Source organism: Natator depressus, chromosome 1 (assembly GCF_965152275.1).
Source record: "Natator depressus isolate rNatDep1 chromosome 1, rNatDep2.hap1, whole genome shotgun sequence".
Lineage (NCBI taxonomy): Eukaryota > Metazoa > Chordata > Testudines > Cheloniidae > Natator > Natator depressus.
The window spans coordinates 223,996,114-224,217,906 of NC_134234.1; the positions used below are offsets into that span (position 1 = coordinate 223,996,114).

The 221,793-nt window shown below is 42.6% G+C and overlaps 4 protein-coding genes across 8 annotated transcripts in view; 1 reads left to right on the plus strand and 3 right to left on the minus strand.

Moving 5' to 3' along the window:
* Positions 1-69,567: 69,567 nt before the first annotated feature.
* Positions 69,568-98,427, minus strand: RIBC2 (RIB43A domain with coiled-coils 2). Of its 4 annotated transcripts, none has more exons than XM_074949064.1 (8): positions 98,137-98,427; positions 93,183-93,264; positions 89,401-89,745; positions 88,551-88,669; positions 74,404-74,631; positions 72,009-72,175; positions 70,283-70,400; positions 69,577-69,835 (listed from the first exon to the last, which is right to left on the minus strand). In XM_074949064.1, the coding sequence occupies exons 1-7, from the start codon at positions 98,251-98,253 to the stop codon at positions 70,319-70,321; spliced, it is 1,140 nt and encodes a 379-aa protein (XP_074805165.1). In that variant the 5' UTR covers positions 98,254-98,427; the 3' UTR covers positions 69,577-69,835; positions 70,283-70,318. The 4 variants fall into 4 exon arrangements, with proteins under 4 accessions (XP_074805147.1, XP_074805174.1, XP_074805165.1 ...); XM_074949055.1 differs by having other exon boundaries at positions 70,278-70,400; XM_074949046.1 differs by having other exon boundaries at positions 69,568-70,400.
* Positions 98,428-98,524: 97 nt separating this feature from the next.
* On the plus strand, positions 98,525-155,977 carry SMC1B (structural maintenance of chromosomes 1B). Its single transcript, XM_074936455.1, has 25 exons — positions 98,525-98,860; positions 100,974-101,162; positions 104,507-104,619; positions 108,941-109,144; positions 110,142-110,380; positions 110,852-111,110; positions 111,960-112,100; positions 114,894-114,976; positions 116,297-116,504; positions 117,336-117,521; positions 120,449-120,628; positions 121,590-121,736; positions 122,621-122,758; positions 123,607-123,723; positions 124,995-125,101; positions 126,568-126,709; positions 129,490-129,635; positions 130,914-131,067; positions 132,849-132,947; positions 134,884-135,040; positions 135,931-136,085; positions 146,628-146,779; positions 147,024-147,093; positions 155,166-155,276; positions 155,623-155,977. The coding sequence occupies exons 1-25, from the start codon at positions 98,752-98,754 to the stop codon at positions 155,731-155,733; spliced, it is 3,717 nt and encodes a 1,238-aa protein (XP_074792556.1). The 5' UTR covers positions 98,525-98,751; the 3' UTR covers positions 155,734-155,977.
* FAM118A (family with sequence similarity 118 member A) lies at positions 155,098-189,435 on the minus strand. Of its 2 annotated transcripts, XM_074936468.1 has the most exons (9): positions 189,030-189,435; positions 180,803-180,858; positions 178,146-178,398; positions 176,640-176,861; positions 175,833-175,961; positions 175,386-175,671; positions 171,864-171,896; positions 159,259-159,342; positions 155,099-159,010 (listed from the first exon to the last, which is right to left on the minus strand). In XM_074936468.1, the coding sequence occupies exons 2-9, from the start codon at positions 180,847-180,849 to the stop codon at positions 158,886-158,888; spliced, it is 1,179 nt and encodes a 392-aa protein (XP_074792569.1). In that variant the 5' UTR covers positions 180,850-180,858; positions 189,030-189,435; the 3' UTR covers positions 155,099-158,885. The 2 variants fall into 2 exon arrangements, with proteins under 2 accessions (XP_074792575.1, XP_074792569.1); XM_074936474.1 differs by lacking the exon at positions 171,864-171,896 and having other exon boundaries at positions 155,098-159,010.
* Positions 189,436-217,192: 27,757 nt separating this feature from the next.
* Positions 217,193-221,793, minus strand: part of LOC141985187 (uncharacterized) — a 12,232-nt gene continuing 7,631 nt past the window's right edge. Inside the window, exons 3-5 of the mRNA XM_074949087.1 lie at positions 221,637-221,793; positions 219,109-219,188; positions 217,193-217,335 (exon numbers count right to left, since the gene is read on the minus strand). The exon at positions 221,637-221,793 is cut by the window's right edge and continues 81 nt beyond it. Of these exons, the coding sequence (XP_074805188.1) occupies positions 217,193-217,335; positions 219,109-219,188; positions 221,637-221,793 (380 nt within the window). The remainder of the gene's footprint in view (positions 217,336-219,108; positions 219,189-221,636) is intronic.

A 221,793-nucleotide genomic window follows, 5' to 3' on the forward strand; every position in this document is an offset into this window, starting at 1 on the left:
AGGACACAAAAACACTGATCTTTGGTCAAAGGAAGATCTAGGGTTGACTGAATGCATGAGGGTTCCTGCCAGGATTTTACGATATCCTGGGGGTGTGTGTGTGTGTGTGTGTGTAAATGTTACAAGAGAGCTAATGGTACACGGAAACATATAGGGAAGGGGTTGCCCTCCCAGGCACTTTGGCCCCACGTCTGCAAACACTTAAGCCTGACCAAACTTTCCTTACATAAATAGCTGAAAGTCAGTGGTCCTGAGATTGGGCCCTGGGAATGGATCTAGATTCACTCTCCTTGTATCACAAAGGAGCTGGGGGTACACATTATTTTATTCTGTGTGATTAAAATACAAGTTTAGGGACAGGTTGTGAACCCCGTATGTACACTTATGAGCACTTAGACAAATACCCTCATTAAGTGGGACTATCTGCATTAGTAACTGCTCGCCAGTGTAAGGCATTCACAATGTAGCCCTTTACTCTCTTTCCTCAAAATGTAGTGACCCTCATGTCCCTGGGCAGAAAGCATTTGAGATACCAACATTTACAATTATCCAGGTTGTTTCTGCCCTTTTGTTTCTTCCTTCCCTCCTCCTGTCATTGTCTCTTCATCCTTCTTTCTGAGTTTGTATCTTGCAAAAGCTTTGCATTTCTCTTATTTCCCTCATACCCATATCTACCTTTTTTTCCTCCTCCATTTCCTCTCCCCGCCCCCAGTCTTCCTTCTCCCTTCGTCTCTTCTTTTGGGTCCCAATCTAACTCCTACTGATTTTAATAGCAGTTGGATTGGAAACTTGCAGAGTAGACAAGTAGAAGCCCTTTACATGTTGGAAGGGCTTCAGGGGGCAACTGACTAGGATCATACAAAGCCTTGTCTACACCTCACACCAGTTGAATTCAAGCACTGCTAGCCCCTACGTGGGAACTTGTTTCGGTTCAACAGTGGCTTATTTTATTTTACCTAAAACCTGCTCCTAATTGACTTGAACTAAACTGAAATAAACTTGGTATAAATCAAAATAAGTGTGTCCACACAGCCATTTGCACTGGTTTGACTAAGGGCTTATCTACATGGGAGTTATTCCTGATTAACTCGGTGTGTGGATGCCTTTATTCTGGAATAAGAGTGCTGTATTCCACATTAATTTAGTCCATGCATAGAGTTAAACAAGAAAATTAATCTGCTTTACATTTACACCCTACTTTATTCTAAAATTAACTTTCATGTGTAGACAAGCCCTAAATCAGTTTTAAAATCACACATTAACGGCTTGTCTACACAGAGTTCTCTCTGATTAACTCCATGTGTGGATACTTATTTCAATTCCTGGCTAAGTGGCAGTTCTGCAGAAAAGGACCCAAGGATTACAGTGGATGAGAAACTGGATACAAGTCAACAGTGTGCCCTTGTTGCCAAGAAGGCTAACAGAATATTGGGCTGCATTAATAGGAGCATTACCAGCAGATTGAGGAAAGTGATTATTCCCCTCTATTTGGCACTGGTGAGGCCACATCTGGAGTACTGTGTCCAGTTTTGGGCCCCCCACTATAGAAAGTATGTGGACAAATTGGAGAGAGTCCAGTGGAGGGCAACAGAACGATTAGGGGGCTGGAGTACGTGACTTATGAGGAAAGGCTGAGGGTACTGGGCTTATTTAGTCTGAAGAGGAGAAGAGTGGGGGGGGGGGGGAATTTGATAGAAGTCTTCAACTACCTGAAGGGGGGTTCCAAAGAGGATGGAGCTAGGCTATCAAAGTGGTGGCAGATGACAGAACAAGGAGCAATGGTCTCAAGTTGCAGTGGGGGAGGTCTAGGATGGATATTAGAAAAAACTATTTTACTAGAAGGGTGGTGAAATCTCTATCCTTAGAGGTTAAGGCCCAGTTCAACAAAGCCCTGGCTGGGATAATTTAGTTGGAGTTGGTCCAGCTTTGAGCTGGGGGTTGGACTAGATGACCTCCTGAGGTTTCTTTCAATCCCAATCTTTTATGATTCTATAACCTAAGCTAGATAGATACAGGGCACTCTTATTCCAGAATAAAAACAAAAAAAAAACAAAAAAAGAAAAAAAGTGTCCACAGATAGCCTTGGTTAACCCTAACTCCATGTGCAGAGAAGCCCACAATTAAACTGGTGCAACTCTGCACATAGACAAGCTCCAAAATCTCAGTAATTTCCCATTGTGACTACATGTAAAACATTTCTGCACTGGTGAGCTTTGGCCACTGCAACTGGCCAGTTGTCCACTGCCCAAAACAAGCTCAGGTGGCAAATATTGTGTTGCAACCCCATCATGGATAAGAACTGGAAGTAATTTTTTGTATTGGTAGGTGTGTTCACTTACCTAGTTACAAAATTATTTTACAGATCATTTGGGAAGAGTTCAGTGCAATAAAAATTGGCAAGCATGCTTTTTATATCTGGAATCTATTATCCTTTCCTCACTTTGTGATGGAGAAAAAACTGTTTCATTAAATTGCAAAGTAATATATTAAATAGTTGCCTTCCCTTCTAAACGTATGTGGAAAATATTTTGCTCCCTTCCACTACAATCTGTTTACCAGCAGTGAAGAGAATTAATGTAATGGTTTAAGTAATATTTCTTGAAAACATCACATCAGGTATGGTCATTTGGAGATCAACTAATAACTTTCTCCTTTTCCTTTTATAATGCTCCTAATAATTTTCATAGACATTCCCAGCATACATTGGCACAGTCACCTGCAATCAGTTTCAGTGGCCCCAAGCACATATGCTTCTAATTATTGACCCCAAGTTTCTTAGTGACCCTGAACTGTGCACTTAGGGACTGATCCATAGCCCATGGCAATCAATGGAAAGACTTCCATTGACTACAGTGAGCTTTGGATCAGGCTCGTACTTACTGTAGGACATAAAGGCCTATGAGAGAGAAATGTTTTGAATAACTGTAAAGATTCTTAGGCTCAAAATTTGATCTTTTTTTTTCCCAGTCTGTTTGCAAGGTCCCTGTAATCCTTTGTGTATTTTTAAACTGTTTACAAACAAATGGTTTAATGAGGATATTTTTACTATAGAAGAACAAAACTAACTTACAGCTGCTCAGCATTACTGAGCAACACCACTACAACAAGCCATTATACAATCTGATGGAAAAAATCGTGCCCGTTTTACATTCCCAAGAGACTTATTATGAAAAGATACATAATGATGTGTACTTGAATTACAAAAATAATTCAATACATGAAAAAAATACCTTAAATTCATAGCCATCTAGCTGCATCACACTTGTCATTTTTCAGAGTAACAGCTGTGTTAGTCTGTATTCACAAAAAGAAAAGGAGTACTTGTGGCACCTTAGAGACTAACCAATTTATTTGAGCATAAGCTTTCGTGAGCTACAGCTCACTTCATCGGATGCATACTGTAGAAAGTGTAGAAGATCTTTTTATATACACACAAAGCATGAAAAAATACCTCCTCCCACCCCACTCTCCTGCTGGTAATAGCTTATCTAAAGTGACCACTCTCCTTACAATGTGTACGATAATCAAGGTGGGCCATTTCCAGCACAAATCCGGGGTTTAACAAGAACGTTTGGGGCGGGGGGGGGGAGGGGGGGTAAGAAAAAGCAAGGGGAAATAGGTTTGAATAGAGACTGGGAGTGGCTAAGTCATTATGCAAGGTAACCTAAGTTAATTGTATCCAATTTGCAAATGAATTCCAATTCAACAGTTTCTCGCTGGAGTCTGGATTTGAAGTTCTTTTGTTGTAATATAGCAACTTTCATGTCTGTAATTGCGTGACCAGAGAGATTGAAGTGTTCTCCGACTGGTTTATGAATGTTATAATTCTTGACATCTGATTTGTGTCCATTTATTCTTTTACGTAGAGACTGTCCAGTTTGACCAATGTACATGGCAGAGGGGCATTGCTGGCACATGATGGCATATATCACATTGGTGGATGTGCAGGTGAACGAGCCTCTGATAGTGTGGCTGATGTTATTAGGCCCTGTGATGGTGTCCCCTGAATAGATATGTGGGCACAGCTGGCAACGGGCTTGGTTGCAAGGATAGGTTCCTGGGTTAGTGGTTCTGTTGTGTGGTATGTGGTTGCTGGTGAGTATTTGCTTCAGGTTGGGGGACTGTCTGTAGGAAAGGACTGGCCTGTCTTCCAAGATTTGTGAGTGTTGGGTCATCCTTCAGGATAGGTTGTAGATCCTTAATAATGCGTTGGAGGGGTTTTAGTTGGGGGCTGAAGGTGACGGCTAGTGGCGTTCTGTTATTTTCTTTGTTAGGCCTGTCCTGTAGTAGGTGACTTCTGGGAACTCTTCTGGCTCTATCAATCTGTTTCTTCACTTCCGCAGGTGGGTATTGTAGTTGTAAGAATGCTTGATAGAGATCTTGTAGGTGTTTGTCTCTGTTTGAGGGGTTGGAGCAAATGCGGTTGTATCACAGAGCTTGGCTGTAGACGATGGATCGTGTGGTATGGTCAGGGTGAAAGCTGGAGGCATATAGGTAGGAATAGCGGTCAGTAGGTTTCCGGTATAGGGTGGTGTTTATGTGACCATCGTTTATTAGCACTGTAGTGTCCAGGAAGTGGATCTCTTGTGTGGACTGGACCAGGCTGAGGTTGATGGTGGGATGGAAATTGTTGAAATCATGGTGGAATTCCTCAAGGGCTTCTTTTCCATGGGTCCAGATGATGAAGATGCCATCAATATAGCGCAAGTAGAGTAGGGGCGTTAGGGGACGAGAGCTGAGGAAGCGTTGTTCTAAGTCAGCCATAAAATGTTGGCATATTGTGGGGCCATACGGGTACCCATAGCAGTGCCGCTGATCTGAAGGTATACATTGTCCCCAAATGTAAAATAATTATGGGTAAGGACAAAGTCACAAAGTTCAGCCACCAGGTTAGCCGTGACATTATCAGGGATAATGTTCTTGACGGCTTGTAGTCCATCTTTGTGTGGAATGTTGGTGTAGAGGGCTTTTACATCCATAGTGGCCAGGATGGTGTTATCAGGAAGATCACCGATGGATTGTAGTTTCCTCAGGAAGTCAGTGGTGTCTCGAAGGTAGCTGGGAGTGCTGGTAGCGTAGGGCCTGAGGAGGGAGTCTACATAGCCAGACAATCCTGCTGTCAGGGTGCCAATGCCTGAGATGATGGGGCGCCCAGGGTTTCCAGGTTTATGGATCTTGGGTAGTCTCAGAGGCATTATCTCCTGCACATTGTGTCCATGCAGAATGTCCTGGTGACAGTAGGAATAGAACTCAGAACCTGCCTGTTGCAAGAGCATAGGTCCTGACCACCTGAGGTAACACAGAATCTCAGTTTGCGGTTAGTAGTATTAGACCTACAATACAAAGTTGAATAGTTCTGAATCTGTCCAACAGCAACTACTGCATGTGTGTACACACACAGTCAGTTCATATGCACACTAGCCCAAATAACTGGTCTTTATGTGGATAAAGTGAGAAAAGGTTACAGTCACAGAGGTTACCCACAACTGCTAAAGGGCAGACCCCTGTGCCTGCTATTCCACTTTATGAGGCTAGAATATTGGCCACACTCCCACCAAATCATTTGCCACAGTGCACTGTGTGCTAGAAGCACATAGAAGGCCCCTCACCAGGCCTGTCTGTCGTCCATGGAGCCAATACTAAGACCTCATCTTACCAAGGGAAGAAGGCTCCAGTGCAGATGCTTCCCAATCCCTACTGTCCCTCCTCCCCGTTCACACATTGCCTCAAAGCGGGGCTTAAGTGGTTCAGTGGGCATTGCCCTCACCTTTTGCACCAGAGTGAATTTCACAGTGCCCAAATCAACAATTATCAAACTGTAGTTGATCCACTCAATTCAGCTCTAAACCACAAAATGTACAAACAAAATTCAAGGTGTACCTTCTTTTCCATTCAGAGGGTGCAATACAAACTTGAAATGTTAAAAATAATAATAATAAAAAATAAAAAAGTACCAGAACCAGCAGTCTAATTATACCATCAAAGCATTTATAGTGCTAGACAAGCCCACAGACCCTGCTCCTCAAAAGGTATTTGGACTCCGAACTTCCATTGAAATCATCTGAACTTTAGTCTTTTTCAACAGCAGCAACTGTCTCTCATAAGCATCTAAATACTTACTCTTGTACACTCATCCCCAAGTGTCTGCTGGGGACATGGAGGGGACTCTCAACTGGGGGAAGAATATATTTGATTGTTTCCCCCCATACCCCTTAATACACTACTTATTTCCTTAGATTGTAAAATGTTTGGAACAAGGACCATGCCTTCCTGTATTGCCCCAATTCTATAAATACATGTGAATAATTATACACAAAAGGATTGGGACTTGTGTTTATACAACTCCTGGCAGAATCCTGACTGGGGCTTCCAGGCACCTCTATAATGCAAACAAACAACAATAGGTTAGAGATTTTTAAAATGAAAAATCAAAAAAACTACATACATTCTAGCATGGTTTTACTCAAAATGTCTGTCCTCTGAGATGTGCCAGATGCCAAAGTCTGGTGGCTCTTTGGAAGGCCAGGATGTTCAGATATATGTTTGGGCTGATGCAGAAGTAAGCAAAAGGAAAAAGATATCAGCCCTGTTTGGTGAACTTATGGAAATTGTTTCCTGCCAGCTGCTCCCAGTTCCTGGGCATTACAACAGCTCTGTGTGTATAGCAAGTTGGGCAGCCATAAGTAAGGAAACTGGCTGACAGTTTTACAAAAGAAAATTCATGGGAGTTCTGTGCGTGACGGGAAGAACGAGCTTAGACACCTTCTCCTCCCACGATCACTGGAAACTGCTAGAGAGCAGGACTCCTGAGTCTTATTGATGTTTGACTGTAGGATCAGCATCATCTTCCCTCCCCTTTCCCAATGGTTAGGATGTTTCTTTTAGAGAGAAAAGAGTGAGTTTTCAACCCAGCGGGGCTCCTGTCTCCTTTTTCCTGGTTAATCACCAGAATCAGAGCCAGCCTTTGGGGTGGGCTTTAAAAAAAACAAACCCTTTTCTCTCTCAGCTGACTTCTTTCCATCATGATCACCCAACTATCATTCTTAGGATACTAGAGGGTCAACAAGATGATTCCACACAGAAGGCCAAACCGTTCCCTATGACAAAATTTAATTGATTCATTTTTATATTAAAGATGGGAGAATATACAGGCAACCAACAGCCTCTTCTACTGCAGGAAAAGTGGAACCTAACTGCTTGTGCCCAGGTCGGGCATAGGTCCCAATATGTGTAAAAAAGGAATGTTCAGATAACAATTCTGCAGAATCAGTTGCTTAGGGGATAGAGAACTGGACTGAGCCTCAAGAAAGAGGAGTTCTATTCCCAATTTTGCTATAGGCATGCTGCATGACCATGGGTAAGTCATATGACTTCTCTATGCCTCAGTTTCCCCATCTGTTTAATGATATCTCCTTTGCAAAGAGCTTTGAGAACTATGAAATAAAAGTGCCATATCAGAGCTAGTTCTAATAAAACAGGGGTTTGGTGCCATTAAGCTCCTCTTTGCCAGGTTGAGAGAGAGGTTGACATGTATCCATTTAGGTCAGTTTTTGGCTTAATTTCTGTCTTTTTTCTCCAATTTAAAAATAGAATCCTAGTAGTCACCCAAACCAGCAAAATGTAAGTGCTCAAAATAGACCTCTCATCCCTTTCCCCCAAACTTACAGATATACAGAATATTTGCCAGTGAAGCCACGTTAAAGCTTCAGCTAAATAGCTATGAAGCTTCAGCTAAACATATTTGTCTTGATAGCTATTCCATGGTTCATATTTTACTTTTGAAATGATGTTCCACTTATGCATGCATGGGCCAGTTATAATTAAAATCTAGCTGTTGTGGCTCCAAGCAATAGCTTGAGTGAAAGGCAGAAAATAGGATTCATGCAAGATCTCTGCTTTTAGACTTCTTGTGAAACAGACGTCACTCTACATCTATTCAGAAACAAAAACTGTGCCTAAATTTTATAAAGCAGACTACACCCTACCAAGTAATAAACTGCATGGAGTTCATTGACTAATGCGTTCTGCATATGCTTTCAACAGGGTGGTTAAAATGACACCAGAAAAAAGTTTCTCTATGCATAGCTTTTGCTCTTCTTCCCTATTTTTTAGTTTGTGCAATATACTGAATTTAATAGTTCTGCTAAGGACACGTGATATCCTGGCCCCACTGAAGTCATTGGCAAAACTCCCATTGTCTTCAACAGGGCCAGGATTTCATCCAATAGTACCATTCATTCTTCTGTTCACTAATGTATCCACGCTAGTGCTGCTATTCTTGAGATTTGTCAGCTCTTTAAAACGGAAGTGGAAATAATAAACTGGCCCTAAAATTTTGCTTTGAAATAAAACATGATTTCTCCACCTGACAGCATTTTATTTACAGTTGTAGCATCCTCAATTGTGCAGACTTAGTATATCTCCCACTGACTTCAGAGTCGTGGCTGCATACAGACCACAGGATCAAACCCTGGCTTATTTTTTTTTTAAAAAATGATTTGTTAATGCTTCAGGGTAGAAAAATTACTAACTTATATGCTTAAGAATCTAGAATGCACTTTAAAAAGAGTCCACAGCTGGGCTGAAGGTAGATTGTAGGGGTATTTTTATATTTTGCTTTGATTATCATTAACAAAATGCTTCCTTTGGTATTGAGATATGGTTTTGTTATATTTGCACGGAGAAGGTGGGTTAGGTAATATCTTTTACTGGATCAACTTCTGCTGATGAGAAAGACAAGCTTTCAAGCTACACAGACCTCTTCTTCAGGTATGGGAAAGGTACTCAGGATATGTCTAAATGGCAATTAGACACTCACGGCTGGCCCATGCCAGCCGACTTGGGTTCACAGGGCTGTTTCATTGTACTGTAGACTTCTGGGCTCAGGCTGGAGACCGGTCTTTAGGACCCTGTGAGTTGGGAGAGTTCCAGAACTTTGACTGCAGCCCAAGCCTGGAAGTCTACACTGAAATTAAATCGCCCTGCCACCCAAGCCCAGGTTAACTGGCACAGGCCAGATGTAGATGTCCAGTTGCAGTGAGGATACACCCAGAGTGTCACAGCGAAATACAACAGATAGAATATGTGCTAACTACTTATGCTGAACTAAGGAACTCTTCAAGGTGAAGTGGCCTGTTAACGCCCCTGTAGTCACAGGACAAAAAAAAGAGGGGGTTGGAGGGGGTTAGTGGATTACAGATTGTTCTAATAAGCCATAAATCCAGTGTCTTTATTAAGATCATGATTTTTAGCGTCTAGCAAAGTTATGAATTTAAGTTCCCAGGCTCGTCTTTTGAAGGTGTTGTGCCGGTCTCCTTTGAGGATGAGGACTGATCGGTTAGATATAGAGTGATCTCTTTGTGAAAAATGTTCACCCACAGGTGATATGGTGTTTATCATCACTTGTCTGTCTTGAACACATGCTAGTGACATCACACAGGGAGAATTCATAACTTTACATATAATATTGCTACATACATTTCACCACGAGTTACTAGTTTTCACATGATACCTCACAAGGCACATTTTGTATTAAGATTATTATACTAGCGTGTAGGATATGAATATAGTTGTGCTTAGGGTCACAAAGGCTATAAACTGTCATTTTATTTCATGACCTTGTTGCAATAGAACATAGATCTCCCATTTAGAACCTGACCTTTGTATTGTGCCTGCCACTATTCAACTGTACATTGCAATCATGACTGATTTTGTGTGGTTATGTTTTATGGGGTTGCACCATCTATTTTCCTGTTTTTAATCTATCCCCAATAGAATCAATAATTATAGTGTGTTCGCAAACAAAACAAAAAACAAACACTCACACTGAAGATACAGCAAGTATCAGGAAATCTAATAACATTTTCATATTGCTACATAGGCCCTAAAAATTCCATTTTATATATAAGAAACATAAGCCCAAGATCTTTGGTAAGGAAAACTCCGACTCCAAATCATTACTATGAGACTATGGAGGAGAAAAAAAAAAAAAAGAATATGACCACTCACAAAAATGTCCCAATTTTACATCCCCCACTTCAGTCAACAGTAGAGCACCATCTTGCAGCATCCTTCTGTACTCCTTATTTATATATTAAAATGTGTAATCCATGACAGACTTTAGCAATTCTGCACTAAAAAGCAAAGGAGGGAGCCAACCACATTTATCACATAATCCAGAATAGAAGGAAGATTATATAGAAAAAAGTTAACAGGAATAGATAGATAGATTTATGGGGAAATGGCCATTGCTAAGTTATGATAATGATATCTGTATTTAACCTTCCCTGCCCCCTTTCTTTCTCCCCTCTCTCTTAAGCAAATTGTAAAGAATCAAAAGGAAATGTATTCTGCAGAAAAAGCAATACTAAGTGCAAGCCTGATCCCCAACGCCCATTCAGTGAGAGTCTTTCCTTTGAATTACATGGAAGTTGGATTGTCCCCTAATAAAAACTGTAAGTACTAACACTGAGTTTTACTTTGGTTTTTAGATGCAGCAATCTTCAGCCTGATTTACTACTGGAGAAAAATACTCAGAGCTGACCAATGAGCATATAGTATGCATACCATATAATGCCTCTGTAGAAAATGCTTATGCTACTTCTCAAAAGCAAATCTTCAAAACAGTCTCTCAGTCCATCCCGCATGGCTGCTAAAGGACTTACATACCCTGCTTAGATAAGAAATGTGCAGAACTTCTGAAGCTGTGTGAAGAACCTGATGATACAGAGGTAGCAAACCACCTTCTTTGCAATCTCAGTGCCCATTGCAGAGAATGTTGGAAAGAAGTTACATCAAAATACGGACACAACAAGGTCTAGCAAGAAAGCGTGGCAGCAACAAGGGCCGGGTTCAATATCTAGGGGATACATTCCAATAACACAATGCAAACCGGCTCGAGCCCCCACCCAGTGACCTGGGACAAATATATACCACCCCCGCTGGGCGCCTCCAAGAGGCAATACTTCCCCTCTCGCAAGCACATAGTCTGAGTGTAGCAAAAAGCCTTTTAATAACAGAGAGAAACAATGTGGCATCATGTTGGGGAAACACCACCACCAGGATTCATAACACAACCCATGAGCAAAAAAACCACCCCAAGCAAATTGGGGCATGCCCCTTTCCCTCGGGTTCTTGAGTCCCAGCACCCAAACGTCTCTTGAGTCCAGCAATCCACAAATCACCCAAAGTCCAAAAAGTCCAGCCCCAGAGTTCAAAAGTTCATCTGCATAGTGTTACTCCCCAGTCTGGCTAAAATGTGCCTGTGTGGGGGGGAAAGGGGTAAGGGGCACCTTACGTGTCCTGAAGCTGACTGCCCCACAGGGCTCTGCTCTGCTACGCTGTCTCACGAACGGCTCCGCTCCACCACGACCGGCTCCGCTCTGCACCGCTCGCCGTCTCACGAACAGCTCTGCTCAGCTCGCCGTCTCACGAACACACCGCTGTCTCACGAACGGCTCCACTCCACCACGACCGGCTCTGCTCTGCACAGCTCGCTGTCTCAAGAACAGCTCTGCTCAGCTCGCTGTCTCATGAATGGCCCCGCTCTGCACAGCTCGCCGTCTCACGAACAGCTCTGCTCAGCTCACCGTCACCACTGTCTCACAGATGGCTCCGCTCCACCACGACCGGCTCCACTCCGCACAGCTCGCCGTCTCGCGAACAGCTCTGCTCAGCTCGCTGTCTCACGAACACACCGCTGCACTCTAGATCTTCCGGCTCCCCACTACTTGATACAGTGCTCAGTGATTTCAGCTCATAGTAGTGGGGGCCTTAGTGCTGGTGCACCTTAAGGCCAAAGTGAATGCAGCACAGTACCTGTAGCAAAGCTCTTAATAGACCCAAAATTAGCTCTGACATTCCACAGTGGAGAGAGACAGAGGTGCAATTGGTGCTTCAGGCCCTCACAAAGGGGCCCACACCACCAGGTACTAATACCTGTCTCAAGTCTCTCTCAATTCACACAGTTTTGGAACCCATGACCCTTGCCTAGCGAGTGCTACTTAGTTGATGGTGAGTCCCTCCATCATAGCAAAAGGCCAAGTACAGTTCCAAGCACAGTTCCCATAATCAGGGTAATAACAATTTATTCTTCCTGCCCCAATAACAGAGACACTGGGGATCCCACAGCAGCCGAAGTGACCATTTGGGCAGCTATGGCCTCAGTCTAGGCGGGGTGGGTGTGCCTATGCAAATGAGATCAGCCCCTGAAGTTTTTTTTTTTTTCCCACAACTTGCCACACCTCACCACCAGATGTCAGGGTGGAGCTCATCCTGACACTGCTTACATAAGGAATCTTGGAGCACCATGGAAACCACCCCTCAAATGTCAGTGTAAAATGTTCCTGAACAACAATTACCATACACGTGCGTGTGTGTGTGTGAGTGAGAGAGACTAAATATGAATCCCAAACATGGCAAATCTCTAGCAGGCTGCTCTAGATTTGATGCGTTTGGCATTCACATGCCTCAGGGTGTTCTTTTCAATCAGGCCTGTGGCACATGCACAAGACTGTCTGACAGGAGGCAAGCTGTGGCGATTTTGAGTGGGGATTGGGGTGCTGCATTCACCACCCAAGCCAGAGACTGTAGTGACCATACAGCACTCTAGCTGCCCTGTGTAAACCTTGCTGCCCCAAGTGGGCCAGCAGGTTCTACGGGGGCAGATAGAGTGCTGTTCATTCACCCAGCCTGTGGCGTGGGCAGTGACTTCAGACCTGTACCAGCAACAGCAGCAGCAAGAGCAGTAGCAAAGGCATCCTGAAGAAGGAGGAGTCTGAGCAGCTGTTCTTCACTGGCTGCACCTCCTTCTTCAGGAGGCAAAGTCAGGGCTGACCTAAAATAAGCACAGTATCCCTGGGACTGGGCAGCTCTGTCCTGCCCAGGAACCCTTGTGCCTTTCCTTCCCAGCCACACCTGCAGCATGCAGTGCTAGACTGGCCCTGCTGCTTGCTGAATCTGGACCAGTCCAATATACTCAGGCTGGGCCTGACTTGACCTGTTTCCAGGGGTGCAATGAGGCAGAGCCCCACCCCCCCTTAGTCATAGACAGGAAGGGGGAGAGCTAATCAGCATCTCTCCAGTGGGAGGAGAGGAGAGGCAGATGTCCTGGTTTCTCAGGTGGACAGGGAGGAGGAGGGGTCATGGCAACATGAAGGGAGGAACCCTATAGTTATGCCCCAAAGTTCACCAGCTGCCACTGAATTTAGGACTCATTCCTGGGAGGTGCCAAACATTGTTACCCCCACCCCCAAATACAGCAACAACAAAAAATGTAAGCATGTGCTTAATTTTAATAGTTCTATTAACTGCAGTAGGATTATTCATAGGCCTAATGTTATGCATGTGCCTGGATGCTTGCTGGATTGTGGTTTTATAGAGTACCTCAACAGGATACTTCACTGGTGCTTTAGGTTTTCTGAGGGATTCTTTGTATGAGACTCTTAGTCCTGCCACTGTTATTCCTGGATGCCTGTTTGGATCTTGTTTTGGAGCTATTATCTCCATTTCAAAACTGCTGTCATCTGCCAGACTCCATAACAGCACAAAAGAATGTTTTCACAAACAGGATACCTTTCCCTCCTTCTGTGCAATCATGCAGCCCAAACTCTTGGAGGTCTTTTTGTCTTCATCGGTTTTCATAGTCGTCTGTTTTGTCTTTCAGAAAAAGACATTCTTTTAAGCACGTTATTAATCTTACTTCCTGTTTTACTAAGTGTCCTGCAGTAACAAAATTCTTGCTTCACCTTGTGTTGTTTTTACTGATACCATCTCAGATTCTCTTCAACTCAATACTGGAGATGACTAATAATTTCAGTATTTTGTTATTTTGCTTAAAAACCCATGATAAATTTTGAAAAGTTGCCAGCTAAAGTGTCTGCTCCTCCAATCCACTGAGCTATTGAGCCTTTTCTTTGAACTATTTCACAGAAGAGTTTTGGGGCAGAGTCTATATATATATATATATATATATATATATATATATATATAGGTACATCTTCCAACACAGTGGGGCCCTGATCCTGATAGGATATTGCTGTGATATAAATATTAAATAAAAAAATCATGCTCTCTTTACTTGCAGCAGGTGTCAAGAAATTTTTTTTTGGATCATGTCACAGAGCTCTCTCTCCATGCACCTGCTCCCTCTGCAAGCATCATGTGGCTCCTCACTATACATTACATTTAATGTTCAGCTGGCTGCTGGTTAAACTACTGAATCTTTATTTATTTCAACAGCTGTTAACAGCCTCAGATGATACTGAGCTGTCTTTATAGAGATAGCTTATTAGTGGTGAGATCTTGCTTGCTGGAAGTTGGGTCAGTTCTAATGAGCTGCATGCATAGCCCTTAGAAAATGGGGCTTATTTACTGTGTGATCCTCCACCATTTATGCTAGCAGGCAGCTGGGCCAGAATTGTGTTGATCACAGGGGGATTTTAGTGCCCTGTATGCTGTTCTCAGTGCTGCCCACTCTTTCATGCTTGCAATTTTATCTCAAGTCTTGCAACATCTAGTGTTATTCTTACAGCCCCAGCACCTGGATTCATGTGATTAGCTGAGAACCTCAGCTATGGGTTTGTGGTTTTGTTTGTTTGAAGAGTAAGTTTCTAGCCCTCATAATTATGGAGGAAAGCTTGAAAATATGTCTCCTAAAGATTCAGAAAAGAACCCAGCATTTTAAAAAAATCATGACTTTAGGGAGTGACTCATGATTTTTGAACATCTGGGGTTGGCAGTACTGTGTTCTGTACACCTGGGTAGTCACAGCTATAGACAGCCATCTACAGACCTTTGTTTTAAGTGCAGCATTGAAGAATGACAACTTGCACAATGTGTTGCATTTGTATTTTTTCCTGGTACTCAAGCATGCTTTCGTGACAGGTGTGTGTCCTATTAACCCTATGTTTGCCTTCCTCTTTTGTCCTTGATCCCTTTGTTGTCACAGTGTACAATGTTCCCATGATCACTATCTGCTTCTGTGACACAGTGACTGATTGTGAACACCTGGTGCCTGATTCATTCACTTTATGGTTCCACTACACAGTCACAGGTATATAAAGGGGCCTTGATTTAAATGAGAATCAGGTCACTAGCCTCTGCTTTACTATCACCTTGGCTGAGAAACATACTACAGTGGCCAACAGGCAGTTTTAAGTTACACACCTCTGTGGCCCAACCCTTGCTCAGATTGGGAGCTACAGGATATCTGCAGCATGCCATCTGCTTGTGCACCCCATGTAATGCTACTCAAAATTTATCCTGCATTGCCCCTATACCATTTGCCTGGCCTATCACATCTGCAATTTCTACTGCCTCTGGTTTTGGCAGTCCCATTTACCACCAAAGCTGCCTTGTATTCATAGGCATTGTTATTGTGCTCATCAGCATTGTGGCAGAGGGCCTAAATGTGCTTAAAATGAGTTACTGCTTTTTGTTTTTCACAGCACAAGGGAATGAAATCTCCTTAGCACACTGTTGGCTCTGCTGAAGTCATTAAAGCATAGACAATTCCATTTATACAGCTTATTATTTAAGTACCCTTAGTTATTTTTTAATAATTGTGTTCTTCACAGTTATGTCTAAGGGCCAATCAAAAATGGGGCCCTTTTGTGCATGCACTGTGGAAAAACAAAGCATTGGACAGTCCTTGTCTAAACAGACAAGATAGATGCATAAGGTAGGGGTACAACACTCAAGCAGAGTGAACAATGAGATGGTAGGAAGTATATTAGTTCTTTTTTTGTAGGGGAGATGGGTTTATTTACAAAGAGATCAGTTAAATGGAAATAAAAGAAGGGGGTAAGGGGCACAGATCAAAGAAGGAGAGAGTAAAAGGGGAAGATGTGCAGTGAAACCAAGATGAAGACACTATGAGGGAAGGGAGAATAGAGTTGAAGCAAACAGCCAATCAGCACAGGGCAGAGAAAGCCCAGAGAACGGTCTAATGTTTGTCCAAAGGTCCCCTGCTTTGACTGCTTCTGTTCCTACCAGCTGGCAATCATCTTTGGCTGACTCCTTGCTGCAGCTTTTCCCAAAGGGCCACATGGTGGGGTGGGGTTGGGGAGGGGAGAGAGACAGTCAGACACAAGCTATGTTTTAATGGCTCCCAGAATAGGGAGGGGTCTTAGGTCTCACCAGCTGGACCCCATTTTATCTTCTCCCACAAGTGCAGCAGTTCCCTGCTTTAGCTGTTTCTGCTCCTACCACTTGAGTCTCCAACTGACTCCTCTCCACCATTAGCAGTTACTCTTTCAAGGATGTGTCACATGTGCCTTCTGAAAAGCATTAACAAATTTACCGTGTAAATTGCACTGCTTTTGTGTCCCACATGTATATGCAAAGTGAGCAGGTGATAAGCCTCATGTTTTCGTTGGGTAGAGGAATCATTTTGCCAGTTACAGAATGCGTTTCTTTTCTGGTGAATTAATGCTAGGATTTCCTCATGGTTTTCATCAAACCAGTCTTGGTGCTGATGCGTGGAATATCCTATAGTTTCAGCACATGCACTGTGAATGGTATTTTTAAGTTGATCCCAGTGCTCTTGAATGTCAATGATGTTATCAGGCAAGTTAGAGTGTTTCTCAGGCAGGCGTTGCTGGAATGTCTTGCAGCTGGTTTGGTCTTGAAGTGCTTTGACTTTGTACCACTTTTGCTTAGTCTTTGGGTGTTTGTGGTGTGCTGGAGCGAGCTGCAAGTACACAATTTATCTCACTAATTGATGGTCTGTCCAACAGTTATCGGTACCTCTCCTAGCTCATGTTATACAGGTGTTGGTATAGTCTCAAGCTCTGACTATAACAGACAAGGAGGTGCCAGTGTTTGGACCGAGGATGTTTCCAAGTGGTCTTAAATTTTTTACTAACTTTAGGCAGAGTATTTGTGATGAGCAGGTCATGCTCCACACATTTGCTGAGGAGCAGAATACCATTGGGGTTTACATTTCCCCACCCCCTCTTTGCCTATTGTGCCACTTCAGAGTTGACAGTCCCCTCTGACTGAGGCATTGAAATCTGCCAGGAGGAGGAGTGTGTCTGCCTTAGGTGTGGCTGTGATGAGTTGTACAAAACTGCTCCTTATTGTCTTCCTCATCTTTGAGTGTTGGGGCGTATGCGTGGATGACCATGGCATATTGGTTGTTGCTAAGCTTGAGCCAAAGAGTCATGAAACGCTTGTTGAGCCTCACAGGAAGCTCTGACCGGTGATCTTATTTTTTGATGGCAAAGCCAATCCTGTGAATGCGTCTCTCTTCAGGTGCCTTTCCTTTCCCAACAGGGTGTAGCCACCTCCATCCTCTCTTAATTGGCCCTCATCGGCCTGGCGGGTCTCACTAAGAGCTGCAATGTCAATGCTGAGAGTCTTGCCAGTTCTCTGGCAATTATTCTTTCTGGGCATTCACTGTGCTGACAGTGCATAAGTGTGCGGACGTTCCAGGTGGTGAAATTCATTGTCCTATCTCTCTTCTATGGGTGTGAAATCTGGGTAACCTACAGACGACATCTCAAGCGGCTGGAGTGGTTCCAGCAGTGCTGCCTCAAGAGGATTCTCAGGGTCAGCTGGGAAGACTGATGCACTAACATCGGTAGTATAGAAGTGCAGGTCATGAAACACCAACTCCGCTGGGCTGGCCACTGTATGTATGCCTGACACTCACCTCCCAAAGCAAGTACTCTTCTCTCAGTTAAGTCAGGGAAGAATGGCTCACAGAGGGTAGTGGAAGCGCTTCAAAGACATACTGAAAGTACATCTTAAAAAGAGAGGCATCAACCCAACAAACTGGGAGGACTTGGCATGGAACAGAACACAGTGGAGCCACACCAAACACCAAGACACGGCTCACTTTGAGGAGAGCAGACATGCTCATGAGACAGAAGAGACGAGAGGAAAGGGCACAACAGTCCAACCAACAACTATGTCTCCTCCAAGATTACACCTGTCACTTCTGTGGGAAAATCTGCAGGACACGAATTGGGTTCCTCAGCCACTTAAAAAACCACGAATGAACCCCCTTGACAGACATCATCCTCGCATCAAGGGATAGCCAAAGAAGATATGAAAAGTACTTCCCGGTATATATGTAACACACAAAAAGCCTATATTTGGCCAAAATATACTGTTTTGAAAACCAGCTCACAATTTTTTAAAGCTCTGAGCATCCACAATTCCAGTTAAAGTTAATGGGAGCTGGGCGTGCCCAGTGCTTCTCAAAATGAAGCCATTCGTGTATGAAATATCATTCCTAAATCTCAATATCTTGGCTGTTTTCCCCTGGCTCTGGCATGTCAGTAGTTATTTTAAAAGCAGAGTACAGATAAATAATCTGAAAAGACATCCAGGAGAAAGAAAAAAATAGAGGTGATTCAAGATTCTCAGCTGGTGTAAATTAGAATTACGCCATTGATGTCAACTAAGCTACTCTGATTTGCAAGAGCTAAGAATTTGGCCATTTTCCCCCTTTGGAAATAAGGCGTAATATTCAGGAGAGTAAACAAAATAAATGTTTCTTCAAAGATCTTCCAGTTCATCCCTTTAAAAAATAAAATTTAGTTAGTAATCTTAGCCAAAGTTTTGAAACTTGAATTGGAAAGATACCAACCTCTGTAAAACTGGACTTTTAACATGTCATGGTACAAAGCAACTACACTTAGCTGGCACACTTTAAAATATTCTGACATTGCTTGTAAAATCAATTACAGTAGAGCCGTTGGATTTAAAGTTCTATTACATTTCCAGTCTCTCTTTTTAAATATCTCTGACAGTTAAAGCTTTTTAAAGCCTCTGCTTTAAGTGAAAGAAAAGTTGGTCCCAGATGCCACTAATTGGGAACAGGTTAGAGGAGATTTTTTAAAACATAGATGCCTGAAGTTACAATTTATCATGTGGGATCTGACAGCCTATTTCATTAGAATCTTTCATTTAGTTTTCTCCATAACAAGCTTTAACCAGTACCATGCAGAATATGTTAGAGGATACTTTTAAAAAAGAAAATTACAGAAATGTAGGTCTTTTAAAAAGCTGGTAGTGTTTGAAATGTACTATATACAAATTTAATATCTTCTTCTCTGTAAGATTGGCATGTACTTGTACTGAAACACATTAATCAAGGTCTTTTGTTTCCCCATTTCAATTACTCTGTGACTTAGCTTCTGATGTTTTACTAATCTTTTAAGACTTTGAAGGATCTAAAAATCTTTCAGTAGATCAGTAAAACATTTTAAATGCAAAATAATTTAAAAAACAAAACAAGATTTTTAGTCATTTAGCCTATAATTTAGGCTGGCTTTCGCCGCTGCTGAAGTCAGTGGGAATTTTGCCAATCACTTCAGTGGAAGGAGGATCATACCTATTACAGCTGCATTAATGGATCAGCACACTTACTGGCCTCTTGTTATAATGTGTTTACCCAGCAAGGTTAAAATATGGCACACTCAATTCTGATTTTAGACAGCTCTTATTTCTGTTAAAACAGCAACAATCTATATTCAGATAATAAGATTAGGGGCCAAATTCTTCCCGCTTTATTCATGCAGGAAGTAGCAGGGTGGCAACTCACCCCTGCAGTGCCTCCTGCTGGTCATCCAGGGAACTAGCATTCCAGCCTCTGGAGCACCCTCCGCACGCTAGTGTCCCTCCCAGACCCCAGTGCCCCTTTTACCCAGGATGCTGCCCCCTGGTAGTACCCCTGCAGTCTCTGGGTCTCCCCTCCCAGGGGAACCCCCACCCACTATCCCCACCTCACCTCAGTCTTTGGCTACTGCTAGTCACCATTCAGCCCCCGCACACTGGGGCGGACTGCAGTATATAAGCCAATCATCACACGCAAGGGGGGTTTGGACCTGCTGCCTCTGCCTACCCTTGGGCTGCCCCCTGCAACCCCAGTACCTATCTGACCTTATACTAGGCCTGCAGCCTGGGGGGTTTCCAGGCCAGAGCTCCCCAGCTCCCTTGGCCTTCCCCCAGTCCCGCTCCACGTCAGGTACTCTGGTATGCTCCCCAGCAGCCAGGCCCATCTCCCTCCACAGCTAGAGGAGACTGTCTGCTCCTGGCCCACTGCCCTCTTATAAGGGCCAGCTGAGCCCTGATTGGGGCACGGCCACAACTGAGCCTACTTCCCCAGTCAGCCTGGGAACTGCTTGCTCCCAGCCACAGCTCTCTCCTGGGCTGTTTTAAGCCCTTTAAGGCCAGAGTGGGTGACCACCCCGCTACAGGCCTGCTCCAAAGTCCACTGAAGTCAATGGAAAACTCCCACTGAGGTCAGTGGGTACATCAACACTGCCAAAAAAAAAAAACCCCAAACAAACAAACAAAAAACCTACCTGCAGCAGCAAATCTCAGAGCTTGGGTCAATTTACTCAGGTTCATACTATGGGATTAAAACTTGTATTGTTGACATTCCTGGAGCAGTGAATCTCAGCGCCCGGGATTCCAGCCCAAGCAGGAAGATCTACACTGCTATTTTTAGCCCTGTAGCACAAGCCCAGGCTCTGAGACTCACTGTTGTGGGTTTTGTTGTGTTTGTTTTTTTGCAGTGTAGACATACCTAGTGAAGTTTGGATCAAGCCCATGAACACTCTACTATTTGACTGAGTAAAGTGATCTGGATTTGTGTCCTGATAAAAATTAAGTGAACGTTTACATGGAACATGTTACTTTTCTACAATGTGATGTAATAATGTCAGTGACTACATAAGCTTTGACATACTTCAGATTGCAGTAGTTCAATGGCCTGCAGTAGTTCTCCATTGCCGTGCATCTCATGTAGTGATTGACACCAGAGCAAAGCAAAGCAAGTGTAAATCATTAACAGATCAGAACAGTAGTGTTTTATATTTACTTTGCACCAATGCAAAAATGACTACACAAGGTTCAGGGCAATGGACAATCAGGTCCAGTGACTCTTTTACGCTGCAGATCAGAATAGGAGGGCAAAGCTATGGTGTTGCTTCCAGTGAAATCCGTGGCAAATCTCTTCTGGACTCCACCAAGAGTAGGATCCAGCCCAAGCTGCATGAAACATTTTTCATTTCTTGGGATGGCCTTAGCCGTATTTTGTCCTCCAAAGGAAATGGAAGTTCTCACCAATTGGAATGCATTCATGAATTACTCATCAGCAGTGTGTTGTTATACTTGGCTGCCATTTAAATGTGTGAAAACGCCTCACTGTTATTAGTATGAACATTTCTAAGGTAACATATTGAATATTTCATTTAAGAGCTACAGATTTTAGGAGTATTTTAAATAGTAAAATCTAATTTTCTTCCTCAGGGATTAAGTCCTATAGGCTAGATTCTCTGCTGGTGTTGATTTAAGTGCAACTACGCTGATTTACACCAGTGGAGGATCTGACCCTATATTTATAAATATAGCAGATTGGTACAGCAATTAAAATATTTCCAAAAATACCCATGGAAGGATTCTTTGGGCAAAGGTTATAAACATCTGCATCATAAACCTAATATAAAAAGAGAAAGTTGCTGGTTAAAAACCCTTAAACTATTTCCTTACTTACATTTCTGATAACATCATAAGTTATATCAAAAGTAAAAGAATTTTCAAAATCCGGTCCACGTAAAAATTAAGTGAATTTATTGGGGGTGGGGAGAAAGTGGCCATATTGACATCCTTGGAGATTGGAGTCCACTACATATCCAACAACTTCTGTATGGTCATTTCCCAGAGAAAATTCCAACTTTTTGGCAGAAAACTGAAAATTGGAAACTGATTTGGAAATGCCATCATCATGCCTCAGGGGGACTTTAGTTAAGGTGCTATTCCAATTCTCCTCTAGAGGCTGGTCTCCTTGGCTGGACTACCTCTGCTATGACACACCATGGTCTCCCCTTTTACTGAGATGCCACAGTCCATCATAGGAGTCACATAGCCATGGTGCATCAAGGAAGATATAGTTCTGGGGGAGCCTGGCCTATAGAGGAGAAGTGGGGCATGAGGCACCCAAACTACAACTCAGGTGAGACACCATGGCAGCATTTCGAAATCAAACTTTGGGAGGGGAGGTTGCCAGAAGTTTTAGGTTTACTTTTCAGGTGTTTGGTTTTTTGATAACAATATCTAAGTTTTCGGTGGAAAGCACACACTTCATGGCAAATTTCATTTGGATGGAAACTCCGTTTTTGATCAAAGAACAATTTTGATAGAAAATTTTTAACCAGCCCTATTGGGAAGTGGTAATACAATCTTCCCAATCTGCCCTGCTAACATACCTAAATCCTGACATGGAGACACCCCTTTAGTAGCGAGAGGATAATTTTCTATGCCCATTTAATCCTTGGCTTCTTTGCGGAGTGTAAATAAGTATGTCAAAATGGTACCCAATCCAGTAGTGTTTTTTGTGATGTAGACAATAGTCCAACAAAGAACTGGACTAAGATTATCAAAGGTTATGAAACAGGCTTGAGGGAGTGGGGTGATTTTAAATTTGACTGATGTAATTGGCTGAGAAATGGAGTGCTAAATTTTCAAAAGTGCCTAAATCACTTAGATTTCTAAGTGCTATTTTGGATAGGGACTTAGAAATCTAAATCCCTGTGACTTTCATTGAGATAATTTTACAGTAAAAGTTGATTTGTTGGCTTCTAATGAGTTTTATTTTCTAGGTCTCAAGTTCTAGTACAAAGCAGGTGGGTTCACAACATTGATGGGGAATGTTTAAACCTAAGGGAGTATGGGAAGGAAACCCAACAGAACTCTTTATTTGGGTTGGGCGAAATTGACAAAAATGGCACAAGAAAGTTTTCGCCAATTCATTTCACGTCCTCACAATTTCACTTTGTGACATTTCAAGGCCTCAGAATAGTTCCGTGATTGGCTTGCAAAGTCTGCTTTAGCTCAGAATTGCACCTCTACATAAATTTGTGCGGAAAAACAATAGCATCCATCTTTGGCAATCGTGGCTTGTAGAGAGAAGATGGAGAAGGAGAAAGCAGCACACACACATCTAATATACTGTACTACTTATACACACAAACACCCAGGTCAGGCTGGGACAGAGGTACCCAGGGACATATGCATTCTGACTCCACCTCATTAAGTGGCATGGAGACCTGTGTTTAGTCTTGCTTGCACTCAGGATTCCCTGCCCCAGGAAGCCCCAAGACATCAGAACCATAAAGAGGGGGCAGAAGTAGTCAGATTTTTTCTGCTATATTGAAGCAGCCAGTGGCCCAGAATAGGCCAGTCTCCTGTCAGTTTGCAGCTATTTACACTCAATATAACCAGGCACTGGAGGAAAAGGAGTGGCTGCTGGATGATCAGGAGATTTGGCTATTTGAAAGGAGGCCCAGGACCATCCAGTGTGCAGTGTCCTGCAGCTGGTGATGCAGGTAGCTAGGGAATTCATGAGGACAAAGGTAGATGATCAAAGTACCTCCTCTACTCTACTACTAGTAGTAGACTTCTCTTCTGGATCTACCGCTGTTCCTGCCACTATGTGCTCCTCCTCCCCCAGTAGGGTCCTTAGGGATGCAGCATGTCCCCTACTGAGGAGCCAGATGAAGGAGCATGTGACTTTATACTGGAATTTTGGGTAGGCAGAGTGACAGAAGGAGTTTGACACTGAGGGCATAATGCTGATTTCTGTAAGAACAGAAAGAATATTGTTATTATGGTATGGCAGACAAGCTGACCTGTTTTCTACAGGTTCCCATACTATTCTGTCCATTACTGAGCCTTGTGAATGCACTTTATGCTTACTAGTGGAATAAAATCCAAACACTGGCATCACTATGATGATGAGAATCTTTCTTACTTGCTTCTGCAATTTTCTTCTGCAAAACCCAGAATGAGAAGACCTCTCTCTGGCCTCTCTACTGAGACTACTGTGATTTAAATGTCAATAGTGGCAGGAGATTTTGCCCCACTAGCAACAGGACTGAGCTTCTCAGTTCAGTTCTACAGGCCCCACCTCACTGCTTTCTGATCAGCCGGAAGAGTGCTTGCCAGGATCAGTCCAGTCCATGATGGAGCAGTGCACAGCAAGGGTTGTGGTGGATTATCCATCACTGGCCTTTTTTCTTTTTTTAAATCAAGCATGTGTATTTTTCTAAAACGACATGGTCTAGTTCAAACAGGAATTAATTCAGGAGAGTTCTGTGGCCTGTGCTATGCAGGAGGTTAGACTAAGTCATCACAGTGGCTCCTTCTGGGCTTTAATCAATGAAAGAGAAGGCAAGGAAACAGAAGTGGTGCAACATCCTGAAGTAATTTAAATGCATCTTCTACATTTGTTTCTCAGTTAGGCTTTCCAAGGAGAGGACACACCCTACCATACTGGTCATAAGTGCAATTTCCAGTCATTTCCACAGACCACATTTGGTTCTTATCAAAAGCTGTGCACACAGACACAGCATTCAAATCTGCCATAAAAGGATAAAAAAACTCAGTTAATCCAAAAGTGCTGCAACAACTTTTCAAACATGCACTGCTCCAAAAACACTCATTTGTTAGTGGTCTTAAAATATAAAATTTCAGAGAGATTTTCCTATCCTATGCCTGCCACTTTATTAATAGCAATTTTACTTAAATTTTACTAAGCTGACAGAAAGATAAATATAATTGAAAATTGTAGGGTCTCTCTTGCCTTTGATCTATGCACATATTATCCATCAACAAAGAGAATTGTGTGTGCACATTAAAGGCAGTGTATTCCTTTAAAAAAATAGATTCCCCCATTCCACCAGGTACTCAAGCACATGCGTAACTTTAAGCATGTGATGAGTTCCATTAACATCAGTGAGCCTGCACACGTTTAATGTTAATGTTTAAGTACCTTGCCGAATCAGCGCCCAAGTGTACAGAGATTGTTATTTCCTCTGTTCTTATCGGAGCAAGATGTTTACTTCATGCTGCATTTGTGCAGACTGGCCAGTTTTCATAGATTAGAGAACGGGGGCGGGGGGGAGAAATGGGAAGAGCTAAAAAGATATTCCTAACCCTTTGTGCTGGTTTGGTTGAAATCCTGGCCCCAACACAATAGCAAAATTCTCATTGACTTCAATAAGGCCGGGATTTCACCTGCTATGTTCTGTTTTGTCAAATTTTGACTTATTTCAAAACTGCAACTTGAGGTTTTCATGCTCCATTTTGTTATTAACTGGATGTGCTGACTAAGAAACAATGCTGCCTGTTATAAGGCTTACCCTTACACTGTGAAGGCAGGTATGTCTATACTGCAGATGGGAAGCTGCTTCCCAGAACAGGTAGACAAACACATGCTAACACTGCTTGTCCTAGCACACTAAAAATAATGTGGCCATGGTAGCATCTTGATCTAGCCCTTTGAATATAATCCCACCTGACTCACTGGGTATATTTTCAGGCCACCAGACCAAGTCACTGCCCCTTCCAGTGCTCCCCCACCACTATTTTTAAGCATCGTTGTTTGATCAGAGTTAGCATGTCTGTCTACCTGTGCTGGGAAGCACCCTCCCAACATACCCTGTTTGCTTATGTCAAGTGCTTTTTCTTATTAATATAATTTGTGATGTGGTACATTGTATGCGATTGCTTTGCAGTGTAGTGTTTGAAACGGGCCCCTGCGTAATAAGGAACAAAATGATGTCCCATAGTCATGTCAATAGGTTTAACACCTACTTCATTGTTAAAAGCAAAAACCAGACACTCCAGTACATATACAGCCCAGGTGTAGGGTAGGCAGTGTGTTCTATAGCTTGCAACATTTTTCTCATTCTTTTATGCTTTTGTGTTTTCAGTATCATGAAACAGGAGATCTTTATTGACAGACTTACTCATAAGATATTATTAAAAGTAATCTTCTCTGTAAGATAAGAGTTATCAGCAAACCTGTACTGTACCTACATTTTCTTATCAACTAGCAGCATGGTCTTTTTTAGGTGGAAGTCATATTCAGCTGTGATTTTACACAGCAGCCTACATATGCCAGCTCAGAAACCCTGGTGATGGCCATTATGTGAAAACCTAGAGGAGGCTCCCTGCCTTGTCCCCATCCCTGTCAGTTGATCCCCTCCTGTCAAGGTTCCTTCCCCACTCTGAACTCTAGGGTACAGATGTGGGGACCTGTATGAAAGACCCCCTGAGCTTATTCTTAGCAGCTTAGGTTAAAAGTTCCCCAAGTACAAACTATTTTACCTTTTGTCCCTGGACCTTATGCTGCCACCACCAACTGTGTTAAACAAAGAACAGGGAAAGAGCCCACTTGGCCGTCTCCCCCCCCCCCCCCCCCCCCAAGCCCTACACCCCCTTTCCTGGGGAAGGCTTGATAAAAATTCTCACCAATTTGCATAGGTGAGCACAGACCCAAACCCTTGGATCTTAAGAACAATGAAAAAGCAATCAGTTTCTTAACAGAAGAATTTTAATTAAAGAAAAAGGTAAAAGAATCACCTCTGTAATCAGGATGGTGAATACCTTACTCATAGACTATCAGAGTTGGAAGGGACCTCAGGAGATCATCTAGTCCAAACCCTGCTCAAAGCAGGCACAATCCCCAATTTTTTTTGCCCCAGATCCGTAAATGGCCCCCTCAAGGATTGAACTCACAACCCTGGGTTTAGCAGGCCAATGCTCAAACCACTGAGCTATCCCTCCCCCCCCCGGGTACCCTTACAGGGTAATTAGATTCAAAACCTTAAGTTACAAAAAGACACAAAAACAGGAATATACATCCCATTCAGCACAACTTATTTACCAGCCATTTAAACAAAACAGAAATGTAACTCATATCTAGCTAGCTTACTTACTAAGTTCTAAGACTCCATTCCTTTTCTGTTCCTGGCAAGAGCATCACACACACACAGACAGACCCTTTGTTTCTCCCCCCTTCCAGATTCTAAAGTATCTGGTCTCCTCATTGGTCATTTTGGTCAGGTGCCAGTGAGGTTATCTTAGCTTCTTTACCCTTTACAGGTAAAAGGAATTTGCCTCTGGCCAGGAGGGATTTTATAGCACCGTATGCAGAAAGGTGGTTACCCTTCCCTTTATATTTGTAACACCTCCTAAGTCAACTTCCAAAATGTAGAACATGATATTTGCTGCCATCACATTGTTCATTCTGCTCGTGTGTTCTACTCTTCCCTCACCCTGTCTATGTAGTCCAGACTCATTGTTTCCTTGTACTCCCGTCTGTCTGTCTCCGTCTATTGTCTCTTGGCTTATACTTAGACTGTAAGCTCGTTGGGGCAGGGACTGTCTTTTTCTTCTGTGTTTGTACAGCACCTAGCACAATGAGGTCTTAGTCCATGACTGGAGACCCTAGGCACTATGATAATACAAATAATAAAGACAGAACTGGGATAGTGAATTTTCACTAACCTTCTTTGTTGTACAGTATACTTAATGGCTTGATTTATTGCTCATCAATGTGGTTACTCCAGTCTTACACTAATGTAAGAACATTGTTTTCAAAGGTGCTACACTAGCATGAAGTTGAACTCATGAAGTTGAGCAAACAAATGATTAATTGCAAACATGGCCTACATCTGAAACAGAGTAAAAAACTTTAGAATTCACCAGCCTTCTTAAAGCAAGAATTAAAGAAAATGTTATGTGCTGTATCTATGGTGGATGAAATGTTAATCTAATGCATATGTTCTGGGAATGTCCATTTGATCAAAAATTCTGAGATAAAATACTTGTATATATTAATATGAGTCTGGACAGCATTACTCCTCTAGATTTTAAATTGTTTAGTTAGATGATTTTAAAAATGTATGCATTTGAAAACCATATGAACAAATTTCTGTTGAGTCTTAGTTGAACAAAAAACAAAAACAAACCCCAATTGATTCCTGCAAAAAAAAAACAAAACAAAAAAAACACACACACACACACACTCTAAAGGGTTACACAATACGAACTGGTACGTGGGCCTAAGTGAATTAGCAAATGTAGAGCGTATCATTCCACCTAAGTAAACAGGATACATCTGTGTAAAACAAATTTATGATTGTATCAACTTGTTTTTGAAGTTTTCATGTTTTACTGTTTTATTCTTACAGAATGAAAGCTTAAACAGAAAAATGATTTCATGCCATATTGAAAGCAGGTACTGTATTTGAATAGAATACTCTTCATATATAACAAAGAGGTTGAATCCCTGCTTTAAGTGCAAAGTCCAACTCAACCCTAACTATGGCACCATGATCAGTGCCTTCATAATATTGCTTAAAGAGCTCCCTCATTTCTCTAGGACACAGGTCATAATAAGGGGTGTGTAAAGGTTTGGACTCACCCCTGTGGTGCCTCCTGCTGGTAGTAGTCAGGAGTTAGCTTGTCCAGCCACCGGAGCGCCCTTTGCAGGCTGGTGGTCCGCCTTACTGCTGGCCCCCTATGTCCCTCCCAGGACCCGGTGCCCCTTTCTCTGGAGTGCTGCCCCCCTGGCACTACCCCCACACTCTCAGGTTCTGGGTCTCCCCACCCAGGGGAACCCCCACCCTCTAACCCCACCTCACCTCAGTCTGGGCTACTGCCAGTCCCCACTTAGCCCTTTGTATCGGGGGTAGACTGCAGTGTATATACCACTTGTCACTGGCAAGGGGGTTTTGGACCTGCTGCCTCCGCCTACCCACGGGCTGCCCCTCTGCAACCCTGCACCTATTTGGCCTGCAGCCCAAGGCTTTCCAGGCCAGAGATCCCAGCTCCTCTGGCCCTTCCCCAGCCCTGCTCCAATCTAGGTTTCCTGCTCAGCACCCTGCAGCCAGGCCCTTCTCCCTCTACAGGCAGAGGGAGACTGTTTGGGCTCCTGGCTCACAGCCTCTTATAGGGACCAGCTGGGCCTGATTGAGCTGGCCAGAGCTGTGGCTGCTCCCTTCATCAGCCTGGGCTTTTCCCCATAGCCCCAGCCCTCTCCTCCGGCTGGCCTCAGCCCTGTCAGGGTTGGAGCGGGTAACCACCCTGCTACAGGGTGGTATTGTAGCTGTATTCCACAATTCCTTCCCTGCAGTTCCTGGAGATAGTAATTTCCAGTATAATACAGAAGTTACTATACTAGAAATTACTATCCAGGGCATGCCACCTCAGCTCTGCTGGCCAGTACATTCAGAATGCAGAGCCTAGGCCCCATTCTCTGCCCATCCCTGTCCATTCTCTACCCAACTGCTACAACAGGGGAAGAAATAGGCATGCAGTGCCCTTTACTCCTGGCAGGTCAGGAGCCAATGTTTAGATAGCCTGCCAGGGGTATAAACGGGGGGGGGAGACGGGGGACGACTTACTCTCCCTTGTATAGGTGTGCAGCCCAGGTCAGAATCTAGTCCTAAATATTCACATAGTTTGAGTGAATGGGAAGAGACGTTGTACAGCCATAGCTAATATCCCAAACTGAAGAATTCAGTCTTACTGTTCAGTGAGTGGATTTCTCAAAACAGAAACTGCCATCTTGGGACTAGGAAAATGCATAAGGCAGCTTGAACTGAAGATGCTTAAACTCTTTGAGTGGGAGGAATGGGTAAATCAATATCAATACACTTGGCTTAGTCTAAGGTTTAACACTAGCATGCTCATTAGGTTAACACTTAAACAGGGAAGAACCAGAATTATTTGGAGCTAATGGAGCCATATTGTTTTACACCAGTGGAAGATCTGCCCAAATTATAACACCCATCTGTGAACAATTCCCCCCTGTCCCTGAGAACCCCCTTGTGGCTGGGTACCCTAACATAAGGGTTGCCATCCCACATACCCGCTCAGGTCCCGAAGGTCTTCATGAAAGGCTCTCTGGCCTCAGTTATATCCTTCCTTGGGGCCAGTTCATTACAGAAACATAACAGAAGTCCCAAACCATAGTCCACGTATCACCACCCAGTGCATATGGTCCTTAAAATCCCATTGACTTAGCACATACCACCGTCACAGAGTCACTGGCTGATGCTCTAGAACTACTCCATATGAAGCCAGTCAGGACTCTGCGGGAAGCATGCCTCCTCTCTCTGAGCATATTGTCACCAGGGCAAGAAGCTTACACAGCTTCAACCTTCCTGGATCTGACCTCAGAGCATTCAGCATCCCCTTCCACAAAGTGCACTTCCAGCAGTGAGTCTGCCTGGGTGGAGCTCCTGGGGAAGCCAGAGGGCCCTGCACCCCAACTCCACAGTCAGACGTGAGTCTCAGCCAGCCAGTAAAACAGAAGGTTTATTATTCGACAGGAACACAGTGTAGAACAGAACTTATTAGCACAGAAATCAGTGACTTTCAGTCAAGTCCATCTTGACTGAAGCCCTGGACTCCCCCTCTTCCAGTCCCCACAAGCTGAGTGCCCAGCTACCAGCAACCCAACCTCAGACACCCCCGTTCCTCCTCCTCCTCCTTTTTGTCTTGCTTCCTGGGCAAAGAGTCACCTGGTCATCACCTGGTTGCATCCCCGTCCTGGGTCTCAGGTTACGAAGGGCACCAGTCATAGCATATGTGCAGACAGCTGAAGGAGCCTCACTTGTCCCAGAGGTCTCAGCCAAAGTCACACACCCCTATTCCCACCACCGAGGTACTGGTACAGCACATGGGGAAACTGAGGCACACAGTATTAATGCAAAAACAGTAAAAAACTTACATACAACGTAACAAGGGAAAATCCCCACTTCGTCACAACCACACAATGGTATTTTCCACCACAGCCAGGCTCATCTTCAGTCCCCTCTTATGCTTCTGCCAGGACAGCCACCTCAGCCCTTCCAGCTGGAGTGCAACCTCATTCTTCCCAACGGGAACCCCCACAGCCTCTCTGCTGGGAAACTCATCCTTACCGAGGAGCATTCATCACAGACAGGCCAGCAGATAGGCACTTTCACTGTTGTCTTGGCTCTCAGCCCTCTCTGGCTCCAGCTCTCCAGTGTGGAGGTGTCAGTGGATAAGCCCATCCTCTGATCCCCTCCCTTTAGTCTTCTCTGGCCCTCGGCTCTGGCTGTCTGGCTTGGAAGTCAGCAGGCAACTCCCTGTGCTTCTATCCTAGCCCTCAGCCCTTTTCAGCCTCCTGGCACTAACTCTCCAGTTCAGGAAGATCAGCAGGCCCCTTTCCTGAGTGATTCTCAGGCAGCTCTCATCTTGCCCCTTTCCTCCTTCTTTTAGTCTGTGCTCTCAGGTAGCTGTTACCTGAACCTTCCTGTCTTCCCTTTATATGGCCCAGGTGCCTTCTTCTAACTCCAGCTGGGAGACAGCTAATCGGTCCCAGATGCACTGAACCTTTAACAGGGCCAGTCACCAGGTGACATTATCATTGTTGTAAAGATTCTGTGGCTTTTTATTTTCATTGGAGAGTGTTGTAGTGGCAACCCAAAAATCCAGAATTATTTTCCCAGGCTCTTATTTAGGCAGTTCTTCCTTTTCGGAGGGGGGAAGGGAGGAAACAATAGTGAGAACTTGAAAGATTGCCTGGAGCCTGGAGAGTGAGGTGTGTGTGTGTGTATTTTTAATCAAACCACTTAGCCAAAGAAATGTTGAATTAAAATCAATAGGACAATCAAGGGGGGGGGGGAAGTGTATTTAAAACGTACGTTAATTCCTTCTCTGATGGATTTTAGTCACAAAGAGGTTTTTTTTTTTTGTTTTTTTTTTTTAAAAATGCCCCTCTTCCCCCATCTACCCACTGTATTGTGTTGGCTCAATCCCCGGCACTCCTAACTAAAGGAAAGTACCACAGGTGACAGGGGAAGTCTAATTTTCCCAGATCTGTGAAAACTTTACAATCGCAAAGAAATGTTAAAAGCTGATTGAAAAAACTGATGTCCATGTTAGAATCACAGAATCACAGTAAGGTAGGGCTGGAAAGGACCTTGAGAGATCATCTAGTCCAGCCTCCTGAGCTGATGCAGGACCAAGGATGCCAAGACCATCCCTGACAAGTATTTGTCTAACCTCTTCTTAAAAACCTCCTGCGATGGGTACTGCACAACCTCCCTTGGTAATCTATTCCAGCACTTAATTATTCGTAGGCCTGGTCTACAGTACACGGTTATTTCAGAATTAGCAGAGTTACTTTGAAATAAAAGTGATTCCGTGCACACGACCAAACCAGTTTTTTCGATTTAAAGGGCTCTTTAATTTGATTTCTGTACTCCACCTCAGCAAGTGGAGTAGCGCTAAAATTGAGATCACAGTTCCAGGTTACAGGTACTGTGGACGCAATTTGACGTTATTGGCCTCTGGAAGCTATCCCAGAATGCTCCCTTGTGGCCGCTCTGGACAACACTCAACTTGGATGCACTAGCCAGGTAGGCAGTAAAAGCACCAGGAACTTTTGAATTTTCTGTTTGGTCACCATCAGCACAGGTGACCATCAGCACAGTCCACCATCACAGGCGACCATGCAGTCCCGGATTCGCAGACAAGCTCCAGCATGGTCCGAACAGAAGGTACTGGATCTCATTGCATGTTGGGGAGACAAATCGGTTATGGCAGAACTACATTCAAAAAAAAAAAAAAAAAAAAAAAAAAAAAAAAAAAAAAAGCAAATACTTATGCTAAAGTCTCCAGAGCCATGACGGAAATAGGCTACTCCAGGGACACAGGAGCTCAAGCAAGCGTACCAAAAAGCCAGGGAGGTGAACGGGCACTCTGGGACACAGCCCCATACATGCCTCTTCTACCGTGAGCTGCATGCAATTATGGGGGGGTGACGCCACCACTACCCCACCACTGTCCATGGACACCTGGAAGGGGGGGAGTAGCACAAAGCAAGGAGAATGAGTTTTTGGAGGATGAAGAGGAGGAGGACAGTGCACAGGCAGCAAGTGGGGAATCCGTTTTCCCCCCTAGCCAGGAACTATTCTTAACACTGGAGCCAGTAGCCTCCCCCAACTCCGAAGGCATGCTCCCGGACCATGACTTTGGAGAAGGCACTTCTGGTGAGTGAGAGCTTGATTGGAGCCACGCGATGGGGGCGGGGGAGGGTGTTGTGTGAAGCGATCATCCCAGAGAGCCTGCAGCCCTCCTTTTATATGGCAAACTCACTAGGTATTGCTTGCTATGGGAAAGGAGGCCAGCAGTTTGAAAGCATTGAAATGAATGTGGAAGAAGCAGAACCCCATGTGCCCTTAGGGCTTACCATGACTGCCTGCAAGCTGAATTCTGTTGCCCGGCCGCATGTGATGGCTTACTCACACCAAAATGGCAGGCACTTCAGTGTAAGAGGCAAAATGAGACCTTGTACAGAAAGAACATGTGCTGTGTACTATGAATTGCCTGTTTCACTGAGAAAGAGAATGTCCCCTTTGTTCTCTAAAATGTATCTTTTAAAATACTACCCTCCCTTTTTCTCCTCCTGCAGCAGGTGCAAATGTTTCAACATGGGCCCTATCTACTCCGTCCCAGAGGCTGGTCCAGATTAGAAGGCGGAAAAAATGAACTCGGGACAACATGTTTGCCGAGCTCATGCAGTCCTCCCGCACTGATAGGGCCCAGCTGAATGCGTGGAGGCAAACAATTGTGGAGTTGCATAAAGCGTTACATCAGGGGTCAGCAACTTTTCAGAAGTGGTGTGCCAAGTCTTCATTTATTCACTCTAATTTAAGGTTTTGCGTGCCAGTAATAAATTTTAATGTTTTTAGAAGGTCTCTTTCTATAAGTCTATAATATATAACTAAACTATTGTTGTATGTAAAGTAAATAAAGTTTTTAAAAATGTTTAAGAAGCTTCATTTAAAATTAAATTAAAATGCAGAGCCCCCTGGACCGGTGGCCAGGACCCAGGTAGTTTGAGTGCCACTGAAAATCAGCTCACATGCCGCCTTTGGCACGCGTGCCATAGGTTGCCTACCCCTGCGTTACATGAATATGAAGAGAGGAGGGACGTGCATAATGAGAGCAGGCAGGATGCTATGGTCAAGCTAATGGGGGAGCAAACTGACATGCTCCGCTGTATGGTGGATCTAATGCAGGAAAGGCAGCTAGACCACAGACTGCTGCTGCGGCCCCTGTATAACCACCCTCCCTCCTCCCCAAGTTCCATAGCCTCCTCACCCAGATGCCCAGGAACACGGGGGGGGGGGGGCAGCTACGGAGACCCACACAGTCAACCCCAGAGGATTGCACAAGCAGCAGAAAACTGGCATATCCTACATTTTGATTTGGTTTCTGGACTTGTCCTTCCCTCCTCCTCCACCCCCCAACCGAATACCCCCCACCCATCTAGCTTCTGATTTCTCTCAATGTTTTGTGCAACAAATAATAAAAAACAGTTTTTAAACCATTGTGACTTTACCAGCCCTCTATATAATATATAAAGGAAATAACTTTGAGAAACAAAAACACAACTCTCACACTGTACCCTGGCCAGTCATGAAACTGGCTTTCAAAGCTTCTCTGATGTGCAGCGCAGCCTGCTGTGCTCTTCTAATCGCCCTGTTGTCTGGCTGTGAGAAACTGGCCACCAGATGAGATGCCTCAACCTCCCACCCTGCCATAAATGTCTCCCCCTTACTCACAGATATTGTGGAGCACACAACAAGCAGCAATTAAATTGGAATATCGGTTGTGCTGAGATCTAACCAAGTCAGTAAACTGCGCCAGCGTGCTTTCAAACATCCAAAAGCACATTCTACAACCATTCTGCACTTGCTCAGCCTATAGTTGAACTGCTCCTTACTACTGTCCAGGGTGCCTGTGTACAGCTTCATAAGTCACGGCATTAAGGGGTAGGCTGGGTCCCCAAGGATAACTATAAGCATTTCAACATCCCCAACAGTAATTTTCTGGTCTGGGAAGTAAGTCCCTTCCTGCAGCTGTTCAAACAGACCAGAGTTCCTGAAGATGCAAGCTTCATGCACCTTTTCTGTCCATCCCACGTTGATGTCGGTGAAACGTCCCTTGTGATCCACCAGTGCTTAAAGCACCATGGAAAAGTACCCCTTGCAATTTATGTATTGGCCGCCCCGGTGTTCCAGGGCCAAGATAGAGATATGTCTTCCGTCTATTGCCCCGCCACAGTTAGGGAACCCCAGCGCATTAAAGCCATCCAATGGTCTGCACATTTCCCAAAGTCACTACCCTTGATAGCAGCTGGTCAGTGATTGCGTTGGCTACTTGCAGCACAGCAGCCCCCACAGTAGATTTTCCCACTCCAAACTGATTCCCAACTGACCGGTATCTGTCGGGCATTGCAAGCTTCCACAGGGCTATGGCCACTCACTTCTCAACTGTGAGGACTACTCTCATTTTGGTGTCTTTGCACTTCAGAGCAGGGGACAGCAAGTCACAAAGTTCCATGAAAGTGGCCCTATGCATATGAAAGTTTCTCAGCCATTGGGAATCATCCCATACCTGCAACACTATGCGGTCCCACCAGTCTGTGCTTGTTTCCCGAGCCCAGAATTGGCATTCCATGGTGTGAACCTGGCCCAACACCACCATGATCTCCTAATCACCACATGTCATGCTTCTAGGAACATCTGTATCCATGTCCTCATCACTATCGTAATCACGTTATCGTTGCTTCCTCGCCCGGTTTTGCAGGTACTGCACATACTGCTGGATAATGTGCGAGGTATTTACAATGGTCAAAACTGCAGCAGAGATCTGAGCGGGCTCCATGGCTATGGCACCTGCATGGGTAATCCTGGAAAAAGGGGGTGAAATGTAGGAGAGCAGAGTGGCAGCAGAAGAGGTGCTGTTTGGTTCATGATAGCCAAAAAAAGGCGGGAAATTGTTGTCTTCTGTAGCTTACATGGAGGCGGGAGCCCAGGACAGACAACATGGAGAAGCTCGGTAGCACGGCAAGAGCGGGAGAGCAGAGTTGACGGTGGAAGCTGTGCTGCTCAGTTCACAATGGCTGAGCAGAGTTGGCAGCGGAAGCATTCAATGGGGAAGAGAAGGAGTAGATACTAGAGATGACATAGGAAGATGAGAGGAAATGCGAGGTGGATTCATAGTAGCAGGAGAGCAGCGGAGCACCATCTGCTGAAAGCAGTATGGCATCTGCATGCCAAAAAGGTGCAAAACAATTGTCTGACTAGCTTTCACGAAGGGAGGAGCGACTGATGACATATCCAGAAACACCCGCAAGAATGTTTTTGCCCCATCATGCACTGGGAGCTTAACCCAGAATTCCAATGGGCGATGGGGACTGTGGGATAGCTACCCACAGTGCACTGCTCCGACATTTGATGTTAGCCTCAGTACTGTGGACGCACTCGGCCGAATGCACGTGCTTTAGTGGGGACACAGAAGACCGAATGTATAAAAATCGCTTCCAAAAATTCAAATAGAATAATTTCAAAATTATTTTGTACTGTAGACGTACCCTTAGAGAGTCTTTCCTAATACAGGTTTCAGAGTAGCAGCCGTGTTAGTCTGTATCCGCAAAAAGAAAAAAGGACTTGTGGCACCTTAGAGACATGTCTAAGGTGCCACAAGTCCTCCTTTTTTCCTAATACAGGGAGTCATCAGATGCCACTTATGACGCTTTTCAATTGACTGCCCGTTTCACCCCTACAATGCTTGTTTCGCCCTTAAGATGCTCAATTTGCATAAAGTTTCACTTGAAATCACCTCCTGGTTGCGTTATACTGGTCTGGAGCTGGAAGGGGTCTCTTCCGATTGGCTTTGAAGCAGCAGGGTAGCTTGTTGCAGGATAGGGTTGCCACTTGTTTTTGATTGGCTGAGCCTGGGGTTGGGAGCCAATCAGAAAGCCTGAACAGTGATTGGCTGAGGCTCAGCATGTGTGCCGTCCTCCCTGGCTTTCTGAGCCTGTGTTGCCGGCATTCTGAGCAGTGCGAGTTTTATGTTTATCTGAATGCTGTTTACAAAGTACAGTGGATGGTAAAGCCATTGATGTTGCAACATTAGTCATCTATAATTCATTTAGTACAAAAATCTGTGTTATTGTGGTGAAAATAGTGTATCAAGCCTAAGGTTCAGGAACAATTCCCCCCTTCATACTATTGATTCCTATGGGAAAAGCAGTTTTGACTTATGTTTCGACTTACAATGCAATTCTGAGGAACGAATGGTGTTGTAAGTCCAAGGACTCTCTGTATTAATGTAAAACTCCCTTATTGCAGATTAAGATGACTACTTCTTGTCTTACCTTCAGTGGTTGTGGAGAACAATGGATCACAATCCTCTGTAACAGTCTGTTATCAGATTTTCCTCTCGGTCTTCTTTTCTCAAGATGAAACTTGCCCAGTTTTTTTTTAACCTTTCCTCATAGGTCAGGTTTTCTAAGCCGTTTATCATTTTTGTTGCTCTCCTCGAGACTCTCTCCAGTTTGTTCATATCTTCCTTAAAATGTGGCACCCAAAATAGACACAGTAGTCCACCCGAGGCCTCATCAATGCTGAGTAGCCTGGAACAATTACCTCCTGTTGCGTGTTATACGATATTCCTCTTTATACACCCCAGAATAATATTAGTCTTTGTCACAACTGCATCACATTATGTTCAATTTATGATCTACTGTAGCCCCAGGCCCTTTTCTGCACTACTATTGCTAAGCCAGTTATTCCCCATTTTGCAGTTGTGCATTTGATTTTTCCTTCATAAGCGTAGTACTTTTCACCAGTCTTTATTGATTTTCATCTTGTTGATTTCAGACCAAATTCTCCAATTCACCAAGGTAATTTTGAATTCTAACCCCATCCTCCAAACTGTTTTCAACCCCTCCCAGCTTAGCGTCATCCACAAATTTTATGAGCACACTCTTCAGGCCATTATCCAAGTCATTAATGAAAATATTGACGAGTACCAAATCCATGATGGCCCTCTGTGGGACCCCACTAGGAAAGTTCTCCCAGTTTGACAGCAAGTCACTGATAACTACTCTTTCAGTATTGTTTTTCAACCAGTTGTGCACCCACTTTACAGTAATTTCATCTAGGCCACATTGCCCTAGTTTGCTTATGAGAAGGTCATGTGGTACCCAGTCAAAAAACAAAACAAAACAAAACCTTATACGTTGCATCTACTAGGCCAGTAACCCTGTCAAAGAAGGAAATGAGGTTGGCTTGGTGTGATTTGTTCTTGACAAATCCATGTGGGCTATTACTTATCACCTGGTGCTTACATATTGATTTGATAATTTGTTTCAGTATCTTCTAGTTATAGAAGTTAGCCTGACTAGTCTGTAATTTCCTAGGTCCTCTTTGTTCCCCTTTTAAAGACAGGTACTGTGTTTGCCCTTCTCCAGTCCTCTGGGACCTCACCCATCCTGCATGACATTATGGCATTCGCAATGCATTTTTAACTGTAGTTTGTTTTTACTAAGATAGCGCCTAGAAGCCCCAATCAGGATTCAGGGCCCCAATACACAAGGTACTGTAAACAAAAGTGTAACAAAGACAGTCAGTGTCCCCTAGAGCTCACAATCCTGAACTATGACAAGATGTCACGGGGGATAAACAGACAAATAGACAGAGACAGGGTAACAGTAAAGACAGCTGTATTTCCATAAATTAGTTGCCTCCTTGGTCATAGTTGGTCAACACCCTAACCAAATAAGATCCTGATGTTTTGACTATAATCGGTTATACGTCATTTAACAAATTCTGCCAAGTAACTACAAAGTGTATTTAACAGACTGCAAGTAAGTCATTGCTTTGGGGACCATATATTGCTGTCTTCAGTGTTAGATGCAGTTTTCCCACTATCACAAAGCAATCAGTTTCAATGTATTTGCCTGAATGTAGTCTAGTTTATTACATATTCTATTATAAAAAAAAAAAAAAAGAGCTGAGGCAATAGAAGAAAAGGAGTAAAGAATGTGAGCTTCTGATGCATGTTGCTCATGTCTGTGGGGTAACAGCCAGAGTTCAGGCGGCAGGGAAGTGTGGAAACCATATGGTACACTTCACAAACACTCTGAAAATGCTGCTGTGAAAACTTCTTGAGACAGCAGGGAGTGTGTTACAGTTACAGCATTCTCACCATATGCTTCATCTGTAGGGATGGGGGTGGGGGGAAGACATGGTAACAAGCTGGAAATCAGAATGCTAGGGACTCACATGGAGCCTTGTGAGATGCTGTGAATTTTCAAATTTCTGCCCTTTAATGGGCATAATAAGTAGATGTTAAAATTAAACAGAATTATATAAAAAAGAATGATTAGGAAAACATACAGCATAATGTTACGATTTTAAGACAAGCCAATTAGGGGCTAGATTGGGTACCAAGGCACAATGTCTATGCTGCCCCAGGAGCAGTCCAGGGAAGAAATTGTGGTTCAAAGGGCCACAATTTCATCATCGATCCTGCTCTCGTCTAAACCAGCAGCAAATTATAACCGTCATGCCAGTGCCAGTCCATTCAGAGAGTGTGGGGCCAACACTATTTCCCACCAGCCAGCTCTGGGGGAAGAGTAAGTGGGTGTACACCTTCCCTTACCACGGCACATCTGGACCTAAGCACTGGGCAGCCCATTCAGGGCATAAAGTGTGGAGAAGAAGGAAAGGAGGGGGAGGGGGGATTACTACCTCTTACACCACTACATGAGCACACACTCCAAGCTATACTCTAGCCCTCTGTTAGCAGTTTCAACCAGGCTTCTAACCCAGCCCTGTTTGTATTTAAATCAATTTCTATGGAACTATAACTCAGCTGCCCATGTCCTCCTAATTGCAGGATAGTGACCTGTAATTTGGGGAGGAGGGGTCATTTTAAGGCAATTAAAGTCTTTCCCTCAGGATGTAAGACTCTGTAGTAAGAGATGTTTAAAAATCTCCCTTCTGGGTGAAGTTTTTCCACCTATCTTTCCCCAGCCCTCCTTCACTAAAATTAGGGTGACCATATTTCCTGAATATGAGACACCTGGTAAAATTACTCATATTCAAACAAGTTCAATGGCAATCAGAACTATGCAGCACAAACTTTCAAATTAACATCCAGTTGACTGAGCCCCTCTTAAAAAGAAATACTGAATAGTTGGATTCTTTTTATTTACCTTCTTATCTTTAAGGCTTTAGGGTTTACACAGGGAGAGGTGACACACACATTTCCTTACACCTCTCTCACACTGGTGGTGGGTGTGGGGGTGGTGACCGACTGACTCAACCCTCCCTGCCAGGTGCTCTCCATCTTCCATGCCTGGCTATGCCCCTGGAACAGACCCACCTCTGACACCTGGCGCCTTGTCTTCCCACGGCAACATATCGGGGGGTGGGGTGGGAAATGATGCAGGATCACATGCCCCTTCTCCCCAGATTTCTGCCAGGGTTCCCACTAAAATGTGGCCAGCAGCAGCCTTTCGGCACTGGGGGCAGGGGGGGGCGGGGGAGGAAGAGCTGCTTCCAGCCATGGAGGGGTGCGGGGGGTGGAGGAGGGCTGACCTGGCCCGTGTCTTTGCAGAGCTCATCTTCCCCTCCACCTCCCTGCTCCCCTGTGGCTGGTAGCAGCTTGTCCCTTCCCCTGCCTGCACAGTGTAGAAAGGTAGCTAACACCTCCAAACTGGCATAACCCAGCTGCCTCCTGTCCCCTGGCTACAGCACAGGCAGGAAGGGGTTAAGCCCTAAGGATGCATTGTGCACCAGGGCCCAGGGAACCTGACTGCAGGGGCTTCAGCAAACCCAGCCAGAGAGGTGGCTCAGCAGGGAAGGGTACCTAGGGGACAGAGCAGACCTGTGCTCCATGGGGGCAGGACCCAGGGCTGGGGTGTATGTGAAGAGGATGCTAAGCCCCTGCCTAGGGGGCTGCTGAGGAGCCTGCAGGTTCGGTGTGTGAACAGGCCAGAAATTGCTTCCCCCCCACCACTCCAGAGCATAGCTGAGGGGTGGAGAAGCTGTCATGTGCCAAAGACCCACACAGCACTGGCACAGGTAGGGCTTGGCTCCTCCTGGTCAGCACACCAGGCCAGAGGGTCTTGGGCTTTCTCGGGGAGCCAGCCCAGCCAGAGGCAATGGGGGAAGGAAGGAAGGAGCCTGCCGGTCAGGCTGTTGGTGAGCTGAGTGCTCCGAGCAGGGGCTGGTTCTCTGCACAGCGCTGGGAGTGGGACGCACCTCACCAGTGGGGATATGGAGGAACAGCAGGGCTGGGTGGGGGAGGGCAGAGGGGCAAAGCAGCAAGAAGACAGTGAGAGGGGAAGCACGTAAAGGGTCAATGGGTGGGCAGCAGAGGTGACATGTAACCCAATTGCTGCCTGGCGCCACTTGACACCTGCCCGCAATCATCAACCACCGCAGCTTGCAGCCAGTACCAGCCAGAAACGGGATGGGGGTCGGGGTGGGGCCCTGCTGCCCAGACCTGGCACACAGCAAGGGCTATGCTGACAAACCAGCAGGGGGAGTGGCCGGCCCTGTGCGCTGCTTCTTCACCCCGCCACCACCTTGCGCACACACCCCCACTCACTGATGGTGGGCAGGCAGCTGGCGAACAGGGATCCGGCCAGCAGCAGAACCCACCAGTACTGATGTCCATATGTAAGCGATCATGAGCAGCTAACTAACTAACGCCAAATGCTTTCTACCTTGAACTGCTGGTCACCTCAACACCCTTGGGTCGTGCTGCAGCTTACAAAGCTGTAGCAAGGTAACAGCGGAAAATAGAATAGGTTTGATGTATTCTCTATTTTACCAAATTTGTGTGCACTGCACTCTCTTTTATTCATTTTATCTCCCCTTCACTCCATGTGTCTCTTCAGAGATGACTTACACCAATCACTTCACAGTGGTTGTCTTCTGCACTCAGCCTTCCTAATCATTTCCAGTTGGACTAAACAAACCTTATAATCCAAGCAAAAAAAACCTCTCCTTAAAGGGAAAACTCCAAAAGGCCACTTCCCACTCTCCTCCACAGAAAGAGGGAGAGATTGAGACAAAAAACAGAAAAGCGGGAAAGAGAGAGAAAAATGTTCACATGTTCCAGTGCTGGAGTCCAACCCAATAGACAGGGCCTGGGCTGCTAGAGGGGCATAGCCAAACCTACCTCTAAGATTCTCAGAAATATACCACCACACATGTGGGGCTGTTTTACACCAGACAGACCGCACTATTTCACTTGCTGTCCAATGAATTCTGGCAACTGTGTAGGTCATAAGAAGACTCTCTATTATCTGAAGAAATGTCTGATATCAGGTTAACACAAAGCAAAATGAAAAGGAGTACTTGTGGCACCTTAGAGACTAACCAATTTATTTGAGCATGAGCTTTCATGAGCTCATGCTCAAATAAATTGGTTAGTCTCTAAGGTGCCACAAGTACTCCTTTTCATTTTGCGAATACAGACTAACACGGCTGTTACTCTGAAACAAAGCAAAATGTTACTCTATCCAGGTTCTTCCTTCTCTGAAGAAATTACTTCATCGTTGTATGGGTTTTCACTTTACAGTATTCATTTTGTCTAATTTTCATTTTTCTTTCATTCATTCTGCTCTAGCTCTTCCCTTTCACCCCTTTTCTCTTTTGTTATTTTCTCTTGTCCCCTTCCCTCCTCTGAGCTCTGTGTAGCTCAAAAGCTTGTCTCTTTCACCAGCAGAAGTTGTTCCAATAAAAGATATTACCTTCCCCCCACAAATATCCTGGGACCAACATGGCTACAACAACTCTAAGGGTAGTCTTCACTACCTGCTGGATTGGCGGGCAGCGATCGATCCAGCGGGGATTGATTTATCACGTCTAGTTGAGACACAATAAATTGACCGAGCACTCTCCCGTCGTCTCCTTGCCTCTCACTGCGCTGGAGTACAGAGGTTATTCACATAGTTGAAGTTGCTTAACTTAGATCAATCCCCCCAGTGTAGACCAGGGCTAAACAAACTCTAACCAAAGGTTATTTAATCCTGTCACAGTTCCCAAGGTAACTGCATCTCTGACCCCTTTGTGGCCTCCCTGAGGGCACCCCCACTCAGATCTCAGGGGTCAATCAATTACCTTACTTGGTGCAGGTCCTCTCCTTCTAGGCTGAGAAATTAGGCTGCCATTCCTCCTGTCCTTTGTTATGCTCATGTTAGCAAGTTTGAAATTACTTCAGCACTTGTGGTCTTGTTATCTCCCAGAACCTATGACAAGGTTTATCAGTAACCAGCCAGCTTTCACAAAGAAAAGCAATTATGTAGAACAAAAGCACTACAGAGAGAACATCTTGAAAACAAACAACATAAATATATGCCTGTTTTACAAGGTGTCAGTCATCTTCCACAGAGACCTTGGTAGGTGTCAATGTCCTTCAAACCAAGGGTTTGTCCCATTTGGTTACAATTTCAGGACAGTTCTTGGATTCAGTGAGTAAGACCCCTCCTCCATATCACATGGATCCCTTTATACACCCACTGTTTCTTGTATTCTGGTTTTGACCAGGTTCTTGGGGGCCCTGCAGACAATTCCCCTCAAGGTGGTACTTCCTTCTGCAAATTTGTTCACCTGTCTAGAAATTTGCAGTAATTATCTCCTTGTGATATTAGTTCCTGGTAGTTCATCCTTGCTTAGTGACTTCCCCTTAGTCACTGCATTTCTTGTCTTATTCCAGGAAAGGACTTAACCCCTCTCACACCTGGTGAGTAACAATACAAAGTGAAAGGGGAAACTGAGTCAGAGATATTCTTTCATAAAAATAAATCAGATGTTTCCCAGTTCTCCACAAATTGTTTTCTCATTTAGCCTGGATAGAAAGTGGCTGTTATGCTCACCAGCTTCAACAAGGTGTCTCCCACCCCCAGCATAAAAATAATGTTCACAACGGCATTAAAACCAGTTACCTAGAGCTTCATCTGCTGAGGCACCTTATGTTTGTCATTCTCTAGCAGAGGGGGGCTGCCAAAACATGTGTGTGTCATGCAGTTACCCTTTCAAGCTTCTTATTCTCTTGATTTCAATTGTGAATTAGAAAATGTGGAGAAAAAGACTCAGCCCACTCCAAATGTGTGATAGATTATACCTCTTGCCTATTCCAGGTGGGTCCTGGCTATGTTATAGACCACCTCTTTCCTTGTGCATTATCTTCACAATTGAGATCATACTTGCACCTAGTTTAGTCATTTATACTTGTGCAATATAGGAGTAAAATACTTCCAGATCACGATGGTGGCATTTTACATTCACTTTGCCCAAGTATAAATGACTACACAGAAGAACAAGAACGTGGAGAACAAGGGGTGTTGGAGGTGGGAGGTGCTAACCTCTAGAATTCACTTCCCACATTGGTCGGATATATCCTGTATGTAGATGTTTGACATACGTCAGCTAGTTTTTAGAACATTTTTGCTTTGTATATTGTACAGCCCCTCAGAGGTCTGGCAATAGAAACTTTTTATATATCAAAAATACATAGTATGTCACTAATAGGTGAAATGGACTGAGGCATTTCATTCATTGTTAAAGTGTTGTTTAAAAAAAATAAACTTCAAACATTATGTTTAACTTTTCCTTATTGGAAAGTTACAGTGCTATTGATTCAGACATATTGAATATCTTTATGAAGATAATTTTGTATAGAATTGTTCAAAGGTCTTGAGGTTTACACACTGTACAAAAGGAGTGACCTTCTTAAGACAGGAAATCCTTGTAGGAATATATAATATAGAGGGAAATTTGTCTTAGTTATGTCCCACAAAGCCCCATGTAATCTATTGCACTATATAAATATTTTATAATCAAATTACATTAACATGTTTATGTAAAAAAATAAAGTTGTAACAGGGTGTCCGTTTGTGTAAGCAGCAGCAGGTCATGTAAGGCATCCTGATAACATGTTGCTCATTAATGAAGAAAAGCCTTGAAATTTCAGCTAAGGAATTTCCTCCACCCTTTGGAATCTGCTCTTTCCTTAGCTGTAGAATGAATGTGAGGGATCACTAAAATCTTATCCCCCCCCACCCCAAAACACACCTTCATATGCAGAGAGAATACTGACTACTCACTAAGAGAAATATAGGGCTTGATCCAATTCCAATGGAATCCATGAAGATATTCTCATTTAATCCAATAGGAGTTGGATTGGGCATTTAATCATTTAAATCCAAGACTATATTTTATCTGTTTTCAAATCACAACTATTTAAGGATTCCAGAAAAGAAAGACAGAGGTTCAATTCGATATCTATTCTGTGTAAAAAATGTGCAGTTAGTATTAATACACATTTCTTTCTCAGCAGATTATTGGAGAGTATAGCTTTAATTTAGAAACACAGCCATGCTTAGAGCTTGATTTTCCATGGAACATAGGGATAAAAAAAGCTTCCAATGGTATCTAATCTGAGCACAACATATTCAATGCCTTGGACTTCAGTGTCCAGGTTCCTCCCACCGCCCCCAATATTAATTCAAGGTACAGCTTGACATTCCCATCAAGCGAGACAATCAATTTGATTTGATTCAGTGCCGTAAAATCTGACATCCTAACATATTAACACTATTATCATGGTTCCATTTTAATGATAAATAACAGCTTCTAGACACAACACTAGCATTTTGTTTGCATCAACTCCCTTTCTCCTGAATCTGAGCAGCATTATGAGGCCATACATTCTCTGTTTAATGTGACTTGCCAAGAATGTGAACACCATTTGGGCTACAAGCTTAGTTACATCACCGCTAAGGCATGAAATGATTTTCCCATTTACTTTAAAAATTTGGAAGTTATACAGGGCTTTTTAGATTAAATTTTAACTGACTGTTTCTAGTTAGTAGGTTTGAGTCTCAAGAACTTATATTTCATATTGGTTAAATTGGGAAGTCTTTGGCCCCTGGAGATATCAAACTGATTCATGTGGAAGATAGTTGCTGACCATACAACAGTTCTCCTATGTGTCCTGGAGAAAGACACTGAAATATAATTAGGTCACTAGTGTTGCTGGCCATTAGAAATGATAGCAACATAGGATCTGCATACTGGATCAGACTAAAAGTCCATCCACGCTAGTATCCTGTCTCTGACAGTGACCTGTGCTGGATGTTTCAGACACTTACAGAACAACTTGCCCATAGTGGAAATTTATTTAATTCCTCACTCTGTTAGGCCCTGATCTAGCAATGCACTTAAGCACATGCTAAGCTTCATGCTGGAGTGGTTCCATTGGCTTGATATGAACTACACATTCTGACTTGCTTAAGTAGTTACTGGATTGGCGACTTGGTGATTGGCTTGTGCACTTAAACATGGCTGGTTATATACTTTCTAGTTTCTTAATCCTATCAAATATAATCCTCTATATTCTCATTAAACAGATAACAGGGTAAAAACAAGATTAAGCACCTGACCTCCATGCTACCTTGTAGCAATGAGTTGCACAGGCTAATTAAATATTGTGTAAAAGTATTTCTTTTTGTTTTAAATTTTTCCTTAGTCATAGCATTAAATCTTAACTCCAACAGATCACATTAGCCAGCCCATTACATGAAACCAGAAGAGATTTTCACTCCAGTCAGATCCTTATCCAGAAACTTGTTTCAGTTACAGTTGCTAAAATACTTTGTTGGGACAATTACTTCTAGTAATTAATTAATCTAATCAGCAATACAAACATCAAATCCTCCAGAGCAGCTGAAATCTAAACAATCAAACATATTAAAGCCTATGAATTAACAGTACTCTTGCTGCAATTGAATTAGTTAGAGAGGTTTGCCGCAGTTTTAGATGTTCACTTGAAATTCTGGAACAGACAGTGACCAGTACACAAATAACATAATATCAAATGTGATTAATGAACAACTGAATCAAATGGTAAAATAATTAAAAACAGAAGAACTGGAAATAAGTTGTTTGTTATTAGAGACAAAGTGGGTGAAGTAATAGCTTTTATTGGACTGACTGCTGTAGGTGAAAGAGACAAGCTTTTGAGCTACAACAGAGCTCTTCTTTGGGCATGTTAATCACCCCTGGTAAATTGTCATCAGACTCTAATTTAATTCTAATAAATAAAATAAAAGTTTTCACCAAAGTCCATCTTTTGTATGATATAGGGAAAAGAAACTGTCTCACTGTTCTTAAAGTATACATAAAAAGGCCACATACTTCTGTGACAAAGTTCCTCCTCTACCTTAGTGGGTCCTGCGCTTATTGGCAGATTTTGCTCACCACAGAGATTCACAGCAGCTCTCAGTTTGGCCACTTTCATGGGTCAAATCTGCAGTTCTCTCAGAGAACCTCACCACTGGCCAGCATGGGGAAAAGGAAAGAGAACAATCCCCACAGTCTCTGCCAGTCCACATTGTGGGTCATAGGCCAGGCCAGGGACCTTCCCCTCTGGCAGGACCCACAGTCCAAGTCAACTCCTCCTGTATCCAATAGAGAGTTGGGGGGGGGGGTGAGGGGAATCCAGGCCCACCCTCTACTCCAGGTTCCAGCCCAGGGCCTGTGGATCACAGCTGTCTATAGTGTTTTGTGTAACACCTGTGTGACAGCTACAACTTCCTGGGTTTCCCCATAGCCTCCTCCCAACACCTTCTGTATCCTCACCACAGGACCTTCCTGCTGATGCCAGATAGTATTTGTACTCCTCAATCCTCCAGCAGCACAACCTCTCTCTCAGCACCTTGCACACACCTCACTAACTGGAGTGACAGCCTTTTTAAACCAGGTGTCCTGATTAGCCTTAATTAATTCTAGCAGCTTCCCAATTGGCTACAGGTGTTCTAATTAGCCTGCCTGCCTTAATTAGTTCTAGAAAGTTCCTGAGTGTTCTGGACTAGTCCCTGTTATTTTACCCAGGGAAAAGGGACCTGCTTAACCTGGAATTAATGTATCTACTTTCGACCACTCTTTTGTAACCATCTGGCCTGACCCTGTCACACTACCTTTTTCTAAAGCCCTGATGTATTGAGCTTTAGATTAGCAACTACAGGGTATATCTCAACTGCTGGTTTTATTTGACAGAAATAGAAAGAATATTGCTCTTGCATAAGTCTTGTTCCGAGGAGGCATAAATCTGTACTATTTGTTTATGAACGTTTTGAATTCCTTCTTTATTTCCAATTGAGGCTTTTTCTCATTCACTCTGATTTATTTCCTCATATCCTGCATTTTATCATAGCACCAAAGCATAGACCTAGAGAAATCAAATTAAAAACCAACTTTCGCTTCCAGATTTAATGTAACACATTGCTTCTTTTTATCCTCTACGAGGATGCAAAACCCATTCTTTCTCACGATGCATAAAAATTGCATTTTTAAATCAAGAACTGATTTTATCAACAACTTTAGGTGGGGGGAAAGCAAAACTGTGCATAATGCAAAAAGCTGCTCTGTTCATATGCTTGAAAGGGCCTGATGAGAGTGAGATGAATTATTTGTAATGCATAATTTATTCAAGGCTGAAAGTAATTTGGAAACTGTGCCCATGCATGGGTGCATAAACCTCCCCTTACATCCCTACTCAGATTAGCTGGGCTGGATGTCGTGGGTGGTATCCCCACCTTCGATAGCGGCCACGGGGAAGACGAGTGCCCCAGCATGGGTCTTGACTTGTTTGCAGGGGGGAGCTCCCATGTTTGCAGGGGGGAGCTACTCTTGACTAGCCGGGATTGCTTGTGCCTCCTTTTGGGCCTGGGTGAGGGGGATCAGTGCTGGGAGGGGCCCAGTGCCAGCGGAGCACTGTGCACCGAGGCTGATGTGCTGGTGCCAAGTCAGAACATGGCTCTGACGCAGGGCGCAGGGCAGCCTCCATCAGCAGGGCTTTCAAGTGTACATCCTGGTCTTCGGGAGTGTGCGGTCTGAAACTCTTACAAATGTGGTACCTCTCTTTAACATGCACCCTCCCAGACACTTAAGACAGCTCATGTGTGGGTCACTAACCAGCATGGGTTTGTGGCAGGCAGCGTACAGCTTAAACCCTGGGGACTGGGACATGCCCCGTCCCTGGGACTAAGTTCCTGATGGGACCTCAACTAACAGTAGACTAACATGAGACTAACTAACTAACTATAACTATTTACAGGTAGAACTCTGCGAGTCCAGAACAGAGAACCAAAGGGAGATTGCAAGAACAAGCAGTGTTCAGCAACCATCACTGGTGATAAGAAGGAACTGAGAGGGCACAGGGCCAGCAGCCCCCCATATACCAACGCATGAGTGTGGGACTCCAGAGGGCCAGAGCCAGCCTTACAGATATCGCTAAGGGAAAAATCTCCAGCAGCCAGGCACATGGGCACACACCCCCCTAACACGGAATTGACATGAGCAAGCACTCAAAGAAGAAACTCCATTCTATAAAAACATGAATTATCACATTTTTGCTGACATGTTGCAGTTTGTTGGTTATTTGGATTGGTCTGTATATACTAGTCGTTTGTACAAAAGAAAATTTAGAAAGGGATAAAGATTTCATACTATTTCTATTATAAACACCTGTTTTATCTATCTATTATTATTTTAGGACCTAGAGTATGCTCTGGTTTTCATAGGAAACAAAGAAAGGCATTGTGTCCCAAATCCTGCAATGGTATTTGTGCTGAAGGAGACTGACATTCATAAATATTATCATTCCCCCACTGATACTGTAATTCAAAGTAAATCTTTTCTTATTCTAAAATTAATATAAAATATAAAATTCTAATTTTATGTCCTAGGTCATAGAATTTATAGTTCTCAGATCTGGAAAGATTAGGAGTTTAGATCCTGTCCTCTTTGTTTTTTTTTTTGCCTACAACGTTTTATCTCAACCACCTGATTTGGACAATTTTTTCTTCTCTCCCTTTACTTTATATAAAGTATACACACTGAAGCCCATATATAAAATATAGGGAGAGAATAACAAAAAACAAAACAATAGACTGCGTGAAATTCTGGATCCACTGAAGGCAATGGCAAAACTCCCATTATTATCAATGGGGTCAGGAAGAGTTCACCCATTATATCCCACTAGTAGCTAAAATCCTGTGCTGTTGCATGGATGTGGCAGTTGGTCCAAGTAATACACCACCTGTGCAGATTCCCTCATACAAGAAGTGAAACCGTTGCATGCAAATTCACTACAGAGTGAAGGTGGGGATTGGTTGCATTACCTCTGATATAACAATGGTCTTGGACTCTTGGCATGGCATAGATACATGCCTTACTGTAGCTGTACACTGCATGGGTATGATTCTTAAAGACAAAATGGTTGAGAACTTAAAACTTGAACAGTAACAGACCATGAAACCCAGTGATGGTTGAACCTGCTGATATTCTAAACAAAAGCTCTCAGCAACACTTGTAGCTGTTTCCATTGCATCACACTAACTCAGACATTCTAGGCAGGATCACAGAGCTTCTCCAGCCCCAGGGCCATGGTGGGATAACAGAGCTCCTCCCTCCCTGCCGCGGCCCCAGGACCAGAGCAACTGGCTCTCCCTCCCCACCGAGACCAAGTACTTGTGGATACATTTATTCAGATGGCTCCATGATGCACAGATTTTTGTTGAAATGATGAGTGCACTGCTGTTTATTTCTATGCATATAATGTATGTGCATATGACTTGTCCCTCCAAAAGCAGTCAAATTTAAATTCCTGCAGACACCCCTGATAATCAGGGGAGTCAGTACAGCAGACTTTCAAGTGAGATATATGAGAGAAGAAATGATGGTGTAGTATAAAGGTTTTTATCAACAGTTATTTTAGTTATCCTGAATCCAACTCTACAGATCTCTAAAGGGAATTTTTCTGTATGCAGATGTCATAGTTTTCAGGTCTGATGTCCCAGTATCTTTTACTGCTTAAAGTAAGTGCTTGGGGTACCATTGTGAAACTGGCAATCTACCCTCTCCTGTAACACAAGTCTGCCATTTCTATATCTGAGGCTCACAAGATTTCAGACCTCAAACCTGTCACTGCTTCAGGACTGAATACTAATCACCCTGCAGCAGTGTAGATTTGGGAGGTGGGGGTGGGTGTAGTTCCTTTCACATATGGGAGAAAGGACAGAACACTTCCCTGGAAGATTGATTGTAAAAAAAAAAATGGTGTCTGTCTGAAGATGACCAGAAGCTTGGAATGGTAGAACTAGTTCCACTGGCGATTACCTCCTTTTTGTCCATTGAGCAAAGTAAATGACAATTTTCATATGGCTCTGCAGTTGTTCAAATGCATAGCATCACCGTCACACACAGTAACTTGTGGTGTCAAATTGTCCACAAATTTGAGGATATTTTCACCCTTCTTTCTTGTTAGGATGCTTATAATCCTGATGCTACAGCAGTGTTGTTGGTTTTTCAGGCATTCTAACCATTTTGCAGCTGCTGCATAACTTTAAAGTTCTTGAATACCTCATTATTTTAGTTCAGACTTTGCCATTTAATCAAGTGCTATGAAGTAACCTCTAAATCATTTTGATGGAAAATGGTCATAAAAAATTTAATAAAGCACAAACTTTATTAGTTTATATCTTCATAAGGCTGGGATATTAATGGATCACACATAACTAGTAATAGTGTCTTCCTTTTCTAACACAGATTTCAGGCACTGCCATGGTTCTTAATACCTTGTCAGGAAAAAACAGAGCACATATTAGAATGAGTGCTGTTTTGTTTCAAGTATTAACAGAGCAGATGTATCTGCAACCTCGCTAATCTTTCATCTTTGTGTATCACTGCAAAATGGCATAATCACACTAGATCATATATGATTACAACAGAATTATTTCAAAGCAAACCTTATCCATCATTTGTAAGGACAGAAGGCAGACAGAATTTTATGTTGTTAGGTAAATTGTGTAATTTTTACTATGACGTCTACTGACTTTTGTTTATTTTTTGTGGTTTCTTCTGCAGACTGGATTTTTGTGGTTTTGTCTATGAAGAATTAGGATTGCGAATAAGAAGCCACAGGAATTAGATTTCTCAGAGTAAGAGTTCATTATAATTTCTATAAGCAGCATCTTGTTTTAGGATATAGAGCAGATATGGCAAAGACAATTATAATTGTGCCCCCCCCCCCCGGTTCCACATGTGAGTAAAGTAACATGCGTGCATAAATGATTGTAGGATCAGGGCCAATACTTGTTAGCATGTGTCACAGGGTGCTCTACTTACTGCAGGACAGCACCTCCCCCTGGTGGTTCTGGGGATTAGCTCTGCAAGGCAGGCACTCCTTCCTGCAGTTGCACTCCATCTCTCTGTAGCCCCTTTCTTGCTCCAGGAGCTGCTGTGGCCTCTTCATGTCTCAGCCCTGTTTCCAGGTCACTCAGCCATGTCCCCTTCCAGGGTAGTCTTTCAAAGTCTCTTGCCACAAAAAGCATCAGGCAGTCTTCACGCCCACTGCCTGGACAAAGTCCCTCCAATAGTGATTCAGGCAGTCTTCCTGTTCACTGCCTGTAACACCACCACTCTGCAATGGTTGGTAGGGGAACCAGGCCCACCTCTACTCTAAGTTCCAATTTAGGACCTATCGTGAACAATTAAGGTCCGCATCAACACCACCTCACTGCTCTCACACCGGACTCCTTCTGACCACGTTCCTTTCCCACTTCCGTATCTCAGGGAGCAGGGACTGCAGGCTTGCTTCCTGCTGCCTTACCACATTATTTCCAGTCTCCTAGCTTTACAGAAGCTCTGCCTGTTCCCTCACAGGTGAGTTTCCTTTTAATTAGCTTCCTCCAGTCTAGCTCTCCCCTCTTTACAGCCTAATTGGTTGATTGGGACCACTTGGCCTAATTCAGCTTTTGCAGTGTGGGGAGCATGCCAGTTAATTTTCAGGACTGAACTATTTCTTCCTGTGTATATGAAGAAGTATTCTAAAAGGATAAATATAAAAAGAGTGTCACTGCTGAGAACATGTGACAAGATCTTCATAGGAAAAATTATACATAAAATAGAAATAACTATACATAAAAAGTAGCATTTTTTCCTCCACCCTACAATTTATTTCCACCATATGAACTCACTTATTTCCCTTGTTGTTTATAATAGCAGATATCAGATATTCCTTCAATATTAGGGGATACAACAACAGATGGGTCTCTAGTGCTTGCTTATACTAAACAAAGCCAAATAATTATAGCAGTGGTCCCCAAACTGTGGAGTGCAGTCCCCGAGGGGGTGCAGAGGAGCATTCGGGGGGGGGGGGTGCAGTGTGGCATGGGCCAGGCCCACTGGGGGGAGGGGAAGGAATGCCACCCATCTCCATCCCAAGTCACAGCTCTGCTCCACCTTCTGCTCTGTCCTCAGGCCAGCTCCGTTCCCAGTCCCAGCTCCATTCTGCCCCCAGCCCAACTTTGCCCTGCCCTCATTCCCTCTCTCCCGCAGGCCAGCTCTGCCTCTACCCACAGCTGCTCCCCCATCCCCAGTTCAGCCCCCAACTCTGCCTTCAGTCCAAGCTTTTCTGTTGAGCCAACTGTGCAGTAATGGTGGGGAGGCGCAGACAAATTCCATTTCTGTTAAGGGAAGGCATAACAGGAAGAGTGTGGGCATCACTGAAATATAGTAATATTTAAACACTAATTTGCAGAGCTAATCATGAATAAACACAACTGAATGCATTCAGTGAAGTGAGCTGTAGCTCACGAAAGCTTATGCTCAAATAAATTTGTTAGTCTCTAAGGTGCCACAAGTACTCCTTTTCTTTTTACGGATACAGACTAACACAGCTGCTACTCTGAAAACTGAATTTTTGTTACTTATCTAGAAGTATATCCTGTACCACACATCAATTTATTCACTTAGTACATTGAAATCTGCTGAATTTACCAGAGAATGGGTTTTGGCATTATCATTCAGACTTTTGTGTTTTACCAGGCAGTTCTCTATTTGCACAGCATCTAACTACTGATGACATAATAGAATGATCTGGTGGTCCCTTCTGGCCTTAAACTCTATGACCCAATGGAATATTGGATTTATTGATGCATAGACATAATGGACCATATTCTGATCAGTTCAAATCAAGGGTCATTCCACTGAAGTCAGTGGAGTTGCACCACTGTAAAATTGGTGAGGGATCAAAATCGGGCCCCATAATTCTATGAAAATGTTATGTCAGGTCCATTTGTTCCCATTAGGCTCACATGGTATTTTCAGTGACGATTTGCCATGCTTCTCAGTACATATTTGCATTTGGTTGGAGCTATAATTTAAACCTCCTTCGGGTACTCACATGAGTACTACTAATGCTAATGGGACTACTTGCATGAGTAATGTGAGCAAAATCTGACTGTTTTATAATATATTTTCATGTTATATTTGGTTGCAGTTACATTTCAGGTGAATGAGACTATATGCTGAACACTGCCTACTACGGTTTGGATCAGGTTCTGGATGTTGAAAATTTAGCATTACACAATCAGAACTTAATGACTCAGTTAGATGTCCCTTTAAAGGAACAAACAAACAGCAGGCTTTGATTTCCTTGAAGTTACAATTAGTTCTGATGAAACTGAAACGCTAAACAACTCCTTCAACTTCTGTAACTTTCAGAGATAAAATGATATTATTACAGGTCTCTCTTCTTGCTTAACATTTTGACCCTTTCACCTAACTAGTGAAATGGCATTTGCAGAAATGTGCTTAATTTCATGATCTTTTTGGATTCCCACGCCTAATACTAATCTTGCCAAGCTAATCCCATGCCAAACATCTTCTAAAAAAGCATCTCAGGCAAAAATGCTTGTTATGAAAACAAGCAAATATGACCCCTACTGTTCTGAGAGTTGACAAGCAGGGAAGGAGCTCAAATATATGTGATTTTTAAGACATCATTTAGATGCTCAGAGGTCCATGGAATGGAACTACAGCGATTAGGCACATAAGTACTTAGACAGATAGCTCAACAGATCTCACCTCTATATATATTTCCATACACGTAGTTGGCCAACTCATATTCACATGAAAGGGAACGCAATTTATACCTTGCCAACTTGCAAAAGGTATTATAGGGGGCAAGCTGGTAATTGAAAAGGCTGGTCTACATACACTTTTTGTACCACTGTAACTTTACTGGTTTGAAACTGGCATAGTTAAAACAGTACAACCGCCTAATGTGGTGTGAAAGGGTCAGGCCAGATGGCTACAAGAGAGTGCTTTGTTTTTTTTTATTTGCATAACACACTTACAAAACAAAACAGCAGCATATGCAATGTGTAACACAGCAACCAATCACAGTTGTTTTCTCATTAACTTCAGGGACGGGAAGAGTTCAAGCTTGCCTGGGCCCACAGCGGGGGGCTTCCTCGACTCTTGTGGTCTTCCACCCTTCCAAGTTACCTGGTGGCCCAGAGTGAGGGGGCTTCATCGACTCTCAAAGTCTGCCACCCCCTTGAGTTACCTGGCGCCATGCCCGAGTGTCACCAAACAATTCCCTCCTCTGAAAGCACCCAACAAAAGGGGCAGGCTGTGGGGCGGACAACCCAGGGGGGCACGTGCACCCACGTGTGAAAGGACCCCTCTAAGGTGGTGGTGTCCGCAGCAGCAATGGCTGGGGCTGGGGTCCCTTACTCTCTCCCCCAATCAAAGGGTCAAAACAAAGGAAGCCGGATGGGGACACCGAGCAGAGAGCCTCGAACAGCGCCCACCACTCTTCAAAAGCATCAAGGGAGTCGGTGGACGCTGCCCAGAGGAACTCCGCCCGGATACGTGAACGGACCAAGGATCGGAAAACGGCCCCACAGTCACAGGAAACTCCATTGGCCAACCTCCTCTCTCTGGTTTTACAGATGGCCGTTTTAGCCAGGGCCAGGAGGAGGTTAACTAGGAGATCCCGCGACTTTGTGAGGCCACGCATGGGGAGTGCATAAATAAAAAGGTGACGGGAAAAATGCAACCAAAAACATAATAAAAGATTTGTGAGGAGCCGGAACAGGGGCTGCAGCCTGGCGCACTCCAAATATACGTGCGCCAGGGTTTCCCTCACACCGCAAAAGGGACCGGTATCTGGGATGGGGTTGAACCGCGCCAAGTACGTGCCCGTGCTCACAGCTCCGTGAAGGAGCCGCCAACTGATGTCCCCGACGGGCCTCGGAACCAAGGTGGAATATAGGCTGGCCCACCGGGGCTGCTCACCCTCCAAAGGTGGCAGAAGGTCTCGCCACTTTGCGTCGGGGCGGGACACTAGGGTGAGGGCATGAAGGGTGTGGAGCATGAGCATGTATAGATGTTTCCTTGGCGTGGTTTGGAAGCATACCGGTTGCAGTTCATGCAGCCAGCTCGCCGTAAAGGGGTGAGGGGGGGTCGATTGGGTCTATGGGGCAGGGGTCCAATTAAAAGGTCCGGCGGGCCTGGGGTAGAGGGTGGGCGGGGTGTGCCCTCGAGCAGGACCCGACCGAGGTAAACTCTAGCAGTGGGCGGCAAAGCGGCCTTCACCTCCTGAAGTACGCGCCGGGGGGTACGAGGTCTGGAGAGCCCAATGCGCTGAGCGAGCATCAGGGAATCCAGCCAGTCTCCCCGGTCGTAGTCCAGGAGGTCTCTGACTCTCATGACTTCTGCCAGGATCAAGCTCTGGCACACCGTGCGGGACTCCGCCGCCTGCACACGAAGTTGGGGGTTGTGTAGCAGGGGCTCCGTGAGGAGATCTGCCCCCACGATGGCCGCCACGGACCTGGTGGTTGAAAACAGTTTCCAGGTCCGGAGGAGGTCCTGGTAGAAATCCGGCAGCCCGGAGAGGTCTCGCGGAAAACCTCTCGGAGAAAGATAAAAGAGCTGCCGGTCATATCGGAGCCCATGGAAGCGGCGTAGGAAGGCGTGCGCCAATATGCTCCACGTCGAACTACCTGCACTATAAAGGAGCCTCTGCAGGGCCTGGAGGCGGAAAACGCGGACCTGAGTGTACAGACACTTCAGGCCCTGCCCTCCTTCCTTCAGGGGCAAATGAAGAACTCCAACAGGGGCCCAGTGCAATCCTGACCAAAAGAACTCCAGAATCAATCTCCGGAGGTGGGACAGGAAACCCGGGGCTGGGACCAGGGTGTTGAGCCGGTACCAGAGCGTGGACAGGACTAGTTGATTAAGCACCAGCGCTTTCCCACGAAGGGAGAGACATCGGAGTAGTCCCGTCCATTTCTGGAGCCGCTCTATCACTCCGCCCTCTAAATTTTCCCAGTTCTCCGGCGGAGAGGGATGTGTGGCAGAAAGGTAAACGCCGAGGTAGAGCAGCGGACCAGCGCTCCACCGAATCATCTGAAGCGCGGGTGGGAGGGAGCTTGCCTGCTGCCAGTCTCCTACCACCAAGCCAGAGCTCTTGACCCGGTTGACCCGGGCAGAGGAGGCTGCCAAATAGATGGCCTGGCAAGCCTCCACCCGCGCCAAGTAGCCAGAGTCCTGGACCACGAGGAGCACATCATCAGCGTACGCCGACAGGACCAGCCACAGCTCCGGCTCCCGCAGCACCAACCCTGTCAACCTCCCGCGGAGGAGGCAGAGGAAGGGCTCGATCGCCAGAGCGTACAGCTGGCCCGAGAGGGGGCACCCCTGCTGTACTCCTCGCCCGAAGCTGACCGGTTCGGTCAGGGTCCAGTTGAGCTTAACCAGACACTCTGCGGAAGCGTACAGCACCCGGAGAAAACCCACAAACTGGGGTCCGAAGCCAAATGCCCACAGAGTGCTCAGGAGGTACCCTGTGGTCCACCCTATTGAACGCCTTCTCCTGATCTAGGGACAGGAGGGCGAACGACAGACCGATTCTACACCCAAGTTCCAAAAGGTCCCGAACCAGAAATAGGTTATCAAAGATACTGCGGTCCTGGACGGTGTAGGTCTGGTCTGGGTGGATCACGTCCGCCAGCACAGACCCTAGCCGCAGCGAAATTGCTTTCGCTACGATTTTGTAGTCCATGCTGAGGAGCGACATGGGACGCCAATTTCGTAAATCGCAGAGGTCCCCCTTCTTTGGCAATAGGGCGAGCACAGCTCGCCTGCACGAAAGAGGGAGGACCCCCTCTGCAGAGACTTGGCCCAGACGGTGACTAGGTCTGGGCCGAGGACGTCCCAAAATATGTGGTAGAACTCCACGGTCAGCCCGTCCATGCCTGGAGACTTATTAGTGGGCATACAACGGAGGGCTTCCGAGAACTTGGCCAGAGTGAGAGGCAACTCTAGCCGGTCTCGGTCGCTCGCGCTGACTGTAGGGAGCTCCTCCCAAAGCACTCTGCAAGCACTAGGGTCAGTCAGATCCGGGGAGAAAAGACTTGCGTAGAAGGCTCGGGCCCTCCTGCACATCTCTGCCGGTTCTGTGAGGGGGGTGTCGTCTTCTGCCAGGAAGCAGGTGACATGTTTCTTGGCCACCCTCGTTTTCTCTAGGGCATAGAAGAAGCGGGAGCCGCGATCCATCTCCCGAAGGAGGCGAATGCGGGATCGAACAAAGGCGCCCCGGGCCCAATGGTCCTTGAGGGCCCGGAGCTCCTCCCGCTTCTCCCGGCACGCTCCGCAGAGGAGCGGGTCCTCGGGGCTGGCGGCCAGACGCCTCTCCAGCTCTAAGACCTCCTTTTCCAACTGCTCTATCGCCGCATTTCTCCGTCGGCTGGTGCCCCAGGTGTAGTCGCGGCAGAAAAGCCTGGCGCGCACCTTCCCCAGGTCCCACCATCACCACGCCGAGGGAAAGGCACGCCGCTGCCCTCACCAGGCCAGCCAGAATTCCCGGAAAGACGTCACGAAGCCCTCATACTCCAACAGGCTGTTGTTAAAATGCCAATAGGCCGGCCCCGGCCTCTCCGCACAGAGGGAGGCTGTCACGGTGGCTAGGTGATGGTCACAAAATGGGGCCAGCCAAATGCTGGAGGAGTGGGCTCGTGAGAGATGGAAGCGTGATAAATAAATGCGGTCCTACCGGGAGTGGCTCGACCGATGGGCTTCCACGCGGACAAAGGTGAATGTGGAAGTGTCATCCGGGTGGTGGTCACGCCAGATGTCCACTAGGTAGTGATGTTCAACTATCTCCCGGAGGGTGTCCGCAGCGGCCGGGCTCTGCTCGGTCCCCGAGCAGTCTCGCTCCTCGAGGGTGGTATTAAAATCCCCTCCCAGGACCAGGCACTCATGAGAATTTAAGGTGCCGAGGAAGGCAGACGCCTGCTGATAGAATTGCAGCTGCTCCGGGCCCCGATGTCGGGGCATAGACGTTGACGAGGTTAACGAGCCCCTCTATACAGACCCGGAGATGCAGCAGGCGACCCGGCAAGGCCTCGGCGACCCCTAGCACCTCGGGCCGTAGGTTGGGGGAGAACAGGGTCACCACTCCAGCCTGCCGAACCGTGGAATGGCTAAAGTAGACCCTGTCCCCTCACCCCAGTCGCCAGCTGTCTTCGGCGGTCGGATCCGTATGGGTCTCCTGCAGGAAAATCACAGAGTACCCTCCCTCCTGAAGGAAGCACCCTCCCTCCTGAAGCACCTGGGACCTGCAGAGAGCCATCCTACAACCTCGGGTGTTCAACGTTGCGATGGTGAGAGGTGTCATGGGGAGGGCCGGGGGGGATCCTCACTGGCAGGGACGCTTGCATCCCCCAGCAGGCCGCGCAACAGTCCTTGACCCGTCCCGTAGGTGAGTAATTGGTCGCGGAAGATGTGGACCCGCCAGTAGGCCAAGGCATCCTGCTTTCCCGTCCCTTTACCTTCCCCGTCCATTTACCTTCTCCCTTGTGACCCGGAGGATTTGAAAAAAGTCCCCCCATCGCTGGAGAGCAAGCTGTACCTTGTTGCAGGAGCCACGGACATCCTCTAAAAACTTCCACAGTTCTCCTCGCAGCTCATGGGGGGGTGGGGTTACGACTTCCCGGTTGTTCCCCAGCAGGGCCCTTGGTGCAGCCCCGTGGCCCACTAAAATGGGCAAGCAGGGTGCGGACCCCCGACGGGGTGCCTGATGGGCTGGAGCTTTTAGGCCCACCTCAAGCTCTGGGGCGATAGGGGGCGGTAGAGGGAAATAGCAGCCCCTAATGGGTTGGGGCAGGAGAATGCAAAGGCCGCTCCCTGGGGGTCATCAGTTGGAAAAGGGAAGGAGACAACTCCGGGGGCGGCGATAACATTGCAGGAGGTAGACTGGATGGGGTAGGGGCAGGGGCGAGGTTCTGGGTTTTGGGAGGCAAGCAGCTGGATGGTGGCACCTCCTGATCAGGCTCGAGGGTTAAGGGAGGGGAGGGAGCTCCCAGTGACACCGGACACGGGCTCTATGGTGGATTTAGTGGCCACAGCATCAGGAGGTGGATTATCTTCTGATGGGCCCCCGCCCGGGAAGGAAGTCGATTGCTCCACACCAGCGGGGGGGTGCCCCTGGCGACTCATGTCCCAGCCGCTTGGCACCGGCTATCACCTGAGCAGGCTCGGTGGTCACCAGCGGGGTGCCATCAGCGGCCGGGTCGATGAAGGAGTCCAGGGGCTCCTTGGAGGTGGGAGCAGGAGCAGAAGCAGCAGTTACGGGGAGGGAGCATGGGGAAAAGAGGGGTGGAGTGATGTTGCCCAAATCGAGCTTTGCTGGCAAAAAGTCGTCCTCCCCCTGGGCAACCGGGGTCAGATCTAGGGCCTCGATCTCCTCAAACATGGAGGAGAGGACACTTCCCGTCGCCCCGGGGTTCTCCCCGCCGGCACCTGCCACGACGGTTGCCTCGGGGTTCACGGGGGCTTCGGGTAGCGTCAGAACAAGAGGGGCTTCCTCAAGGGTCTCGGAGGGGAGGGTCTCCCGTGGAGGGGAGACACTACCCTCCGGTGCTACCACGTCTTTCCCGGCTGACACCGGTGGATGGGACGCACTCGTGGGCAAAGCGGAAGGTTCGGCATCGGTGCCCCCCTTCCTGGTCTTCTGGGGGGCCTCCGCCTTGGGTAGATGAGGCGGAGCTCGAGCCTTCCGCTTGCCTCACTTCCCCTGGACTAGGGCCCAGCCCTCCATGGCATCATCTGGGGGCTGGTTAGCAGGGGTCGTGTCAGGGGGTAGAGGCGATGGCTCAGGGACTTGGGGGGGAACGGTGGGGCGGCATAAGGGAAGGAGGATTCTCCCTGGGGCAGGCTCTCTCCTATGCCTGGTGGTATATCTGCCACACCCTCCTTCATAGGCCCCGCCAGATTTTCAGCAGCGAGGGTGGGGCTCTCCTGCTCGTCTGGGCGTTGTAGGGGAGGTGCCCCTTCGGTCTGAGCGGGAGAAGTGGTGGTCCGAAGAGGAGCGGGGGCAGGTTTGGGTATTGGGCGGCCAGGAGCGTCGACAATGACGGGGCCGATATCCTACCGGCTCTCGGGGATCCCAGGTGCCCCTCCTTGCTGGGCTAAGGGGCAGTCCTTCTGGACATGCCCTGACGCCTGGCAGAGGTAGCACCGGGCTTCCCCCGTGGAGAAATACACACGGTAATGGGCCCCCTGGTGGGGGACTAGGAAGGATCCCTCGAGCGCCTCTCCGTCACGCGCCGCCGACGGCAGTAGAAGCTGCACTTGCCGGAGGAAGGAAAAGATGTGACAGAGGGTAAGGTCCTTGCAGCCCAACGGGAGAAGGCTGATGACAGAAACAGGTTTCCCCAGGGTGGAAAGGGCGGGTAACAGGGCAGCATTGGGGAGAAAAGGAGGGACAGAGGTCAGGACCAGGCAGACGCCCAGGTCCTCTAACGGCTCTAGGGGGACAAACACCCCCCCACCGCCAGGCCCCTCTCCACCGCCTCCTGGGCGGCAGCCTCCGATGCTAAGAAGAAGACGACCTTCCCATACATTTTGGAGGCCGCCACAATGCCCAAGGGCCCCACCACCCTCGCCAATGCCCGTACATAGGTCTCCAAGTGGGTCGAGGTGGGCACCAGGAGGCATCGAACACCGTGCTTCCTTGTCATGGTGGGGAAGGGGCCCCGGCCGCTGTTGATGGTGGTGGAGGCAGTGGGCGGGAGAGATGACGAGGCGGCAGGCGGGGGGGCTGCCGCCGCCCGGGCATACATCCTGGGGGGTGAGGGAGGGACACCCGCAGAGCTAGTGGAGGGAGTAGTGGGGAAGGACACCGTGGTCGGTGGCGGGGCCGCAGCAGTGGGGGTGGCCCCTGCCACGGAGGGCCTGGTGGTGTTAGCGGGGCCCTTTTCCTTCTTCTTGCCCTGGCCTTTCCCGCCGGCTGGGGGGGCTCCCCTAGAGTCTGGGGAGGCGGTGGGCATGGCAGCGGCAGAGGTCACCCCAGTGCCCTCCATTGCTGATGCCCCAGCGGGGGCGGTGGCAGGTGGTTAACAGGGGTTGGGGTCAGGTAAAAAGGGACAGGCTGTGGGATGGGCAGTTCAGCCGGGGGGGGGGCACATGAACCACCGTACGCTTGTCCACAGAGTCCTGTTTGGTTGGCTGGTGCTTCTGGCCCACACGGTGGAATCAGGGCGAGCAGCTAAGTCCAGAGGCAGATGTTAAACAGCCAGCAATGACGATGGAGGGGGCAGTGAGGAAGATCGTAGTGTGGGGGTTGGGAGGACACAGATGGATCGGGGAGCAGCTCCGTGCCACACCCCCTGTGTCCCTACAAGACACAGTCAAGGCCTCCCCCCACACGAGAGCACAGTTTGAAAGTTACTCAGTCTTGGGCCCCCTCCACGGCGATTTGTAAGTTCCCCGGGCAGTGTTCCTCCGGTAGACGGCTGTTTCTCTTTCTCTCTGTTCCGGGCTTTCTCCACAGCCGCAAAATTCGAGGGATGCCGGAGCAGATGATAAAAGTTCCTCTCGGCTAAATACGGGTCCACAAACAAAGAGCAAGCGGCTGGGTCTAGGAGCTGGGTCCCTCCACTCCCCCCCTCCGGGGAGCGGGTCAGCAGGCCCCCCCCCTCAGGGGGGGGTTTCAGCTGGAGCGGTAGCAGCGTCCGAGGGCAGGCGGGGGGGGTCTAACAGCCGGCCGGCAGCCGGCCAGTACTCTAGCAACAGCAGAGAAAGAAAAAAAACAACAAAAAGAAAAGAAAGGGGGGAGAGTGTCTGGCCTGGTCGGGGGGGAAGCCAAAAGCAGGGGCAAAAAGCAAGGAAAGCCCAGGCCAGAGGGCGGCAGCAGCAGGAGAGCAGGCTAAGTAGGTCCCTTTTCCCTGGGTAAGGTAACAGGGAAAGTTTCAGAACAATCAGGAACTTTCGGGAAACAATTAAGGCAGACAGGCTGATTAGAACACCTGCAGCCAATCAAGAAGCTGCCAGAATCAATTAAGACAGGCAGGCTAATCAGGGCACCTGGGTTTTTAAAAAAGGAGCTCACTTCAGTTTGTGGTGTGTGTGCGCGAGGAGCTGGGAACAAGAGGTGCAAGAAGCTGAGAGTGAGAAGGTGTACTATTGGAAGACTGAGAAGTACAAGCATTACGAGACATCAGGAGGAAGGTCCTGTGGTGAGAATAAAGAAGGTGTTGGGAGGAGGCCATGGGGAAGTAGCCCAGGGAGTTGTAGCTGTCATGCAGCTGTTACAGGAGCCACTGTAGAGAGCAGCAATCCACAGGGCCCTGGGCTGGAACCCAGAGTAGAGGGTTGACCTGGGTTCCCCCCATCTCTCCATCCCACCAACTCCCTACTTGATACCGGAGAAGTTGACTTGGACTGTGGGTTCCACCAGAGGGGAAGGTCTCTTGCCTCTTCCCTGATCCACTAGGTGGCTCAGCGGAGACTGTGGGGATTGTTTTTCCTTTTCCCCAAGCTGGCCAGAGATGAGGCTAACTGAGTGAATGGCAGATTTGAGCCACAAAAATGGCCAAACTGCAGGCTGCTGCGAACCTCTGAGGTAAGCAAATCTGCCAATAAGCGCAGGACTCACCAAGGCAGAGGAGGAACTTAGTCAGAGTGGATACCAATATAGCTTAATCTTGTACATTAAAGGAAATAAACTATGCTGGTATCTGGCATCTTTATACTGGTATTACTACGTTCATAGTAAAGGTTGTACTGATTTAACTATTTCAGTAAAAAAAACCCCCACAAACAATTAGTCAGTATAAAAACTGTATGTAGAGATTAAAGGTCTAAGGTCTGATCCAAAACCCATTGAATTTAGTGAGAATTTTTGCACTGACTCATTGACATCTGCTTTTGTTTTTTTTCTTTTTTGTTAGAGTGAAGGTGTTGCTCCCTTTTCCTCATTACCTCCATAATAAGCACTAACACCATCATGAGATAGTATTGTCTTAATTTGCATGTATATTCTTTTGGGCACATTTATGCTCTTCTTCACCATCTTTACTTGCCTATCTGTATTTATCTATGGATCCACTCTCCTCTTTGGCTCCAAGAATCTTGGCTGACGGGACATTAAACACACTAATGAATGAAATTATAATAAAGTACAAATTTTTGAAGGTGATTTGTAGTGTTTATGAACATTAAAAATGTTTGCAAGGTGGAAAATAATAGAGAGCGCCTCTCCCTGTGGGCCTGTCACCTCAATGGCTGAGCAGTGTTGGCTGCTGGGACCTAGGTCCCTTCCTGTCTCGCTCCCCCCACTATACAGAGAAAGCAAATGGAACTGTGCTGAAGGACTGGAGTCAAGATGGCAGCAGAAGGCTTCACCCTGTGAGTATTAACATCCCCCACCTCCCCACCAGACAAAGCCCGCTACTGACCCCACCAGCCCTTCAGTGCGGCCCTGTCTGCTTCCCGTGAGAAAAATTCTTAGGTCCTGAAAGCCCAAATTTGGGTGAAAAAAATTGGCAAAACCCAAATACTGGCTTTTTTTCAATAAGCTGGGATTTTTGCTGGGAGGGAAATAAGTAAATACCGATAATGAAGAGTGTAAAGTTTGAGAAATAATCATAGCCCTCAGTTCCACAGAAATCTGAGCTGAATACACTACTTCATCAGAGTGAGTAACAGCACAATCATCATAAATATAGAGAAAGTTTAGGAACATGCAGAAAAAACAAATTGGTGCGGGGGGGGGGAGGGCGGGAAAATGTATAGTTCTTGAAAATTAAAAAAGTAAAATTGCTGGATGGATTTCACAAATCTGAAACAGACAGCAAAGGACATCAATGTACTAAGGAGATGAGGGAGCAAATGGACTCGGCAGAGAGAAATCATTATGAGTTGGGATTTCAGACAGTGGGCCAAATTCTGCTTCCATTAACTTTTCCATGGGTCTAGTTTAAATTGCCTTAGATCCTTGTTTTCTCTCCCTCCGTACAAAGCAAGATCCAGTGTTAATTTCTCTTCAGAAGAGGAAAAGAAAGATTATAATAAAATAATTATCTATCTAGTATTCAAAAATTACCCTAGACTGAACCCTCCACATAGGCCAGAGGTGGGCAAACTACTGCCCGCAGACCACATCTGGCCCATGGGACCATCCTGCCTGGCCCTTGAGCTCCTGGCCGGGGAGGCTAGTCCCCAACCCCTCCCCTGCAGCCACGCCAGCAGAGTGGCTGGCTCTGCCAGGCGAGGGGGCTGTGAGCTCCTGCTGCTCTGAGCTGCATGGTAAGGAGGCAGGGAGCGGGGGTGTTGGATAAGGGACAGGAGGTCCCAGGGTGCAGTCAGGGGACAGGGAACTTGGGGGCGGTTGGATATGGGGTGGAGTCTCAGGAGGCCTGTCAGGGGGCGGGGGTGTGGATAGGGGTCTGGGGGGGCAGTCAGGGGACAGGGACCCGGGGTGCAGGGGTAAGGATAGGGGGTAGGGGCCAGGCTGTTTGGGGAAGCACAGACTTCCCTACCCGGCCCTCCATAGAGTTTCCCACCCTGATGTGGCCCTTAGGCCAAAAAGTTTGCCCACCCCTGACGTAGGCAGACCCAGACCCTTTGTACTATACTTTTGCATATAGAAGCTTCCATGGGCTCTTGGAAAGAAAGGAAGAAACTATACTGCACAGAAGGCACTCCCTAACAGGGATCTGGTTCCCTAGCACGGACTGGCCTGTTGAGACAATCTGATCCGAAGTTTAGAGACAGTTAAAAATGGTGAAGAATAGTGAGTAATAAAATAGTTAATTATTAATAATAGTGTAAACCAGGGTTCTAATGATGAATTTATCTAATTATTAAAGAGACCTCAAATAATACACTATCAAGTCCGTGAGAACCAATCCTTGCAGCCTGGTGACTGTTAGCTTGCACTATATGATTCTAATTTTGCTGATAGCTTGACATATTTTATACAGGAAGTTGTTTACAGTTCTATTTTCATTATTTCCTCTTTTTCACAGACCTCTTATTTTTAGTATGTTTTCTGACATTCCAATAAATTTCCAACTGCATGATAAAACCATCATTTACTGATTATATTTTGCTAATGTAAACATCTGGTACATGTTGTGATTAGTCCAGTACATTGCTAAAAATATTTATCCTTCATTTTTGAGCTAATAATTTCTAGCAAACACTTTGTAAATTTATTTATGATGACCTTCAGTTAGATACATGCAAAATCTATATGTATGATGATTTTTTTTAAAATTAATCACTACATTATTTAACTCAAGCCATCTAAAAATTACCATATAAAGCTGTGATCTGAAGTTCTTGCTTTGTAACCACACATCTTAAGTGGCACAATAGAATCTATACAATAAAAATTACTTGTAACACAATCAAAGCTTTGAAGGCCACCTCTCCCCCTAGGCTTCAGAGCTCAAGCTCCTGTCTGAATTGCAAATTCAAAGTACTGTCTATACAGTTATTTTTAGAGCACTTAGCCCAAGCTTATTGACCCAGGTTGAAAGTCTTGCTCCAAAATGCTGTATAGGCTTACCCCTACTGACATGACCAGTCCCACTGAAGACAAAGCCATGCAGTCTCCCATGCTACTTCTCAGAATCAGAATGTTCATTTTTCTGTTATAGCTTAAAAGGAAACTAGGCCCTGAGATTCTGAACATTGAGATGTACACCCATTTATAGTATCTGAGATCAGGCTAAAGCCCTAGGTTTGAAAACACTTTTAGATCAATAAAAGTCCTTGTAGACACGCTGTTGCAAGAGTTTTTCCCCATGTGATTTTCCTTGGTGGCCATTTATATTTGTGAGAGAACCAGATGCAGCCCTGAGATGATCATTTTGTAGCTGTCTGCTACAAACTGATGAAGTGTCTAAGTATTCTGAGACTGTGTGAGTCAACTAAACTACATGCGTAAGTGCTCAGTGTGTGTAAGGTATAATCCAGACCTTAATTATTGAACTGGAGATATTTAAGGTTGATTATAATTTACATCCACTTTAAGATCCCTTATACAGGCAGAGCAGTGTAAAGAAGCCTTAGTGTACACTAGAATCAGGCTTTTTATCTCTGAGATGCTAATGGCCTGCTACAATTGCTGAAAAATGGCAAATACACCCAACTTCAAAATCTATTTAGTTCTGCTTTTTCCTTGTTTTTTCATTCCACGCAATTATCATGTGCTACTTTCTCAGATAAAAATGGAAAAAAAGAAAACATAACAGAAGCCAGAATACTGACTAGCTGAAAGGAAAAGAGATGTGTGTCATAGCTTTTTGTCAAAGAAGTTGCTAACATTATATTTTTATATTAACTATGTTCTTCTAGCTCTTTGTTTGATACGTTAAGTTTCCAGAGGAGTTCCTGGATGTGCTGTCTGTAATGATTGCTCTGCTGCCATATCTCCAATAAAACCAACCAATTCCTGTACTCTAATAGTGAAGGCTGTCTCACTGTGGCAGACTAGCATTAAAAGTAGGGCTGTTGATTAATTGCGGATAACTCACGTGATTAACTAAAAAAATTGCGATTAATTGCAGTTTTAATTGCACTATACAATAGAATACCGATTGGATACTTATATTTGGATATTTTTCTATTTTTTCAAATATATTAATTTCAATTACAATATAGAATACAAAGTTTACAGTGCTCACTTTATATTTTTATAACATTTGCACTGCAAAAATGATAAATAAATAGTATTTTTCAATTCACCTAATAAAGTACAGTAGTGCAATCTCTTGGTCATGAAAGTTGAATTTACAAATGTAGAATTATGTACAAAAAAATAACTTGCATTCAAAAATTGAACAATGTAAAATTGTAGAGCCTACAAGTCCACTCGGTCCTACTTCTTGTTTAGCCAATCGCTAAGACAAACAAGTTTGTTTAAATATGCAAGAGATAATGCTGCCCGCTTCTTGTTTACAATGTCACCTGAAACTGAGATCATGCATTCGCATGGCACGGTTGTAGTCAGCGTCACAAGACCTTTAGTGCATCTGGCATGTAAATATTCATATGTCCCTTCAATCACTATTCCAGAGGACATGCATCCATGCTGATGATGGGTTCAGCTCGATAATGATCCAAAGCAGTACGGACCACTGTGTGTTCATTTTCATCATCAGAGTCAGATACCACCAGCAGAAGGTTGATTTTCTTTTTTGGTGGTTCAGATTCTGTAGTTTCTGCATAGGAGTGATGCTCTTTTAAGACTTCTGAAAGCATGCTCCACATCTCATCCGTCTCAGATTTTGGAAGGCACTTCACATTCTTAAACTTTGGCCGAGTGCTGTAGCTATTTTTAGAAATCTCACATTCGTACCCTCTTTGTTTTGTCAAATCTGCAGTGAAAGTCTTCTTAAAATGAAGAACATGTGCTGGGTCATCATCTGAAACTGCTATAACATGAAATATATGGCAGAATTCAGGTAAAACAGAGCAGTAGACATACAGTTCTCCTCCAAGGAGTTTAGTCACAAATTTAATTAATGCATTTTTTTAATGAGTGTAATCAGCATGGAAGCATGTCCTTTAGACTGGTGGCTGAAGCATGAAGGGGCATACAAAAGTTTAGCATATCTGGCACATAAATATCTTACAATGCCTGCTACAAAACTGGCATACAAACATCTGTTCTCTTTCAGGTGATATTGTAAACAAGAAGTGGGCAGCATTATCTCTTGCATATTTAAACAAACTTGTTTGTCTTAGCGATTGGCTAAACAAGAAGTAGGACCGAGTGGACTTGTAGGCTCTAAAGTTTTACACTGTTATTTTTGAATGCAAGTTTTTTTTGTACATAATTCTACATTTGTAAATTCAACTTTCATGACCGAGATTGCACTACTGTACTTTTGTTAGGTGAATTGAAAAATACTATTTTTTACAGTGCAAATATTATCAAAAATATAAAGTAAGCACTGTACACTTTGTAATTTAAATCAATACATTTGAAAATGTAGACAACATCCAAAAATATTTAAATAAATGGCATTCTATTATTGTTTAACAGAGTGATTAATCGTGATTAATTTTTTTTGGCAGCCCTATAAAGTGTAAATTAAAATCATCATATGACATACTCTCATTGACGCATGTGAAATATATGCGTGAAAAGCATGTTAGTGAGGAGAACCACACCACTTTATCTCCACATAGGGACTGTGTGCTGAGCAGCTGCACAAGAGTTTCTGCACTCCCCCTGCACTTTGGGAGGAAAGCTTTCTGTGCTAGCCCTGCATATGCCCAGTATGGAAGATTAGGCTGGAAGAGGAGCTGCAGATCTGCATTTACAGAAACCAGTGGTCCCAATATCCTGGCAATGGGGACACAGAGGTTGCAGCAACTCACACCCTGGCCCTGTGTTGGGAGGAAATCATATTAGTCATAAGTATTTTTAAATATGATTTTTTTCCAGTAAATTGGCTTCCAAAATAGTTTATAACATGGTTAACTAGTTTATGCTAGCCAAAGAAGCCAGTGTGGAACCTATTAGTGCTTTCTGGGAAGAGTAACGTTCGAAAATAATTTCAGCTAACATATTTCCCTTCTATTCTAGATAAGGGTGGCCATCTATACCCAGTACATTTTTTGGTGGGGTATGGAGAACAAGCTTGCAGTGCTGCTCCCCTTGCAACATCTGTTTGGCAGCTGATCAGGTGATTTCAATTTCCATTTCTATCAAATCTTTCAACAAGCACAGAAAACACTTAAAAAAACCCCCAACACAGTGACCTTAGTATTTTATTGTTGGAAAAAAACAATGGATATAGTGACTGCACATAACTTTAATTGGGAGTACTAATAAAATTAATTCAATTCTATTTTATATATATAAAAATTATGGATAAATGTGCAGAAACATTTCATTTTTCTTTGCTCTCAACAATAGCAATTACTCCTCCCATACTCCCTCTTGCATTGTAAAATAGAGTATGGTCTCTGAAAAGCATATATGAAGATATCTGACAGTCATGCTGTAATCTCAATATTTCTGTAGCCTGTAAAAGGAAGGTTTCAGTCAAAATATGAACTTCAATGCATAAAAATGAGTAGTGAAAATCTGAAATACAAATTAAAAAAAAAATATATATCACAATGGGCTAAATTCCATTAGGATGGAATCACCCCAGGAATTGATTTGGTCCAACAACGTCTCTAAATTAGCACTCAAATCATTTCAGTGTTATTTGCGGTTATTTTCCTTTTCCTCCTGAGAACAGTTAATTATAAAAAATATCCCCCAAACCAAAAACATGAATTAGCAGCGATCTCTATTTCTCATTAATTACAAGGAATAACAATCATCAGGCTTATGACTTACAAGTATGTGCCATCAGGAAGATATGGGTTTGTTTTAATGCAGAAATATCTTAACTGGAAACTTGGGGAAAAACATAGTAAAGCAGTGAAAGTTAATCAAACTTTAATATTTCTACAAACCTTACATAAATTTATATTTCAGAGAGTGGATGTGTCTCATGTCACCGGCTAGTTGTATTAAACTGTGTGAAATATTGGCCTGTTGGAAAATTTGAATACACCTCCTCCTGAAGATAAATTTTTCTAGAAATAAATCAAATAGAATCAATTAGTAAATGTTTTAAATTTCTGAATATTTTTAAAATAAAACTGAAACACAATCCTGTACAAATATTACACTATAACTACATAGGAGTTATATAATAAATAAAAAAATATAGCTCAATTTTCTCATGACAAATTCTTTTCCCCCCTAAAATCATGTTCCCAAAATGTCACTATGCCAGTGTTGGGAAAACAGTATTAATGTAGCCTGAGAATTCTTTCATATTGTTTTAAGACCAGGAAATTGTCAGGTACAGGAATTTCTTGCATAAAATCTAGGCATGCACTGAAAAATCAAAAAAGAGTTAGACTGGGATTTTGATACTGGCTTGCAGTGATGGGTTTTTTGTTTTTAAAAACATGCTCTTTTTAGTTTCTTTATCCTCGCAGCAAGCATACATATCTGTCCACTGTTAAGCTAGTTTATGACAATACTTGATGGTTCTTTATGGCTGAACTCTGCCATTGGGCCTTATCCTGAGCTGTTGTTGGCATAGCTCTACTGAACTCAATGGAGTCCCATCCTTTTTGACTCCAAGAGAGTGAGCTGAATCAACTAGACACATATATAGTATTTAAGAAAACTTTCATTGTACTTATTACTCTTTTCTGACTATTACAAAAGAGAAGGTAAAGGGGTGACTTGATTACAGTCTAAGTATCTACATGGGGAACAAATATTTAAAAATGGGCTTTCCAATCTAGCAGAGAAAGGTTTAACATTATCCAGTGCATAGGCACCAACTTCTAGTTTTCCCTGGGAATGCTCCACCCCGAGGCCTCGCCTCCACTCAGCCTCCTCTTCCAATGCCTTACCTTCACTTCGTCTCTTCCTGCCCCCGCTCGACCCCCCCCCACGCCCCCCCACCCTTGCCGATCAGGTGTTTGGGAGTGCCCTGATTAGCTCAGCGGGGGCGCTGTCAAACAGCTGTGGCTGGTGGATGCTGAACACCCACTATTTTTTTTTACCCACAGGATTGGCACCTATGATCTAGTGGCTGGAATCGAAGCTACACAAATTCAGACTGGAAATAAGGTGTAAATTTTTTAAGTGACAGTAATTAACCATTGGAACAATTTACCAAGGATTATGGAGGATTCTCCATCACTGGCCATTTTAAAATCAAGATTGGATGTTTTTCTAAAACATACGCTCTAGGAATTATTTTGGGGAAGTTCTATGGCTTGTGTTTTACAGGAGGTCAGACCAGATGATCATAATGGTCCGTTTTGGCCTTGGAATCTATGAATATTTTCCCCACTTTTCTATCTTTTATTCTGCTATGTACAATGAACATAATGTGACACTTACTGACAAGTTCTGCTGAGGTCATAGTGTATTTGAGCCATTATTCCAAATGTGTAACTTAGGAACAGTAACAGGATAGTCTCTTGAAGAGTTTTCTTTTTTTCCTCATACTACAAAATTTAGACACTTGCTCTAAACTTGCGATTTTTTTAAAATGCAATCAATGTCAAAACATCTTATGACAAGTACAGCAGGCTCGCTAAGCAATTTTATAATGCCAAGCTGTTGTCAATGGGAAAGACTTTATCTGATATAGATTAATCCCTCTGGGCACTTACTTTGATTTCTGCTCCTGGGAGAGTTGTGCATTAGTATTATCCAGAGTTCTGCGAAGTTCTCGATTTAGTCGCTGTTGATGCCGCTCAAAAAGAAGTTGTGCTCTGGTGGCCTGTATACGTTGCCTGTCCCACTCTGCATTTCTTTGCCGTTCTTCCTCCTGCAGCCTCTGGAGGAAGAAAAGAAATGTTTGCTTTCTCTTCACAATCACAGATAAAACAATATTTAAATAGTCTTATTAGCAAGTTCACTCATGTGATGAGCTCATTTGTCTTTAATGGGCTTGATTCACCCCTGCTATGACAGAAGGATTCACATTGCACCCTCCTCCACCAGCAGTAGCTGTTGTGCCCTGGGGGAAATTCAGCCCACATGGGGAAGGCAGGCAGTGGTTTCATTATGCTCTCCCCCAGGGCGTTATGCTCAGGGGAAGACAGCTTTTAATGCAGTCAAAGCTCTCTGTAGGAGACCCACTAAAGGATGGTATCTGAGAAGATTCACTAAACTGGTGCAAATCTGGTCAGACTGGCCATGTTCTCTTCATGGCCAGTGCTGTCTACATTTGAGGTTGTGCTGGCAGCTCAGTGTCTCCTTGTAGAAAGGGGGTTGTAGTACTGTGCACTTCCTTCTCCAGGTGGATTTCAGAGTAAATCAAGCCCATTATCTGTTGTCTTGGCATAATTTTTGACTCAAACTTCCTTCTCCAATACACCCTATATTTACAAATGGTCTATCACTACCTCCGATCATATTCCCCTTGCGCATCACAGCTTTGATACCACCTTTTAGACATATTCAGACGAGGCAGCTCTACACTGTGTACATCTGTCAATCAAAATTAAACTGCTTTTGGTGTCTCTGTGAAAAGACATAAGTTGTTCAGGACTGGTGAAACTGTTAAAAAAATAAGTTAAAGATGGACAACTTCTTGTCATATTAACTAGCTCCTTTATGATGAACATTACCACGCTGGTATGAAACACAGCCCCTAGAATTTGAGAGAATTTATCTATTGACAGATTTGTCTCTAAAAAAATTGCACACAGAACACTATATTAAAAGCACATTATTAAGGTTGCAATGTCAAAACTTAGGATATGCCAGAATTAAGATTGCTTTTGAACCTTAACTTGCCCCCTTATTTGAATTAGGATAGTATGCGATTATGTAATTAAAGACCTTTCTTTTCCCCCTGCAGGACCCCTCTTTCATTCAGTACACAAAATGGATAGCGATCACTTAGTGAGCAGCGATTTCAGTATTTTCTCCTCTTTGTTCACTGTATGGCCACATGTCCCACTTACGGCACGCTATTTAAACCCTTCTCTGAAAAGAGAATTATTCATTTTCTCATGGGCTTTCCTCCCTACCCTGCCCATATTCCCCCATCAGTTTACAGTCCCAGACTCCTTGTCCAAAATTCGTAGTTTCTCTCCATCCCCCCAGCTTCTCATCAGATCCAGTGTTCCCCTCCCCTCTCCTGGCTATCAGTCCCAGTCTCAACTGTCTTGCCCAGTCTGTCCCAGTCCCGCCTCCAGTCACAAGTTTACTTTCTCCCACACTCCAGTCCCAATCTCATCAGGTTCCTTGTTCCAATCTACTAATTTCTCTCCCCTTCAGTCTGGTTCTTGTCCTTCCGCATTCTAATTAGACAGCTTCCTACTCCATGCTCCCTTGGTGCCAGCAGGACAGTTATTGAAAGTACAGGAGACACAGACTCCTTGAATTCAATCTAGTGCATGGCCCTACCCTAGCACAGAACATCTGGGAACAGCAATTCCAAGGAGAGGCCAGCCCCTATAGCCCTGGGCTGAAACCTAATCAGGCACAATGTGGGACTGGTGCACAGGGAGTCTGATCAGCACTAGGAGTTGAGGGATGAAGCATGTTCAGTGAGAATGGAATCTTCACAGATTTTAGCTGTGAAACTCTAACAATTCTACTGAGCATGTGCAAACTGAGATTTTTCAAAGGCTTATAACTTGGCCAAATTTGGGTGTATTTTCACAGGAAGAGCAAAAGGAACATCCCTGACACAGAGAATACCCCTGCCAAATTTCAAGTCCCCGATACAAAGCATGGGGGCATGAGAGCTTCTCAAAGAAAATGTTGCCAGAATTTAACATGGCAAAACATTGTATTTTTCACTAGCCTCGTTCTTGGAAATGTCCGGACCATTTTGGATTAACTTTTTCAAACAAATTCATCCTGAAGAAGAGGTGTTGCATGGAAAAATTCAGCCCTATCAGTTGAAGTTTGGTTGTTATAAAGCTATAAGCTACTGAAAACGGGATCTTATAATGGGAAGTGTCAAGCCACCTTAATAATTGGCGGTGCTACCAGCCCTGCCTATGCTACTACTCCAACTAATACAGATAAGCAAATGGGTTTGAATACCAGTTTCTCCAGAACTTGTTGTTGTTGAGTGTAACGTATTGCCTTCAACTGATCCTGGTTCATTCCTTTCCATCGATCAGTAATCACACGATGTCGCCCAAACGAACTGGCTGCTTGTTCTGGGTTTTCAGAAAGCAAGTCTCCTCGAAGGAGGTTGGAAATTTCAGCGACATTATCTTCTTCTTCCTGATGCTTTTCTAGCATTTTTCTTTCTGCAAATTCTAGAGCCTTTAAAAAAAAAAAAAAAAGTGGGTATGGAAGGAGAAAGTGGAGACCATTTTCTTTAAAAAGAAAATACCGATTTCATACTGCAAGAAAGTTAGTGAATCAATCATCCTGTCACTGAATTTTCTTTCCAAACTGCATGTGATTGTCAATAGCATTGTATAAATGCACTATGTTCATGTGGATTAAGAATGCTGAAAATCTGAAGGGATGTCCCCTGATTGCTTTCATAGGTTGGACCAAAAGCAGTTTGGAGAACTAGCTGTATGTTGTAAAACAAAGCCAGAATTATGTCCAAATTAATTCTATGTTTATTCACAAACAGAACAAGCAGTCAAGAATACTCACATGGACTTGTTAGTCAGATGTCAGACATCACATGGAGGAAAACAGACTAAAATTCACAATTCTCAGTTACTAGTTCAAACATCCTAAATACATATTCCAAACAAAAATTATGTGGGTTTCATGATTAAGTACTCAAAAATGAGGAAGTGCCAACATGAAGTTTGCTATGCTCCCCTGTGTGAATGCATTACAATACAGTCTTCAAATACATGATCACATGCTAATACTACAACTATATTCAGATTATATATATGTCCTATGCAAATCACTCAACTCTGGCTACTATCACTCTTTGCTTCTCAAACTCCTTAGCCACATGGTGACTACAAACATGCTACTCTCAAAATTTGTTTCCTCACTCCCATATCAGCCCACATAAACTTCAGACATTAAATAAGACAATTTTAAAGGAGTTGCTCTTAATTGGGGAAGAAAGTAGGATTTTTTTTATGGAAGGGAGATAGCAGGAAGGCTAAAGTTAAATTGAGTGACACAGTGGACAGTGTCAGAAGCTGAGTCAGACTTCTTTGTTCTAGACAGTTCTCTCAGAGAACTAAGGCAAAAGGAAGAAGGGCAATATAGTAACTTGAGAGAGCTTCCTGTTAACTCAATAATTACCACATCCTGGGCTAATAAACTCTCAGACTAAACGGAAACAGTTTAGCGATAGGCCTTGAAGTATATATAGTAACATTATCTCAAACAGCAAACAACCTCAAATGATCACTTACATTAAAGCCTGTATAGCTCAGTGCAGAAGAAATATTTGAAAAGGAAAGCACCAAATGTGAAATAACAGGCAAATGTGCTCAATCTGTTTTTTAAAATATATAGCTTTTACTTACTTGATTAATTTTTCTTTCCCAGAATATTAACAACAAATAGCTTAAGTGCACTGTGCAAAGTATACAATACAAAATATCACACAGAATTTGTAAATGAAGTAATAAAAAAAAGTATCTGAATCACTCTTATTTTAGAATTATAAAACTATTTAACAAGTTATAGTTTTAACTTAGATCCTGTAAAAACATATTTTTAATCTAAAAATGTAAACTCCTTTGTGATGGGGTGTTTATCCTACACAGGTTGTAAAAGGATTAATATAGACCTCATAGACCAATTAACCAGCCTGGGTGCACCTGGAGGGTGAGCCAGGACTAATTGGAAATAAAGCCCAGCTGGGATAGAGAAGAGTTTTGGCTCTATATAAAGCTGGGTGAGCGCTGCTGAGGGAAAACCAGAAGAGAAAAGATAGGAAGTGCTCTCTCTCTGGGAAGCAGCCTGCAAAGAAGACTGAGATAGAGAAAGACCAGATATGCTTCTCCAGGGATGAGCTGAAAGCCTGAGTAAGATGGAGACCCTGATGAGTTGGAGCCTGTGGGAAACCCTGAGTAAAGGGAGGAGTGTGCCTTGGATCAGGAGACTGTCTGAACCAGGGAGAAGCAGCAGCAGAGGCACTCCTTCACCAAGGTGATTGCCTGGTGAGTTGGTTATATATATCTTTTGTTGGATTTTGATAAAGCCCACTGTGGCTCTGAAAGGTGAGGGAAACTGAGGCAAAAGTTGCTGTAGTGCCAGCCAGCCAGCCAGGAGGGGACATCATGGTGCAGCAATTTTGCCACATCTGGATAAGACCGTATACTCTATTTTAGCTCAAGAAAGGAATTTCCGCTTTTAGAGATTAAAATAAATCAAGCAAATCAAATTCAAAACAGCAGCAGAGCTGAACTTTAGACACATCAGCCACCAGCTCTGCCATCTCTATGTGTGGTACTCTTTCAGGAATTAAGGGTCAACTCCTAGTCCCACTGAAGTCAACGGCAATGGAAGTTTTGCACAGGCTTCATTGTGACCAGGATTTGGCTGCTTCACTGTGATCAGGATTTGGCCCAAAAATCTACTCCCCTGAAGAATTTTCCCAGAAGTCAGTAGCTTTTTATTCCAGGAATAAAGGATTATAAATTTCCAAGAATAGAAAAACAATTTTCAACCTAATGACCTTTATGAACAATTATCTAAAATATGATTTGTGTACCTGATGGCCATCTGTTCTTTTTAGCTAAATGAATAATAGCCTTATTTTAGTGAGCATTTAGTTCTGGAGTTATCCCAAAATAAATAATTTATAGAAGGGATACTTTGGATGGAGCCTACATATCATCATATCCCTTTAAATATTTGAGCACTCTCCCCTCCCCACTGCAAACCATGTTATTGTTCTAGTTTCAGTTTTGCTGGCGAGAACAATAAAGGGAGCACAGCTGACAGCTGTGTGTCCATCAGCTCCCTCTATGTCTGTATCTAACTCCTTCTCTGCTGGCTCCAGAAACACAACATTGGCAGCAAGGACCTTCTAGCCCAACAAGTGTCCAGGGCTTCCATTGCCTGAATAGAACAAAGAATAAAATTTTGAAAAAGGGGACAAAATTCACCTAGAGGCACAGGGTGACAGCTTGCTGTTTTTTGCTTCTGGGACAGTGTGAACCAGCCAGCTTCAGAGGAGGAATTAGGCAAATAAAGATACAACCCAGGATAAGAGTACTGCAATTACTGCTGGAACTGTTTAGAAAACTTCAGAGCAGTGAAGGGGAAGCAGCTAACTTTGTTGATCAGGTGCAAGCAGGCAGAGAAAAGGTTGAGCCTGCATTGAGAGTCTAGAGCCAGCAGAGGGAGCCCAGTGCAGCCAAAGGAAGAATTCTGCATTTTGCAGTATAAGCACCCAGCCAAGAGAGGGTGATCCAGTGAGGACAGTGCACAATTTAAAAAAAACGCCAATTTCCCTGAGGAAGAGACTTCCAGGAGGTGTAAAATTCAAAACAAGAGCAGTGAAATAGCACCTTTTGTGGGCAATGTTATGAATCTGACAACAGCCGTGACTCCTGGGTGGTGTACCTCGATGTTTTGAGTAATTTGTAACCTGCAGCACCATTCCCAATGGACAAAGCGTTTCAACCTTGCTGACAATAATGGGTCCAAAGGCATATGGACTGCTGCATAACCTGTTGTCTCCAACTGTTCCCAGAACCGCCATGTACACTGCAATTACAGCAGCAATGCAAAAATATTTTTCTCCTTGCCATCAATGATAGCAGAACAATATCTGTTTCATCAGCGAGATCAGAGAAGCGGAGAGGTGGTAGCACAGTTTATTGTTGCTCTAAGGAAACTGTCAGAGCATTGTCAGTTTGGACAAACATTAAGTGATGCCCTACGTGACCAATTAGTCTTTGGATTATGCAGTGACCAGGTCCAGGAGAAGTACCGACTGTATTAGCACTTACATTCAAGAAGGCTGTTGAAGTAGCAGTTGCCATGGAGACCTTAGGGAAGAATTCTTTGGCATTTAGTGTGAACTGGAAAGTTACCGCCTACATTGGCAAGATAGAGGATCATGGGAACGCAAGGAATTTCCACGTGCCCATGGTGCACAAACTGCTCATGCTGAAAAGGACTGCTGGACACGTCAGGTTATTGGCAGAAAATGCCAGAAGAAAGGACACATTACTGTGAACTGTCACACGGCTCAGCAACAAAGGGTAACTTTACAACCAAGAAGACACCTATGAAGGATGAACCTAAAAGGATGGAAGCTGGGAATTCATAATGTGGAAAAAGGTACGAGCTCTAATGACACTGATCAAGAACCAGAACACCACATGTTATCGCCAGCTGGAGTCAGACATTACATCTGGATCACACCCTCAATTGTAGAAGTTCTGACAAGAATGTAGCTTAATACTGGAGCTGCCATCTCACTGACTTCTGCATCTGCCTTTCACTAGACATTGTCACAAGTTCCTCTAGAAAAAACCTCTAAGGTTTTGAAGACCTATGTCGGCAAAAAGTTAGTCCCCAAAGGGGTACTTCAGGTGAAAGTTCAGCTAGATGGACAGTCAGTCATTTTACCCTTGTATGTGATTGAAAGAAAGTATCCACTGTTATTTGGCAGACCTTGGCTTGAGAAGTTCAAGGTGAACTGGACAGAAATGAAAGCAATCACGAAAGCACCCCAAAATTGTCAAGAAATACAAGTTATTATTCAAACAAAATAAGAAGTGCTTAGTACCAGACCTTTTTGTGCTGAAGGTGCTGCCTTGGTGTAAAAAGCATTATGAATTTGTTGAGAACTCTAACTGCTCCCAACAAAGGGCTAAAAGGAATGCATTGGAGATGTTACTGAAGACCTTGTGACAGTCTCGCAAAGGACCTAGAGTGACTTGGATAGATTGATAGACCAGCATCCAGAATTACTGTCTCCATCTCTGTCACAAATGCAGGTGGGGGAAATCACAAGCCTTGCTTGGAGTCAGTGGCTTTGATAACAGTTCTCTAGAGAGCTATTGGTTCCCTCTCACCACCACCTGGCTCGGCTTCTGCCGAGGATATGCATCATCCAATAAGTCAAAGCTCAGTACTCCTGACTTCAAGCATCAAGGGTCTTGTTAAGCCTTCTGGGCCAGCCTTAGGCAAATGTTACAGGAGTCTCCCTGGAGTGCCTTGAGCAGGACTTAGGCCTTGTCTACATACCAACTTGCACCAGTTTAGTTAAACCAACGCAAACCCTGTGTGGACATTTTATTTTGGTCTGAGTGATTCATTTTGGTTTAGCTAAAACGTGTTTGTACTAAACACACTGAACCAAAATAAATATGGCTCAACCAAAATTAGTGTGTCCACATAGCATTTTGCACCTTTTTAACTAAATCAGTTTAAAGGAACACCATTAGATAAACTGGTGTAACTCTGCATCTTGACAAGCCCATAGAAGCATTATCCACTCTTTCTTAGATCCCAGGGTGACATATGGTACTTAACTTCACAGTTAACTGCAAAGAAGACCATGCAATGGATTGGTTGTCCATCACTGACCTAGACTTGCTGGAAGAACATGATTAGAAGCCATTGAGTGGTTTCCTTCTTCCTTAGGTGCTCAAGAGATTGATGTTCTGCAAACAACATAGCACAAAACAAGAAAGAGAAAACAGTGAGACTGAGCTGAAGAGATGGTATATCAGGGCACCAAAGTGAATTGCTGGAGCACAGCAGAGGCGCTGAAGAAAGCATTGAAGAATGTATACAAACTAACACCAAAAGTGCCAAGGCATGTTCCAGAAACATGCAAAACACAAGTACTGAAGTGTCACAAAACAGACCCCAAGAGCAGACTTGAAAGTGTTGCAGACAGAGGCAACAAAGTGCCAAGGCAGGTGATGAAGTAAGAGCCAAAGTGCTGCCGCTGAGCACTGACCAAAGAGCCCGAGGCAAATGATCTCACAAAACTAAGGTAAAAGACATTTGGACCTGCCTGAAAGACCTGGATGCAGAAAGGATACCTGATGCACAAGGAGCATGCCTCTGAGAATGGTAGGAGCTGAAACTGGAGAGATGCAGCTCCTGCATGGAGTTTCTTTGCTGATTGAAATCAAGAAGGAAGCAGCTGGAAAGTACCAAGGATAATTAAGTTCAGCAGTGCTCTACCCCACTACTGCTGCCTGAGGGATCAAAACTCTTCAAGAGTTTGGGAAGTTCCAAGTGCCTCATGATAGCAAGCTAAGATCTAGGAGTGAGAATCTTGGCAGAGGAGATATCTATATTTATACAGACTATTCATTATCTTTTATTAGCTACCTAACCTGGAGTAGAGCCATTATCAGATTATACAGCAATGTAGGGGAGACAAAACTTCTTAATTAAGGGCAAAGAATAATGGGACAAAGACAATTATTAATTGGTTACAGAGATTTGCCTGTACGATTAATTAATAATGATCATTTTGTTATTCAGACCCAGTTTGGGGTCTTTGTAAAGTAAGATCATAAACTAATCATCATAATTCCCTTTCGGGGGAAAAAAAGATGGCAGGAGAGAAATAGAGAAAAAAGAGGACCAAAGGAAAGCCAGACAGCTACATAAAAGAGGCTAAGAAAGGAATGATAGGATAGAGAAGGAAGAGATGAGTTGAGAAAATGGGAGGGGTTTAGGGTTTTGGAAGGGCACCACAAAAAATATTACCTCATAGAGAATGTAACTGATTATTCTGATTCTTTCAAAAATGAGGACCATATAACCATACACTTATCTTGGTGGTTTTGAGTGCAAATTTTGTTCCATTGCTACCAGGCTCACCAAATCAGAGTACAATTCTTGGGAGATGGGTGTACTTGGAACTTCCCCTGTTGTAGAATTAGATGTTTGGCTACAATCGGAGCTCTACCCAACCAAAAATTTTCAGAGGATTTCAGTTTCCAGGACAGATTGGTTAGGCCTAGCATGGCCTGGCCAGCCTGCAATTCACCTTGACTGTGAGAGAGAGAGAGAAATTGGCTCAAATATTTATCTCTGTCCAGAAAAAAAATAGATCAAAAGGCAGTTCCACAGCATGTGGTACAAGTTTGTGCCTGCAGCACCAGCATTTGTCAGATGTGGCTGCTCCAGACCTGAAAAGTCTAGACGGAGTCCAGTGCATCCTCCAAAGGATTTTCTGCTAGATCAATCTTAACCGTAATTCTAGTCAGAAATGCTGTATATTGGAACAAATCTGATTCCACAGAATGTTGGTAATGGAAATTCACAGCTCATGTTCCCAGTCACTGCTGACTGCCAATTTGCCTGATAGGCGGGACATATAACTTTTTCAGAACTCTCCAGAAGCTGGGGGGGTCTGATGCTGCAGAGGCATCTGGCCCAAACTGGTGTTGCAGGGCATGGTTAAATTAAAGGTATTGACATTCCTTCTTTGGGTCCAGTTGAAATTTCCCCCTAAGGCGAGGAAAGAGCATGAAGTAATTGCTTTCAGATAGGTGGTTTATGCTCAAAATCCCTTTTTGAATCTAATCAGGCTATAGGATGCATTTATAGGCAATTAACATTTTGGAGTTACCTGAATCTAAATGTGATAAGGGATGACATTTAAACTTGGAAGCACCCAGATATCCAACTTTCCTAATGGTCAAAATTGTGACCATCTTCTCCATAAGGACACAGCAGAAGTCCAAGTTTAGGAATCATGCTAGTGGTGGGTTTCTTCCTCTGTATATAGCCAGACTGGAGAAGCCTGGGTCTTGTATGGAAAGCTCGGGGAGGGAGCAGGTCAGCCACTGTCACTTGGCTCAAGATTAAGGATACATAGTAACGCCAAAGTCTCCTGCATTGACAGGCAGCTGCATTTTTCAAAGGATAATTTGGCTTTTGTTCCCCATACCCCACAACAGAATTTTAAAAGTTATTAATTCTGAAGAAAAAAAAAACAGAAGGGGGAATATAAACTGGCAAGGAGCTTAGATCAATAGAAGTCTTGGGAGGACATTCGTCTTTAAGATTTTTAACTCTACCCCAAAGTGATAGAGGAAGGCTTCCCATCTATGTAAATCCAAAGCTGTGTGTGTGATTAGACTGAAATTAATTTTGACTATTTATTTCATGTTTCTAGGAAAGAAGACTCCCAAGTACCTGACTTCTGGCTGCTACCAGAGAAAAGTATTATCTAAAAGTGCACTAAGAGCCTCTGACTTGTGCTTGTTAACGTTGTACCCTGAGATTTTCCCAGACAATTCAATAGTTTATAAATCATCATAATACAAGCATATTTTCATCCCCATGGACCTTATTTTTATACTCTGGATCCCTGGGTGTGCTCTAATTTGTATTGCCAATGGCTCTAAAGTCAAATTAAATAGGAGGAGGGAAAGATCTGTCTAGTACCACGATGGAGATTGAAAGGAGGGGAAATGTAGTTATTGGTTACAACATGGGAGCTAAAATTGGAGTACAAAAGTCTAATCTAGGAAACGAAAGACCAGATCCAAATTTTTGTAGGATGAAGAACAAATACCTCCAATTTACTCGATCAAAGGCTTTTTCCATGTCCAGTGACAGAATAGCCATCAGCTTCAAGGGGTTAGCACACTGATAAACTGACAAGGGTTTGCCTGACCCATGTCTCTCTTGTATAAAACCCACCTAATCTGGGTGTGCTATGGACCTCACTACTTTTTCTAACCATCCAGGTAGAATTTTAGAAAATATTTTAATGTCAGAATTGATTAAGAATATTGGTCATCAGTGTCAGCTTTAAGGATGGCTGAGATTAGGGCTTCATTCATTGAAGGGGGCAGAGTACTTCTGCCAAAAGCCTCAGTGTATAGTTCAGCCAGTTTTGGAGCCAGTTGGCTTTGAATTGGGCATAAAATTCATCTGGAAAGTAGTCTATGGTCAGGGCCTTACCTGATTTCATGTTGCCTAGGGTAGCCATAATTTCAGAGGTATGGAATGGGGAATTGAGCCAAACTTTTTGTTCTTCTGCTGGCTGGGGGAATTGCTGATTTTTTGGGTGTACTCATCAAGTAACTGATCATCAGGGGTGGTCTTCTAAATACAAGCATTGGTAGAATCTGGAGAATTCATTAATAATTTTTTAGATTCGTGAGTATCTGACACTGACTTGAGTGAAATAAGTGGGACTTTAGTTTTTAATGAATTCATTCTAAGTCTATATGCTAATAATTTCCCCACCTTTAAATGCTCGATTCCCAGCATGCCTTGTTTTCATTTAAACAACGCAAATTCAGCCTGAGCTGAAATTATTTTATTAATTTCATATCTGAGACTGGTTACATCTCAGAGTTTATCCAAAGAGGGGTAATCCGCATAGCTGAGTTCTGCCTCCTTGAGCTGTTCCATTAGTCATCAGCTCAGTCTATCTGGCTCTCTTTCTGTGGAAGGAATAGGATATTATCCTGCCCTTTAAGTCATTTCTTCCCCACAAGCTTTTTCAATTATATCTAGAAGTAAAGAGCAGTATTAACCGCTATCTTCTGGTAGCCTAGTTTTTCAGGAGATGAGCTACAGTATCACAGGGGTCTGATCAGAGATCATAATGGCTTTTATTTAATTGTTAATAACACAGCTACCAAGCTAACTTTAACAATTAAGAATCTTCCCTACGTGTCTTATCAGTTGATAGGATTTGTGTGTTTTCAGGTTTTACTGAACAGGATTGACACTCCTGCCCCCAGATTTGGCTGCTTAATTACTAAAAACATCATTACCAATCCAGCCTTTTTAAAGCTTTTTGACCTCAGACTCAATGAGGTGGTTTTCCTGGAGGAATATTATATCCATTTACAGCTCATTAAAGTTAGACTCATTTTTTCCTTCTTATACAGATAACATTCCTTTTTATGTTCCAAGAAACACATTTAAATAAGTTAGCCATAGGTACTCACAGAGGGAAGTGTCCCAAAAAACATCTTAGTCCATGCGCACTAAGACTCAAAGGTACAGCAAGGGTGAGAAGTCCAGGTTGAGGAATACCTAGAAGCGTTCATAAGGCTGTGACACGTGGCCAGAAAGGGTTAAGCATCCTGCAGGATAAATTACCTAAATTCACCCTTTAGGGACATATTGGTAGATAATCTTTGTGTGTTTACATATATTACTCCTAGGGGAATTCTGCACCGAAAAATTAAAATTTCTGAGCAAAATATTTTAAAATTCTGCAAAATAATGCATATTTTATTTGTTAAAATAATATTATCATGCTGGTTTCAATTATTTTGGTAACTTATCTAAACTACAGTACAATGGATGAAGTATAGGAGTGGGGAACATTGGAGGAAATCCCCAACCCCCTCTGTCTAATAGTAATGTAGCTACTATTGACCCTTTACTTCTAGTTATTCAACAAATATATACAGCCATATGCTCAGTGTTACATCATTGCAACTGAAGAGCAAGTGAAGGCTGGGGAATCAAATTCACAATTTATATTAGCTCCGGCCTATCTCCAGAAAGGGCAGTAGCAAACAATTGATGGAGCACATTTTGAAAAGTACATTTTTGGACTAAAAAAATTTCATGACTTCTAATCACCAAAGCACCACAAACATTTATAAGGCCACACTGTCCTTTACACCACTGACAATGTAAAGGAGCCTTAAAATTTCTACACCTGTTTTATCCTCCTGGGGGGTTCACTCAGAAGGCAGGCTAATATATTCTGCTTTGCCTGAGGGGACAGAACCTGCCCCATGCCTACCTCACCAGAAACACTCCAAAGCTCTGCCCCTCCACGCTGAGCATGCCACAATAGCGAGCGAGAGGGACAGTGTCTCTCTTTCACACATGACTGCCCAGCCCTCCCACCTCAGCAGTGATTTATGTCTCTACCAGCTGCTCCAAGCACCCAAACCAACCTGCCTGCACTGCTGGGGAGGGGCATGTGACTGCTCTTGTGACTTCACTTTGCTTCCCTGTCAGAACTCTTTTTTTCTGCAGGGAAGCAAAGAAATCTGTGAGGGCCATGAATTCTGTGCATGCACAGTAATGCAGAATTCCCCCAGGAGTCATATATATTGTTAAAGGTTAATGTAATTGAACATTTCCTGCCTATGCTGTATTCTGTTAATTCAGAGATTAAAAGAAAATATTAACATTTAAATTAACTGTAAATATAGTGATATCACGGTCTTGATTTCTCTTTGAAGTATACAGCAAATCACCTGTAAATGGTGGAAAACAGGCAATTGCTTTATGTTAATCTGTGTAGCTAATTACTGGTGATACTTAGGAAATAGGTCTACTTCAGAGTCTCTGATTGCCTATTGTTCGCCTAATAACTCTGAGCTATCAAGAGAAGACCTGGAACTGTATAAAAAACCCTTGGGTCCTGATCCTTTTTCTCTCAGATCTGCTTGATACTTTATGCAGGGGAAGCTTGAATCATAAGACTGAGATCTCCAATCCCACCTGGGATCACCCTGGATATGAACATTGGACTGAATCTATGGATTAATTTTAAGAACTCTTTGCAACGCCAAAGCTCACCACCATCTCTATTATGAAACTAATCTCAGAACTGTACTCATGTCTGTATGTATACTGATCTTTTTAATAAATTTTAGTTCAGTTAATCGGTTGTAAGCATTTATTTGGGTAGGATCTGAAATATTCATTAACTTGGGAGGTAATGTGTCTGATCCTTTGGGATTGGTAGAACTTTCTTATATGATTAAGATTTTCAGTAATCCTCATCATATTTGACTTGGGTGTCTGGGTGGAAGCCCAAGGCTGGATTGCTATACTGGGCTTCTGTGCAACCAGTAAGGGATTATAGAAGCTGTTTTCTGCTGGCTTGATAGAATATTGAAATATCCACCAGCTCTGGGGATTATCTGCCCCATTCTTTACAGTTCACCCTAACTGAATAATCTCAGTGTGGCCCCCTGGGACACTGGTCACAAAGGCATTTAGATGGAGAAGAGAAACTAGAGTGGCAAGAGGTTAAGTAGGTAAGAGAGTTAAAAGGAGGTAGTACAGGAGGGTGTAAAACAAGGCAAAGGTGTGAAAGACCAATGCTCTCAAGTCAGAGTGGGATAAAAGATCAGGAAGATAGAGGGGTAGCCTAAATGAACACATCCTCTCTGTTCCACATCAAATGCAAAATATATGAATATGCCTAATCCTCCCCGTTGGTGCTTCCCCGCACAAAAGGCAGGAGATGGGGGGAGGATGAACATTGCTGAATATGTTTTAAATAGGGTTTCTGGGCTAAATGCACATAACTATGCATTGGAGGTTAGAGTCCTACCAGACATATCTGCTTGTGGATCCACTGGAAAAATGAGGGATGAGAAACAAGAAACTACTTTACCACCTCCTATAGACAGATGGGTCCAAAATCCCAGTGTATGGCTCTCCGCTGGCCAGCTCTTAAACATACAGGAAGTGAAATAATGCCCTCATCCCTGTGCACATTACCCAATATCTGCTATTTAAATTGAATACTTTACCAGTATGCTGTTCTTAAAATCATTAATTAAGGCAACCCTTCCCACACCCCACTCCTCTTCCTCCTGGAAGCACAAAACTGATGGGGGCAAAAAGCTCATAACCATTATTAGAAATAGAGTCAAGAGATCTGGACTGATAGGTAACCAACTGCAGTTCATATAGTTAAGCAAAGCAATCAATATGGTGTTTCAAAGAGCGGATAGGATATAGTTACTATCTCCACGGGAGCCAGGTTGGTCTGGATTCTTGCTCAGTGAGATGTGTTGTGGTGATTTCCGTCTATGAATGTCTGATGGTTCCACCTGGCTTTAAATATGGGTACGATGGAGGATATGGGAGGTACAGAGCTGAGATGGGCACTTCTCTGGATCCCTTCACTTCTGACAACAACAACCCAGCATTGCAAGTGTTGAATAGCAAATACCATGGCAATGTAATTTTGGTTCTATAGAAAAAGCCATAGAATGTAGTTTTTTGCTTCTCCCAGTTTCGAGAAGTTAAGGGCCTGGCTATCCACCTTCATCTGGAAAAGAGCTTGGAAGGCTATAAAATAGGTCAGTCCTTTCTCCTTGGCCTGCTTCTTTGACATATTTAACAGGGCTCTCTTTTGATTACCTCCTGGCTGTAGTTGACAAATATCACTATTCTATGCCCTTTCCAGCTCAGGTTTCCTTTTTCCCAGGCTTTATTATTATTAAAGAATGGATTCTTTCACATTGTATTTTAGAAAATTTAATATAAATGCTTGGCTTGAAATTAGTTGAGGGTTCGGTGGCTAGGAGAAGTGGGCCCTTTCTATATTCAGCTCTGTCTGGGTATAAGGAAAATCTCAAGTAGTGTCTTATACAAATTCTACAGATCCAACCACCCTCAAATTATTTCTTCTGGATGGCCTTACAGATCAATTCTATTTTTCAGCTTTTGGATCAGACATGTTTGGTCTGCACTGATCATAATAGAGTTCATATTGTCTTCTAAGGTACACATTCTAACTTTTGCCTCCCTGATCCTGGAGATTAGCCCCTGCAAACTGACCTGGTGTGCTGCAGTTATGATTTAAATTTCAGAGATATTCTCTGATACAGTGGTTCCCAAACTTTTGAACTGGTGACCCCTTTCACATAGCAAGCGTCTGAGTGACCCCCTTAGAAATTAATAACACTTTTTAATATATTTAACACCATTATAAATGCTGGAGGCAAAGCGGGGTTTGGGGTGGAGGCTGACAGCTCACAACCCCCCACGTAATAACTTCCCTACCCCCTGAGGAGTCCTGGCCTTCAGTTTGAGAACCCCTGCTCTGATATTTACATAAGCAGGATCTGTTCTTCAGCTATCTGCTTTATCATATTGTAGACTTGCTCCTTCTCGAAAGGTGCCATGCTGCCCTGCAAAGGGCTATCAGAGACCCTCTGATTCTTCACAATTTCTGGTGAGTCTGAGGAGTTTAAAACCAGATCCATCTGCTACTGTGATGTTAAAGAGCAGGATGAGCCACGCAGAGACAAAAAACTGTGGTGTTAGTATAGTGGATATTGACAGATTTTAGTGAGGCTGAGCAAAAGCTCCAGATCTAGGCAGACATTTTCCCCTGCTGGCTCCTGGACGCTGGCAGAGGATATCTTTAGAGAGGTGCATAAAACATATTTTCTGATTACTAAAACACTGGAACTTAATTGCTGACAAATCTTTGCGGCAACATCATTACTCATTGTACTTTGTTATATGACTTAAAAAAAAATTGCTCGATTCCTTCCTCTTTATAACCAATATTAATTTACCTGAGTTCTATTAAAATCCTTGGTAGCTGCACAAACAGCTTGTCTGGTTTCTACGTCTTTCCTTTGTAGTTCCATGGCCTTTTGATCTAGGTCTATCCTGTTCTTGTCATGGAGATCCTCTAAATTAGATTAAAACAGAATTTAGTTGATAAGGCTTATCATCCATGCATATGTAAATGTAATTTTAAAACAGTTGTTGGTTGATCAACTATTCACATATTAAACAGAAAGCCATCTCATGTATCCCTTTCCAAATTCCATGGCTAAGGTTTATCATAGAAGGTTTAATGGGTCAGTAAATTAACATATCAGGGAATCCAGGTTAGAAGTGTAAAAAATGAAGCAAACTTTATTTAATACTGGTTTGTTCAAAACTTGTTTGGACAAAGTTTTTAAAAAATATTGTAACTATCCCCAGAAAACACTTTTTTCAGGACAGAAACTAAAAAAAATAAATCAGAGCTTCATTTTATCTATTGTAACATTAGTATAAAAGCATAACAAGTACCTTGACTTCATTGAATCAAACGTTCAAAATACACAAGCTTTTTTTAAACCCACCCAGTCTCTTCATTTCAGGTGTATAGGGGAAAAGAAGATTAGAAATTCATGGGGTCATCATAAGTTCTCAATACAAGTACTTTAACTGAGACATTAAAACAAGTTTATTTTTGTGAGTCTGCAGAGGATATCTGTGTGAAGTTAAAATTCCCACAGCACTTTCCCTATATCACAGATTGGCATAATGGGCTATTCTACAGTTTTGCAAATTATTCACAGTAGAATTTGTTTAAAAAACAAAACAAAACAAAAAAAACATTAAAATCAAACTTCTACCTTCATTTGTTACCTGCAAATTTCTGGTCTGCTAATGCATTCTTCCAGTCTCTCTGTTGCTGTAGAGACCATTCTCTTGACTGCTCCTTTTGAAATTTCACCCTCTGATCATGGTTTAAATCTTCTCCTAGAAACTTCTGCAAGCCAGATACAGTACATCGTGGGTCATTGTCAGAGAGGCGAGCAGGAGTATCCTTCTTCAGGGCCTGTGGGTCAGACAAATCAAACTCACGCCGAGTTTCTGGCTTCTGAAAATTCTGTTGAAACTCAGTGACAGCTTTGTTTAGGTTTTTGATGTCTTGTTTCTGTCGTTCTTCTAACATACAGATGATCTTGTCATTTTGCTTCATTTCACCAGCTACAAAAAGGTTATAAACAAGGTAAAACTTCGAGATTCAAAATGTACAGGGGGTTGTAAAAAATGAAGAATGTGATCTTGAAAAAAGACTAGAAAATAAATCTTTAAACTACTAGACTTAAGTCATTTAGGAGGTCAAAGCTGGTAAATGATTTTTCTAAGATGATAGGGCCATTCAATTATAAAAACTCTCAGTTGTTAATCACCTTTGGCACCAGAAACTTGCTGGAAAATATAATCAAAAATATACATAAAATAAAGACAGAAGATAAGACTGCTAATAAATTTTGTTGTAGCATATCAATCCTAGGTACTGTAGAGCAATTCCTCAGCATCTACTACTAATTTGCAGTAGTCACTGAAACACAATTACTTATTAGGAACACAAGAAACTATAAAAATAACAATCAGCACTCTAAAATGATGTACCACCAATGATACAGCTTGGAAAAAATATTGGCAAACACCATTGCTTCTTAGAGAATTTATTGTTAATTACCGCCTCCAGTTCAAACATTGCAACTGATCCTGTCCCACAGAGTACACAGTCTAACTGTTTAAATATAATTCACAAGTAAATACCTGTCAGAATGCATGTGTTCTGGAAGTGTCCTATAGGGTCAAATTCTGTTAGATATTGTGAATCAATGCCTGCCAGGAAAATCATGACCAGCAGCAGCTGTGCAGTGCAGAAGCTGGCTACTACATTTTGGCAAGTCTTGAACCCACAGAGAGGTTACTCTGTGGGCCCTTTGCAAATGAAACCATCAAGGGGCATTCCAGCCATGGTGCGCCATGGTGCAGCTTAGATGTCAGGGGATGTGCTCAGCATGATTATGTGTCTGTGCCCTGACTCAGCAATGGCTCCTACTCACAACCCTGGTTTAGATTATACATGTTTCTATCAAAAACAATCTATACACTGATGGCTGTCCATAATGAGCACCTCTAGGAGTAAAGAGATATTGCAATGCATGTGCTTCAGTGGCACAGGTTCTATTAATATTAGCAGAACTGTACAGCCCTTCCCAAGTAAATTGATGAGTACTTTATACCACACTCCCGAATCGGATTAATTAAAATACACTTTCCTAATGGCATGTACCATATACATGATGCAATATAAAAAAAATCCAAATATAAAGAGTGGGCTAAATCCTGAAGACCTTATTGATAGAAAACTCCCATTGACTTAGGCGGAAGTTTTACCCAGTGTGGAGAAAAAAAATTTCCCGCTCAAGTGAAGACAGATATTGTTTCAAGGGTGATATAGAAAAATAAACAGGATATACTTTCTATGTCTGAATTAAGAGGGAAAAACAATCAGTCATGTGCTCACATATGGACAAGGTTTATGAAATTAATTTACATTTCGAAACTAAATGTGGGACAAGGAAAATACAAATTTGCTCAGATAACTAACTATTACCATTTTAGTGCATATGTATCTTTATTTGCTGATACAGCAGTAAGTGATTCCTACAGCATAGGTTTTCAAAATGAGTGCCTAAAGTGAGGATCCTAAGTCTGATCCTTTAAAGTATCATGCATAAGTAAGACTAAGATTTTGTCATGCATATTTTTAGTAAAAATCAGACAGGTTATGGGCAATAAAGAATAATTCATGGAAGCCCGTGAATTTATCCGTGACTTTTACTAAAAATATGCATGACAAAATGGGGAGCCGCGGGGTCCCCACACTACCGCTGGGGGACTGGCTGGGAGCTGCAACAGCCCCCCCTCTGCCCGTGGCTCTGAGCTGCGGTGCACCCTTGCTGCCCACGGTGGCCAGGAACTGTGGGGCACCCCCACCATCCACAGCAGCTGGGAGCTCCTGGGACACTCCCTTCCCTGCCCGCAGCAGCTGAGAGCTTGGGGCCTCGCAGTTCCCAGCCACCATGGGCAATGGGGGGACCCTGCAGCTCCCAGGTGCTGTGGGCTCACGTCACGGAGGTCTCTGGAAGTCACAGATTCTGTGACCTCTGTGACAAAATCGTAGCCCTATGCATAAGCTTAACTTTACACACAGGGTTCATTGGGACTTCTGATATGCTTTAAGTTAAACCGATTTTCAAAAGGGCTGAGAAGCCAACAGTTCCCATTGTCTTCTACTCCTGGGGGAATTCTGCACCAAAAAATTTAAAATTCTAAACATAATATTTTAAAATCCTGCAAAATTCTGCATATTTTATTTGTCAAAATAACACAATTACACCAGTTTCAATTATTTTGGTAACGTATTTCAAAATACCTGTCAGCAAGTATGTCTGTAATATTACAGACAATGAAAAAGATTCAGGAAATGTTTTTTGTCAAATAGATTCCTTACGAGGCATATAAATACAGAACTTTGTGTAATTCATTTAAACTACAATACAGAACCATGTCCCCACCGCCCACACCAGAAGCAGTGCAAAGGCTTGGGGGAGTCAGGGGTAACGGAGGAGCTGAGGGAAAGGGAAAGAGCCTGTGAGTGAACCTGGAGGGTTGTTGGGTGTGGGTGGGAGAAATATGGAACAGGTTTTTTGGGAGGGCAAGGGGGAATTGTTAGGGAGCCTCCCCCATGCAGACTCTAGCTGACCCCTGGCCTCTCCCATTCAGTCAGGCACATCTGTCCCCATGTGTCCCTGCACCCTCCCCCCCCCCCCCATCTTCCTCCACCCCCACTCAGACACCCACTTCCCATGTGTCCCTGCACCCGTCACCCTGCACCCCCTCCTCCAATCACCATGTGTCCTTGCACCCCCCATCCCATGTTTCTGTACCCCCACTCAGGCATCCCCTTTCCCCCATGCGTCCCTGTACCCCCACTCAGCCACTCCCTCCCCCATGTGTCCCTGCATTCCCTCCCCCTGTCCCTGTGTGGCTCTGTGCCTCCACTCCCATTCAGCCACTGCCCCAGTGTGTCCACCCCCAATAGCCCTTATGAACCCCAGTTTGTGACCCCCCCCCAGCAGCCCCATGTGTCCCACGCTGTCTGTCCCCTCATATCCCCTGTCTCTTGACCTGGCCCCACCGACGCTGTGAAGAAGTTATCCTCTTCCCTTTCCCATCACAGCTGGGGATTGCTCGGGAGTGGCTGCTCTGTTCTAGCGCCACAGCAGGCCCTGGTAGGCAAAAGGCATAACTGCAGCAACTTTCTGGCAGAAGTTATTGTCTGTGGGGAAAAAAAATTATGCGCAGCACATCAATTATGCGTGTGTGCAGCTGCACAGAATTCGCCGAGGAGCAGTCTTCAGGCCACTTATAGAGGTGTCTAACTTTTAGTACCCATTTTTAATATCTTGGCCTACATTTCCACAGCAGCAAATACTCAGGAAAAGACTGGTGGAAACATTTAAAAAGGAGAAAAATGGTGAGAAAAGATCACAAAACAGAGTACAAATGTTTACATACACCAATACAAAATTGTATTATCTATATAGCAATAAATGTACCAATTGTTTCATGTCGTGCTTTCTCATTTGCCTCTTGAATCTTCTTATCATTGATTTGAGTATCCAAAGCATCCTTATCAACCTATTACAATGAAAAAAATTAAGCTCTGTAAAAATTATTTATTCTATTGAAAATATTTAAAGTATGTTTACAGGCTTTAGTCCAACCTTTTATATTAAAATGTCCACTTGAGCCAGAAATGAATGAATTTGCCTTGCAAAATTATAATTTTAAACAGCTGTGAATTATGTTATTGCCAGTGAAATTGCTTTAATGGTAAATTACAGGCACTTTACTATTTAAAGTATGTGGCTGCAAAAAGAAAATCCAACAATAATATTTCTGTTTGTTCACTTCATTCTAATAGCAACAGGTACATTCTTATTCTGAAACAAAATAACATTACAAGGTTAGGTTGAGCTCCAATACACTAGATGAAATGTTTCTTCCACCGTAGAGGGCATTCCTACTTAATTTACTTATCTTTCATCCATTTACATATATTAAATAGTTGTAAAGGTTTTGACATTCATATTATAATAGAGTTATAATAGTTTTCAGTTGTAAAAAGTTTGTGCACTTCTGTAAAATCTACCATTTAGCCTCACACATCTGTTGGAGGCGGAGGTGGCAGTAAGAGGGAATTTTCAGCCTTCACAGTGTGAAGCATTGGGTCTGGTGTTTTCAGCATGCAACTGGGGTTCTGTCCCTGACTCTTCCACAGATTTTCTGTGTGACCTTGGCCAAGTGACTTAATTTCTTTTTGTATCTATAAAAGTGGGATAATAATCCTTATTCATCTTGGTAAAGCACTTTTAGATCCTTGGATGAAAAATGAAAGGTATTAATTATTATTTTCTATTTGGATTAAGCAAGTGCTCTCAAAACAGATCACAGTAGAAAAGACATATGGTGCGATGCTGCCTAAGGCCACGTCCACACTACCCGCCGGATAGCGATCAATCTATCGGGGATCGATTTATCGCGTCTAGTGTAGACGCGATAAATCGATCCCCGATCGCTCAGCCGTCGACTCCGGAACTCCACCACGGCGAGAGGCGGAAGTGGAGTCGACAGGGGAGCGGTGGCCGTCGATCCCGTGCCACAAGGACGCGAAGTAAGTGATTCTAAGTCGAGCTAAGATACGCAACTTCAGCTACGAGAATAGCATAGCTGAAGTTGACGTATCTTAGATCGATCCCCCCCCCCCCCAGTGTAGACCAGGCCTAGGATTGCTGAATATGCTGATTAGGTGAAGAAACAAAGTCTGATCTTATGAAGTATGAAAGCAGCAGAAGTCCTAGAATACCTTCAAATGATAAACAAAGTTCAAAACCATGCAGTACTGGATTCTTAATATAAATTAAGTTATGAGGAAATATTTGGTTAATAAAGTTCTTCACAATTTCAGTAACAAGTTAAGGAAAAATTAAAGATGCCTCCTTTGGTAGATTCTAGGCATAAAGTGGACAAATAAAGACTGGACAGATTGTACAAATTTTGAACTACTGTACCAGCTATATACCTTCTCTGAACAGTTTTCTCTTCTCCAGAAAATACCCAGAAAAGAACTGCTCCAAATCACGCAGATCTTTAGTACTCATCTGAATAGTCCAGAATCCCAACCTGAGAGCATTTGAAATGCTAGTTATTGCACTAACTGCATGCCAAGATATCAATAGCATTGCAGTGATGAATTATTTGCTATGCTGAGGCATCCAACTGTTTTTCTAATCTGTTCTTATAATAATCTTTCTTTATTTGTAATTTTACACCTTATGTGTACATATACATACTGTGTACATGTTAGTTCATATTCATTTTTGATTTGGTTGTGTATTTGCATTCTTTTAAGAAATTCCTGATGCTGAGAAGAATGAGCTCTAAATTAAATTAGCTCTTCTATAAATGAAAAAAGCTAAATATCTCAGAGCATGTTTACAAAGACTGGGGTGAGCATAATTAACCCCACATTGCAGATGAGGTAAGGTGTGCATAAAGAGGGAAAGTGATTTACCTAAGATCACACAATAAGTTAATGGCAGTTAAGAATAGAAATAAGGTCTCCTGACTCCCATTCCCATGCCAGTGAACCACTCTGTACACTCCCTGCCCTTTTTGATTCAGTCTCTTTTCCAACATTTGTGGAGTGTTCAGAAGTCAGATACTGGCTTGCTTCAAACTTCTTCAGAAGTAGCAGCTAAACAGAACTGATAATATTAAAATCTATGCCCGTATGTAGTATACAAGCACTTTAGAAATGTGACTGGAAGCACAAATATACTGTATATTTTGTAGGCTTCAGGATCTTTCTACTTTGTGCTATGCTTAATTTCAGAGCACAGGACAACCCTCACTCCGAATGTTACCTTTCACATGTTGAATACAAAAAGAAAAGGAGTACTTGTGGCACCTTAGAGACTAACAAATTTATTTGAGCATAAGCTTTCATGAGCTACAGCTCACTTCATCGGATGCATTCAGTGCTCACGAAAGCTTATGCTCAAATAAATTTGTTAGTCTCTAAGGTGCCACAAGTACTCCTTTTCTTTTTGCGGATACAGACTAACAAGGTTGCTACTCTGAAACATGTTGAATACATTACACTATTTTAATTTAAACCAACAAAAACATGTATAGAATCCTTTCTTAGGTTTATCTTTCATTTCTTATGTTTATCTCTCCTGCAAATTGATTCAACATACTAGTGCAAAAGTCTTTGGGCCAGATCCTCAGATGGTATAGATCAGCACAGTACCATTAAGTGGAGATATGCAGATTTACATCAGCTGAGGATTTATCTTTTAAAATCATGTAGTAACACAAAAGTCATGGCAAAAGCCAAATGATGAATGTCCCTGTGCAAGAAACTGGTCTTCAGTTGTCTAGTTACTTTACCTGTGTGGGCAAACTGTCCGACAATTGCCAAGTACACGATTTCTTGCACCCTCCTCAGAAGCATCTAGCACTGGCCACTACTGGTAACAGAATACTGAATCAGATGGACCACTGGTCCATCTTATTCCCTTGTAACTAAGGTGAGACTGTGGCATATATCCAAGGATTTATAGAAAATTTAGGTAAAATTATCCTTCCAATGACTCATTGATATTCAATCTTAACACTCTAAGGATCAAATTAAGACCAGTCATAAACAGATCTAATCCACTGAAGTCAATGGATGGAAACTGATTTCACCAATTCTGAATCTAGTTTTATGTGATACTAATATAAAATTGTTCATACATTCATAACACTGAAGGTTATATACTCTAATGGCTAAAGTTAGGGCCCTACCAATTTAACGGCTGTGAAAAATGCATCACGGACCATGAAATAAGCCCTTCCTCGTGAAATCCCATGTCCCCTTGTTCCTAGGAGTGCCCCACCAAAGGGAGCTCCTAGCTTCAGCTGGGCTGGGGAGGGACAAGACTTGTCCATCTCCTGCACAGATGCTCGGGGGTGGAGGGGGAGGGAAGGGGGAGTGACCAGACCCATCTCCAGGTGCCTCCCCCTGCTGCAGGACACTCTAGGATTGGGCAGCAGCCCCAGGGGTTCCTGCAGCTGAAGGAGACTTGTGGAGTTGGGTCCGATCTTCCCTGTGCTGCTAGGAGCACCCCAGCAAAGGGGGCTCCTAGCTCCAACTGGGGAGGGACAGGACAGGAGGGTGGCAATCCCATAACCCCCACAACAGGTTTGCCACCCCCTTCCCACAATCCCTTTCTGGGTGGGGATCCTCAGGGTTACAACACTGTGAAACTTACCAAGTTTCAAATCCTGTGGCTGTGAATTTGACAATACTGAAACGTGAATTTGGTAGGGACCTACCTATAGTACATCTGAGGCTTTCAAAGGACTACAAACATAATTTAGCCTCATTGCACCTATGTACGTTAGTGGAGTCCCCCACCCCGCAAAAAACAAAAACAAACGGGAAGAGACAGACATATAATGGGTCTGATTCTCAGTTGTCAGTACTTTGTGCAGTTATTTACAGTAGTGTTGCTATCTTTCTAATTTGGTAGTGTCTTACGTCCACCTTCCACTTGCTCTGCACTAGTGTAAATGACTACTTAAGGTGCAGGGCAGTGGGGAATCAAGCCCTACAGACATAAAGGTATGTTTATCATAGGGAAAGACTCCAGCAGCTCCCCACTACCTCATCCCTGCTGTACAGCCTTTCACTGACACGAGTAGATACACACCGCAGTTTGGAGACTGCCTGCTTGTCACTGTGGCGTGTAGCTACATACACCTAACATGCCACCGCAAGTAATGTGAGTAGTGTAAACGTAGCCTAACATTTTGGCACCTTTGGCGGGGAGCTCAAAGGACACCCCCATGCCCCTTCGCTTGGGCCAAAACTTTGAAACTCTGGGTCCTACTGGCGCCCTCCTCCCCAGTCTGGCACCTGAGGCAGTCGCCTCATGGTAAGGCCAGCCCTGCAGCCTAAATATGCACCCACACAGGGTCTGATTCGGTTTCCATTAAAGAAAGCTGAAGTTTTGTCCTTGGTTTCAAGAAAAGCAGGATGAGCTACCCATGTAAGAACTGCAGAGGTAATCTTCCAACCCTGGAAATGTTGAGTGAGAGGCTGTCTAAATTGGAGTGCCTTCTAAATGTGAGTCCACCCAGCTTGCCTCGGTGCTTCCCTGTCTATTAATGGGGATAAAGACCCTCACCTTTGTAAAGTACTTTGAGACCCCAGGGCAAAAACCCCCACACGGTCACTCCTGGGTTGGGTATTTCTGGTCCCTGGAAACCAGGTTTCCAGGTGCTTGTGGCCCCGCCTTTGAGTCCCGATGTATGATCGTTCATTTAATCGATCCCCGGAGAAGTCGGCACCCCACAGTCCCGTGGGGGAGTTTGGGTCAGTCCGCCTGCCCGCCCCTAGACTGCGCCACGAGGCGGCAGCCCCCCACCGCGCTCCCCTGGAAGGCGCACCCCGCTTACCCCGGCGGTCCTGACTCGGGCGTTGAGGATGCGGCTCTGCCTGTGCAGCTCGCCCTGCCGCCTCCGCTCCAGCGCAGCCGCCTCGGCCAGGTCCCGCTGCAGGCCCAGCTTGCGCATGGTGCCCGCCGGGGACGAGGTCCCACCCAGGCCGAACCACGACGGTCTCCCGGAGCCCTTATTCCCCACCCCGGGGCCGAGCACCGACCTGCACCGGGCGGCCCAGCCCCAGGCCGCCGCCGGGCGATGTCAACAGAGCAGGTTGCTACGGGAACGAGCCCGCCGCCCCCCCGATTTCCGCGGTCGCATCCCTCTCCCCCTTGGCTCTTCCTCCCTGGTCCCGCGCCCCTCAGAAATCTCGCGAGACAAGCCGTCCTTTCCCGCGGGAACTAGCACGCGGAGGCTTCGCCTCGGTGTCTCGCGCTGCGTGGTCCCGCTTTTGTGAAGCCGCAGGTTGCCTGAGGGAGGCGCGCGGCGCGGAAGCTGCGCGTGACACCTGTCCACCCCCTGCGCGCGGGCGGCCCCCCCCATATAAACCAACTACTAAGGGGAGGGGAGTTTCGGAGATTAACGGCCGCCGTCCCCTCGGGGGTCCCGGCTCGCCCCACCTCCGCGGGGATGGGTTACCTGAAGCTGCTGCTGCTGGAGAACTTCAAGTCATGGCGGGGGCGGCAGAGCATCGGCCCCTTCATGAAATTCAACTGCATCATTGGGCCCAACGGATCAGGTAGGGGAGGCCAGGCCAGGCCACAACCCACTGGGCTCCGGGGCTTTGCCGGGCTGGGCCCAGCCTGGGGATAGGGCAGCTACCCCACCCTGGGATAGTGACTCCCCTCCTGGCCAGACCCGAGAGGAGAGGTGGCTGCAGCTGCCCTGATCCCAGTGGCAAAATGCCAGTTACCCTGCTGGACCTGCAGCATCGCAAACCCCAGTGTGGACACAGCGCTTGGGGGGTCTGAAGCCAGGGATGGGCTAAAGAGGCCCAGCCCTAGTGTCTATCCAGCTGGTTTTAGCGAGGTAGCCTGAGCTCTGCAAGCTGGAGTTCATCACACTGGGTTCACACTTCCTGTCGCTTGCCGCGTAGACATCCGTAAAGCAGGCCTTGTCTGGCTGCCTGGTGGTGTCCGGCAACCCAGGGTGCATCCCCTCTAGACGAAAAGGCCAAGTCAGGGCCTTGTCTTCACTGATGACAGGTGTGTGTTTACCTCAAGGGTGACTAACACGTGCAAGCTGTCCGGCTGTCAAATTCTAGTGCAGGCAAGGCTTTACCAGCCCCAGACTAAGTTATGGGGTCAGTCCGGGCTTGGGGTGCTGATCTTGCCCTGCTACCTCAGGGCAAACACAACAAGGGCCTTGTCTCCACTGGGGGTTTTACTGCGAGATAATGATTGTGCTCGATAATCTCATTGGGGGAAAACAAAACAAAACCTTTCAAAGCAGTGAAGATAAAGCCTAAGATAGTTATCACTGAACTCAGCCTGAACTCTACCACTTTCTCTACTCAAAACAAACTTACAGTGGTGCAAATTTCTCTATTATTATTACTAGTAGACAGTGCAATGTAGACACGGCCTTACACACCCTCTCCAGTTGGCGCTGTTGGGAATCACAGCACGGACCAAGCCCTGATAGCTGGATCTGTTCTTGTTTTGATCACATTTGGAGGAAGTTTAACTTAAGTGATAGTAAAAACGTGGCCATGCATTGTTTTGCATCACCTACCACAGCTCAACCAATGGGAGATTTTTTGTCATGGACCTGTGTAGAAAAAGCAGTAGACGCTATAACAGTCTTATCCAAGGAGGGAGAGAGTTGTCCAGTGGTTACTGCAGGGGCTTAGGATTTGGGACATTTGGGTTCAGTTTCCAGCTCTGCCATTGACTTATTCGGCTCTTGATTAAGTATCTTCACCCCTCTTTGCCTTTAGTTTCCACATTTAAGCTGTCTGAGAAATGCAAAATAGTATTGGTTAATATTTTTCATTGCTTTAATTTAATTTTTGTGTTAGTGGATCACTCCAACCCTGTCCCCCACTGTTTCTAATGTTCAAAATATTGAATGACGTTTTTCAGATTCTCATCCAGTTAAATCAGCATAAATTAGATGAATCAGTAGCCAGAAGAAACTCTGATACTGTGTAATCCCCAACATTCAGTTCAAGAATATTCTTATTTTTTCCCCCTTTTTTCCCCCTCTTCTCCTATTTTGGGCTGGAGGGCGAGAGAGAGGAAGATACAGTGTAATGCTGAACTAGTGATTCTGGGAGACCAGAAAAATGAGGGTGCTATCATGAATGACAGATAAGAGAAAGGGTGAGGGGAGAAAAGTTTTGGTGGAAAGATAATGTTCTAGGTATTAGAAATATTAGCAGAACAAGTATTCATAATAGTGTAAGGAAATATGAAAAAGATATTACGTGGAATTCAAGAATCTGTAAGAAAGAGTTCTAAATGCATTATGAAATAACGTTATCAATGACCGTAGTATCTACTGAGCAGCTGATATTGTCAGGCAAACTGCAGTAAAGGGGAGAAATTAGACATGCTTAGATAAAGGTGTATAGACCTGGATGTGTCATAAACTAAGTATGGAATTCAGTGGTGAAACACTTTTATAATAGTTAATCTGTTGCAGACATTGATACTAGCTGTTGGTTATAAATTCAAATTTCAAACATGTAAACCTCTTCTAAAATTTTATTTTAAATAGATGTTTCTTAAATGCATTCATAGGTTCTGGAAGACAACAAAACTGAGATAGAAATAAAAGATTGTAGTCGGCTAGTTCATACCTATCCAACTCTAAAAAATTAAAAGTTAATGTTTTTGCTCATATTAAAGGAAAATCAAACATAATGGATGCCCTTAGTTTTGTAATGGGTGAAAGAACAGCAAATTTAAGAGTGAAAAGTGTTCGAGAACTTATTCATGGAGCACATGTTGGAAAGCCATTTTCCTCTATTGCAAGTGTGAAAATAGTGTACTGTGAAGAGAATGGAGAAGAGAAAACATTTTCAAGAATCATTCGAGGTAAGTACACCTCTACCCGGATATAACACGAATTCGGATATAATGCGGTAAAGCAGTGCTCTGGGGGGTGGGGCTGCACTCTCCGGTGGATCAGCATGTCTGGCTCCGACACGCTGCTCTGAGTGGCGTGTTAAGGGTGCCCGGCTGAGGGATTGGATAAGGGGCAGAGGGTCTCGGGGGGGGGGTGGTGGTGGTGAGGAAGGGGGTGTCAGGGAGAAGGGGGAGTTGGATGGTTCGGAGGTTCTAGGGGCAGGGTGGTCGGGGATGGGGAACGGGGGGGTGTTGGGTAGGGCGTGGGAGTCCCGGGGGGCCTGTCGGGGTGGGGGTGTGGATAGGGGTCGGAGCAGTCAGGGGACAGGGAGCAGGGGGGTTGGGTGGGGTCCTGGGGGTGATTAGGGATGGGGAGGGGTCTCTGGAGGGGGTAGTCAGGGGACAAGGAGCAGGGGGGGTTGCCATATTATGGACACAAGCCCAGATTCTCTATGCTATTTAGACTCCTAACTTTCATTGAAATCAATGGGAGTTAGGTGCCTAGATACCTTTGAGAATCTGGGCCATGGTTTCCAACACTGGAAGCACACTCAAATCCAATCCTAATTACTTTTAGGTGAGGTATAGGCTTGGTAGCTGTATCTAATGGTCACTGACCATTCCAGTCTTTAAAGGTTGACACCTCGAATTCCACAAAGAAAAGAAAAGGAAGCCAGTGCAGAGACCTGAGCAAAGGAGATGCAACTGCCCCACGCCATTCAGGAGGAGAGCAGCTGTGTTCTGCTCTAGCTCCAGTGCCCGGGTGGACTTCAGGGGTAGTCCTGAGTATGTTATGGTAGTAAAGACTGGTAGTAACAGGTGTGGCTAATGTCCATATTTGAAAATAATGGTTGCATTCTGGAGATCATAGAATCACAGAAATGTAGAGCTAGAAGGGACCTTGAGAGGTCATCTAGTCCAACCCTCCATTTTGAAGCAGGATTACCTAGACCATGTTTAAGCTGTTCTTAAAAGCCTCCAATGATGAGGATTCCACAACTTCCCTTGGTAACCTGTTGCAATACTTTGTTAGTCTGATAGTTAAAGTGTTTTGTAATATCTAATGTAAGCTCCCTTGCTATAGATTAAGATGACTACTAGTTGTCCTCCCTTCAGTGGACATGGGCAGTTGATTACTGTTCTCTTTAGAACAGCCCTTAAAATATTTGGAGACTCTTATCCTGTCCCCCTTTAGTTGTCTTTTAAGACTAAACATGTCCAGTATTTTTAACTCTTTCCTCATAGTTCAGGTTTTCTAAAGTGTTGATCATTTTTTTTAATTCTTCTCTGAACTCTCTCCAGTTTGTCCATATCTTTCCTTAAGTAAAACTGGACACAGTTCTCCAGCTGAGGCCCTCACCAATTCTGAGTAGACTGGAACAGTTACCTCCCATGTCTTATGTACAACACTCCTGTTAATACACCACCGAATGATATTAGCTTTTTTTGCAAGTGCATCACATTATTGACTCTCATTTATTTTGTAATCCACTATAACCCCTTTTCAGCAGTAGTACTACCTAACCAGTTATTCCCCATTTTGTAGGGTATATTTAATTTTTTTCCTTCCTAAATTAAGTACTTTGAACTTATCTATTGAATTTCATCTTGTTGGTTTCAGACTAATACTCTGATTTGTCATGGTCACTTTGAATTCTAATCCTGTCTTCCAAAGTCCTTTCAACCCTTCCCAACTTAGTGTCATCAGCAAATTTTATAAGCATACTCTCCACTCCATTAATCCAAGTAATGGATAAAAATATTGAATATTACCAGAACAGACCCCTGCAGGACTCCGTTAAATCCAACCTCCCAGTTTGATAGTGACTCACTGATACTCTTTGAGTATGGTTTTTCAACCAGTTGTGCATCCATTTTATAGCAATTTCATATAGACCACTTTATCCTAGCTTGCTTATGAGAGTGTCAAGTGGGACAGTGTCAAAAACTTTATTGAAATCAAGATATATCATGTTTACTGCTTCCTCCCCTCCTATCCACTTGGCTAATAACTCGAAGATAATCTCTAATGGTTCTGAGATTGCTTCAGCTAGTTCTTTAAGTACCCTAGAGTGAACTTTGTCAGGCCCTAACAACTTGAATACATCTAATTTAGCTAAATATTTAATCTGTTCTTTCCCTGTTCTGGCTTGCATTCCTTCCATTTTGTTGTTTAATTGTGTTAAGCATCCAATGACAATTAACCTTCTTAGTGTAGACTGAAGTAAAACAGGCATGAACCTCTTCCATCATGGTGTAGTCAGTTAGTAGCTCTCCTTCCCCGCTAAGTAGTGGATCTACACTTTCCTGTGTATATATAGAACGTCTTACTGCCTTTTTATGTGCTTTGCTAGGTGTAAGTCATTTTGCGCTGTAGCCTCTCTCATTTTGTACCTACATGCTTGTACTAGTCTTCTGTACTCATCCTTAGCAATTTGTTCATGTTTCTACTTTTTGTAGGATTCCTTTTTGATTTTCAGGTCATTTAAGAGCTCCTGATGCAGCTCAATTGGCCTCTTATTGTTCTTCCTATCTTTCTTTCCCATTGGGATAGTTTGCTGTTGTGTCTTTAATATTATCTCCTTGAGAAGCTGCCAGCTCTCCTGAACTCCTTTTTCCACTTATCTTTTTTTCCCATGGAACCTCCCCTACCAGTTCTCCAAGTTCGTTAAAGTCTGCTTTTTTGAAGTCTTTTTTTTTTTTCCTCCTTATTCTGCTGCCCTCACTTTTTCCTTTCTTTCCAGTCATGAAATATATCATTTTATGATTACTGTCAGTTCTCTTCCACTTTTGGATTTGCAACCAATTCCTTCTTGTTAGTCAGTATCAAGCCTAAAATGGCTGCTGTTCTCCACTACCTTCGGAAATAAAAAGTTCTCCGCAACACATTCCAAGAACTTATTGGACATTTTGTGTTTTGTCATATTACTTTCCCACCAGATATCTGGGTAGTTAAAATCCACCATTACTAACAGGTCTTATGTTTTGGATATTTCTGTTCTAGAAATTTCTCATAGAAATGCCTCATCCACTACTTCCTCCTGATCTGGTTGTCTATAGCAGACCCTCTACCCTGATATCAACCTTGTTTTCCCCCTCCCTCCCCCTCCCCCCCCCCGTCTTATCTTCACCAGAGACTCACATGGTTTGTCACTCACCTCCTTCTGGACCTCAGAAGAAGTGTAGACATTCTTGATTTACAAAAGGGGAACAGGTGAACTGATTAAATAAAGTGTCAAATGCACAACGTAAATTAATAGTTCAAATATTTGTTTACATGATACTTAAATTTTGTTATTTCTTCCTTTTATTAGGTAGTTGTTCTGAGTTTCTTTTCAATGATAAAGCTGTTAGCCGATCTGTTTACACAGCAGAGCTTGAAAAAATAGGCATAATTGTCAAAGCAAGGAACTGCATGGTTTTTCAGGTAAGCATTTAAGGAACTTGGTAACCTCCCAAAGCTTGAGTGCAGATTCGGAGTGTTGTAGAGGTAACATGCTTGGTCCATGGGACTAGATGGTTAATGCTGCTCCCTCGTCAGCCAAACAGGTAATTAGTCCCTCACGAATAGAAGTCTTGTCCTAGCCTAAGAAGTCTAGGCCATAAAATGGGAATTGCAAGGGTTTGATTTGTGTTGGGCAATAGAGGGTGTGGATGGGAGGTAGGGGGAAGCATTATTCGTCATGGGAAACCCAGTAATTTCTGTGCTTCAATTTATAGGTTAAAAAAGGTCTTCATGTTCTGGATTTTAAAAAAAACAAAAACCCTAAAATTGGCTCACAGCCTTATTTCCCGAGCCAAAATAATTCTTGTCTCAACTTATAAATATTCATAAATATTGTGGATGGAAAATCTTGTTAGGACATCTAGTTCTTCTTTGACAAGTACAGTTTTTCTTTAAATATATTTTTCAAAGTTCTTTGTCCTGTCTAGTTTGTATTAATCTTCTTAATGTGTGAACTTACTGCTTTTGAAAGGTGCCATTGTGATGCCTTCTGGTGTACCCAGGGTTGTCAGGCCTCTGGCTACCACCTGTCCTTAAGCAAGAGGAAGCCCTGTCTGTGCCCGCTAGGGGTCAGCACCCCAACTCTATCAGCCATGAACAATGCAAGAACTCCCCTCTAGGGCTCACAAGCCCCACTGTTTCTCTGCAGGTTGGCGATAGGCATGATCCAACTCTCAAGCCCTCTGAGCATCTCCCTGGAGTGTCCAGGCCCAGTCCACTGGGTGCTCACAGTATTCCCAGGTTTGCTGCTTTCAAAGAAACAGGGCACTTCCACTTACCAGTTCTACCTCAGATCACCACTCCTCTTAACACACAGCACTTATTTTTGACTTCACTGTAAATAAGTTTAACAAACCATAGAGATTCTAATAATAGCAAGTAGAAGTATTGGAAACAAATTATTACGTTTATACAACAAAATCAAAACACACTTTCTAGAGTAGAGGCTTAATTATAAGACATGAGAGTATCTTGTTGAGTATTGCTCATTGAAAATCCTTGCAGTGTTTTACAACCAGGGTTGTCTGTGACCCTCCTTTCATGAGACAGCCGTGCTGTAAGCTTGCCTCCTGGGTGAAGGATCCTGTGTGTTTCCTTGTATCCCCAGATATACCCTAACAGTCCTTTGTCTTTAGTAGTAAGCAGGCCATCCGCTTCAGTTTCTTTCATCCTGTGAATTTCTGTAGATTTCACAGTCACCTCTTTTGCCTGTGGCTCAGTATGCAAAAAGGCATACATCATGAGGCATACAATGCACAAATGACCAGACAAGGAGACGGGTGTCTGCTGCCTTCTGTCCAAAAGGAACATTTCTGAGGTATGTCACCTCCTGGTGACTTGCCTTAACTCCAAGACTTTAAGAGCATAATTTTTAGTATAAAACATAATTCCTTAAATATTATCTGTACACATTTTGTAGTGAGTATGATAACCAGTGGGCTACTGGCTCTTGGTAGAGAACTCACATGCCATGCTTCAGTGAACTATTATGCATGTATCCAACCCAGGGGATCCCTGTAAAACCCTGTGCACTCTGCCAGTTGGTACCAAGGGATCCCTGGATCACAGCCACTTACTTGACATCACTAGAGACCAAAGTCTTTTATTTATGGAGAAGGTGCCTCACAATATCACCTTCCCCACATTGGCCTATTAATGAGCCCAAATAGTCCTCTGAAGAACTACTTCCAAGGTGAACGTTCATTTTTCTTATCTGTTCAGTTCTTGGCCTCTCTGAGACTACCAGTAAGGATGCTAATGGTGATAGTGTGTTTTTATGAGTTGGAGGTTTATATCCACTGGGAAATAGAGTAAAATCACATAGACTATGGAACCATCTGTGAGTAAGCACTCTTGGTAATTAGGGAACTATGGTGGATTTGAATTGGTGACAAGCAGATGAAAGACTATATCCCATTGTTAATAATATCAGTTATTGAGTCCTCCAATCCGTTTAGTTTAACCAGATGTTAAATTAACCCCAAAACAATTTTTAAAAACGCATATGATCTTAAAACAACTGAAACTTACTTTCAGTGTTGATAATGGGATTTGAATTCTTAGTCATAATCTTCCTCACAAGTCCAGATATCTAAAAATCTCTTCTGCTAATTTAGCTTTCCTTTAAATACAGTTAATACATATAAAAAATAGTAATCACAGTTACAGAATAAATATATATACAGTACTTAATTTTTAAGCTCTACTAACTTGTCTGCTTTAAAAAAAATTATGAAAATATGGAAGGAACTGAATCTACATCATGTAAACTCTCTCAGAAAATTTTCATTTGAAAAGCTTCTGTGATGGGTTGGGTCACAGAAATCCCCTTGGGACTGCCACCTGATGTGCTGAGACTACCTCTGAGCCTGTTTTTCCTGGCAGCTTGGGACTTCAGAACCCTGCCTTGTTGAGCCAGACATGCTAGTCTGCTACAAACACAGACCCAGGTCAAAACCATGTCCTACGCAAGCTGCAGACTTAACTGAAAACCGCTTAAGAAGTGCTCCTGTCTCTAGCACGCAGACACCCAGTTCCCAATGGGATCTAAACAACAGATAAATCTGTTTTACTCTGTATAAAGCTTACACAGGGTAAACTCATAAGTTGTTTGCCCTCTGTAACACTGATAGAGGGAGATGAACAGCTGTTTGCTCCCCCAGGAATTAATTACTTGCTCTGGGTCAATTAATAAGCAAAATGTGATTTTTATTAAGTATAAAAAGTAGGATTTAAGTGGTTCCAAATAATAACAGACAGAACAAGTAAATTACCAAGCAAAATAAAACAGAAACACGCAAGTCAAAGCCTAATATAGTAGGAAACTAAATGCAGGCAAATCTCACCCTCCGAGATGTTCCAACAAGCTTCTTTGACAGACCAGACTCCTTCCTAGTCTGGGTCCAGCAATCACTCACACCCCCATAGTTACTGTCCTTTGTTCCAGTTTCTTTCAGGCATCTCTTTGGGGTGGAGAGAGTATCTTTTGAGCTGGCTGAAGACAAAATAGAGGGGTTTCCAGGGCCTTTTATATTCTCTCTTGTGCAACATCACAGCCACAAGATGGAGTCTCTAGCCACCTGGGGAAGTCACATGTCTATGAATGATTTAGCTTTTTGCAGGCTGACACCATTGTTTACATGTTAGTTTCCTCACACCTTCTTGTCAACTGTCTAAATGGGCCATCTTGATTATCAGTACAAAAGTTTTTTTTTCTCCTGCTGATATAGCTCATCTTAATTAATTAGCCTCTTGCAGTTTGTATGGCAACTTCCACCTTGTCTGTCTAGCTAATCTTCTTACTATATGTTCCATTCTATGCATCCGATGAAGTGGGCTGTAGCCCACGAAAGCTTATGCTCTAATGAATTTGTTAGTCTCTAAGGTGCCACAAGTCCTCCTGTTCTTTTTGCGGATACAGACTAACACGGCTGCTACTCTGAAACGTTAGTTTGAACATTCCCAGGAAAGCTCAGATGTGGATTGGTGTCTCCCAAAGTCCATTGTTAGTTAAGTGTTTCTTGACTGGGCACTTACTGAGAATAGTCCCTTCTTAAGAAGCTGACCAAATGCTTCACTGAGGCTACTTAAAATCAAACACATACATAGCCAATATTCATAACTTCAAATACAAAGATGATTCACACATACAGACAGCATAATTATAACCAGCAAACTACAACCTTTCCATAGCCTCCCCAGTTTACTTCCTCTGTATAAGAACTGGTGCAACCATAGGACCCTGGTTGCAACAATGATTTATACAGTCACAGTTTGTCAATATCGTCTCAGCTTCCTCCAGTCCCATAACCTAATGGGTGTTGGGATAAATGTAACATAATACTGCACTTTGTATTAGTGATAACGCTTCCTGACTGGAGTCCTTGTTTCCCAAGTTTTAATCTTTAGTATAGAAATTTTTTTGGATGAATTATGTAAATTATATATTCTTGAATAGTGAGGTTTGTATTGTAATTTCTGATTTTTTCTGCCAGTACTACATGATTCCACAACTTTCGTTTTTTTCTCATTTGGTGTCTGTGTCCAATTTAGGTTCAGTGGACTTTCAAGTCTCTCTGATTGGGAGGCTGTTGAAGTTAGTGAAATGTCATTTAAGTGATATCTTGATATTAAGAGAATGAATAGCACAATATTGCCTGCAAGTTCAGATTCCCTCTTTGTACAGTACAGTGATCTGCAGTGCTATGATTCTCAGTGCTACATCTTTGAAACTCTATTCTAGGGAGCAGTAGAGTCAATTGCAATGAAGAAGCCCAAGGAAAGAACCCAGCTTTTTGAACAAATTAGTAATTCATGGGAGTTTGCTGAGGAATATGACAGAAAGAAGAAGAAAATGCAACAGGCAGAGGGAGATGCGCAGTTTAATTATAACAAGAAAAAACATGTGGCAGTAGAACGCAAGCATGCAAAGTTAGAGAAAGAGGAGGTAATGCAAAAAATAACATAAAAAGGAGGTTTTCATATTTAAGAAAACATACGGCATGGTGGTTGATCCTGCAAACTCTGTTAGCATAGTGTGAGTTTATAGGATCAGAACCTTAGTAAAAATACATAGAGCTTGGGTCAAGCAATTCTAATACATTTTACAATAAATAAATTTTTCTTGTTTTCTGTGGAAAGTGATGGTTCTTCAAGAAGTGTTTTTCAGTCAATGCTTTTCCACATAATATGGTTAATTTGTATAATCTGAAATATTTAACCAAAAAAAAAAATCAGCAAGGAACACACTACGTTTTCCTGTGGGACAGGATGAATAGTTAAGTGTCTTCTGCCCATGTACATCAGTAGTACGTCATTTCTGTACTTCTGCCCTTTTTGTACAGTCAGATGCAGTAGTGGCACTTACTGGGCAGAATGTTTTAAAAATGGAAGAATAAACTTTTACATCCAAAAATACTTGATCTCAGAAGGCCCAATCCTGCAATTTGCTGCCCAATCATAGTGAGCTTTGTTCCAGAGGTGTGAAACTTATTGAAACCAAGCTAAATGTCTACATTCTTCCTTTCCCTGGAGTGTTCAGTGACCCTGTATTGCGAAGTTTGTTGCCTGAGAGCGTGCATGAGAGGGGGAAAAAAGCAGTTATGACTTACTATTGGGTGGAATTCATAATATTCAACAGGAAATGGAGTTGAATATAGTAGTTTCTAAGTATACAAGGCGCAGTGGTCATAAATATGTTTTTAATTAAATAAATGACTTATTCTGCAGGGCTAGCAATTCTTATAGTAACTACTGCATTATATATGGCTGAGGTGTAGTGTTTTTTTGTTTTTGTTTTTTGGGGTTTTTTTTTGTGATCGGTACACTTTTTTCTGGAATCATAGTCACCAGTACTTTACTCATTTTACTCTGGACCTGAGATTAAGACTGCTAGTGATTAAAAATCCTTTTTTAAACTGCAAATAAAAATTTGCTGTTTGTAGGCAGAGCGTTACCAGATGCTGCTTGAAGAGTTGAAAGAAAACAGGATACAGCTGCAACTTTTCCGACTTTATCACAACGAGAAAAAAATTGACTTTTTGAACAATAAATTGGGTGAAAAGAACATGGATGTGAATACCAAGAAAGACTCCCTTTCTTCTGCTGAAGACACATTTAAAGCTAAGAAAAAAGTGCTTGGAATATTAAATAGAGACCAACAACACATGGAAAAAGAGATGAAGTAAGTTTTTTTCCTATGATAGGACTGAACTGAGATTTTGAGAGTTAGTCTGCATTCTAAGTTATTCTTCAAAGTGTATTTCCTGATCAAGAGAGTGGGTGAAATTCTGACCCCACTGAAGTCAATTGGAGATTTCTAAAATAGTAATCACAGTGTTACAGAATAAATATATATAATACTTTATTTGTCACTATTCTCAATAAAACCATTTTACCTGTTCACTACAACATTGTAGGGGTGGTATAGCATTGTACTTCACATTTAAACCTGTTTTCAGTTATATGTATCAAAATATGACCTTTGGACTGAAACATCTCAGACGTGGTCCCCACCTAAAAAAAGGTGATTGATTTTTTTTAAAAAATTTATTTATTTATTTATTATCTTGTTCCAGGCTTCATTTCTTGGTTTTCCTGAAACACAAAGTTGACAAAAATGCATCTTTTTCCCCCCACCCCACCCCCCCTAAAGAACCCTAGAAGCGTCATTGAATCAGAAAAGGCCCCAGTATATTAAAGCAAAGGAGAACACTTCTCACCAAATCAAGAAAGTAGATATGGCTAAGAAATCTTCAAAAGATAATGAGAAACACCTTGCTAAACAAGAGCAAAACATAAAAGAATTGGACACTGAGCTGACTGATGTTGAGAGAAGTTGGAGAGCATATGAAAAGAAGGTTGAAGAGGAGATGTTACAGAGAAGAGCAGATGTTGAGCTGGAAGCAAGTCAAGTGAGTTGTGGAGAGTTGCGGGGGGGGAGTACTAGACTGAGTGAAATCCTGGCTCTGTTAAAACTAATGGGAGTTTGCCGTTGACTTCAGTGGGGCCATGATTTCATCCATTGTTTTAAAAGAGTGGTTACAGCCCAACTGCTACAGATAAGATCAGTTCACAGTTCTGATATAAAGTTGTTTCAGGAAGACATCACTGCATAATTTTCCAGTTAGTTCACATTGAGAAAATTATTTCTGCAACCATTAGAGCTAGAAAGTCTTTAAAAAAAATTAATTTGTTTATTATACATTAAATTCTGCAGAACCCGATTGGTAAGTTTCCTTCCTATTGTCCCTGTAGTTTGGGGCAACCCTGTAAATTATGCCCAGGGTTGACATATCTTTTCACTAATGTGGAGGAGTTCCGACTCCTCATTAGTGAAGAGATTTGTCAACCTTAGGCATAATTTATCAGGTTGCCCCAAACTTAAACCCTTCTGTATGCCTCTACAAATTTTTCTCCTTGGAGGCTTCCCCCATTGTATCAAAATAACTGTTATTTTTAAGAATAATTCCTTTACTTTTGGTCCTCCTTTTTTCAGAAATGTTTATGGAAGCTTTAGTTTGCCTAATGACTTATTTAAAACACAACTTCAAACTTTATTCCCCTGTTTTCTTGCCTACAGTCTAGTGTAGAGTTTTCTTTCATGGCATCTGATTGCCAACACTTGGCTCCATAACTGGATAATAATTCACAATCTGTAGTTTTAATAAGGTTGTTAATTTGCTAGTCAAGCACATAATGTAGTGAAAATTTCCCTTTATGTTTAAGGGCGGGAGTAATATTATTTGAATCTGTTTGTACAGCTGGATCGGTATAAAGAGCTAAAAGAACTAGCGAGAAAGAAAGTAGCGACATTGACCCAGCAACTAGAAAAACTGCAGTGGGAACAAAAAGCAGATCTAGAAAGGATGACACTTGATGAGAGGAAGCAAAAAGAAATTGAGGTATATATACTGAGATGGAATTTAATTTTATTGGGGAAAAGAAACCCTGTCTCTTTGTCTAATACTTGTCCTTCCCTGCCATTTTATAAATTGCACTGAATACATTCTTTACCAAAAAACACTTCAGCAACCTTGATACAGTGCATATGTTTTTGCTTCTCTTCTGACAGACCTACTGCCACATGGCTGACGCTTTGTCCTTCAGAAATTACTTCACATATCTCTTCTAGGATGTGGCTTCATGAAAGCCTGCTTACAGTATAAACATTCAGATCTGCAATTAAGAGAGTCAGATACACACTGTCCTCAGGTCCTTCTTACCATGATAACTCTAGTGTTGGGACTCTGCAGTATCAATGGTGTGTCTTGTCAACTCTTTCCTTTTTCCATTCTAGTTAGCTTTCCACCTGGAGATTTCAGAGTAACAGCCGTGTTAGTCTGTATTCGCAAAAAGAAAAGGAGTACTTGTGGCACCTTAGAGACTAACCAATTTATTTGAGCATAAGCTTTTGTGAGCTTTCCAGCACAAAATGGCCCACCTTGATTTTCATACACATTGTAAGGAGAGTGATCACTTTAGATAAGCTATTACCAGCAGGAGAGTGGGGTGGGAGGAGGTATTTTTTCATGCTTTGTGTGTGTATAAAAAGATCTTCTACACTTTCCACAGTATGCATCCGATGAAGTGAGCTGTAGCTCACGAAAGCTTATGCTCAAATAAATTGGTTAGTCTCTAAGGTGCCACAAGTACTCCTTTTCTTTTTGCCACCTGGAGATTGTTGTGGCTGATTTTTCTGTTCTTGGGATCAGGACAATCTTTTGGTTTCCTACCAGCTTTTGGAATTCAGCTCCAGGGTGTGGATTTTATTCCAACTGCATAGACAGAAAAGTGAGCATTTCTGGTTCCTTGTACCATTAACTTATGGTAGATCAGAACAAGTGTCATGTGATAATAAAATACTTACATTGCACTAGAGCGCTTGCTGTTTTCTCACTTTGGAAGAAAGTTAGTGTCCTGCTCAGGGTTCATTCTGTGTGACCTTTTATACCTGGAGGCAGAAAGAACAGAGTCCCATTTTAAAGGCTTGCCTTTCCCTGGAAACGTTGCTGCAGTTGGGATTTGAGGTGGGGTGTTTTGTTTGTTTTTTCAAACTACCTGTGCAAATCTTGTGGGTTTTATCAACTACTATGAAGTGCAGAGTCAGCTGTATGTGGTCGTCTTCATCTTTTTACATTAGAGAGAAGGTGTAGATGCATCTTCATATATATGTATTCAGAAAACTTGAAAATGAATTGGACTTTCCCAGTGGACGTACAAGTTTGCTCATGTTCCAGGGTTGGGCTCATTCTACTATATCTAACATTGCTTTTTTGGTGCATGCTGTTTCCTTGGCATAGATTTCCAAAGTAGTTGCTTGGATTGCTAATCATCCACAAATATCTTTTTCAGAAGAGCAGTTCAACAGTCATATTTTTTTAAATCAGAACTCTTCCAACTGTGTGTTTGCTCGGGAAGGGGGGGAGGGTACTGCTTTTAATCTTCCACAAATGAGAATACACAGAGGCAATTCTGTGAGTAGAAATGTTTCCTATATGTAGCTATTTTTAGAGTAATACAGCTTTTAAATACTGCACTCTTCTCACTGTCCCCACTTCTTTGGAAATCTGATTGGTCTCCTTTACTTAGTGAAAGGAATTGAAAGATGCTGAAGCTGTGTCTCTTATGAACTCATATTTGAACATTTGGAGGTGGCCATATCCACACTTAAACATTTGAGGAAAAGAAGGTACATAGTACTACTCTAGAGTTCTTTCTGGAATTTTACATAAACAGAATTCCAGTAAAAATTACTACCATAAAATGGAACTAATGCAACTCCCTGTCTCTGAATTGTTCTAAGGTTTGAAACAATTATCTTACCCATTATAAATAGAATGCAGTGGTATGTTTGAATAACTGTCCTCCATTTTCTTAGCTGTTAATCAGAGCAGCATAACTGCGTTTCACAGGGTGAACATATTTTCGTTTTCTTTTTTCTCCTTTTTTTAAGAGACATAGTTTTACAGCTGATGTCTGCTTCATGTTTTTAAATATTTGAAACAACTAGATGGAACAAGGTATGATTTAAAAATAAAGAAATGAAGATTTTGTTACCTACTTTATTGATATTCAGATCAATGAAAGTGAAGGAATTTGAAATCTAATTTCCCTGTCACCAGATACTGGACACTTTTGGTTTAGGTTTTTGTGCTTTATTCAGTTTGGACAGTGGAAAAAAGACTAGTAATTTCACTTGCTGGTTCATATTCACTAGTACAATGCTGTGATGTTGGGTTTCAAATTCTGGAGAGGGACACTTCATTTTAAAATTTTTAGGTATTTATAAAACAAAGAAAGCAAGTGTGTTAGCAGATTTTGTAAAACTTTTTTACGTTTGTTTTAAATCCTAAACTTTTTGGTATTGAACTAAATGTTAAAAGGGTATTACCAAGTTGTTTTTATGAAAGTGTCAAGATCCATTCACATTGAAGAATCTCTGTACTAATTGGATTGAAAACAATAGTGTAGTTTTGGTAGATATAGTATATTATTCACATGGGAAATAGCTATCCACTAAATATGCAAGTGATATGCTGTGTCTTGACTTCAATGGATATTTCATGGTTAAGGTTATATAGTCACATAGCTAAATATCAGTTCCCCACTCTGAAAATTTAGTGATATATAGTATTAGCAAATTGGCTTTAGAATTGTTTACTTTTGTAAACTGTATCATATTTATGGTTGTTTAGGAAAGTATAAAGCAAGTTGTGGAACAGATAGAAGACCACAAAAAACGAATTCAGAAGTTGGAGGAGTATACTAAGTCATGCATGTATGTTTTTTTTAAATAAATTAAAATTCAGACACTTTTCATATTATAAAAAAAAATTGTTGAAAACCTGCCTTTTTAAGATGTATTTTTAAATGTCAGGGTAGTATTCGTCTTGCATTAAATCCTGTTGTTTGTCCTTAGTTGTAATTTTTCAATAATTTTGGGTGTTGAAATCGGATTCAGAGGGGAGAGTCATCTAAGAATGATGCTACTGTCCTCCCAGATGTTACTTTACACATTTTTTTTGTTTTTGTTTTTTGTGATTGCTTCCGCTCCCTCCATAAGTATGAGGATTATGTCTTCATTATGGACTAGATTGTGGATTTACCACAAGGCTTGAATAAAAGGGCAGAAAGCAGTTTAGTAGTTTTGCTGCCATAGAAGCTGAATAGACGCCAGATTGTGAATTAGTCACAATTTGTTCCCTGGTCCATGTCTTCCTCCTGCCCCTGTTTTTGAGTATGCAGAGTAATTGCACCACCCCTTTTCCTGTCACATATTACTTTCCCGCACCCCACCCCCACACACACTGGCTCAGTTGTGCTGGCTTGTACTTGGATGGGTTTGAGGGGGATGGCCATGGAGGGGGAGCTTCAGCCCAGTGAAGGGATGTTGTGACCCACAATGCACAGGTGAGCAGGGGTGTACCTTATGCCCTGTGCATGTGTGTAAAGTGGGACATGATTTTGCCATAGACTTTTCAGATCATGTGAATTTTGCAAAACTGTACATCGTATTGATTCACGGTCAAATTATGCCCTCTGTGTGCATGTATCTGGGGAGCAGATTTTGGACTCAACTTAGAAACATTTAAAATATATTACTGCTTCCAACCATGTGAGTTGTGTGACTAAATCCCTATGTAACTTGCTGAAAAAATCCTGTGAATAACCAGGAAAAGAAATAGAAGCTTTTTTTTTTTTTATGTGAAAAACATGCGTATAAAGGATAGCCAAAAAGTATTTGGTTTAACTTCTACAACGTAGTGGTCACTTATGTCCAGTGTCTGGTCTTTTTAGAACAGCTGAACAAATATTCTGTTAACCACTTAATTTTAGCAAAAGATTACATTAATTGTATAGATAGCAAATCTTATAAATGGCAGCAGTTCAACTTGTTTGTTAGTAAAGTCTTTCTTAAAGTTATCTCATAATTTGACTTTCATGCATCAAAATCTTGTTCCCATATAAAGATGCTGAGTTCAGCCCAGAGGCTCCAATCTGTGGAATAAAATCACACTCTACTCATAAAATTAATGTAAAGTTAAGACAATATAATTGGGATACATTTTTCTCACATCTTACTTATTTTGCTTTAAAGTGAATTGTTAGCAGAGAAAAAACAACAGGAGAAAGTCCTAATTGATGAAATGGAGAATTCAAGGGTACAGATAGCTCAAGTAAATGAAGAACTAAACAAAATAGTTGGTGAGCTGCAGAATGCTAGAATTGACTACCATGAAGGAAGACGCCAACAAAAGAGAGCAGAGATGCTGGAGAGTCTCAAAAGACTTTATCCTGATTCTGTGGTAATTGGATGGATTTATTTATGTTCTTGAGGTTATAATTAGATTTGAGATTTGCATTTGCAGTTGTAGTATATATAGCAGCATTGGGCTTTCTGTGGCCATCTTGAATATGTTTTAACTTTCAATCTATGTATTCTAGGGACACTTGTAAATGTGAATGACAATGCAAATGTACTACAAAAGAACAGTGAATTTAATAAATTCAATCTTCATGAATTTAAAGAATTAAGTGATTGAACTGACACCAACCTTCAGATTATGAAAGTTAAAAATTAGTTTATCGTGCCATCGATAAGCATGCTATTCATTCATGACTTTATTTTTACAAATTTCAAATGGGAGTATCTATGTAAAAATTAGAATGATCAAAATTAAGAGCAGCACTGACATTTTTTGGCTGAGCTAGAGTTTTATAGTGTGGTAGGATGACAGAACATTTTACCCTAAGCTTGTGCTAGTGTATGTGTGTATATTTTAATAGAAGTGGGAATGCAATTTTTTTAACTGCAGAGAACTTCAGTTTCAGATTATCCATTATGGTAAACTGTTAAACAGTTCAGAACACATATCAGATCTTACACACAAGCCTAAAATAATTGATAACATTTTAGTATCAGTTTTAGGCTTGTGTGTAAGATCTGATATATATGTGTTGTATTCTTCTTTTAGAAGATAGAGTAACATTCAGAGCTGTCAGTCAAGATGCAAATTGCTTAAGCTTCTCCCATTTTTGCCACCAGAAAGCTATACTTTGGCCTGAAATGTATATGGCTTTATTAATTGCTTCCTCATCTGTGAAAGGTTTATCATTTCTCAATTTGTTATGTTAAGTTTGGAAGACTGCTTGACTTGTGTCATCCTATCCATAAAAAATATCAGCTGGCCGTTACCAAAGTCTTTGGCAAGTACATGAGTGCTATTGTCGTGGCTACTGAAAAAATAGCAAGGGATTGCATTCGATTCCTAAAGGAGGAAAGAGCTGAGCCTGAAACATTTCTTGCTTTGGATTACCTTGATGTAAGTTTTTTTTTTTTTTTTTCTTTTCATCAGCAAATTAGTTGTTTTAAGATTGCTTAAGGTAGAATTTAAGTTGTATAAGGATATATAAAATGTAAGTGTTTAAGCACAAATAAAGCTATTGTAGAGACATTATATGCCTCAAAAGGTTCCTTACTGCTATAAAAACTCAAACCCTTCCCCTTTCTGCACTGTGTACTTAAGACCCTTTATTATAATTCTATCCCTTGGTTGCGCCTCCCTCGTGTAACTGGTTTTACTGTCTTCGGTATATATTACATCATGGTTTTATAAACTGGTTCCTTAAGCCATATAGTAAAACGGATCTGTCCCTAAACTTGTAGCATTTTAGAGAAAACTACTATAGAGGCCTGCAATTCAGACTTGTGCCCCAGGTTGTCCATAGTTTAGTATTCTGTCCCAATATGGAATTCTGTTTGTGTTGTAGTTTTGGCTCCTGAAAGAGCTCAGATACAAAGTTCTGCTATATCTTGAGAAAACATTTCTAGCCCTTTTTGTATTTACTAAAAACATTTTAACATAAATTCAGCCTATTGGAAACTGATTACTTCTGTAGATAGAAGTAATTTTATACTTCTGAAAATAGTATTTTCATAGATGAAACTCTGTTTCATCCTAACAAAAAAACTTGTTTTGTAATCAAACTGGAATCAACTATTAATTAATGGTGCATTGTGAAATGCACCGGACTCAGGGAGTGTTTTTAATGGGTAACTGAATTCCAACTTGAACTGTTATGGAACAATAGCTGCATGACTTGATGCTACTTAGCCTTAGCTGCCTCCTGTTCTTTTGTAAAGTAAATTCACATACCTCACTGAGGTCATCAGTACTGTTTTTTGAGCCAAAGTTTAAAAATTACTTCAACCCAACTTCTAATTTTGAGAGCCTTACTGCTTTGCCTCTCCTCTCACTCGGCAAATTAGGCCACTCTTCTAATCAGGATTTTGTGCCCCCTGCAGTAACTAGTGCCATAGATGCCAGTATTTCTTTAATATCATAAAAGAATTCTGGCCAGAGCCAGATAACAGGCAAGTGCTCTCCAAAACGATCTGAAAACCTTTTAGGGTGTCAAAGGAATCTTCTAAGTCTTTGGGTGAAGTACCCCAGATAGACTGCTGTGACCTCTGTTAAAATGTAACCCTCTCAAATTCAAAGGCAGGGGGTCTTTGCCTGGACTGGCAGGAAAAAGGGATAGTGGCTCTTTTAAGGACTTTCCTCTCGGGCATTGGGGGGAAACGAGGGGGAGGCATCATCTGAGAAGTTGGGTGGTCTGGTAGGGATCAAGTAAACCATTGGCCCCTGTGCACTTGTAGGAATGTGTATATACCCTGTCCCTCCAGCCTGAGTTTCTTGTCAGATCAGGATTAGCAGCTCCTACCATGGGGATTAGTGTAGGACTGGGTTTTTGGTCTGCCATGGGCATTGCATTAGTTACCTCTTTGGGGATAGGGAAAGAATGGCTGGGGCAGTGTGGTTTCTTCCACCTTTGCCACAGCAGCTCAGGCACCTGATGGGGTCAGACAGGAGATAAGGTTCAAGTTGTTGGCCGTTTAACAGTTGGAAGGTGTCAGCACAGGTACGTGTTCCATTGGAAGGCCATTTCCTGATATTCCAAAATTGGAAGTGGACTTAAAGGAAAGTGTCCCCTAAGGCGGGGAATGAGCTTCCTAATGCCTGGTACAAGCAGAACAACCCCTTTCCCTAGCCCCTTAATCCCTTCATGAGGGGAGAGCAGTGGGGTCCCAGCAACATTCTGGGGACCAGCTGTGTAAGGGTCGGGGACTGACAACAGCTCCCCACCATGTGGAAATAATAAAGGGAAGGGAATCATGACCAGGAGTCATTGCTTGATAGTTCCCAGATGAGCTAAGTTAATAAAGTTGTAGCCTAATTAAACCACATCCCCTGCATCTAGGTCGGTCTTCCCATATGTCCAGGACAAAGATGTCTCTTCCATGGAGACTTTAAAAGATCTGTGTGGCAGGAAACTGCAGTCTGGCTTCAAGAAAATAGGTGAATTGGTCATTAAAGTAAATCCTGCCTCTGCAGCCATGGGAGAATCATTCAGCAGTGGAACCAATATGATCCTTTTGCATAGGAGAGAGATATGGGAGGCTACACAAGTGGATGCATGCCGGGGCAGTGGAGCCCTGTTAAGCATATTCTTCCACTCCAAGGAGACGTGGTATTGCAGGAAGAGTTATTGCAGCCTTTAGGTCTCTCAGTGGCATGACAGACTGGACTAAGTGTGATTAATGTCAGTGGCAGCTGTGGGTGCTCAGCATATCTGAAAATCATACCATACTTCTTTAGATGTCTGTGTGTGATTTTGATGCCCAAGTTTAGGTGCCCAAGTTTGTGTGTTGATTCTTACATGAGAGAATGCTAGTGATTGCAGTGTGTTAAATTGTTTCCATCAGTAATTGGGGTTTAATTGAAATAAAATCACTGTACTAGAACTATGACAGAATCATCATTCCCATGTTAAAATTGAAAACCTGTTGCTGCCTTTTAAATTTAATATAGGCAGTCGCTATTCTAGGCACTGATTCGGGGAAGCAATTATGTTTTTTGCTCCATAGAGATGGATTTAAGCACATGCTTATGTATATGCTTAAGTGCTGTCCTGATTATGGATGCTTTTTTGAATCGAAGTCCTAATGTTTTTACATAAATCCTAGCACCTTTGATTGTGGGTAGATTTTTAATGTTACTTTAATGCATGTTTTGTCCAGTTTTTATTTACTTTAATAAATGTAAATTCTGTCTCTTCAGAAGGCACAGGTATGACCGAAAATATGGATGTTTGTTGTTAATTTTGTTCATGCAGTTTACTATCCCACCAAGGTACTTGTATGTCATTATTTCGGCTAGTTCTCCAGAAGATTGTTTTTGCTTTTTAGATTAAGCCCATCAATGAAAAATTAAGGGAGATAAAAGGATCTAAAATGATGATTGATGTTGTACAGACTCCATTTACACCCCTGAAAAAAGTGATTCAGTTTGTATGTGGGAATGGTCTGGTCTGTGAAACTGTTAAAGAAGCAAGACAGATAGCATTTGATGGAGCAGTGAGGTTGAAAGTAAGAAACTGAATTTTGTTTCATATGTTGTTTTCATCAGGTGGATTGCAATGATATGTTTAATACCATTTGAAATAACTTTGTTCTATAAATATTCTACAAAATATGACTTAACTAAAAACTATCATATTGCTCTCGCCAGTTTACGTAGAAAGGAACTTAATCCCCTGAAATTTCACATAACCCATCTCTTTCCAGTGTGGAATTTTTCTGGAAAGCTCGGAGGGAAAAAATTAGAAAAGGAGTTTTAAATTAGGGTGCTGAAATATTTCCCTACAGTTGACTCTTTTTCAAATGCTCCTTTTTTTTTCTTTTTGCTTGTTATATTTAAAATGTTTGGCTGAGAAACATAAAATCTGTTTTATTGGCTTTCTTGCAGAGAAGTGCCTTCATATGTTCTTGAGGGATTCCTTTGTGAGCATGTGTGGGAGGTGCAGACAAAAGTTTGCACTATATGGTTGAAAGTCTCCCTACTTCATTCTGCAGTTCCTCTCCACTGACGTTTATACATCATAATAGTACATGCGGTAGCTCCCTGTCATGTACCTTCTGAAGACTTGTTAAAGTCTGCAGAATGGGAGCCCTGCTATGATAGTCCACTTTAAATATAAAATATATTAAAAGTCCCATTTCCAGTTCATGGGATTAATTTCTGATATGCTGTAATGCTAATTTATATTAAAACATTACTCACTGCAAAATAACACTACTTGTATCAGTTACATAATTCTTGTAGCTTGCTCAGTATAACTCTGTGTAAGCAAGGGTTTTGGGGCATGGTCCAACTAAGTATGGAGGTTACTTATATATAGTTACATTCACTTGTTTGCTCAGAATTTGGTCCATTAGCTTCTAGAGTATTGCAAATGCACAATTTCTAACCTAATTCCTAACTAAGTGTTGCAGATGCACAATTATTAGTATTGTTCATTAAAGAAAAGAAAATGTCTTTAATTTTCAGACAGTGTCTCTTGATGGAACTTTATTTTTGAAATCTGGAGTTATCTCTGGAGGGTCAAGTGACTTGAAATTTAAAGCTAGATACTGGGATGAAAAAGAGATGAAAGAAATGAAAGAAAGAAGGGATAGGTTGGTTGATGAACTAAAGGTAAGTCCACTAAATAGGCAATTATATCTTAACACTAAAGGCAAAATGGAAAAAAAGTTATGAATGGAAAGACAGTCTGAGGAACTGTTCAGTTTTTGTCAGCTTTTAATTTCAAGTTAATTTATTTCATTCCTGATTATTTTATTTTTAATGCAGGATGGGGGTAGTGGAATTAGTAGTGGCTTGTTGATCAGAAGTGTTGCCTGCCTGTTACCTTTGTTCCGAGAGGGAATGCAGTGTGACTGCATGCAACTGGGCCATTCGTTTATCTGTAACCCACACTAACAGTGTAGTTTTGTTTCCCCCATCTAGTGCATAGTTTACTATTTCTGGGGAGATGAGACCAAGCTACTCTCTTTAGTGTGGGTTACGTAGATGGAGACTTGCCTAACTGTTAAGAGCTAGTTTTGCTATAGAAAGTATTGTGGTATGGTAGGAGCACTTTGTGTGTTTCATCAGAGAAGCTGTTTGAGGCATTGCTGTAGTGACTAGTGAGAATAAAATTGTAAGCGTGCAACAGAGAACAATCTTTCATGAATTGTGACTGTAAAACTTGATTTCATAGATTTTGTTGGGAGGGCCAGAGCAGTAATTTATCAATTTATGCCCTTTTACACTAGAAAGTGAACCAATGTTTGAAAAGCATTTTCAAATATGCCCCACACCATCAAAACTTAACTTGATTGTGGTCAGCTGGCTCACGTAGATGTGGCTTACCTGTGCTAAATTTGTCTAATTAAACACCCTGTTAAATGGAAGTCGGATTATGATCATAAAGATATTTTCTGGCCCGTGAATAGAGTATTGAGTATGAAGTTGATTTCTGTTTTTAAAACGTACTTTTTATGTATATTTTCTCATACAGTTTTTGAAATCTGTTTTAGGAATTAATGAAGATCAAACGTAAGGAGACTGACTTGAAACAGTTACAGGCACAGTGCCAGGGAATTCAGACCCGGCTCAAATATTCGCAGAGTGAATTAGAGAATATTAAAAAGAAACACCTTGCTAATTTCTACAAGGTAGTACAGAATAATGAAGCACCTGTTTTTTCCTCTGGTTTTGGTGATCTTAGGCCTGGTCTACACTGGGGGTGGTGGGCGGGATCAATTTTAAGTTATGCAACTTCAGCTACATGAATAACGTAGCTGAAGTCGACGTACTTAGATCTACTCACCACGGTGTCTTCGCTGTAGTGAGTCAATTGCTGACGCTCCCCCGTCAACTCTGCCTGCGCCTCCGGAGTTGACGGGAGAGCACTTGGCTGTCGATTTATCGCATCTCAATTAAATGCGATAAATCAACCCCCGCTGGATCGATCGCTGCCCTTCGATCCTGCGGGTAATGTAGACAAGCCTTTAGGTTATAATTTTTATGCTTAATAAACGTTGTAGCTAATACTCAATACAACATCCACAAGCTTAGTAGATCTTATATTTATTTTCTTTATGTAGTTGTTGGAATTATATTTAGCAAGTAATGGTTATGATTAGAGAATTAATAAAATTAGAGAACAAGATTAATTACTATATTAAAGCAATGAGGCTTTCCTTTAGGTGTTACTGTTTTTAAAAAAAATTTACTTGACACTCACCTAAACTTGATCTATAGTAGCCCTCGCAAAAAGGTGCATGACTCAATAAGTCTTAGCTGGTATGTTTATTTGTAATATGTAATTTGCTTTCCGTTCTGTAGAATTGTAGCCATTATATTTAAATCAATAATAGTGATTTCAGAAAAAAAGTTGTAACTTCTTAACTCAACACAAGATAAATAGCCATAGTGTCAGAAGCATCTATTTAGAATATCATTCATTTTGTTTAAAGAAACCAGTATAAATACTTATTTCCTTCTTCCTCTTTGTAATTAGGAAAAATCTAAGCTGGAAAGTGAGTTAGTAAATATTAAATCACAATATGCTATGCTGAATGAAGGACTGTTACAAAGAGCAGAGAAAATTGAAGAGTTTCAAAAGAAAATGAATGAGGTAACACGTATAATGTTTCATGACAAATTATGGAGTTACGAATGGTTTACAGCAACTTCTCTGAAGGGTAGAGAGTGAACTCATGCAATTATGAAACCTTTAGTGTCTGAACAGTAGCTACAGTCTAGATGTTCTAAATCACTCCAGGGAACATGCAGCATGCTATACTATGCTACCAGTGATGTCATCCTAAAAATTAATATTTTAATATGTGTGTTTCACCATCCAAAAAAACAGGTTTCTTAGTTACTGTGAGTCAACTATACAGGGCTTGATAGTTGAAATACAGTTCTCACCAAAAGCACATTTTCCAAGCATGTTGTCATTTCCTGTGTAAATAATGTAGTGCTTGCTTTTATAGCAAAAGAAAATGTAGATTAAGAATTTCCTAAGAATAGTGTATCTATTGATGGTGTTAAATAAGCCTGAGTATTGATGTGTTTATATATGATGTAGTTTTTGGCATTACATTTAACTTACAGCTGTTTGTGAGAGCTTTTATTTTTCTTTCAGAGATCCATATGAGCTTGTGCTGCATGGTTTTTAAAATTTTGTTCCTCTGATAAGTGCAAAATGGAGTACTCACTGTATTTGTATGTGTCCCATTGTCTCTTGAACTTTGTAAGCATAATTTTCCAAATCTTCAAACTCATTTATCTGTTCATTATGTTTAGGTTATATGTGTGAGTTTGTAGATATCCATTTTCTAGTCTGGGGAAAGTTTTTTGCTCTTTTTGTCAGTAAGAGTAACCTGTGGTAGTTGTACTGCTGTGATTCCACTGTATAAATGTGGAGAAGGGAATAGGATTTCTAACAGGGAATAAGCACTCTCCTCTGTGGCACAGAGCTTAGCTTTGCAGAAGAATTTAGGGGCAGGAATGGGCCTGGAGGATCGGCAGCTCTGCATACCCCATAGCCTTCTCCTTCTCCATAGAGAGTGGGAGCCATGGGTTCGAGTGTGAGGCTAATATTCCAGTTTGATACCTTGAATTGTCTCTGGAGTAACACTGCTCCTGCTCTGGCACAAACGGCTGAAGTAGGGATTCCTCTCCTCATCCTATGAAGTTCACTCATACTGTCTGGTTATTTGGACTTCACCTCCACTTTGAAAATTCCTAGTGCAACTAAATTCCCAGCAGCTTTAAAATACATTATGTTTCTAAAACTTCTTTAAAATCTTGCCCAAAATATAAAAAATCTTTTTTTATAAAATGTTTCTCTTACGTGAATTAAAAAAGTTTAAGTAGTTTGTTTGGGTCGTTTGTTTAAAGGTTGAAGATGCTGTATTCCAGGACTTCTGTGAAGAGATTGGGGTAGAGAATATTCGTGTATTTGAGCAAGAACGTGTGAAACAGCAGGAAGAAACTGACAGAAAAAGGTGTTTTTCAAACAAATGAAAACTGCTGTAGGCTTTATCAAAACGAGTATACCGGTAATTTAGTAATTGCATAGTTACTGTAGGAAGGATTGCCAAAGCCCAAGAGATTTACTGAAAGATGTCAGATTTTCTCCATCACAACCTATCTAGCAATCCTAACAATATGGTAATGTGCTTATTACTGGGAATCAGCTTCGGTATACTGTCTGTCTGGGGCTACTATGCCAGCTGCAATATTAGTCCACAGTAGTGTTTCACAACAAACTGGTTAGATAAGAATATATTAATAATACTGTACATTTGACATTATTCTTCTTGTTTATTGCTATTATATATATAAAAAATACTGTAATAATCTAAAAACAGCCCAGAGAAATGGCTTTATCATTAAATTTGTGAAAACATTAATGCTATTAATCGAGGTGTAGTGGAGGCCACTCTGCCTCACTACACGAGGTCATGCATTTCAAAGGAGAACCAAATGTAAGGACGTAATGTTTCCCATATAAAAACACCCAATGACAAAATTAGAACCTCATACAAGATATTTTCAAATTGATAACGTCAACAATAGGGATTTCATTCACATACTTAAGTGACAAAGGACAAGTTTCTTTCTCAGAGGAGAGTCAGAAGCACTGGAGACTGGTGTTCTGTTCAGGATTGGATATGAAGTCATCCCCTTATAATCTTATAGACTGAAAACTCAAAATAAGGATTACTGTTCATTTTTTGTATCCTCAGCCAAGCAGACAGTGATTCATGGACCTTAGAGTTGTTAACTTTGCCTGTATTCTAATACAGATTGCCAGTAATAGAGTCCAATTCCTTTTCTGCACCCAGGTTATCTGTTGAGTCGGTCATTCTGATGTGATGTCATCTCGAAACTTACTGAGGACAAAACACTTTCCTTGCATGTGGCTGAGATTCAAATACTTGTACAGGTTCATAGTTGAACAGGATTTTAAACTTCAGAATAGTGGATATGCTCCATTTTAAATCCTGGTTTTAGATCGCAGAGAATTGGTTCAGAGGAGGGTGGCTTTAAAAAGCTGGTAACAGAACAATAAAAGGAGAAGCTTTCTGTATCGATCATGAGTACATACCTTGTACTGAGAAGCGAGAAGCACTAAACTTCGTGTTACTTTTGTTTCTGATGGGTCAAAATGTTTTTGTGGAAGTAGTCATCAATATACTCAGGACGAGTGTGGGGTTTTTATTACTACTTTCAGTATATCTGCGAGATACTTCATTTGTGGATTGCATACTTATCCTGCAATGGTCATCCTGTGTCTAAATTATCATGTTAAATTTAGTGTGCTCTTTGCATTTATATTCAGTTATTCTGAAGTAAAAATGAATGGGGTACATTTGTTTTGCAGTCTTTTTTATGGACTCTTTTAAATCAGTGCTAAACTGATTTGAGTGTTGGCCAAAAATAATGTTATTACATTATGTTTGGCCAGACTGGAGTTTGAAAACCAGAAGACACGATTGAGCATTCAGCTCGAATACAGTCGTGGCCAGCTACAAAAGTTGGTGAACAAGATCCACATGTTGAAGGAGGCAGTTCGTAAGGATGAGGCTGAGATTGTCAGGCTAAAGAAGGTAACTGTTACATAGCAATGTCTAATTGCAGGAGAGAGGGAAAATATAGAGAATCATTATTTTAAGTGAACCTGATACTTATTTATAAATATGTTCAGAATATTCAGTTGTATACATTTTAACTTTGAAACAAATACGTTAAAATTAACATGGTACATGAACTGGAAAAAGAAAATATTAAGAGCAACCTTAACTCTGCTTGTACATGTGCATTACAGGAATGTCTTTAATTGCATGAACATGCACCATGTATGTATCAATGGATATAGATAAACATGCAGTTAAAATATTAATAGCACATTGTTGAGGTTCTTTAGCAAATTTTACTAGTGACCGCTAAACTAATAAGCATTTATATCATGCTTTTCATCTTCAAAATACTTTACACATAGTAAATATAGTCAGCGTAAAATAACTTCATCATAACTGAGCATACAGAATGGCCTCATATATTTGTATGAAGTAGTTTTTAAAGTTGACTGTACATGTGGATACTTTCTTTGTATCTACATGTACATGAATTGAGTGTATTCAATTCTACATGAATTAAGTATTTCTACTTGCACCTCAACCCCAGTTCCTTAGTAGTCCTGGCTGTCCATGCTCACCAGGAACCCAACAAAAGAAAAGGATCCCAAAAGACTTAACGATTTGGGTGAAAGTCCTCCTCTGCTTCATTCAAGCTGAAAGTGTCAAATTTGCCAGGTTGTCCTAACCGAGTACAATTTCTTAATATGGGATGGGATGCCACTCAGCAGACCCTGCCTCCCCCCCCCTCCCCAGAAGAGAGAATAGCTTAATTACCTTGTTACAGTGGGCCAGGGGGTAACAGAGTCAGCTCTTTAGGCTGCAGTGGATGTGGCAGATACCACAGTCTGGTCCATGGCCACAGTCTGTTACCATGTAAATAGCATTCTGGCTTTAGGCATTCTTCATGAAGTGCAAGCCATAACTGAGGATTTACCATTCAAAGGATCAGAACTATTTAGTGAGAAAACAGCACCCGGTAGTTGCTAAAGGACTCAAAGGAGATGTGGAGGTCCCCAAGAATCTGTATGCCTCCAGTGTACCATCATCAATCACAACACCAGGATAGGCAACAAACACCTCCATATCCCAATCAGTCTAAAAATCTATAAAAGTACGGAAGAGGTTGATAACTCTCCTCGACACCAGCCACGCACAGCACTGCATTCATGCGTTGGCAGACTTGATAGTTTGGTTGAAAGCTGCACTGGCGCTAGTCAACTGAGCAATCTCTTGAGCACCAGCCTCCTCTCGTCCCACAAGGCATGGTTGGACATCACCACTATCAAATGGGTGCTAAAGGTTGCCACATGCTTATACCATCCAATTCTTCTCCCTACCCTCTTCCTGTCTCCTTTCTCATCCCTCTTCAGGGATCCTTCTCATGAGAGCCTTTCACAAACAGAATTGTCCTTGTTACTCTGGCTGGTAATAATAGAGGAGTTACCTCAGGAATACAGGGGAAGAAAGTCTATTCACTGTATTTTCTTATTCCAAAAAAGAAAAAGGGGTTTTGGTCCTGTCCTATACCTGAGAAGGCTCAACAGATAAATATGCTGTCTCAGATTCAGGATGGTAATGCTTGTGTGCATCACTTTGAGGTTAAGACTGGTTTGTGACTTTCAACTTGCAATATCCATACTTCCCTAGTACCATCTACCTGGCTCATAAAGTACCTCAGATTTCTAGGGGGACCAAAGCATTATCTATACAGAGTCCTACCCTATGGACTGTCCATGGCACTGAGTGTATTCACAGGTTGCCTAGCAGTGGTAGTGAGATATCTAAGGAAATAGGCACTGCGTGTCTACCCATACCTAGATGATAGGCTGATCAGGGTCAAGTCCCAGGACTGAGACCAAGACAGCTCTACATTGAATCCTCTCCTTGCTCTCCTAATTAGAGCTTCTAATGAATTATGAAAAATGGTCTCTCATGCTGTCGAGGGTGAATAGAATTCATACTCAACTCATGGTCAGCGTGAGCATACCTGCCAGAAGAGTCCTTCAGTAACTTGTGCATGATAACTCACACATGCCTGGGACTAACAGGACACACATAGGTGTGTTCCTACATGATGCTGCTTGCAGAATCCTTCTGTGGCCATTAGATTTGTGTACTTCCCAGCCAAGCATCATTTGAGCACATTGTTCATGGTACCACCCCAAATATTGTGAGCACTTAACTGGTGGCTGGATGCTTCAAATGTGAGAATAGAGGTGTCCTGCTTGACCTCCTCTCTAACATAGACAAATATTATAGATGTATTTAACCTTTATACATTTTATTATTATTTTACACAATTATTATAGATGTGTTGTAACTTTTTTATATATTTCTTTATATTTTAATTTGCTATACAAAATAAGAAGAAATGCTTTTAAGACATCATGTGGTTTCAATCTCTACAAAACTATTGGATGATAGTTTATTGGCCGTTACTATATATTAAGGTAATCCTTTGAGATTAAGACTATATGTGCTCTCAATAAAATTCTTTTGGATCTTTGTTTAAGAAAGTACCATGAATAGCTCACTGGATATATAGGAATCTGTGTAGTTGAGTATTTTCAAGTGCAATACTTTCACAGCATGAATAGCTTTATAAAGAAACTGACAGCTAGTTTGTTATACCAATGTAATACGGTATAAAGGTTTTAAACTTTGATTCCCTCTTGCTATATAATGGCATATTAGGCTTTTAAAATAAACTATAAAAAATAATTTCATATTCTTAATGTTATGTTATGCAGGATGAGGAAGAATTTTTACTAATGGTGAATGAAATAATGGAGGAACAACAGCATCTTAAGGATAGATTAATAACGCTCAAAACTGAGGTTACAAAAGCCCAAAATGCAGTTGAGGAATCAAGGAAGAAATTATTAACCCTTAATAGGTAATTACTAACTGTATTCGGGTATAATAATTAGTTTAGTAATTTCAAAAGAGGTCAACACTTTAGATGCTTGGACCTTTTGTGGGAAGTCCGTTGTCATATTGGATCAGGCTTGAGGTCAGTGTAGTCCAGTGATCCAGTCTCCAGCAGTGGTCAGCACCAGATGCTACAAAGGAAGGTGTAAGAACCTGTAGTGGGTAGATGTGGGATAATATGCCCTCCTCCCCCATTAGGTCTCATCCTGGTCTCCCATAGTTAGAAATAGTTAAACCTTGAATTTTTGATTAACGTCTTATCGTGACTTTTAGAATTTTTTCTGTTTGCACAGTGCTACACTCAGTGCCTGTCAGGTATTGCATATCTTGAGGGAAATACTAATTTTAGTTCGCTTTCTTGTCCTGCTTCTGCTGCTAAATCCTCTTCTGTGGGAATGGTTCCTCCTTTAGTTTAGTCCATCTTGTCGTCTTCAATCCTGCTTAATCTCTGTGCATATATTCTCTTTTAGCGTCTCCTACTGAATCAATACATTATCAGCCATTGTTCAATCCACTGACTCGTTGTCCTTTTTTGGGGATAAACATGTATGTGTTAGCTAAGAAAATTTGTGAAATATTTCTCATAGTATACTTTATTCATAAAAAAGTTCTAAGAATTCATAATTTCAATACTCATCTATACAGAATATATTGTGTAACAATAATTATGATAAATTAGTTTTTGACTGCTCACTATTAGCACACACTAATTATACTAGGATTATTGTTCTGTCTGTCTTACTATTTAGCCACTTATATTTTTACAGTAAATTGATTAGGTGACCTTGAATTGTATTTCAAGTAACGCTAGGAGAAGATACTCTATCAGTTCACGGTTTGAAGGGAAGAAATCTTCATGAGCAGAAGTATGGGCTGGTAGGATAGTGATTGTAGTTGATGTAGTAAGTGTGTGCTAAATTCTGAAAGCTTGAAACTGTTGAACGTTGATGATATACCAAGACTGTTATTTTCCGCCCCTCTGGTATTGGTAAAAGAATCCATGTTTGAAAAATGACTTTAACGGTCTGCTTAACTTTAATTCCTTCTTGGTGCTAATGCATTATATAGGACTTCAGATCATTACAGTACCAAGTACTTACCTTTTAATGGATAATGTAGACTACAGTAGAGAAATACTTATGGTTTCTATTAGTACATGCCTGATTGGTTTCCAAGTTGTGTAGTTATATAATTTTAATAATGCCAGTGTTTTAACAGTTTCATACCTCTTGTATGGTTGCAGGGAAATGGGTAAGTTGCAAAAGGAAGCTATATCTATTGAAACCTCTCTGGAACAGAAAAGATTAGAGAGACATAATATGCTTCTTGAATGCAAGGTCCAAGATTTGAGAATTTCTGTCTTATTGGGGTCACTGGATGAAATCAGTGAAGTAGAGGTACTGTAGAAAATACTTATGAAAGATGTATTATAGCAGAAAACATATATTCCTGAAGTAAAATGTTTTTTTTCCCTAATGGCTGACTGTCCTGGTTACATAATAATGTAAAATAATATAGGCAATGGCCAAATCCATCATTATGCAGCCAGTAGAAGGGGCTATCACACATTTTTACACGCAACCACATTGGCAACATCTTATTGAAAATATATAAAAGCTTCATAATACAAAGGCATTGCCCTATCAACATTGCAAATAAACATTTAAGAGGATGCATAAAGACAAAACTATTATTGCAAAAATGTAAAACCTAGGGGCTTAGATAGAAAATCATTCAAATCTGAATTTCATCCTATTGAGGACTCCTCCTTAGATGATATTCTGACATTTCTCCCCTATCCTAAATATGAATATTCTCTAAATCTGAGCTTCCTTCCTCCAACAGCTATAGAAATAAAGTCAAATAAATTAGAGATGGAATATACTCTTAGGAATACTTATGACAAGTCCTCCCTCCTCACTTTCACAGTGGGCAGGGCCACTCAGAGGATTTTGGGAGTCTAGGGGAAAATCTGAAACTCAGGGCCCTCCACCCTTCCAAAAAAAAATCACCACTGGGGGGAGACTGGTCAGGGGGTTGGAGGGCTGGGTCCGGGGGTTGGAGGGCAAGCTCACCCTGCAGTGGCAGCTCCTGCTCTCTGTTTGTTTGAGAGGCTTCCAAACCAAGTGACGGTGAGACTCCGTGCCAGGTTGCAAAGCTACTCTGTTCCCCCCCGCCCCCCCCCCCCGAAACAGGTGCCCCAGGGCAAACTGTCCCTCTCCCTGCCAGGTGGCTGTGTCAGCAGGATTGCCTCTGCCCTTCCCCCTCCCCCCAACTGCTGTGAAGAGTAAAAAGTCTTTGCCTTTTTCTCAGGAGAGAGAGTGAAAGGGAGGAAGGAAATTTGCAAGGAAGCTCCCTGGATCCAGTCTTGGGAAAGCTCCTCTGGGTGAGGATAGGCAGAAATGGGTGGGAGAGGAGGAAGGAAGAACAAGGGGACAGGGGCATTCAGTAGAGAGAGAGGAGTTTGGAGGGTACTCATGGAGTGACTACATTGGCGGAAAGGAGATGGCATATGGTGAGAGGGGGCTGTGGCTGTCATGGAGTAGGAACAAGGTGGATAACTTTGAGGGGACGTAGTAATGTGTCACTGATGTGTGGAATATGGGAGGGAAAGTAATGGGGTACTGACAATGGGGAAGATGGAAGCAGCATGTGAGGACTGGGACACAGCTGAAGTCGGTAATTGTTGACCCAGGCTTGCAATGAGTAGGAGGCAGTCTGCTTGTGCTCCTTGCCCAGCAGCCTAAAAAGAAAGAGAGTGGTTTATTTTTTCTAAGGACAATTGATTAGAAGGGGTGTTTTCTGTTGACTGATGTCCCTTGGAGCCTTTCTTGAAGGGGATTTAAAAACTTCCTGGAAAGCCCATTCTGACAGACCAGAAATGGAGTTAGTCCTTTTTAAGTGCACTCTGGACAAATCCACTTCTGCTTTCATGTTAACCCCACAACTGCACTTGCTGGATTCTTCAAACTTCATAGAAAGACAGCATTTTCGACTATTAATACCTCCTGCTAATCAACTAGTAAACCATAATGTTTGATTACAAAGTGTATTAAATAAATTAGGAAAGGAAAAGTTGCTCCATTTTTCTCCCTCATTCCATGTCATGTAGACGTTGTTTTTAAAAACTAAGAAGATCACTATTTCTGAACTTAAAAGCCCTTCATCTTTGTTACAGCTGGGAACTGAAGCAGAAAGCACTGAGGCTACTGCAGATATCTATGAAAGAGAGAGAGCAATTCAGATAGACTACAGCAGTCTAACAGATGATCTAACGGTGAAGCCATTTGTTTTATTTACTTTATAGTACTATAGAATGATGCTTTCATGCATTCTTCAGCATAATCTTAAACAAATGTTTTGACTGAAAACTAGTAAGCTTGAGATTTGATAGCAGCCATTTCCTGTTAGACATCGTGACTTTTTAGCATTAGTATATATGCATTTTATCGATCAGAATATTCCACTTTACAAAAAGTGCATGCTATAATTTAAAGTTAAGTGCAAATCTAATGGAGGAGGAACAGAAATTCCAGTTTTCCTTCATACTACTGCATTCATGGGGCCCTGCAATAGAAGTCACATACCTGGCCACAGAACTTTCAAGAATAGTGTTTGGCAGATAAGGGCCTTGTATCAGTTCCCCGGAGCCTTGCATTCCATAGACCAGTGGTTCTCAACGGGGGTACACGTACCCCTGGCGGTACGCAAAGGTCTTTCAGGGGGTACCTCATCCAGATATTTGCCTAGATTTACAATAAGCTATATAAAAAGCACTAGCGAAGTCAGTACAAACTATAATTTCATACAGACAATGACTTGTTTATACCGCTCTGTATACTATACACTGAAATGTAGGTACAATATTTTATATTCCAATTGATTTATAATTATATGGCAAAAATGAGAAAGTAAGCAATTTTTCACTAATAGCATACTGTGACACTTGTATATTATTATGTCTGATTTTGTAAGCCAAGTAGCTTTTAAGTGAGGTGAAACTTGGGGGTACGCAAGACAAATCAGACTCCTGAAAGGGGTACAGTAGTCTGGTAAGGTTGAGAGCCATAGCTGTAGACCAAGGATATAAATACCCTGTCTTCTGTAAGAATCCTTTGGATCATCTGTTCATCTTCTGGAGAGGTTGCAGAACCCGTCTTTCCCTTTCTCCGTCATGTTAGTTTTCATGAAAGAGTTGTAAATAGTTAAGTGGAGTGGCTTAGATCGTTGAGTGTAATATGCACTCAATCTTTTTTTATGTTCTTGTTCAAGATGACCAATCTGTTGATAAGAGTTAAGATACTTTTCTTGTCCCTCTATATTCCCTACTGTACAACGGCACAAAAAGGGTGTTTTATATCTCAGGGAAATGTGCTCAGGCCAATCTGCAATACCTGCAAGGCCTTGCCCCAAAGGACCAAAAATCTTTTCCACAACTTGCTACTGCAAGAAGCTGTAGTAGTGAGTCTGGAAGAGCTTTGCTTGTGCATGGGGAGAATTTTTTAGGAAATGTGGCTGCTAATCTGTTGACTGATGTCCCTTGGAGCCTTTCTTGAAGGGGGATTTAAGAACTCCCTGGAAAGCTGCTAATCCTGCTTCAGAATATGGAACTCCTCAGGCTCGAAGGAGTTGGTCATCGTTTTGTAAAGGTCTTTTATAAAGATGCTGAGGAACAATCAAAATTGGTTCTGAGGGCTAAAGATCCTACCTAGCTCTTCAAACAGAGCTAAGGAAAGCACTTTTACAGTATCAGAAATTCTTCTTCTCCAGCAGAATGGCAGGGTAGATCACCCAGAGCTCAAGTTGCTTCACATAACAACAGAACTGTTTGGTTTAAGCCTTATATGATTGGATGTCTTGGGCTGTCTAAGGAATTCAAGGCAGAATATTAAGAGACCAGACCCCTCTGCTAGGAGGTGTCATGCTGCCAGATGGAATTGATTTAAAAGGTTTTCTCAAGGCAGTGGCCTTTGACCATGCTTCTTGTCCATTTTATTTCAGTTTAAATTATCTTGGGCATTTAAAAAAAGTTTATTCCTGACTATTGCCAAGGTCTGCTTGGCTGCTGTTTCTGCTTACTGTGTCCTGATGTAAGGGACACGTGGTATTTTTCCATCTGTGGTGAACCAGTTTGTATAGGGCCCTCTTGTCTGGGAGCCTGCTGATTCTATTCGCAAGTAATCCCCTTTTATGGCTTTTTGTCTTCTACTTAGGACCTACAGTCTGATAAAGAGATTGAGGCTCATCTGACACGACTGCAGCAGCAAATAGTATCCAAAGAAAATGTTTTATTCAAAACAGCTGCACCAAACCTAAGAGCATTAGAGAAATTGCAGACGGCTAAGGACAAGTTCCAGGAATCAGTAGATGGTAACACTGAATCTTCCTTATTAGTAAACATTTCTGTGAAAATTTTCCATCCTGCATAATCCTTATGCTGAAACCGGTCCTATTTTTTATTTTTTTTTATTTTTTACTCCTTTCACATATTTGAGTATTTCCTTTGTGTTTGTATCAGAGACTTACTACTAGAGGCCCTGTGTTTTTCCTTAGTTACACTTTTATACTGCCATTTCAGATTAGTAATCTTATTTATAAAATGTTGCATCTTATTCCAAATTATTTCTTTAAAATTTTGTGTTCCATCATTAATTCTGTTTGTATCTTCACCAAAAATATCTTTGTAAGCAAGATATAGTATATTCCTTGATAAGAGGTTTTATTAAATTTCAGAGATGACTGATTTGCTAAGAATTTTCTGCTAATTTCCTTAGAAGAAGCAATCCATGTACCAGTTACCATATCTTTTCTGGAGCTCAAAACACAAACATTACTGCAAAATTAGTGGCGTGCTGTAAGTAGCACATTACTGAGAGTGCAAGGAATTCCACTGCCACACCCAAATATAGACTTATAAACTGCTATAGAGTTTACCCAATCTAAATATACAACTGAACAACCTGTGCTCAGGCAGAGCTCCATCTCTTCACACATCAGTCTGGTCTTGTGTAGGGAAAACTGGAAACATCCAAACAATTTTCTAGGTTTTCAGTCTCAGTAGCTGAGCGCTGGGAGCAAACTTAAGACATTGCCATGTTGCTCATATATGCACTGAAGCTGTTTTCCGTTTATGTTGCAATACAGATTTCTCTAGTAAAATGCTTATTAGCTAAGATATGGATTACTAAGAGAATTAAACTAATTTTAAGTTTATTATTGAGCACTTTCTGCAAAGCTGAAGTTCAATTATTCTTTCATAGCTTTTGAGGCCAGCAGAAGGGAAGCCAGGATATGTAGGCAAGAATTTGAACAGATGAAAAAAAGAAGATACGAGCGTTTCAGCCAGTGTTTTGAGCATGTCTCAGTAGCTATCGATCAGATCTACAAGAAACTCTGCAGAAACAGTTGTGCTCAGGTGTGTAATGTTTTCAAGTACTTGGTTTAAAAAAAGTGTACTAGCTTACTTTCCCTCAGTTGGTAATTGGAATTATAATACTGAAAGTTTCATTAACTAGAACAGTAGAATTCATTCACTTTTTTTTTATTTTTTTTAAACTCTCCAAAGATAGGTTATGGTTTCAGTCTTGGACATGAAATTTATGCAAACGGACTAGAAGACAAAGATCATTAGGAGAATCACAATTATATGAAGTGAAGAAAAGATAGTATCTACCAGTCTGCACTTACCTGCAGCTTTCTTTTGTGCAAGAGAGGGATGGAATAATGTGTTCATTCTTTTGGGAGTTTATTTGATTTTAGACTTCTGGAATATCACGAAGGATGCGTAAAGTATATTCATTACTTTTGGCTTTTAAAGGAAATATTATTGGTTCACAGATCTAATGGTGGGTATAGCAAACATCCAGAACATTCAGATATCCATATAACCAGTTAACAAGACTATTTTAGATATCTGAACCCTAGCATTTTTGTTTTAACACTCCTTACACTTCTCTAAATAAATGTGGGGGGGAACCACTCTTACATATACCCAGTTCATATCAGTATAATTAGTTATAAAGAACTATAGAACAATTGCTCCTCTGTATTAACTCCTCATCAGTCATCTAGCATGTACTTCTGAAACTTCTAAAAGAAAAATATTACCAGTCTTTCAAAGTAAATTATAGGAAATCTCCCACACAATTTGTGCACATCAAGTTCAGCAAATTTTTAAGTATTTCTGCAGATGAGTTCAAGTTTTGCTCCATACCACAGACACATTTCTCACACTTATTCTCCCTCAGAGAGAGCGTGAGAATTTAATTGTATACAGGAGATCTAACAACATAGATCTTCACAGCGATAACAGATATATCTTCTTGTGCCCAACATACAAGATATCTTTTCTGGCCTCCTAAAACCCAAGTTCATACCCTTTCTTACTGAAGGAGGCCAGGGAGTTAAAGTTGAGATCACTCAGCAGTGTTAACCTCTGTGCAAATTTATACCAGCAGCATAGCAGTTAGCAATCCCTTACTTGTATTTTAAACATAGTGGGCTAGACCCAGCAACAGATGTACTATAGAGAGTGAGTTGGAATGATATGTAGCCTCTGACTTAATTTATACAGTCTCCTATATGGCTGTTTTTAAAGAAATGTTATAGCCATTTAACAAGATTTTACTCCGTCATTTGTTTTAAAAAAAAATTAGTGCAAGACAGATTAGAGGTATGGCAGAGATTGGTAATGAACTAAAACATAAGAAATGTGTTTAATTCCTGCATACCTTCATAATTTAGCTGGGCCGGCCAAGTTTAGTGGAAACATTATTATTATAAACAAGTAACATTGGTGAGGGAGCTACTTTACCTGGTAAGTTACTTAAGGTTCTCCAAATCCATATAGGGGCTCTGAATAAAAGATTTAAGTTGATGATGTCCTTTCAAAATAGGCAATTAGACGGTTGGGGAAAGTAAACCCCTCTTCACTACATAGAAAAGGATAAATTTCCTTATCTCCCAGACAGTGTTTTGTAAAACAAAGCTGACACATGTACAATCAGACAGAGAAATACAAGGCTTCTCTCCTTTTTAGACCTTTTGAAGTCTGTTAAAACACACATGAATATCTGTCATGGTAGATGGCAGCTATGTTCTCTGTCTTCGAATCAAAGATCTCCTTCCAGTTAGAAACAAATAGAGTTTACAGTAAATAGTGTATTTCTAGGGAATATTGTAGTTTTCACTCAGAGAGGTAAGAAGGAACTAATAGGTCATTTTTAATTTTATTAAGCACTGAACAAAGTTGCAAGAGCACAGAATAGAAAACCTACTTGGAGTGGAGACATCCAGGTAGAGGGAGCCATTTTACTTGCACTAAGAAAGGAGAAAATGCTTGCCAGGATAGAGGATCAGATTTACATAGATAACGCTTCTAATTTAAGAAGGCGAATTTTGAAAGCTGAAAATTGACCAAATTCGTTAGTTGTTTGTATTAAATTTGAAGTGGATATTTCAAGAGATGACATGCTGTCATATCAGCTGCAGCATACAAGGTTGACTTCTGAGTGATTGCCTGCCTGAAAACTTGCAAAGGACTGAAGAGCAAGCAACTCAAGTAAATTGCTTAGCAATGTCAAAGAGTAAGGGAGAAAGCGGGCATCCCTGTCTTGTCTCCCTCTCAAGTAAAATAATCAAAGGCAAACTTATTGGTCATCACAGCAGCTCTAGGAGAAGCATACAAAATCTGAATTCCTCTCTCTCAGGGTCTGGTCCACAGATCCTCAGTGAGTCATCACCTGTCTGTAGTTGTAGGGGGCAAAATCAAAGCTGATTGGACAGCTGAGGGACTAGCCCCCACCTTCTGGAGTCCCCCCGCAGTTTTTTGTTACCCCCTATAGCTACTGGCAGGTCTGTAGTATCAGCACCTTGTAAGAGACAGAATTAAGAAAAACCTGAAGAGACAAGTTGTCTGCTGTCTGGAATTGTCACAGTTGTTGCCTCCTATCCCCTGACTATTCAGGTTGCAGGCTAGGAGGATGGATGAGAAAAGTCCGAACAGGAGACCAAGCAAGGCTGTGTTCCTCCTGCTCTGTATTCCTGCCAGATGGTGCACAAGGAGAAGTTTGTGCCTGGTGCACTCCAGCTGCCTCATCCACTGGGTCGGAAAGGCTTTGCTTTGTCTGCCTTATCCTGATCCAGGAGCTGGTTCCTCGAGAGTTCCCCACCAGCAGGAAGTCTGACAGCCAGGCTGCAAATGTCTTGAAGGATGAAACAAAAATTAAGAGAGCCCGTCAGCAACCAGAGGCAGTTACATCAGGTCAGCAGCCTGGCACAGGGAAGCCATAAGCAGGACCAGCTGAATCTACCATTGGCAGAGCATGGAGTGGCTGAAAAGGCCATTTGTGTGTATGCCCTCCCATGGTGCAGGTCTCATCAGTCCCACTCTTATCCGCTCCCGTCAGGGGTCCTTTCCTTAGCCCTAAGGGAAGTCCGGAATTCTGCATGGAGAGGAGAAGAAAGGAATCTCCCTCAGGAAGAAATTCCCTCTTAGGCTACAGAGCTCTTGGATTTGGCATGAAAAATGCCTTTACTGTAGAGGCTGCCATCTTGTAAGCCCCAGGAAATGGCTGCAGTGTCCCTTACAGGGATTCTGTTCACACTCAAAAGGGCAAAGATAAAGAGATGTCTGTTAATGGAAGAGTTTTGCAGGGCTCTTCATCTGACTCAGGTTCCTAGTCTCACCTCCCCTAAGGAGTAAAAATTAAAGGAGAAAGGGGTTCAAGAAATCACCTCAAACTTAGGAGAATACTGGCCTGTTTTTCTATGGACAGCAGTTCCTCTGACTGATCACCAGAGAGTGCCAGAGCTAATGGCTCTTCACAAGATTTTAAATGTGGAAAGAAAGCATGGTAAAAGGAATATAAACTATTTACATCTGGTTCTTTTTCATCTTCCTCCTCCATTTCATTATGACCATTGCCCCCCCCCCACTAGAAAATCCAACCTAAGTCCAAGAGAGAAATAAAGAAGTCAAGGATCATCTTCACAGGAGGAAAGTTAATTCAGTCTCAGAGTCTTTGCTGCAGGATGAAGTGAAGCAAGAGGATCTTTTGCCAACTGAATTATTTGAGTTGGATGAGCTAGTGAGAAAAAAATGGTGGTGGAAGAGGAGACTACTAGTACAGAAATTACAAAAGTTTTTTCCCCAACTTGTTCAAAATCTGAACCACCCGTTCCCCTTTGTGTCTTTTGGGGAAAGTAATTAAGGCTGAATGGGAAGCACCAGCAAAGTCTGTGAGATTGTCCAGGCATGCAAAAAAATATTCTATAACATGCACCATTAGCAAAAAAGCAGATTGTGTCTCTTCCCACAGTGGACAGAGCAGTTTACTGAAACTAGTCAAAGACATTGCTATCCCAAAGGAGAGGGACTTTTTTTCCCCAAAAGAACCCAATGACTGCAGAATGGAAATATCACTGTGCCATAATGGGGCTGCATCTTCCTCTCTGAGGGCTTCTGCTGCAGCACCATGTTTTGCAAGAGCAGTACTCACCTAGACAGTTTGGCAGTCAGGGGTGCTAACTGCTAAGAAATCACTTCAGTTAGGTTCAGAGTTAATGAACATCTTAGTGCCTTCAGCATTCATAGCTGATGTAACCAGGGGTGCTTTTGAGGTTTTCAGCACATGCTATGGCTTCCAATGTGGCACTTCTGTTTAAGATTCTGGAAGGGCGACAGACAAATCAAAATCACATTAGCAGCTTCAAAATATTCAGAAGGTTGGTTATTTGAGGAGCCATTAAACAAAGTGGTACTGGAGTCTTCAGATAAATCAAAAAATACGTTACAAAACTCTCAACTCCAAATCTGGGAAAAGGGATAGCTGGCTTTATTTCAGGTCTAAATATTCTTTTTGTGGCTGTTCCTCTAAGTATGGAAGGTAAGACTACAACAAAAGCAAATAGAACAAGTCTAAGCCTGGAAAGGAGAGAGACCAGTCTTCCTGCAGTGTTTCCAACACTAGAAACAATCCATGGCTACAGTCAGGAGAGTTCTGACGAACAGCACCTAAGGGGAAGACTGTTAAAAATTCAAGGACCAATGGTCTGTCTCCACACTGGACAGATGGGTGCTGAATGTGGTTTGACAGGAGTACATCATAGAATTTCGAAAGACTCTGAATAATAATTTTCTCTCTTCTCCAGTATCTTCAAATCTGCAAAATAGGTGTGATCTGTAGTCTTTAGTATATTATCTTTCAGGAATCTGTGTAGTAGAGAGAGTTCCCAAGGCAGAGATGTTCTCTGGCCACTACTCAGTTTTTGTTTCTGGTACCCAAGAAGTCTGGGGAGGACAGAGAAGTATTGGAGACCAGATTCAGTCTGGAGATCTTTAAGTCCATAATGGTGACCATCTGCCAGAGGGATTACCTCACATCAGTCAATTTGAAGGAGACCTATCTTCATATGCCAGTTCACCAGGTGCACAGGAGATTTCTGTGATTCACTCATGGGACTGATCATTTTCAATACAAAGTGTTGCCTTTTGTATTGTTATCTGCGCCTCAAGCGTTCACAGAAGTCCTCAGTGTTCTGGTTGCTATTCTCAGGCAAACGGGGATACAAATATACTCTTTACTAGACAACATTCTAATCAGAATCCTGTCCAAAGAGAGATCCACTCAAGCAACAGTCCAAACGTTGCAACAGCATGGATTATAGTAAATTTTGGAAAGAGTCATCTTCAGCCATCTCAGTGCCTCATTCATCCTGGAGTGTTGATAGACTCAGAGGCCCATAAAATCTTTGTCAGCCAAAATACAGGGCAAGATCAGATCAGCAGTTACCCTTTTGAGGGCATCCTAGGCACCCTAATGAGTGTTTTAGGGATGATCATGTCATAATGAGTTTTGTAGGAATAGTGCCAGGGGCAAGAATGAATGTGAGGACTCTCCAGAGTTTATTTCCTGCTGTCCCTTCCCTGCTGTTTTCTGACTTTTCCATCTCAGAAAGTGAGCATTCTATCACTCGTATTGAAATCCCAGGATTGGTGGATGAGCCCAGATTGATTCCAGGAAGGATGGCCATGGCAGAGCCAGAGAGATCTTTCATAACAATAAATGCCAGTCTGGAAGGATGGGGAGCATTCTCTGAGAAGTCGGTGGCTGTAGGGACATGGTTCTTCTTGGAACTAAAGAAGAGCGGACATTTTCTAGAGACAAGGGCAATAAAGTATGCTGTTCAGCAACGCCTCAGCATTACCGAATGGTGGTCTTCTGGTAATGGCAGACAATGTCAGTGATGGCATACATAAACCATTGAGTGGAAGGGGAGAGGACTTAGGTTAAGGGATCTACAAAAGGAACAGTATCATTGCTGCAGTGGGCAGAGGCTCATCTACAGTCTATCAGGGCCTTGCATATCAAGGGCATCCATCCAACAGTGGGCACCAGAGCTCACTCAGAACGTGGGCAGAGAAGGGGCATTGAAATCTGTAAAACTGCAACTTGGTCATCCATGTAAACATTGACTAAGTTTTACAAGATGGATACTCCTCTTCAGATGATGCAGCCTTTGACAGGTGAGTCTTGCATGCTGTGGTGATTCCTTTGGGTAAGGGAATCCTTTCTCTGTGATATAATATTCTCTCCCTAGGAATTTTTGTCATTGCTGAGAATATCCCACACTGAGGATCTGTGGACCTATCCCTGAGAGAGAATGGGAAAATTTGTGGCAGCTTACCTGAAAATTTTCCCTTCTTCAAACAGATCTGGCCCTCCCTGAAAAAGGCTGACCTGTTTTAAACTCATGCTTACAGTTTTCTGCAGTAGTTAACATTTTCTTGTTATTTGTAATGGTCTCTTGTTGAATATTTTTTGCAAGATGAGAGATTTGGGTTTTTTAATTTCATAGTCCACAGGACCTAGCTATGGAAGCATCTTGAAACTGAGGTGGTCTACTGAAGGTGGGGACAAGTCCCTCGTCAGCTGTCCACCTAGCTTTGTTTCTGCCCCCTGCAGGTACAGACAGGCAATGACCCATTGTCAATCTTTGGCTCTTTCCCTTCAAAGAAGGGAAACTTTTTTCAGGTAAGCAACCATGAATTCTCCCAGTTTGAGGAAGTTACTGCTAAAGTAAAATTTGTGACAAACCTCTGGAAAATATCTGTATTCAGTTCTGTCAAAAGCCTTCTCCATCTCCAAGGAAGTCAGCTAAGCCTGGGGGCCTCTAAAATGCCTAAAACAGGGATGTGAGGCAAGTATCTGCTGTTGAGCCGTGAGGAGCAGCTGAAGATAAGACATTCTGATGCCCTGAGAAGAAGAGTGTACAGGCAAGACACACAAATTTAAGACAGAAGCCTAACATTTATCTTCAATAGGAGAATGGAGCAGTCAGAGCCAGAGACTTCATGGTTTTAGTATGAAAGAAATAGCTAAACTATGAGATCAGTATGTTATTTGTATTTGTAAAATTCAGTCAGTTTCATTTCAGGTTATTTAAATTTGGTGGGGGGAAGGGGGCAGACTGAGTGGGCAACAGTTGTAGCACTGCTTGTGCCACATAACACATCCCTTTATATACGTCAAACATTCATATTCTGCGATAGAGTACTCCTGGAACCTTGGAGTTTTATGTCACCAGACTGGATTGGATATCATCTCTGTCACCACGGCTGCTACTCTGAAACCAATCTTATACCAGAAATTTCTTTAGATGAAAGTATATAACCCCTTTCTTCTAATAGAGCTACGACACTAATGGGAAGTTTTGTCAAAACCCTATGGTCCCTGCAACTTATTCACAAATTAGTTTTCACTAACTTAAGGATAGAAGCTGTTGTTTTATATGGTTCTCAAGAAGTTCAAGGAGTTATTAAAAGGGACATCCCATTTTAGTATTTATTTTGCTATCTGTCATCTTATGCTGAGTAGGAAAGGTTAGCCCAGTCTGTTCGATTTAATTGCTAGAATTAGTATTGTGCTACATCTATCTGTAGAGTGGTGTCATCTTTTGAAGGAATCTCTCTCCTTTTATGTGCTTTGTATACTGGAGCTCATGTGCACAGAAACCTTGCTTATGGTAGTATCCTTCTCCTTCTATTAAGAAGAATATCAACTCCAATTTGTCCCCAGAGTCTCTTTATCTCTCATCCTTTGTTTGCCTTGTACATAGTTTGTTTACAGTAGTTAGTCAGTAAGTAGGTGTTAAGTAGTGTTAGTAAACTAGAGTCCCAGTGGTGTCTTAGCCCCAGGCGGGGCATGCACCAGTCTCCAGGTTTTAAGCCTTGTTCTGCCTGCAACAGACCTTGACCCATTAGCAACCCCCATAGCAGCTGCCTAAGGTGCTTGGGGAAGTTGCATGTAAAGGACAAGTGTCGTATTTGCAAGAATTTTTGTCCTAGAACTCAAAAGGAGCACAACCACCTACATCCCTTCCGGTCAGCCTGGTTGCGAGTTACCTCAGACCGCTGGGTGTTTGGCATTGTATCTCTGGGCTACACACTGCAATTCTTTCCCACCCTGCAGGGTGGTACAAATCCTGACAGACAACACCGCCGTGTTTTACATCAACAAGCAAGGCAGAGTCCGATCGTTAGCCCTCTGCCAACAAGCTCTCCATTTCTGGGACTTCTGTGTGCAGCATGCCATTCATCTTGTTGCTGTGCACCTTCCCAGGGCCAGAAACGTGTTAGCAGATCACCTCAGCAGGTCCTTCTCTTCTTGCCACAAGTGATCACACTGACCACCTCTGGATGGAGTGATCTTCCAAAGGTGTGGACCCCTCTTTCCCCCCCCCCCCCCCCCCCCAGCGGTGGACTTGTTTGTGTCCTGACAGAGCATGAAGTGCCATGTGTTCTGCTCAACTCAGGGGATCAACATAGGCTCCCTGCCAGACATCTCTTTGCTCTAGTGGTCAGGGGGCTCTGATGTATGCCTTCCCACCAGTGCCCTTAATCCACAGAGTCTTCATGAAGATCAAACAGGACAAAGTGAAGGTAATCCTGATAGCCCCAGCTTGGTCTTGCCTGCATGGGTTCAGCATGCTGTTGGACCTTTCAGTGGCCACCCCGCTGCAGCTGCCTCTCTGGCCAGATCTGCTGTCCCAGAACCACGGGAATCTTCTGCACCCAAACTTCGCAGCGCTGAATCTGACAGCCTGGCTGCTACATGGTTGAATGCAGAACAGGAGTACTCAGTCCATTATCCAGCAGGTCCTGTTGGGTAGCAGAAAGCCCTCCACCAGGGTGACCTACCTGGCCAAATGGAAAAGGTTCTGGAGTTTGGACCAGGGTATCCACCCCGAGCAGGCCTTGCTGCAGTCATTGTTGGACTATCTTCTGCATCTCAAGCTCCAGGGCCTATTTCTTTCATCGATTTTAAGGTCCACTTGTCCACTATTTTGGCCTTCCATCCTCCGTTCCAGGGCAGGTTGGTCTTTGCTCACGACATGATGGTCCTTTTTTTTGAAAGGTCTGGAGTGACTCTATCCCCACATTCCCTCCTTAGGACCTGAATCTCATGCTGTCGCAACTCATGGGTCCCCCCTTTGAGCTTTTGGCTTCCTGCTTCATCCTTCTACTCTCCTGGAAGGCTTCTTTCTTGGGGGCAATAATGTCTGTCTGCAGGGTCTCTGAGATTAGGATGCTTACCTTGGAGCCACCCTGTATGGTATTTTACAAGGACAAGGTCCAGCTGTGACCGCACCCAGCTTTTCTGCCCAAGGTAGTTTTGCAGTTTCATACAAGCCAGGACATATACTTACCCATGTTCTTTCCAAAATCTCGTAAGTCAGAAGAGGAGTGCAAATTGCGCTCTCTGGATGTCAGGAGAGCTATAGCCTTTTACATCGAAAGGACTCAGTTGTTCCATAAGTCGACGCAGTTGTTCATTGCAGCGGCGGACAGGATGAAAGGTCTTCCAGTGTCTGCCTAGAGACTTTCATCATGGATCACCGCCTGCATCTGTTTCTGTTATGATCTGGCGAAAGTGCCTCCACTGGTGATTGTAACCGCCCTCTTGACTAGGGCGCAAGCCTCGTCAGCAGCCTTCCTGGCCCAAGTGCCTATTCATGATATTGGCAGGGCCGCTACCTGGTCATGCATCTGCATATTTACATCTCATTAGGCACTTACCCAGCAGGCCCAACACAATGCTGGCTTCAGTAAAGCAGTGTTGCAAGCCGCATGACTGTGAACTCCGAGCCCACCTCAGTGGAATACTGCTTGTGAGTCACCTAGAATGGAATTGACATGAGCAAGCACTTGAAGAAGAAAAAAACGTTACCTACCTTTTTGTACCGGTTGTTCTTCAAGGTGTGTTGCTCATGTCCATTCTATTACCCGCCCTCCTACTCCTTTGTCGGAGTTGTCAGCAAGAAGGAACTGAGAGGGCGTAGGGCCGGCGGCGCCTAATATACCGATGCGTGAGCACAGCATCCAAGAGGGCACCACTGCCAACCCTACGGGTACTACTAAGGCAAAAATCTCCGACAAATGTGCACATGGGTACACGCACTCCTAGAATGGAAAGGACATAAACAATACATCCCAAACAAGAATTACGAAAGACAGGTAACTGTTTAACACTTTGCATGGGTGCTATTCGTTTTGTAACAGCCTATAAATATGAAAATTACTTCATTTACTTTATTGTCCAAGTAAAATGAAAATAAACAATGAAAAGTACACTGAGATTTTTTTTAAGTGCGTCTTTAATAATCTGAAATGATATTGGTAACAAAGATAAGGAACAGTGTTGAAAATATGACTAAGATGACAGTCTGCCTTAAATGATGGTTCTTTGATTATGATGTCTGTCATATCCCAAAGGTTTCACAAGATTTTTCAAGAACCACATTTTTAAAAATATCTCTCTTAAATACAAATACAGTTATCAACTACAAATCAACCAAAATGTCAAATTTTTAAACTTTAAAATACAAACAATAGCAACCCTAAGCTAAACATTTCATGTGTTTCAGTATTAACAAAATATTGGGGCATGTGTTTCAGGCATTCCTCAGTCCCGAGAACCCTGAGGAACCATATCTAGAAGGCATTAGCTATAACTGTGTGGCTCCTGGAAAACGCTTTATGCCAATGGACAACTTGTCAGGAGGTGAAAAATCTGTGGCCGCACTGGCTCTTGTGTTTGCAATACACAGGTAATATGGTGAAATAAATTTTACAATACCATCTTTTTACTAATCTTTGAGCATCAGTGGTGTGGAAACAAATGTAGCATAGTATTATCAGAAGGCAGTTTGAACATTTATGTCTAAAAATGTATTTTACATTCCTATTCTGTTCTTGGCCTTACTATTTCTTGGTCAAAATTTTATGGAACAAGCTAAAATCCCAAAATATTAGTATATCTATATAAAAGTAATTGACTCTCTCTTTTTTAAGTTTCCGCCCTGCCCCTTTCTTTATTTTGGATGAAGTGGATGCTGCACTGGATAACACAAACATTGGCAAAGTAAGTTATTCCTTCTGTTCTCTGAAATTAATTTACAGATAATCTAATGATATAGTGGTATTCTTTTGCAGAAGGGTAGTTGTTTAATTTAGGGAGGGACAAAGAGAGAAGTTCAGTAATTCTCTATTAGCATAAATCAAAACAGACTGCATGAGGGACAAATTTAAGAATTTTTTGAGTGATGATTCCTGTGTGTATTCCACATGTGGGTACACGTGCACTGTGGGACCGTCTGGAAATTTTTAGTAAGCAGTGCCCATTGGTCCGCACATGCACACAGGTATGTTAGAGTTACTGTTGTTGTCATGGGGTGCTCCACTCACCACCGGTCTGGCGCCGCCTCCTCTCGGGATTAGCTTGAGGCTGACACCCCCATCCATGGTTTGCATGACGTCGCTCTGTCTCTGATCTGCAGCTCTTCTTCCAAAACCCTCAGTATCTCTTCTGTGACTCAGCCCTCTGGCTAGGTCACTCAGTGAGTCCCTTTCTGGGGTAAAAGGTCCAACAGGGCCTATTTGCAGCCCTGTCTTTGGGCTCAGTTCACACAGTCCTTAAACAGTCCAACAGGGCCTATCCCAGTACCCTGATCTCTCTCTCTCTCTCTGCAGCCCTCCCTGGGCTTGCTCTGGCATCTGTCCCTTTAGTCCTGACCCCAGCTTTCCAGCTGGGTCAGTCTCGGTTCAGCCCCCTTCCAGGGTAATACAATTTCCAGTACAGGCCTTACTTGGGCCTGTTTAAACTCCCCAGTGGCTGTTGGGGGGACACAGGCCCACCCACTGCTCCAGGTCCTGACCCAGGGACGCTACAAATAGCAGCCCCATGCTGCTTCCTTTAGCCTTGTTGCTATTTCCTGGGCCACTTCCCACATATCTGGCTTCCCCCCGTCTCTGGGTTTGCCAGCCTGCCAACTCCCTCCACTCAGGGAGTGAATACAGCCTGTCTGTAGTCCTTTCTAGCTGCCCCTCCATTGCCAGCTACCTGCTTTCTGCCCAGCTGAGTCTGGCCAAAAAACCCTGCCTCTTCCTGCCCAGCTGAGTCTGCTTTCACTCATTCCTTCCTCCCCAGCTCCACCTCCAGGTGAACCCTTGTGGAGTTAATTAACCTGTCTAGCCAACTTAATCCCTTTTACTCTTCTGTGATGTGGATACCTCATCTCAGTTGTATTGCATTAAAAAAGAAATTCCAGATAGATTTTTTTTTTTTAATCTACCCTTAACTCTACCCATTGAGCCAGAGTATGGTAGGGGTCCGAGACGTATAGTGATGAAATATAATAATATGCTGAATATATAGCCACAACTGTAATTTTAATGTACAAATAAATACTTGAAGATCTTAATGGAAGTGTATGACATGAGATTAATCTGTGAATTGTTGACATCATGATCTGTTCAGCAAGCCTCCAGTTTAGGGTCTCTAACCATCAGGCCCTACTTGGCAGATACAGTTTCAACCTGTGGGACTCCATTGGCAAGTTTGAAGAGAGCCTCCCACGGGATTGGGCGGAGAAGTTCGCCACTCTAATAGATGAAGGCAAGGTGGTAGCCGGGGTGTCCTCCAGATGGCCTGGGATGCTACGGACTTGGCGTCCAGGATGGTCGTCATCTCTGCAATAGCCATGAGGCATAGCTTCTGGTTACAGACCTCCGGGCTGTCCCAGGAGATGCAATCCACCCTCCAGGACCTCCCTTTTAAGGGAACCGGGCTCTTCTTGGAGTTAACCAATGCTAGGCTCTACAGTCGTAAAGACTCCTGGACCGTTCCTTGGGTCTACATACTCCTCAGCAGGCCAAAAAGCTGTTTTGCCCCCCTGCCACCTCTGCAGTCATTGAGGTCTTGGGGTTCCCCTCAATCTGGCTCCTACAAAAAGGACAAAGACGGGTTTTAAGCGATGCCACCGGTTGTCATCTTGTCAACCTGCCCATCCTGGTTCTTCCAAGGACCAAGGCAGCCAAAAGCAGTCATTTTGAGGATGCGCCTAAGGACTATGCCCCAGTCATTGCACCGGATCCGTTCCCCGTCCACCTCTGCCCTTTTCGGTCGGCCTGGTCCCATATCACCTTGGACCACTGGGTGCTTGACACTGTCTCATCAGGCTATACCCTGCAGTTTGTAGGCTACCAACCCTTCCATCCCCCTTCCCTGTCCCTCTTCAGGGACCCTTCTCATGAGCAACTCCTCATTCAGGAGGTCAAAAACCTCCTGCACCTAGGGGCATGGAAGGAAGAGGATTCTACTCCTGCTACTTCCTCATTCCAAAGGCAAAGAGGGGCCTCAGACCTATTCTAGATCTGCATTGCCTCAACAGGTCTCTCAAAATGTTGAAATTTCATATGGTCTCCCTGACCTTCATCATCCCGTGCCTGGATCCAGGAGCCTGGTATGTTGCCGTCAATTTAAAAGATGCGTACTTCCATATTCCCGGGGCACCAGCATTTCCTCTGTTTCACACTGGGCCAGCGCCATTGCCAATTCACAGCGATGCTCCTTGGGCTCTCATCGGCTCCAAGAGTGTTCACCAAGTGTATAGCTCCAGTGGCCGCTTATCTGTGATGTCTCGGGGGTCCAAATGTACCAATACCTCGACGATTGGTTGCTAAGGGGCCGGTCCTCGGATCAGGTGCAGAGGCATCTCACACTCGTCTGTTCCACCTGCCACAACCTGGGCCTAATAATAAATGACAAGGAGTTAACCCCCACTCCAGTGCAACACATAGAGTTCATTGCAGCCATACTCAACTCCACTTGGGCCAGGGTCTTCCTCCCTGAGATTCTGTTCTGAGCCACGGTAGACCTCATCTCATTTCTGCATGCTCACCACTGCCCACACCTGCCCGAGACTGCTGGGTCACATGGGAGCATGTACTTACATGGTTTGGCACATGTGACTCCACCTCAGGCCCCTAGTGGCATGGCTGGCATTGGTCTGTGTCCACAACCAGTACAGTATGGCATACACCTGCTGGCCATCAGCACATTTCATCTGCTGGTAGACACCTGCTCTGCACTTTCCCATCCAGTCACCATCCACTTCCTATAAGGATGTGATTCTTTGAGTCTTCTCTCCAGAGACAAAACATATAGCACTCTGCAACTTGAATCTTGTTGGATCAACTCTTACTAAATAACCGTTTCTGCCCCTGGCATCGTACTCTCTGTTACATCTCTAAGAAGGTAACGGAGGAGTCGGGGAGCTAGAGGTGCTCATGGCTGACCTTTCCTATTGAGTTTTCCACAAGGACTAGGTATCCATGAGACTACATCCGAAGTTCCACCCTCAGGTGGTGTCAGAGACTATAGCTGATGTGAAAGTCTATCTACCTGTGTGTGTTACCTTAAACAGAAAAGGTGGGTGAGGTAATATCTGTTATTAGACCAACTTCTGTTGGTGAGAGAGACAAGCTTTCAAGCTACATTGAGCTCTTCTCTCAAACGTGACGAAGAGGTCAGTGTAGCTACAAGCTTGTTTCTCTCCATCTAAAGTTGGTCCAGTAAAAGATATTCCCTCACCCACCTGGTCTCTCTAATATCCTGGGACCGACACTGCATTTTACCTTAAACCTCATTCTAGCAGGGAAGAGGCAGCATGACACTTGCTGGACATGCGTAGGGCTCTTGCCTTTTACCTGCAGAGGAAGAGAGATTTTCAGAAGTCTCCTAGTCTTCTTGTATTATTCATGGAACAACTGAGAGGTCATTTGCTCCCAGATACTGTTGAAGTGGAATTGAGGGTGTATTCTATTAAGTGCGGTGTCAGAGCACACTTAACTAGAGCTTAAGCAGCATTGGTAGGTTTCCTTTTCCTTTCCTACTACTGACATCTGCAGAGCAGCAATTTGGAGTTTGGTTCTTATCTTTGCGAGACATTTATGCACAAGTGCAGGGGTTCTCAAACTTCATTGCACCGCAACCCCCTTTTGACAACAAAAATTACTACCCTGATTCCTGCCACCCCAGGTGGGGGGGGCCAAAGCCCCACTGCCCCTGGGGGGGAGGGGGAAACCTGGAACCCAAGGGACTTCAGCCGCAGGCTGGGGGCCTGTAACCTCAGCCCCACTGCCCAAGGCTGAAGCCCTCAGACTTCGGCCCTAGACAGTGGGGCCTGGGCTTTGGCTTTGGCTCCTGGCCCCAGCAAATCTAAGCCAGCCCTGGCGACCCCATTAAAATGGGACCCACTTGGGGTTCTGACCTGCAGTTTGAGAGCCACTGCAACTAGTGCAAGCAGCTACTGCTGCAGCTTCTCTAGGCAGAGCTGTTCTGTAATCTGTGTCATAGTACTCCAGGCATACACCTCCATTTAAAGTGACGCTGCTTATGAATCAGCTGAAGTGCATTATACTTGGAGACAATCACTCAAAGAAAGGGGTTATTCACCGTGTAGTCACTTGAGTTCTTCAAGATGTGTTGTCCCTATGTGTAGTACACTACCTACCCTCCTTCCTTGCTGCCTAGTTTCCCCCTACTGGGAACTGGTGATAGAGAAGGAACAACAATGGCAGCAGTCCAGCAGCCCCCTTTCTCCATTTGGTGTGGAACATGAGGAGAGCCGGAGAGCACGCACAAACCACACACACTGCTAGGGGAAAATCTCTGATCCTGAGTATTTGGAGCACATGCACAACCTGAAGTGCACTACACATAGGGACAACATATCTTGAAGAACTCAAGTTACTACAAGATGTAGCCTTATTAATTTCTGGATTAATATATTGATTGGTTTTATATTAATCACAGTGACTTGGGTGAAGAGTTCAGCCTCCTAAATGACTACAGTCTCAGGATTAGCAGGGTGAGATTCATCATTAGGAATATCATTAGCCTTGGAGACTCTAGGAACACATGGGAAACAATGACCACAGCTGATGTACTTACAAATTCTCAACTGTCCTTCTATTAAAATCTTACTAACCTGATATCAAAAACACTGTAACAGGCAAGAAAGGTATAACATAGCATGTCTAGTCCTAATACTGGTATCACTTACATTTCCTGGTAGGGATGAAGTGTGAACCATTATTCTCTTCACTGTCATAGTCACCAGTGATTGCCATCCTGGCGTCTCCTTCCCCCAAGGCACTAAGGCGAGGATACAGCCTTTATAATGTGTTACGCTGATGCGCTCTGTTCCATGTATAAGGGTTTCAGCCCCTTTTCCTTATGTGGGTTTCCACACCCCACTAATTTCAGGGTGTTTTGTTTTTTCATAGGCTAACACCTTAGTTATCTTTATTCTCATTAACTAAGTTACTGTAGCAACTTGAGGTTATTAAAGAATCCCCCTGAAATGTTACTATCTGGCATCTTGCGATATTAACTGGCACATTGCAGCATATTTTCCAGTCTGTTGTTGCATAGTTTCCATAACATCAGCCCTTTACACATTAGGATATAGAGGTGAAATATAAATATTAATTAAATATACCTAAGATGTTTTATTCTTGGCTATAACGATGAGTTACCCTTTCATATTCTATGAAGGTTTGCAAATACAAATCTTAAGAAGCTAAAACTGTTTTAGGCATTTGAGACAAAAAAAGGGTTTCAAAGGAGAGGTGTTAGAAGTATTCGATATCTTCTGTAAAACACATCACAACCATAAATGTTCTCCTCTTGAAGAATAAAGTCTTTAGCTTGTTTGTAAAAGAAATCTGTGTCAATAAGGATATTTTTAGAATTCTTTGTGAGAGTTTAAAATGAAAGAGGAGGAGTAAACAGATCTACTTTATGACTTTGTTTATAGCTATAGCACCACATCCTAAGCATCACTCCTCTTTGGAATATCCTGAATAGAAAACATCCTCACATTCTCTTTGTAAAATTTTAGAAAGAGATGTGGTTGACTAAGTTTGTTTTCTTGTGATAAAGACCATGTGTATACCAGAGCAGTGTCCTGTACTTTGAGAAGAGGCTCATTGGTTGTTTGCCTTTTGATCTAATAGTTCCTAGATTTACAACTTATCATTTGTAGTACATTTTACAGCTTTCAATTAAATATTATCAAATATTCTCTGCAAAGCATCAGTCACAATAACCGTTCTGTACATGTTTGAAAATGTAGCATAAAAGAAAATAATGTAACATATTTATTAAAGCAAAACGGAAGTTAAACTGCATTCCAGTTAGTGTAAACTTACTGGGAGGTAAATATGGAATTATGGCTAATGAAGTGTCATCCTCTTTGACACTTGGTGCCTGTCACTACTTGGCAAAAAGCAGAGACTTCCTAGGAATTTCTTTAATAATAGTTAGGGCCCTGCAAAATTCACGGCCATGAAAAATGCGTCACTGACCATGCAATCTGGTCCCCAGCATGAGAAATGTGGTCTTTTGTGTGCTTTTTACCCTATGCTATACAGATTTCATGGGGGAGACCAGCATTTATCAAATTGGGGGTCCTGACCCAGAAGGAAGTCGCAGGGGGATCACAAGGTTATTTTTGGGGGGGAGGAGTTGCAGTATTGCCACCCTTAAGTCTGAGCTGCCTTCAGAGCTGGGCAGCTGGAGAGCAGTGGCTGTTGGCCAGCGCCCCACCAGCAGCAATGCAGAAGAAAGGGTGACAATATCACACCATGCCATACTTACTTCTGCGCTGCTGCTGGTGGGGGCTCTGTCTTCAGAGCTGGGATCCTGGCCGGCAGCCAGGGCTCTCCAGGTGCCTAGTTCTGAAGGCTGCGCCGCTGCTGCCAGCAGTAGCACAGAAGTAAGGGTAGCAGTACTGCAACTCCCCCTACAGTGACCTTGTGACCTTCCCACAACTCCTTTTTGCATCAGGCCCACGACAGTTACAACACTGAAATTTCAGATTTAAATAGTTGAAATCATGAAATTTGCAATTTTTAAAATCCTATAACCATGAAATTGACCAAAGTGGACCATGAATTTGGTAGGGCCCGAAATAATCGTGTAATAATTTCATACAATAAGCAACCAAAAAACCCACTAAACCCTAAGCATGTGAGCTATCATTCTCTAAGTGAGTGTATGAAAATAATTGTCGCAAAATTCAGTCAGAGCAGTCAAGATTGTAATTATGTAAAATTCATTAATAACTATTTTGTATCAATATTGAGGTCTACTCAAACTCTTCTCATTGCTTCAGTTTCCTCAACTGTAAATGGTGATCTTACCTGCCATGGGAAAGACCTGAGACACCTTCAAATGACGGGACCTTTATATATTTGCCAGTGTTTTGAGTTTTCAAATTACAGAAAATAATGTTTGGAAATACTTAAAGCATATTTTTTCTATGTACTTTTTGCATTTGAACAGATTAGTATATATACAGTACTTATTGGGATCCAAAGAGTTTGGGGAAGGTCTGGTTAGTGGCAACTTCTTGGAGATCTTCTGCTTTAATAAGGCTAGAGGGCTTTAAATTGAAAATTAAAAGAAGAAACTTTCCTTAACTTTAAGGGCGTATAATACTAACTCCTTATAAAAGTTGAAAACTAGTCAGGTTTTAAAATCTTCAGTTCAAAATAATTTCAACAACTATGCCTACTTATGACATAGCAGATAAAAATGTACACATAGAAGTGTGATTTAAAAAATGTTGCTTCTAATTTTCATTTAGGATTTTATCTTCTGTTGTGGTATGAAGTCTTTTTCATTCGCCTCAAATTATAAATTTAGCTCTGTGCAGTAACACTTTACAGCTAGTGAAAACCATTTTCTGCCACATAAAACAGCACAGTAATATGCATTTGTAATCTGCATCATATTATGTAACTGGTAACAAGCTGTAAAATTTATGGCTTATACATGGAAATCCACCTAACTTAAAAGCATTGTCAAGTAAAATGCCTTACGTTAACTTTAGAAATGTGACATTTCTAAAGTGGATTGTTTTCATATACATGTTTAAAAGGGCCAAACCTGTGGGGTCATACTGTGAACCTACATCATGTACAGTGTCTTGCTTGGCCAGTTATATTCCCCCTTTTACCCTGCCCAATTCATTTATGAATTCTGTCTACTGAGTAATTCATTCCTTTTCCCATTGTTCCCTAATTAATTGTGACTTAAATCTGACAGAACCCACTTATCCTAAAATGTGTGGCTTTTCTTCAAAGGTATCAAGCTTCATCAAAGAGCAGGCACAGGAACAGTGTCAGATGATCGTTATTTCTCTAAAGGAGGAGTTTTATTCCAGAGCAGATGCATTAATTGGAGTCTGTCCAGAGGTACAAATAATTTTTATTCTTTGTGTCTTGATTTCAATCAAATTAAATTCATATGGCGGTTAAACTATAGAAAAAAAAATTCCAGCTGCAGCCAATTATTTCTTAAGAAATAACCCCCCCCCCCTTAATGTTCATTTAAAAAAAATTCTCTAATAACTGTATCAAGAGCTAAATGATTCAAATGCATTGTTTGCCATTCAGGAATAGTCATTGGTAATTGTTTAATAGCGTTCCAGAACAAGTGATTTATAGTTAAGTGGTCCTTCTGGTAACTGCATCATCTTATAGGTAATGCTTATTTTTAATATATATGCTTGTAAACTGATTTGATTCTTCCTCCTTTCAGCAAGATGATTACATGTTTAGTCAGGTACTGACTCTGGATCTTACTGTGTATCCAGACACTGATGACAGTGAACGAAAAGAGCAGCACAGATACAGTTCCACATTGGAATAAAACATGAAAGTTTCAGGGCCATCTGTGAATAACAAAATTGTGATTCCTACAGCCACCTTTATGACAAGTTTGTAAGCTTTTTGAATATTGCTTTTAAATGTTCTTGTACAGAAGTCAAAGAATTTAGCTTCATAACTCAAAGCCGTTACTTAGAATTTGGAGAAGAATAAATGATTGTATGTATTGACCTAGTTTTGTTTAGGGTTTTATGGAGTACATGTTCCTGTTGTGTTACAAATTCAAAATAAGCTTTCGAAAGACACTACTGAAATTGGTAAATTCTAGTAACTAGTGCCTAATCTCTTTAAGTATGTTCTTGTTGGTTAGCATTAAGATAAACTATTAGGTCCCATTAACATAAAAACTGATGAATGATTAACTTTTTGAATATGGATGTTATGTTAAATTCATATGACTGCTGTCAAAAAATGCAAACCTCATATGTTAAAGGTAACTTTTTGATGTTAAAATATTGAGAATTAAAATGTTGGAAAAAATCTTGAAATGTACAGCATTTTTTACTTTTTATCAGGAAGATTCTCACTACAAGGTTTCAGATGTGGTTAGGTTAAATATAAAGATACAAGTTCTAGTAGCTTAATTTTTTTTAAACTGTATAGATTAGAAGGGAAGGAGACATTTTCTGTTTCCAATGCTTGTAAAAGACCAACTTTACATTTCTCCTGAAATTGAATCCAGAGCTTCCTGTGAGGCCCAGGAACTGATGAAAGAGGCTAGATGCATATTACATGGCCATGTTTGCTGTTCATTGCCAAGCCACAAAGAGGTATACAGCTTCCCCTCTCCCCCAGTCAAAACTGTTCCTTGGTGAGTTCCCCCCCTGCCTTTCAGCAAACAGCCAGCCAGCACAGATGGAAGACAAGGTATATTAATCACAACACTTTATGGCCAGATTGCAATACCCTTACTCATAATGTCCAATGAACAATATTATCTTCCACCTTGTCTCTAAAATCCTCAGTAAATACACAAGTTTCCATTTTTAAAAAATTATATAAATACATGTAAATTAATTTCTACAGTAGCATTAGTAGAGCCAGATGCATCATTTAATGAACGTCTAGGTTTATGGCCTATTTCCTCCGCTTGGGAATCCAGACTTAGTCTTATTCAAAACAGGATTTCAAAGCAAGTTACTTTTTGATTAACTGAATGCATCACACCGAACCGTCACATTCTAGGTATATCCCTTTCAACTATATGTTTCCCTGAGCCAGTTGCAAGTCAGTCCTTATAAGATAACTGAAACATGCATAGTCTACTGGCAGTAGAATACATGTTGAAGAAATCCCACACACAGCCATAATGGGCCACACAGCAACTCTGCTTTTAATGTGCATACATGGAACTATAAGAGATCCCATCACTACTGCGATGTGCATTTTTCACAGTGCAGTTGTATGGCACTATAGGCAAGAATGGCTGTTTTACAAGTTGCAATTTTCAGTCGTGTTTAGACTTGAAGAGTCTCCAGTGCTACCTGTTTTAAAAAATGCAAAATTAATTTTACTTGTGATTTAAAAACACTTCACATCACATCAGATCGATCCTAAATTTGTGTGTGTGTGTGTGTGTGTGTGTGTGTGCGTGCGCGTGCACGCGCGCAGTGGGAAGACAGTGGGAAGGTAGTGTTGCTCATGGGAAAACTAAAAGACAAGTTAAATAGGTTATATCTGAGGAACGAACTGAATGGATGAGATGCTCAGATACTATGATGATAGGGACCATAAAAGTACCATAGAACAGAGTTCAATAAAAGTTTATTGCAGTAATTTTAACCTATGACTGCTGTGTTAAAACAACCTCAAAACTATACTGTGCTCCCAGCAGCCTCAGGAAAATAGATGCAAAAATGACAGCCTAATCTAGCCACTTAATCAGCCATCAGTATCTGATTGATTCTAATTAAAGAATCCATTATTTTTTTAACACTTTAGAATTTCATTTAAAGAAATCTGTTTGCTCCAGGACAACACAATTTTGGGAGAAACTAACAAGTTTTACAGGACAACCCCTCAGAAAAATCCAAGCTCTCACAATAGAATTTAAATTTGGTAGTCTAAGGACAGGATTCAGCAAGGGTCTTAAGCATGTTTTCCTTTAAGCATATGGAGTAGTCACACTGGCTGCAGTGGAAGTGGTTAAAACTTGATGAGCTGGGGGTTGTAGCAGTTCTCTACCACACATAATTTAGTGGACTGCTTTAACTATGCAACAGTGAAAACATCCCTGTAATCACTACTTGAAATACCAAAAGCATGTCCTGTCCTTGAAACAAACTGAAATATTTTCATTCCAATGTGAAGTGAATCCCAGTCAATAAAGAACAGCCTGTATGCTGCTGTTGGCAATTTTCATTTATATCCTCATTTCCCCCAATGTTAATTGATACTAAAAGGTACCAGATGACAAGTGAAAACTGAAATATTCATAGTACAGTTGTATAGGTCAGGTATTTGGGCTTTATAAAACATGAAGATGGTGCATGCTCCAAGGAGCTTATAGTTCAAGGTTCAGATCCTGTAAGTAGCTTTGTGCTGACAGCCCTCTGGGCATATGGAGCTTAACAGACTCAGTGAAAGGTGCAGGGGCATAGAGCAGCTTGGAAGAGGAACCAGGAATAAGAAAGTAGATGGAAAAAGGGGGTTGGTGGGGAAGAAATAAAACATGCAAGCAAGTTGTCTGAATAACAACAGCCACACAAGGTGCTATTCTTGTTTGCAGTTCTCAAAAATAAAATTAATTTCAACCTTTCTACTTAGTGTCTCTTTATAGGCTGTGCCAGTTTCACTTTCAAGTGTTTAAACCCCACCCTTCTCTAACTTTTAGTTTAGGTATACTTAACACTGCCTTTTTCTGGTGGTGTGGAAATGAATCCTTGTCTATATTTTTCAAACTTTTACTTTAACCTTAGAAACTAACATTCTGACTGTAACCTAACAGCTTTTAGCTCACATTCTACCCCCAGCTACTCCCTGCTCTTGACTGAGACTAGTTCACTTTGGGAGAGAAAAAAAATTGCTAAGAGCAGCAGCCTACTACGGTGTGTGAAGGTAAACTCTTAATGCCATTCCAAGTTGTTGTTGTTGCCAGGAAGCAGGCCTGTTACAGTCAATGCCAGGTAGAGAAAGTCACTGAAATTCTGGAGTAGTGAGAGCCCAGTTCTCTGCTTCCCCCTCCAGCGGTCCTGCGCAGTTGCCCTGCACTTGGGTTTCAAACTTCTTTACAACGCCCAGGTCATCAGCAGAGGTATCAACTGACGAGAACCAAAAAAAAGAAGTTGTAAATAAGTCACTCATAGATTTGTAATAAACTGACTATTACCCAATCCAGTTAGTATTTAAACTGGCTTGCAACCACTTACACCCCCTGGAAATGTATTGAGAGATTTTGAACTTTTTAATCCACTTTAGCCCTGGAAATAATTAGCTCTGAAAACTTTTCAGAGATTGTTTTTAAGCATCTTGGAGTTTTAAGATTTTATTTATTAGGGGGTGAGAATACCATTAGCTGCTTGTTTGACTCTCTTAGAAAGATCCAGGTCATTTTCTCCTAACTTTCTCTTTGCACAGTCGACACATGAAGTCCCTGCAAAACAGATAACTTGAATTAAAAAAAAAATTTATGCACAGCTGTATTAAAATCCTTCTTGTATTATTTTTAAACACATTATTTCAAGCATCACATATTAAGCTACACACAAGTAGTATTGGTCCAGCTGGAAGCTCTTATATTTGGGTTTTGTAACCAAAGATCCTGCCTTCTGTTGTGCAGTGAGTGACACTGTACTCCTTAAAGGAGTACTTGTGGCACCTTAGAGACTAACCAATTTATTTTGGCTTGTGGACAATCGGTGCTCCCTCATTTTCCAAGCAAGACTTTTTAAAAACACCTGTTGCTTTACAATGTACTGCTAGCAGGTAGAGCTGTTCAGAGAACTGATTACCTCCAACTCCCCACTATTTCACCTCCACTTTAGCAGGTAGTTCCTCCAGGTGAGTGGTTTTCAAACTGCAGGTCACAACCCAGTACTGGGTCACGGCGGCTCTGGTTAGCACAGCCGACCGGGCCATAAGTCCTGTTGGTGGTGCTACCCAGCTAAGGCAGGCTTGTCGCTACCTGTTCTGACGCTGCGCTGCACCCTGGAAGCAGCCAGCAGCAGATCTGTCTCCTAGGCCGGGGACCACGGGGCTCTAAGCACTGCCCCTGCCCTGTGCACCAGCTCTGCACTGCCATTGGCCAGGAACCAGCCAATGGGAGCTAGGGGTGGTGCCCGCGGGCAAGAGCCATGCGGAACCACTTGTGCGCCTCGGAGCTGGACCTGCTGCTGACCGCGTCTGGGGCGCTCTGCGGTGCCAGGACAGGTAGGAAGCCTGCCTTAACATCGCTGCTGACTGGGAGCTGCCCGAGGTAATCCCCTGCCCTAGCCCTGAGGCCCCCAACCCCTCATCCCCCAGCCCCACCTCAGAGCCCCGATGCCTCCCACACCCCAAACCTCTGTCCCAGCCCTGAGCCCCTCCCACACCCCCAAACCCCTCATTCCCAGCTCTGCTGGGTCACGGGCATCAATTTTTTTCAACTAGGTTGCCAGAAAAAAGTTTGAAAACCACTGCTTTAGGCTTCCCCTCTCTGTGGATGAGCAGATTTTTTTCTGTTATAGTTTCTATTTGTTCCTCTCTGCTTAGTGCCTCCTGGTCGGGAGAGAATTTTTGAGAACATGAGTTTGCAGGAAACCAGTATTGGATGAGAAAACCGCAGTGTAGCAGGACCAGTTAGGATCCAACAGGCTCCTGCTCATGGCCCAGCTGTGCAGTAGTATGCCACCTCCCCCACTCCACTATATGGCAATGTGGCAAGCAAGCTTTACGCTATTTAGGGCAGAAATTCAGCAGAAACATCTTGCTTTACATAGTCTCCAAGAAAGTTGTTTTTCTGGCTACTTGGTGTTTTAGCCCAAAATGAAACAGCAACAAGGGTTGACTCCAGCAAGAGCTACTTGGGAGCAGAAATTCAGCAAGGTCTGGCCTTTAGGAAGCAACAAGCCGGAGGTCCTTGGCTATTTTTTCCCCTTCGGCCTGGGGTGAAATATGGTATCCAGGAATGTCTCCAAGAGGCTGGTACGTCAAAGGGGCAGGAAGAACACAAAGGACTGAATGCCCCGCTCCTTTCAGCCTGCCACCGCAACCAGGTGTTTTGCCCCAGTTGTTCCAGAGAGGGCATTAGCTAATCCTAGTTGTGGTGCTGCCTGGTCTGAACTCCAGTTCCCTCTCTCTGCCAACAGCGTGGACACCTAAGCCACAGTTTATAAAACCAACAACAACAAAAACCCTAAATACATCAGGACAACCTGAGGGTTTCGTGCAGTGATTCTGTTCCCCCTCTGCTCCCTGAGACACCTGACACTTTCCACTCCTTTCACTGTGTTCCTCAGCAGCATGTCTGGCCCATACTATGGGCATGCTCATGTCAGTTGACCCTTGTTTCTGTGCTCCCTTAAGCGTGGCCTAGTCCACGTCAAAGAAGCTTATTGGAACATCTCCGAGGGTGAGATCTGCCTGCATTTAGTTTCCTAGTGTATTAGGCTTAGACTTGCATGTTTTATTTTGTTTGGTAATTTACTTTGTTCTGTCTATTACTTAGAACCACTTAAATCCTACTTTTTGTATTTAATAAAATCACTTTTTGCTAATTAATAAACCCAGAGTATGTATTAATACCTGGGGGGGCAAACAGTGGTGCATCTCTCTGTGTTATAGAGCACAAACACTTTGAGTTTACCCTCTATAAGCTTTATACAGAGTAAAATGGATTTATTTGGGGTTTGGACCCCACTGGGAGCTGGGTATCTGAGTGCTGGAGACAGGAGCTCGTCTTAAGCTGTTTTCAGTTAAGCCTGCAGCTTGTGGGGGATGTGGTTCAGACTTGGATCTGTGTTTGCAGCAGGCAAGCATGTCTGGCTCAAACAAGGCAAGGTACTGAAGTCTCAAGCTGGCAGGGAAAATGGACTCAGAAGTAGTCTAGGCACATCAGGTGGCAGTCCTAAAGGGATTTCTGTGATCCAACCCGTCACATATGCCAGATCAGCTGAGCTTGCTGTTTTACTGAACCCAGTAGTAGCTTTCATCCAAGTGATGTTGGCGGAAGTTTCTAGTTCATACCATTGGCCTGCCCTCTCCAACAAGGTTAATGGCTATGTGCACTAAAATGTTAGCTGGAGGGAGGAGAGTGCACCATGGTGTTGCACAGCTGGAAAACTACTTCAGCGAGGCTTTTAAAGTTTAGAGGATTACTGTATGAGCAAGAGACCTCAAACATGATTACTCACACCCAGCTCTGCTCTTCCCCTGCTCCTTAGCCTCTAATGTTTTTTAAAATGGCATTCCCACTTTTAAGGGGCAAATCACATACAAGAGCAGCAGCAAAAGCATCAGAATCTGTACAACAGAGAAGGGTAGCCTAGTGGATTGATGGTATCTTTCCTATTTCTGACATGGTTAGTTCAACCCTTCAATAAGATGCCTTTGTGTACCGTGACCAAAAAAGGTAAGAAAAAAACCTCTCAGACCAATCTGAGATTGCTATTTTTATGGGAAAATAGGGTAGAACTTTTTTTCAGTTTAAGGCTTCCAAATCAAATTAAAAAAAAAAACTGCATTTGATAGGTTCTCAAAACAGTCATTCCCCATTGATTTTCAAGTTCTCCTGCTGCATCCATCTTATCTTCCCACCTTTCCCTGAACTAGAAAGCAGTCCGTGAAGGCCCGTGTTACTTTTCCTGAGGAATTTTTTTTGGGTGTTCTTCCTGGTAGGAAAGAGACTGGGCACGTTTCACCCAGTGTTGCTTTTGTCCAGGCTGCTGTGGTTGCAGACATTTATTCCATGCAGGGTGCATGCACTCAGTATACCCAAGTTAGCAGTACCTACAGGAGCGACGCTTACACTCTCTCACCTCCTGCAGCTAGAGTCAGAGCCTCCCATATGGTATTTTTCCTCATGTTTTTAGAATGAGGATTTTTAAATAGTTAGGATCCTATAGTTGTTAGCTAGCTTTAGTCTCCGTGTTATATAGTACTATGCCCTCACCAGGGTTTGAAAGCACTCTCACTGTGGGGTGGCTATTCCCAATAATGAACACATGCACCCCCCCCCCCCATGCTGTTTTTTGTGTGTAGCAATGTTGCTCCTTTAAACAGGATTCAGGTGACCTGAGACTTACACTAAAAACAGAATCTCATGGAGCAAGCCATGAGGCCAGATTCTGCTTCAGGGGCTGCTGTGGACTATCAGCCCCATCAGTCTTTAAAGCTTATGCAGAGCCGTGAGAGGCTGCCTGAGAGACTCCTCTGCAGAGAAGGGATCAGTCCCCTTCTTCTGAGGAAGAGGACACAAAGCAAATATGAGCCATTCCAAGGCTCAAAGAAATTCTTACCCCTTTTCTACACACCACAGGGAATGTCACCATACTTCTCCTGGTGACTTAGGGCAGGGCGCTCTACCTTCTCTCTGGTGTCAATGCAATATCAGACTGACACCATATGTCAACCCAGCACTGTCTGCTGAACTGCCATTGAGTTGGGTATGGACATCTCAGGTCCTGTCAGTCCCAGCACACACTGTGTCCATTGTTTCTTAGGGGTCTACGAGAGAGGCAAGCTTCCATCTATGGTACCAATGCTGTTTTTGGTACCTAGCACTTTGTTAACCTGCTCAACATCTATGTAACCAGCTCCCAATCCGACACAGATTTCCCCTTCGGCACTGACAGTGATCCTGGAATTGATGTTTTTCCCAGTGCTGAACGTGGTTACAATTTGAGTACCTGCTCAGTGACAGTGCAATCTTCAGTACTGGCCAAAATTCTGATGCAGCACTGGACTGTAGGGATTGCTCCACCGTTATCAGCAGACTATTTGGGAGGCTCATTGTACTCGAGGTCAGGATCAGCATCATCTTCTCCATCCTCTCGCAGAGCCTGGTCTTGCAAATCCTCTAGATCCCCTCCTCTGAAGAACCATTATCAGTACCAAGATCATTCTGGAGATAGGGTGCTTGGCACAGTGCCCACTGGCCTTTGATGCTGTACTCATTTCCACACTGGCATCTGTGGAGTACCCCATATTCTTTGAGATCCAGGTAAACAATTCACTCGACACAGATGACTGAACCATATGGTTGTTTACCATCAGCCCTACCTGGAAAGGAGGTATAGGCTGATGTGGCAGAAGCAGAAATACCAATACAGCAGGAGGAATAACCATTAACTTAGGAAGGGGTTCCTGTTCCTCCACCCCATTATACTCTTCACCTGATGATTCCATGATCCCTGACTCATCTTTTCCAGTTCCAGAGGACCTTCTAAGGAGACTGTCTGCAGCTGTGTGTGTCCAAGTTGAGTTTATCCACATGAATGCCGAGAAACCGCTGGTCATTCTGCAATCTTCAGTTCCAGGAAAGGCAGCCCTCCCTATAAAGGAGGCTGTTGAAGTCAGCAAAGTCCCTGTAGAACATGCCTACATACCAATTAATGTTACTATGTTCCCATGCAGGGAGTAGAGTGTTTCTATTCACACACTGCTCTTAATTTGCTTGTAGTAACTGCTGCAAATAAGAGGATGTGACGAGATAAATAAGTCTACCCCAAAGAATACAGAGGCCAAGAAATTGGATTGAATGGGCAGAAAAGTTTGTTCCACCTCGTCCTTGCAGATGTGCATCACTAATCAGCACACAGTCTCGTCTAAATATGATTTTATTAAATTGGAACAAGGTATCCAAATTTGTTTATAAAGAAACTGCTAGAGGATGTTAGGGAGGAGTTTAAAGCTTTCTGGGGGAGGCCTGTCTAGTAGAAAAGACTTCACTGCCGTCAGCATTTGATGTGACGGACACCTCATCCAGGCTTATGGCCTCTGCTATAACCTTGAGGTGGGCATCCTGGCTGCAGAATTCTGGTATTATTCCTGATGCACAAACTACAGAAGACTTACTGTTCGGTGGACAATCTCTGTTCTCTGATAAAGTGTATGAAACATTACATTCATTTAAAGACTCTAGGGCCATGTTACGGTCCTTAGGCGCTTATACCCCAGCAGCTAAAAGACTCCATTATGGGAGTCAGCAACAATTTAACCAGTACCCCCAACCATATTTTGGACAGGCCTCCTACTCCATGAGACAACACGACTCTTCCAAGAAGCAGCATAAGCCTCACCGGAGAAGACCCTCAGGTTTTAGTTTCCAAAAGATTGCCAGCAGCTAATGAAAGACAGGCTAACAGTCATTTTGACATGCCCGTTGAGAGCTGCACACCAGTTGTAGGAATTCATACAATTCCCCCCTTCCCCATTTGGGGACAGGCTGGCCCACTTCCTTAGTGCTTGGGGCTCAATAACCTCAAACAAGTGGGTCCTAAACACTAGGACTGGGTTATGCCACTCAAATCCTATTCATTCCACTTTCACACTCTCCTACCCTGTTCCTTTACATCGCGAGTCATTGCTTCTTCAGCAAGCCCAGATCCTTTGGGATCTGTGGAGAAGGTCCCTCTGCAGCATTAGGGAAGCGGATTCTACTCCTGGTACTTCCTTATTCCCACATCCAAGGAAGGGGTAACATTCAGTCTCAATCTTTGTGGTCTCAACAAATACATCAAATTTCACATAGTTAATCTAGCTATGATACTTCCTGCCTTGAATGACGACTGATTTGCCACTCTCAATCTCCAAGATGCCTGCTTTCATGTGGTGATTCTCCCAAGCCACAAGGAGTTCCTGAGATTCCTAGTAGGTGCCCCATGCATCTTTACCAAAGGCTGCCGCCACTGCTGTGCATACCTTATAAAGAAGGGAATTCACATCTTTCTGCTTCAAGATGGCTGGCTGCAGAGGTGCACATCCAAGGAACAGGTTCATTTCACACTGGACCTTTTCAATCATCTAGGACTGATTTTGAACAGGGAACAGTCACTGCTGATTCCAACTCAAAAAGTAGAAGTTCTCTGGGGCCCTACTAGGCTATGAATTTGAGAGTTTCTCTCCCATTTAAATGAGTCCAGAATATTCAATGCCTGTGTATGGACCTCCAGTCTCAACTTTTGACCGTGGTCCAGGTATGCCAGAAGTTGCTAGGCCATGTGACTGCATGCATAAACGTGGTCCCACATGCAAGATTTGTCTTTGGCCTCTCCAGTTTTGGTTGGAGTTGTTTTTTTGCCAAAGCTACCACACTTCAGACAGGCTTATCGGAGTATCAAGACACTGGACTCTTTTTGCAGTGGTGGACAAATCAGATCAATTTATGTCAGGGTGTCCTCCTGTTTCCCATTCTCCAACCAAAACTGGTTGTGGGGCATATACAGGATCATATCACAGTCCACGGTTTAAGGCTGGAACAGGAAGCATCCTTATATCAACACTCTCAAACTTCAAGCCACCTTCAATGCCTGTCAAGCCTTTTGGGATCGGATTAAGGGAGCACCAGTTCCCATACTTATTGACAATACCACTGCGATATATTATGTGAAGAAGCAGAGGGGAGCTCACTCCAGGCAACTTTGTCAGAAAGCAGTAAGGTTCTGACACTTCTGCATTTGTGAGGGCATCATGCTCACAGCCTCGCATTTACTTGGTTTGCAAAACCAGTTGGCTGGTTGTCTCAGCAGGACTTTCTCCAAGAACTACAAGTGGTGCCTGAAGAGCAGCATGGTCAGGTCCATCTTCAGGGAATGGGGTATTCTGTTGGTCAACCTGTGTGCAACGGAGGACAATAGGAAGTGCTGCCGATTTTATTCGCAAGTATGATGCAGTCCAGGTCTCTAACCGAAGCCTTTCATCTGAAATGGATGGGGGCTGTGAGGTACGTGTTCCCTCCTATTGCCCTCATTTCTCAGGTGATCCTCAAGTTGAAGCTGGACCAGGCCAAGATGACTCTCACTATGCTGGTTGACCAAGACAGTGCTGGTTCTTCAACCTCCACAATCGGAGAGTTTGACTTCCCAGATCCCTTCCTCCACTGCCTGACCTACTGACATATCACAGTCCAGTTGTGCGTCCAGCGCTGAGCAGACTACACCTCGCAATGCGGTTGGTGCATACTTAGATAGGGATAAGAGCAGTGTTCGCAAGCAGTTCAAGAAATCCTGATTCACAGTAGAAAATAATCTACTAGGTCTACTTATTTGGCCAAGCAGAAGGATTTTCTGATCTGGACAACATCAAAAGGAATTCAACCCAGTGGGTTTGTTTTCCTCTATTCTATTCTCTGCTTTGCAGTATATTCTGCTTTATTATATTCAGCAGTAATGCAAGGAACCTACAGGCTTGTATCCTGTAAGACACTGGCTTCAGCAGTTTGCTTGAGGCCTACAAACTCTGGCATAGATAAATTTAAGTAACTCATAAGTTTTGGGGAAATAGAAGGGGTGGGGGGGAATTTTGTCCATAATGACATTAGCCAACCACAGAACATGAACTGACACCAGCTTCTGGAAGGTTTTTGAACGAACATCTGACCTCAAGAGTGCATGGTAACAAACTGATGTATATAATAATGGGGTGAAATCATAAATACACTAACCTATAGAAGGACACCTTAACATTAGTAAGGGGAGGAAATACAAATAAGGAAAAGTGGAGAAACCCCTACTGAATATGCATTAGACATAACGTCAGCGTAACATATTATAAAAGTGGCATCCCAAGCTGGGGGGCAGTAGGAGAGAGAAATGTAGCCCTTGGGAGGGCCCAGAATGATGGCCACTGGTGAAGATGAGGAAGGTTTTGGTGATGAGGAAGGTACTAGCTAACATTTCCAGTTGTCTACAAGGGATGGTGAAAGTGTGGCTGTTCAGATGTACTTTCTGTATTATCTCTATTTACCTTACTGAGTTAGAGTGTATAGGACTTTGCTAAATGTATTAATAAATTATTTATTTATAATTATAAAAGTTCCTGTAGTGCAAGTGTTGCACCTGTGCACATCGTGGTGTCCAACTATATAATAATTTTAAAAATACTGGGCCTGATCTTGGGAGAAGAACTTAACCCACAAAGTGAAACTGGGAATTTGTATTAATAAGCTATAGATCAGGCTACACCAAGTCAGCTCCTATTCAGGACATGTTAGGCTACTTGCCACATTTGAAATCTTCAGGGCTATCTCTTAGCTTGTTAAGGATTTATTTGGCAGCAATCCAAGCAGAGCTTGTTCTCAAACCCTATGGTAGGAAGATTTCTGAAGGGTATCATTTACCTGTTCCCACTAGGGAAGGAATTTATTCCTTTGTGGGATCTTAATAGTGTATTGGCTGCCTTCACAGATCCTTCTCCTTGTCCCTTCTTTCCCAGAAGACTTCCTTTCTTGTTGCAATATCTTCCATGAGAGTCAGTGAAATATTGGCCCTTATGGCAGGGCCCCTGTACACATAATTCTTCATGGATTAAATATCCTTGAGACCACATTGGAAGTTTTTAAATCAAGTGGTTTTGCAATTTCACCTAAACTGAAGTTATTTACCTACCCATATTCTTTCCCAAGCCATATTCCTATCCTAAGAAACAACAGCTTCATACCTTAGACGTGAAATGGTGTCTGCCTTTTTATCGGGCAAGGACTAAGCTTTTTTCAATGACCAGCAGCTTTTCATTTCTTTCGCAGATATGATGAAAGATCAGCCAGCAGCAGTACAGCAGATTTCCAAGTGGATAACCTCCTGCATTAATTAATACAGCTTACTGAATAGCTCCAGCCACACCCTGCAGGGTCATTCAACAAGGGTTCAAGTGACTTCAGTGGCATTTCTTAATGACATTTCAAATTTGGATATTTGCAAGGCTGCTACATGGTCCTACATACACATGTTTACCAAGCATCATGCTATAACAGCAGCTTCCAGGTCAGATGAAAACTTTGGGAGGACAGTTCTGCAGATGCTATTTAGGTAGACTCTGAGCCCACCTCCTACAAGTATTACTTGCTAGTCACCTCAAGGAAACACATGTCTGCAGCCACTCGAACAAAAAATGGTTACCTTCCTGTACTGCAGTTGTTCTTCTAGATGTGGGTGCAGATGTATAGACCATGACCCAACTTTGTCTGCACCCACATCGCATACTGAAGAACAATTACACTACAGGTAGGTAATCATTTTACAGTATACAAGGCCTAGTACTACATGGAGTTCAGGCCTTTCTGAGAAGATTTTTCTCAGTATTTTCTTTGTCCTACAATGAAACCTGTCCCCATGTGCCAATTTGCTACCTGCACTTTGCTGACATATTTCCAATTCCAGGCAGTGTGGATTCCCTCCCATTCCTTGTTTTCTCTCCAGTTTGATGCTAACTCTGATGGCCAATCTACAACATAAATGACTTGCTGATAGCCCACCTCTCTGAGATAACAGCTATATACTGACCAGACCTTTCAGCTGCTCCAGTCCCCCTACTTCATCAGTTTTCAGAGGAGTGCCTCAGTGCCCTCTCAGGATCTGGCCCACCTCTAGGCATTTTATCAGGCATTGGTCCTAGTCTAGTTGCTCAATGAAAGATTTCACAATTTGCATTTCTTCTGGGAACTCAAGTATTTGCTTTCCAGGAACTCCTATTATATTATAGAACAGCATCTGAATGTGGAAACTTGTCCATGGTGGGGATGCACCTCTGTACTCTACACATTTCCCTCATTTGTAAATGGAATTTCCAAAATGGGAAACAAGATCACCTGCTATCACGGAGAGAGCTCAGATAGGCCCCATTCAATTCAAGGGAACCGGCTGTCCCAAGAAGCTCATCAGAACTACTTCCTATAGTTCCAAGCAGTTAAGAAGGTGGGTCTCTCTATTCTTAAGATTCCCTCTGAATTTGGTTACCATTCATATGAGAAGCAACAATAGGACCTTTGTGGCACGTTCGCACTTCTAATTTACTTGATGTTTTAAGTTTCCCTCTAATTTGTGGAGGTGTGTTTTACTTGTGGGTACTTCCCAGTTGTAATGGATCACAGAGTACCAGGTGCCCACTGGGGAGAAAAGTAGTTTACTTACCTACCCATAACTTTTCCTTCTGTGAAATGGCCACCTGATGCTCCATGAGACCACCACTCAGGGCATCACCTAATGTGCATTAAATTCCAGTTGAAGGAGAAATCTCTCAATCCTTCCTGCAGAGAGAGATGGAAAAAATCTTGGGATTCCCTCATATTATGATCCTACTTTGCTGCAAGTCTTCATTTCCATTTGTATAATAAATGGTTAAGTAGATTGGCTGTCTCTGAGCAGGATAGTTTTTCATAGTGTTTAGCAATTAGATTTTATAGTTTTGTCTTCTCAGTTTGAGCAGTTGGCCAGGGAATTAGAGAGGCAGTCAGTTCTCTAAACAGCTCTACCTGCTGGCAATACATTGTGAAACTAGAGACACTTAAAAAAAAGCCCTCTATTCTTAGATGAGACGTAATAACCCTGTTGTAATGGGTCACAGAGCACCAGGTGCCCACAAGGGAGAAGGAAAAGTTATGAATAGGTAAATAAATAATATTTACTGACCAATAGTATATGTTTGCACCATTGGCCAGAGGATGTCAAATATTCCCTCCACAGCCTCAGAGTGAGGGATTCTTCTGGACCTGAGGCACCTGTGGACATTTCCATCATTACAGTGGACACCAGGACCTAAACTAGGCCCCCACTATTTGGGCTAAGAAAAGCGGAAGGAATAAAATTTTTGCTTTTGCAGTGATATTGTATGACAAACCCCATTCCTGCAGTGAGCACACTACCCTTTAGAACTCTGGGATCCACAGTTACTGGAGGGATTCCTGCTTTGGGCTGCTTAGAACTACACACCATGGCACCTGCTTCTGTTCTTGAGTGTAAGAGGGAGGTTGTCCCTTTAAAGTCAGGACATCCTTCTCCCCAGAGCCTAGAGATTTGTTTCTTGGAAAGCTACTAGCCTATGTTAAGGAACCATTCTTACCTCCATACAGGATATTTCCAAAAAGTGTGAGCAAGATGGGTATTAAGTTTGCTGGTGATATAGGGTTGGGTGTCTAAGTTATTACAAGGAGATAAGTGAATCTGCAATATGGACCAGGGTTAAGATTTGTTTTCATATTTTCAGTTTCTGACTGCCCTTTGTTTGCTCTCTTCTGAAAGACAGATTTAGTGACTAATCTGAAAGGAATACAAGCATGAAATCTAGTTAGTTCGGTGAGTTAAACACAGTTTTAGATCCTACACTTGTCCCTAAGCCTCCCTGCCAATGTCTGGTTTTATAATTCGAATGTTTTCTCTCTGCTTGCAGCATCAAAGACCCACACAAATAATGGGAAATGAGTAATTAGACACAAAGTACTTTAAAATGTCCAATGTAAACCAACAGGAGAATTTTACTCTACTTTTTCAGTTAATTTTAGATGTTATTTGTAGCAATAGCAGTTAAAGAAGTCTCAGAAGTCCAATTTTAAGTTGACAGTGTTTTAATATTAACATTAACTCCCTTATATCATATGTTTAAATGTATTAGTCCTAATCTCTGATAAGGAGGGAGTACACCCATGAATGAGCAAATTCTGAACAGATTTTTACCATCTTTGACTTGCTTGACAAACAGGAGGCCTAGGGAAGATCAAAGTAAGTGGCAATAGGTAGGATTAAAGACTGAGGTTTTCTGCCTTTTCAGATTCACTATTTAATCCTTGTACTGCACAGCGTTTGTTTGGGGGAAGAAAACAGCAGCAGTGCTCAGTACCTAAATCTGAAATTTGTTCAGTCCCAGCTATATGATGGAAAGCGTTCAAAAGGGTGGAGTATAGGTGGTTGGCAAGTTAAAGTGACAAGTTTTAAGGCAAACTAAGACTGCACAAAGGTTAAATCGGTCTGATTAGCATGAATTGTTTGCCTTTTATGGCAACTGAAAGACAACAGTCATCTACCACTAAGGCAACTTGTGGGGGAAAAACTAGGGAACACACACACACACACACTTCAAAATCAAGGAGATTTTCATAGCCAAATCACAGCTCTGCAGTGATCATGTGTCATCTCTTACTTAATTTACTGTATGAATAAGACTTCACCCATTATTACTTATGAAAACTATTATAAAAATATTCTTTACCCAACAGTGTTGTACTATCCACTAGATCAGCATCTAGAAAGAGAGAACAATTCAACTGTGAACAACTAGTCTGGATGTTCTTTAGTAAACTGAAGAACAACAAAAAACTGTAATAGCTTTTGAATAAAATTCTGACACTCCAGATCAAATAGTTGCTAGAAAAATATTTGTATCTTTTATATAATGCATGCTACCTACTAAGAGTCGAGCCCTTTTATTTTAGAAATAAAGCATGGTTAATGCAAGTACCTTACAACATTATCATTATACAATATCCAACATTGGCTTGGCTTTTAAAGGTAGTCAGGAAACTGCTTAGTATTACACCTAGGCAGAGTTCTATAAAGTGAGTAGCACAGTAATCAAGAGAACTATCAAACAATAGAATCTGAACACACTGAATTTTCAAACAATTGATCAGGGGACATAACATTTAAAGTAGTCTCAAAATGCTAATACCAATGAGAGAACTTAATCAGTTTGTCACAAAATTTTGGCACTGGCACAGCTTGTTACAAATATATTTGTAATGCAACCTTTGTAAAACTAGCCCATGATCCTGTTCTCTTAAATGACTGAAGAAAGTTTAGTGACAATTAACTATTGCTAATTTGTGAGAAAAAACAAAAATGAGGCTGTGATACACACTTATCCATTGCATCAAAACCCAGGAGACTGGCTATCATACCAAATAAGTTATGTCAATTTCTCACTGCCACCTGTATAACCTGAAAAGCTGCTTTCCATAAAATCAAAATGAAGACCCTTTAGCCCCATAAACACGCTCAAACTAAAGCCTGAATCCTAAAAAACACATACGCATGTGAAGTCCCGCTGAATTTAACAAGATTACTTGTGTGCATGTTTGCAAGGTTGTAGTCTAAGCTTGCAGTCATTGCCAGTAATGGTTTGATGTGGACACAGCGGCAAAATGAGGAATTAAGTGGCAGAATACAACTTTTATTAAACTTTAACACAGGGGAGGGGCGCTACCCGCCCATCACCACGCTCTCCTACACCAGACATTTAATTGGTTCCAGTATGGGGATTTCAGGGCTCCTTACCATATAATACATAATTGGTGCCAGAGTTACAGGGTTCCTTACCAGTCAACCCATAACATGGGGCTGGCTCTCCTCAGCCTACCCCCTAGGACTCGGCTCTCTCCGAGTCCTAGCACCTCATGAGGTGGACTCGGCATGCAGCAGGGTGGGGTCCTCAGCCTTCAAGGGCCACAAGGTCTGACCTTGGCCCAAAGAGTCTGAACCTATCATGAGCCCAAGGCCCATTACCAAAATTCCAGTCTTTTACCTCTGGGAACCATTCATTTTATTCTCTTAACCACACAGGTAACCAGCCGCAAGTTGTGACATATAAACAACTCCACCCCAGTACCTCGGTTAGGTACTAAGCACTTTCTTACTCAACCCACTGTGGATTGAAGATGCCATGAAGAAGGCAAAATACTCCCTGGTCCTCTGCCAATTAGCCCATGGGAAAAAAGTTCCTTCCTGAGCTCTTAAACAGGCGATTGGCTAGACCAGGGGTCGGCAACCTTTCAGAAGTGGTGTGCTGAGTCTTCATTTATTCACTCTAAGGTTTCGCGTGCCAGTAATACATTTTAACGTTTTTAGAAGGGCTCTTTCTGTAAATCTTTAATATATAACTATTGTTTTATGTAAAGTAAATAAGGTTTTTAAAATGTTTAAGAAGCTTCATTTAAAATTAAATTAAAATGCAGAGCCCCCCGGACCGGTGGTCAGGACCCGGGCAGTTTGAGTGCCACTGAAAATCAACTCACATGCTGCCTTTGGCACGCGTGCCATAGGTTGCCTACCCCGGGGCTAGACCCACAGCATCTGTCAGGCAGCGTTCTCATTCCTGTTTGGGTGGGTAGTGGGGCCTGCTGGAATGGAGCTGAAAGAGGCTAAATCCTGGGAGCTGGGGAATGGTCACTAATCAGCACCTTTCTCCCCAGCTGGCCACTGGGTGCCAGAGACTCCCGGGGGCTGGGGAGGGGGAAGAGCTACCTATTGTCCCTTGGTGAGTGTCTTCCTCCCTTGCTACTGGGACTGTCCCCCTTTCACCACTGGCCCCATCAAGTTTCTCCACCCATTGATGTGGGTGCGTGGCATTTTCCCTTTTAATTCAGATTTTAATCAGCATGTTACACTGGCTATCATCAGATCAATGTTTGGTTTGCATCTGACTGACTAGCCATCAGTTACTGTTCAGACCTTTAAAAAAAAAAAAAAGAGAAAGATTGTGTGTAGCATTAACCGGTAGAAGTACGTCTAAAGGATAGACTCAAGTTCACAGCCAGTATCTGCAAAGATCTGCCTTTCAGTATGTGTCCCAGTAGGATGTAATCAAACAACACATCCATTGTTTTCTTAGATGTCCTACATACCCAACCTCCTGAAGACCTAGAGGTTTCAATGGCCTTCTTGGAGAAATCCACTCCTCACCTAATCTCTGTTCTAAACATATAGTCTTAGCCAGATTTCAGAAATCATTACCCCACTTACATCACCTGCACTTTGATTTTTTTTAAACTTACTGTTTTATAATCAGGTTGACAGAGTTCTAGTCACAACAGTTTAGCAGACATAACAGAGAACAGCTGTGAAATAATTATCTCTTACCCAAAGTTAGTTTCCTTTGTTGATATTTCTCCAAAGTGTCCTGATGAAGGCCACAGTAGAATAAACCTCATCTATGCACTAACACTTGAAATAAGAAGATTGCTGGAAAAGAACTTATAAAATATTTGTCATCTTTTTTCTCTGTCTCCCTTTTTTACTTTTGTATTTTTTTTTAAAAAAGACTAAATTACTTCGATAAGTTTTCAATAAGATTGAAGCAGAATTCATAGACTCAGCTGTAAAGATTAATTAATATAGTTCATCTCTCTGCCAATAATGGACCATTACATACAGGACATTTTTTAGTTTTACCCTAATCTAGTTTTAAATGCCCCATGCAATAAGGCTTCACTGCTACCCTTGGAAAATTATTCTGCAGCTTATTCAGTCTGTCAGAGTTTTTTCCTGATGCTCAGATAAATTGTTCTCTCACTGTTCCCCCCACTGAGTCAATCCATACAGCCTTTTAACCACTTTTGCTATCTTCTCTGAACTCAATGTCTACAACCGAATATTTTATCTGGAGTAGTGCACTTAATGAAAGTGAAGTTTGAGAACACACATAAATAACTTAAGGGAAAAAATCCTTACAACCACACTATAGCTGGCAAATACAATAAGCAAGCAGGAAATTCAGAGTGAACAGTAAATTTACAAGAAATCCAAACATCTGAATATACAAAAATTCAGTTTCAATTTTGTTGTTATATGCTCCTACTCTATATGTCAATCAGAAGCAGAGATTTTCATGCATGCACTCATAACTACCCATTAGATTAACATCTCAAATCAAGTGCCACTTGTACAAAGAATATACTAAGAATGAAATTCAGTTGCACACACAGAAGTTCATTATAACATAACAAAACAAAAATACCTGGACTCCTCTGCTTGCAGATTTGAGCAGTTAGCTCTTGGACATACTCCGGGAAAGATTCAAAGCAATCACCATAGGATACTACTTTTATTCCATGCAGAAGCATATCTGCCTGGAGTTTAAAAAAGTGGTCTTCATTTTCTTTAAGCACCAACATATAATGTTCTAAATCTACTTTATTCTTTACAGTATACAGAAAGAGAGCCTGGAATATTTGATCACGCAGAGTCTCTCCACAGCCCACAAACAAGAAGGATTTCATCAGATACAAGTTCTGCAGAACCTCCTGTTAAGAATATTAAGATCACAAAAGAAAAATGTTATCTATTTGGCCAAAGACACATGGGTCAAAGTAAAAACATTTTTTTAAAGTTTCACACACACAAAAGAGGAAATGGAAAACTCAGTTTGGCAAAACACAGTATGTTCTTGAAAAGTCACACATACCATTACTTCGGGGTCTTGAGTAACATCTTTATATCCTGAAGGATCCAACACCATTCCACAGGGATCTGTATACAAGCCATGAATATGAAGAACTCCATACTTTATATGACCTCTTGCCCACTGAAGAACCTAAAGCAAATCATGCATGTAATATTTACTTTGGATTATACTATACTACTGAAAAAGGGGAAACTATGTTCTTGTACAAGTGCCCAAACAAGTTCCCTTTGTGTATGCCACCACTTGCATAAGTTACAGAAAAAACAGTTCAACTACTAACATTTTGAAACAGAAGTTCCTAAACTACAGACTGTAAAATTATCAGAATACAATATAAATAACAGCCTTTTAAAGGCTTTTTGCTTTTGACCAAAATAAACTTATTTTAGTTGATGAAGAGCATTCTAGCTTTTTACAAAAACATAAGACACTAAGAGTAAAGCAGACAGAAAAATCTTCACACCAGTCAGACATCTTTGAGTCTTCCTTTCCGGTGTATGAGTGATGAGCTAATCACTTCACTAGATTAAGTTACATTTGTGATTGTTACAATTACTTCATCCACATGAACTGTACTGTATATAAGAAATCTACCATTGGTATTTTCTGGCAAATTGTATCACATTATTCAAAACAGACAATGAAAACTTTCTGTCCATGGCTATTATTTTACTTCAATGAAAAGCTTTAGTTTAGAAAACTAAGTAGTAAAGATTTTCAATGAGTAACTAGTGAAAAAACCTGCAAAAGCACAAGACAACTCCTTTCTCCTATAAGAAGTCTTGACATTTCATTGCCTTATCATACCTTATCCTTATCTTTCAGGTCTAAAGACTCCATAGGTTTACCCAGTTGCTGACCAAAAATCTCAAGTAAATTGTCATAGTTTGTTGTAAGGACCATAGTGCCTCTCTCCATTAGCCTGAGGATTGACTGTAGAACAACAGGATTCTGAATGTGTTGTTCCAAGTTATCAAACACCTCCATTAAGCAATCCTGGAAAAAGTTGGGCTTGGAATCACCTGTGCGCTGAAGAAAAAAAATAAACATGGTGTATGGTTAAAGGTAAGTACTGTAACTGCCTTCAGCAGGATGGCAATGGTCCTTAACCATTTGTCCCAATACTTTTCTTTAAAAGGAATTTACTAAAGTTATGATATTTAGACAGCTCCTATAGTATATAAAATGTTATGGTTTGAAATGTCAGAGATAAATTTGAATGGCTTCACACATCCCTCTATTAGTTATATAGCTCATATAGTAAGGTCATCCACTTTTCTAAAGCTTTTTGACAGGAATCAACTTGTGCAATGTGTAGGCCTGGGGGAGGGGGGAAATCTCTTCTGTAGTTAAACCTTCCTCTGTCACTTCCAAACGGAAATATTAAAATGTGCTCCACTCATCTTTTAGCTAATGCCCAAACTCCATGATGGGGTAGACCAGAGGGAGTTCACAACACACCAGAGTTCCATAGACTGCACTGGCTTCCTGATCACTTCCAGGTGCAATTCAACGTGCTGATGTTCATGTTTAGAAGCTGTATACAGTTAGGGTCCTAGCTTCATGAAATCACAAGTGCTGTCATTGCCTTTGAGGTCAAAAGTTACCATTCCCTAGATTTAAAGTCTGGGGTGCTTGCAGAGAGTCCTTGTCTCAGGAAATCACTTTTGCTCAATCAAACCAGAGATTCTTAATCTTTAGGATGAGCTGCAAAGCCCATCTGTATATGCAGGATTTTCCCTGAGGGGATGGGATGGGAGTATTATGCTTAGTATATCTCTATATATGTTTGTAATTCTCCCTCTGTATTCTCAATGCATCTACAGGAAGATGACTTCAGGCTGTTTTTAATGGATTTTCCAAAGAAAACTTCTCAATCTCAAAATCAGTGGCATAGATGCACATTGAATGGGTGGGGACTTTCCTTATTTGAAATAAATGGAGCTGTGACAACTTAAGGCTATCAATAGTGTCAAGGTCTGTCAACATTTCTGTGCAATCTCTGGTTTCAGTCAGCAAAGCTATAAATTCCTATTTGAGTTCAGAACACTGACAGACTGACTTATCATAACATAAGCATAATGTGTTTCCACAGTTTTCAGCGAGGTTTGAAATAAAACATTCAAATTAATGCAAGTAAAATATACACACACACAGAGCAGTAACCCCTACAAGTCCCTATTAGAAATCAAGGCCCAATTGTGCTAAGTACTGTATAGTAAAACAGACTCTTTCTGCCCCCAAAGGGCTCAAAACCTACGAATACTACTATTATAATAATGTCTTCAAATAATAAGTACTATACACACTCACTGGGGACATCTTTCTTATGAGATCATGTGCAACTACAAGCAAGTCTCTGTCTTTGATCACTTTTTTGCGGAATTCAGCAACGTCTCCTGGATGAAGCACCTCCAGCTGTTCAGCTGCTCCAATGACAGCTTCAATACAGCTCCTCCATGAGCACAGTGCTGGTATTTCTGGTGCTACAGCAGCACTCACTCCGGTTCCAATTACCAAAAGAAGGTCCCAAGGCTGCTTCCTTATTAGACTTTTTAAAATCTTCCTAAAATAAAAACAGAAGATCTACATTTTCTACACACTGTATGTTATCTTGTCATAGTTTCTCAGGATTTTGATAGAAGAGCAATTTAGTGTGTCCATGTGAACTATTAGCGCTTGTAACAAGTGCCAAATTGACAGCCCTAGAGTAGCAATACTCTGTTTCTCAACAGATAAGCTTTGGCCAAGAAGAAGCAGCAGCAGCACAAGCTTTCTCAAAGTGAGAGATCAATGTACCTCAGCCCTAATCAAGAGAGACCACATCTAGGATGGGAGAATGGGTATGAGACCTCTTACTACTCTATCTTTGGCCTGTATGCTGTGACTGCAACTAATGTGACAATTATTGCAAACTGGGATTTGTGATCAAGAACTGTACTCAAACCAAATTAATTTCACATAATTTACTTTTACTTAACAGCTATAAAGTAGCAATAGCTTATACTCACTAATATACTTAGCTGGATTTAAACTGGCAATCTAGAAATGAAACAATCTGTTGCCAATTTTCAATCCTTTGGGCCACCTACTCATCCTTTCAGAAGTTCTTTTAAGAGAGCTGTACTTCATAGTACCATTGAAAGATCTACTAAATATACAGACACTAATGACTAAGTTGAAGTATTTTAAAGAGACAAAGAAATAAGGTTCTAGTTCATCTGTATCTGTATGTTAATCAAGTGCTGCAGCAGACAGTGAATTTATGTACAGTTGTGGTGTGAAAGATAGTCACATACATGCTCCCCTTCCCCTAAACACCTCCCTCAGCTGTTTTCTGTTTATGATAATTATCTCCTCCACAACTATGTGACACCTGAAGCTTTCTAAACATAGGTTCACCCAAAAATGTTGCCTGCATGAGCTGCCCCTGGGTATTAGCTGTATAACAGCAAGCACAAGGAATTCTCAGGCAAGTCTGATGGGGAGGCTTTCTGCAAAACAAAGTAAAACTGGACTTTGTAAAGAAACATCTCCATTAGTCCAAAATCATCCTTGAATGCTGAAGGCTTGGTAAAATGGATAGAATTACTGAGGGAGGGAAGCCTCATTTTCAATTATTTCATGCAAGTAAAGAAAAAGTCTTCTTTCCTGAATTTCTTTTTCATTTATTTTTGAAGTTTTGTAGCTTCTCATTAATCTTGGCTTCAGCAGGCAAGCTTGAAGACCCTTTTTTTCTGGTAAAACGCCACATAGTTATAGAATACAAAGTTACCACAGACATAATCTACAAAGCTCTGGTTATTTACATCATATGCACATTACAAATTTGAGAAAAAAACTGGTAAGATTATCTGATAGAGATGTGGAATATATTTCAATAATGTGGAAGAACAAAATAATTTGACAAATATTCAACACTAAATTTGGTCTATAATATTTAACTCTTAAAACAGCCCTTATATCGTTGCTAGAGGTGGGTGAGCAATTGGGATTTCTAGGTCATATTATCTGAATCTACAAGCAACAAGTTAAACATCCCTGTTGAAATTGCGTCAGGCACAGCAACAACTAAAGTGGCTAAAGAGCTGGTTTAGACAAATAAAATACTGCTTTTATGCTCACATTTCTTTCTGCTACAGCACACACAAATTGTTTGTTTCCTCCAGGCATACACGCTACCTATTTCTAACAGCTTAACCAAGTATGAAATATACTGGCAATGGAAAAGTTTTGTTCTCAGGCAAATGTTTACAGATTTTGAGCATATGTGGTGCCATTTTTAAACATTTTAAAAAAATATTTAAAAGTCTGGATTTTTTGGGTAGTTTTATAAAGTAACCTTCTCTCCCAATAATTTTTATTTTTTTCTTCACCCTGTTGTCATAGCCTGTACTGAAACTATTTTCATGTTGCCCTTCAGCCAATATAAAGGGAGACCATCATGGACGGTAATTAACTCGAGGCCTTTTCATTGGTAGCCTTGACTTTTGCACATTTTTGTTAACTTATTGAGTTTTCATATAGGTAGTTTAAAAAAAACAAAAAAACAAAAAAAACACCCCCACACCTTTCCATGTTGTTTTGCAGAAAATTTCAGACATTAAGGCCCAATCCTCAAAGGAATCCAAATGGGAGAACCCTTATGCTCTCAGAGTTCCACTGAATCTACAGAACTCACAGGGAGTGTCAGTCTGCCTGTATGAATCCTTTTGAGGATTAGAGTCTAAACAAGTGGGGGGCGGAGAGGGGGAGGAAGAGTAGGAAGGAAAGTAAAACAGTGTACTAAAAATTTTGGAAGGCTAAAGCAGCAACTATGATCTATAACTTTTCACAAAGGTGCATCTGGAATCTTTGTAAGCTTCATCCTCACTCCCACAGTTACCTTTGACTCAAGAGTCTCAGTGGGTGATCCCCAAGGAACAGAAGTCCTACCCTCTCTAACACACACTAGTTACCATTATATTTACCTTGATTTTTGTTCACTTCTGTTGGTTGTCATTTCTTCTGAGTCCATCTCTGAACCCTATTTTAAAAAGATTAGCAACTCTTAATACCTCAGTTTATATATGCAATACCTAAAAAATGCCCAACAATTACTGCCAAAATTAAATATTGATGTATTTGACCATTTCTTTGCATTTTCAATTTATTAAATTAACAATTTATGTGTGACTTCTCACAGACAGTAAAACTAATGTAATTACAGAAGAGGGACTTTGATTTCAAAGTTGTCAATTGATTTAAGTGGAGCTATGACAATTTACACCAGCTGAGGATCTGCCCTACCTCTAGATTCAAGAAGAGAGAAAGCAATTTTTTCAAAGTTATATTTGTCCTTTCCTTAACCCCAAATCTGAGTGGCAAGTGGAGGAAAGACACTAGCCATCCCCTACAGCCCCCAACTAAAACCTCTCCAGCACATCATCAAGGATCTACAACCTATCCTGAAGAACGACCTCTCACTCTCACAGACCTTGGGAGACAGGCCAGTCCTCGCTTACAGACAGCCCCCCAACCTGAAGCAAATACTCACCAGCAACTACACACCACACAACAAAAATACCAACCCAGGGACCAAACCCTGCTACAAACCCTGGTGCCAACTCTGTCCACATATCGATTCAAGGGACACCATCATAGGACCTAACCACATCAGCCACACCATCCAGGGCTCATTCACCTGCACATCTACCAACGTGATATATGCCATCGTGTGCCAGCAATGCCCCCCTGCCATGTACCTTGGCCAAACCAGACAGTCTCTACGCAAAAGAATAAATGGACACAAATCAGACGTCATGAATTATAACATTCAAAAACCAGTCGGAGAACACTTCAATCTCCCTGGTCACTCAACAACAAAAACTTCAAAAACAGACTCCAACATGAAGCTACAGAACTGGAATTAATTTGCAAACTAGATACCATCAGATTAGGCCTGCATAAAGACTGGCAGTGGTTGGGTCATTACAAAACCTAAACTTAATTTCCCCAATACTAATTTCTCCCTACTGTTACACACACTTTCTTGTCAACTGTCTGTAATGGGCCACTCTCTTACCACTTCAAAAATTATTTCTCCTCCTTTGGTATCTTGCTGTTAATTGAGTTCTCTCGTTAGACTGACCTAACACTTGGTAAAGCAACCCACATCTTTTCATGTATTTATACCTGCTCCTGTATTTTTTACTTCATACATCTGATGAAGTGGGTTCTAGCCCATGAAAGTTTATGCCCAGATAAATTTGTTAGTTTCTAAGGTGCCACAAGGACTCTTCTTTTTTTTTTTTTTTTGGTATCAGGAAGGTTTATAGAATATTTCAAGTTCTGAAGAATTACCTAGCCCAGCCCTTAAGCTATTACTAAACAATTACTAAAATTATGTTTCTGCTACAAACAAAACAGTCCAAAACATCTCAAGGTTGCGAACATGACTCATTCCCTGAAGACAAATTTATAATTTTTAAGTTATGCAGGAGGCCACAAACAAATTAAGAAACTTTACCTGGAAAATATGCTACAAATTAAGAACTTTACCTTTCTGGTATGCTATGTTTTACTAGTACAAACACTTAGTTTGAGACATGCAGAGTACCTAACAAAAGTTAGGGTAAGGAAACATTAAAAAGAAAAAGTGTCTAAGATGTCTGCCCTAAAGCAATTTTCTCTGTTACAGCTCTTAAATTAACATTTCTAACATTTCAGGTTGTCATGCAAAACTTGCTCATGATAGTAGTCACATTTGGAGACTCCTAAGGATTTGCAGGATAGGTTTTTTGTAGATCACAGAAGATAAAGGAAAGGTCATTATCTTTCTTACACAATTCACTGAAATACAGCATGATTGGAGGGCAGAACCAGTTTAAGCTACTTATTCACTTAAATACAAAGGTAAAAGTCAAACTACAGTGAATAGGTCAACCTCTTCCCTCAGTTAAACCAATGTAAATCCAGAATTAATCCACTGACCTTCATGAGTTCCTCTAGATTTATACTGGTGCAACCAAGATTATAATTTAGTCTGAAATTAATATGCTATAAAAACAAGACTATGGAATCAACAAAACATTTTAAACTGAGGGCACTATACTCAGAATAAGGAAAAATATATTAGAAAAATGAAATATCAAGTATATGAAAACACAAAGACAGTATGTAAATAACCATGATTCTGGTCTCATTTGGTTCCACTCAAATAATCTGCTCCTTCCAATCCTCCCGGTCCTGAAAGCTATTCCCTTGTTGTTTTTTTATTTGGGAAAATATTCCCCCCCTCCTCTGCTGGAATAGCAAACTGATAGAATTCTCTCCTTCCAAGAAGTTTTCTTACCAAGATTAAGGTCCAAAGTACCATCCTACTGCAACAATCTCAAGATGTATGCTGAAAAGTAACCTTTGCAAAACTATGTCTCCCCCAACAGCCTTCTCTAGACAATTTAAACCCCAAATAATCCCAGAACTGCATTTTGGCAGGTTAATTTAACTACATCATCATCCCTTGGACAGACGTCAGGATATGCTTCTACAGACACAACGTTCTGAAGATTCAGAGCAGGCTGCACTGCGGGGACAGGAGGACGGTGAAGAAATTTGGCAGCATGTGACCTCCAAAAGAAGAAAGGGGAGCGTTCATGTACCAGCAACGCAGATACAGGTAAGTAACCGTTTTCATGTTCTCTCCACAGGTACTAATGCAGAGAGTGGACTAGATGATACATCTGAGGGAAGGGAACAGAAGGAGACTCCGCCGATTGGAAGGCATAAGATGCACTGTCCTAGGGTTGGGGGTTCCACGACCACTGCTCCCAAGAGAAGGAGGCGGGTGGTGGTGGTCGGGGACTCTCTCCTCAGGAGGACTGAGTCATCTATTTGCCACCCTGACCGGGAACACCAAGAAGTCTGCTGCTTGCCAGGAGCTAGGATTCACGATGTGACGGAGGGACTGCTGAGACTCATCAAGCCCTTGGATCGCTACCCCTTCCTGCTTCTCCATGTGGGCACCAACGATACTGCCAAGAATGACCCTGAGCAGATCACTGCAGACTACGTGGCTTTGGGAAGAAGGATAAAGGAGTCTGAGGTGCAAGTGGTCTTCTTGTCCATCCTCCCCGTGGAAGGAAAAGGCCAGGGTAGAGACCGTCGAATCGTGGAAGTCAATGAATGGCTACGTAGGTGGTGTCGGAGAGAAGGCTTTGGATTCTTTGACCATGGGATGGTGTTCCAAGAAGGAGGAGTGCTAGGCAGAGACAGGCTCCACCTAACGAAGAGAGGGAAGAGCATCTTTGCAGCAGGCTGGCTAACCTAGTGAGGAGGGCTTTAAACTAGGTTCACCGGGGGAAGGAGACCAAAGCCCTGAGGTAAGTGGGATACCGGGAGGAAGCACAAGCAGTAGCGCGCGAGAGGGCAGGGCTCCTGCCTCATACTGAGAAAGAGGAACGATCAGCGAGTTATCTCAAGTGCCTATACACAAATGCAAGAAGCCTGGGAAACAAGCAGGGAGAACTGGAAGTCCTGGCACAGTCAAGGAATTATGATGTGATTGGAATAACAGAGACTTGGTGGGATAACTCACATAACTGGAGTACTGTCATGGATGGATATAAACTGTTCAGGAAAGACAGACAGAGCAGAAAAGGTGGGGGAGTTGCATTGTATGTAAGGGAGCAGTATGACTGCTCAGAGCTCAAGTATGAAACTGCAGAAAAACCTGAGAGTCTCTGGATTAAGTTTAGAAGTGTGAACAACAAGGGTGATGTCGTGGTGGGAGTCTGCTATAGACCACCGGACCAGGGGGATGAGGTGGACGAGGCTTTCTTCCGGCAACTCACGGAAGTTACTAGATCGCAGGCCCTGGTTCTCATGGGAGACTTCAATCACCCTGATATCTGCTGAGAGAGCAATACAGCGGTGCACAGACAATCCAGGAAGTTTTTGGAAAGTGTGGGGGACAATTTCCTGGTGCAAGTGCTGGAGGAACCAACTAGGGGCAGAGCTCTTCTTGACCTGCTGCTCACAAAATCGGGAAGAATTTGTAGGGGAAGCAAAAGTGGATGGGAATCTGGGAGGCAGTGACCATGAGATGGTTGAGTTCAGGATCCTGACACAGGGAAGAAAGAAGAGCAGCAGAATACGGACCCTGGACTTCAGAAAAGCAGTCTTTGACTCCCTCAGAGAACTGATGGGCAGGATCCTCTGGGAGAATAACATGAGGGGGAAAGGAGTCCAGGAAAGCTGGACTCCTTTATATTTAAAGAATCCTTATTGAGGTTACAGGGACAAACCATCCCGATGTGTAGAAACAATAGTAAATATGGCAGGTGATCAGCTTGGCTTAACACAAAAAAGAAGCTTACAAGTGGAAGATTGGACAAATGACTAGGGAAGAGTATAAAAATATTGCTCGGGCATGCAGGAGCAAAATCAGGAAGGCCAAATCACACCTGGAGTTACAGCTAGCAAGAGATGTTAATAGCAACAAGAAGGGTTTCTTCAGGTATGTTTGCAACAAGAAGAAAGTCAAGGAAAGTGTGGGCCCCTTACTGAATGAGGGAGGCAACCTAGTGACAGAGGATGTGGAAAAAGCTAATGTACTCAATGCTTTTTTTGCCTCTGTCTTCATGAACAAGGTCAGCTCCCAGACTACTGCACTGGGCAGCACAGCATGGGGAGGAGGTGACCAGCTGGGGAGGAGGTGGAGAAAGAAGTGGTTTGGGACTATTTAGAAAAGCTGGACGAGCACAAGTCCATGGGGCTGGATGCGCTGCATCCGAGAGTGCTAAAGGAGTTGGCAGATGTGATTGCAGAGCCATTGGCCATTATCTCTGAAAACTCATAGAGATCAGGGAAAGTCGCGGACGACTGGAAAAAGGCTAATGTAGTGCCCATCTTTAAAAAAGGGAAGAAGGAGGATCTAGGGAACTACAGGCCAGTCAGCTTCACCTCAGTCCCTGGAAAAATCATGGAGCAGGTCCTCAAGGAATCCATTCTGAAGCACTTAGAGGAGAGGAAAGCGATCAGGAACAGTCAGCATGGATTCACCAACGGCAAGTCATGCCTGACTAATCTAATTGCCTTCTATGACGAGATAACTGGCTCTGTGGATGAGGGGAAAGCAATGGACGTGTTATTCCTTGACTTTAGCAAAGCTTTTGACATGGTCTCCCACAGTATTCTTGCCAGCAAATTAAAGAAGTGTGGGCTGGATGAATGGACTATAAGGTGGATAGAAAGCTGGCTAGATTGTCAGGCTCAACGGGTAGTGATCAATGGCTCCATGTCTAGTTGGCAGCCGGTATCAAGCGGAGTGCCCCAAGTGTTGGTCCTCGGGCTGGTTTTGTTCAATATCTTCATAAATGATCTGGAGGATGGTGTGGATTGCACCCTCAGCAAGTTTGCAGATGACACTAAACTGGGAGGAGAGATAGATATGCTAGAGGGTAGGGATAGGATACAGATCAGACAAATCAGAGGATTGGGCCAAAAGAAATCTGATGAGGTTCAACAAGGACAAGTGCAGAGTCCTTGGAATCATACAATATCAGGGTTGGAAGGGACCTCAGGAGGTCATCTAGTCCAACCCCCTGCTCAAAGCAGGACCAATCCCCAACTAAATCATCCTTAGGACGGAAGAATCCCATGCACCGCTACAGACTAGGAACCGAATGGCTCGGCAGCAGTTCTGCAGAAAAGGACCTAGGGGTTACAGTGGACGAGAAGCTGGATATGAGTCAACAGTGTGCCCTTGTTGGCAAGAAGGCCAATGGCATTTTGGGATGTATAAGTAGGGGCATTGCCAGCAGATCGAGGGATGTGATCGTTCCCCTCTATTCGACATTGGTGAGGCCTCATCTGGAGTAGTGTGTCCAGTTTTGGGCCCCACACTACAAGAAGGATGTGGAAAAATTGGAAAGAGTCCAGCGAAGGGCAACAAAAATGATTAGGGGACTGGAACACATGACTTATGAGGAGAGGCTGAGGGAACTGTGGATGTTTAGTCTACGGAAGAGAAAAATGAGGGGGGATTTGATAGCTGCTTTCAACTACCTGAAGGGGGGTTCCAAAGAGGATAGATCTAGACTGTTCTCAGTGGTAGCAGATGACAGGACAAGGAGTAATGGTCTCAAGTTGCAGTGGGGGAGGTTTAGGTTGGATATTAGGAAAAACTTTTTCACTAGGAGGGTGGTGAAACACTGGAAAGCGTTACCTAGGGAGGCGGTGGAATCTCCTTCCTTAGAGGTTTTTAAGGTCAGGCTTGACAAAGCCCTGGCTGGGATGATTTAGTTGGGGATTGGTGCTGCTTTGAGCAGGGGGTTGGACTAGATGACCTCCTGAGGTCCCTTCCAACCCTGATATTCTATGATGATACCTAATAGCAACTTTCTGCTTCTCAAAAGCTGTGTGCATAAGAGCAAATAATCTACATCAGTGTTTAATAGCCGTAAGGAGGTAATTCATCACTGCTATTAGAGTAATCTCTGTGCCTTTGCCTGATATAGATTCTGACTTTGAAGGATCCAAGATACCAATAGAGGTGATGCTGTCAAGTCTTCTTCAGTGACAGTGCCTAGAAAAAGGGAGGCTAGAGCTGGAATAGGAGTTAGTATTCAGTGTTGATTTCCTGAGAATCCTATGGCTTCTTTAGGATAGATGGTCTTCTCTGCAGGAATCATCAGTTATTCTGATCAGCAGTTGGCCCAACTCTTTACTATCTCTCACTACTATCTCTCATACTGGACTGGGTCTCTACTGGTGACTCATATCCCTCATGCCTCAGACCCTCAAAGTTTCCAGTGCCTCTACTTGTGTGACTGATTCAAACTCATTGAGGGTTAATTGGTCCTTAATATGTATTCTAGATTGCAAAAAAGAAAAGGAGGACTTGTGGCACCTTAGTAGAGGCTAACAAATTTATCTGAGCATAAGCTGTCGTGAGCTACAGCTCACTTCATCGGATGCATGAAGTGAGCTGTAGCTCATGAAAGCTTATGCTCAAATAAATTTGTTAGCCTCTACTAAGGTGCCACAAGTATTCCTTTTCTTTTTGCGAATACTGACTAACACGGCTGCTACTCTGAAACCTGTCATTATTCTAGCTTGGTATCCTCTTCCCTCAAGAAACCGTCCTCTATTTGGTGGATCTCCTTGCAGTGGGCACTTTGGCTTGGAAGTTGGGTAATCAGATAGCGTGCTAGCTGACTATTTGAAAGAGCGCTGCAGACAATACTTGGTAGAGTTTATAGCAGAGAAGAAAATGCATTTAAGTTGTGTCTCCTTCCCCTGCTCCCCTCTCCCCACATACACACTAACTTGCTCCAAAACAAGAATAGGTCAGTATTAGGCCAATAATCTCCTGCAGGCAACAGTTCCTGTACTCCTCTTTAGGGAGAAATTTCTCAGTCTTACCAGCAGTGCAATAGCCAAGTCTGAAACATTCCAAAAGGCTCTGAACTCTGCTTCTGAATTATTTCCCTGTTCAGTGTCTGCATAAAATGTCAGTTACTCATCTCCCTGCCAAAGGTATCTGTAGCCACGCGTTCAACTTATGCAGGTTACAATTTTTTTTAACCCAAAGAAAACCCGGCTTAGACACACAGCCAGGCCAGCACCAGATCTGCTCAGGAAAGGCGCCGCATAAGAGGAATTCATAGAATACCGGGGTTGGAAGGGACCTCAGGAGGTCATCGAGTCCACCCCCCTGCTCAAAGCAGGACCAATCCCCAACTTCTGCCCCAGATCCCAAATGGTTCCCCTCAAGGATTGAACTCAGACCCCTGGGTTTAGCAAGCCAATGCTCAAACCACTGAGCTATCCCTCATTCAGGGATGACTCTGCCCCCCTAACTGGTGTAAAAGTACCGGGGGGTGGGGGGGACAAGGCGGCTGCTATTTTGACCCATGACAGCTCAACCCCCCGCGGCCCCGACTGCTGTGGGGCAGCAGCGCCCCCGGAGCGTTGTGCCCCCATGGCGCGGGGACGGGCTCCCGTCACAGGAGGCCCCCGCCCCCCGCAGGGTGAGGCGCTGCGCGCGGAGCCCCCCGCGGCGGGGCCGTTCCCAGCAGCGCCCCGGGGCAGTAACGGCCCCTGCTCACGGTGAGCGGCAGAGAACGAGCCCCCCTCCGCCGCGCGGGGCCAAGGAGGCAGCGCCTGACCGGGGGAGAGGTGGGATGACCGGCAACGCTCCCCCCCCAAACCTACCGGGCTCCCGCGCCGTTATCCGAGCGCGCCTCCCTCTCGGCTTCACCCCTCGGGGCGCCGGCAAGAGGGGGCGGGGCCTCGCGGCGGCTTCTTCCCCCGCCCGGCGCGTGTCCTCTCAGACACCGTCCCTCGCCCGGGGGCCCGGCCGCCAGCCCATGGCTCGGTCCGGCTCCGCCCAGTCCCGCCTTCTCCTCCTCCTCCTCCGTGGGGAGCTTCGCCCCCTGCTCTGGGTCTGAACACCCTGCAGCCCCCGCCCCCGGTGCACGTCTCCCCTCCGGGGGGGGGGACAGGGGCAGGTGTGCGGTCAGCCAACAGCAGGACCCCGCCCAGGGCTGAGCCTTGAGAGCTCGAGCTCAAAGGCCAGGCCTCGGACACGTCAGTTCGGGGAAGGGTTCTGCCCCACTGCGCAGGTGCGGAATTAATGTGTCTCTCCCTCCCCCCCCCGCAGATTCCCCCACCTCCCGCCATAATTGATGGTGAGGGAGAGGGAACGGCAAGCTGCAATTACACCTATTCCCCAGGAGGTGGTGCCAGAAGAGAGGGCAGCCGATCACAAGGGGGAGCTGCCGGCTGCAGTGAGGGAGAGGGAGGCTGGGTTCCTCACAGAGCCTGGCCCGCGGGGCCAGGTGAGGAGGCTCGGGGTATGGGGGGGGGGGTTGGACAAAGTGGGGCACACAGGGCTGCTGGGGGAGGGGGTGTCACACAGGCTGGGGTTCAGAAGGGCCAGTGGGGGGCGAGAACGAGCAGGGGCACAGGAACCAGTGGGGTGATAACATTGAGGCAGGGTGTGGGGGTGCAGAGACATAGAGGGACAGGAGCAGTTATGCCTGGCTGAATGGAGAGTGGGGGTGTAGGGGCACATGGGGAGAGGGGCAGGTGTGCCTGACTTAATGGGAGAGGAGCCCTAACAACCCCCCCCCCAAAAAAAACCCCATTCCATACTTCTCCCACCCACACCAACCAACCCTCCAGGTTCACTTCCAGGTGCCTTCCCAGCAATTACTTCCATCTCTCTCAGCTCCTCTGTTACCCCTGACTGCCCCAAGCCTTTGCATTGCTTCTGAGCAGTGCAGGAAATATGTTTCTGTATTGTTATAATAACTGATCCCTCTCTGCTATTTAAATGTGCGTAAAGGATTGAAAACTGTGTGAGATTTTTAGATGTCTAATAGAAACACACAGGAAAAATATTTCATTTTGCTAAAGGAAGGGAAGTGTAAACACATTTAGAGGAGGCCTGTAAAGCTAGAAAGTACATAGCTGGAGGGGAACTGTGATTTTATAACCTCTGCTTCTAATTGAAAAAAATCATTCACAAGTCTACTGGCCACTTCACTGAGTATTATTTCTGAAAGTTGTTTGGGAGGTTAAAACAGAAACTGTTGTGCAATTATGGAGTTGCTATTACAACTCTGTAACATTTAGAGATACTACTGTCTTATAAGCATCTAAGCCACTTTCTTTTCACTAAAAGAAAAGGAGTACTTGTGGCACCTTAGAGACTAACAAATTTATTTGAGCATAAGCTTTCATGAGCTACAGCTCACTTCATCAGATGCATGTTAGTCTCTAAGGTGCCACAAGTACTCCTTTTCTTTTTGTGAATACAGACTAACACGACTGGTACTCTGAAACCTTTCTTTTCACTGAATTGGATCTGAGTTGGGACTTTTCAAAGTCTCCTATATATTAGGAAAGATAGTGAAATCAGGCAGTGGAGAAGAGGGCTTTTAATCTATCTCCTTCTTTCCCCTTCATCCCTCCCACAAATGAATTTTTGAGTTAAGGAGGGAATATGGTCTCATGGAAGAGCCTCAGATTGGATTCAGCAGATTTAGCTTTATTCCAGTCTCTGCTACTGACTTGCCGTGGGAGCTTTGGCAAGACACGTAACCATTCTGTGCCTCAGTTTCTCTATGAAAGGCAGATGATAATATTACCCACATCTGAAAAATGAACTAAGACCCATGGTTGAAAAGTGCTAACTATTATTATGAAAGAAGGCAAAAAGGATAAACTGACAGTCTGTGTTAAATAGCAGACACTTAAATAGCACAGAGGGATCAATTATTATAACAACCAGTCAACAAAGAAAAAACAAGAACTAATCATCTTAAGCTAGGCAAGGAGATATTTGATTAGGAATTAGTATTAGGAAAAGCATTAGAACTATAAGAAAGCAGAATAGCAATGGAACTAACTGCAAAGGGAAACTGTGAAATTGCCTTCACTAGGGATAATCAAGATTAGGCCTGACTGTCTGTAGGTTTAGGGATAATTAAATAAGATTGTGAACTCAGAGTATTAACAGTATGTGACATATGTTGTCTGTAATGATAAAGAAACATACCTTCCCTAGCAGGTTGTTGTATTTGGAAAGTCAGTCTTGAGTGACAATAGTTACAGAACTCCTTATCAGGACGCCCATTGATAGAGTTGAAATGTTTAGAACTGCTGCATTAAAATTCATAATTCTGAGCTGATTTATATCCTGGACAGTCCCGTTGGTTAGTGTAGTATCTGGCTCATTTAGATCATTTCAGCCAGATTTTCTGGTAACACTGGTCTCCAATTTTGTGTTTACAATATTCGGGATTAATTTAGGCCACCTCACATAAGTATGTGATTGTGTCTGAAAATCAGGACGTTAGATGTCTAAGTGGCACAAATTATGCCTGCAAATAATTACCAGTGCAAAATTGTACCTAGAAATTTCAGGTACAAAACTAGGTTGAAAATGTGGCACTTTCTATTTTAGATCACCTAAATGGCAGGAGTAGTTTTTCAAATCATTGTAGTTTTAAAAACTGCTTTTGATGCCACTCTTATTTTTTACAGTACTTTTTTTAAACAGACTTTTCAAAGCTAATTGTATTTACGGGCATAAAACTCCCCCGCTACATGACTACATGTTTTTCCTGTCTGTTGTGGTCAATTAAGAATCACTATTCCATCCTAAAATTTTGGGATATGACCAGAGAGGTCAAGAGGGAACCTGCAGATTCATAGATGATTGGGTTTGAACATCCTCTTTTCTTACAGGTAAGAAGGGGAAGGAAGTGGAAACGATAGAGAAGGGTAGTTAGTATTGAACCAGAGTCTCAGTATGATGTTAGGAGAATTGTGTTGATAAAGGAGCTGTCTTAAAAACAAAATTAAAAAAATGTTCTAACCTCTTGGGGTCCATGAGGCTTCTTGCAAGAGTAATAGTATTAACTCTGATCAAATTCCAGTTTGCATGATTACATTTTGCCTCTCTAAAACTGTCCATGTACTTTATATTGGACATTTTTCTTTACTTCATCCTCTATAAAATTAGTGTATTGTTGATGGTGCAGAAATCAAGGGCCCTGCAATGAAGTTTGACATCACTGTATCTACAAAGATATAGCAGCCTGAGAATAAGGTCATGGAGAAAACCCAAGGTCTATTGGGAAGAGATAGGAAAGAATGTAACCAAAGCTATCACCACCTGAAAAAATATGTTTGGTTCAATTTGGGGATGTGCAAAAATTCAGGCTGGTGATTATTTTGCCTGGAGCACTTCTCCACTCTCTAGTTTCAGCTCACTCAGAAAAGTATTTGTAGCATATTAATATGCCTGAGTAAACCTCAAGTTCAACAATCTATGTCACCTCACATGTAACCAGGTGATAACCCACGCTGTAACTCACATTGCTTGGAACCCAGTGTCACTGTGCATGAAACTCCATTTGATATTGCATTGTTAGAAAACTGGAACTTTACCAGCTTTAAATAATATGCTGACTGTCTAATAATATTTTTAACAGCAGATACGTCATAGATGCTCACTAAATATTTTCCAGTGCTCAAGAAGTAATGTCACCACCTCCTAGTTTACAATACTTTTTTTCTTCTTTGTTTTACATTAATTTAAAAAATAATAAGCAGAGTACTACATTATATAGGCACTGTACTTCTTTGGCATAGGAATAGAAAATTAGCCAAGGAAAAAAGCTATTAGCTTTTGAGATATGCCCCTACCCATATCTATACGGTAGTGATATTAGAAGGAGCTTTAGAGTAGCTTTCAGAATCTTGCATTTATTCAAAAGTATATGCATGTCGGAGACAGAAACAACAGTAAGATGTGTAGTGTAAAGTTCAGTAACAAGCGAGAGGTATAGTGTGTTGAATGCTGGCGATACTGAACTGAGAAGAGTTCTCTCTTAAGTACCAGGCAATGAAGGCTGAGAACTGTTGTTATAATTGAGGAATTCAGTGAGAGATTTCAGAGTAACAGCCGTGTTAGTCTGTATTCATAAAAAGAAAAAAGAAAAGGAGTACTTGTGGCACCTTAGAGACTAACCAGTTTATTTGAGCATGAGCTCATGCTCAAATAAACTGGTTAGTCTCTAAGGTGCCACAAGTACTCCTTTTCTTTTTTCTTTTCAGTGAGAGATGGAGTCCTTAAGAATCAGGGAAAGCCATACATAACTGTAAAAGGGCAGTAAAATGGAGGTGTTCACCAGTTAGTAGCCTCTGACCAGACCCAAGAAGGAAGCAAGGTGAGAAGAGGAGGAGAGGGGAGAAGAGAAGTATGGTGGCTCAACTGACCACCCATTGCTCTCTACCACACAGTGCGCTCAGGAGCCACATTCCGACAGGGTATATGCAGGTGCAGCTGCATTAAAGTCTTAATATGTCTCAAACGTTTACAGACAGACTTAGCCCTGGTCTACACTATGGGGTTAGGTCGAATTTAGCTGCATTAGGTCAATTTTAAAATTAATGCGTCTACACAACCAACCCTGTTCCGTCAACCTAAAGGGCTCTTAAAATCTACTTCTGTACTTTTAGGGGGGAGTAGCGCTAAAATCGACCTTGCTGCGTTGAATTTGGGGTAGTGCAGATGCAATTTGACGGTATTGGCCTCCAGGAGCTATCCCAGAGTGCTCCAATGTGACTGCTCTGGACTGCACTTTGAACTCCGATGCATTAGCCAGGTACACAGGAAAAGCCCCAGGAAATTTTGAATTTCATTTACTGTTTGGTCAGCATGGCGAGCTCAGCAGCACAGGTGACCATGCAGTCTGCCCAGAATCACAAACAAGCTCCAGCATGGACCGAAAGGGAGACACTGGATCTGATTGCTGTATGGGGAGAAGAATCTGTGCAGGTTGAACGCCGATCAAAAAGAAGAAATGCTAATATATATGCCAAAATCACACAGGGCATGGTGGAGAGAGGCTACAACAGGGACACACAGCAGTGCTGCATGAAAGTTAAGGAGCTCAGGCAAGCCTACCAAAAGACAAAGGAGGCAAATGGTTGCTCTGGGTCAGAGCCCCATACATGCCGCTTCTATGATCAGCTGCATGGCATTCTGGGAGGGGGGACCCTACCATTACTGCACCACTGTCTGTGGACACCTGCAAGGGGGGAGTCTCACGCAACAGGGAGGAGGATTTTGTGGAGGAGGAGGAGAATGCGCAGCAGGCAAGTGGTGAATCCGTTCTCCCTGGCAGCCAGGACCTTTTCATCACCCTGGAGCCAATACCCTCCTAAGGCGGGATCCCCGACCCTGAAGCTGGAGAAGGCAGCTCTGGGGAGTGCACATTTGTAACTACAGTATAGAGTTTAAAAGCAATAGTGTTTAATGTTTGATTTGCCCTGAAGACTTGGGATGCATTCGCGGCCAGTACAGCTACTGGAAAAGTCTGTTAACATGTCTGGGGATGGAGCGGGAATCCTCCAGGGACATCTCCATGAAGCTCTTCTGGAGGTACTCGGAAAGCCTTTGCAGAAGGTTTCTGGGGAGGGCTGCCTTATTTCGTCCTCCACGGAAGGACACTCTACCACGCCAAGCCAGTAGCAAGTAGTCTGGAATCATTGCAGCACAAAGCATGGCAGCGAATGGTCCTGGGTTTTGGTCACATTCAAGCAACATTCGGTCTATATCTTTCTGTGTTAGCCTCAGGAGAGTGAGATCATTTGTGGTCACCTGGTTGAAATAGGGGGATTTTTGTAAGGGAACAGTAAAAGGACCCTGTTCATGCTGGGTTGTTTGCGCTTGGCTAAAAGGGATCATCCCGGAGAATAGCCACCTGGTGGGGTGGGGGAGGTGTCTGCTGCACATCCACCCGAAAACCACAGCCCCTCCTTTTAAATGTGAAACCCAGCCAGCATTGCTTGCTATGGGAAAGGATGGCGCTGCAGTTTGAAACCATTCCCATATGTTTTGAAGGCATAAGAAGCCAACCCCGCATACGAAAAGGCTTACCATGGCTGCCTGGAAACTGAATTCTGTTGCCCAGCCGTTTGTGATGTGTCACCATATTGGTAGGCGCTCAATATAAAAGGCAAAATGCGACCTTGTATCTAAAGCACATGTGCTGTCTGCTGTGAATTGTTTGATTCACTGTGAAAGAGTCTCCCTTTTGTTCTCAGAAATGTATCATCTTAAATTTTACTCTCCCTTTTTATCTCCCCTAAGGTGCAAATGTTTCTATGCTCCCCCTATCATCTCCGTCCCTGAGGTTATCGCAGATTAGAAAGCGAAAAAAACGCACTCGCGATGACATGTTTTACGAGCTCATGTAGTGGTCCCGCACTGATAGGGCACAGCTTAATGCATGGAGGTATTCAGTGGCAGAGGCCAGGAAAGCATTAAGTGAGTGTGAAGAGCAGAGGCAGGAGGCGATGCTGAGGCTAATGGGGGAGCAAACGAACATGATGAAGCGTCTGCTGCAGCTGCAGGAAAGCCAACAAGAGCACAGACCCCCACTGCATCCATTGTATAACCGCTTGCCCTCCTCCCCAGGTTCCATAACCTCCTCACTCAGATGCCCAAGAACGCCGTAGGGCAGCGGGGGAAGGCTCCGGGCACCCAGCCACTCCACTCCAGAGGATGGCCCAAGCAACAGAAGGCTGTCATTCAAACAGTTTTGATTTGTAGTGTGGCTACAATAAGCAATGTGGCCTTGTCCTTCCCTCCTCCTGCACCCCACCGCACCCGGGCTACCTTGTCAGTTATCTCACTTTTTTTTTTAATTACTAAAGAAAGAATGCATGGTTTCAAAACAATAGTTACTTTATTTCGTTTGCCAGCTGTGGTCGAAGGGAGGAGGGTGGTTGGCTTACAGAGAATTAAAATCAACAAAGGGGGCAGGTTTGCAGCAAGGAGAAACACACACAACTGTCACACCGTAGCTTGGCCAGTCATGAAACTGGTTTTCAAAGCCTCTCTGATGTGCAGCCTGCCTAGCTTTGCTTTTCTAATCGCCATGGTGTCTGGCTGCTCAAAATCGGCTGCCAGGCGATTTGCCTTAAGCTCCCACCCCGCCATAAATGTTTCCCTCTTACTCTCACAGATATTATGGAGCACACAGCAAGCAGCAATAACAATGGGAATGTTGGTTGTGCTGAAGTCTAACCTAGTCAGCAAACATGGCTAGCGAGCTTTTAAACATCCAAAGGCACATTCTACCACCATTCTGCACTTGCTCAGCCTGTAGTTGAACTGCTCCTTACTACTGTCCAGGCTGCCTGTGTACTGCTTCATGAGCCATGGGAGCAAGGGGTAGGTTGGGTGCCCAAGGATAACTATTGGCATTTCGACATCCCCAGTGGTAATTTTCTGGTCTGGGAAATAAGTCCCTTCTTACAACTGCTCGAAGAGCCCACAGTTCTTAAAGATGCAAGTGTCATGCACCTTTCCCGGCCATCCCACGTTGATGTTGGTGAAACTTCCCTTGTGATCCACCAGTGCTTCCAGCACCAATGAGAAGTACCCCTTGTGGTTTACGTACTGGTTGGCAACGTGGTCCGGTGCCAAGAAAGGGATATGCGTTCCGTCTGTTGCCCCACCACAGTTAGGGAACCCCATTGCAGCGGGGTCCATGCTTGCCATGGTATGGCGTCTGCACGGGTAACCCAGGAAAAAAGGCACCAAATGATTGTCTAGCGTTGCTTTCATGGAGGGAGGGGGGGCGACTGACGACATGTACCCAAAACCACCCGCGACAATGTTTTTGCCCCATCAGGCATTGGGAGCTTAACCCAGAATTCCAATGGGCAGCGGAGACTGCGGGAACTGTGGGATAGCTACCCACAGTGCACCGCTCTGAAAGTCGATGCTAGCCACGGTATTGAGGACACACTCCGCCGACTTAATGAGCTTAGTGGGGCCATACACAATCGACTGTATAAAATCGTTTTCAAAAAATCGACTTCTATAAAATCAACCTAATTTCATAGTGTAGACATACCCTTATAAGAATAGATTTTTTTTCCCAACACACACACAAATTCAGATGTTCTAATTTAGTGTTTCTCAACCTTTCCAGGCTACTATGCCCCTTTCAGGAGTCTGATTGGTCTTGCATACCCCAAGTTTCACCTCAGTTAAAAACTACTTGCTTACAAAATCAGACATAAAAATATAAAAGCGTCACAGCGCACTGCTACTGAAAAATTGTTTATGTACTCATTCGTACCATATAATTATAAAATAAGTCAATTAGAATATAAATATTGTACTTGTATTTCAGATGGTGTTGATATATAGAACTACAGGATATAGAGCAAGATAAACAAGTCGTTGTTCGTATGAAATTTTATTTTGCGCTGACTTCGCTAGTGCTTTGTATGTAGCCTGTTGTAAAACTAGGCAAATATCTAGATGGGTTGATGTACCCCCTGGAAGACCTGCACACTCCTAAGAGTACATGTACCCCTGGTTAAGAACCACTGAATAAAGGCTCAGCTAAGCTTTTTAATACTATCAGTGAAGCTGCTGAAACTTGATCCTAGTTTGTGAGGGTGGTTTTCCTATAAATAAGGTATACTGAACAGGCATAGAAGGTAATTACTTAATGCAGATTAAACTAAAATTCATGTATTTACTGGTATATGTAGGGTCCTACCAAATTCATGGTCCATTTTGGTCAATTTCACGGTCATAGGATTTTAAAAATCATAAGTTTTATTATTTCAGATATTTAAATCTGAAATGTCACAGCGTTGTAATTGCAGGGGTCCCAACCCAAAAAGGAGATGTGGGTGGGGGGTTGCAAGGTTATTGTAGGGGGGTTGCAGTACTGCTACCGTTATTTCTGCGCTGCCCCAATGTGAGAAACACTGGTCTCCCCCCATAAAATCTGTATAATACAGGGTAAGAACATAGAAAAGGCCAGATTTCATGGGGGGAGACCAGATTTCACGGTCCATGACACATTTTTCATGGGCGTGAATTTGGTAGGGCCCTAGGTATTTGGTGTAGTTGTATGTTTCGGTCAGGATATTCAACAGTACCCCTATCTGATTGCCCAGGCTAGGCCTTTTTCAGTGATCTTAGAAATGTTGCTTGTGGTGACAATCTAGGATAAGCAATGTGGCTGGTTATTTTTTGCTGGAACAAGCATTGTGGCTTATTATTCAGTTGTTTTATTATTAACTAAGATTTAATGTTGATTTTGACTTCTTGCTGTTTAATCTTCCGTAATAAAGTAGATCCTAGTATAACAGATGCATAAAATCCAGTCTTCTAGCAAAGAAAACTGAGTTCTTCCTGGTAATAAAGCAAGCTTGCTGAAAAAATACCTTTAAGAAATTAATTAACTTGCATTTCAAATTCTTTCATGTTTCATAACAGAAGGCAGTTTCCCCCAGTCGCTTTAGCTAGCTAGAATTTCTCCTACGCCCACAGCTGTTCAGCAAGCTCTGTGCTTTTAGTTTGCTGACATCCACCCCAGAGGTTGACTGGATTTCAGTGGTGTGGTACATTTTTATGCAGTATAGCCTGTAAAGTGCTTTGGGGAAGAAAGGTGCTATCAAAGTAAAAATCTTTGTTATTATACAGGAGCATTGTTTATGTTTCTAGAAACCAAAATCACTTTGTATGGAACCCACTCTTAGTTATCACTGAGTATGAGGACAAATTTTCCAAAATGGCCTCTAACTTTGCATTTGTAATGTTGCATGCATGCATAACAACTTGATTTGCACAGGTATAATAATTCATTGCAGGTGCAAATTTGGAGGCTGGATTAGGATTGCTTTAAAAATCACTGCATTCGAAACACATTTTCAATCCTGGACAAATACGTGCTCTCCCCAAAGCACCTGTCACATAACACAATGTAACTAGACCCTGAGCTCAGTATCATCTTGTACCTCTGATCCTGGAGTTGCTAGAGCCCAGATTTGATGCCTTCCAAGGCACACCATAAGTATTACTTGCTTTCCCATTACATTCCTTAGGGTGGGGTTGAGTAGATTGACAGGAGGGGAGAGGATGGGATATAGCTTGTGACATTTGAGAAAGTTTTAAGAAGTCTATCTAATTTTTTAAAGTTGCAAATAAACTCCACCATATGTTCTAAATAAACACACCATAGGCAGTCATAGGATAAGAGAAAAGGTCCTCTTATGGGTCAGTAACTGGTTAAAAGATAGGAAACAAAGGGTAGGAATAAATGGTCAGTTTTCACAGTGGAGAGAGGGAAATAGTGGGGCTCCCAAGGATCTGTAGTTGGACGAGTGCTATTGAACGTATTCATAGATGGTCTGGAAAAAGGTGTAAAGAGTAATGAGTTTGTAGATGACACAAAATTACTCAAGATAGTTAAATCCGAGGATGGCTGTGAAGAGTTACAAAGGGATCTCAGAAAACTGGGTGGCTGGGCAATAAAATGGCAAATGAAATTCTATGTGGATAAATGAAAAGTAATGCACATTGGAAAACAATCCATACATACAAAATGATAGGGTCTAAATTAGCTGTTATCATTCAAGAGAAAGATCTTAGAGTTACAATGAATAGTTCTCTCTAAACATCTGGTCAATGTCCAGTGGCAGTTAAAAAAGCTAACAGAATGTTAAGAGCCATTATGAAAGGGACAATTAAGGTGACATAATATCATAATGCCATTATATAAATCAGGGGTGGGCAAACTGCGGGCTGCATCCGGCACCTCAGGGCTTTGTATCCGGCCCACGGGATTGCCCCCCGTGGTGCTGCAGGCCCCGTGCCGGTCTCAGAAGTGTCCGGCACCATGTCCCTGGGGCCCCGGAGGGGGGAGGGGCGGTATGCAGAGGGCTGCATGCGTTGCCCTTGCCTCCAGGCACCGCCCTCTGCAGCTCCCATTGGCTGGGATAGGGAACCAGAGGAGGTACCTGGAGGCATGGCAAGGGCAGCACGTGGAGCCCTGTGCACCCCGCCCCCCTGGGACCGCGCAGGGGCATGGTGCCAGCCGCTTCCCAGAGCAGTATGGTGTGGGGCCAGGGCAGGCAGGCAGGGAGCCTGCCCTGGCCGCAGTGCACACCGCCGCCAACCCAGAGCCACTTTAGGTAAGTGGTGCTGGGCCAGAGCCTGAACCCCTCCTGCACCCTGCCCCCCAACTCCCTATCCTAAGCCCCCTGCCTGCACCCCAACTCCCTGCCCTGAGCCCCCTGCTGCACCCTGCACCCCATGCACCCCAACTCCCTGCTCTAAGCCCCCTGCCTGCACCTTGCACCCCTCCTGCACCCCAACTCCCTGCTCTAAGCCCCCTGCCTGCACCTTGCACCCCTCCTGCACCCCAACTCCCTGCCCTGAGCCCCCTGTCACACCCCGCACCTCTCCTGTACTCCAACCCCCTGCCCTGAGCTCCCTCCCACACTCTGCACCCTCCTGCACCCCAACCCCCTTCCCTGAATCCCCCATACACCCTGCACCCCTCCTCTGCCCCAATCCCTTGCCCGGAGCCTGTTCCTGCACACCGCACCCCCTCCTGCACCCCAACCCCCTGCCCCAGCCCTGCATACAATTCCTCTCCCCCCCCCACCCCCGGTTGTGGCCCTCAGCGCAAAAAGTTTGCCCACCCCTGTTATAAATCCATGGTATGCTTACACCTTAAATATCGCATGTAGTTCTGGTTGCGCCATCTCAGAAAAGATACATTAGAATTGGAAAAAATACAGGGCGGGACAACAAAATGATTAGGGATATGAAACAGCTTCCATATGAGGCGAGATTAAGAAGACAGGACTGTCTAGTTTAGAAAAGAGATTACTAAGGGGGCATATTATAGAGGTCTATAAAATCATGAATGATGTGGAGAAAAAGTGTTGTTTACCCCTTCTCATGACATGAGAACCAGGGGCCACCCAATGAAATTAATAGGCAGAAGGTTTAAAACAAACATAAGGAAGTACTTCTTCATATCACATACAGTCAGCCTGTGGAACTCATTGCTAGGGGATGTTGTGAAGGCCAAAAGTATAACTGGGTTCAAAAGAGAATTAGACAAGTTTATAGAGGATAGGTCCATCGATGGTTATTAGCCAAGATGGTCAGGGACTGAACCCCATGCTCTGGGTGTCCCTAAACCTCTGACTGCCAAAAGCTGGGACTGGATGACAGGGATGGATCACTCAATAAATTGCCCTGTTAAGTTCATTCTCTCTGAAGCATCTGGTGCTGGCCACAGTCGGAAGACAGGATACTGGGCTAGGTGGACAGTTGATTTGACCAGTGCAGCCATTCCTATGGCTTTACGTTGAACACCGTGACAATATGCTAGGGTTATAAGGATTGGGTACAGCATATCTATACTTGTTTTGTGGCACCAATGTGACCCATTCATCTCTGCTCACCAATTTCTATAAGTTTAGCACAGCAATCTGAAATATATACGCTCCGAAACCCAGTTGCACTGGCACCAAGAAGGGCTTATTAATTTTGTTTTAGTCTTATGAATAACGCTAGTAAAAAACGTTAAAAGTGAGGAAATGAGTTAAATATGATTGAAGCTGTGTAAGATGAAATTAGTTTGATCCTGGGTTTAGTTTGATCTTTCAGAAACAAAGAGAGAGCATGAGCTTATCCTGCAAAAAAATTGAGTATAACTGACCTGAATGTCCTTAGATTATAAAAAGGACATTTGCACCTTTACATAAGAACATAAGAATGGCTATACTGGGTCAGACCAAAGGTCCATCCAGCCCAATATCCTGTCTACCAACAGTGGCCAATGCCAGGTGCCCCAGAGGGAGTGAACCTAACAGGTAATGATCTAGTGATCTCTCTCCTGCCATCCATCTCCACCCTCTGACATACAGAGGCTAAGGACACCATTCCTTACCCATCCTGGCTAATAGCCATTAATGGACTTACCCTCCATGAATTTATCCAGTTCTCTTTTAAACCCTTTTATAGTCCTAGCCTTCACCAGGGCCGGCTCTACCGTTTTTTGCCGCCCCAAGCAGGACGTCTGAAAACAGAAGCTGCCGCCGAATTGCCATCACGGCGCACCCTGCAAAGTAAGGCTGCTGCTGATTTGCCGCCGTGGCAGCCTGCAGACTAAAGCTGCCACTGAATTGCCACCGCGGCAGCCTGAGGAAAGAGGTTGCCGCTGAATTGCTGCTGCCGTGGAAAGACGAGACACTGCCCTGACGGCACACAGACTGCTGCCCCTTTCACAGGGCCGCCCCAAGCACCTGCTTGGAATGCTGGTGCCTGGAGCCAGCCCTGGCCTTCACAACTTCCTCAGGCAAGGAGTTCCATAGGTTGACTGTGCACTGAGTGAAAAAGAACTTCCTTTTATTTGTTTTAAACCTACTACCCATTAATTTCATTTGGTGGCCCCTAGTTCTTATATTATGGGGAAAAGTAAATAACTTTTCCTTATTCACTTTCTCCACACCACTCATGATTTTATCTACCTCTATCATATCCCCCATTAGTCTCCTCTTTTCCAAGCTGAAAAGTCCTACCCTCTTTAATCTCTCCTTATATGGGACCCGTTCCAAACCCCTAATCATTTTAGTTGCCCTTTTCTGAACCTTTTCTAATGCCAGTATATCTTTTTTGAGATGAGGGGAGCACATCTGTACGCAGTATTCAAGATGTGGGCGTACAATGGATTTATATAAGGGCAAGAAGATATTCTTCATCTTATTCTCTATCCCTTTTTCTAATGATTCCTAACATCCTGTTCACTTTTTTGACTGCCGCTGCGTACTGCATGGATGTCTTCAGAAAACTATCCACAATGACTCCAAGATCTCTTTCCTGATTAGTTGTAGCTAAATTAGCCCCCATCATATTGTATGTATAGTTGGGGTTATTTTTTCCAATGTGCATTACTTTACATTTATCCACATTAAACTTCATTTGCCATTTTGTTGCCCAATCACTTAGTTTTGTGAAGTTCTTCACAGTCCGCTTTGGTCTTAACTATCTTGAGCAGTTTAGTATCGTCTGCAAACTTTGCCACCTCACTGTTTACCCCTTTCTCCAGATCATTTATGAATAAGTTGAATAGGATTGGTCCTAGGACTGACCTTTGGGGAATACCACTAGTTACCCCTCTCCATTCTGAAAATTTACCATTTATTCCTACCCTTTGTTCCCTGTCTTTTAACCAGTTCTCAATCCATGAAAGGATCTTCCGTCTTATCCCATGAAACTTAATTTATGTAAGAGCCTTTGGTGAGGGACCTTTTCAAAGGCTTTCTGGAAATCTAAGTACACTATGGCCACTGGATCCTCCTTGTCCACATGTTTGTCGACCCCCTCAAAGAACTCTAATAGATTAGTAAGACATGATTTCCCTTTACAGAAACCATGTTGACTTTTGCGCAACAATTTATGCTCTTCTATGTGTCTGACAATTTTATTTTTTACTATTTTCAACTAATTTGCCCGGTACTGACGTTAGACTTACCGGTCTGTAATTGCCAGGATCACCTCTACAGCCCTTCTTAAATATTGGCTTTACATTAGCTATCTTCCAGTCATTGAGTACAGTAGCTGATTTAAAGGACAGGTTACAAACCATAGTTAATAGTTCCGCAATTTCACATTTGAGTTCTTTCAGAACTCTTGGGTGAATGCCATCTGGTCCCGGTGACTTGTTACTGTTAAGTTTCTCAATTAATTCCAAAACCTCCTCTAGTGATACTTCAATCTGTGACAATTCTTAGATTTGTCACCTACAAAAGACGGCTCAGGTTTGGGAATCTCCCTAACATCCTCAGCTGTGAAGACTGAAGCAAAGAATTAATTTAGTTTCTCTACGATGACTTTATTGTCTTTAAGTGCTCCTTTTGTATCTCAGTCGTCCAGGGTCCCACTGGTTGTTTAGCAGTCTTCCTGCTTCTGATGTACTTAAAAAACATTTTGTTATTGCCTTCTGAGTTTTTGGTTCGCTGTTCTTCAAACTCCTTTTTGGCTTTTCTTATTACATTTTTACACTTAATTTGGCAGTGTTTATGCTCCTTTCTATTTACCTCACTAGGATTTGACTTCCACTTTTTAAAAGATGCCTTTTTATCTCTCACTGCTTCTTTTACATGATTGTTAAGCCACGGTGGCTCTTTTTTAGTTCTTTTACCGTGTTTTTTAATTTGGGGTATACATTGAAGTTGAGCCTATATTATGGTGTCTTTGAAAAGTGTCCATGCAGCTTGCAGGGATTTCTCTCGAGTCACTGTACCTTTTAATTTCTGTTTAACTAACCTCCTCATTTTTGCATAGTTCCCCTTTCTGAAATTAAATGCCACAGTGTTGGGCTGTTGAGGTGTTCTCCCCATCACAGGAATGTTAAATGTTACTATATTATGGTCACTGTTTCCAAGCGGTCCTGTTACAGTTACCTCTTGGACCAGATCCTGCCCTCCACTCAGGACTAGATCGAGAGTTGCCTCTCCCCTTGTGGGTTCCTGTACCATCTGCTCCAAGAGGCAGTCATTTAAAGTATCGAGAAATTTTGTCTCTGCATTTCATCCTGAGGTGACATGTACCCAGTCAATATGGAGATAATTGAAATCCCCCACTATTATTGAGTTTTTTATTTTGATAGGCTCTCTAATCTTCCTTAGCACAAAGGAGCTTATTTAAAAGATCCTTATACGTCGTTTTGTGAGAAAGTGTGAAAGAGAAAAGAGCTCTTTCTACAAGGAGGGAAGCAGAAGACTAATGGAAAGAGACAGAGAGAGACTCCTAGAAGAAGATGACAGAGAAAAAAATGAAGGGAAATAGAATGTGAGTGAGGTTGAAAGTAACGAATGTAAGTCAGTCTAGCTGCTGGACTAGTCAGTAGGTAGCTACAAAGAATATTCAGGGAGAATACTAGACTGGAACTTAAAAGTACTTCTCAGACCTTGCTCAGTTGACAAGTCAGTGCTTAAGTGTGACACAGAATTACCCCTAGATCAGAGAAAGGCATTTCTGAACTTTAAGTATATTATTTAATAGCTGAAGTTGTCCACCACTTTCTGCAAAGTCCAGGAATGAATCCATATGGGGAAAGCCATGAACCTAGTACTTGAGACCAGTCAAGGGAAGAGAAACCAAGAAGCAGAGGATCCTGTACCATGTTCTCCAGCCAGCTGCCTCACCTTGTACCTGGGACTACACCTGGGCAGAAACGAATGGTACATCTGCATTGCAAGCAAAAAAAACCAAACAAAAAACCAACCAACCACCACCTAAAACCCCAGAGCAGTGAGTCTCAGGGTATGTCTACACTACAAAATTAGGTCAATTTTATAGAAGTCCATTTTTAGGAAGCGATTTTATACAGTCGATTGTGCGTGTCCCAACTAAGCGCATTAAGTCGGCGGAGGGCGTCCACAGTACCGTGGCTAGCGTCGCTTCGGAGCAGTGCACTATGGGTAGCTATCCCACAGTTCCCGCAGTCTCTGCTGCCCATTGGAATTCTGGGTTGAGCTCCCAATGCCTGATGGGGCAAAAACATTGTTGCGGGTGGTTCTGGGTACATGTTGTCAGTCACCCCTCCCTCCCTCCGTGAAAGCAACGGCAGACAATCATTTCGCGCCCTTTTTCCTGGATTGCCTGCGCAGACGCCATAGCACTGCAAGCATGGAGCCTGCTCAGATCACCGCTGCAGTTGTGAGCATTGTAAACACCTCGTGCATTATCCTGCAGTATGTGCAGAACCTGCAAAAGCAGTAAAGGAGGCAACGATAGCGCGATCACGATAGCGATGAGGACACGGACACAGACTTCTCTCAAAGCAAGGACCCAACAGCTGTTCAATGCTAGAAGCCACTGGGGATGGTGTAGCAGTGATCAGAGGAGAGCAGAGCAGGATCTAAAGCCTCCAGTAGGGGGCAGGAATCCCAATCTCAGGGGCTGCAGAAAGAGTTGTCTTTCCTGACTAGGCCTCAAAGAGCTGGATATCGTTATAGCAAGTCCTAGATCAAGGATTCAGCAGGGGCTGGATTGAGAGCCCTCCACTCCTGGGGAAGTTTCACTCTGAGCCCTAGTGCTATACAAGAAGCTGCAGGTGTTTCCCCACTACTTTACCCCCACGCTGGCCAAATAGGTGTTTCCCCACTACTTCCCCACGCTGGCCAAATAGGAAATGAAATTCAAAAGTTCCCCGGGGCTTTTCCTGACTACCTGGCTAGTACATCTGAGTTGAAAGTGTTGTCCAGAGCAGTCACAATGGAGCATTCTGGGAAAGCTCCTGGAGGCCAATACTGTCAAATTGCGTCTACAGTACCTCAAATCCGGAACAGCAATGTCGATTTTAGCGCTTCTCCCCTTGCCAAGGTGGAGTACAGAAACTGGTTTTAAGAGCCCTTTAAGTCGACAAAACTGGGTTGGTTGTGTGGATGGATTTAGTTTTAATTCGACCTAATGCGGCTAAATTTGACATAATCGCATACTGTAGACCAGGCCTCAGAGCCTGCATCACTGACTCAGGCTTCTGAGGCTCATGCTATGAAGCTACAAATAGCAGCATAGATATGCTGACTCAGGTTGGAGCCTGGGCTCTGAAAATTTGTCAAGGGGGAGTGGCTCCAGTTCAAGTAGGAACCTCTACACTGCTACTTTTAGTCCCATAGCATGAGTCTCATGAGCCTTAGTCAGTTGAGCGAGGCTCTGAGACTCAGTGCTGCATTGTTTTTTCCCTATACCCTCAGTATTACCTTCCACTTCAAGTATTAAAAGCCTAGCTGGAGTAATATCTATGATTGATGAGAACCATGTATGACTCTCACAAGATAGCTCAGTTCAAAATCCCATACAAGGCCTCCCCAAGACAGGGAATATCACCATACCATATGCTATAGCTCTAACTAAGTTATGGGCTTGATGCAGAAGTTACTGGGTTTTATACAGGAGGTCAAACTAGATGATCATAATTGTGCTTGTGGCTTTTCATCTTAACACTTAGTTAAGAATCCTTGAAAATATCCAAATTCCACAGTTGGAATCAGAAAGTCCCTGCAGTCTGCAAGGAGAAATAGGCTTTTAAGTATTAATATCTTACTTGAGATTCACTGCAAAACTTTTGCCTAGGTTGAGCTTGTTGTTTCTGTAAGTGACAATGAATACAGTAAACTGAATGAATTGTAAAGAGCTCCATAATATGTAGTTTTGTAGTGCAGCCTGTGAACTGTGCAGAATTGCATTATGTTGCAATATGACCCACTTTTTTGGATTCTTGTTTTTAATAGGTGACAAAAGTAGAATTTAGTTTACTACATAGGTGGAGTCCTGAATCACTGTCTTGGAGTATACTGCATTCTAAATAATTTGGGCTTCCCCCCAGCAAAAGTCAGCCTTCTAATAAAACTTTTCCAGAGTTTAAGATTTTGTTTAACTTGCTCTTCAAGGGATTAGTAGCCCTTCCAACCCTTTCCCACACCCTTACCTGACCCTCCCCATCCAGTGGATGTTAATGATGCAGATGAAAAAATAAAGAACAATCCTCTCTTGTACTGAACTGGGGTTGAACATACTCCATGATGAGAAACTACAAATGCCTCCAGTAGTTTCACTTAGCTGTTGTTCCTGTTTTTGCAGAAAGATAAGAGTAAAAAAGCCAGACTAACAGGAATTTCTCACAAACATTTTCAGGTTCATTGGTCAGTTTCACTCACTATCTCTCCCTCAGCTTGCTAAAGCAAATACTTCTACAGCACGTACTGAGGTAGCAGGACACGGCAAAACTCCTGTACAATTGCATTCTATTATCACTGAATTAAAGACTCTAAAATTGACCTGATATCTCAGAGGGAACTAGCACTGGGATTCAGGGCTTTCCTCAAACTTTAGTACCTCAATCAATTGCTCTTTGCATCTCAGTCCTGAACATTTCAGCAAACCTAGTATTCTGTCTTTTGATTTTTCTATTACAAGAGAATTGTAGAAACAAAGAAAATCACCCCCACCCGAAAGCAGATTGCATAGTGATGTACATACCACAAGTATTTGGGTAATATTACAAGAAGGATTTCTGGCAGCATGACTTCTGGGAAAGAACTCAGAGTATGCAGTGGTTGTACAGCGCTCTCAGTGCTTGTGGGCACTCTTGAGTTTGTATAGTTTACAGTGGTTCTACTTTGTATTGTGTTTTTGCCACACTCACAAGCTAAACAGATCAGTACTTGGCAGGGAGATTTCCAAGGAACATTTAAGGTTATGCAGAGTCTGGTGATCTAGTAGGTGGCACTTTTCCTTCTAATTCTGTACTGAGCTAAAGCCCAAGCCTGGCAACAGTAGAGGACTGTGTTGCTGGAAGTTTGTGGTTCTAATGAAATATAAAACTGAGCTGACAACTTGCAACATGTTTTGTACGAGTAGCAGAGATAACGCCAGGCATCCTAGTCAAACACCAACTTGGGTAATTAAATGCAGCCTACCTACTTTCCTCCTGCAGTTTTAATTGGTTGTAGGGTGACCAGACATTCCAATATCAGCAGGACCTTTCTGATATTAGGGGCTTTGTCTTATACGTATAACTAAACCCCTCCTCCGAAAAAAATTGTCCCAATTTTTCACTCTTGCTATCTGGTCACCCTAATTGATTGCTTCTTCACGTCTTGTGTTAGACGGTTGCATAGCATTGCTCTCTACATTAAACAGCCACTACATTCAACCTACAGGTGGCTGCATTTCATAGGTGGGTGTAGTGAAGATGAGCTAAAGCGTGTTAAATTCATTTAGGATCCTTTGAAATGAAAGACACTGTATAAATGCAAGCATTATTTTGATTCAGTCACTTAAAACAGATTTTACTGTAAGTGACCAGAATAAATGGCCTAAAAGATTAACAAAATTGAACAGAAAAAAAAAAAAGAACTTGAAGATGCCTTCAAGTGGTCTCTTAAGGTTGGGAGATGGTCTGTACTGCAGGTTTTACTGTAAGAGATATGTGTATAATTACACACACAAGAGTACCTTAAAAGAACATTAAAGTTGCAAAGTCAAGAACTCAAAAGTTAGGAAATGCCCTAATTAAGGTAGCCTGTTTCCTCCTACTCCAACTGTTTGTCCCGGGTCTCCTTGCCCAGCCAGTCCTAGTCCTTCTCCCCTGGGGTACTTGGTTTTCCTAGCCCCGTCCCTCTGGAGTCCCACCCCTTCCAGGACATCAGTGTCCTTCAACAGTATTAAGACCCAGGTAGTGAACCCGCCAGGGTCATCTTCAATTCCAGTCTCTTCACCAAGTGACATGAAAAGACAACAACAACTCACCTTTTCCCCTATAGTTTGAGATTTCAGTCTCTCTCCCAGTTCCCCTTTGTTCTATTGTCAGGGCACCCTCCCCCCAGTCATTTCCCTCAAGTTCTGTCCAGGCTTGGGTCTAAGGGTGGGCAAGCAGGGTGCTCACACCTAACTTTTTTGGGTGGGAGGGGCTTAGCCACTTCAGGGGGACAGCTCAAAATGTTTTTCACCCTAACAAATGGCTAGGGCTGCTCCTATTCTACCTCTTTACAGACCCACCACTAAAGTTATTCCTAGCTCCTGCAGCTTATTCCTCTCTTCAGCGACTCCACCCAAAAGAATAATTCTACCCAGCATCTCCCCTAGCCTTTCTCCTCAGGAGAGAACAGATGGTCCTAGCCTCCTAGTCTGCTGAATTCCTTCTTTTATGGCAACCACCCAGCTCCTACCAGCTGGTTTTGATACCAAATTGAGCCTGACCCACCCTCTAGGTGCAACATGGTGAGCTAATTGGGCTCCCAGCCTCCTGTTAACTCTTTATTGGGTTGTATGATGTTTGTATACCCTATCACACCCTGACACAAAGACCATCCCCCCTGCCAAATATCAAGTCCCTGCTCCAAAATATGGGGACCCTTGAACTGTTCAAACAAAAGGTTGCCAATTTTTTTTATATGGACAAAACAATGTATTTTTCCTAGACTTGTTCTGACAAACAGCCAAACAGTTTTGCCTGAAATTAAGAAAGGGAAAAAAATCAATCTGGGGCAGACACCTAGCATGGAAAATTTGAGCCCAAATGGTTAAAATTTGACAAAGTTATAAACAACTGAAAACAGGATCTGATAATGGGAAGTCTTAAATGGGTCCTATAATGGGCAACCGAATAATAGGTGGCACTATCAGTCCCATCTATAATCAGTTTTTTTAAAAAGCAGCCCACAGAATGCAGACACAATAGAAATTCCAAGACTTGCTGCAGACTTCTAGCTGAAACACTGTATTGAGGTATGTTGCCTAAGGCATAATTTCAGTGGAGCCAGAGTAAAGAATGCACAGTGTAAAATCAAGCTCAGAATGGGCAGTGCATAGTAAACTTGAACCAAATTAAGCTCTGTGCATATCCATTCAGAATACTGCTGCAGAGATCATTTTCCTAGCCTAGTGCTTTGAGCATGTCACCCTTCTCTGGCTCCCCCTTCTCCATTGCATAAAACATAAGCTACTTGTCTTCATTTTCAAGGCCCTTCACATCCTATCCGCACCCTATCTGTCATCTCTCTTTCACTACTGAGAGGTTGATTCCTTTCTCTAGTGAGCCTCCATGGCCCACTTGTTGAATTTTCAAATAAGCACATTCATGCTGTCTCCCAGGCTGCTCCTCATGCTTTGGAGGAGCTCCCCATAAACATATGCCAAGCTACTTCGTTTTTTTCCTTTGAATGCCTCCGTAAAACTCTCCTTTGCCATGATGCCTACAAAAAGCTTTACAGTGGTTAGGCTGCTGGCGTGCAGAGATCTATTATGCTGACCACTGTTGTCTCATTGTTTCCTTATGCTCCCAGATCAGTCTGTCTGTATCTATCTGTTGTCTCTTGTCTTCTGCATAGACTGTAAACTCTTTGGGGCAGGGACTGTCTTTTTGTTCTGTGTTGTACAGCACCTAGCACAGCAGAATCTGGGTCCACAACTGAGTCTATTAGGTGCTATGATAACAGTAATAATAATAGTAATAATCATAATAACAATATGGGGGCTCAACCTCAGTATGGTAGTGCATGGTGAATCTGAACCAGGATAATTTATCAAATTAAGCTGAAATGTTATCAGTCAATTGTAAACTGATGTAAGTGGATCTGGGAGTTTGCGCTGATTTAACTAAATGTGTTTAAAAATTATTTTAGTTGAACTGGTGCTGGTTCTCCCACTAGTATTCTACAGTGCCCTGGCAGCTTTACAAAATCTCACAGAATGCACTGCTTCCAGAAGCTAAGCCAGGAATTGTGGGCGAGTTGCCCAGAAAGCATTGTAACTGAAGTTATTTAGTACAGTTCTACTGTGAATGTGGAGAAAAACTCAAACTGGTTCAGTACAGTGGGTGTGGATGCACTGAAATAGAATCATAGAATATCAGGGTTGGAAGGGACCTCAGGAGGTCATCTAGTCCAACCCCCTGCTCAAAGCAGGACCAATCCCCAATCAAATCATCCCAGCCAGGGCTTTGTCAAGCCTGACCTTAAAAACTTCTAAGGAAGGAAATATTTTTTCTTAAACTGGTTGTCACAAATGGTTCAATTCTGTGGCATAGATAACGGCTTGGAAATAGTGATCTTAATATTCCACTTCCTGGGGCATGATCCACAGCTTAGGGAATGGCATAGGCATGGGTAGTACACCTGTAGCAAAAGGCAGTTGCAGCATTATAAAAAAGGGAATAAATAACTTGAATGAACAACTGTCAGAGACAGGAATCTGGTTGCTTTCAGCAAGTCATAGTTTTCAATGTGCTTTTCTTCCACAAGTGTAGTTAGTGTGAATAATACAAAAGGAATCTCATTTATGTTTGTTTCCTCTGTTCAATAATGCAAGTAACCGATATTTTCTGAATAAGTTCCCTTCAAGACTCCAGTGCAACTGGTTATTGCTCTTTTCCAACAGCAATCCTCTATATGAGAGTATGTCAGGTAGTGAGATTGGGAGTGAGCAGGACTGAGAATGACTGTCTTCATCTTCACATATGAAGTCCAGAGAGTTCCTCAGCAGTATGGGAGCAGATTTTCTGACATCAGGAAAGCCAACATCAGGAGACTGTAAGCTCTTTGGGGTTTTGTTCTGTGTTTGTACAGCACCTAGCACAATGGGTTCCCAGTCCATGACTAGAGTTCCTAGGAGCTACCACAATATAAATAAATAAATTAAATAATAGTGCATGCATAAGTTGGCTGTGTTGATTCAGTCATCTATGCCCTCTGTGTCTCAGCAGTTCCTGTGCACTATAACTAAGTGGAGAATTTATCTTCGTAGCAGAAGTCTGTGAAAAGTTGTTTATAACTCTGAAGGCATTTTACACATTGTTGGGCACTATACCAGGCACCTGATGCACCAGTCTGTCCAGGGAGAAGATCCACAGGGAAAAGTAACATATGTAATACTAGTGATCAGGAATGCATCCGATGAAGTGAGCTGTAGCTCACGAAAGCTTATGCTCAAATAAATTGGTTAGTCTCTAAGGTGCCACAAGTACTCCTTTTCTTTGTAGTAATCAGACAAAGACCTTTTGCATGATAATTTGTCATGTATATTACAATATGTTAATGTGTGTGGCAACTCTACTGTATTTATTGGCACGTCTACTCTGTACTGTATTTAGTTCTGTTCCAGCGATACTGAGACCTCAGTGGTTCAGGAGCCAAATTAGTGATCAGCATTACCCAAAAGAGCTACAGTACTGTGAATTCGTTGTTTCATTTACTGTAGGACTATTCATATTTAAACAGCATGATGGGGATAAGTGCTAGGCACCAGCACCACCCAGTGACTTCATTAGCAATTGAAGGTGTTCTACACTTCTCTGGGGGAACTCATCACCACACAGGATCAGTCCCTTAATTAACAATACAGAATCAATATGTGATTTATTTTAAAATGCCCATAGTAAATAGTAAGTAGCTCAAGATGCCCAAGGCTGGAAATTAACGAGAAAGTAGGTCTCAACTGACAAAGCATTGTTTGGAGTAAGGCGTGCAAATACCACTGTTTATTGACACCTGGAAAAGCGCTACCAAGCTTTCTCAATCATCTATCCTGACGTTAGAATGAGAGGGACTGCTGTTCCCCTGGTTAAAACAAAGGGCATGATTCTTTGCTGCACTGCATCTAGCGCCAACATTTATATCAGTGCAAAGTTAGTGCAAAATTTGTGTAAAAAAACTTTACCATTTTGCTTTCCTAGCATTTTACACTCACTTTGAACAGGTGTAAGTGAATACACAACATGCAGCGCAAAGGAGAATAAGGTCTGCACTAGACAGCTTTGACCATACAGGTATAGTTAAAGGGATACTACCTCCCCTCAGCACCCTCCACACTGTTTTATACTATTATAAGTGCATCCACGCTAGATCTTGTATTGGTTAAAAAAAAAATCACATCCCTAGCCAATGTAGTTATACAAGTGTTTTTCAAAAGATTTGCTCTAGAAATTATTTTGGGGAAGTTCTACAACTTGTGTTATACAGGAGGTCAGACTAAATGATCACAGTGATCCCTTCTGCCTTGGAATCCATAGGTGTAGACCAGGCCTCAGGCCCAAATGCATTTCAGTCAAATTTGGAGAATGGTCTAAAGGAATAACAAATCAGTCTTGTCAAAACGTTTTACTATTTGATCTCTGCTTTTTTATCAGGTCACCCTTCTAGGAAAATAATCCAACTTAATTTTTTCATTCAGGCTGGAGTTTTTTCCTTTCAACCCAGATTCAGTTGCATTGCAAAAACATCAGAACATATTCACGGAGGTCATTATTTTATATACAGCATTCATATTTTTATTTGAAAGTCAAAGTAGTTCACATGTTCAAAACTCCTCTGAAAAAAAAAAAAGCAAAGTGTTCGGAAGAGAGGAAGCAACCCCAAGCCCTTTTTATTACATGAGATAGGTGGGTGGGGGACAGCTTAAATTTTTTATGAGTTTGAACACATAACAATTTAGCAGGACAGTACAATGTAGATTACGTGCATTCTATTAAACCAAGGACTTGAATGCAATTTATGAAAATATGGTAAAGGACTGTAAACCATAACACCAGTGCCAACGGACACCATTGCTAATTGATCATTGATAGGAATTATGCCCCTAACAAATGAATAACTGCTCTAGAGCAGTTGTTGAATGCCCTCTGTTGATATATCACACTCTTGCTATTATGGGTTTCATGAAATTCAGCATCATCATGAAACTGCAGCGAATTTCCACTATTATTATTGCTTTTAAATCCTCATCACAGATTGTCATTTATTTCATTTTGACACAGTTATTACTTCATAAAAGTAATCACTGACAGTTACATTTATACTTAGTTGTAAGATTTGGAGGGGTACATTTACCCGATGATACCAAACATAAAGGACCTGATCTAGAACTCACTGAAGTCATATGGAAAACTTCCTATTGACTTCAGTGGGCTTTGGATTCAGCCCAAAGAGCCAAATTCTGCTCACACTTACACCTGTGCATCCTCTTGAAGTCAGTGGGTTTGCATGGGTTTGTCTGAGAGTAGAATTTGGCCCAATGTACTTCTATCATTTCCCACTCTCTCTCTTAGTTATAGGCTGTACTTTTATATAATTATGTAGGGGTCTGCCATATTCACATCCCCATTAAACTCAGACTCCATCTTCTCAATCTATTTTTTTTCCAGTATTTTTTTCCTTTTGCCACATGACGATGATTGGGAACCTGTCCTCTGTAGCCTATAAAAGTGATGTTTGTTTATATTACATAAAATATAATTGAAATGTGCTAAAAATGTAAGTGGAGAATACATTTTGGGGCCAAAGTTTAGGCTTGTCAATAGCGAGGGTGTGGTAAATTGTGGGTGAAGTGAAGAAAGACAACTCATAGCCAAGTTAGAGATAACTTAGGACATAACCCCAGGCCATGTTGTAAATGTGTTTGGCTCTAACAAGAGTTTTGGATGTAATGTAATTGTTTTGGAAGGATGCTATCTATACTGACAGTTATTGGAATGGCATTTACGCCGTTGTTAAAGATAATGTTTAATATTAAATAGCCAATATAGCGGAAATATAGATATGGTAAAAGATAGGCTTAATGCTAATTAATCAAGGGTGTTATTGTAAATTATTTTAAAAAGGATAACACATTAATTTTAGATTAGCATGCTCATTCATTATCAAGGTACTATTAGTAAAAGGATTATTTACCCATTCTTCTCATTCAGGGAATGGTCACCCCTGGTGCACCATTTCATTTTGGAATGTGAGTATAAAAATGCAGTGTATGGTTATATCATAATTCCTGTTTGCTTTAACCATCTATTCTATTTTCAATTTCTATTTTAAATGAAGTCTTTAATTCTATCACTCATGGTGTCATTCACAGTCTTTGACTAAACTAAATTTATCTGTAACCACCCCAGAGCCTCAAACCTAAAGAATTTAATTTGGTTATTGGTATTATTATTTATACTGAAAATACTAATTGAAAATACTTACACCTCCGAGGGCTAGCAGCTGGACCACTTCAGAGGTCTGAGTGCAGTTGCCAAAACATCAAAGTAAATTCTGACAGCTGAGATGAGGCCTTTCAGCTCAAAGCAATAAAAGCTCTTTCAGCTCAGTTTTAGTGGTTAGCATAAGTGAAAATTTTCAGAGTGGCCCTGGGCACAGACCCTTCAGGAGAATAACCGTTACTATGGATCAATATGCAAACTCATCAGGACAATTACAATACCATGGTAGGGCTTGATGCTGAGAGGTACTGGATGTCACAACCAGGTCAAACCTAGAAGTTGGAGCAAGAGTCAGCTGGGTCAGGATACTAGAAGGTCAGAAGCAGAAGACAAACTGGGGATCAGAACCACAAGTCAGGAACCAGAGTCAAGATGGGTCAGGATACCAAGGAGGTCAGAGGCAGGAAACAAACTGGAGTTCCAGAACCACAAGTCAGATGCCAAGAAATCAAGGACATGGAGCCACAAGGCACACAGTCCCAAGCAGAGTGGAGCCCAGGTGTTCAGACAACTTACTGTTCCTGCTGCAGTCCTAAGTAGGGCCAGTGGGCCAATCAGCTGCTTCGGGGCTCTGCCAAATGGACCTCAGGGCAGAGCCTAACCCTGGGGCTGGGCTTCATGGGTCCCAGGTAAGCCATTGGCAGCAGACTGCCAGGTGGCGGGTTGGAGTGTGGTTGTTCCTATGGCCTTTGAAAACCTGGGTTTGAGCCCTATGGGTCATGACACCAGGGACCTGCAGCTCTCATTGATGTCAATGAGATGCTTGTGGATTTGGGTTCATGGAAGTTATAGCTGCTCAACATCTCTAAGGATCAGGTATATAAAATCAACTCCTATGCCAGTTATCACAATGCACCATATATCATGTCCAGCCAACGTGAAATATCAGACTCAAAGATGGTGGCCTCTGATACATGGGTGTAAAGAGAAATTCACTACACACAACGAGCCATAGCCCTCAGTGCACCCATAATCAACCATTGTACACCATACAACCACTAACACAGCAGATGTGTTAAGACACTGAAATATGAAGCCTGCCCAAGCACCCTCAGAAATGTTGCTGCTAGAATTAAAAGTCGTGCACTGTGACACATGTGATATACAACTCCCTAGCTACATGTCTCGGGTTAATGACGATGGATTTTTGTTTATGGCACCAAAGTACCTTAGCTAGAGAAAGGCCCAAGCCAACTTGGAACCAAACATCAGGGTTGTTTGGTTTGGGCCCAACTCTGATGATAGCACTTGATGTAAAAATTGTCACACTGTAAATCAGGCTATATACAGTTTTCATCTGATACATTATACATCTTCAATTCTGATTTATACTGTTTCTAATTCTTCATATTCCCTTTCTAATTCTACATATTCACTTTTTAATACAGCACTCATTATTGTAGATATTCTTGATTCCTGGAAAGCAGTTCATTCAGATCGGTAGTCATTTTTGTTCTGGAAGGCAATCTTGGCTTGCCCGATTTATGATTTTTTTCCTCCAAGAGCTGCTGCTACAATTAAGCCAACCACGAGCACAAACATACCAACAGAAAGCAGTACCGTGATCACTATCATTCCTCCGGCCCGCCCTAAGAATGATCCATCATATGCCGTGAAGCTTGTCACTAAAATGTAAAAAGACAAAATATTTAGGGAGTTAAAGCCATTGGGGTAGATTTTCAAACCCATGTTTCCCTTTTGCACCATGGTGTGAGGGTGTAAGTAGTACTATTTAGTAGAACTGTCATCGCAGTTAACAAAATAATGTAAAACTTTAGAGCCTACAAGTCCCCTCAGTCCTACTTCTTGTTCAGCCAATCACTAAGACAAACATGTTTGTTTACATTTACGGGAGATAATGCTGCCTGCTTCTTATTTACATCACCTGAAAGTGAGAACAGGTATTTGCATGGCACTGTTGTAGCCAGTGTTGCAAGATATTTACATGCCAGATATGCTAAACATTCATATGATCCTTCATGCTTTGATTTGTAGGCTCTAAAGTTTTACATTGTTTTGTTTTTGAATGCAGTTACGTAAAAAAAAAATTCTACATTTGAAAGTTGAAATTTCACGACAAAGAGATTGCACTATGGTACTTGTATGAGGTGAATTGAAAAATTCTATTTCTTTTATCTTTTTTACAGTGCAAAGATATGTAATCAAAAATAATATAAAGTGAGCACTGTACACTTTGTATTGTGTTGTAATTGAAATCAGTATATTTGAAAATGTTGGAAAACATCCAAAAATATTTATACTAAATTTAAATTGGTATTCTGTTATCGTTTAACAGTGCGATTAAAACTGTGATTAATCACGACTTTTTTTAAATCTCACAATTAATTGCAATTATTTTTTTAATCGTTTGACAGCCCTACTATTTAGACATCTAAGCATGTGGTTTTTAGTTGCATTCAGATATTCAGGCCTTGTTTACGCACGAACTAGCAGTTTGTCTAAAGGTATATGTACACTGCAATCAGAGATGTGATTGCAGGACAGTCTGACATACTGACATTAGCTTTAATCTAGGTAGTGCAGCTAAAGGTAGCAGTGAAGAGGTGAAGGCACAGAGTTCAGCAAAGGCTAGCAATGCAAGTATGTGCCCAGAGTACCTGGTATGCCTGCACTGCCATGCTGCCACATCTTCAGTGCTATTTTTGGCCGTACTAGCCACATCTAAGCTAGCACAGATATGCCAGCGCATGCTGCAATTTCACCTCTGATTTCAGTGTAGTCATATCCTAAACATCTGGTTTTTTAAGATCCATAATTAAACTGGTGCAGTCTCCAGGTGGAATCTCTCAAATAAATTTTAAAATGGCTCATGTCAATTCAGCTTAATTCAGCAAGGAATCCATTTATGCTAATTCAATATAAGTCAGGTATAAATAAATTTAAGAGTGTCCAAGCTGAGCTTTTGCACTGGTTTAACTAAATCAATTTTATACCAGATTAGTTAAATCCATACAACTTTGTGTGAAGACAAGGCATTAGATGTCTAACCTAGTGTAGGAAGTTGTTTACTTATTTTGAAATCTCAAACAGATTAATTATTTGTTATTAGTATTATTTAACCCCTATATTGTAGTGATGAATCAGGCTAAATGAAACCCGGCGCCTGCTTCTCGCGTGCCTTCCACCTTTTTGTAGCCCTTTACACCTGTGTAAATTAACTGATTAACTGCAAAGTGGATATAAAATACGTCTGGTATAAATGATAATCTAGTCCCAAGTTTCTGCACAGTTCTATGAACTGGATAGAGAAAGGCTAGTATTAAAATACCTTTAGCAGAACAGCTTATTATCCTGTAACAGGGTGATTTTATGACTCCGAATGACAGGAGCTTAAGGAGAATAACTGAAGTGACTTTTTCACTACGTTAGAGACTCACCATTGTTTGTTTGTATGGCATCTGACCAGCCTGTGTGAGCTCTGATTACAGCATTTTCATCCAGAATAAAGAAATTCACCCTTAAATAAACATGGAAAAAAATAAACATTAAACATTCTCCTTAGCAGGATCATACAAAATGCCACTGTATGTCTAGTTCAGTTTTTAGCTCTGGATTGTTTTTAACCTAGGTTAATATTGTCCACCATAAACAATAGCAAACATTTTTTTATGATGGAAAGTTGCTGTCACAGCCTGTTCTGTGTTCGTAAAGAAGGACCTTCTGACTCCCATCCCACCATTACTTGAAATGGTTCCTTACTAAGATGGACCCATGTCCAAAATGGTGAGTTGGCATTCAGCTCTAAAGCTCACCCGTATTTGGCGGGAGGGGTTTTGGACTTAGTGTTTTGGTTTGGGTCTGTCACTGTTTCTTACTCACCTAAGAAACTATCCTCATTTTTCAAAACTCTGCATGGATTTGTTCCTCCCTTCCTCTTTGACTTCATATCCACCCATACTCTTCTATCTCCACATTTCATTCTTAATTCATCCATGTAAATGGAATTCTTTCTTTAATCTCTCTGAGTCACTTTACGGGCCTGATTCAAAGCCCATTGAAATCACTGGAAAGACTTCCTTTGAACTTGGTAAGCTTTAGATCAGACCCTTGTTCTCTACCTATAACTTTTCTTTTTGTCTGAGTTTACAGTTATGAACTATCGCTTATGGTATCTGGTAATAAGGAAGCTTTCTAAAGATAATGCATTACATTAGATAGAGCATTTTGATTTTCAGAAGGTGTAATGAGAAAAAATAGAAAAACAGTGCATGCATCCATTGCATCTTCACAAGCTGGCATTGTACACTCAGATGCCCATATGTGCTTGCAAAATGGGATTCTGCCTGCTCGATTCTTAAGGCTTTTGTCCGTCAAACTTTTGTCAGTCAGGGGTGTGAAAAAACACACCTCTGACCGACAAAAGTTTTACCGAGAAAAACGCCAGTATGGACAGCACTTTGTTGGCGGGAGATGCTCTCTCGCTGACATAGTTACTGCCCCTCATTGGGCGTGGTTTTATTTTGTCAGCAGGAGAGCTTTCTCCTACCATCAAAGAGTGGCTACACTGCGTACCTTATAGTAGAAATAGCCTTAGCTGCCCTAGCCTCAGCATAAGTTAGAATAGGTATGGGGCTGATGTAATTTGTAACAGTTGGCTATGAACTCTAAGGCTTATCTATAGAGTGTGGCAATGTGAACTAGAGGGGTGTGATTTCTAAAGTGCAACAATGTGTTGTGCACTAACTGGCCTGTGTAGACCATGCTGATGTGCACTAAATGCTCCTCAGTGCACATTATCGTAGATCTGTTTCAAACAGCACTCAAGTAACGTGTACAAGTGAACTTAGTTAACCCCAGCAAAGTCTACATGGGCCAATTAGTGCACAACGCCTTGGTGCACTTTAGAAATCACACCCCTCTAGCGTGCACTGTTGCAATGTGTAGACAAGCTGTAAGGAACCATACCCAGCTGTGAATTGGAAGAGCCCTTTCAATTTCCCAGCACACCTTCTAGTCTGTAGTGGGGGTTGGTTGGCATGGGAGCCAGGTCTGCCAGCTTTACTCAAAATCTCAAAATTTTTGCAAACTGGATATCGGGTGGGGAGATTTGGGGCAATCCGAATGTTTTGTTTCAATCATTTTGAAATGTTTCTTTTTGATTTTGACCTTTTTAATATTTTAAAATGTACTATGATTAGCTTAAATTTAGAAACAAAATGTGGTTTCAAACCAGAAAACTGACAATTTTTTGCTTAGAAAAATGTCAAAAAAGGACGTTCTAACAATTTCAAAACTTTTTTCAACATTTTTTCAAGTTCAGAAATTTGTCAAAACTGATCCTTTCCCACGAAAAGTTTCAGTTTTGACAAGTCAGCAGTTTTCAATGAAAAAACTATTTTGTCAGCAAATTCCTAACCAGCTCTAGTCTCAACCCAGCAGCTCTGGCCAGATTCTGGATACTTTGCAAAGGGGCTGGAACCAGAGGAGAGAATTTGTCCTGTGTACATAAGAGCCCATTTCTGAATGCATATGTATGTTTTTTAAGAGAGGCCTCATGTTGCCTTCCCCAGAATATCTCAGTCCTAAGGTGGTTGTGGAGCCTGACAGGTTCATCTCTAAAACCATTGTGTTTGGTTTCATTGGGTGTCTAAACAAAATGTATTAAACACTAGGGACCATGAATCAGAAGTAAGGAAGTTGCATTTTTGGGAATTCACCTCTCCTGAATTATAGCTGAAATGACTGAACTACACAGGGCAGGAAACAACTCTTAAACAACTCTCAGCCTAGCACATTTTAAAAAAACAAAAACAAATATTTAACCCTTTTTATATTTGCTAGAGAAAGGAAACCCTCTCATGCTTTCACGTTGCCAGCATCACCTTGTGTAAGAGCACTGACTTATCAAAGGCTAATATTTTAGCCATACTGAATGCACTTTCGTTTCAGTTGGTTCATACAGTACCTGTAAATCGACGATGGCTGAAGGACTCGATTGCAGAAGGAGCCTGTAGCTTTTTCACAGACTTCTACCCCCACCTGGTAGCCTACGACTGTGGTCAGCTTGTAGTTCCCATCATCAATGTCCATGCTCACAAGATCCCTGGCTATTCTACATGAGA

Excerpts from the sequence above, each read along its gene's own strand:
- RIBC2 (XM_074949046.1), bottom strand. The coding sequence starts at position 98,253 with ATGCGCAAGCTGGGCCTGCAGCGGGACCTGGCCGAGGCGGCTGCGCTG. Across the intron at positions 72,176-74,403 it reads AACAAGTTCTGGAGAAACTG|AGGCTGCAGGAGGAAGAACG; the intron begins GTATTCAAACCC and ends TTCTTCCTCCAG. Across the intron at positions 70,401-72,008 it reads TCCCAGGAGCAGAAATCAAA|AAAAATTTATCTTCAGGAGG; the intron begins GTAAGTGCCCAG and ends ATTTATTTCTAG.
- SMC1B (XM_074936455.1), top strand. The coding sequence starts at position 98,752 with ATGGGTTACCTGAAGCTGCTGCTGCTGGAGAACTTCAAGTCATGGCGG. Across the intron at positions 120,629-121,589 it reads ATGGAGCAGTGAGGTTGAAA|ACAGTGTCTCTTGATGGAAC; the intron begins GTAAGAAACTGA and ends TTTAATTTTCAG. Across the intron at positions 132,948-134,883 it reads GTCTAACAGATGATCTAACG|GACCTACAGTCTGATAAAGA; the intron begins GTGAAGCCATTT and ends TCTTCTACTTAG.
- FAM118A (XM_074936468.1), bottom strand. The coding sequence starts at position 180,849 with ATGGACTCAGAAGAAATGACAACCAACAGAAGTGAACAAAAATCAAG. Across the intron at positions 171,897-175,385 it reads CTGCAAGCAGAGGAGTCCAG|ATGCTGATCTAGTGGATAGT; the intron begins GTATTTTTGTTT and ends CTCTCTTTCTAG. Across the intron at positions 159,343-171,863 it reads GGATAGTACAACACTGTTGG|GGACTTCATGTGTCGACTGT; the intron begins GTAAAGAATATT and ends TCTGTTTTGCAG.